Below are 278353 nucleotides of genomic sequence, written 5' to 3' on the forward strand. Positions count from 1 at the left end.
CTTACACGTGATCTGGCAAAAAAAAAAAAAAAAGCCAACGGCAGTGACCAGACAGCTCAATAAGTGCCCCGCAGACAGAAGGAAGCATCACGCTACACTTTTGGTAAATTTTTGGGATGAACCTGGGAAGAAATGCTGAGATTAGCAGTCAGCCTTCTCCCACTTCCTCTGCAAACCTTCTCCATCCGATTGTGTCACTCCTGGCCTGTACCCTTGGGGCCAGTGGGGCATAGCTTGGTTTATGAAGGGCAGCCTTTGTGATGCTGTCCCAGCCTTCACATGCCCATCTTTGCTGCTGGGTACAGGACCAGCTTCAGCCTTTGGCACATACACACCAACCAAGAATTCCCTCAACCACGTCAGCCAGCCCTTGAGCCCTAAAAGCATCCCTAGACCACTGCTAGGGCTGGTCCACTCACCCTGTCCACCCAACAGAAGCTACAGGTTTGCTGTTGGAAGCCCAGCCAGGAGGTCCAGCTCCCAGGCTTGCTTTCAAGAGCACGAGCCTCCCTTGGAGGGAGGATCTCCTGGATCCCCTGCACAGGTCCCTCCTCTCCTATAGCCTTCACTCTGTACACAGATGGAGGTTGACTGGAAGCACCTGGGTTAGCTCTTGTCCCTTCTCCCAGCAGGCTCAGGGCAAAGTGACCTGCACGTGGGTGGCAGTGCCCAGAGTGGCTTCAGTACAGGTGGGAGCCCAGTGCCAGCTCAAGGATTTGGTTCTACAAAGTGACCCAGGGGAGGTGGAGGCCCTCAGGCAATGACCACCTCCACAGTGGTATGGGGATCCTGTCCTGCCTGTGATGAGTGAGGGGCACTTCTGGCCACGCTGGTTATTTCAGCATCATCTGCAGCACTTCCTTCAGCACGGCTGGTTCCTATTTCTCATCCCTTCATCCCCTGCTTTCCCAGAAGAGCAGACTTTCTTGTGTCCAGAGTGTCTCCAAACACACTGCAGCTGGAGGGGGACTGACTTTCTCCCACCTCAAGCCTCTCCTTTTAAAAGATCTCTCATCCATATTTACTCCAGCAAGCTGTGGCCTTCCAAGCTCTTCTTCCACCGAGACAGGTAGATGCCGCTGAAATCCATCCCCAGCTTCCTGTGGGTCTCACTGATCCCTGTCTCACTCATGGCAGCCTTAGCAACATCCCCATCCATGGAAGAAGAGGCACAAGGGCTTGCAGGAAACTGTCCCACGTGGTTCTTCCACAGCCTTTTGCTGATTTGTTCCAAAATGCCTCTTCTAACAGACATTTGAGAAATTGTAGTTGCTGCTGAAACAACAAAGACACCTGAGCACATAAATATTGGTGGAAATGCTTGGACATATTGACTCCACAAGTAGTTACAGCACTAGCCAGATAAAGATACTTTTACCACATGACAGATGGAGGGGAAAGATGCAGAAGAGAGCTTGGAAAACATAAAGGATCCACTCAAATAACAGAAGAGCAGTTTCTGGAAGAGCCCAAACTATCTTTGTCTTCTGCACATGGTTCCCAGACCTCTTCCATGGACCACTCACCGCTCCTCTCTCCCTTCTCACATCATGCTTGCGTCCCAATGCCTTCTCCATCTGCCGAGGGGATGGCTGTGATGTGCTGATGGGATGGGTGATTTTCACTTCACATCTCTTTCCCTTGCTCTCCCAGATGGCATCAGGGCAAATCCAGGGGCGAAGGAAGAGGCTCGGATTGCACTACCTCTTGTACTCCAGCGACCTCCTGCATTTCCAGATGTCCAGCCACTAGTCATCTGGAACATCACCAGCCACATGCAGAGCTGCTTCTACACCTCCTTTTGGTGCTAGAGAATCTTACCTCTCTCCATGATGGATTCCACTCCACTCCTGGTGTGCATCCCTCTTGTGGATGCTCCTTCAACAGCTTTGCCTCCTGTAGCCAAGCCAGTGGAGGAGAAACTCTTCCAACACATGGCTTTCCTTGGAGGTACCCCATGGCAGAAGCACAGCAGGCCAGGCCTGTGTCCTCTAGGCCACCTGGGCTGAGGGCTCAGGCCTTGATCTCCAAAGGACCCAACAGGTCTCCAAGGTGGTTCTTTCTGAGGAGTACAGCCCACCACAGGAAGCCGTGGATGGAAAAGGAAAAGTGTCCTGGGTGGCCTCCAGCTGCAAAAAGCCATTCTTTTTGGAGTCCAGGAGGGGTGAACTGCATGGTGCAGCCAACTTCGTCCTCTGAACATCCATCAGACACCTGCTTTGCCAAATTTTGTGTTAGAAAATGCACATTTAGTCACACAGTGGGTCCTGTCTCTCACTAAATACATGCACCCACCTCTACAGGTTCTGGTGAGACCCATACCTTGCTGCCTGAGTGCATGGTTGGTCCCATTCCCAAATGCCTGTGTCTGGCTGACTAAGCTGAGATTAAACAGCGAAGGCCAATTTTTAGTCACGCTGGGAATTTTTGTCACCTTTCAAGGCAAGAGCTCCATGCTCTGGCTCCTGTGAGCAGGAGCAGCTTTACCAGAAAGGAAAGAGCTAAGTCAGTGCCCCTCAGACTTTGTCCCAGTTACCCAGAAACATCAACCCTTCCATCTTCATAGAACGACCCGAATTATTGTCACACATCCCAAGTTCGTTGCATTGCAACACCGCACATCCCGGCCGTTGTGTTTTCCAAAAGAGGATGCTGCTAAAAATTACATGAATGATGAAGAAATACAAATTAATACACCCTCTGCCCAACCACGGGTCATTGGTGATGCATAAACACAGCTGAACCCCGGGGGAAGAACAATGCCAAGTGAAACACAAGGTAAAATAATACTGTTTATTTCCACATCTCCCTCATTACTGCAAGGCTGTGTGTGTGCGCTGCGGTTTGTGGCTGAGATGAGGCTGCACTGGAGTTTTGGTTGTGTCCTAAGGAAAGGACAGTGGGTGCAGCTGGGATAAAGTTAGAGCTGGCATGGCTGTGTGGGAGAAGGCTTGGCTTTACCACAGAGTTGGCTGCTGCCCACGGCACAGCTCATCCCGGAGCCAAGGCAGCTGAGCAGGGCTGGAGCCAAGCCCGGTTGTGTGCGGAGCTCTGGAAAACATCAAAAAAGAGGGAAATAGGGAAATCTGTGATCAAGGCACCACACCATCACAGGTATCTCACCCAACTCTTTGGAGCAGTTATTTCCATAGAGGTGCTCCTATTCAACTGTGGAAGCCTTTGGAGCTAATGCTGTTTCTAGGGCTGGCAGTTGTGATGAAAACCCAGCTCACCTTGAGCAACTAAGGAGAAAATGCCCTGAAAATGGAAGAAAAAACCAAAGGGGAATCAACTGAACCTCGAGGTGGGGTGGGCTGAGGGAAGAGGGCAATGCACACTCACCAGGAGTTTGGGCTTGGGAGTTAACTTGTTTCCCTATAGAAATAGGGATTTCCAGTTTGTGGCTTGGAGAAGGCTGGAGCCTGCCCATGACAAGGATGTCAGCGTGGTCAACCACAAAAGCTGGGCTCAAGTTTCTGTCCTGTCCTGGCCCCACGTGTGAAGGCAGGTGAAGGCAGGAAGAGCAGCCTGGTGGGAACACATTTTCCCAGATCACCTTCTGTCAATAGCAGTGGTGGGACAGAAGCTGAGGCTGGGCTCAAGTGGCAAAGGTGCCTGTCTCAGGAGATGGGAGATGGTGATGCTGGGTCCTGAATGGACCCTGTGGAGGAGGATTTGGGGAACTGATGGGTGATATACTGGACATGAGCTGGCACCGTGCAATTGCAGCCAGGTGTCTGCTGGGCCACATCCAAAGCAGTGTGGGCAGTAGGACTAGAGAAGACAAGGCTCTGGGGAGACCTTAGAGCCCCTTCCAGTGCCTTAAGGGACTCCAAGAGAGCTGGAGAGGGACTTTGGACAAGGACATGAAGTGACAAGGCAAGGGGAAATGGTTTCTCACTGCCAGAGGGCAGGGTTAGATGGGATCTTGGGAAAAAATTCTTCTCTGTGAGGGTGCCGAGGCCCTGGCACAGGATGCCCAGAAAAGCTGTGGCTGCCCTATCCCTGGGAGTGTCCAAGGCCAGGTTGGATAGAGCTTGGAGCACCCTGGGCTAGTGGAAGGTGTCCCTGCCCATGGCAGGGGGTGGAACAGGATGGGCTTTAACAGTAATTTCAAACCCAAACTGTTCTGGAATTCAGTGTTCAGGTACCCGGGAGGGGCAGGGAGAAGTCAGGGGGCTTCTGCAGAACTGGTTTACCTCACCTGTGTAAGAACCTGGGGGAAATCCCAGCCTTCTTGCCTGATGCCAAGCCTCTCCTGGAAGAGGGAGTCACGCATGCCCTGGAGCCCAGGTCAGCATGGGCCTTGCAGCAGCTGTAAGCCACTGTGGGAGTTCCAGCTCTGAGAGCATGGCCTTGGCTGATGATGGACTGGGACCAGCTTGGCATTCCCTGTGACTCCCAAGGCCTGACAGATCCCTGGAGAGCTGTGGCTGGCTTTCCAGAAACAGGCTTGCAGGCCCTCTTTGGACCTATGTGTCAATTTTGGTGCTATGCTCCAACTGCAGAGTCACCGTGCTTAGTTTATTTTTCAGGAAATGCCACAAACCTGTTTCCCCACTGGTTAGGAGAAATATTTGGTGTCAGGTTTTGACTGTGTTGCAAAATGCTGTTTTCTACCTGGGATGAGCCAAACTGGCCACTGGAGAGTTGGAGCTGATGTTGTTTGAACCAATATTTGCTTCTAAGTATTGCTTCTAAGTATTGCCTAATTTCTAAACCGCACACGGCAAACAAAGAGCTCTCTGTCGATTTTAAGCCGCTCTTCCCAGCTTGGAGTACTAAGCCCAGCTGCAGACTGGGGCCTCTTGTCCAGAGCTGCTTACCAGCTCATACCATTACAGATTTGCATTTTTAGGTTTGAAACTAATGGCAGCTCAACAGCCAGGTGCCAGCAGCTCGACCCTCCGTGCCTTGCATGGCAGCTCTGCAGGACGGTGCCACTGCCCCACATCGTCCCCATGCACATCCCCCGCTCCAGCAAACACCAGCTGGCCCAGCAGTGCTGAGGAAACAGGTTTTCTTGACCTCCTTGCCCAAGCAGGCCCCCTTTAACTCCCCAGCCCCCTTGCTGAAGTCAGCAGTGGTTTCTGCTCCACCAGCCAGCGGTCCAGGCAAAACTCACCCTCTCAGACATGCAATTAGTGCCATTCCTCCTAAAGAAGGATCCCTGTTTGCTTAATTAACCCAAAGGTTAACAGGATTACCAGTACTCTGTGCAACTGTGATATTCCTGAAAAGATTTTGGAAGGGAAGGTGGTGAATTCCTGCTGAAGACACTCTTGCAAAGAGAGCCTGATAACTCAGCCCTGCCTCCTGTATATTTTCCAAAGATCTGCGGGAACAAACTGGTAAATACTGCTATCTGGGAAAGAAATGGCAGGAGTGCCAGCTGCCCTGTGTGGCTGCAGCACCCTCTGCTCCTCTCCTGCAGGACCCCAGGTCCAACACCAGGGCACACACCAGGCAGTTGCACAACACTTCTGTCCACAAAGTGGCTGTGTCCAGCTCCCTGGGACATGCCAGACAGTTTCCACAGGGGCATGTTCCCACAACGAGATGCTGGACCATCCCAGAGATGTGGCTGGTTGAGAACAGGAGAAAAAGTGGTTTATTTCCAGAGTCAGGGAGCTGTGGCTCTCATGAGACACTGTGCACACATCCAGGGACGTTCCCCTGCAGTAGCAGAGCCCAGGGATGGGGACAGAGGCACGACTGTGGCAGAGCTGGTCAAGAAGACCTTGTAGTGAGAGGGGAGGAAGAGTAGAGGAGCACAAGGTGAACCTGGGGGTGAGCCACTGCCACTCCACTGCCATAAGGGGACACCCAGCTGGGTGCCAAAGGAGCAGGGGGACATCACTGGAGCAGGTCCTGGCAGATGCAGCCAGGGGAGCAGCTCTGAGCCTGTTGCAGAGTGATGCTGTGGATTTTGCTGGACAAAGGGTCACTTTGCAAGTGGCTTTGCTGTGGGCATGGAGCTGCAGGTGGAGCAGGCAGCAGAGGCCAGCAGCCAGAAAGACACAAAGGAGAAGGCAAGGGGAGACACCAAGAAGGGAAAACTTGGGAACCGGCTTCCCAGAGCAGCACCAGCAGTACCAGACGTGGGGCTGGAGCATCTGCTGGAGCAGCTCTCTCTGCTAGATCTGACCCAGGGAGCAGGGACTGAACCTCTTCTCACCCTCCACAGTCCCCAGGCAGCCCAGCTGCACTGGCACGGCCACCCACCACTGCACCCAAGCATTGGAGCTGCTGGAGAGCTGCTCTGGCCAGAAATGAGATTTGGGCATTAAATGAACGGGAAAAGGGTCAGCTCACCAGTGGGTCAAGCTGAACTCTACCACTTGCTGTTCAACCCCTTTCCAGTTAGTTAATTTATGGTAATCATTAATTCCAAGCCCCTGTCCATGCGGGAAGCTTCACAATAGCTAATTTTTAATCTGTCACCACAACTACACGCCGCTACATGTGTCCTGGTTGAAGCCACCTTCCCATTTAAACACTTTTACAGCCAATATAATTCCCTGCTGATTAATAGTGGTTGTTTTGAAACCACAGAAAAATCTGTTGGCCAACATTCCCTTCCACTCTGTAGGTTTAAAGCAGCATTAAAAGGGAATTAATGGAAATAACACTTTAGAATAACAGCAAGGCTTAGTCTTTATTGGAGACCCTTTGAACTCTAGTTAAATTAATTTCCCTTCTGCTCTTGAGATTTTCAAAGACAGATCTGTCACGAGCCGTGCAAACATCTCACCCTTTAGAGGTCAAGAGCTGAGTATGACCCCAGTGAGCAAATACTGGCCCCAGGACCTGGGAGGGCATCTCCTCCCTACCACCTCTGGTGACCACCACACCACCAGAGAAACACCTGCCCTGCCCAGGGATCGCTGAGGAGCCCACAGGCACACTTGACCTTTTGGTGCCTCCTCTCACTCCTAAAAGACAGAGGAATTTGTTTCCTGCTGGCCAGTCAAGATGTTCTCATCAAGATAAAATCCGAGTGGGATGGCTCCTCCCGTTCTCACTCCTGGGCCCCCCGGGGCTGGCACAGTCTTGAGGCACGGCTGGACCCTGGCTCTCAAACAACCTCGTCCTTTCCAGTAATTACTGTTTTGCAATGTGGAAAATAATAAAAGTCTTGGGGCTGTTAAGAGGTCTGGGATGAGAAGGGGGGGGAGCAAAAGGCCCAGCTGAGCAGATTTCAAACCCCCTCCTGAGGACTTTTAGACTCCCGTGGCATTTTAATCCTCATTGCATTTCCAGCTGCAGGGATAAAGGAGCAGAAAACATAGGCAGAGATGAGGGGGCTTCAGGACACAGGTCTGGCTGGGGCTGGTCTCAGTGAGGGAGCTCTGGGCTGGGGTGGACAGGAGGATGCAGCAGCACCCTCCCAGAGCCCCCCAGCATCATCCACTGGGTCCTTGTCCCCACCCTCTGCTCATGTGGGTGCTGTGACACCGGGGAATGTGATGGCAAAGCCCAGCTAAAGTGTGACATGGCTCTAAAAGCTCCTGAAAACTGTTGCAAGAATAAGGAAGGAACCAGAAAAATTCTTGCTTCAGATGCTTTGTTAAAAGTTGCGCAAGGTGGAGGGACGTGGCTGCACTCTGTAGGTGTAATCATAGAATCCCAGAGTGGCTGGGGTTGGAAGGGAACTTAAAGCTCATCTAATCCAACCCTCCTGCCACTGACAGGGACCATTTCCACTATCCCAAGTTGCTCCAAGCCCTGTCCAACCTGGCCTAGGACACTTCCAGGGATGGGGAGTCCAGAACCTCTCTCGTTGTTGTACAGCGATCAATGATCAGTAATGATCAGTTATGTTCTAGGCAAGGTATGGGGAGAAATTGCTTCATTCCACTGCAATTCCCTTTGAATTTAAGTTCCCTTTGAATTGCAGTGGGAAGAGAAAATGAATTCCTTTTGGGGAGTCTGCTCACTGCCAGGCACTGAGAGTCTCAGCACAGCCGTGTCCGCAGCCTTGCAAGACCTGATCTGATGTCTGTTGTTCCCCCCCTTCACCAGAGGCTCTGCCCTTCCACCTGCACACCTCTGACCACCATCCTCCTCCTCCTGTCATCCACTGCACTCAGCAGGTCCTGCCACACCTCTGCCAGGCGGAACCTGGAGGGACACCACAGCCAGAGAGTGCCAGGGCCACGTGCCAGGGGCACAGAGAGGCAATGAGCCTTGGAGAAACACTGGTCATGTGCAAGAGACATCCCTTACCAAAAGGCATCACCTGCTCCTACAACCCCATCCTCCCTCATTTCCAGCCTCACTGGGGACCTCCACTAAAATCTCCCAGGAGCCTGTTCATGCTCAGCTGATCATTCCTGCCTGAGCAATGCTGGAGAAGCACTGGTACCCAGCTCCACCACAGCTCTGCCCTTGCCTGGCCATGGCCCTCTTGGTCCTGATCCCAACCCACAGACAGATGCCACTCCTCAGCCAGACCTTGGACCTGCCTGGTGGTCCCCAGGCTGTCTCCAACTCAGATCTGTCCCCAGATCTGATCCCAGCCTCAGACCTCCCTCGTCACCACCAGATTCCCAGGAGATCTGGACTCTGAGCTGAGCCCAGCTGTTGTCCAGGGCCAATCCTGCTCACCTTGGATGAAGACTCTGGAGGACAAGGATCAGGCTGGGGTCCCCATTCCTTTGGGAGCAGTCAGCCCTTGCGGTACCCTGGCACGCAGGCAAAAACACAAAGCTCTCCCCTGGTCAGACCAAGGAATGGGGCAGCAAGACCCCAACTCTTTGTAGGGCTTTGATCCCATACCTCAATCCATTTCCATCCCATTTTATCCTGGGCCATGGTTTCTTGTATGCAGCAGTAGGATTTTTCCATCAAACCAAACGTTTCTACTGAGTCCTGGCTCTCACAGGAGTCCCACAGCCCCGTGCTGACATCAACACCATCCTCACAAACAGGCCATGGAGACATAACATGAACAAACAGCAGGAAACGCTTTGTGAAGATCCTGTTACAGACAAGATTTTTGTTTCTTTTGCACATTCTCTAAGGTGGGAAATCCCCGAGAAAAGACCGGGCCTTTAGTCAAGGTCACCAGACTTGTGTAATGACAGCAGGCTTCAGGGAAGTTGGAGCCACCAACCTCTGTGTCCTTCCTTGTCTACCATGAGGGGTTCCAGCACAGATTTTCAGAGCACAGCAGCAAACAGCTTCCCTGGGGGAGAGCTTTATACCAAAAGACCCATCAGCTTTTTTCTCATTAGCATAATATTTCCATTAGCAACTCTTGCAGGCTCTGGCTGTGACAGAGGACTTAATCAACTAGAGAAGACAAAGAAGGCAGCAGGTTGCATTGGTTTAGCCCCTAAAAGTTAAACTGAGCTGCCTCTCTCATTCCAGGGTGTGGACAGCTTCAGAGGGTGCTTACAGCAGGGTAAGAGTATATAGAGTATATAGAGTATCTCATGTTAAAGGGCACAGGTGGTGGCTCAGAGGTTATTCCCACCTTCAGCAATCCAAGCTGAATTAAAGGATTAACTGCAAGTTGAGCTGTCCTGGTTTTAAGGAGAGACATAGGCACCTGGAGCAGTTCAGGGTTATGTCTGCTGTGCTCACAAATGCCAAAGTACAGGCTGCTCAATTGTCCAGCAGCCACGGTGCAGTTTCTCCTGGTCACAGGTGATCGACCAAAAATAAAAGAGGTGTAAGCAGAAAGGGCACTGGGAGAACACAGAGGATGTGCTGTGGCCAGAGTCCTGTGCCAGGGACATTGTCCCCAGCTGGGGCACCTGGAGTTCGGGACTGTGGCCAGCTCCTGTTCCAGCTCCTGGCAGCACTCAGGGTCTTGGCTTGAGGGGATAAACCAGGGAGCAGTATCCCAACCCAAACCTTGGACACCATCATCTCCTGAAGGATTTCAGTGGGGTGCTGGGTCTGCTCAAGTCATTTTCCTGCATCTGCAATCTTCTTGGCTAACCCAAGACAGGAACTCCAGTTCTTGGGCACAAGACACAGCCCTGCCCCAGGAACAGCACGTACAGCTGGACCTGGGGCTGCTCTTTGAGATCTAACACATGGCAAGATTCCCAGTTTGGGTTCCCAGTTTGAGGAACTATCCCCTTTTCTTTCTTTTTTCTTTAACTCATCCCTTACTCAGTTCACAGTTGTCAAACTCTCATGTTCATGCACCTCCTACTCAGAGATTTTGACGGTGAAAGGGAAGGCAGGGGACATCTAGAAGGTCATGATCTGTAAGATTAGCTGAGGTTAAGGAGCAATGTAAAGATGGAGAACAGTTTTTTGCACTATCTCCCGGTGTTAGTTGTTCAAAGGAAAATAATTCTCCCAGACTGGCTGAGGAACATCTGGAAAGAGACACGTCCTGCACCAACAGAAGGACAGTGGTCCAAAGGTCTCTGAACAGTGATATCCATTCCCTGGGGTGCAGGGGCGGTTCTGGAGGGGCATCATGCCCAACCCTCCCTGGAGCTACCACCCACGGGAGCACATAGACCACCCCTCAGAGATGGTCTGCAGACTCTGCGAGGCTGGTGGGAACCACCGCAGCTACACAGACACCCAGAGAGTTCTTCCACTCCTTGTGAGCTGCCCTCATATCTGTCATTCATCCTAAGACACTTCAAACCACGTGTAGGTCTGTGGCTTCCCCTTTTTCCCCTTTCAATGCCAAACAGCCTGGAGCGCTCCATTCCCTCTCTCCTGGGGCTCAGCTCCTCATCTCCTCACTTCTCCCCAGCCTGGACCTGCATTCCCCTTACTCAGAAATTGCCTTTTCGAAGATGGGATCAACCGATGGGAAGAGGAGACAGCTCCTTTAGGGATGTGGTGTCCCAGCTGATTGTTTGCAACAGTTTCTGCTCCATTCTTCCCTGCTTCCCAGCTGAGCTTTGCTGGGTGAGTATCTCCACATGGATCTGACAGGGGAAGGATGTCTCATGATCTGTGCCAGTAGCAGTAACATGCCCCCCATGCCCGCACGCACCTCTTGCTTTGATCCACGCTGTGTGCCATCTGCACTCCCCCGGCCTGGTTTTGCAGGGAATTAGTTGTTTTCCTAAATATCAGCTCTTGCCTCCTTACAGCATCCCAGGGACAGGCACCAAAAAATGCATCAACTCCACCCAGCTCCATGTCTGGTGGGACAGAAGCCCCTCTGAGCAGTCCTGCCAGCTGCCCCAGGTCAGGGTATTGCAGAAGATACAGAAGATAACTGTGAGGAAAGCAAATGAGGCAGCAAAGATAGAAATAAAACTTATCCCAGGGAAGCTGCGGCTGCACCATCCCTGGAAATGTCCAAGGCCAGGTTGGACAGGGCTTGGAGCAACCTGGGATAGTGGAAGGTGTCCCTGCCCATGGCAAGGTGTGGAATGGGATGAGCTTTAAGGCCTCTTCCAACCCAAACCATTCTGTGATTCCATGAAAAATGGCCCAGAGGAAGATCATTCCCCTGGCCCATGGCAGAGAAAAGGATCCAAAGCCAAGGCAGCAGAGGTGAGGGGAGCACAAGTTGTAATAGGTGATTCCTGGAACAAAGTTCAACCCACCTGGAGCCTAATGAGTCCCATCTGTGCAATCGACAGCTGCTTGCTCAGCAAACACTCCTACCCCAGCCCTGCTGCCACAGCCTCAACAGCATTTTCAGAGAAGGGGATGTTTTAACATCTGCCAAGAACTGGTATTTGGACCACTTATGCAGCTGTGGGGTGCGGCGTGGGGGATATACCTTCACACACAGCCCCAGTGCACCCCATCCCCCTCACTGAACCCAGAGCATATCAGGGACTCCACCCCCACCTTCTTCAGCTCCTTGGCTTTCTGTAGGACTCTGTTCAGTTCCTGTGGGACAAATGTGCCCTCAGACTCCATGGCAAGACAGAGATCTCTCCAGGCCAAAGAGCCAGGTGAGAAGGGACATCAGGGGAGACAGGGCAGGAGGAAGGAATGAAGGCAGCCACGGAGCTGGTGCAGGGGCAGAGTGTGTCTGGGCAAACATGCAGGAAGGAAAAGAGCAGATTGTGCTCCTCTTCCTCACAACATCCACCTCAGTCTGCTCTTCCCCTCTGGCCCCAGAGCCCTACATAGAGCACCCACTCTGCTCCTGAGGCCCCAGCTCTCAGTCCCCAGCGCCTGTCATGACTCTGATGAGTTACAGCTCTCCTCACACATAGACTCTGGACTCGAATTTGTCCCTCTGAACCTCCGACCCTCTGCTGCCAACAAGAAATGGCAGCGGCAGCCTTGGCCCGGCACGTAGTGCTGTTTGCACAGCCCTTGCTCAAACACAATGGCCAGAGCTGGCTCTGCAGCCCCCCCAGGTGCCACGACCTCCCTCTGCCCGTGGCGAGATCACAGTGGAGCACTGCGCACCTCCACCTCCGCTTCGGCACTGTGGCCACCGGGGCCAGGCTCCCCAAGGCTCACCTCATCATTCTCAACTGACCCACACGGCCTCACAGGGCACTGACACCCCAGTTAGGTCAATTACTGGAGTTGGATGTGGTAATCAACCATAAGCAGTGGTTTATAGTTAATTAATGAACCATATGGCTAATGGTTTAATTAACCATAAACAATGACAATATCGTACAATGGGGCTTGGTTGGTCTGGGAAAAGATGACAGTGACTTGGCCAATGTCCAAGCCCTGGATACCCTCTGTGTCAACGCCGTCCTGGAGGCAGGAAGGGATGGGAATGCGGTTTATTGGCAGCCTCGATGCCAGGAGAACCAAGCAGGGAGCTTGGGAGCCTCAGCTGGAGCCTGACCTGCAGCTCCTGCTTGAGCAGACACTCCCCATTGACACCTTGAGCCGTGAACTCCCCTAAAACAGCACCATCACATAAAAAAGCCTCAAAAATTAGTAAATAATTAAATAGATAAATAAATAAATTGATCCATCAGCAGTCACTGGGTCAACAAAGAACCAATGCCCCTTGTAGGAGAGCTTCGAGCCCAGTCCTGCTGGAGACAGGAGGACAGACCACCCTTTCCTTTTGGGTTCATTATGTGTGCAATGGAGCAGTTGTAGGAGCAGAGCATCAGCTTTTCATTCATAGTTGAGGGTGTCACACACTCTCTTGTGGGAGCTCCGGGGACCAGAGCATGAAGCTGGTGGGACCAGCACAACTCAGACCTGAAGGACTTCCTGTGGGGATTTGACTTAAAACTCCTTCCTTCTTGGGATGAAGATGGTGGTGGTGAAGGAGCCAGGCCACAAAAGACCTGGAAAAGCAAAGGTATGAAGTGAGGCTGTCTGTGAACTTTATCCCCTTTGCAGGTTTCCAAGGCCCCAAAATTAATCTTCCTGCCCTTAAAATATGTCAAGATTCTTCCATTGCAACTGAGGATAGAAAACACAAATCTCAGGGGCTTTTTTTCCTACAAAAAGTAACTCTCAGCAGGAAATACTTTATTGTGCCTGCTCCCTGGGCAAATACCTGGATTTTCACGCTGCTTTGATGACCCCTGCAGGGACAAGCAGTAAAGGTCTTGAGTTTTAATTTCTTCCTTACCTAGAAGTGTGGTGTGGTCATGGGCACTGCCTCAGGCTCTTGCTGGGCTTGAAAGGAGGAGTCTGTTCCCAGAGATGTTCAGGTGTAAGGAAGAGCTTGGGCTGGAAGTTAGGCTGCTCTCTAAGGAAGGAGCTGGGTGTCCTGGCAAGAGTTTCTGGCCTGTTGTGCCCTGGCACCTCTAGGAGAGAGCCCTCATGTACTGGGGTGGCCTGGGGGCTCAGATGGAGCTGGGAGGGAGCTGGGGTGGGGAAGGAGGATGGAGCTGCCTGCTCTGGTGGGGTCCGGTGCCTGCCCAGGGCTGGCTGTGGGGCCCCCGCAGGCCCCTGTGCAGGGACTGGGAGGGTCTGGGCCGAGGAAAGCTGCCTGTGGCTCCTGCCAGGAGGGGAGGCTCCCCAGGCTGCCGTGGGCTCAGATAAAACCCTCTCTCTGCACGGCCGGGCCCGTGGAGCTCAGCACAAGCTGCTCCAGCTGCACCTGAGGAGCTGAGGTGGCCGGGAGCCCTCGCTGCTGCCACTGCCCGGGCTGCACCGGGCCAGGCCCTGGCTGCTGCCAGGACGCTCCAAGGGCAGGACTTGCAGGTGGCTTTTAATTCAGACTGTCTCTGACAGCTGCCAGAAGAGACTCGGGTGGGAGGAACAAAGGGATGGACTCTGCCAAGCTCTCGTGGTGGCTGCTCTCCCACCTTCTGTCCGAGGCAGCCGGGCTGTCCGGGCAGGGGCTGCGTTCTGGTGCTGCCAGCGGCGTCTCCGCGTGTGCACGGCAGGGAGATGATGATTCAGGGATCCATCCCCGTTTAGCTTGAATCTCCTTGTGCATGAAGATGAACTGTGGAGCCTTGTAAAGAGAAGGAAAAGTGCTGATGAGGGTCCTGGTTGTGCCCTGGGCTTTCCTGCGTGCACTGGCCCAAAGTGGGCCAACCAAAGGTACGGGGGAAGCTGTGGGGGCTTTGTTTGAGAGCCAGCAATGGCCAGGGACAGCTGGTGCTAAAGCCTTTGGAGCTGCCTTTCCCCTGCTGGGCTGCACCAGGCTCCGGGCCCCATCCTGCCCTGGGACTGGGACCAGTATAACCATTTTGGGTTCCCTGAGTGCTTTCACTGGCCCTGCTCCCAGCACTAAGGGGTGGTGCCTCCAAACCCACCAGGGATGGGGGACCCCTGCAAGCAAGTTCTACTTCCTGAGACCCCACTTGTGACTGGCTCTGTCCTCCTCTGCTGAGCCAGGGCAGCAGACAGAGCTGCTGGCAGCCAGGCCCTGCCCGGATGGAACGTGGCCGTGCCCTGGGGACAAGCAGAGGCCGTGCCATGCTGCCAGGGCAGCACCCAGTGTCCCAGGGCACAGGCACCGTGTCCTCTGCTCTCATCCTGAGCTCATCCTGGGCTCCAGCATCCTCATCCCAGGGGCTGCCTCCCATAGCCTGGGATGGAGCTACTCCTGATGTTTCTAATTCCTCCTGTGGAGGTTGCTGGGTGCAGGGATCAGGTGGCTGATGCACTGCCAAGCTGATCAACCCTTTGCCTTGGCTGGGCCATGGCACGGAGGTGAAGCTGTGTCCTTGTATGGCCAAGGTGCCTGCTCAGGTCTGGGAAGAAGCATCGGCAGCATAACCAAGAGCGGAGCCTGGCACCTAAGAAGACACTTCATGAGGATTAACTGGTCCTTTGCAAGGCTGCCACGATGGAAAGCTGTCCTGACTGGGGTGGGGGAGCAGATAGCGATGGGGACACCAGAGCTGAGGAGTGGGACAGTGCCCCAGCACCTGCAATGGGCACTAGGAGAGTGCACAAGGGAACTTGGAAAGAAGGGGTTAATGAGATGTAACAGGGAGCTCGGCTCTGAGCCACAGAAGAGTTCAACAGCCCTGCACAGAAAGGCCACAAAAAGCTGACACTGGGCCAATACCAACCGTGTGATAAGAAAGGTGGGACAAAGAGCCAATACTCTGAGAGGTGAAATCCCTGGGACAGACAGAGCTGTGACCACAGGCTGCAAGTGGATAACTGTGCTGGGGTGGGCTGTTGTCATCACAGCCCCTTCCATTCCCTGCACAGCGGGGCTGTGGTGGCAGGGATGGCTGCAGCAGCAGCAGGGCCCTGGAGGTGCCTGGTGCTGGAGAGTCTCTGCCAAACAACCTCAGTGTCTTGCAGTGGTTTTGGTGTGGAGTGCTACAATGGTATTTTCAGGAAAAGTGGAGGAAGAGGCAAATAACTGAACAGATTCTATGCTGTATTCCAAAGCTGCTGTATTTGAAGGGAAAAATGCTCACTGGGGCTGATAAATGATCACCCAGACATTTCTCATGAGCTCGGAGAAAGCAGGAGGCTTGGGGAAGGTGGAACTTTGCAGATAGGCTCTGCCCTGTGAGGAAGTGATTTTAACTGTTGATACTCCGGGTTTTTAAGTAGAGGGTGTTGATCAGCAGCGTGAAGCTGAGGTGGAGGCCAATCATCAGCAGAGTTGTTACGATCCCGTTTGGACCCAGAAGAGCAAAGAAAAATTATGTCTCTGTGTATAAACCGGAAAGAACTTGAAATGTTCAAAATACTTCCAAAAATGAGATTAAAACCAAACGAGGTTAGATGTTGGTGCCAAACAATGGATGTATTTTATTTAATAGTAAAAGTGGTGGGGGAACAGGGAGAGAGGTGACAGGGTTAGGGAGCGTATCGCTCTTCCGAGAGTCCCAATGACGTCTCGTTGCTCCCTTCCATCTGGTCTCCTCGGTGCTGAGGGTCCCCTGCCGCCGTGCCACGCCACACTGCGCCACGCTGCACCACGCTGCCACACGCCGGAGAGTAGAGAATCCCAGGGATTCATGCACACTTTGGGCCAGGTGGGAATGCCCACGTGGCTCCCATGCAGGGGCCACTTTGACACTGTCCCTCCCAACACTGTGGATTTGTTGCATCATCTCTGGTGTAGGGTCTGAGGGCCCCTTTGGGGGGCCTTGGATGGGCCATGGCAGCCCCCCTGCTGTCCTTCCCATGGCTGCGGCTTTTCCCCGGCTGAAGGGGCCCCTCAGCTGGGCTCCTGTGCGCAGTGCAGGCCGGGCACTCACTGCGCCTCTGCCCAGAGGCTTTGCCAACACGCATCCAAAGCCTCTCTCCCTCCACCCTTTGGTGCAGGGTCTGTGCCAGCCTGGCAGCTGATAGGCCTGGGGCTGTGCTCTCCACCTTGGACGTGTTAAGCTTGTGCTTTGTGAATGTCCCCAGCCCTGAGTGGTGATGGGCCTCTCAGAGCCCCATTCAGGGCATGGTAGTCTTCCCTGCAGCTTTTGTAATACAGTTTTTAAAGTCCTTCATGCAAATGTTTAATCCACAAACGATTACATTTCAGTCTCTGACAGGCCTAGCCCGGGCACCGGTACTGGGACTTCCTTCTTGATAGTGGCCTGAATAATGGGGCCCAGGGCACCCTCAGCAAGTTTGCTGAATTTCCTACAGTGGGAGGAGCTGCAGAGACACCAGAGGATGACTCTGCGCCCACAAGGACCTCAACAAGCTGGAGAAATGGGCTGATGGAACCTCCTGAAGTTCAACCAAGGGCTATGCAGGGTCCTGCCCCTGGCGAGGTGCAGCCCCAGGCACCAGGACACGCCATGGAAAGCAGCGCTGCAGAGCAGGTCCTGGCGAGTGGGACTGGCACAGCCCCACCCCAGCAGAGAGCGCCTGGAAGGCAGCTGGGTGAGCACTGAGCCCACGGCCAGGTCGGCTTTGTGCCACAGGGTCCGTCTCTGTGCATGGGGGAGCTCCTGGGTGTGCCCCTTAGAGCCCTGTGATGTCACCAGTCATGATCACTGTGCCATCACTTGCAGTGGGTAGGTAACTATGGACACCAGCGCTGGGCAGTGCCACAGCACTCAGCCTGGGACACACTGGCAGCCGAGGAGCTTCCGAGTGCTGCCAGTGCGTGAGGAGCCGGAGCGCTGCCGGAGTCTGAGGAGCTTCTCAGTGCTGCCAGCGACCAAGGAGCCTCTGAGTGCTGCCAGTGACCGAGGAGCTTGTGAGTCCCACGAGAGGCCGAGGAACACCTGAGTGCCACCAGTGGAAGCCGAGCCTTCGAGTCCTGCCAGCAGCTGAGAGGAGTCAGGGCCGGGAGCAGCAATGGAGGAGGCCAGGCAAGAGCCAGCAGCGCCGCGAGCCGTCAGGATCTGCCGCATCTGCGTGGATCCCCTGCGCAGCCCCGCTGCCCTGGAGCCCTGCGGACACGTGTTCTGCCACGCCTGCATCCAGCCCCGGGCTGCCCCCGACGCCGCTGCCACCTGCCCCATCTGCCAAGAGCCCATTGGGGCCATCCGCCTGCTGCAGGGGCAGGACAACCGTGCCGGGCTGGCCCCGCGTCGCCACCGCCGCCGCCTCCATCCCTTCGTGGCGCGGTGGCGGCAGCGGCAGCAGCAGGAGCAGCAGGAGGAGGCAGCTGCTGGAGGTGGCCGGCGCCGAAGATTGGCTGATGGGGATCGGCCGCCGAGCCCTGTGCCCCGCCAGCGTGCCCGGAGAGAGCTGGAGGAGCTGGACAGAAACGGGCAGGAGGAGAGCAGGTGGCCGCTGAGCGAACGGGAAGCGCTGGGCGGAGGGGACAACGGGCGCCGCCCCGCCGTGCTCCCCCCTGATGGGCAGCCTCCATGGCCCGTGTGAACTGAAAGCCCGGATGCCGAGAAGAGCTTCGCCTGGTTTCTTCTGCCTGCTTGCTTGATGGAGTGGGAGCTGTGGGAGGAAAAGCATTTAGTCGTAGGAACTTAGTTAGAGAGTAGGATATTGATAGGGAAATTAGCTGTAAATAAACCTTTTTATTCATTTGAAGCATTAGAAAGCAGGCATTCTTTATTAGCGCCCGGACACACGGAATAATATCTCCTTTAATCTGACGTCTGTGGTGAAACTTCATAACAGGGTCCATTGTTATTCCGTCCCGATCACACCTATCCATCACAATGTGCCTCCCAGCTAATACACAAACACCGCTTTCCTAGAACTAATTTGCACGCATTTGCCTTCTCCTGGAAGTCCTTTTTTGGTCCTGGAGGTTGTCATAAGGGGTGTCTGGTGGTCACATTCACCGAGTGCTTCAATATTACTTTGAGCTGCTGCTGCGAGCAGAAGGGCAGAGGCGGCGGCAGCGGTTTCTCTTTCTCGGCGCTCCGCAGACAGAGAGGCGCTGAATGGAGCCGGCGCCCGTGCGGTGCCGGCGGGGACCGAGTGGCCAGCGACGAAAACATGGTGAGCAATTGCCAGCACAGAATCCAGATGAGATCAACTTCTCAGCGCTGCAAAATCCTACAGAAATCCTTGAACTGCTGGAATTTGTTGCCAGTGGTACTTGGGAGCAGCGCAGTGACCACAGGCCTCCCAGCTGCAGGTGGATAACTGTGCTGGGGTGGCCTGTTGTCATCACAGCCTCTTCCATTCCCTGCACAGCGGGGCTGTGGTGGCAGGGATGGCGGCAGCAGCAGCAGGGCCCTGGAGGTGCCTGGTGCTGGAGAGTCTCTGCCAAACAACCTCAGTGTCTTGCAGTGGTTTTGGTGTGGAGTGCTACAATGGTATTTTCAGGAAAAGTGGAGGAAGAGGCAAACAACTGAACAGATTCTATGCTGTATTCCAAAGCTGCTGTATTTGAAGGGGAAAATGCTCACTGGGGCTGATAAATGATCACCCAGACATTTCTCATGAGCTCGGAGAAAGCAGGAGGCTTGGGGAAGGTGGAACTTTGCAGATAGGCTCTGCCCTGTGAGGAAGTGATTTTAACTGTTGATACTCCGGGTTTTTAAGTAGAGGGTGTTGATCAGCAGCCTGAAGCTGAGGTGGAGGCCAATCATCAGCAGTGTTGTTACGATCCCGTTTGGACCCAGAAGAGCAAAGAAAAATTATGTCTCTGTGTATAAACCGGAAAGAACTTGAAATGTTCAAAATACTTCCAAAATTGACATTAAAACCAAACGAGGTTAGATGTTGGTGCCAAACAATGGATGTATTTTATTTAATAGTAAAAGGGGTGGGGGGACAGGGAGAGAGGTGACAGGGTTAGGGAGCGTATCGCTCTTCCGAGAGTCCCAATGACGTCTCGTTGCTCCCTTCCATCTGGTCTCCTCGGTGCTGAGGGTCCCCTGCCGCCGTGCCACGCCACACTGCACCACGCTGCACCACGCTGCCACACGCCGGAGAGTAGAGAATCCCAGGGATTCATGCACACTTTGGGCCAGGTGGGAATGCCCACGTGGCTCCCATGCAGGGGCCACTTTGACACTGTCCCTCCCAACACGATGGATTTGTTGCATCATCTCTGGTGTAGGGTCTGAGGGCCCCTTTGGGGGGCCTTGGATGGGCCATGGCAGCCCCCCTGCTGTCCTTCCCGTGGCTGCGGCTTTTCCCCGGCTGAAGGGGCCCCTCAGCTGGGCTCCTGTGCGCAGTGCAGGCCGGGCACTCACTGCGCCTCTGCCCAGAGGCTTTGCCAACACGCATCCAAAGCCTCTCTCCCTCCACCCTTTGGTGCAGGGTCTGTGCCAGCCTGGCAGCTGATAGGCCTGGGGCTGTGCTCTCCACCTTGGACGTGTTAAGCTTGTGCTTTGTGAATGTCCCCAGCCCTGAGTGGTGATGGGCCTCTCAGAGCCCCATTCAGGGCATGGTAGTCTTCCCTGCAGCTTTTGTAATACAGTTTTTAAAGTCCTTCATGCAAATGTTTAAGCCACAAACGATTATATTTCAGTCTCTGACAGGCCTAGCCCAGGCACCGGTACTGGGACTTGCTTCTTGATAGTGGCCTGAATAATGGGGCCCAGGGCACCCTCAGCAAGTTTGCTGAATTTCCTACAGTGGGAGGAGCTGCAGAGACACCAGAGGATGACTCTGTGCCCACAAGGACCTCAACAAGCTGGAGAAATGGGCTGATGGAACCTCCTGAAGTTCAACCAAGGGCTATGCAGGGTCCTGCCCCTGGCGAGGTGCAGCCCCAGGCACCAGGACACACCATGGAAAGCAGCGCTGCAGAGCAGGTCCTGGCGAGTGGGACTGGCACAGCCCCACCCCAGCAGAGAGCGCCTGGAAGGCAGCTGGGTGAGCACTGAGCCCACGGCCAGGTCGGCTTTGTGCCACAGGGTCCGTCTCTGTGCATGGGGGAGCTCCTGGGTGCGCCCCTTAGAGCCCTGTGATGTCACCAGTCATGATCACTGTGCCATCACTTGCAGTGGGTAGGTAACTATGGACACCAGCGCTGGGCAGTGCCACAGCACTCAGCCTGGGACACACTGGCAGCCGAGGAGCTTCCGAGTGCTGCCAGTGCGTGAGGAGCCGGAGCGCTGCCGGAGTCTGAGGAGCTTCTCAGTGCTGCCAGCGACCAAGGAGCCTCTGAGTGCTGCCAGTGACCGAGGAGCTTGTGAGTCCCACGAGAGGCCGAGGAACACCTGAGTGCCACCAGTGGAAGCCGAGCCTTCGAGTCCTGCCAGCAGCTGAGAGGAGTCAGGGCCGGGAGCAGCAATGGAGGAGGCCAGGCAAGAGCCAGCAGCGCCGCGAGCCGTCAGGATCTGCCGCATCTGCGTGGATCCCCTGCGCAGCCCCGCTGCCCTGGAGCCCTGCGGGCACGTGTTCTGCCACGCCTGCATCCAGCCCCGGGCTGCCCCCGACGCCGCTGCCACCTGCCCCATCTGCCAAGAGCCCATTGGGGCCATCCGCCTGCTGCAGGGGCAGGACAACCGTGCCGGGCTGGCCCCGCGTCGCCACCGCCGCCGCCTCCATCCCTTCGTGGCGCGGTGGCGGCAGCGGCAGCAGCAGGAGCAGCAGGAGGAGGCAGCTGCTGGAGGTGGCCGGCGCCGAAGATTGGCTGATGGGGATCGGCCGCCGAGTCCTGTGCCCCGCCAGCGTGCCCGGAGAGAGCTGGAGGAGCTGGACAGAAACGGGCAGGAGGAGAGCAGGTGGCCGCTGAGCGAACGGGAAGCGCTGGGCGGAGGGGACAACGGGCGCCGCCCCGCCGTGCTCCCCCCTGATGGGCAGCCTCCATGGCCCGTGTGAACCGAAAGCCCGGATGCCACCGAGGGCTTCGCCTGGTTTCTTCTGCCTGCTTGCTTGAGGGAGTGGGAGCTGTGGGAGGGAAAGCATTTATTCGTAGGAACTTAGTTAGAGAGTAGGATATTGATAGGGAAATTAGCTGTAAATAAACCTTTTTATTCATTTGAAGCATTAGAAAGCAGGCATTCTTTATTAGCGCCGGACACACGGAATAATATCTCCTTTAATCTGACGTCTGTGGTGAAACTTCATAGCAGGGTCCGTTGTTATTCCGTCCCGATCACACCTATCCATCACAATGTGCCTCCCAGCTAATACACAAACACCGCTTTCCTAGAACTAATTTGCACGCATTTGCCTTCTCCTGGAAGTCCTTTTTTGGTCCTGGAGGTTGTCATAAGGGGTGTCTGGTGGTCACATTCACCGAGTGCTTCAATATTACTTTGAGCTGCTGCTGCGAGCAGAAGGGCAGAGGCGGCGGCAGCGGTTTCTCTTTCTCGGCGCTCCGCAGACAGAGAGGCGCTGAATGGAGCCGGCGCCCGTGCGGTGCCGGCGGGGACCGAGTGGCCAGCGACGAAAACATGGTGAGCAATTGCCAGCACAGAATCCAGATGAGATCAACTTCTCAGCGCTGCAAAATCCTACAGAAATCCTTGAACTGCTGGAATTTGTTGCCAGTGGTACTTGGGAGCAGCGCAGTGACCACAGGCCTCCCAGCTGCAGGTGGATAACTGTGCTGGGGTGGCCTGTTGTCATCACAGCCTCTTCCATTCCCTGCACAGCGGGGCTGTGGTGGCAGGGATGGCGGCAGCAGCAGCAGGGCCCTGGAGGTGCCTGGTGCTGGAGAGTCTCTGCCAAACAACCTCAGTGTCTTGCAGTGGTTTTGGTGTGGAGTGCTACAATGGTATTTTCAGGAAAAGTGGAGGAAGAGGCAAACAACTGAACAGATTCTATGCTGTATTCCAAAGCTGCTGTATTTGAAGGGGAAAATGCTCACTGGGGCTGATAAATGATCACCCAGACATTTCTCATGAGCTCGGAGAAAGCAGGAGGCTTGGGGAAGGTGGAACTTTGCAGATAGGCTCTGCCCTGTGAGGAAGTGATTTTAACTGTTGATACTCCGGGTTTTTAAGTAGAGGGTGTTGATCAGCAGCCTGAAGCTGAGGTGGAGGCCAATCATCAGCAGTGTTGTTACGATCCCGTTTGGACCCAGAAGAGCAAAGAAAAATTATGTCTCTGTGTATAAACCGGAAAGAACTTGAAATGTTCAAAATACTTCCAAAATTGACATTAAAACCAAACGAGGTTAGATGTTGGTGCCAAACAATGGATGTATTTTATTTAATAGTAAAAGGGGTGGGGGGACAGGGAGAGAGGTGACAGGGTTAGGGAGCGTATCGCTCTTCCGAGAGTCCCAATGACGTCTCGTTGCTCCCTTCCATCTGGTCTCCTCGGTGCTGAGGGTCCCCTGCCGCCGTGCCACGCCACACTGCGCCACGCTGCACCACGCTGCCACACGCCGGAGAGTAGAGAATCCCAGGGATTCATGCACACTTTGGGCCAGGTGGGAATGCCCACGTGGCTCCCGTGCAGGGGCCACTTTGACACTGTCCCTCCCAACACTGTGGATTTGTTGCATCATCTCTGGTGTAGGGTCTGAGGGCCCCTTTGGGGGGCCTTGGATGGGCCATGGCAGCCCCCCTGCTGTCCTTCCCATGGCTGCGGCTTTTCCCCGGCTGAAGGGGCCCCTCAGCTGGGCTCCTGTGCGCAGTGCAGGCCGGGCACTCACTGCGCCTCTGCCCAGAGGCTTTGCCAACACGCATCCAAAGCCTCTCTCCCTCCACCCTTTGGTGCAGGGTCTGTGCCAGCCTGGCAGCTGATAGGCCTGGGGCTGTGCTCTCCACCTTGGACGTGTTAAGCTTGTGCTTTGTGAATGTCCCCAGCCCTGAGTGGTGATGGGCCTCTCAGAGCCCCATTCAGGGCATGGTAGTCTTCCCTGCAGCTTTTGTAATACAGTTTTTAAAGTCCTTCATGAAAATGTTTAATCAATAAACGATTATATTTCAGTCTCTGACAAGCCTAGCCCAGGCACCGGTACTGGGACTTCCTACTTGACAGTGGCCTGAATAATGGGGCCCAGGGCACCCTCAGCAAGTTTGCTGAATTTCCTACAGTGGGAGGAGCTGCAGAGACACCAGAGGATGACTCTGTGCCCACAAGGACCTCAACAAGCTGGAGAAATGGGCTGATGGAACCTCCTGAAGTTCAACCAAGGGCTATGCAGGGTCCTGCCCCTGGCGAGGTGCAGCCCCAGGCACCAGGACACACCATGGAAAGCAGCGCTGCAGAGCAGGTCCTGGCGAGTGGGACTGGCACAGCCCCACCCCAGCAGAGAGCGCCTGGAAGGCAGCTGGGTGAGCACTGAGCCCACGGCCAGGTCGGCTTTGTGCCACAGGGTCCGTCTCTGTGCATGGGGGAGCTCCTGGGTGTGCCCCTTAGAGCCCTGTGATGTCACCAGTCATGATCACTGTGCCATCACTTGCAGTGGGTAGGTAACTATGGACACCAGCGCTGGGCAGTGCCACAGCACTCAGCCTGGGACACACTGGCAGCCGAGGAGCTTCCGAGTGCTGCCAGTGCGTGAGGAGCCGGAGCGCTGCCGGAGTCTGAGGAGCTTCTCAGTGCTGCCAGCGACCAAGGAGCCTCTGAGTGCTGCCAGTGACCGAGGAGCTTGTGAGTCCCACGAGAGGCCGAGGAACACCTGAGTGCCACCAGTGGAAGCCGAGCCTTCGAGTCCTGCCAGCAGCCGAGAGGAGTCAGGGCCGGGAGCAGCAATGGAGGAGGCCAGGCAAGAGCCAGCAGCGCCGCGAGCCGTCAGGATCTGCCGCATCTGCGTGGATCCCCTGCGCAGCCCCGCTGCCCTGGAGCCCTGCGGACACGTGTTCTGCCACGCCTGCATCCAGCCCCGGGCTGCCCCCGACGCCGCTGCCACCTGCCCCATCTGCCAAGAGCCCATTGGGGCCATCCGCCTGCTGCAGGGGCAGGACAACCGTGCCGGGCTGGCCCCGCGTCGCCACCGCCGCCGCCTCCATCCCTTCGTGGCGCGGTGGCGGCAGCGGCAGCAGCAGGAGCAGCAGGAGGAGGCAGCTGCTGGAGGTGGCCGGCGCCGAAGATTGGCTGATGGGGATCGGCCGCCGAGCCCTGTGCCCCGCCAGCGTGCCCGGAGAGAGCTGGAGGAGCTGGACAGAAACGGGCAGGAGGAGAGCAGGTGGCCGCTGAGCGAACGGGAAGCGCTGGGCGGAGGGGACAACGGGCGCCGCCCCGCCGTGCTCCCCCCTGATGGGCAGCCTCCATGGCCCGTGTGAACCGAAAGCCCGGATGCCACCGAGGGCTTCGCCTGGTTTCTTCTGCCTGCTTGCTTGAGGGAGTGGGAGCTGTGGGAGGGAAAGCATTTATTCGTAGGAACTTAGTTAGAGAGTAGGATATTGATAGGGAAATTAGCTGTAAATAAACCTTTTTATTCATTTGAAGCATTAGAAAGCAGGCATTCTTTATTAGCGCCGGACACACGGAATAATATCTCCTTTAATCTGACGTCTGTGGTGAAACTTCATAGCAGGGTCCGTTGTTATTCCGTCCCGATCACACCTATCCATCACAATGTGCCTCCCAGCTAATACACAAACACCGCTTTCCTAGAACTAATTTGCACGCATTTGCCTTCTCCTGGAAGTCCTTTTTTGGTCCTGGAGGTTGTCATAAGGGGTGTCTGGTGGTCACATTCACCGAGTGCTTCAATATTACTTTGAGCTGCTGCTGCGAGCAGAAGGGCAGAGGCGGCGGCAGCGGTTTCTCTTTCTCGGCGCTCCGCAGACAGAGAGGCGCTGAATGGAGCCGGCGCCCGTGCGGTGCCGGCGGGGACCGAGTGGCCAGCGACGAAAACATGGTGAGCAATTGCCAGCACAGAATCCAGATGAGATCAACTTCTCAGCGCTGCAAAATCCTACAGAAATCCTTGAACTGCTGGAATTTGTTGCCAGTGGTACTTGGGAGCAGCGCAGTGACCACAGGCCTCCCAGCTGCAGGTGGATAACTGTGCTGGGGTGGCCTGTTGTCATCACAGCCTCTTCCATTCCCTGCACAGCGGGGCTGTGGTGGCAGGGATGGCGGCAGCAGCAGCAGGGCCCTGGAGGTGCCTGGTGCTGGAGAGTCTCTGCCAAACAACCTCAGTGTCTTGCAGTGGTTTTGGTGTGGAGTGCTACAATGGTATTTTCAGGAAAAGTGGAGGAAGAGGCAAACAACTGAACAGATTCTATGCTGTATTCCAAAGCTGCTGTATTTGAAGGGGAAAATGCTCACTGGGGCTGATAAATGATCACCCAGACATTTCTCATGAGCTCGGAGAAAGCAGGAGGCTTGGGGAAGGTGGAACTTTGCAGATAGGCTCTGCCCTGTGAGGAAGTGATTTTAACTGTTGATACTCCGGGTTTTTAAGTAGAGGGTGTTGATCAGCAGCCTGAAGCTGAGGTGGAGGCCAATCATCAGCAGAGTTGTTACGATCCCGTTTGGACCCAGAAGAGCAAAGAAAAATTATGTCTCTGTGTATAAACCGGAAAGAACTTGAAATGTTCAAAATACTTCCAAAAATGAGATTAAAACCAAACGAGGTTAGATGTTGGTGCCAAACAATGGATGTATTTTATTTAATAGTAAAAGGGGTGGGGGGACAGGGAGAGAGGTGACAGGGTTAGGGAGCGTATCGCTCTTCCGAGAGTCCCAATGACGTCTCGTTGCTCCCTTCCATCTGGTCTCCTCGGTGCTGAGGGTCCCCTGCCGCCGTGCCACGCCACACTGCGCCACGCTGCACCACGCTGCCACACGCCGGAGAGTAGAGAATCCCAGGGATTCATGCACACTTTGGGCCAGGTGGGAATGCCCACGTGGCTCCCATGCAGGGGCCACTTTGACACTGTCCCTCCCAACACGATGGATTTGTTGCATCATCTCTGGTGTAGGGTCTGAGGGCCCCTTTGGGGGGCCTTGGATGGGCCATGGCAGCCCCCCTGCTGTCCTTCCCGTGGCTGCGGCTTTTCCCCGGCTGAAGGGGCCCCTCAGCTGGGCTCCTGTGCGCAGTGCAGGCCGGGCACTCACTGCGCCTCTGCCCAGAGGCTTTGCCAACACGCATCCAAAGCCTCTCTCCCTCCACCCTTTGGTGCAGGGTCTGTGCCAGCCTGGCAGCTGATAGGCCTGGGGCTGTGCTCTCCACCTTGGACGTGTTAAGCTTGTGCTTTGTGAATGTCCCCAGCCCTGAGTGGTGATGGGCCTCTCAGAGCCCCATTCAGGGCATGGTAGTCTTCCCTGCAGCTTTTGTAATACAGTTTTTAAAGTCCTTCATGCAAATGTTTAAGCCACAAACGATTATATTTCAGTCTCTGACAGGCCTAGCCCAGGCACCGGTACTGGGACTTGCTTCTTGATAGTGGCCTGAATAATGGGGCCCAGGGCACCCTCAGCAAGTTTGCTGAATTTCCTACAGTGGGAGGAGCTGCAGAGACACCAGAGGATGACTCTGTGCCCACAAGGACCTCAACAAGCTGGAGAAATGGGCTGATGGAACCTCCTGAAGTTCAACCAAGGGCTATGCAGGGTCCTGCCCCTGGCGAGGTGCAGCCCCAGGCACCAGGACACACCATGGAAAGCAGCGCTGCAGAGCAGGTCCTGGCGAGTGGGACTGGCACAGCCCCACCCCAGCAGAGAGCGCCTGGAAGGCAGCTGGGTGAGCACTGAGCCCACGGCCAGGTCGGCTTTGTGCCACAGGGTCCGTCTCTGTGCATGGGGGAGCTCCTGGGTGCGCCCCTTAGAGCCCTGTGATGTCACCAGTCATGATCACTGTGCCATCACTTGCAGTGGGTAGGTAACTATGGACACCAGCGCTGGGCAGTGCCACAGCACTCAGCCTGGGACACACTGGCAGCCGAGGAGCTCCCGAGTGCTGCCAGTGCGTGAGGAGCCGGAGCGCTGCCGGAGTCTGAGGAGCTTCTCAGTGCTGCCAGCGACCAAGGAGCCTCTGAGTGCTGCCAGTGACCGAGGAGCTTGTGAGTCCCACGAGAGGCCGAGGAACACCTGAGTGCCACCAGTGGAAGCCGAGCCTTCGAGTCCTGCCAGCAGCCGAGAGGAGTCAGGGCCGGGAGCAGCAATGGAGGAGGCCAGGCAAGAGCCAGCAGCGCCGCGAGCCGTCAGGATCTGCCGCATCTGCGTGGATCCCCTGCGCAGCCCCGCTGCCCTGGAGCCCTGCGGACACGTGTTCTGCCACGCCTGCATCCAGCCCCGGGCTGCCCCCGACGCCGCTGCCACCTGCCCCATCTGCCAAGAGCCCATTGGGGCCATCCGCCTGCTGCAGGGGCAGGACAACCGTGCCGGGCTGGCCCCGCGTCGCCACCGCCGCCGCCTCCATCCCTTCGTGGCGCGGTGGCGGCAGCGGCAGCAGCAGGAGCAGCAGGAGGAGGCAGCTGCTGGAGGTGGCCGGCGCCGAAGATTGGCTGATGGGGATCGGCCGCCGAGTCCTGTGCCCCGCCAGCGTGCCCGGAGAGAGCTGGAGGAGCTGGACAGAAACGGGCAGGAGGAGAGCAGGTGGCCGCTGAGCGAACGGGAAGCGCTGGGCGGAGGGGACAACGGGCGCCGCCCCGCCGTGCTCCCCCCTGATGGGCAGCCTCCATGGCCCGTGTGAACCGAAAGCCCGGATGCCACCGAGGGCTTCGCCTGGTTTCTTCTGCCTGCTTGCTTGAGGGAGTGGGAGCTGTGGGAGGGAAAGCATTTATTCGTAGGAACTTAGTTAGAGAGTAGGATATTGATAGGGAAATTAGCTGTAAATAAACCTTTTTATTCATTTGAAGCATTAGAAAGCAGGCATTCTTTATTAGCGCCGGACACACGGAATAATATCTCCTTTAATCTGACGTCTGTGGTGAAACTTCATAGCAGGGTCCGTTGTTATTCCGTCCCGATCACACCTATCCATCACAATGTGCCTCCCAGCTAATACACAAACACCGCTTTCCTAGAACTAATTTGCACGCATTTGCCTTCTCCTGGAAGTCCTTTTTTGGTCCTGGAGGTTGTCATAAGGGGTGTCTGGTGGTCACATTCACCGAGTGCTTCAATATTACTTTGAGCTGCTGCTGCGAGCAGAAGGGCAGAGGCGGCGGCAGCGGTTTCTCTTTCTCGGCGCTCCGCAGACAGAGAGGCGCTGAATGGAGCCGGCGCCCGTGCGGTGCCGGCGGGGACCGAGTGGCCAGCGACGAAAACATGGTGAGCAATTGCCAGCACAGAATCCAGATGAGATCAACTTCTCAGCGCTGCAAAATCCTACAGAAATCCTTGAACTGCTGGAATTTGTTGCCAGTGGTACTTGGGAGCAGCGCAGTGACCACAGGCCTCCCAGCTGCAGGTGGATAACTGTGCTGGGGTGGCCTGTTGTCATCACAGCCTCTTCCATTCCCTGCACAGCGGGGCTGTGGTGGCAGGGATGGCGGCAGCAGCAGCAGGGCCCTGGAGGTGCCTGGTGCTGGAGAGTCTCTGCCAAACAACCTCAGTGTCTTGCAGTGGTTTTGGTGTGGAGTGCTACAATGGTATTTTCAGGAAAAGTGGAGGAAGAGGCAAACAACTGAACAGATTCTATGCTGTATTCCAAAGCTGCTGTATTTGAAGGGGAAAATGCTCACTGGGGCTGATAAATGATCACCCAGACATTTCTCATGAGCTCGGAGAAAGCAGGAGGCTTGGGGAAGGTGGAACTTTGCAGATAGGCTCTGCCCTGTGAGGAAGTGATTTTAACTGTTGATACTCCGGGTTTTTAAGTAGAGGGTGTTGATCAGCAGCCTGAAGCTGAGGTGGAGGCCAATCATCAGCAGTGTTGTTACGATCCCGTTTGGACCCAGAAGAGCAAAGAAAAATTATGTCTCTGTGTATAAACCGGAAAGAACTTGAAATGTTCAAAATACTTCCAAAATTGACATTAAAACCAAACGAGGTTAGATGTTGGTGCCAAACAATGGATGTATTTTATTTAATAGTAAAAGGGGTGGGGGGACAGGGAGAGAGGTGACAGGGTTAGGGAGCGTATCGCTCTTCCGAGAGTCCCAATGACGTCTCGTTGCTCCCTTCCATCTGGTCTCCTCGGTGCTGAGGGTCCCCTGCCGCCGTGCCACGCCACACTGCGCCACGGTGCACCACGCTGCCACACGCCGGAGAGTAGAGAATCCCAGGGATTCATGCACACTTTGGGCCAGGTGGGAATGCCCACGTGGCTCCCGTGCAGGGGCCACTTTGACACTGTCCCTCCCAACACTGTGGATTTGTTGCATCATCTCTGGTGTAGGGTCTGAGGGCCCCTTTGGGGGGCCTTGGATGGGCCATGGCAGCCCCCCTGCTGTCCTTCCCGTGGCTGCGGCTTTTCCCCGCCTGAAGGGGCCCCTCAGCTGGGCTCCTGTGCGCAGTGCAGGCCGGGCACTCACTGCGCCTCTGCCCAGAGGCTTTGCCAACACGCATCCAAAGCCTCTCTCCCTCCACCCTTTGGTGCAGGGTCTGTGCCAGCCTGGCAGCTGATAGGCCTGGGGCTGTGCTCTCCACCTTGGACGTGTTAAGCTTGTGCTTTGTGAATGTCCCCAACCCTGAGTGGTGATGGGCCTCTCAGAGCCCCATTCAGGGCATGGTAGTCTTCCCTGCAGCTTTTGTAATACAGTTTTTAAAGTCCTTCATGCAAATGTTTAATCCACAAACGATTACATTTCAGTCTCTGACAGGCCTAGCCCGGGCACCGGTACTGGGACTTCCTTCTTGATAGTGGCCTGAATAATGGGGCCCAGGGCACCCTCAGCAAGTTTGCTGAATTTCCTACAGTGGGAGGAGCTGCAGAGACACCAGAGGATGACTCTGCGCCCACAAGGACCTCAACAAGCTGGAGAAACGGGCTGATGGAACCTCCTGAAGTTCAACCAAGGGCTATGCAGGGTCCTGCCCCTGGCGAGGTGCAGCCCCAGGCACCAGGACACGCCATGGAAAGCAGCGCTGCAGAGCAGGTCCTGGCGAGTGGGACTGGCACAGCCCCACCCCAGCAGAGAGCGCCTGGAAGGCAGCTGGGTGAGCACTGAGCCCACGGCCAGGTCGGCTTTGTGCCACAGGGTCCGTCTCTGTGCATGGGGGAGCTCCTGGGTACGCCCCTTAGAGCCCTGTGATGTCACCAGTCATGATCACTGTGCCATCACTTGCAGTGGGTAGGTAACTATGGACACCAGCGCTGGGCAGTGCCACAGCACTCAGCCTGGGACACACTGGCAGCCGAGGAGCTCCCGAGTGCTGCCAGTGCGTGAGGAGCCGGAGCGCTGCCGGAGTCTGAGGAGCTTCTCAGTGCTGCCAGCGACCAAGGAGCCTCTGAGTGCTGCCAGTGACCGAGGAGCTTGTGAGTCCCACGAGAGGCCGAGGAACACCTGAGTGCCACCAGTGGAAGCCGAGCCTTCGAGTCCTGCCAGCAGCTGAGAGGAGTCAGGGCCGGGAGCAGCAATGGAGGAGGCCAGGCAAGAGCCAGCAGCGCCGCGAGCCGTCAGGATCTGCCGCATCTGCGTGGATCCCCTGCGCAGCCCCGCTGCCCTGGAGCCCTGCGGACACGTGTTCTGCCACGCCTGCATCCAGCCCCGGGCTGCCCCCGACGCCGCTGCCACCTGCCCCATCTGCCAAGAGCCCATTGGGGCCATCCGCCTGCTGCAGGGGCAGGACAACCGTGCCGGGCTGGCCCCGCGTCGCCACCGCCGCCGCCTCCATCCCTTCGTGGCGCGGTGGCGGCAGCGGCAGCAGCAGGAGCAGCAGGAGGAGGCAGCTGCTGGAGGTGGCCGGCGCCGAAGATTGGCTGATGGGGATCGGCCGCCGAGCCCTGTGCCCCGCCAGCGTGCCCGGAGAGAGCTGGAGGAGCTGGACAGAAACGGGCAGGAGGAGAGCAGGTGGCCGCTGAGCGAACGGGAAGCGCTGGGCGGAGGGGACAACGGGCGCCGCCCCGCCGTGCTCCCCCCTGATGGGCAGCCTCCATGGCCCGTGTGAACTGAAAGCCCGGATGCCGAGAAGAGCTTCGCCTGGTTTCTTCTGCCTGCTTGCTTGAGGGAGTGGGAGCTGTGGGAGGGAAAGCATTTAGTCGTAGGAACTTAGTTAGAGAGTAGGATATTGATAGGGAAATTAGCTGTAAATAAACCTTTTTATTCATTTGAAGCATTAGAAAGCAGGCATTCTTTATTAGCGCCGGACGCACGGAATAATATCTCCTTTAATCTGACGTCTGTGGTGAAACTTCATAGCAGGGTCCGTTGTTATTCCGTCCCGATCACACCTATCCATTACAATGTGCCTCCCAGCTAATACACAAACACCGCTTTCCTAGAACTAATTTGCATACATTTGCCTTCTCCTGGAAGTCCTTTTTTGGTCCTGGAGGTTGTCATAAGGGGTGTCTGGTGGTCACATTCACCGAGTGCTTCAATATTACTTTGAGCTGCTGCTGCGAGCAGAAGGGCAGAGGCGGCGGCAGCGGTTTCTCTTTCTCGGCGCTCCGCAGACAGAGAGGCGCTGAATGGAGCCGGCGCCCGTGCGGTGCCGGCGGGGACCGAGTGGCCAGCGACGAAAACATGGTGAGCAATTGCCAGCACAGAATCCAGATGAGATCAACTTCTCAGCGCTGCAAAATCCTACAGAAATCCTTGAACTGCTGGAATTTGTTGCCAGTGGTACTTGGGAGCAGCGCAGTGACCACAGGCCTCCCAGCTGCAGGTGGATAACTGTGCTGGGGTGGCCTGTTGTCATCACAGCCCCTTCCATTCCCTGCACAGCGGGGCTGTGGTGGCAGGGATGGCGGCAGCAGCAGCAGGGCCCTGGAGGTGCCTGGTGCTGGAGAGTCTCTGCCAAACAACCTCAGTGTCTTGCAGTGGTTTTGGTGTGGAGTGCTACAATGGTATTTTCAGGAAAAGTGGAGGAAGAGGCAAACAACTGAACAGATTCTATGCTGTATTCCAAAGCTGCTGTATTTGAAGGGAAAAATGCTCACTGGGGCTGATAAATGATCACCCAGACATTTCTCATGAGCTCGGAGAAAGCAGGAGGCTTGGGGAAGGTGGAACTTTGCAGATAGGCTCTGCCCTGTGAGGAAGTGATTTTAACTGTTGATACTCCGGGTTTTTGAGTAGAGGGTGTTGGTCAGCAGCCTGAAGCTGAGGTGGAGGCCAATCATCAGCAGAGTTGTTACGATCTGGTCTAGACCCAGAAGAGCAAAGAATAATTATGTCTCTGTGTATAAACCGGAAAGAACTTGAAATGTTCAAAATACTTCCAAAAATGAGATTAAAACCAAACGAGGTTAGATGTTGGTGCCAAAAAATGGATGTATTTTATTTAATAGTAAAAGGGGTGGGGGGACAGGGAGAGAGGTGACAGGGTTAGGGAGCGTATCGCTCTTCCGAGAGTCCCAATGACGTCTCGTTGCTCCCTTCCATCTGGTCTCCTCGGTGCTGAGGGTCCCCTGCCGCCGTGCCACGCCACACTGCACCACGCTGCACCACGCTGCCACACGCCGGAGAGTAGAGAATCCCAGGGATTCATGCACACTTTGGGCCAGGTGGGAATGCCCACGTGGCTCCCGTGCAGGGGCCACTTTGACACTGTCCCTCCCAACACGGTGGATTTGTTGCATCATCTCTGGTGTAGGGTCTGAGGGCCCCTTTGGGGGGCCTTGGATGGGCCATGGCAGCCCCCCTGCTGTCCTTCCCGTGGCTGCGGCTTTTCCCCGCCTGAAGGGGCCCCTCAGCTGGGCTCCTGTGCGCAGTGCAGGCCGGGCACTCACTGCGCCTCTGCCCAGAGGCTTTTCCAACACGCATCCAAAGCCTCTCTCCCTCCACCCTTTGGTGCAGGGTCTGTGCCAGCCTGGCAGCTGATAGGCCTGGGGCTGTGCTCTCCACCTTGGAGGTGTTAAGCTTGTGCTTTGTGAATGTCCCCAGCCCTGAGTGGTGATGGGCCTCTCAGAGCCCCATTCAGGGCATGGTAGTCTTCCCTGCAGCTTTTGTAATACAGTTTTTAAAGTCCTTCATGCAAATGTTTAATCAATAAACGATTATATTTCAGTCTCTGACAAGCCTAGCCCAGGCATCGGTACTGGGACTTCCTACTTGACAGTGGCCTGAATAATGGGGCCCAGGGCACCCTCAGCAAGTTTGCTGAATTTCCTACAGTGGGAGGAGCTGCAGAGACACCAGAGGATGACTCTGCGCCCACAAGGACCTCAACAAGCTGGAGAAACGGGCTGATGGAACCTCCTGAAGTTCAACCAAGGGCTATGCAGGGTCCTGCCCCTGGCGAGGTGCAGCCCCAGGCACCAGGACACACCATGGAAAGCAGCTCTGCAGAGCAGGTCCTGGCGAGTGGGACTGGCACAGCCCCACCCCAGCAGAGAGCGCCTGGAAGGCAGCTGGGTGAGCACTGAGCCCACGGCCAGGTCGGCTTTGTGCCACAGGGTCCGTCTCTGTGCATGGGGGAGCTCCTGGGTGCGCCCCTTAGAGCCCTGTGATGTCACCAGTCATGATCACTGTGCCATCACTTGCAGTGGGTAGGTAACTATGGACACCAGCGCTGGGCAGTGCCACAGCACTCAGCCTGGGACACACTGGCAGCCGAGGAGCTTCCGAGTGCTGCCAGTGCGTGAGAAGCCGGAGCGCTGCCGGAGTCTGAGGAGCTTCTCAGTGCTGCCAGCGACCAAGGAGCCTCTGAGTGCTGCCAGTGACCGAGGAGCTTGTGAGTCCCACGAGAGGCCGAGGAACACCTGAGTGCCACCAGTGGAAGCCGAGCCTTCGAGTCCTGCCAGCAGCTGAGAGGAGTCAGGGCCGGGAGCAGCAATGGAGGAGGCCAGGCAAGAGCCAGCAGCGCCGCGAGCCGTCAGGATCTGCCGCATCTGCGTGGATCCCCTGCGCAGCCCCGCTGCCCTGGAGCCCTGCGGACACGTGTTCTGCCACGCCTGCATCCAGCCCCGGGCTGCCCCCGACGCCGCTGCCACCTGCCCCATCTGCCAAGAGCCCATTGGGGCCATCCGCCTGCTGCAGGGGCAGGACAACCGTGCCGGGCTGGCCCCGCGTCGCCACCGCCGCCGCCTCCATCCCTTCGTGGCGCGGTGGCGGCAGCGGCAGCAGCAGGAGCAGCAGGAGGAGGCAGCTGCTGGAGGTGGCCGGCGCCGAAGATTGGCTGATGGGGATCGGCCGCCGAGCCCTGTGCCCCGCCAGCGTGCCCGGAGAGAGCTGGAGGAGCTGGACAGAAACGGGCAGGAGGAGAGCAGGTGGCCGCTGAGCGAACGGGAAGCGCTGGGCGGAGGGGACAACGGGCGCCGCCCCGCCGTGCTCCCCCCTGATGGGCAGCCTCCATGGCCCGTGTGAACTGAAAGCCCGGATGCCGAGAAGAGCTTCGCCTGGTTTCTTCTGCCTGCTTGCTTGAGGGAGTGGGAGCTGTGGGAGGGAAAGCATTTATTCGTAGGAACTTAGTTAGAGAGTAGAATACTGATAGGGAAATTAGCTGTAAATAAACCTTTTTATTCATTTGAAGCATTAGAAAGCAGGCATTCTTTATTAGCGCCGGACACACGGAATAATATCTCCTTTAATCTGACGTCTGTGGTGAAACTTCATAGCAGGGTCCGTTGTTATTCCGTCCCGATCACACCTATCCATCACAATGTGCCTCCCAGCTAATACACAAACACCGCTTTCCTAGAACTAATTTGCACGCATTTGCCTTCTCCTGGAAGTCCTTTTTTGGTCCTGGAGGTCGTCATAAGGGGTGTCTGGTGGTCACATTCACCGAGTGCTCCAATATTGCAGGTGACCTTACTTTGAACTTTTCTTTGGGCATGCACTGCTGCTTTTTGTTACCTAACTTGAAAAAAACCCTCTGTAGTCCTCTTTATCTGTTTCTCCACTGGTTCCAGCTACGTTTATCCTCCTTTGTGCATACCTTTACATCCCTTTATCTTTTTTGCTAGTTAGTCTTAGAGCTCTATTCAGCAACTTCGGGGGACCTGAAAATTTCTGTTCTCTGTCTTATTTATCAAGTCCCCCCTTTTCTTGGGACTCTCTTTTAGACAAGTCTCCATACTTCATTTTCCAGCACAGTGTTACAACAACCGTAACATTGAATACAAGCGAGTACACACAATACAATGATTAAGGTGTGTGTTAGTTTAAAACAGTCTGGGCTTTATTTTTGGTGGGCGGGGGAAGCCCCAGAGGCAGCTTCTGAGAGAGAAGCTGCTCGAAGCTTCTACTCTGTCCAGCAGAGCCAATCCCTGAAGGCTCTGACGATGGACATGTTGCTGGCCTAATTAGAGATGTTGGTAACACCTCTGTGATGACATATTGAAGAAGGACAAGAACGCACGCAGTCCTTCTTCTTCGGAGGGGTGGGGAGGCGCGTGGGCCAGGGCCCTCCCGGGGCCGGGAGCGGCCAGCAGCCGGCACCGTGCGGCCGGCGCCATCTCGGCACAGCTCGCAGAGATCCACTCACCGCCCGTGAGAAAAAGCGCTCACGCCAGACCGGGTGGATGCTAAAAAGCTCTAATCCAGTGGGAGATTCAAGCAGAGAGAGAAGACCCTTGCTTCCAGAGATAGAGAAAGAGAGCTTTTGCTTCAAAACCAGAACAGCTTATCCTTAAAAGACTCCACCCCATGAACTAAATGACCCACGCTATGCAGTTTCGGGAAGACTGCTTTGCCCACAGGAGGGACTCACGTTACAGCAGGTCGGGCGGGACTGGTGTTTGTGAAAATTAGGGCCACGCTAGAAAAGGTCACCGAGAACTGTCTCCCATGGGAAGGACCCCACAGCACAGCAGAAAAAGAAACTCCTTTCCCTAAGCGAATTGAAGAAAGATTTTTCGAGTGAGAAACTGACCAAAACTGTCATGCCCTGTCTCCCTGCACTGTTGGTGGGAAGGAGGGAGGGACTGGGGGGAAAAAGGTGTTCAAAAGGCTTATTTTATTCCTCATTATCCTCCTCTGACTCTGTTAATAATAAATTTTCTTTATACTGTTTAAGTTTCGAACCTGTTTTGCCCTTAAGGTGTTTCTCTCCTAATCCTTATCTCAACTCATGGGCCCTTCGTTACGATTCTCGTGGGTGCCTGGCTTTTAGCCAAACCACGACACGGTGACTGCCACAAATGCATTTCATAGCAGTCTCCAATTTGGCAGCCATGGTAAGCCACTCCCACCAAGAAGAATTTTCTTCTTTCTGCTGCCCTTCTACTGCTCTTTCTACTGAGGTGATTCCCAACTGTTGGATTTCAAACCCATCACTGATGTAAGGTCAACATTCCTGTCCTATAATAGCACACATTTTTCTTTGGCTTGCAAGCAGATGATCTAAGGCTGTGCGGTTTTGTAGAGCCACCGTTCATGTTTCTTGGAGCTCACAGGATGTGCTATTTGATACTTTAATAGTATCAATATGGCTGAAGAACTGGTAGAGGTGGAGGAATGTGGATGTTGGAAGTGGAAGAGAGGGGCCATTCTTGGTTGCTTCTGTGCCACTTTGCTCATCTCTGAGGGGGTGAAGCCAGGAAAGGGAATGGAAAAGGGAAAATGCCTTGAGACTCTGAGCATATTCTGAAGGGACCAGTATCTGCTTTCCTCACGGCCAGGGTGAGGACAGGCTGAGATGGAGGTTTGGGGCAGAACCTCCTCTCTCCTGGCCCCACAACACCGCTGTGCTGGGAAAGTCTTCGACCCCAAGGAGGCCCTCCAGGCTGGAGGAGGCAGCCCTGGCACAGCCACCAGCTGAAAGTGCTGCCTGTGAGAGAAGTGGACAAAAAAGTTGAAATATCACTTTGGATCCCAACATTTAACCTCGTTTGTGTTTTAATCTCTCTTTCGGGTATGTTTAGAAATGAATTCTTTCCGCAACTGTGGATCGAGGCAAACTTGCCTCTTCTCCCCTTCAGGGGATCCGAACACCCCAGCACCGGCTGTTCCAGGGTGTCTCGGGGGTGCTCAGACAGGGCTCCCGGGGTGTCCAGGGCTGTCCAGGGGCTGTCCAGGGGTGTCCAGGGGCTGTCCAGAGGCTGTCTTGGGCTGCCTGGGGCTGTCCAGGGGCTGTCCAGAGGCTGTCTTGGGCTGTCCTGGGGCTGTCCAGGGGTGTCCAGGGGCTATCCTGGGCTGTCCAGGGGCTGTCCAGGGGCTGTCTAGGGGCTATCCAGGGCTATCCAGGGCTGTCCTGGGCTGTCCAGAGGCTGTCCAGGGCTGTCCAGGGGCTGTCCAGGGCTGTCCTGGGCTGTCCAGGGGCTGTTCTGGGCTGTCTAGGGGCTGTCTAGGGGCTATCCTGGGCTGTCCAGGGGCTGTCTAGGGGCTATCCTGGGCTGTCCTGGGGCTGTCCAGGGGCTGTCTAGGGGCTATCCAGGGCTATCCAGGGCTGTCCTGGGCTGTCCAGGGGCTGTCCTGGGGCTGTCCAGGGCTGTCCAGGGGCTGTCCAGGGGCTGTCCTGGGCTGTCCAGGGCTGTCCTGGGGCTGTCTAGGGGTTGTCTAGGGGCTATCCAGGGCTGTCCAGAGGCTGTCCTGGGCTGTCTAGGGGCTATCCAGGGCTGTCCTGGGGCTGTCTAGGGGCTGTCTAGGGGCTATCCAGGGGCTATCCAGGGCTGTCCAGAGGCTGTCCTGGGATGTCTAGGGGCTATCCAGGGCTGTCCTGGGGCTATCCAGGGCTGTCCAGGGGCTGTCCAGGGGCTGTCTAGGGGCTATCCAGGGCTGTCCTGGGGCTGTCCTGGGGCTGTCCTGGGCTGTCCCGGGCGCCCCCCTCACGCCGCTCCCGCGCCGGCGCACAGCGCCCCCGTGCGGCTCAGCGCCCCCTTGGCCGCCGGCCGCGCCCCGCAGCGCGAGCCCCCGGTGAGCCGCGGCCACGTCGGAGGAGAAGCCCAAAGTGAGGCGGGAGAGGAGCGGGAGAGGAGCGGGAGAGGAGCGGGAGAGGAGCGGGAGGAGCCGGAGGGAGGAGGGGAGGGAGGGGAGCGGCGGCCGCCCCTCCGTGCCCCGGGACGCGGCTGCGCTGCGGCCCCGCCCCGCCCGCGGAGCGAGGCCGCCGAGGCGTCCCGGCCGGGGGGAGCAGGAGCGGGGCCGGCCGAGGACGGGGCGGGCGGTGTCCGGCCCGAGCGGGACCCCGCGGCTCAGCCGGCTCTGAGCAGCCGCATCCTGCGGTTCTCCGTCCAGGAAGGCGGGAAAGCGGAGAACGAGCACATCGACCTGAAAGCTGCCGGACAGGACGGCTCCGTGGTGCAGCTCGGAATAAAGCGGCACAGCCCGCTGAGCAAGCTCAGGAACCTGCAAGCAAGTTCTACTTCCTGAGACCCCACTTGTGACTGGCTCTGTCCTCCTCTGCTGAGCCAGGGCAGCAGACAGAGCTGCTGGGATGGACCTGCTGCATGGAACGTGGCCGTGCCCTGGGGACAAGCAGAGGCCGTGCCATGCTGCCAGGGCAGCACCCAGTGTCCCAGGGCACAGGCACCGTGTCCTCTGCTCTCATCCTGAGCTCATCCTGGGCTCCAGCATCCTCATCCCGGGGGCTGCCTCCCATAGCCTGGGATGGAGCTACTCCTGATGTTTCTAATTCCTCCTGTGAAGGTTGCTGTGTGCAGGGATCGGGTGGCTGATGCACTGAAAAGGAGATTGGCAGCAGATCAAGGAAGAGATCAGCTCTGAGGAGGCCACCCCTGGGATGTTGTGTCTAGTGCTGGGCTCCCAGGACAAGAGAGCCCCAGCTGGGATGTGCCTCATATTCAGGGGGTCTCTCTGAAGCAGCCCAGAGCCCTTCCCCACTCTGGGGCACCCCAAGAGCTGTGCAGTGTCCAAAGGGTGCATCCCAAAGGATGCCAGGTCCTCACTGCCACCCTGCTCCATCCCCTTCCACGACGCAGTGGCTGCAGAGCTCCTGGCACTGGGGCCGAGCTTCTGCCCACCCCTCCCCGCTGCCTTGGCAGACCTTGTTTCCCAGGAATAGCCCCCAAATATCAGTGTCAAGAGTGTTGGGGGCTGAGTCTGTCCCATCCAGGGCAGCTGAGCACGGGGTGAGGCTGCTCAGGGTGACCACGGCCTCACGGTGCCTTCTGCCCTGGAGACAGATGGAGATCTCATAGAGGTGTAGGTGGGAAAACCCTGGCAAGTGGGAGGTGGCTCTTTGGTACTGGCCAGTGGCTCCCCCTGAGCAGCACCCTCCTGTTGGAGGCCCCAGGCTGTGCCAGGAATCAAGATGGCCCTTTCTGCCCTTCCCAGCTCTCCAGGGCAGCAGCAGGCAGGAGGTTTGTGAGCAGTTTTCTGGTACTTAGAGGCAGATCCAGCCTCTCAGCAGAATCCATGCCTTGCGCACACACTGGTGCTGTGTCTGTACTGCCGGGTGGCATCGGCTCATCCCTCATGAGAGCCGGGAGTCAGCCGGGATGGATCAAGAGGCTGAATCTGTAATGGATCCTCACCAGGATGTTGGTGTTTACAGGCTCCATGTGCACCTTCATGTTCCTAAGATGGCCTCAAACCTGACCTTCTCCTACTGGAGGTAGATCTTTATTCTCCCAGGCCTTGCCCTTGCCTCCCATGACTCAGGCACTGTGGCTGGAGCACTTGCCAGTGAAAATTGAGGTGAAAAAGTCATTGAGTACCTCAGCCTTCTCTATGTCCCAGGAAACCAGCTCTCCCATTTCCTTCCAGAGATGGCCCACATTTTGTCTAATCTTACTTTTATCTCCAACTTACCTACAGAAGCTTTTTTTGTTGCCCTTGATGTCCCTGGCCAAGTTTAAATCTCTCAGTGCTTTAGCTTTCCTAACCTGCTCGGACAATCTCTCTGTATTCCTCCCAAGCTACTTGTCTTTGCTTCCACCCTCTGCAGGCTTCCTTCTTGTGTTTGAAATTCTCCAGCACCTCCTTGTTCATCCACAGAGGCCTCCTGGATTTTTTGCCTGGGAGCAACCTCGTCTCTTGGAGGGTGACCCTCTCCATGTCAGGGGGTGAAACAAGATGAGCTTTAAGGTCCCTTTCCACCCAAACCATTCTGGGATTTTGGAATTCTGGGATTCCCTAGGGATTTTGAACCTTTCATGGTCATGGCACCCAGGCTGCCCTGGCGCTTCACATTCCAAGTCAGCCCCTCCTTGCTGGTGAGAACAAGATCCAGCACAGCATCTCTCCTTGTTGGCTCCTCTATCTCCTCTATTCCTTGGAGAAGGACATTTTCATCCACACATTCCAGGAACATCCTGGACTGCTTATGCTCTGCTGGTTTGTCCTGATGTTTTCCATCTTCCCTTTGACTTACACAGGTCTTCCATCCCACCCAAGACTCCCAGCTCTCTGGATAGTAATTTTCCAGGCACGTTTTTTTCCCTTTCCCTGGTGGGTGCTCTTCCATCTCCAAGTCCTTCAAGGATACTAGCACTACTCCACCTGTTGATGGGATTCCATGGACAAATTCCCAGGAGATCTGACACTGAGAGCCTCTCATGAGGCTCTCAGTGTATGAGGAGGAGGCTCCAGTGTCCTTCCTCTGACTGAACAGGGGCTCACTTGTGCAGAGATGGGACTCAGAGAGAGGAGAGCAAACCGTTTGCGTCATGACCCTGCAAAGCCATCTCAGTCAGCAGGGCAGGTGTGCAAGGGATGCTCCCCTTGGAGTACCTGTAGAGCAGCCCATGTCAGCCATCCTCTTCAGGTGAGGACCCTCAGCTTCCTTCCATGGGCCAGGAACACCCCTCAGTGCGAGATGAGGCCAGGGTAACTCACACATAGAATCAAGGAATCATTAAGGTTGGAAACACCCTCTAAGATTGAGACCACCCATTCCCCCAGCACTGTCAAGGCCACCACTAACCCATGTCCCCACGTGCCACATCCACACGACTTTTAAATCCCTCCAGGAGTGGGGAGTCCACCACTGCCTTGGGCAGGCTGTGCCAATACTTGACAACCTTTTCTGTGAAGAAATTTTCCCTGATACCCAACCTGAACCTCCCCTGGCACAACTTGAAGATGTTTCTTCTCATCCTGTCCCTTCTTCCTTGGGAGCGGAGCCCGACTCCCACCTGCCTGCCCCCTCTTGTCAAGAAGTTGTGGAGAGAGAGGTCTCTTCTCCAGGCTGAGCTCCCCCAGCTCCCTCAGCTGCTCCTGGTGCTCCAGCCCCTTCTGCAGCTCCATTCCCTTCTCTGGACATGCCCCAGCCCCTCAATGTCCTTCTTGTAGTGACAGGGGCAACTGTTCAGTACACATGGCAATGCTGAACTTTCCTAGAAACCATAAAATCTCTCCTAGATTTCACTGTTTTGTTGTTTTTTCCGCCAGGTGAGGCATCCCATTTATCTGGACATCATGTCACACTTTCCATAAATAGGAGGCGGCATCAGCCAGAGAGGTCCCTGCCCTGGCTGATATGTTTCAAAAGGCTTTTGCTCTGTAAACACCTGCTCCACCCAGTTTCCCTCGATCAATACAGCTTTTCTCTCCAGGCTTCTCCTGAAAACCATTTCCACTATGTTGCTGTGGGCACCAAGCACTGGCTGAGGCAAAGCCAGGGCTGGACCCAGCACTTCCACTTCCCACTCCTCAGGGTCAGATGCAGCACACAGCTCCCGCTGGCCATGGAGAGTCCTAAAGACATCCTTGGCCATCCCCAGGCCAAACGCAGCTTCCTGGGCTCCAGCAGCCTCCTTTCCCACTCTGTTCCGTACTGGTGAGGCCACACCTGCAGTGCTGGGTCCAGCTCTGGGCTCCCCAGTACAAGAGAGATGCAGTGGCTGGAGCCAGTCCAGTGCAAGGCCGTGAAGGTGGTGAGGGTCTGAAGCATCCTTCATGTGAGGAGCGGCTGAGAGAGCTGGAGCTGCTCATCCGGGAGCAGAGTAGTCTTGGAGGGACTTTGTAGATACATATAAACATCTGATGGGAGGGAATGAAGGCAGGAAACCAGGCTCTTCTCAACAGTGCCCTGTGACAGGACAGGAGGCAATGGGAGCAAATGTAACTGCATGGAATTCACCCATGGGAGCTGCCCCACAGAATCCCAGGATAGGCCAGTTTGGAAGGGACCACAGTGGTCACCTGGTGCCACCTCCCTGCTCCAGCAGGGCCGTCCCAGAGCACACAGCACAGATTGTGTCCATATGGCTCTGGGATATCTCCAGTGAGGGAGACTCCACAGCCTGTCTGGGATCTGTTCAGGGCCCGGGCACTGCCCAGGAAAGTTCTTCCTCATGTCCAGGTGGAACTTCCTGGGATCAGTTCCTGCCCGTTGCTCTGGTGCCATTGCTGGGTCCCCGGGGCAGAGCCCAGGCCCTGCCTGGAGCCCTCCCTGCAGCCAGTGTGTAGCGGGTTGGGTTTGTAACCGGGCAGAAACACCAATTTAGTGTAGTGGTTTGGTCCAAGATACTCATTACTGTTTACCTTCTGTGAGATAAGAATTAGGAGAAACGCAAAGCAGGCACCAATCTTGAAAGAATATAAAGAAGTTTATTAACAGACCTAAAAGAAGAAGAAAAAAATCATACCACACCTTCAGAACTCTTCTTCTCCCCCTACCTTCCTCCCTTCTCCAAGTGACAATGTAAAAAGACAACCCTTCAGGTGTTCAATCTGTTTACCACTTCCATAATAACCTTTGTTCAGTCCATTTAGGAAGAGGAGTCTCTCTTGCCCATGCTATGAAAACATTATCACAATGAGACAGCCACCCACTTCCAAATAACTTTGTTCAGTCCATTTAGGAAGAGGAGTCTCTCTGCTCACATGTGAGTCCCTTCCCTGACTTGCAGCTTTTCCCACAACTGCTTTTGAGGGTTCACTCTTGAAGTTTTTTTGGGGTACAATTTTAAGGTTGAGCCATTCAGAAACAAAAGTTCTCTTCACCCATCTCTGGGAGCATTTCATCTCTAAGAACAGAGGCCCTTCTCCTTCCCTGGGAGCAAAGGGTCTCCCTCATCTTCGTCTTTAGGACTGTCTCTGGGAGCATCTCTAGGAACTGAGGTTTTCTCCTTTCCCATTTGGAGCAAAAGTCCTCATCGCTTCCATTTCTCCCTGTTCAAGCTCCTCATGAAATTACTGCGCAGGTGCTTCTGCTCACAAGTACGAGCTGAACGCTCCACCCCCCATATCTTCATGAAATTACAGTGGGATACTCTGATATATCATAGCTTCACAACAGAATTTCAGCTTTAAGCATCTCCTCTTTCTCTTCCCTCAGGTTTTCAGCTCTTCACAGCACTAAAAGGGTTAATCTCACCTTGGCCTTGCAGCTGGAATGAAGCTTATTGCTGTTGGTCACCTGACCTCTGCCGGACAGCGGTGCAGCTGTAGCTCAATCTTGGCCGAAGTGGAGGGGGGGGAGAGCCGAGCCACTCTGGCTGCCCACAGCAGGGCAGTGGGGGGGTTCTGTGGGTGGAACAGGGCCCATTGGCTCCAGGATGGCTGTGACCTGGCCCCTGCACGGGGCCCACAGCCGCCTGTCCCAGCACCAGAAATGAGACACAGAGAGAGGCTCTGCCTCAGAGTTTCCTATTCTTAAGTGCGTATCACAAAGACGGTCACAACTTTAAGTGGCTTAAAGAATTGTCCATATTCAAACTGGCCAGCTGATAGGTTCTGTCAGGTCCCAGAGGAAGCTGTAAGCACCCCTTTGCAAGAACATCACTTCCAGGACTGTGCTTGCTAACCCATGACACAGGGACACCCAGGGCTGAGGGCCCCTCTCAGCTGGGGCTCCTCTCGAGGCTGAACAGCCCCAGCTCCCTCAGCGTTTCCTGGGCACGGAGATGCTCCAAGCCCTTCAGCATTTTTGTCATGCTCCATCAGACCCATTTCGGATGCTCCAGGTCTCTCTTGTTCTGAACAGCACAAAACTAGACAAAACTTAATGACGAGGGGAGGCTCATCCCACCTCTGCTGAGGAGAGGAGCCCCATGGCACCCTGTGGTTGGGATGCCCACTTCTATTTCTTCCTCTGCAGACAGACCAGCAAATCCTCCCAGTAACATTTCTTTGGAGAAAAAGACATGGATAGTCTCAGGAATGGTTCAGATCCTGGATCCTACGAGGCCCTGAGGGATCTGGTCTAATGTCACCCTAAAATATAGATATCTTTCAGCACCCAAGTGCTGCAGCCTCCAGAGGCTTCAAGGCGAAGCCCAGGTTTGTGAGGGATCACTTAATCTCTTGGAGGTCTCTGGCAAACAAACAAAACCAACCGAAAAGAAACAGCAAAGCCTGTTCCCCAGGTGAGCAGAGATGTGTTTGGTTGTTCAAAGGTTTCTGATAAGGTGACTGAGATTAAAGAACAAATAGAAGTATGATTAGGGCCAAAGTCCCAATCCCAACTCCAGCCAAAACCATACAGCCAGAGCAACAATGCACTCCTTGCCTAAAGCCATGCTTATCAGCCTTCCCACCCAAGAGGAGCCCTGCCCGGTGCTGGCACAATCTCTGCCTTGTCTCTGGGACAAGATCCCTGGGGTGGTGGGGTCTCACACAGCCCAGCAGCCACTGCACTCAGCTCCCACCAAGCTTTGCTCCCAAATTCCCAGCTGGATGCATTTGCTCCCTGAGCATCCTTTCAGAGAGCTGGTATTGATGGGCATGGCCCCTGCAGGCCAGGCTCACTTCAGTGTCCAGGAGAGCTGTTGGAGTTAATGGGAAATGGGCATGCCTTGCTCTCTTTGCTAAGTGTAAAATTAACTAAAGATCAATTTAGGTGGGTGCTGATGGAGCGCGGCTGCCCAGCGGCGGAAGGGGAGTCTCATGGGCTGATAGATTGGAGAACAACTTGGAATGCAAACTTGCACGTTGCTGATAAGGCAGAGTGCTGGAAACCCTGGAGAGAGTCATCCAGCAATTATCATGGGTCGGTCCGTGAACAGGTCTGTCTGGAAACTGGTCTGAAAAGCAAACAGAAAAGCTGCACAAAGGGTTTGCTGGCAGCGAGGGGACAGCTCGTCCCTCTCTCAAGTTCCTCTCCATTGGGAGTTCTGTGGGAATAACTACAGACCTAGGAAATTGGGGTGTCCCAGAACTCAGCTTCCCCAATCCGTCCCTGCATCTGGGACTGCCAGCTGACTCCTGCTGGGAAGGCACACATAGTCCTCATGTCTTTTCATCCCTCTTTGAGATCCAGCAACCTCCAAGCTGCCAGGGTACAAATGGTGTGGCCAAAGCGACCACGTGTTGGCAGAAATTGATGGAGATAAATCCTTCTTGAAGCAAAGTGCACGTGCAAACACACAAACACAATATAAATGTAAAAAGAAAAATTGAAGAATTAAATACAGGGAAAAGACATAGCTAAGCAATGTGAGCAGGGTCCTTGTGGTCATCCACAGGGAGGAACGGAACCCAGTCCCACATCAAGCATTCATTCCCTGTCTTATCCCAGTGGCAACAACCTCCTTCCAGGTCCTCAAACTCTGGCTGCCTGCAGGAGGCAAAGGGACAAGTGCAGAGCCAGGAGACCTGGGCTCAGGCGCCTGGACTCTCATTGTGGGTGCAGCCAGTGCCACCCTGGTACTGCCCTGTGGGATGGCTCCTCGTCCCTTTGTACCAGCCAGGGTTCTTTGGAGTCTGCCCCAGCATCACAGCACTGCCAGGAGGTCTTCCAGGCCCCTCTAACGTGAGCTCATGAGTAGCATTTTGACTCCTGGACCTTCCCAGGATAATTTTAACCCTGAATATGACTTTTCTGTATTGTTCCAGCTAATGGGTTCACTTACGCAGCATTGACTCCTTCTTTCTGATGTTTTTGTTTATTTTGCAGATGTTCTGCTTTGACTTCAGAAGCAAGGAGACATTTCCAGCAGGAGCTCCATCACTCTCCACTCCCTGCTAAGGAAACCTCTGCAGGGCACTCCAGACCCAAGAAATTCCCAGGGATTGTCCCAGTTGGCAAAGCCCTGCAGCAGTTTCATCTCGCCCAGGATCCCAGACTCTTCTCCTGACAAAAACACCTCCCTGGCTGCCTGTACCCTCCAGGCTGCAGCTGCCTCCCTTTGCCAACACTCACAAGGATGTCAGACTCCTCCTTAGCCAAGGAATTGTCCCAGGCAGCAACAGTGGCTTTTCTCCTGCTCCTCACTTCTGTCCTACCATCCGAGCTCTCTCAGGAGAACAAAGAAGCTCTCTCAGGAGCTCCCCTGCTCCTGCCTGGAAGGTCCCTGTCACCTTTGCCAGGAGCCCTATTGTGCCACCCACCTGCAGGCGGCTGTTCACACCTTGGGGCTCAGCAGGAAGTGTTGTTGATGGCAAACAGAATCTGCCCTCAGCAAGCCCAAACAGAAACCCACACACAGCTCTCTGCCAGGTTTTTATGCTAGGGTGCTCCCCATCCAGCAGGAAATGGAATAAGGTGAGGATGAAGGGAGGCCGATAGCTGGCCAAGGTTACAGCGAGGTTCAAGCCCTTACAAACCCCAGGGCTCTCCCTTGTACCACCCTTTGGTGGTCCAGCCCAGGGCTGGAAATCTGGCTCACAGGTCTGCTCTCCTCCTCACTGGAGGGGGAATCACATTCCCAGGTCTCCTTTCCTCTTCACCAGAGGCACCTTCCCATGTGCTCCTCTTCACCTCAACCCCACGTACAAGTGCACCAGAGATGGCTGCTCTCCAGGTGCAGCTTGTCCAGCAATCCTGGGAAAAACCCACCAGCAGCTCCTCTGGGCCGTGGACAGGCCAAGCAGGAAAGCCATTGCATGAGAGTGGCAAGGTCCTGAGGGTCTTGTGGCCATGTCCTTGCTCATTGTCTTGCACAGGGACAGGGGACAGGAAGGGACTGGAGTCTTTGGGGCCCCTCAGCTGCCTTTTGCTGAGGTCAGCAGTGAACGTGCAGCCACCTAAGGAGGTGCCCAATCCCTCCTACAAGGGCACCTTTGCTTCTCAAGAGACACAACTGCAAAGGTACATTTACCTGCCTGTGTCCTGACCCCCACTCCAGCATCTGTGGGAGGAAAGAGACCACCAGGTGTAGTCCCAGAGGAGCGACATCCCCAGCGAAGCCCTCGGACACTGGTCCTGCCCAGGTCACAGTCCAGCACAGCCTCTGTAGGATGCAGGTGCAAGGTAGCAGCAGGATCCCAAGAGAGCTACTGAGGCCCCTCAGCTGCAGCCTCTGGCACAGGCAGCACACAGGCAGTGGGAGAGCACACGTCATCCTTCCCATCACCACATTCCTGCAGGAACACACAAGTTTGCCTTTTGAGTTTTTCCTCCACAGGGGCTTCAAGTCATGCCCAAGGAGAGGCTGCAGACAGGAGTAGAGGATGTCTTGAGCATGATTACATATGGAAACTAGACCTCCATAGTGTCACTGTGGACAAACAGGTTTGTCCTTAAGGAAACAAGCGAGCTGAGCAGTGGCAAATCCCACCAGCGACCATCAAGCCAGAGGAAACAACCAAAGAGGAGCAAGATCAAGCCTGTCTGGACACCCTCATGCTGATGAGCCTCTGGATGCTCCCAAGCAAAGGTGCCCCATGCCCTGCAGCAATAGGATGTTCCCTGGAGATCCTGCATGGGGGATGCTCACAGACCCCTCAGCCATCCACCCCAAGCAGGCTTACCCAGCTTGGATTGCACGGAGCATGGCTGTGCAGAGGGAAGCACAGGGGAGAAGCCCTGACCCTCAGTCCCTGCATCACAGAGGATTTGATCCATGCAAAGCTCTTGCGTGACTCTCATGCAGCCCCAGACTTCCAGGGAAGCTGCCAGCCTGGGCAGAGAGCTGGAGCCCAGGATGGGTGGAGAACATGAGAGCCCCACAGCAAACTTGTGGTTTCGATGAGGTGGACAGGGAGAGGCAGCGCCTGCCTGTACCAGGGTGAGGGGAACGGCTGCCTCCCTGCCAGCAGCAGGGAAGGAGGGAGCTGGGCCCTGCTGTCCCTCCAGAGAGCTGAGGTCCAGCATGGAAGTGACTTATCCACCCTTTATGCACTTCCTGAGTCCTGTGGGCACGGGTCAAGGGAAAGCACACATGGCCAGAATCCTCTCCTCTACACCTGCACCACACACAGTCCTGCAGGCTGTGTGTGGCACAGCTTGAGCCACTGGCCCTCGTGTCCCACATCCCAGCCACCCTCTCCACCTCCACACCACCCCAGGAGTCTGTGCCCGAACAGGAGAAGCACATGGTCCCTGCCAAACTGCCTGGGCCCCTGGTCACACAAGGGCATGCCTGATGCTGTGCAGGATGCTGCAATGAGCCTTGAAGGGCAAGGATGTGGCCAAAGGACCTCCATCGTGGAGGGCAGCCTGCCTGTCCTCCTTTGAGTTGTCTGTAGGAACCCAGAGTGCTGAGAATATTTCTCTGCCTGTTTTTAAGGGCTCTTACCCCCCTGAACAACACTGTTTTAGCCTCCAACCTTGGAAAAAATTATCAACAGTCAGACAAGAACTAGAAAATACAGTGGTGTGAATTAGGTGATAGACTACTATGTAAGATTGTCACAGGGTGAAAAAATTTAAAGGTTTTTGGCTTCTCTTTGTAGTAAATAGATAAGAGTAAAAAATATCAAAATGGAGGATTGTTGTTGTTCTCTAAACCTTCTTCTCCTTCTTCTACTACTCCATGTTCTACAATAAAAGTAGTTTGGAATGATTGGATAGAGAATTCCCCAGCTCCTGGCCGTGTTACTGAATAATTGGTAGGAAAGTGAAAATAATGTACGTTTTTAGTAACTATTGGTTAAACTATCTTTAAAAGGCTGTGTAAATCTTGATAGAGAGTCTTCACTCCTGCTTTTCTGTGCTCTATGCTATACCTGGGTCACACTAGTGGCTCTGTTCCTCTGATAAGACTTAATAAACAACTAACTGGAAGCATTGAAACTCAAGGAAAACTCTTGGTTTATCTTTGAAACTCCTTGCAAGGACTTTTAGAAAATTCTCTCCCATCAGGAGGGACTTGATTTACAGCACGGTTCAGTGTCAGTTGTCTTATGTTGTCCACCAGCCAACAAGAAGCAGACCCAGTTCCCACCTTCCCACTGGGACTGGAAGCCAGTTGACTTCCTAGCAGGGCTGTCCTGTGCTGGTCATCCTGGCACAGCACAGTCCCAGCACGGGGAGTTGAGGACTTTGCTTCCCCTCATCACATTCACTGCTCCAGACACCACTTAACACATTGATGTCTTGCATGTGCCATCCTCAGACTGGCCCCCCATGGCCCCCCAAGCCAGCAAAGGAGAGAGCCGGGCACTGCCACACACCCAGCCCAGTGTGGATGGAGCCAGGCCATGTTGGAGAGGACAAGCTCCCCACCATGCAGGGGTGACCCAGCCATCACAGAGCCTCAGCAGCACCGACCCAGAGACATTGGGGTTACCAAGAGCTCAGCAGTCACGAGTCAGAGTCAACTCTGCCCCCAGCTTTGTCAAGAGGCAAAATCAGGACATGAGAAAGGAAAAGAAGGAATCAAAGTGCAATGCCAACAGCCATAGGTGAAACCAAGGAGTGGGGCGGAGACCCTGGACAGCCTGGCCACCACTCTGCATGACGTGGCAGTGCCTGGCAGGGGTGAAGGTGCCGCTCACCCTGTCAGAGGCCGGGCACTCCCTGGGGCAGGCACAGGGCTCTGGTGGGAAGGTCTGACACCGTCCCAGTGCCCCTGCTGGGGAGGGGCCGCTGGCTGCAGCACACAGTCCAGGCTTCAGGTGTTTGCTTTCCAGTCTCCTGGGCGGATGATAACCACCTGCTCCCCAGCCAAGGCTCCAGCTCACCATGCTGAAATTCAGAAGGTATTTGATCACGTAAGTGGAATCTTTTTTTGTCTTAAGTAAAATACTATTTCCCTAAGTAAAACTCTCTTCCCATCCTACCCAGAGGTGATGTCCTTGCAGATCCCTCTGTGTTGGGAAACACAGTGCTGATGGGAATGGGCAGGGCAGCATTTCTGCTCCACATCAATGCAGGGCAGTCTGGGGTGATGGGGCTTTTCCCGTCTGGTGATGCTCCAAGGGCAGCTGGAAAACAGCATCTTTTGTAAGGCCACAAAGGAAGGAGAGTGGCACAGACCTTGGCAGGGCAATAGGATGCTGGTCCCTCCTGCAGCGTCCCAGGGGAGGGATCACCAGAGGAGCGGGTGTGGAGCAGGAACGTGTCTCTGTGCAAGTCTTTCACATGGCCACCCCAGTGAGTGAGCTAGGGTGAGGTGCCCTCTTCCACAGCCTCTGGTTTGGACAGGAGGGATGAGGGAAGGGCAAGGCTTGACCCTGCAGCAGAGCCCTTTGGCTGAGGGACAGCTGCAGTGTGAGAGGGCTCAGGGTTATTCCCAACCCAGCTGTCAAGGGTAGGGTGGGCACCGACACAGGCAGGCAGTGCCATTGTGCCCTTGCTGTGCTACGTGAGCATCCTGCTGATCATTTTACCCAATTTCTCATTTGCTGCCAAAAAAATGGCTCCAGTGACTGGTCAGACGGAGCAGGCTGTGGCTGGTGTATGTATTGTGTACATTAATTCTTTGTGCAACTTTGCACACTGCCTGGAGAGTATCTGAGCACAGCAAAACAAGAAAATCTTTTTCTGCCACTCACCTGCCCAGTGAGCTCAGCCTCGGCACCTCCCAGAGCACCCACAGCCAGCTGGGACCCCGAGAGGCTGGAAACTTCCAGCCACAGACCCATCCTGGCTGGGGCATTTGTTTCTGTGTTGGACAGGAAAGGGGCACGGGTTGGAGGGAAGCTCTGCTTGGAGCAGGGGGGGAATAACAGAAGGGAAATCTGCAGTCTCGCTGAGAACAAGTGGCACCTACTGCCAAGCAGCACCCCAGGCACCCTCTCCCCTGCTGGGGCTGGCACCGAGACACAGTGGGGGCACCATCCCTTGCAAAGATTCGACCATCAGTTCAGGTTGGGATTCAATTCCTTGAGCCAGCATAGGAGGATCCAGCTGCTCTGGCTCTTCCACTGAGCCCTTGCAGCCAAAGGCATCTTTGGGGTGCTGCATCCAGCTCCGCACCCTGTTTGTCACTGCTGGAAGTGACAGCACACAGGCCGGTCTGAGGGGGCTCTTCAGCTGTAGCCTGCCTGCAGATGGAGGCATCTCCAAAGACTCTGCAGGAGCTGGGCTCTCGCAGCCCAACCTGCCCTGCAGGGCTCCAAGTGCACCCTGGACACCTTCCTGGTGCTCTGGTCTCAGGTGTTTAACTCTGCCCTAAGACACATGGCCCTGATCCCATCCCGGTGTGGAAATGGAGAGGAGGCTGTGCAGGGGTTACCCACAGAAGGCAGCTGAGCCTTGGGAAGGTTTGTTGCTCAGTTACATCTTACCTACCTGCTCCAGCCTCCAAGACAAGGGCTGCTTATGCACCATGTGCCATTAATTCAATGTTCTGCTGCCTTCAGTGCAACTTCTTGGCATCTTCAGTGCAAATTTTAGCACTGCCACTTTCTCAGCACACCCTCCTTGATGTCCATGTATCCCACGAGAGCCAGCCCAGAGGAGGGAAGGAAAGGCTCTGGCTTTGTGCCAGCCTGGTCAGCCCCAAGCAGCCCGACATGAGTTGTGCGTTCTCAGCTGGGTGTTCCACCAAAACAACAGCCACCACAAAAGAGCCAAAGGACCTGGATCTTTCACAGATTCTCCCAGGCTGAAAGTTTAGGACCTCTGAGGAAGCAAGCCCGGAATTGTATCTGCACCAAATACAGATATGGGGGTGGCAGAGGGTGCTGCCCTCCCAGCACTGCCTGAGAGGAAGTTTTCCACCATTCTGCCTTTGTTACTGTGTGCTCCTGCAGATCCCCCCAAGAGTTTGTGTGTATCACTAAATATCACAGTGGTGCAGCTCTTCATTCCCTTCTTGCTGCTTGTCTTTCCATGGTCAGCCAGACAAAATTATGATCAGCCTTGCCTCGAGTGATGGGAGAGTTGGATCGAGTCTCCAACCAGATGCAGAGGAATCACTTCATTCTGGAGCAGCTCCTCCCTCACTGCCTTCTCCCTCTGTGGTCTCTCTGATCTTCCACATGGAGTTATTTCAACAAGCCTTTTCCTCACACCACCTCTGGGGCAGCCTCGGGTCTCTGCTACAACCCTCCCTCTTTAACACCTCTTGGCATTTTAAGCTCTGTTTAAGCATTTGGCATTTTTCTGCTCCGTTATTTGTCACATCTGTTTATCTCTGACCTCACGAGGGTCTCCTTGTGCTGCTGGCATGGCCAGGCAGTGACCCACACACGCATTTTCCACCTCCCGTCTCACCTGAGCTCGGCAGTGTGCTCCTCAAGCAGCAGAGAGCATGGATCCCGCCAGGTTGCCATGGGGATGGGGGATGCTGTGATGCTGACAGGCAGTAATGACACCTTTTGAATCCTCAGTAGTACTGCCACAGCCTAAGAGCTCCCAGCCTTTCCAGTCCCGAGTATTTTATACACTAAAATCCTCCTGGGAGGAGCTGAGAGTTTCAGCTCAGTAAAGGCACACTACTGGGAGCAGGGCAGAACCATGTCCATGAGTGTCCAACCACTGCAAGCAGTGCTGTCCTTATCAAACCACTACCTAATCATGACAGCTGATGATTTTCCTGGAACAAATCCAGTTTCTCAATAGCAAACCTAAATTCCTGACCTGTACCAGTGGGATGCACGTGACCCCTTTGGACAGCCCATGTTTGTGTCACTGCTGCTTCACCAAGCCAGTTCTGCTCCCACGTGTCACAGGACTGCTTCAGGAGTAGGAGATGAAGCACCCTGGAGATGAAGAAGCTCTGGGACAAGCAGGTCTGTGCAGTCCCAGTCCCACTGTCCTGGCCCAAAGCTGACCACTGCAGGAAGCCAGCAATGCCAACGAAGCCGGGTTGGCTGCTGGAATGTGGCTTCCAAGCAGGCTCTGCCCAAATTTCTGTTCTCATTAATTCCTCCCATTTAGATCCTTGCTGTGGGTGACTCTCCCTCCCTGAGAGGGGAGAGCAGCCACATGGGGCTGGCAGCCTGGACTTCCCCCACAGCAGAGCCCAGTCCCAGAGGGTTTAACAGATCCTCAGTACAAATCATCTCCTGTTACACAACAATGAGCTTCCTGGGGAAAAAACAGCAGAATAATGGAACCATTCAGGTTGGAAAAGCCCTCTAAAATCATCGAGTCCAATCTTTCCCCCAGCACTGCCAAGGCCACCACCAACCCATGATTCCAAGTGCCACATCTGCTGGGACTGGACAACCTTTCTGTGAAAAAATAAAATACAAACAAATCATTTTTTCCAGGAAATTTAGTCCCTCGACCGATTCACTGATGATTAAAGCTACAATCAAGCTCCACAAGGGTTTGCAGCAAGCCCTACAAACAGTAGGAGCCCTGTGGCAGCATTTCCATGGCTTAAATACCACCATACACAACCCAAACCCTGACAGCACAATTCTGATGGCCTGAAGAAATCACACTGCTGTTGTAGATGTGGCCAAAATCAGACTAAAATCCAGGCACTGCTGGGGCCCCCATGGTGGCATCACATCTGCAGCCCCAGCTGGAGCCTGTGCAGATGGCAGTCCAACAGCAGAGCGTGGGGAGATGTAGTGGGTTGAACCTGAGCTGATGGACAGTCTTTTAGACTAATGACGCTAATCACAATTTACATATTTAAACCGCACAGAAAGGCGGGACTGCCCCTTTTTGTCGGCGCTCGCCTGCTGGGAGATGGGGGGGCTCCGAGCCTCCAGGCCCCGCCGGGCCGGGCCGGGGCCACTGCCCCTTTCCCCCTTTCCCAACGCTGCGGCACGGACCCTGGGTGGCTGGGGGGGACTGTCCCAGAGCCGCAGGCAGCTCAAACCAGCCATGGACTGCTCACAGCTAAACCAGCCATGGACTGCTCACAGCTAAACCCAGCCATGGACTAATCACAGCTAAACCCATCCAGGGACTGTCACACAGCTAAACCCAGCCATGGACTGCTCACAGCTAAACCCAGCCATGGACTGCTCACAGCTAAACCCAGCCATGGACTGCTCACAGCTAAACCCAGCCAGGGACTGCTCACAGCTAAACCCATCCAGGGACTGCTCACAGCTAAACCCAGCCATGGACTGTCACACAGCTAAACCCAGCCATGGACTGCTCACAGCTAAACCCATCCAGCGCGGCTTCTGGGGACCGGCGGGTCCCTCTCCTCTCCATGCGGAGCCGGCGGAGTCAACGGGAGCCGGCAGAGCCTCCTGTCTGCAGCCAGCACACTTCGTGCTGAACTGAAGAAGACACCACGCAGCCAGCAGCACAAAGGGAGCGAGGCTTTCTCCACCGTAAAGCCCGAACAAGAACACTCTGCAACAGCTTCAGAGTCAAAGAGAAAGAGAAGTGAGTCCTGTGGGACGGAGCTGGAAATGGCGACGGGAGAAAAGAGGGCGGTGCCGCGATTCTCGCGCGGAGCTTAAAAACCTTCTTGCATGCCGTGGTAAGAAACTGTAATACCACAAACTGTTTGTCTCTTTAATCCATTTGAAGTACATGGGGGGATGGAGAATTCACGTGTGGCCTGTGAAGATTGTGAAGAGTGCCTATGCCAGGCTATATAGAAGCAGTGAGAGGCTGTTAGAGACTTGTGGCGAAGAAAAGCCTTTGTGTGCAGGCCAAAATAACTTATCCTTAAAAAGATGAATAACCCCATGTGATGGCCCATGTTTGGCAGTGTGAAGGAACTGTGAGATTTTTCATGGGAGAGATGTTCTACACACAGCAGATTGTTTGTTTCCGGGCGGATCTGCTGTTGGTGGCAGTTTGGGAACCACGTGCAACTGAAGGAAAAACCCTTTTTTCCTTAAGCATAAGAGAGAGACTTTTCAAGAACTGGAACACTGCCTAACATCCCATGTTCTGTTATCCTTGGTGCGAGTTGGGTAAAAGGAGAGAAGTGCTGGAAAGGGGGGGGGGGGGATTTGCTTTAATTTCTTGTTATTTCTCTTTACTTTTAATTCTATTAGTAATAAAACTCTTTCATTGTACTGCAGCTGCTTAAGGTTTGTGCCTGCTTTGCTTTCTCCTAATTCTTATCTCACAGAAGGAAAATAATTAAGTAATGAATATTTTGAACCAAAACCACTACACTTAATTGGTGTTTCCGCCCGGTTTCGAACTCAACCCGCTACAGGAGAGCAGGGAAAAAAGAGTTTTCTTGTCCGTGTTGATAAAGACAGGATCCTGATCCTTCTAGGCCAGGCAGGGCAGGGAACACACAGGCAGTGCCCTGCCTCTGCTGCCTGGGGGGAGCTCGGGCTGCGTCCCTGAGCAGCCAAGGGAGCCAGTGGTTATCACTGTTTGCTTTTCAGCACAATATCTGTGGCCCATCTGGAAATTTCCACGAGGCTGCACTGCTCGGGCACTGCCTTGGAGGTTCCTTGGTTATCACTGCCTCTGCATCATTTCTGCCCCTGAAAATGTGACCTTATCTTAAATAAAGCTAATAAAAAAGCCTCAAGGCACCTTTCCCTCCTGCCTCACACACACCAATGGGCTTGGCTGCTTCTCCCCACCAATGGTCTCAAACGTCTGTTTCCTTGCAGGAAGCTGAGTGCAATCTCCAGGTGCCAGCCAGGTCGGCTCTGGATCTCCTTCAGCCTCCTCATCCTCCTCCTGGTCACACTTCAGGTTGTGGAGAAGCTGCAGTCTCCTGGGTAGGTCCTGAGCAGAATTATAAATCTGGAGCTCATCCTCCAGGCTTTCACTGGCCACTGAGGTGGGCTCAGAATCGCCCTCCTGAATACCACCCAGCAGGGTCTTCCTTAGACAGGGAAGAAAATCCAGGTGACAGAGGATCCTCTGGGGGTCCCACATCTCACCCCCATGCCCTGGCCAGAGCTGAGCCCACCCTGGGGTCAGACAAGGCTGCTCTGGGCTTTGTCCTGGATCACCACAAAACCCCACAGCCCTTGAGCCCAGTCCTCCCAGTCTGGGGTTATTTGCAATTGTTCCTCCAGCTCTTCTGCAGGCTACCAACTCTTCTCTCTCCTTGCCTCCTCTTGCTCTGCCCCTTCCACCAGCCCATCATGCTCCAGAAGACAGAGACACTGCCACATCACTGCTGCCCTGTCCTTTTCTTCCTCATAGAATCGTTAAGGTTGTAAAGGACCCCCAAGATGATCAAGCCCAAGTTCTTGCACCCACTCCCACCCTCCAGGGCAGCAGTGAAGCCCCTACACCCATCAGCAATGCCACCCACCCCAAGAAAAGAGGGAAACACGTTTTGGGGTGACTTGGGGGGGGGGGGGGTCAGGGGGCTCTGTGGGCTGCAGAGGAGCTGCCTCTGCACTGTCCTCCCACCTCCTGCAGCTGAGTGTTGTGCCCTCCCTGTCACAGGAGCTGCCAGTGTGAGCTGGAGCGTGGCCTGCAGCAGACCACGGGCCACAAGCTCAGCTCTGCCCTCCACAGCCCCGACCTGCTGTGGGAGGAGGACTCCCCACAGGGGCAGAGGGAAGCTGTGCCAGACCCTGCTCCAGCTGCGGATGTTTTCAGGATGCACCTGTACTTCAGCAAGGAGACCCCTCCGGAAAGCAGCCAAGGGGAGCACCAGATGCAGCAGCCTGAGGAGAGCAGGGAGAAGGAGAAAGCCCATCTGTCAGCCACGGAGCTGAAACCCCAGCTTCCAGGCCTGGAAAAAGCAGCCAGAGAAAGTCCTTCTCCGAGCCCTCCTGGGAGGATCACCGCAGTTTTGGCAGAAGCTGTCACCAGCAAGTTCATCGTCTTTGCAAACAGGCTGAGCACGGAGGAGCAGAGGGGAATGTCCCCACCAGGAATGGTGCAGGTGGAGGTACAGAGCCAGACTCAGCCTCGAGCCGTGGGTTCTCCCCACCCTGAGAGGGGCACCTCATTTACACAGCCCGTCCCAAACTCAGCTCAACCTCTGCAGGCAGAGGGTTCTTACAAAACAGACCTGGAGACGGGATTTTCCCCAAACTGGACAGAAGCCTTTAAGGTCCAGGAGGTGACACCTAGAGAAGGTCAGCAGGCCACAGGGGTCACCTCTCAAGGGAAGACGTGCAAGCCCAAGACTGACATTGTTTTCCTGAAAGTCCACAAGAGCGCCAGCAGCACTGTCATGAACATCCTGTTCCGCTTTGGGGAGATGCACAACCTCACCTTCGCCTTCCCCCTCGGCGGGGGCTTCCAGCTCAACTACCCACACCACTTCTTGGCCAGGTTCGTGCAGGGCTTCTCCCCACAGAGCGCCCGGCGCTTCAACATCCTCTGCCACCACATGCGGTTCCTGCAGCCGGAGGTATGGGCAAACCCTTCGGAGGGACGAGTGGGGCAGGGGGACAGGGGCTCATGGGGCACAAGGAGGGGCACCTGTCGAGCACATAAACTCTGCAGGGATGAACTAAAGAGAGCCAGGATTGCCCACAGGTACCTGGCATGTCATTAGCATCTCCTGAGATGAGATCCTGCTCTTCTGTGAGCAGGTTTGATGAATCCCTTTGCTGTGACCCATGGCAAGATGGGAGACAGCATCTGTAGCAGGCAGCAACTCTCATCTCTTTCTTGTCTGGTGGGCCCTGGGACATGTCCTGCTCCATGGACAGGTCCAGAGGAGACCAGCTGCAAGAGGAGAACAGCCAAAGGACACCAGGTCAGGTCAGCAGTGCTCAGCATCCACCCCTCTGGATGCCACCTGAGGACAGGTGGGCATGGGGAAAGGGAAGAAGACGGGCAGTATCTCCATCCCAGCCCGGCCACGCAGCTGTGGCAGCCCATTGTGGGGAGCTCTGGTCACTGCTCTCCCCGTGTGACTCTTCTAAAGCTCCACACAGCTCCTTTGATGAGCTACACCCTGAAATCCTCCCCAGCACCCACCATCTCCAGCCCCAGCGGGTGCCTCTGCTCACCAGCACTGTGGGCGAGAGGATCCCTTCTCCCTACCCCCCCTTTAAACCCTCCTTCTTCTCCTCTGCAGGTGCACAAAGTGGTGCCCAGCTCCGCCGTCTACTTCTCCATCCTGAGGAACCCTGTGCAGCTGATGGAGTCCTCCTTCGTGTACTACAAGGGAGCGTCGGCCTTCTCGCGCGTCCGCAGCCTGGAGCAGTTCCTCAGCCAGCCCTACCGCTACTACAACCCCGCCAGCGGCGACCGCCACTACGCCAGGAACCTCATGACCTTCGATTTCGGCTTCAACCCCGACGGAGAGGTGTCCCCTGGGCGCGTGCAGCTCATGCTGAAGGCCATCGAGGCGTCCTTCGACTTTCTGCTCATCTCCGAGTACTTTGACGAGTCCATGGTGCTGCTGAAGGAGATGCTGTGCTGGGACCTGGACAGCGTCATCTCCTTCCCGCTCAACTCCAGGGACAGCAGCACCAAGTCCCCCCTCCCGGACAGCGTCGTGGAGAAGCTAAAGGCCTGGAACAGGCTGGACTGGGAAATCTACACCCACTTTAACAGGACCTTCTGGGAAAGGATCGACCGGGACATCGGCCGGGAGCGCATGCGGCGGGAGGTGCAGGCGCTGCGGGAGCGCCAGGCGGAGCTGGCCCGGACCTGCCTGCAGGGCACGGGCAGCGTGGTCCCCAGGGACATCAAGGACTCTTCCCTGCGGCCGCTGCAGCACGGCGCGGCCAGGATCCTGGGTTATAACCTCAAGGAGGGCTTGGATCAGGAGCTGGAGCGGACGTGCCGGCGGCTGGTGACGCCGGAGCTGCAGTACAGCAGCCTCCTGTACAAGAAGCAGTTCCCCCCGCAGCCCCCCGAGAACCCCCGGGCGGACCGTGCCCCTTCCGAGGAGGCCACCCGAAACTGAGCCCCCCTGGCCCCTCCGGGCATCCTTCTCCATCCGCCCCTGCTGGGGACAGCGGGGCTCAGCCCTCCCGGCCGGGGGGCACCGGCGGGCTGGGGGTGCTGCCGGCCCGGTCACCTCTGTCCGTGCACCCCTGAGCACAAGCTCTGCGCTCTGCGGGAGCAGCACGGGCTGGAACAGGGGCTCGACAGGACTTTTCCAGAGGGGAATCCCCCCAGTCAGCAGCTGAAGCCTCAGCACAGCACCGGCTCCAGCAGCGAGGAGCAGATCCAGGAGAGCAGCCCAAATCCTCGGCCCCGCACCAGAGGCTGCAACAGAACAGGGCCAAGCTGTAAATCAGAGCTGTGGAGTTTGACTTACAGCTTGGCAATGGGTCTGTCTGTCTGTGCAGCTGCACCTCTCCCCTGCTCCGTTACCGTGCTGGAAAAGCAGCCTCTTAATTAAAAATAACAACATTCACTGTCACTCCTTAAATTCCCCTTATTTACATCAGTCTGCCCTGTAGATGACCTCCCCAAAAGCAACAGAAGCACACCCCAAACGTCTGAAAATGTCCTGAAAAGCAAAAGAAAAAAAAGATAAACAAAACCCTGAACCAAATCTCAAAAAACCCCAAACAACAATAAAAAAAAATCACCAAAAAAAAACCCCAACCAAGCAACCAAGCAAAAAAACCCAGCCCCACCAAACTGGAAAATAGGGAGCCTCAGCATTTTTTTGCCCTGACTCTGTGGTTACAGGCTGCCTTTGGATGCTGCATTTATAGGATCAGCGTCCTACTCTGGAGCTGACACAGACACTGCAGTGTCAGACTCAAGTTCCACCCCTGTGTGACAGGGAGACACCTCATGAGCCTCTCTGCAGCTGGATATCCCAACCCACGAGTATCCTACACTCTGCCCGGGGAAAGATCCCACAGGAATGGCTCGTGGAGGGAAACTTGGCCTGACTTTTCTCATCCTACACTTCTCCTTGAATCAAAAGCAGAGCCAGCAAATCAGCTGGGAGGAATGGAGGCCTCATCTCTGTCTTTTTAGCACAGTTTCCAAACCAAAAGAGATTCCAGAAAAATTGCCCAGGGGATCTGAGCATCCCAGGCTCTCCCTGGGGCAGGTGCAAAGAGCCTCAAAGGTTTCAGTTTCCACCCAAAGGCCTCCTGTTCAGTTTAGCCAGGAAAAAAGCCAGACTGTGCTCCCAGTCCCTTCCCAGGACAGTGCCAAGGGACAAGGAGAGGGCACCATTTGGGGAGTTTGCTGCACGGTTTTGGGGTGCTGCATGTTCCATGAAGTTTCATCTCTGAGGCACATCTGTGTATTGCTGTGTTGGTCCCTTCCCTCATTTCTCCTGTTGGGATGTGGGGTGGGCTCATGGGTTCAGAGGTCTGGGGTTCCTGGGGGACCTGCACATCCCTCCAGAGGGCAATCCCAGAGGAAATCAACTGGGATGGGCAGCCCAGAGGCCGTGCAGCACTCTGGGGTTGTCCTCCACGGACACAGCAGAGCGCAGGGAGGAGCAGGGCTGGACACTGGGTACCAAACCTGCATCTGACACCTCCACTCTGGGTTTTAATTGGGTGCCACTTCCTTATTCCCTGTTTGCACCTCAGGAAATAGGAGCAGGTCATTCCTGCTCAAGCTCCTGCCAAGATGACCCAGGGCAGAGACACTGGAACAGCCAGAGCATCACAAGGTCCTGTGCTCTTCCCTGAGGAGCGCCCAGCGTGCGGCTCCCATGGGGTGCCCTGGCTCCAGCACAGCCTGGGGATATCCCTGTTCCCAGCAGGTGTTTCCCCCCACACTCCCTCCCTTTCCTCACAGGAAGGACATCACTCACTCAAATGCCAACCACAGCGTTTATTATTTTTTTCCACAAACCGTAATTTTACAGTTAGTATTTCACGTAGACACGGAGCAGAGCCCAGGGATCCACTTGCTCAACCACAGCAGCTGCCTGGGTCTCTTTTATTTTTTCTAACCCCAGACCCTTTGTGCACCATTTCTTGATGTTTTACAGCACCAAAATCCAGGCTAAGCACATCCCCAGAGGAGCAGGGTCTCCTGTTGCCAGTGAACTCTCTTGCCTTGGAACATTTTTAATTCCTCTTCAGGTCAAGTTTAACTCAATTTTTAACCACCACCAATTTTTAACCAGTATCCATTAATAACTCGAAAGCTCAAAGCCTGTTTCCTTCCCATCCCAAGTGCCCAAGGCAATCACTGGTTTATACTTTGTTTTTAGGGCTGCAAGAGACCCAGTGGGGTTATTTCAGGCGTTGCACGATGCAATAACCCCCAGTTGCTCAAGCCTGCCCGAGGCATGGCCCACAAGACAACCAGCAATTTGTGCAGAAGTGTTCAGAGTTTTCTCTCTGAGGCAGCAATGTGGGCCTGGAATATTTCAGGTTCTCCCAAAATTCCCAAAGGAGCTCGGGGGCTCAGGCATCCTGCAAGGGCTTCCTTTCTGATGCTTTAAGGACTGAACAAGCAGCAAAATCCTCCACACTGGGAAACCCTTTCCCAGGAAAAGGGCGGCCAGGACCCCTGGGCTCAGGCACGGGGCTCTGAGTTGCTCTTCCCAGCTTTCCTCTTCCACTGGGGTTTGTCACTCTCCACCTGTGCTGTCACCTTTGCCTTGGGCACCTTGTATTTGCTCTTCTGGCTGTAGAGGAGGTTTTTCTGGAAGAGGCGTGGGATGTTGCCCTGGAAGAGCAGGAGGGCAGCGAGCATCCCTGGAATGAGAGCACAGACCCCCTCCGAGCGCTGTGTTGAGCATCTCCACCCTCCCCACGGCTCAGCAGCGGTTTTGGCTCCTTGTCACAACCTTCACCATGACCAAAAGGCAGCTCAGCACCACTGAAGTCCCCACCGAGAGCTGAGGGACCCTCGCTGTGCTGCTTTAAGGGGAATTTAACCACTGTGTCCTTAACATAATAAACAAGGCTTGTTTTGACCCAAAAGGGCCATCAGCCACCCCAGTGGTTTTCTGGCACAGAATCATTAAGGTTGGAAAAGCCCTCTGAGCCCTTTGAGTCCCGCCATTCCCTCAGTGCTGCCAAGAGTCCATTAATTGTGTCCCCAAGTGCCACATCCACATGGCTTTTAAACCCCTGCAGGGATGGTGTCTCCACCACTGCCTTCAGCAGAGTGTGCCAGTGCCTGACCACCCTTCAGGGAAGACATTTTCCCAGTATCCAACCTAAACTTCCCCTGGGGCAGCTTGAGGCCGTTTCCTCTTGTTCCATTGCTGTTCTCTGGCAGCAGAGCCCGACCCCCACCTGGCTCCACCCTCAGGGACTTGTCTCCTCTCTCAGCACACATCCAGCTCCCCATGACCATCCTGGAGCTGAGGACAACCCCAAAGCACAACTCAGCCTACCATTACCCTTCACTAAACCTCCCCTGGACTTTGGCTTCAGGGAGATTTCTGCCCCTATACTGTGCAGAAGGTGCATTTTAAAAACATTGGATAGCAAAGAGATGACCCCAGAGACAGTGAGGCAGGATGAAAAATGACACTTGCCACTGGCAACCCCAAGTTCAGCCCTTTGCCAGAACAGTCCACGTCACACTGAGCACTTCTGCCTTGCCCCCATCCCAGCTCCTGCCCCCTGGGAAGATCTCACCTGTGAGGGGCCCCAGCCAGTAAACCTGGATGTAGTCCCAGAAGCTGTTCCCCGAGCAGTGGAAGGTGGTGGCTGTGGCCAGGGCAGGGTTGAAGATGGCCCCCGTGAACGGTCCAGCTGTGTGGGAAGAGAAACGTGGCCAACAGTCCCACCACATCCTTTGGAACGCTGACAGAGGGCTGTGACCCCTCCTGCCTGCCTGGGGCAGCTCTTGGACCAGGGAAATCCCATCCTCATCATCCTGAGCTTTGTGGGAAGTGGAAAAGCTCAGTGCAGGACCGAGGGATTGCAGTAGGGGACATTCCAGGGAAGTGATCCCGGTCTTGAGCTATGGCTGTGAGCTGACATTCACCTGCAGCCCAGACACCCTAAAGTGCCATCTTCATCCCACAATGAATATTCCCCAAAAGAACAGAAAACAAATACCTCAGGAGCCTTATCAATCCCTACCTCTCCAGTCCTGGAAGATGAAAAAGGGGCCGTTCCTCCCCCACAAATGAGGTACTTTTCCAAACGACTTGGAAAAAGAAACGCCGGTGCTGCTCACCTGTGTAGGTCAGGAAGGTGACAGTCACTGCCAGAGCAGGGACCCGGCACAGGGGGTGACTCTGTTGCACCTTGAGCAGGACAAGGTGGAACAGGAAGGAGCAGGAGCCTTCCACGAAGGCAGCGTGGGGCAGGGAGGCACGGATGGAGGAGCTGCACTCGGGCGCGATCAGGTTCTGGATGAAGTGCAGCTGTGTCAGCTCCCAGGACCAGTAGAGCCAGGTGAGAGCCCAGCCCGTCCCTGTGCCCACACCCTGGGCCAGCAGCTTGGCCGCCGTGGCTGCCAGGCTGGACTCGAGGAGCAGGAACTCCTGGAGAGACACGGTGGGGTTGGCGGATGCTCCGTCAAAAGAGGCGCCGTGGACAGCGGAGAGGAGGAAGAGCAGCGTCAGGACCACGTCCAGGCCAAAGCCACCACCCCAGGGGCCAATATCCATCAGCATCCTCAGCTCGAGGCAGCTCATGCACAACTGGAGCGAGCCAGCAAATTCCCTGGCAAGGCAGCCGTGTGTTCCGGGGGACAGAAGCCTCTTGGAAAGCCACCTGAGCAGCTGGCACACCCCAACAACCAGGAAAAAAAAAGCAATGGAGACATTCAAGCCATCCATAGTGAAGGCTGTGCTGGGGGCAGCGTCTGAACCAAACCCGGGACGGAGCAGAGGAAGCTCCTGCACCTCCTCTTTATAAAGCCAAGCCTAAGCAAACGTGGCACAGCCTGACAGGCCTGGGAAAGGCCACAAGTGTGGCCCCCGCGGGGCAATGCCGGTGCCACGGGAGCTGCCGGACTCAGAGCAGCTGCAGCAGCCACCAAGGTGTTTGTCCCAGCAAAGCCCAGTGTTCTCTCCACCAGCACTGAGCCCCCAGCCCCAGCAGTCACAGCTGGAGCCCACAGCAGCCCCCCAGAGTTGACAGCTCTTCCAGAAGGAACAAAAAACTTCATTTTCTTTCTGCTTGGCTCCAATGCCTGTGGCTGCTCCATCTCTGAAGTGTCCAAGGCCAAGTTGGACATTGGGGCTTGGAGCAACTTGGGATAGTGGAAGGTGTCCCTGCCCATGGAGGGGGTGGAAAGTGATCAGTTTAAGGCCCCTTCCAACCCAAACCACTCAGGGAATCCATGGTAAACAATCCGTTATGTGCCTTCTGAGTCATTTCCCTGCTCTGCAGAAGTGCCACCACCACCCTGAGCTCCCATTTCCCATCCCTTCAGGCAGAAGGGGCTCTCCTGCACCCCCAGGGCAGGCAGTGCTGGGGTAACCCAGCTCCTCTCAGTGCCCCGTCACACACAAAGAGCCAACAGCTTTGATTTGGGCCATTTTATTTCCCTCCCATGCCATTTATATAAGAAATTACCAGGAAACACAGGTTTGAAGCACAGCACTTGAGCAGGGATGAGGCTCTTCATACAGTTCAAGCTATGAACAGCAGGAGCAGATGCTCCAAATGCATTGGAGCCTCTCCCCCAACAGCCTTGGACAGCAGAGAAGAAACACGACATCGTGGGGATGCCTGTGAAGGCCACAGCTCAGCCTCGCCCCGTGCACCACCGTCCCCCAAATCATCACTGCAGAACCAACCATAAAATACTTGACATCACAATCCACTTCATTTCTTTTCACCTCCTTCTGTGTTTCTCAGGAACCACAGAGGTCCTGAGAGTAGAGCCAGTAGAGTTTTCTCTTTAGAAATAAAACCTCACGAGGACCCAGCCTGAATCCAGCCCCTGGAAGAGAGCCACCAGATTATGGGACACAGACTGGTAAAACTGGGAAAGAAATTCCAGCATCTTTTCCTTTCCCCAGAAATGGATTTTTCCCTTCCTTTCAAGCATTGTAAGGGTTGGGCCTTAGGAAATAAATGTTCTAAGGTTTAAAAGCTATTTCCCACTCATTGCTTGTAATTCTGCCCATGGCACATCCTGCAGTTGTGGGACATTTAAACCAGGCTGCAGAGAGGAGCAGGGATCTGTTGATTCCAAGGAGAACTATGGGATTAAACAATGCCAGGGGCTCATTCCCTCATTTGTGTTAGTGCTGACAGCAGCCTCCACACAGCTTTGCAGGCCTGCTCTTCTAGGAACAAAAGCAATCTAAAAATCCCAATATTCCCACCAAAACCCCCTTTTTTGTAGCTGGAACATCAGCGTCTCCCTAAACCAAACTTGCTTTCAGGGCTTAAAATGCAGATCTTTAAGTGGGGCGGGGTGTTTAGCCACAGGACAAGTTGGCACTTCCAGAGTTCCGCAAAATAAACACTCCCCAAAAACACTGAAGGGTCACAAGAGCTGAGCTCCCTCGCTATTTTCACCCTCCAAGAGGCAACAGCTACAGAACAAAAGAGTTACAAGGTTATTTAAGGGGAGTTTCAGCGGGCAGGGGGTGGATTAGAGCTTTCCAGGAGCTGTTCCCAGCTGCTGTCACAAGGCAGCAGGAAGCCAGGGCAGGTTTCCCTTCGTGGTCAAGCAGGGAAAAGGGTTCCAGGAGATCCAAGAGTTAATTGTGCTTCGTGAAAAGACCTGAATCCTTAGAATAAGCATTCACTGAGAGGAACAAATAACAAAGATTGATCATCCTTGACTCTAGAAAGCTCAAGGAGTTGCAGGAGGCATCTGTCCTGAGGAAGGTGTGGGCATGTCTCCCCTCCAGCCCAGTCCAAGGAGCTGCCCTGAGTCCCAGCAGTGCCCTCAGCGCTGATCCACAGTTGTACCAAGCTGGATTCACTGCTCACAACCCTCCAGGAAACACCAGGACCTGCAGCCCATGCACTGAGCCATCTGTGCCTTGACACAGACTGTCTGCTCTTCCCATCCCAGCCTCCTCTGCACTGACTCAACACAGCTCCAAAGCACAAGTCTGGGGGCCTGTTACGTGTCTGAAAGAGAATGAGCAACCCCTAACTTCCCACTGGGAAAATCCCATTAAAAAATCCAACCCATCAGTCCCTACGGGCTGTTTCAACACTCAGCTCAGCTGGGATTTGACATCTTGATGGATTGGACTTGATGATCTTAAAGGTCCTTCCCAACCTTAAGGATTCCACGATTTTAAGTGATGATGTGCTGGAGGACATTCCCACTGCAGACACCAGCTGGGAAAAGCACACGGAGCTGTGTCGGTGCTGCCCTGCTCCCTCCTGACAGGCTGCAGGTAGAGAACTCACAGAAAGTCATTGTTCTCACTTGGTGGTATCTCCCTCCCTCAAGGAAAAGAAACCTTTCCTTAGGTTGGATTCACAGTAGGGAAAACAGCTCTTGGAAGAATCTGCTTCCTCCACATATCTGGAGAGCAACACCCAGAGTTTGGCCGAGCTCAGCAAACTTTCACATCGCTTTCTCACGTGACTGAGGACAGCTGTTTTTATTAAAAATAACCTTGAGAGCAAAATGCAAGTCCTGTAAAAAAAGGGGAAAATGCAGCTGTACAAATCCCTGGAAGCAGGGATCTACAGACACCACCATGCAACAGCACAGGAGCCACGGGAACTGCACTGATACCCAACAGTGCTCCTCAGGCACCACTGTGAAAACACCCTCTGCTAATGAGGATCCTCATTTTTCACCCACCCTGGTTTTCACCAGGGTGCTACAGGTGCAGTCCAAACAGCTGTGCTCAGCTTTGCAGTAACTCACTGCAGCCAAACAGCAGCCCTGAAAGGGACAAATTGCTGCCCCCAAATATACTGCATTTTAAATACCAATCTTGAATAAACTGATCTCAAAAAATGGGGCTGCCCTTGGGTTTAGTCTCGGGTAGGTACATGCAAGGGATGAGCAAGTTCACACAAGACTTTGGAGGATTTATCCAGGACTTGCAACTTTCAGCCGTGCAAGCCAAAATCAGCCAAAGCCCTGCTCTCCTTCAAGTACCAAAATCCTGATAATTCTGAGTTCTACTGAGCACCTTCTCCTCCTATCCCCTCTTCCCCCAGAAATTAAATGCCAAATCACCAGTTTAAATGCACAAAGGGTCAATTACATGTAAAGACAAAGATACTACAACAAATTGATAACCCTGAAGAGACAGGCTCCGTGCAAACCAACATTCTCATGTCTGGGTGCAGCAGCTGCTGGGCACAAGTGGTTTCTTCATTTCCCTTTGTCAGGGTATGAGCAAAGCCTGTGCAACATGCAAGAAAGGGGAAGAGCCCATTTCCCAGTAGCAGACAGGGAACACGGGGCACGGCGAGTCCTCACCATTCACGACTGCGGCAGAAACGTCACCCGGAACCAACTGACCCTCCTTGTCCTTGGCTTTAGCTGGACTGGCAGGCCAATATCCCACAGCCTTTTTGTAGGTTCAGTGGAAAACAGAAGTGGCTCTCTGCAGCCTTGGAGGCCAAGAGGCACCATGGATCTCATCCCAAGTCCTCGGAGAGCTGTTGGCACCCAGTGCCCTCACTGCCACGGTCAAACGCTGGTCAGCGGCGACGGCGCAAACCCAGGAGCCAGATCTTCCCAGCAGGCAGCAGGACAGCTCAGCTCCCATGGATCCTGTGCCATAACCTTTATAAGCAGGATACTGGATGGGACCCATGGTGCAATAAAGCAGAGGTGTTGGAACAGCTCTTGGATCATCACCACAGTGCCAGGTTCGCTGGGCCCGTCAGTGCCACCCCAGTACTGGTGAGTGGATGGTGGAAGATGCGGCTGGGACGGGCCAGGCTGGTGTTTGCTCTGCTCCCTTGGCATGGAGAGCGAGGGACCTCTCTCCCACAGTGGATGAAAAGGGTGTTCCAGAGCTGCTCTCCTCCCATCAGCGATCCAGAGGCTTTTTGGGAGGCACAGCCATCCATCAGCAGCGCACAGCAGCAAGGAAAGCTTGTGGTGATCCCAAGGCTGGTACTGACACCGATGAATAGTAGAACTTTACAAGAAACAGGCTGGTATAGCATAAAATTATATCCACCATCATTAAAGCATTCCTAAAAAGCCTAATTACAAATACATTCTGTTAATCTCAGTAAAACACCGACACGTGAACTCTTTCAGGTACTCTTGTCTTCAAAGGTATAAACTCATGACAGGGAAAAGGGGGAAAAAACCCCAAATGTTTTTTAAAAGTTTATTTCTAGCCCTGAAAGAACAGTTATTAAACAAAGTCAACAAATACAGTAGTTAATATTGCAGTAACAATTAAATAACATAATGGGATTAAATTACACAAAAGGCAACATTAACATCTGAAGACAGTTAAAAAAATAAAAAGAAAGCTTGCACCTACTTCCATTCCCATCAACAGCATAAGGAACAGAGGGAAAAACAGACCAGAGAGATTTATTGACTCAATTCCAGCTGCAGAGACCCTTAATCACGTTTTTGCTCCCTCCCCAGCCCCTCTGACAATGGGACCCATCTGCTGTAGCCAAACCTTTGCACCTCCCTGCACGGAGAGCCAGGGGGGAAGGCTCCAATTAGTCCCATTAACACCTAAGGCAGGGCAAAGTGCACATTCCCATGGCTGTTTTTAACGAGAACTCTGGTTTGTTCGATGGTAACAACATCCCAGGAATCTCACATTCCCTGCACACCTGCACCTCAGCCACTGACACTTCAGAGGGATCACGTGCACAGCTGACCCCCACTCAGGATCTTGGGCGGGCACCCAAGAGGGATGCACAGGAATCCCCAAATTCGGATGCAACTCGTCCCTTCTCATCCTTTCCTCAAGCTCTGGCTGGTCTCCACCTGCCCCAGGGACACAGCAGAGCTGACAGCCCTGCACCCACTCAAGGACTCCACTCTGCTCCCACCAGGGAAAACCCACGGCCTGGAGCTTCTCACCTTGCAGACACCCTCAGAAAAGCGATGCCCGACCCTCCAGACACAAAAGCACAGCACAAAAACCTTCTTCTGCCTCTCCTCTCCTGCCAGCCCCACCCCTGATCCCCATGGAAACCACCCCACAGAACAGCTGCGTGGGGACAGGGAGATGCTGGCACTTCCCAGCCTCGGAGCTGAACACCCAGGTCACACACACAATTTGGGAATTTCGGGATTGGGCCAAGTTTTGTGCATTAGGATGGCTGAATCTTTGGAAATCGTCTCCTAAGCAGACTAAATTGGACAAATTTTGCAACAGATGTTTTAAACCGTTCTCATACACCAATAGAAGTGAACTAATAAGTTAAAATTCTTATGATTTCTTGTTTTCTATTAAAAACAGCTAAATTTATCTAGATTGTGCCATTTAAAAAAACCCCAACAAAACAAAAAGATGAAAGAAAGAAAAGCTCCCAGTTTAACTCTGGCACAAGGAGTTTCACCAAGTCCATTGCCAGCAATGGACAAACCATTGGTACAACAGGTTTTTTCCTCAGCCAAGCCTCCTCACTGCTCCATTTGACCAGAGAGCCAGGACACACTCAAACCAGGGTGATTACAGTGTCCATGACTCATAACAAACTTTTTTTCCAGGGAAATGCACTTGGATTTCCTCACCTGGAATGAGACACTTCCTTGGATTTAAAATTTTAAGCCATAACTGTTCTTACACTTGCAGCTAGAGAGATTCATCCCTGTGAGGAGCAGTTAAGGTAATTCACCCAACACAGATTTTAACCATCACCCAGGAGCAGAAAACAAGCTGAACCTGCCCAACAAGGCACCCTGGTGGCCCCACACGATCCCCAGGAGCTGGGAGACCCCAGCCCTGCTCCCCTACACTATCCCCCCAAACTGCCTCTGCTGTCCTGCCTGGCCACTCTCACCTGGAAGTTTGTTCTGTTATACCTTGGCTCTCAGTCCCCAAAATGTCATTCTCTCTATATAGATACTGAAATTCTCTGAAAATTACTTCTATCCCCTGCCAGCAATGTTTGGGAAAGTGTGCAAAAATTTTTATTCAGGGTCCTCTGTCCACACCCAACCAATAGCTCTGTCTGTCCCAGGCCCTGCCCCGCTGGGAATGCAATACAATCCCACTAAAGTCATGGTTGTTCTTTCACAGATTCATTTGGCACATTGGTACTACTTGGCTCTTCCTTAAATACTTTTGGGGAGGTTGAAATGCATAGACTGTAGCACTAGAAGGGGCACAGGCTCTGCTAAACTCACCCCTGGCAACACCCCAAGAACTGAACCGCTCAGGATGTCGCTGTCCTTCAGAAGGAGGCACTTCTTGTTGTGTTGAAGGGTTGGCTGCAGCCATCCTGGCTGGTACAGTGTCCTTGGTGCCTAGGATCAGTGTGACACCAGCCAGCCCAACAGGCCCCACGATGGCCTGACAGCACTGCTTCCCCTCTGCTTCATCTCACAACTTTGGCATGTCCAGGTGTTCATCATCATCTCTTCAGATCACGGTTCCAAAATCCTGTATCGTCAGTGTCCTCAGATCCGGTTATTTGTTCTTCTGGTTTCATTAGTACAAATGGAGCACATACAAAACTGGAAAAAAATAGCTCTAATCCTTTAAACTCTGACAACTCCATGGGTTGATGCATTATTTGCTTGGCAGGGGGGAAGGAGGGGGGGGGAAATTACAACATATACAAAAATGTATTTGATACAAAGAAGGGAAACGTAAAATAAAAAAAGTCAAAGGCACCAGCATAACTTCCAAAGCCCAAGTCAGAGCACAGATACATGTTTGTGAACCACCCACTGCACCAAGCACCTTATCCCTCAAGCTTCTGGCCAGCAAGTCTAACAGGGGAAAAAGAGCAGACAGGAAGACAGCTGGAATTTTTTCTTGCCCTGACTAGAACTGATCATTTGATCATAAATAAAGTATCTGACCCCAACCTACACATCCATAACCCACATCCAAAGACTTGACCGATCATTAGGTTCTACAAAGAGGCCACGTTTTTGATTTTAAGAAAATGTCCACAGAGCACAGGCATGAGAAACAGCTGAATACTTCTCTTCCCCCTCTCTCTCTCCTTACTCATTTTAAAAAGTGAAAACCATCCCCATACATGATGATTCCTTAAGTAACAGAGTTGTTGATTCTACAGTACAGCGACAGCTAATCCAAAAAAGCAACGAGGGGCAAGATGTACCTTCACATTCGCCACACCTGCCGTGAATCTGGTCACTGGGAGCTTCCCACAGGGATTGCAGGTAGAGGGGAGGAAGAGGAGAGTCAAAGAGATCAGCAGGTAAAATTAGTACTGCTCTCTGAAAGCTTGAATCTGTCATTCAAGTATTGAAAGTACCCAGAGGGTACAACGGGAGCTGTTACAGCGAAGTCGTTAAAACCCCTTAAAGCCCCGGGCACAGCAAGTGGCATTTCTGGGCTGTCTGGGAAACAAAAATCAGAATAAAAAAACCCCACAAAGGCCAATAATTCAGCCCTCAATTCCTTCTGGACCCCAGACAGGGATCTCTATAGAGTCGTCACAATGTATTTTGGGTGTCTTCTGGATGAGAGTTTCTTCCCTTTTGCAGATGTTTCCCACCCCCACAAAAACCCCTTCCCTCCCCCCCAAAGTGTAACAATTTCATATATTATAAAGATTTGTAAAATACAAACAAACAAAAAAGGAAGAAGGCTGTGGCAGGATGTTAGCGGTTACTCTTCATTGCTTCTTTGGCTGCCAGGATCAGTGGCGTCAAGCTGGACAGAGGTTTGGCCAGTTTCAAGAAGGGATGCTGCCAGGAAGACACAAACACGAGCAATCAGTGAAAGATATGCTTTTAAAGGTTTGATTTCCAGCAGGATTCATGTCTCCACAGAGGTAAGCAGGAATGACTCTGCATTTGAACTGCTGACTTGTTTCATGTGTTTCTCCTGATGGCTACAAGGACAAAATGATCCCAAGCTGGCTGGGCTCACACTGCCTTGCCCAATGGAGTTTCTCCTGGAATATCTCACTGTTTTTGGAAAAGGTGAGTATTGAAGCTGCACTTGCAGTGAGCAAAACAAAGATCTAAACAAGAAATAGTCAGAGAAAGATAAGAAGCAGCAGCTGGCTTTACTGGGAAAGCCTCTGCATCATCTGCCTCAGATCATCTACTGCTCTCCCCAGGAACAGCATCTGTGGGGATGATCACTCGTGTGAAGGAGTGGGATCACTCATTGTGTGAAGGAGTGGGATCACTCCTTCACACAATGCTGCCTACAAGCAGATCCCATTTAACAAACCAGCTTTTTCCCAGTGCACAGAAAGTATTCAAAAATCAAAAATAAAAGGAGAAACGGTGGCACGATGGCAAGGACACTGCTCCAGCTGCTCAGCTCGCAGGGCAGAAGGGAAACTTTTCTTTTCAAGGCTTGAGCACTGATGTCAGACCAGCAGATTATTTTATCTGGAGTTCTGATTCACAGTTGGACATTCACAAGTGTAAGTATGAGAAGCAGTGCAAATGCTATCAATGGCCACCTCCTGAAGGGAGCTGCTAAACTTTGGCAGTGGCAGAGTGAAGGCACAGATTATGATGGAACAACTTTGGAGTGTGTTAATAGATCTCTCCTACCAACTGCTCTCACTACAGTTCACAGGAGAAAACACAGAAAAAAAGCAAGGGTGCCAGTCTATGGTGTGGTTGACCTGAGTCTGCCTTCTGGACCTCACACTGTGAGAAAAGCTGAGTCTCACCTGTAGCAATTCTTTGGCTGATCCTCTTTTCTCCACATCCATCTCCAAACATCGGTTCAAGAAATCCCGGAATATCGGGGACAGTTTCTCGGGGTTCTGGAGTTCTGGGGTGCCATTAGTTGCTATCAAATATAAAGCCTGTAAAATGAAGAATAAGGTACAACCAAAACCAAGCTTTAAAAGATGCCAAACTGACCTGCCTGGTGGCAAGCCCTCAGATGAGAGGGCTCTGCAGCCTACTTCTCCTCAACTTCAGAGAACGGAACTGTAAAAATGCCACAAGTGTAGGCAGTCATGACCTATTCTTGCTAGTAGCAAAATGATATTCAAGATCTTGTGGCAACAGATACTGACCCTAGCAAAGAAAGTATCAGGTTGTGACACAGCAGCACTTTCCATAACACCATGGATTTACTTTCCCTAAACTGTCACAGAGGCCTGAGGTCAAAGTCCTGTGTTTCAGTTACAGGGAGGCAAATCTTCTAAGTACCATCACAGAATCCCAGACTGGTTTAGGTTGAAAGGGGACATTAAAGCCCATCCTGTTCCACTCCCTGCCTTGGGCAGGGACACCTTCCACTATCCCAAGTCCCATCCAACCTGGCCTTGGACACTTCCAAGGATGGGGAGTCAGGATAAGGCTAACTGCAAATTCAAGACAGCTTTCTTCCTCTGGAGGAATTTTCTTGTACTGCTGAAGCTTGTTGGTTTTTTCATTTCATTTTCTTTTTAATGCAGACACAATCAATGAACAATTACTGACAGTGGTGAACACCCAGTCCCAGCAACGCCAGGGCTTCTTACCCTCAGGGGGTTCTCGTTGAGGTACGGGGGCTCTCCTTCCACCATCTCAATAGCCATGATGCCCAGGGACCAGATGTCCACTTTGGGGCCGTAGGCTTTCCGTGTGACCACCTCGGGAGCCATCCAGTACGGAGTTCCCACCATGGTGCTGCGCTTGCTCTGCTCGGGGGTGATCTGGGCACAGAACCCAAAGTCGGCTGCAGGACAACACAAGTTGAAGAGGTTAAACTGGTGCATGCCAAGAAGTGGCTTTCCTAGAAGACTTCTCTATTGCTACACATATATTTCATTGAGAGGGGCTTGGGGGCAGTTTCTTCTTTCCTCCCCCACAACATTCTCCGTATTAAAAAAGCCAACGTGCAATGAAGATACAAAACCTGAAGGTGCTTAAGCAGGGCAGAATTCCATGGAGTGAAGACAAAGCTTTTGCCCTCTGGTTGCAAGAATTACCCTGTAGAAGAATGGTGTTTTGCTCAGTCATTCCTTCAAGAGTACCCAGAATGGTAACAGCCAAAATAAGCACTCAGGCAGAGCACAGGCAGAGAGTGTTCTGCACGTGGTGTGTTATACAGCCTGAACCAGAAGAAATACATCCACAATCCATGGCTTCTGCCCTGCTAAACAGATTGTACTTGTGCAGCTACTGAGGTCAACATTTCACAGCACTTTGGCCATCTATACAGGTACTACAGCTGACAGACACGGAAACAAGGCTCCAGGGAAGTGCAGTGCTAACCCCACTCAGCAGCAGGAACCTGGACAAACAAACCTTTCCACAAGGTAACTACCAAAGAGAACAACCACACTCAAGAAAACGAGAAAAGTCACCTATTCCTATAGCCTTCAGGTGCAGCAGCAATGCATGTCCCATCATGTTACTTTATCCAGCTGCAGCACTCCCACTTCCCAGGCATGTAAAGCATCAATAAGAACACAGTTAAGGCAGGAGACAGATATTACTTTATCATTGACACTAAGTTAGAGAAAGAGAGAGAGAGAGGGAGAGAAGAGAGAGAGAAATTTAAATTCCGGGGTGATTTTGGAAGTGTTATGCCAAGCAGTGCTAAGGAAAGAGCCAAGTCATGAAGTGCCAAGTTGTACCAAGACCATTTAACAAAGAACTACCCCACCCTGACAGTCAAAATGCTGCCTTAAAAAAAAAAAAAAAACAACCAAACTCAAAACTAAACAAAAAATCAAACCTATAGGAGTCACCAAGTTCCTCCTGCACTTTTTGGCCTTATCAAGGTGTCACAGTCACCTCCCAGCACGGCCCATTTGCACAACCAGTCCAGCTGCAGTGTATTCTCCTGACCTCCCAGCCAGGCCTCCAGCAGCAGCCACCAGCACAGAGGAAGAAGACAGGCAGGAAGCCAGTTTCACCCACCAGCAGCATGTGTAGCTGCAGTGGTGAGACCTGTCCTGTCACCAGACTGCCTCAGAGAAGGAGAAGAGTTCAAAAAGAAGGTGCAGCTTCTCCCACTCTAAACTTTTGCTAAAGCAGTGTAATCACACAGCCCCAGAAGAGCTTGCTCAGCACTGATTACACCACCTCCCCTTCATACAGGGCATTTTTGCAGCTGACTCCTGTCCTCTTGTGTCTCCTTCCTCCTCATCCTCCCCCGATCTGCTGGGGTGATGATTTTGGCTCAGCTGCTCACTCTGTCCTTTGGCCACTTTGCTTTGACACCTCCTTTGCAATTTTGATCCCTCTCCAGCTAACTCTTCTCGGCCACATCCTCTGCTCTAACTGTCCACTTCTCTTCAGCCTCTGAATCCACAGCTTGTGCACAGACACATCACATCCTTAAAAAAAAACTCCCTGTGCAAGCGAGCAGCGCATCCAACAGTGCTGGTACACAAATCAGGTTGCTTGTAATCCTTCCTCACACTCCATCTCATAAATGAAATGAGACTGCAAACCATCTAGAATAAGGAATATTGCTAAGACACATTTTCATGGCACTTCAAATTCCTACTAAAAACACTTTTTACTTCACACTTTTTTGCCTTAACTCTTCAATTGTTACATGCTTTGTACATTCCTACATAGCAGAAAGGCAGATAATACACCTCATTCTCAACAGTCCTGACAGCTACCAGTGCTTTCACACCATTTTTATTTACACACACCAGAAAAGGATTTACTGCACAAGCCCATGCATGCATAACAATTACCTGAAAAGCAAGCAGTTTGGTTTGTCATGATTATATTAATGAAAGTGTACACTTCCAGTCCAAGAAAAGGTACAGAGTAAGAAGAGACTTCAATAAATGACCAATAATGCCCAATTTTCTTGTTAGTGGCCTTTTAATGAATGGGGCAAAGCATTAACATCAAGTCACAGCACCTTAACAAAGCAGTTTGCTGCAACTTTGCTCTTGCAATCATTCCCGTTTTGCTTCACTGTCTGTGCCAGTTCCTTCCTATTTACCAACGTATTCATGGGGTCACAGGTTTGCTTCAACATCCTGCCTGGCCAACACGTTCACAGCCCCAGCCTGGGGGGCCCTCAGAGTATCAGTACCTGCTGTCCAACACACATTCTATAACAGAATTGATTTCTATTACTCGTAGCCAATACAAATCCACCTCCAATTTCCCTGCCAATTCTCCTTCTACCAATTTACACACTCAGAGCCAGAGACTCGTGGAAAAGGGAAAACAGAACATGAAACAATTGTCTGCTACTCACTTAGTTTAACTGATCCATCCATTCCTAACAGCACGTTGTCACTCTTTATGTCCCTGTGGATGACCTGGTTGGCATGGAGGAACTCAAGCGCTTGCAAGCACTGGACAGGAGAGAAAAACCAACATTCAGCATCCAGAAACACAACTGCTGTATGTGAATACAAATTCAAAGCCATGTTCACACCCTCAGCCAGCTCTGAGTGCAAGAATAGAACAGTATTATTGAAGATAACCAGCAGAGGAAGCTCTTGGGCTAAAAAATTCCACTCTGGATTTCAGAAGGTCAAAAATTATTTCACCATGGAGTTTCCCTATCTTAACAAATGCATCCTTAAACTCCTCATCACCCAAGATGCTCTCAGAAATCCCTGAGGTTAATTTTGGTACATCCCACAGATTCAACAGTGGAACCATAAAGGATTAAGTGAGAGCTTTTTAGGCTGAGGTCTCAACAAGAGGAATTGGTGAGGCTTCATGCCCAACATCCACACAACTTCTACACTGAAGGCTGTAAAACATCTTCATTCTGAAAGGCACTAATACTGGTTTGTATTGTTTTCAGATGAAAACCTTTCACACTAAGTTTCTGCCCAAAACCATAATGAAATTTACTTTTGTTATTTGAGAATAAAAGGCAAAAGAAAAAAGCCACATTTTTCTCTTTCCATCTAAGCAGAACATTTGCCATTTGCAGCCTGGCACAGATGTCCCCACTGAGCTTTTTTCATCTTGGGTTTGCTTTAGCAAAGCGACACTGATTTGCAAAATTAAATGTATCTAAAACACTGGGCAGCAGAGTTTTGATGAAGTACAATAGCTCAGTATTTGATTTCTCTCTCAGAAAAGTTCATGACTGTCACAGTAAATAGTTACTCTTTTGGTTCTCTGCTCCCAGCTCTGGTTTCTCTGGAAACCATTCCCTGTCCATACACGTTACTGTGCAAGTTTGCTTTCCCTCCCCTCCCTTGGGGTGAGTCACAAAAACACTCGTCATGCTGATGGAGTCAGATGGGCTTTTTAAAAGCCTCCCTTTCTCCTGCACAGCAGATAACACAGTTCTCCTTCTGCCACGATAAAAATCAAGCCTGAGCTGGATATTGGCACTTGCTCAGGGCAGAAACCACTGATAAGCTGTGATATCAGCTGCTTTTAACACTTTCATTTGAAATCTTACTGCAACCTCCCCGTTATTCCAACTACAACCTTCTGGAGCATCCTTTTCCTGAGAAATCCCTCAAGAAAGCTTAACTGGCACAGAACTACAGATGTCACACACTATGGGAATGACTGAAGTGGGAAAGGGATAGTCTGCATTCAGTTCATCTTTATTTTAGTACGTGTTTCTTAATGTACTCCTGTTTCAGCAGATCCACTTTCACACTGTGAGCAAACACAGTTCCCCTTCTTCCTTCTGGAAAACACTTCAAAGCTTTCAGAAGTTTTTATTTTTCTTTTTTTTCCTTCTCCTTCGTACATTACCCATACATGAATATGCAGATTTTTTTTTTCTTCGTGCCTCTGAATGTTCTTTGTTAGTCCAAGTTAGAAAAGCCATTCCTTCCAGCTGCTGAAGTTCTCTATTGCTCCTCCCTGAACTTTATTCATATTATTCTGTTAATAATAATCCACATTGTTCATATCTTTCTGTTCAGAGTGTCAGCAGGATGGGCACCCCAGGTACCAAATCCACAGACTTTATTTGCTCCATCACCAAACATTCCCAAACACCCACCTCAAACACCACTGTAGCTCTTTTGTGTTACAACTTGCAAATGCCAAGTTTTCTGAGTTAAACTAATTTTGTTATTTCCTGCAATTTTAATACTGATTTCTGCTCATGGTACCATTCATTCTTTACTCAATGGCTTCAGCAGTAATTGTGGCAATTAGTGCTAACCTAAAATAAAAATTAGGGGAATAGAGAGCACCCTTCATTCCTCCACCCAGCACCTCCACACTCACCTCTCTGCAGACAGCAGCAATCTGTGCTTCATCCATACACGTCTCTGTGACCACATCTGTTAGAGAGCCTCCAGCCAGATACTCCATCACCACAAACAATTCATCCCCTACGAGGTAACTACAAAGAGAAAACCAAAAGCATGTCCCTGTTGCCATCAGTGTGACAGTCTACAGACAGCCTCATTTGCTTCCAAGACCCTTAGGTAGAGGAAGAGCAGGTCTGTGTAAGGGATAACCTCCTGTAACCCTTGGGATGAGGAATCAGCTGCATTTACCTGTCCAGGAAGTTGACTATGTTGGGGTTCTTTAGCTCCTTCATTACCAAGATCTCATTAATTATCAGCTCCTTCTTGGGCTGTTTCTGCAAATTGATCTGTTTAATAGCCACCTGAATAGGACAAAATAAAACAGCAATCTCAAACCTCAGTACCCAAACCTTTCAGTCACTCTTAATACAGTGAAAAGGCAGAAGGAATCCTGTAGCAACTCAAGAGAGAAAATGTGAGCCTTCCAATGCAAGGTGAGGCAATTTGTTGTTCTCTATTCTGACCAAATTGGTGTTTGGGTATAAGAAATGCTGGGAGGCAGAAAAAATTCCTCTCAAAGCCATTAATTCAATGAACTATCCCAGAGAGAAAAGGGAAGATAAAGGCCCACCTTATCCAGGAAATAAGCTAACAAGGACAAATACTACAGTTTACAATGGAGAAGAATCATCCCAGCTCTGTTAACTTCAACACTCTGAGGAGGCAGTTTGGAGTTCTGCAAGACAACCTGCCCGTGACTCCAAAACCAAACACAAGAACCAACACCAACCTGCAGAAATTATTGTTATATTGCCAAGGACATTAAAGGAAGAAATTCTCATCACTGTATGGCACAGAGTGACAAAATAACTGTGACTGGAGGGTGCAGCAGGTTGCTGAGGGTCTTCTGGGAGTTTGGAATGGAGACCTCAATGAGCAGATATTCCACAACCCCTCTTGAGCTCCTGTTCCCTGCCTGGGAGGGAAACCATTTCTAATATCTAACTCGAATTTCCCTTATGGTAATTTTTGTCTGTTCCCTCTGTCCTGTTGCTGTGTAGCTCTAAGAGGAGTGCTCCTCTTACTGATGAGCAGACCTAACCCTATCCTCAGGCATGAAGCAGAGGAAACCCCAGCACTGCATGAAGGCTGCAAGCCATCAACTGCATGGCAAAGCGCAGAGGAGGTCAAAGAAAGGCCCTGGACCCCAAAATTCACTCTGCAGTCAGTAAGAGGACATGAAATACTGCAGTGTGTAGAGAGCAAACTAAGAGACACACACTGAGATGATGGCAAGGCTCGTGTTTTATCAAGATATGGTGCTCCACTGCAGGACTGCTGAATGTGGTTACTGCTGAAAGGGCATTTATCAGTGACCTAAGGAATGCCTACTTGAGGATATTGAAAGGAAAGTTTAGGAAAGAAAGAAAAGCATTGAAAGAAAATTAAGGAAATCTGATGTTAAGTAGAGACAAATAATTCCTAAAATTCGAGTCCCAGAAGCCCTCTGGGTTGTCCCCCAAGACACAGGCACTGGATGACAAACATGCAGAGCATTGCTGATGCCACCAATTTCACTGGAGAAACCAAGGGATAAAGCAAAGAGCAGGACATGGAGAAGACATTCTGACTACAACAGGGCACCACACAAGACAAGCTGCTTCCCTAGAGACAGGCACAGCCAAGTGTGCAAAGGCTAAACAAAATTTCATTTCTCAAAACACAAGACACCAATGCCCGCAATTCTTGAAGGATAAACCATTTTCCAAACTCACATCTGGAACACCTCACTCCCTCTGCTTTTCACTGGAAAGACAAATCTCTATTTTTAGCTTTCATCATCTGATTACTGTAGAACAAGGCACACACTGTTACAAATGACTATGACAAACAGATCTGAGAGGTTGATAGCAGCGATGAGAGCCACTGAAGGAAATCAGTCAAATCATTCTAGCCACCTACAGAAGAACATTTAAACAAAAAATGAACACAGGAATCTTACCTCCTGCCCTGTTGCCACATCAATAGCTGTGAAAACTGTACCTGAAGCCCTGTGAAGAGAAAGAAAAATGTTACAGCAAGTTGCATTTCCCTGAGTAATGACATAAATGTGACAGCGAAGCCACAAACACAAAATTGTTTCAGTTTTCAATTCAAAATTTTCACCGTGTGACACCTTCACTGTTTATTTGCTTTACTCTTCATTGCCCAGAGAGGTCATGGCTGCCCCATCCCTGGAAGTGTTCAAGGACAGGGTTTGGAGCAACCTGGGCTAGTGGAAGGTCTCCCTGCCCATGGCAGGGAGTGGAACTTTAAGGAATGGATTTTAAGGTCCCTTCCCACCCTAACTAGGGGGGGATTCTGTGATTTATCACTGCTGAATGGAAGCCAACTTGGAAGCCAAGTCTCTGCCTGCACAGTAAGTGGTGTGAGGCAGAGAACAGCACCCTGCTGCTAACACTGGGAACAAAAGTTGGAGTCAATACTTACCCCTGCCCAATTTTTTCATATCTGGTGTATTTTTTCTTGGGATCTCCTATGCTTACAATAGTGCCTGAAAATAGGAAAAAAAACCCAATTAAAAAGTCAATCCAATCCCACTGTCCCCCCCACAGCAGGGCTGGCCTGGCCAAGATACAACCAAGAGTGGGTCAGCTCAAGTAGCAAAGCTGGTGCCCCAACAGCCAAAGCTGCATGGGAGCATCAACAGGGTGAAAAATCATCATCAAGATGGCTATGGAACAAGCAACAGCAGAAACTGTTTTGTGTTACTATGGTTTGATTAAAGTTCAGCTGTGATACTGTGATGTGCATGTATGACACAAACCCAAACCTGTTGTATCACTGTTTTCCACCCCACAGGGCTCCAAGCATTACCAACCACCCGAGCCAATGCAGCGCTCTCAGCTGCTGCTGGACACAAAGCTACCCAAGCACTGCACTGCACACAAAGCAAGGGTGAGGGCAAAACTGGAATAAAGCCCTCCCCCAGCCCTAAAGCCTTTGTTTATCTGAAATGAAGGCACCTACGTAGTTTTTCCATGATGTCTTCATCTGACATCTTGGTTTTCTTTTTCTGCTTATCCCCCGCTTTCGAGGCGCTGTCGGCGCAGGTGTCGCCGGCTGGGGCAGGGATGGGGTCAATGACAGAGCGGGTGTAAATCTGTAAGGGACACCAGAGACCTGAGCACCTGCTCTGCCATCACTGACCTTCAGATGAAACCCACCACAGCTCTGCAAAGATCCCCAAGCATCATTTTACAACAGGTACAAGGCAGAAATTAGACCTGAGACACATTAAAGTTCCATAAATCGAGATGCTGGCAACATTACTGACCTCTGAAAGAGACCCAGGCACCTCCTGAACAGACTGGGTGCCAGCACATTCCACAGTGGGTTTCTCAGTTTTTTATCTGCTTATTCTTTAAAAGCCATACTAGCTAACAGAGCAGAAACCACTATTTAATACTGAGATCAACTTATACTAAGATCTAAAGGCAAAAGATTTGTGATTGCCATGAAAAGAAGGATGTGATTCTAAATTATTTCCCAGTTGTCCCCAATTTAAGGGTTTTTTTAAGGGATTTAATTTCTTGGAGCTTTATTTAATTTCCTCCTGAGCTGTTCACAAACATACACAGCTACTCTAGAAATATCCAGCTGTGGACCTCTCACCTTTTAGATGTCTAAATCCCCCAAGAGTGGGAAATTATAAAGCAATATCCCTAGACAAATAAACGTTAATTCACATTTGCACTCCTGGGAGAAGTGGGCAACAGAGAGGCAAAATGTACAGCTCCCACAGCCAAAAGAAGGAGCTGGAGTAAGTGGGATCCCTGGGACACCATGGATCCAAGGTGTGTAGATGAAGGCTACCCTAAAACTTCATGAACAACTTCTCAAGCGTTTCACTGTTCCTGTAGTGCTGATGACTTTGTGAGTGAAAAAAGCTTTCAAATCTAAAATTTGCATTGGTTGGGGTTTAGGTGGTGTACCTGGAGAGGCTACCACACTGCAATCCAATCAAATACCACAAAGCAAATACATTACACCTGGATCAACTGTGCTGTGCGAAGTTACACAAACTGCCTACTGGTTTTATTTAGGAATAAAAAGCCTCCTCCTCACATGTTGGGTTGAAGGATAAGCATAACTGGACGTCTTCAACACAAGCTGACAAAGAAATCAACAAATTTCAATGATCTGAGAGGTCTTTTCCAACCTAAATGATCCTATGATTCTATTAATTACAGGATTTCTAATCCAACTGATATTCAGAAATGAGGTATTTTCTTAGCAAATTCAAACAACAGAAGTTTCCCCTAAAAACTTACAGCAGCCTGTTGCCCAAATTAAACACCTCCCTAAAAAGCAGAAGTTCTGCAATGCTGAGAAATGTAGGTCTGTCAGTTTTTACAGCTGCTCACCGATTTTGTGTGATCTGGCCGTGGAGCAATCACAGGAGGAGGAGCCTCTTCATCATCCTCATCATCATCTGCCACAGCTGTTGATGGTTCTGAACCTTTGGCATTGGTCTGCATTTTTACCAAAGTTTAAAAAAGACAGATAAACAAATTGTCTCCCCCACAGTATTAAAGACTTCAAGTTTTTTCTTCATATTAAGATAAAAGAATTCTTACTGATGTCAGAATAACTTAAACCCCTCAACCTAACCTTAAGTTATTACATTTTACTATGAGACTCAAACACTGCTGCTCCAGTGAAATACATCATTGACCACCCGAATTTATGTTTTTATTCCACAAAAAAAAATTCCTAATTTTTATACTTTTAATCTTTATACCGTTTAACACTTCAAGATTTGGGATATAACAAGTAGAGAAGACCTGAACTTGTATGCATCACAGAATATCCAAATAATAGCAAACACACTCACCGTTGGCGTTCCTGAAGGGAAACCGTCTTTTTCTAAACAGGACAAATAGCAGAATACATAAAATCATCAGAAAGAAAATAGTAATAAAAAGAGAACTTTGTAGAGTACAGGGTAAAAACATTACAAAGCCTTATTACTCAGCTACTTTCAGAAAGAATTTGGAAGAAAAGTAGGTAAAACTGCACCTATTTGTGGGACAGTCCTCCTCTCAGCCCCCCAACACAGGCCCCCATCTAGGAGTCACAAATTATTCTGCATGGCTGATGTCACCAGCTGGTGACATCAAGTTCAGAGACAGCTGTGAGGAGCAAGGTCTCCAGCATGAAACCAGTTCATCCCAGTCCCAGAGCCCCAGCTTGATATACACAGCCCATTCAAGTTCATTTTGGCTGCTATTCTGAATGATCCAGTTCCCTTTCTTCCCCTCTCCACTTAAAACAGGAAATTAACTGGACAACGCCAGTTTCCAGGCAGTTTTCAATCCATCTTTGTATATTTGTGCCTCATTGAAATGCACCTTGATTTTAGCACTTGAATCTTATTTATCGTTCTGACAGAGAGGAAGACTGTGCTCCAAATACCCAACTCCAGTGTCTGGCACACTTGGCTCTCACCTGGAGCAGAAAAACTCAGATATTTCTGTTTTGCTGTGTCTTTGGAGTCGTAGAATTTCAGCACATCTAGTACCGCCTGGGGGTTCTTCTTCTGTTCTAGCTTGGTGATATTTGAGGTCTGAAGCAACCGAGCCCATTGTTCTGGCATTCCCTGAAAAAACAGGGAATTTAAGCATCCTTTTTATACTCTAAAGGTTTTTAAAAAGCAAACCAAATTTCTTCCCTCTATAAAAGCATAACATGCACAGCCTTAAGCACACAAGCAAGTAGGATGGGGAGCCAAAGGTGAAAACACAGATCACAGTGCTGACATAACTCTTCCAGGTGTGCTGGGCCAGATGTGAGCGGTGGGAATACAGAAACACTCAACAGCTCCAGTGTTACCCACTAAAGACAGCAAACTGAAGAGGGTTTGTCAGGGAGGCCTCTCCCAGGTGACCCAAAGCATCAGATGTGACAGTGGCACGGCAGAAGCACTAACAGGTCACAGTGTGCTGTACAAACACACAGGAAAAATAGTTCTTTGGTAGAAACAAAGACTAACTTGTACTTTATTCTAAAGCTCTGCCTTGGCTTCGCTGCAGCCCTGACCTGTGGTGTTTCCTGAGGTGCCACAAGGCAGGAATACTCACAGTGAACTCTCCAGTAACAGCATCAAAGCCAACATGGATGGTATGTTCAAAATCTGATGGTGGGGAGATTTCTGGCCTTTCCTTTTCCTTCTTCTTGCTTCCTGAAAAAGACAGTCAAAGATCTCAATGTTAGAAAGAAATTCTTCCCTGTGAGGGTGCTGAGGCCCTGGCACAGGGTGCCCAGAGCAGCTGTGGTTGCCCCATCCCTGGAAGTGTTCCAGGCCAGGTTGGACAGGGCTTGGAGCAACTTGGGATAGTGGAAGGAGTCCCTGCCCATGGCAGGTATGGGCTTTAAGGTCCCTTCCAACCCCAGCCATGATGGGATTTTGTGATTCCAAGAACCAATACCTTGTTCCATTCAAATAATTTATATTATGGCAGCAAGAAAATAAGAGATTAAGAGCACCAGAGTGCTCTGTTGAGCACATGAAATCTAAACATATTAAATGTTTACAATGCAAAAAAGGACATTTTAATATAGATTAAGAACAGCAGAAAAGACAACTTCATTCCAACCTCAAGTTCACCCTAAAGACACTTAAAACTCAGTTGACTCACTGCTTCAATTCAAGGTAATTAATGCAAACTAGGACTTCCTGTGATAAAGATAAGAGTTTATAGCCTCAGAGCAATTACCTAATTTAAATTAAAAGGGGGGGGGGAAGCATAATAAGTACCAGAAGCAGGAACAGATAATTAAAAGGATCACATGCACAATCCAACATAGATTCAATCAAATTGATATTTTCTAACACCTGGGGCTTTGGATTTTTGTTTGTTTGTTTTGGGAGTTTTCAGGGGGTGGCTCAGGGTTTTTTTTTTAGTTTTTCCTTTATTTTTCTGCTTTGTTTTTAAATTCACCTTAAAAGTCCTCTTGCTTCAGTATGGAAAAAGCAGGTAAAGCAGCACCACCCTCTTGGTTACTACGAGGCAAGCAAAGATGGTGCTGCTCAGAGCCAGGAATCCGTCTGAAATCCCCTCAGGCTGGCGGGAAGGGAAGGACGGGGAGCAAGGACAATACTCCCAAATGAAAAGCCATGTGGGCTGCCTGCAGCTGAACAATGCCGTGGAAAGACACGGCTGTTATAAACAGGATATCTTTAATATGGCTGCACAGGGCAGAGCCAAAAAGCCAACGGGCTGTCAGACGTTTCATTAACGGCGCTCAGTCACAGCACAGGAGAAAGTCGCTGCTGTGAAAACCAAGGAAAGCACCAATTCTGCCCTGTTTCTTGCAGTTTTTTATGTGGAAGCAAGGGGAAACATATGTATGTATAGAGAGATATAGATATAAAAAGTTGTATTCCTCAGGAAGGCTCCTGTTTGGGAGCACTTGACACGCAGCGAACAGGAGCTGGTGCTCAAGCCCTCCAGCACGTGCTGGGTAAATAAACCCACTCCTTCCAAAAATACACAGATCCCATGAGTAGGCAAGGCAAGCAGACTAAAACCCATTGCTCTGCCCACAGGAACAGCAGTGCAGCACTTCAAACAAACAGCCCCAGCCAGAGGCAAGCCCGGTGAGTCATGAGCTGGCAGGACATCCTCGAGCTCCGAGAACAAGGCCACGCTGAGGCCACGCTGACTCCAGCCCCTGGCTCGGGCTCCGGATTGAGACGGGAATCCCTTCAGTGAAGGGCAATGCTCCTTTCAAACTGCACATGGTGGTCTTTCTACTGACATGGGTGAGCCCCAAAGAGCAAAGTCTGTAAGGAGAACATGAGAAGCTACTTCAGGTTAGTGGCAGCACCCCGAGAGAGACTCCAGCCCTCTGAGGGTGCTGAATTCGGGTGCTGAAGGTGGCAGATCTGGGTGCTGTCAGCTCAGTGCAGTGCAGTATGTCTGGAGGAAGTTCTGCCTTAGCCCTTCAATCCTGCAGAAATGGGTGTTTTACCATTTCATTATTGGTCATGGGACCCAGAATTTGCCCCTAGGCCCTGAAGAGACAGCAACATAGCCCCCCGTTCCCAAGAGGGGAAGACACACAGGTCCTCTGGAAGGATTTGGTGAGCTGGAGAAATGCTCTGTCTGATTAAGAAGGTGCCTCAAATACAACCGGACTCTTCCCCAAATGAAGCCTCAGGCATTCAGCAAGGTGCCAGCCTCGGTACTTCCCAGGGCAAACCCATCCTCAGGCTGCCCTCACTTCCCCCCAGCCAAATTCCATACACAAGGCAAGAAACACAGCTGTTTCCCAACAGCTGGAGGTAGCAGGCAGCTGACTCCAGATGTGCACCTGGAGTTGCTGAGCCCCAGCTGAAACCACACCGAAATGTGCCCTGAGCACGTGACATGCAGGATCTGGGTGATGCCCTCAGCACCTCCTTCAATCCTTTCTGCTCAAAGACAAACATTTCTGGTTTTAGGGGACTATTTTAAAGCTTTCCAAAACCACACAGAGGTTCCTTTGACTTCAGAAGTCAAGCCAAGAAAATTCATGGCAATAAAGTACTCTAGTAAGAAGATGACTATCACTTCATTTATCCTAAACAATGGAACCAGGGGGGAAAAACCCTCCATGACTGGTGGTTAAATAATCCCTTCCAACCCTTATGATTATTACAGCACAGAACTAGCTCAGACTTGGGACAGAAACTGTGTGATTGCTAAACCTCTTCATCTGCAAGTCCCCCAAAGCACAAGAACCTCCCAAGAGAGGATCCACGAGCAGATGAAGCTGGCCAGGAGGGACCTTGCAAAATCATATGGACAGAGACGTGCAGACAAAGCCAAACAACATTTCAGGATAATGGCAAGGATTTTTTCATTTTCTGAAAAGGAAAACTGAACATTTTTGTACTGATTTGTTAACTTAAGTGCTGCCTGGAGACATTTTTCCCATGACAAAACTTCTACCCCAGGCTGACAGATTATTTTGCATCTAGTCCCAACGTATTTTTTAAATCTGGGCAGGAAGTTAGTATTTCTGTAAAGCTTCCCAGCAGATTAACTTAAAGAATAAAAGGATTTAAATGGGCATTTCTGGGGAGGGTGCGTCCTAGCCATGCTAATGAACAAAACAACTAACATCTGACTATTGTGTGAGTGCCAGAAAGACACTGTGCCCACTTCTGTTCTGCTTACATTTGACAGCCAGTTTTGCAGACTTGAGGGCCAAAATCCCTTCTTTGGATATTTACATTAGCCTTGCTGCAGCTCATCCAATAGAAAAGTTTCTTCCAAATTAAAAAAATACAATTTTCAGATAGTTTCTTTAAGTTAGGTAATTCAATTTCCATTTTTCCTAATACCTTGCCATGCAGGAAAGCCTGCTTTTTTTCAGGAGGACATTACTCGAATTACTTTTTAACATCTAGAAAACACAAACTGACACCCATTTCCTCTAAAATCTACTTTTCTCAGCAGAAATTCTTTCTTCTATTTTTAGTTTGCAACACTAAGTACCAGAAGGTAGATGCTAAACAAATAGGCAGATTAATTTCCCTAAATTAGGTACATGTCAATATCTAGAGTGGTCTGAATAAGCATCAAAGGACTCCAAAGAAACTTCAAATGAGCCAATGCAACTTTAGATAATTCTTCAACCACCTCCCCATTCCAGCAACAAACAAACCCACCATCAAAATGAAAAGAGAAAATGTCCACGGAGAAAAAAAGGTGTCATGGAATGTCACAATGCTCACCAGCTGTACTTGCACCCACTTGCATTCATAATCCATTTGTTACTAATTCAGAGCAAGGGAAACCTTCCTTCACGTGGGGTTTATGTTCTACTTCATTATATCCCTGTCTGTAAAGGGGCTCAAATGCTCTGATGAACCACCAGTGAAACAGCATAAAGACAACTGCCATCCCAGCTCCTAAACTGCTCTCCTTGCCTGAAGATGGACAGATTTGATCCTTCCATGAGATTTCCTTGCAGAACTCACCAAGACAAATTCTGGGTATTTCCTTGTGCGATCAACAACAAAATGGTAAAACACCATTTCTGCAGGATTGAAGGACTAAGGTAGAACTTCCTCCAGACACACAGCACTACACTGAGCTGACAGCACCCAGACCTGCCACCCTCAGCACCCAAATTCAGCACCCTCAGAGGGCTGGAGTCTCTCTCAGGGTGCTGCCACCAACCTGTAGTAGCGTCTTATGTTCTCCTTACAGACTGGTCTTTAGGGCTCAGCCATGTCAGTAGAAAGACCACCACAGCTACTGCCATAGCCCAGCCACAGACAGGCTATTTCACAGTAAATGACCTTGTGAAATAACTATTCTGCCTCCAAAAGCTATACTGGCCAAATTCTTCCATCCTCCAAAAAGAGAAACACACCTACTGTTGAGAGTAGAAAGCCAGATCTCAGGAACAGAAGGAAGCCTGTCTCTCTGGATTTGATCTCCAGGGAGAGGCATGGCTGCAGAGCTGCTCACACAGCTGAGTGAGAGCGAAAACCAGCCCTGGGAAAAACACTCAGCCAACAGAATAATCAACCAGAGGAGCAAAATTTCTTCTAACAACCAAACTTGTGTCGGCATGACTGAACCAGTCCTGCCCAGCACACCAGTAGCAAGGCACAGGGAGCCAAGAGCACAACTAGGAAGGCATCAAGAGCAGCAGGGTCTTCTCCAAGGTGCATATTTAAAAGCAATGTTAACTAGTAGATTAATAAAATGCTTAGCAGATTCAGGTCAGGCTTAAGTCCCTGTGCAGTTTTACCACCACAGATGTTAGAAGGTATTTCTATCTATGCATTATTTTGTTGTACATGGACACACATTCTGGAGAGCCAGGATGAAGGGCTCCACTGCTGTACATGCATTCCCCATACAGAAAAGAGGACAAACACCACACAAATACAGTCTAGTATTCATTATAGTTTTTTTTTTCTCAGAAATAATCTTTTTTACAGCAAGCCAGGTTTATCTCCACTAGTAATCAATCCTAACAGTGCAGTTTCACAGACAAAAAGATGAAACTTCTCTGAGTTTTCCCTCACGCAACTGCACCTTCACCACTATCTCTCTACTCACTTTTTTTCTCCTCAAGGTGCCATATAAATGATCATCAACATGAAATAACCTCCAAACCAGCTGGGTGCCCAGTTTAAACTGGAAATCTGCATTTAAGTAACATGATCCCCAGGAATGCCAGACATTGATTGGGGTTGTTTGGAAATGCATTAGTTCAAACTGGGCAGCAAATAAGGAGTGGTTTTCCAATCCCCTACACTTGGACAGGCTGGACTCTGACATCTAAAGCACTACCAAAAGGAGAGTAAAGGAATGCAAGTGGAAAAAAGGAGGCATCTTACCTTTTTCATTGCTATAGAATATGGAGATGATTTTATGCCTGGGTTTCCTCTCTTCTGGGACAGAGGGCAGGGGTTTATAGCTGTGGTTGGTTGCCAACTGATCTTTGCCCCCTGCACTGAAGATAGCACTGCTCATCCGGACAGGAGGGGCAGGGGGCTTGTCTTCCAGTTCTCCGTTGTCAGACATGGTTCTCAATAGCTAGGGGGAAGCCCTGGAAGAGAAATGGGATTTGAACACAGGAAAAGAGCATGGAATACATGAACGTACCATTCCTTCTGCTGGCAGAGGGGAAGGAGGCGTGAATTCAACTCTGAGGAACGCAGACACTGACGCCTCCACCAAAGGAAGCAAATCCCTTCCTCGTTCCCACTTCTGGGCCACCCATTCATTTGTGCCAGCAGCAGCATTTGTGGGATGGAGTGACAAACATTTCCAGTGATAAAAGTAATCCAGACCAAATTAACAATTCCCAGATCTGGTTCTCTGTTCCCACAAAGGGCCTAAGTACAACATCCTTTAGGGGTAGTTCTAGTCCAAAAAGCTTCATGCTCTAGTACCAAACAGCTTTAAAAGCCTTAGATGCTTTCCTTCTTGTCATTTATCAGACAAGATCTTGGGGGCAAAGGAACAGCTTATGTTTGTAAGCCATAACTCAGCACACCATCCACATTAAGTCGCACTCAGAGCATCTCTACTCAAATCACACAGCCTGCATTCGAGAGCACAGCACTGAGATCCACAGGATGCTCTCCACTTCTGAATGAGGCTTGCCTTGCTTCCCCACTTGGTGCCAAACTTTCTCCGCTTGCAGAAAATAACATATAGTATCACCACAATCCTCTTTGAATCCTCAATAAAACCATGAGCGAAAACAAGGACAAACAGCTGCTACAGCTACAACCACAGCACAATAAAACATCTACGTGACACATTCCCCATTCAAAAAGATCTCTGCTAGCATTTCCTCCCTCCTCGTAGTATTTTGGAGATTTTTCTCTGATCACCAGGAAACAGGCAGCCTCCCTGCTACAAGTAAAGAGTACAAAGAAAGATGTACAGAAATTACCTCTCAATGACAGGTAACAGTAACAAATGTACCCTCGATTCCTCTGTTCACTCAAACGACAAGCTACCTCCTTGGAACAGGAGCCAACACATCTGTGTTGACCTCCTCCTCCTCTCACAACAGTTTGGGAAATGAATGGCTTCCTGGCACCCACCAGCTTCCCATCACATCTCAAGGCACGTCTCACCTTATCAGTGTCATTCACAAGAGCCACGACAAGGAGTGCAATCCCCTCTCAGTTATTGTGCTCCCAGCAACACAACACCTGCATCCTGCCCAGCAGCAGAACTAAAACAACATGGGCTGTTGTTCCCTGGCATTTCACAGAGTGGGTGAATGCTGCCAAACCCCACCAGAGGGACGCGAGTCAGGCCAGCAGCCTGGACTGGAGCAGCACTCTGGTTTATGTTGTGGAGTTCAAGGGAGATTAACATTAATTATCCCCAAAAATGCCCATGAAAGAACATAATTTCTGTAAAACACCATCAATGGCACAACGTTCTGGCAGTGCAGTAGAAACTGGACATGTGCTGGTTGCTCCATGACCTGGAGGCCAGGAAGAAGAGCACTCCAAGCTGTGCAGCACCCACCTACACAGCCCTGCCTTGGAGCCCCTCTCTGCTGACGGAATTATAAACAGACCTGCCACCTGAACGTGGCTGCAGGGATGCAGCTGTGAATCAGGCAGCGATTCCCAACACTCTTCCAAATCCACTCTTTCAGATATTGCAAGGCATCTGCAAGATTGCCTTGTTTTCCAATACCTGCACCGTAATATGGGGGACAAAAGTTAAGTATCCTGCAACCCAACAGCAGACCTGAGCAGCCAACCCACAGGGATTTTAACTCCAAATGCTTCCCATACCAGACGTTGCAACAAGTACATGCCACCCATTTGAGATGTATAAATCAAATAAGGTATTTGCCTTCTAAACATATAGATACAAGAGATTCACCAAATCAAACTGATATACTCATATATATGTATATATTCCTATACAGGTATATTCATATATACAGATAAATATTGAAGTTGGGTTTGGAGTGATGGTAGTACAGGGGACCATAATCTGTGTCCCTTCTGTTCATCAAACCTCAGAAAAGGGGTGGATATAGGGTCCTTAGGTATCCAAATAGGGACAGACAGGTTAAACAAAACATTCCTTCTTTGCAACAAATGCAACCAGACAGCTAAATAAACCACAGCAGGTAAATAAGTGCATCACGTCAACTTGAAAGCCAAAATGATACACTGTGCAAAAAAAGCAACCCCATGAGTAGCCTTTTGTACTTTTCTAAAGCAAACCCTATTACTTCCTCCATCTGTGCAGTTTTTCTGAGCTGTCTGATAAGAGCAAGAGCAGGATGTAAGGATAAACAACTCACCTGCACCTGAAACTGGACAAGAACAGACTTGGCCCTCCAAACCCACAGTAATTCCCCACACACTCCCTTAGAGAGGCCAGTCACTAAATTAACAACACTGTCATGTGGCATTCAGGCTACAAATTAAAAAAAAAAACCAACCCCCCACACCAAAAAAACCCAACCAACTGCACTTCTGCTGATGTAATTTTAAAATAAAATTCTCACTCTAGTAAAAATCCTTCATTTTCAGTGACACAAGCAGCTCATTACATACTCAGTCTTGATCCAAAACAAATTATTCCTTAGTATCTCATGTGCTCCAAAGAGACTGTGAAGTAACAAGTTGGAAGGAAGGATACAGAAATCCAAATCCATTTCAAAAGAAAACCAGGCACTTCAAAGAACTGGTGGACAAGAGATGCTGGTGTAGCAGCATCTGAGCAGAACCCTCAGAGCTGCAGCTCTGATCAGCTGCTGACTGTTCAAAGCGTTCACAGAGATCCTTGACCTCGCTCAAAGTACAGCACAGGAGCTCCACAGCAGGAAAACAACCTGTGGGGCTGGTGGAGCAAACTGGAGAGACAGAAAGAGCTCAGGCATCAGCTTCCCACCTTGGGGACTGGCTCCAGCACCAAAATCCTTCCAGCTCATTGCATTTGTGGTCTAGGAAAACCTCAGCTTTAAGGAAAAACTTAAACTGTGATTTATTTAACAACACATGGCAGAATTTCTGAGTGGCTGTTTCAAAGATCATTGCTAAAATAAAGTGCTGAATTCAAACCTAGTTTGCACAAAAGCCCATTTCAAAGCACGGCAGCTTTGAATTCATCATTTAAATAAATGACAACAGCTCCACTCACACCAAGCATGTCACGAAGCACAGTTCCGATCCTTCAGTCGTCATCGGAAATGAAAAATCAATCATTTTGTCCAGGTTCAAATCCAAATAGCTCTCTCTCTTCTGCACTCAGCCAAAGAACAGAGCAGTTCCCCTCTCCTTTATCCTTATCCTGCCTTCATCATGCAAGGAAAGTTTCCACGGCGGCGTCAGGAAGTATTTGGAAATGGCTACGGAGGTTTGGTATTATTGGCAATAAATGGAGTAGGGATTTTAAAAAAGGAAAAAAAAAGTTTAAAAAGAAGAGTGCAAATACCCCCCAAAGCTCTGCTTCTGCTCTCTCAGCCCCCAAAGAGGAGAAGGAGCGTGTTCAGATCACAGCAGCCAGATGGAATCACTCCTGCACCATCACCCACGTGCCTGCCCTGCTGATTCATTCCTTGTGCAGGGAATTGCAAAGACATGGGGAATTTTTTTTCAGTGCCTGCCGGGAGTCTGTAACCCAGCAAAGGGGATGTCAGGTTCGTATTTCTCTGACACAATCAGACAACACAAGTAATGGTAGGGTTTTTTAGCCTGGCTGAAAGACATTTACTAAAATAGTTCGCCCGAGTTTGAGCAGCCTCACAAAAGTATGCTAAAGGTAATACACGGAAGAGGGATTCACTTTGATCTTTGCCAGTGAAGGAAATACCAGTAATAATAACGTATTCAGCACATCAGCAGCTCCCCCACAATCACTACTCACTACACTTAATACAAGAATTAGAAAGCAGTGGACTGAACCACAGAGATGAGCTGAGAAGCTACAAATAATACTTAACTACAGCCTTCAGACAGGTTCAGTCCCACCACAGGACACAACTGCAGCCCATCACACTCCCAACAAAACAGACACAAGAAGAGCTAAAAGCTTTTCTCCCCACAGTTCTGCTATTTAACCCACAAAACACATTCACAGGTGCCAGTGCTGTGACCAGAGCTCTGATTCTCAGTCCTCATCCCCAGTACATGACACTCCTCCCAGCTGCTGTCCCTTCCTTTTGACAAAGATTTCTTGCCCTGCACTAGGGCAGTGAAAATGAAGTGCTCTGTCCATCCTAAACAGCCAAAGAACAAAGGTGCTCTTCTGCAGAGGCAGAAGCGAGTGTCCAGCAGGGCCTGGGTGTCCTAAATCCCTCACCACCAACGCTGGGAGACCTGGAACCACGTTCCTCCCAACTGCAACTCCTCTCTCCCATCAAATCATTTAGCTTGGAAATGATCTCTCAGATCATTAACTCAGCACAATTAACCTTTCCACCTTTGCCCAGAGAGGCTGAGGCAAGCCATGCACAGGGATCTCCTTGGGTAGCTTAACCCACCTCCTGTCCCTCCCAGCCCCTGAACAGACCTGCCCACCACGTTCACATGTGCCGAGTTTCATTTTTACAATCTACATCCTGCTGCTCACTAGCTCCTCTTTTGAGGATGGAAAGGGCCCAAGAACCCACGGTCATAGCCAGGTCACAAGAGAGGCACAGCCGTTCCTGTCACTGCCACGGGTGGGAAAACACCCAGAGAAACGTAACCCCAACAACGAGTAAAAGCTGAAGCGAGGCCTGGGCAGTGCTTTCAGAAAGCTGACAAACACACACTGCTGCAGCACGTTAGTCTGAATGCTTTGGCTTGGACTTGCCCTTTTTTGTTGTTTGTCCCCCCCAGTTCCCCTTGTGTGAGGATAAAGCTGGGCTGCTTCCTGAAGGACTTCCTAAGCACAGCTCTTGTGCCGGCCCCGGCTCCCTCGTGACAGGGATGGAGCCTGACACGCACTCCCAGCCCAGCTGAAGCTCTGCATTGCTCTCCAGCTCCTCTGACTTCTAGAAAAGGACAAACATTTCTCCTCTCAAACTTGTCTCCAGACAAGGAAAGGAAATAAAAGGAAAAAAAAGGAATAAAAGGATGAAAGGAAATAAAATAAAATAGAAGTCAATCATTCTGCTATCTGCTATAATGCACGTTCACATTTTCTCTGGAGCACTTGTATTTGAACAGATTCAGTTTTAAATCCCGATTACAGTGCACACACAAGAGCCTCATAAAGCCCTGAGCAGGGGTAGGACGATGGTACCGTGTGTCAAACCAAACAGCTGGTGTAGAAAGTTCTCACATCACAGTGACCTGAATTTGTCTTCTTAAGATGTTCAAATTAATGTATTTGAGCAGTCTAGGCTGCACCTGTACTTCACTGCCTGGGATATGATTCAAAGCTCCATTGGAATACTGCTTGGAAAAAGAAACCAAAACAAAACACATCCAGCTCAGAGCAGCTTGATAACATGTCCCTAAATTCCTGCTCCGGGCACACAGTGCTGTGCTTTACACTGCCACTGATCTCTGAGGAGCCAGAACTGAATCAGTGAAGTACATCAAATAAATCTGTGACAGGAGCCTCAGAGAGCTGCCAACTGAACTCAGCTCTTCACTGCAGGTAAAAATTACTCAGCTCACTTACTATCAGCAGCACAACACAGAAGGAGCAGCACAAACGTCACATTTAAGTCCATTTGGCAGGGCTGAGCAAAAAGGAGGAGTAACAAATTTGAGGCTAGCAGCAAGGCATTAAGAAACACAACCACTTTGCTTCTGATGTGCCACTACAGCTGCAGGGTACTTTTGGGACAACACCTGAACTACAAAACATTTGGGCTATGGACACAGCTTGAAGGCAACACAGCAAAACTGTCTGTGGTCTGACAGAAGGAACTGAAGAAAAGAAAACAGGCCAAAACCGCAGGAAGGGCTGCTGGTGGGTGCAGTCCCTGCAGAGGACACCAGGGCTGAGAAGTGAGTTACCACCACAGCATCCCCAGGCAGCAGCTTCACCACTTCCCGGGGAGCCTTATGGGGCCACTGGCAGCACTTGTCACTGCATCCGGGACAGCCAGGGCCAGAGCAGAGGAAAAGAGCAAAGGAGATGTCCGGGAAACAAATCTCCAAGGCAGAAGATGTCATGTGAAAAAGAGCACAGAGCCAGTAAGAACAATACAAAAGCTAGTGTGTGATGCTGCAAGAAAAGACTGGTGTGACAAGGCAGATTTAAGATAGTCATGTCCCACTCTTGCTTCATATTATAAAAATCCTTGCTGAAAATGCCTGGAGACTCATTCCCATTGCCCCCAGGCCTGCAGTGGGTTTGGCAGTTTGTTTATACACAGCCTCCCCACACCACCGCCTCTTAATACCTGAAAATCACCATACTGGAAGAGATGAGACTTGAGGCTTCATAGTTCTGGGAAAGAGGTGCAGTTTTTAAGTGGAGATTGGAGGGCTGCTCACTTCATCAGATATTCCATTTTCTTAGATTGAACAGATTTTGGAGCCCAAAAGCAGAATGAAAAGTCTCCATGGGTATTCTTCTTTTCTCCCTGCCCCCTCCTTTTTTTTTTCAAAGGCTCCTGTTGAGCAATAGATTTCCTGTGATTAGCTCACTTAGTGCTGATTATAGCTCACTTCCTCCCAGGGATTAGCAGAAAGCAGCTTTCTGACAAGTTTTTATTCAGATGGTGCTACCTAGCCACAGCTTCCTGCCCCATCACTAACAGTCTCTTAGTTCAGCAGCTCAACAGCTTCAAATTATTTCACTGCTGCAGAAAAATTCATAAAACCAGCAAATCTCAGACTGTCTTCTCCATGAAAAACAAAACAAGTCTTTTGGGATGCCTAGCTTTCCAACTTGAAGCATTTGGATCCACGAGATTTATTTAATCAGATCCAAAAAGGAGGTTTTTGGAACAGAATGAGACTACCTTCCGAGACCGAAAATACTTATCTCATCATTTCAACTGAGAAAACTGTGCAAAAAAACCCAGCAGTGGCAGACAAAGAATTGCTTTCTTGCAGACTTGGCAAATGTAGTCCCAGATCTTCTGCTTGCCAAGGGAGGACTCGTGCAAAAGCATGGACAAGAGTAACTGTGATAGTGGCCAGGAAGAGCCAGCGGGATAATCTGTTCCACCTACGGTTATTGGAAACGCCTGCGGATGCTCCAACGCAACACGCGGCGCTCGAGCCATCCCACCTCTGGAAAGGCAGGTACCAACCTCCACAGGATGTGCTGGAACCTCTCCATCCAGCTTTAGGGGGTCTCAGAAAAGAGGATTTGGTCAATGCCAAACCACACACCGGCAAAAACCAAGTTGTTTTTATTTAGCTTTTCTTTGTTTAGCAGAGGAACCTATCTAACCTAGAATATTCCAAACAAGCTCAGATTCCCTAATTTACAATCACAAACAGGCAAGAGACTCGCCCTACAAATGATGCAGTTGAGAGAACAGCTGAAAAAGAAACCCAGAAATAAAAAAGATCTGAGCCCAACCAATTTGTCATTAAGATTTACAAAGGGACACAGCAACCAAAGCAACTACCATGAAGTTTACAAGCAGGTCAGGTCCCCCCTTACCACCTTCCCTTTATTGCTACAGGTGACAGAGGGAAAACATAACATTCCCACTCTTAACAAGGAGGAAGGAGAACCTCAGCCTGATTTGGCAAAATGAGACTGGATGACACATAGAACATACCCAGCTAAATTCTTTCCAATTTGTCTTTTTCCAATCCCTTCATTTCCTTACGATTTTTGCTAAGTCACACAAATAGAAGGGAAACACAGCACAAATAACTGCTGTTTAATTGCCAAGTGATAAAGAGATTTGGGGGAAAAAAGAAGATAAAAATCACAGTTGAGTGGAAGGAATAAAAAAAGCAGAGAGGAAATTATCTTTAGCACAGAAGAAGGAATAGCCAAAACTGTAATAGATGTGCTTACCATGAACTGAGTTACACAAGACAAATATCCTATTGAGGGGTATTTGAAAGGGTTCCTAAGGGTCCCTAAAGGAAAATATTCTTCAAACCTGTTGCCAAAGTCCATTACAACCTGGAGCAATTATTGGCTGTGTAAGGCACTGAGCAGATGTGCAAACTCTTGCACTGAAAATGAGCAACTGGGCTGCAAAAATGTCATTTTTGAAATCAAAAGGGATCTCAGTCTTTTGAGGAAGATCGTGACTGAAAAAAATTAACGGGGAAAATCTGAGTAGGCCCAGACTACTGCCAAGATGTGCAAGAATCCTGGTAAAAGCCCATTAGTAATAGAAAATTTAAGCAAATTAACAATATTTAGCTCACTGAATACTGGGGCCACCTGTAAGTTGCGATTCATCTGCGCTTTGTCCCTTGAACCCTGCAGAGCACTCAACGCCCACCCGAGTCGTCACTTCTGCTTCGTGAAATAAATGTGGTTCTGCTGAACTGTGGTGGCATTTTGCCACCAGCAAACCAGGAACCTCTCCTCTGCTTTATCACCTCTGAAACACCTCAAACACCACAGATGACAGTACCGGATGGGCCTCAGAAGTGACTTCCCAACTGCCTTGATTTCCCATTTCCCTTAAGTTTGGCAGGAAAAACTCACTTTGGAAGGCAGCTGATGACAGCAGCACATGGAAACAAGGCAGAGGGATGAGCTAATGGACACAGATGCCCATTCCCACCTTTCTCTGAGGCAGCCCTTGCAGGAACACAGAGGTCTAAGGAGCGTGGTGGAGGAGGAATGAAATCCAAAGGGATCCAAAGGATCCATTCCCACCCTCTGCCACGGGGCTGGGGAGTTGCTGCCTACCCACCAAATTTAGGCCACACTCCGCTTTATCCAGCCCGCAGCCAGAGTTTTCCTTCAAGGAACCACTGTGCAAAGATGCATAATGATAATACGTGCTCCAGGGTGTTTGAACCAGCCTGTTCAGCACTGAACAAGGAAATTATCCTTGTTCTGCCTCCTGAAAATCCTGAGTCAACTAAAGGCAGACAAGGCAGCCGGCGGCGGGCACAGCGCATGCAAATCTGTGAGTCGAGGTGTTTGTGCTTACTCATATTTCACCACCTAGCAGACACTTTTCTGCCTTTATTTTTATAGCTGAGGTTTTCTAAACATCAAAGGAGAATAGGGAAAAGGGCAAGTAGGGAAAGTTTACAAGAAAATTAAAAAAAAAAAAAAAAAGAAAGAAAAAAGTCTACATCTCATTGTTGAGATTCTCTCTTAATTAAAGCTGACATTTACAGGCAGGGAGGGACCACGAATTCCAGAGCAAAAGTTATTTGACTAAAGGCTGCCCTGCACGAGGCACCTGTAGAGCTTGGTGCATTTCTGTGTTAATAACAGCGTTCCCAGCTCTTTAACCTGGAGATTCACCACGCCAAGAGAGCTCTAAAAGCCTCAGGCTGCTGGCAAAGTGCAGAAGGGTCACCAGTAACCCCAACACAGAATGAAAGCACTTTTGTAACCTTTTTTTTTAACTCCAGAAATATTACTGGGCAATGGTAAGACAAGGCCATGGCTTCCCCATCCAGATTAGAGGCAACTGGAAAGAGAAGAGGTAATACAAAGTGTACGTGAAGGTGGCAAAACCAGAAAGAATCCAAGGTTAAGGGATCTTGGCACTCCCTCATCGTTCTGGTAGAGCTGCCAGATGTCAGCTAAGGGAAAAAGGAATAACAAGGGAAAAGACAAAGGGGAAAGATGAAATGTCTCCCTCCAGAAGAGCTCTCTTTTTCATGGGCACTCAGAATGGAGCTCTTTGTTTCTCTCTAGTGGCTGCCCAAGGCTTGCTCCAACCACTGTTACCACAGCGGATGGTGGGAACTTCAGCTTGGCTGAGCAGCCCTGGGGCCAAACCCTTGATTCTTCTTACAGGAGTGCCAACCTGCCACAAAATGCCACAGGGGGAAATCCCAGGGGACACCAGTACAGCTGCCGACCAGACAGTCACAGCCCCTGGGAAAGGTTCACCAGTTTGCTGAAACCCCTGCATAACCCAAGCTCAAGATGCTTCCTTTCTCATACCCACACCGGACACAAATTCGGCCAGAGAGAGCAAAGGCTCCAAGAAATCAAATGCAGGAGCTGTGAATACCAAAAGCACGTGAGCACAGCAAAAAACAAATCCCCCCCCCAGAGATGGCTTCAGTGGACACAGCTCATTTCCCAAGCGTATTCCAGCAGCACTACACAGAAACTAGAGACAATTTCTCCTGGGAGAGTTCTATTCCATTTGTGCCACAACAGACTACACTGACTTCTCCAAACATGGAAACTTCTGCAGGAGCAGGGTTCCCTGCAGCATCCCACTTCTGCACCACGAAGTTCACTGCTGATAGCTGGGAAAGCTGTTTGGGGAAGGGACCTTAAAGCTCATCTCATTCCACCCCTTGCCATGGGCAGGAACACCTTCCACTAGCCCAGGTTGCTCCAAGCCCCATCCAACCTGGTTGCTCCTGCCCCATCCAGGGATGGGGCAGCCACAGCTTCTCTGAGCAATCTGTGCCAGGGCCTCCCCACCCTCCCAGGCAAGAATTTCTTCCCAATATCCCATCTAAATCTCTCCCCTTTTATTGTAAAACCATTCCCCGCCGTATTATTGCACTCTGCCTGTGTAAAAAGTCTCTCCCTCTTTTTTATAATCCCCCTTTAGACACTGGAAGGTCTTCTGTGGAGCCTTCTCTTCTCCAGGCTGGAGACTCCCAGCCTGTGTCCACAGTAGAGAAGCTCCAGCTCTCAGAGCATCTCTGCAGCCTCCTCTGAACTTACTTTAACAGGTCCACGTTTCTTCTGCTGAAGACTCCAGAGGGGGATGCATTATTCCCAGTGGAATCTTTTAATTAAATGAGAAAGCAACAAGCTCAGGAAGGGTCACCCCAATATCTCCCTGCCAACAGCTGCTCAGGATGAAATCAGATCTTAGTAAAATACTCGCAGAGCTCAGCTGCGGAACCTCACTCACACTTCTGCCACAGCATCTGCACGAGTGTTTCAGGACTGTCACATTCAGAGAGAACTTCACTGATGAGGTTTGAAGTTTTACAGATTTTATACAAGGACACAAGCCCTCATTTTATTTTTTCCTGGCATATTTAGGTCTATTAGGAAAGGTGAAGTACCTAGATGAGGTATACAACCAATTCTGCAGCACCCCAGGCAACCCCTTCCCCATTATTTCAAGACAAAATAAACAGTACAAAAAGTACAAAGCACAGCTGCCACAAACTCAAATTATCCTGAATACTCAGATACAGCTCTGAACATTAGACCTGGATTCCTCAACAGAAAAACAAAACACTGTAATAATGTTTTCCTTCAAAAAGGGGAAAGATGAGCAAGGCAGAGGTGCTCTGGCAATCACTCGCCGCAGTTCACACTCCAGTACTCCTGTTGTGACACTGCCCGAGTTTTCCTTCTGTGCTGTTACAGATTTTCTACTTTAAAATTATTTGTACACATACAAGCAGCACATTCACTTACATTACTTACATTACAGCTTAATGCAGCAAACTCCCTGAAATTTGGGCTAATGTTCTTGTATGCCTTTCAGGGAGTGAGAGCGCTCATTTGGACACTGGAAATAACAATTTCCACTTAAAATGCTGGCTGCCAGATTGAGTTTTTAAACTAGCTTCCTAATTTTTCTTTTTTAAGTCATTCCTAGTAAAACTACTTTTCTCACTCTTCTCACCCATAAGTAGATTTTCATCTAAAATGCCAAAGAAAACTAATCCAAACCAACTAGAACTGGTGCACAAGCTGCAAATCAAAATATACTAAACAGCCAAAAAAGCATGAAACTGTATCATAATTCAAAATATATAAATAATTCTTGTGATGATGTGGAGATTAATTTTTGCCAAGCCTACAGGACAAGTACAGGAGCCAGCAAGTAGGGAAAAAATATGAAAAGCCCCAACATTTTAATATGGCCACTCCATACACCACTTACAACTGGCAAATCAAATGATCAAAATACCCTAAACATAGATATTTAAATAAATGTACAATGGTTTAAATGCCAATTGTGAGTGGTTAAACAAACTGAATTTTCAGAGTTATTTAATACATCCCACCAATATTAGTACACTTTGAGGGAGTTACTATCCATGGCTGTTTATATAGGATGCTGCAGCACCACAGCCACAAAAATTGATTTTACAGCTCAAGAATGAAATACTTCTTAAAAAAATAAAAATACAAAATGAAGAACACAGTTACCAACTGAATAGACAAAAGGCCTGTGAAAACTACAACCAGGCAGGATAACCAGCACCCTGGGAATCTGAAGAGCTTCCAAAGGAAGCTGTCAAGTTGAAAAAATATTGAAAGAGTTGACAAAACATAATATTGCACTTAGAAAGCTGCAAAGGGCTTGAAAAAACCTACTTACATTGTACAAATTCTGAGTTTAACACATAAGCACAGGTGACTGTGCCTGCTCATTAAACCATGAATGGCATTCCTATAGGCAGAATTAGAAGATTTCAGTGAAATATGACAGAGCAAGAGTAAAACTCCAGAAAATGCATTTTCAGGAGGCTCAGGCATTTACACACCAAAAGGATGCAGTTGTCAGACCTGGTTCTACCTTATTATCTTGCCCCAGTAACTGTAGCTGTGCAATTATAAAGCCAAGGAAGATGTTTGTGAGGGTGAGACTGAACTCACATAAAACAGACCTCCAAGACCAAGGTCTGACATGCACAAAACACAAACTCAACCATGACATGGAGGTGTCTGTCCATGACATCCTCACGCACACACACCACCCCAATTCCGAATTAAAGCTATTTATTTTAACAGAAACAAGAAAGACAGCACTTATCTGAGGGGTCTAATTCCACTGCAAGGGATGCATGGTGATAATTACGGGAAAACATCAGACGTGGCTCGTGCTGTGCCATCAGCACAAGAACTGAAGACAAATCTCAGCATTGCCTTCACCTCCAGCTTCCCTGAGCCCTCATCACAGGAGGGTGAGGGGAGGCATTCATAATCTATTCCTTCAGCCACAAGAACACAAACAGCAGCCCAAGCAAATCCTGGGCCACATCCCAGCTCCAAAAACCCACTTAACAGAGTCCTCCCACTAAGCCAGTATCCATCACAATGACACTGCAGTCACCACATCGGGCAACTCACATCACTCAGCACAACAATTTGATGCCTTCCAAACCTTCCTCTTTTTAATTCACAATTAGCTGCTACCAGTGAGGGTGAACACAGAAACAAGGGCATAAAACATTTCCGCTGCAACAAATGAGCATGGAGGACTTACACTTTTTGTGTTTATGAAAATCCAAATACATTTTTTTAATTTAAAAAAAACCCAAACAATTATTCTCCTCTCATAAATTTTACTGTAACTATAGATGAAGGCCATACCTTTAGGAGTGGCCAGCTTTCCAAGAGTTGGTCATCTAAAGGAAAATTTTCTCAGGTCCTTTCAATTGTTAAGAAAACAGGAAGCAAATTTCAGTAAGCCATTTCAATAGAATAAAACAGAGATAAAGATCTCTATTAAACTTGGCAGCAAAGGTAGAGCCCACAGATAGCGGTCTGAGCAGCCCCTTGCCACCAGTCTGTGCCACTCTGCTCACTGGGAAATGGCCCATCATCCACTGTCGACCAGCTGTGGCTGCCCCTGGATCCCTGGCAGTGTCCAAGGCCAGGCTGGACAGGGCTGGGAGCAACCTGGGCTAGTGGAAGGTGTCCCTGCCCACGGCAGGGGGTGGCACTGGATGGGCTTTATGGTCCCTTCCAACCCAAACCATCCTGGGATTCTACAACCAGGTTCGTGTGAGTGCAGAGGCAGCGAGCGAGAAACCAGAAGAAAGCACTGATGGCCACCCACATCTCATTTAGGAAATTAAAAACATGACCAAGAGAAAGGGACAATAAAGGTCCAATAATCCAAGTACTGAGGATTATTGACAAATTATTTGACAAAACATTTCAAGGTTGGGCAGCAAAAGCTGCTTCAGCAGCACAGGAAACACGGTCACTCTTGCAAAGCAGAGCAGTAGGGAATGAAAGTCACATCTATTTCCTATCTTGACCAAGACCCTTGAAACAAAGATTTCTCCAGCTCAGACGTGTTTAAATTCAGAAAGTTGGCATCTTGCTTTGGTCCATGGGCTTTGGAAGTGCTGAGGAAGTAAAGTGCATCCACTATCAGACTCTTAGCCAAGTACAACCAGGCAAAAAGGTGCTGCCAAAGACTTACTGCCAAAGATCTTCAATCCCAGAGCAAGAAAGATCTCCAAGGAGCCCTGCCCGAAATGTTACAAGATAAAACTCAGTGCCACTCGTGTGTCTGACAAGTACCTCTTAGGCAGCAAAGAGGGAATGAAAAAAAAGTAATTTAAATCCTGACGGTGTTAGTAAAAATTTTGTTTTGCCGGAGTAACAAAGTCATCACTGCCACGAATTAAACCAAATTAAAAACCATTTCATCTCAGTATTTTCACTTACCTTTTGTTCTTTCAGTTTATTCCCTAACTCTTCTTTCTATTTTTTTTTAAGACAGTAAAACTTTATTATAGGAGATACTCCAAGTTCTAGTCAGATTGATGTGGATGTATAGGTTTACCAGGACTCTTAACTTCTTCCACAGCAAAACTCCATCCAGGTTTACCAAGAAGGAGTACATTTCCTTGTGCTGCAAAAACTTTCCAGCACGCACAACAAGCCAAGGAGAATGAGACTTACGGCTTTCAGAAGTAAAATATTTTACAATGCAATAATTATTAATGAATAAGAAAACAAAAGACATCACAACCACACATTAAAACACACAGCCCTGCTTGCAAAGAAACCACCCAAACCAGCTCTACTAAACTATCCTGAATTTTTATTTTTTGTTTCCAGCAGCTACCTGGGAAAATAATCTACATCTAAAAATCTCAACACCAAGTCCCCTCTAAAAAAATATATAAATATATAAAATCCCAAAAGGGCTGAAAAGAAAAAGCAGCCGTCACAAAAGCAATGAGTCTTCAGCCAACACATACTTTGGTTACTGTGAAATAGCCTCATCCCAAAAATCAGGAGGAGGTACTTGCCTGGATTTCCTGGCTGCAGGAGTCAAGGCACTCTTTACCACAAAGAATTACTTCCTAAGCTTGGACATTGGTATCAAAGAGCCTTAGCACATTGGCATCAGATTAAATTAACTGTTCTTGTTGCTAAATAGCTTTGAAAATCCCAGACTTCACTCTTCCCTTCGCTTTTTCCACTCAGGGGTAGAAGCAGAAAATGTTTCACACTTGGTGATAATGCCCCAGCTCTGACAAATCAAAGATTTCACATGATTTATTTCTGTAATAGTGACAGCTAGCATTTCACACATTGAAAAATAAAAGGCTGTTTCAAAGCAAAAAATCATTTAACAACATTAGAAACCTATTTGTTACGCCACAGAAAACGATGGCAGCATTTCATGAGATCTTGTTCATGTTTGTGTTTGATCTGAAGCAGCACTCCCAAAAGCTCAGCAAACACGTGAAAAAGGCAGGAGGAGGAGAAAGCCAGACACACTCCCAGCGTTACAAACCATTAGTGTCAGATCACTCAGCAACATTCGCAAGCCAAGTTTAACATCAGGGATTCCTTTTCCAGCAGTCAATTCCCTGACTTGGATCCCCACACCCACAGAGGGACATCGGGATGACTGGAACAACTGGTTTGAGGCTGGGGGAAGGCAAAACCCAAACTGTGCCTGGTGCCACTTGCCCAGGTGGCCCCAAGGAACAACTTTATGGTCACAGTTTTGTCAAAATTATTGCCAGCAGGTGGATTTAACGTCCCAGTAAAATCTCAAGCACTCAGCTTATTTAACACAAGGATAAAATACCAAGTTTACCTTTTAAGTAATGGTTTTGAATTTTAGAAGTTGCTCACTTTCAAACATTACCATAACTTACTAAACAACTGGTTATTTTTCACCCTGAAGCAGATAATTCACAAGCTGAAGCCCCTGCCAGTGAGCTATTTCCACAGGAATCTGCCCAGCCAGGTCCTGCCTGGAGCCCAAATCCCCAGATCCCTTTAAACAGCCTTTTGCTGTAGACAGGCTTAGGGGAAAGATACTGTCATTCTTCCAGGTTCTCACTTTACTGGAGACCTTTTCAAAAGGAAATGGGTTAAATATTCAAAGGTGATTTTAAAAAGCATCTTCCAGAAGCAGCTTTTTCTTGCTCTTGCCCAGGAGATACCTCTGCTAGCTAAAGCAGTTCTAAAATGACTGTAAGTGAAAAACTAATGCAACATAGAGTAGAAAACATCCCATTTCTAAAATAAACTCCACGCTATCAGATAACTCTAATTTTACTCGTTAAAGAAGCTGTGGGAAAGCTGACAGTGGGTACACGCTGAGTTAAACATCCAGCACCTAAACAGGAAGCAGAAAACTTTAGGGGGGAAAAAAAAAAAAGTAGAAGTTGAACTGGAAAAATTTTTCAATGTATTTCCATTCCTTACTACACCTGCCCTCACTGTGATTCACACGATGTTAAATCCCTCTCAGAACACTAAACACCACTTAAATTACACTCACCACTGCCCCAGTATGTTGGCTCCTTCTTGCAGCTGCTTCTGCGCTAAATCAAACTACAGAATTAAAAATAATTAAACCTGTCTTATTGAAATAACTCCTCTAAAGATATAAAACAACTTTTGCTAATTAGCTGAGCGAACAGCCCTGACCTAAGACTCAAATATCGCTCAGCTTTGAGCTACACCAACACCACTGCTGGGCTCAGATCTTTTGGGAAACAATGACCTATCAATTATACAAAGCCCCCAGTATTTCCATGAGTGTTAAAAATACTGTCTTTCCCTAGTAAGGTGTATTCATTCAAACAATTTTAAGCACCAACATATCATCAGCAGCTGAAGCGAAGATTTTTTTAAAAGCATTTTCAAATTCACAAACAGAAATTAGATACATGCATCTGAGAATTTCAAAATCCACTTGTTTTGCTTGAAAGGAAAGAGCTGCCTCACCAATTTTTGGAGCATTTCAATGTACTGTAACCTTTAGAGAGCATGAGGAATTCCTGCTATGAATTCACAGTGTATCTAGTCAAAACTTATCTCAACAGAAAAACTGAAACTCAGTTTTAAGTCATCCTCTTAACACTTACATCCCGGCCTGCCAGGTGAGACATTTTCAAAGCCTGGTTAATCCCCATTTCCAGCTGAGAAAATAGAAAGAAGCTGAGAAAACATTAAGAATGATCCACTTAAAAAGCTGGCAAGTCAGGTAGAGAGCTAGGACCAAAACCAGCATTTCCAGCTCTCAGTGACAGACACTGCCCACTACATCAGTCAAAATACAAACACTGAAGTGTGTATTTTCCCTTTAAAGGAAACAACTTTAACAGCTTTAGGTAAAATCATGCTCTGAGCTCTCACAAACCTTGAAGACTGAAGTAAGGCTTGAACATAAACGCTGAGCTCCATTTGCAGGTCACTGCAAATTACCTGGTAGGTCACTAGGACATTTCTTCTCACCTGAAAACATCTACTACCTCTTACCACCTGCATTTAATTGCAAATAAGAGCTTTCTAAAGTCTTATCAAGCTCAAGACACAGGAAAGCACAGCATGATGAGAATCCTGAAGCCTGCAGGGAACACTGCAGTGTTTCCTTGCTAAAATGAACCAGTGCCCTGCCCAAGGCTTTCTTGTCCTTTGCCCCCAGGTGAGCGCTCTGGACTCCTTCTCTCCTCCCCACCTACTCCTGAAAGCTGGGAGGAGATGCTGCCTCCTCCATGGTTTTTTCCTGGTCAAGCTGCCCTTGCCAAGAGGCAGAACCAATCCAGCTCTGCATTAATTGGACTTTTATCTTTTCTTGGAGCCAGCCTAGCACCCAGTGACTGGTTATCTCTGGGAGGGCAAGTAGCAACCTCGGCAGTGGCAACATTCAAGGCACCTGCAAAGGTTCAGTCCCTGGCACGACAGGTACATAAACCTCTCCAAGAGGACACTGTGCCCTCCAAGCCCGGGGCCAGTCACATTTCATTTAGATTTAGGAGGAAGGTGCCTGCATGGAAACTGAAAATGGAGCATGGTACAGCCGTGCTGAATCAATCTGAGCCCAAAGGAGTGCCTTTGCTTCGATCACGTTTCTAGGAAAAGAAGGGAAAGCTCCACAACCACCTTACTTCAGCCTTTTCCCAGCTGCCAGCAGCAAGCAGGATGAACGTAATCCATGGAGTCTGGCTGCTCACATCCCCTCCTTCCCCTTGCTCTCCCCATCACCAGGCCTCTGCTTCCATCTCCCCATGGATGCCTTGGAGACTCAGCTCCCTTCCAAAGCCATGCCCCGGTGTGTGAGCCAGGACTTGGAGCTCTGCTGGTGCTGACCCTGGGCCGAGCCATCCGGAGCAGCCTCTGTGACTCGGGGTTGTTTGCAGAACAAAGAGCTGCTTCACAGACACGTCAGTAACTGTGTGTGTTGTGAGGAACAAGAAAATACTGGCACAAACCTCAGAGCCCAGAAACCTCCTCATGCAGAAAACAGATAAAAGGGGGAAAAACCCAAACAAAACCAACCCAAGACAGGTGAGAGGGCTCTGAAGCAGAAGTATTTTATTAGTAACACACAGACCTAGACTGGGGTCCCTGCGGCTTTTCTTGTCACAAGAACAAAACCAACACCCTTAGTTCAGCATCAACCAATACCCTTAATTCTGAAGTTATTCTGAAACCAAAGCTGCTTCAATAATTTCCCCCTTTAAACACAACCAAAATGTTGAGCAACAACACAAGCACACTTGGGATTTTAAAAGGTGATTAATTTAAAATATGCCCAAGAGTGGAGCTGCCTTACGTGGTCGAAGCATCCACCCACCTACCCCAGCATCCAGCCTGGAGAGGGAGCACAAGCAGGTGCCTCTGGGAATAAATTCCCACTGTCAGCCAAAGGTCCAAGCTGTATCCCAGCACAAATTTCATCCCACTAAATCAGCCTCTGGCAAGCGGCTGCCCAGCAGAGCACAAGCCTCAGATGCACTGAATACGCTGCACGGTGATAAAAAGTGCAAAATATACAGACAGAGCCAATATTCCACAGTTAACAGCCTGATATTTTTGTTTTAACAACCACATCTGTACAAAGATGAGCCCAATTCCGTATGCAACTTAGCACAGAAAATCCAAGTTACTCTCCCTCAAGCATTTCTGTTCTGGCCTCCAGAACTGCAATATCCAACCAGTGAACTTTAGAGTGAGATGCTTCCTGCCTCTAAAATACATTACCCAGAGCATTTTGTTTAAAGTGCTCCTACTATCTCAAAGATTCCACTCAAAAATTCATAAAACAATGACTTTGCATTTTTGTATTTCTACTTTCCTCCTATTTTATTTCAGTCTGTAGTGACAAACCAGTCCCCTGGCAACATATGCTTTAACCTGCCTCCACAACATCCCTGTAAGTTTAATTACTTTTGTCTCTAAAACGAAGAAACTGAAGCACAAAGTAGCTAATCCCTGGTTTTGTTAGGGAGATACCACCCCAGGACTCACATTATGAGGACGCTCCAACTGCAAAGCAAATCCCAGACTCTCTAGAGCAGGCCCTGCTTTCTGAAGTATTAAAAACACAGCAAAAAAAGGCAAAACCAGAGAAAGACAGAAATGATAAAAACTTCACAATATACCATGTTTGAATTGCACCGAACACTGCTATTTCTGCAGGACCTCCAAAGCAATGTTTATATTACATATCCAGACATCACTGGCCGTAGGGCAGCTCGTGAACTGGTTTATTTTGTCTCCAGCAAAGCCCAGCCTTGCTCCTCGAAAGCAGCTGATGAACTCTCTGCTCCCAAATCAGCCTTTGGGCAGTTGCCACATGGACCAGGCTAAATCCAACTTTACTCTCCTCACTCCCCACTGCCATTAACCTACTCAGAGTACATTTAGATCAGATATTAGCAAGAAATTGTTCTCTGTGAGGGAGGTGAGGCCCTGGCACAGGGTGCCCAGAGAAGCTGTGGCTGCCCCGGGATCCCTGGCAATGTCCAAGGCCAGGCTGGATGGAGCTTGGAGCACCCTGGGCTAGTGGCAGGTGTCCCTGCCCACAGCAGGGGGTGGCACAGGATGGGCTTTAAGGTCCCTTCCAACACCAGCCATCCCGTATTTCTGTGATTCTAACCCATCCTGCTTGGCTTTGACGGGATAAACACAAAAAGCAGCCACAGCAACGAGGCAGAAACACAGCGAGCTGTAAAACCAGGCGGGTGCGGGGCCCGGGGAGCAGCAGCTTTTCAGAGGGATGGAAAGAGCGGGCCCGCGAACCGCCGGGGCCAGCGGGGCTCTGACAGCCCGCGGGGCCCGGTGCGCGGCTTTCCCGCAGCTCCTCATGCCGGGGGCCACAAAAGCCGCGCTGCCCCCGCGCTTACCGGGGCTCGGCCCCGCTGCCCGGGGAACGCAGCAGCGCCCGGCGCGGCTCTCCTGCAAGCGGGGGCCGAGGCGGAGCCCGCCGGGGCCCGCAGGAAGCGGGGCCGAGCCGCGGGGCCGCGGCCGGGGCGGGCAGGGGCAGCGGGGCCGGGCCGGAGGGAGCGCGGGGAGAGCGAGGGAAGGAGCGGGGGGCGATCCACGCCCCGGGCGCGCCCGCCGCAGGCCCGGCCCGGCCGGGGCCGCACAAAGGGCGGGGAGGCGCGGCCGGCAGGTGTGAGCGGACTCACCGGGTGGGGCGGCGCCGCCGCCTCGGCGGACGGACGGAGGGACGGACGGAGCGGGACGGAGCGGGGCAGCGGCGGGACCGGGACCCGGCGGGGCGGCGGCGGCGGGGCCGGAGGGGAAGCGGAACCGCCGCGCGTGGCCACAGCCCGCGGGGGCGGGGGCGGGGCGGGGCATCGCCGCGGGGGCACCGCCCGCCGTGCGCCGGAAGGTGCGTGCCGCGGGGCATGACGGGAGTTGTAGTTCGCTCCTTGCTGCGGGGAAATGCGCCTTGCAAGGTAAATCTAGAATTGATGGTTATTTATTTATACCTATTTTTATATAAAAAAGCTTATATTTCTCTGGACCAGAGTCAGGGAAAAATAAAAGAGCCTCAAAGCAGTAAAAAATTATATATATTATATACATGAATAATATTTATATAACATTTTATAATAAATGTTATGTATAACATATGTATTATATGTGATATAATAATATATAGTGTATCTATAAAATGCACTTATTTAGTATACATATAGCATATAGTATACAATATATATTACATACAATGAATGTTATGCATAATGTATTACATATAATAAATGTTGTAACATTTATTATATAATACATATCTTCTATATATTATATAGCATGTAATAGATATTGTTTTATTATATATGTTATATATAGAAATATATATTTTATGGATAACATTTCTCTTTTTCTAGGCTGTTTGGATCTCCTGTTTTTCTCTGGCTGTGGACAACAACCAGCTGCAGGGGGTAAAGGCCACCACCCTAAAAAATCCAGCATCCATCTAAACTGGCTCTCCTCCGCCCTCACTTCCGTGTTGTGGTGCTTAAATGAGAGTTTATTTTGTGAGGAAAACCAGTTCAGCCCCACACGGGGGTTTCTTGCTGTGTCTGAGTGTCTCCTCCAGGTCTGTCCTGGCTCACGGAGGTGCAGCCCACCCTGCTCCAGTAGTGTGGAGGTATCAGAACACCACAGGGCTTTGTGGAGTCATGGAATGGCCTGGGTTGGAAAGGACCTTAAAGCTCATCCCCTTTCACCCCCTGCCATGGGCAGGGACACTTTCCACCAGACCAGGTTGGCCTTGGACAGTTCCGAACACACAACGACAGGGATGGGGCAGCCACAGCTTCTCTGGGCAAACTGTTCCTGTTCCTCCTCTGTGCTCCACTCTCTCTTCCTTTTGCACTGGAAGGGGCTCGTTTTGTCTCTTCTGTGTGAATACAGCAGAGAAAAAATTAACCCTCCTCCCACCAACCTGTCGGGTCCCTCTCAGAGCCCATCTAGGGCGGGGGGGTCACATCACTGGTGACAGCAGCAGGACACCCAGCAGCAGGACACCCAGAAGCTGGACACCCAGCAGCAGGACACTCAGCAGCTCTCCATGCTGCCACTTCCAGTGGCACAAGCTCCCAGCTGGATTCGCAGCTTCCAAGGAATCCAGTAGGAATACACCTGGGGAAGCAGCGTACGTGCCCTCAAGGCTTCTCCCCCAAAATTCCTGGGATCCATTTAATCTTCCACATGACTTCTCCTAGCTTCCACCTGCCCTGGGGGCTGGATCTCACCTCCTTCTGTCCACCTGGGTTTGAAGCAACATCCGATTTTCCTTTCGGAAGGAGCAGGACACACAGCAGGCAGCTCCTCTTCCCCAGGTGTTGGGGGAATAGATCCGCACACACCTCAATCCTCCCTGCAGGTCCAGGCACACCTGAATTCCCCACTTGTGGGTTCCAGCCAACACCTGTTGGCTCTCTGCTCCCTCAGTCCCCACAGGACCTCTGCAGAGCCACAGAACACTTGTCCCTACAGAGCTGCCCATTTTCCAGGAACGCTATTCCCAAGTGGCGCTGAGGTGGCTCGGCTCCGACTCCCTGCGGGCACAGCCGTCCTTTCACTTCTCTTTCCATGCTCGCTATTTTCCCTTTCTGACTCAGCTCAGCCGCTGCTAACTCACCTCTGCATCACCCCTGGAGAATCCGCAGCAGGTTTTGGCTTCGCTGTTCCCTCACCTCTTCTCCCCATCCCTGTGAGGCTCCTCACCTCTCCGTGCTGCCTCAGCCTCCTACTCCAACCCCTCTCAGGTCCAGCTCCATTTGCTGAATCCTGACCCCCCCCCCCCCCATCCTTCTGTCTCCCTCCCCAGGCACAGCTTTTTAAATAAACTAGGAGGGTTTTTTTGTTGGATTTTTTTTTGTTATGTCCATTTCTTTATGATTCAGAAAGCCTTAATTCCCAACATGTCCTTTAACACCCCATCCCCTTTTCTTTCCCTGATCTCATTCAGTCCTTACACACACTAAGGATGGATAAGTTTGTGTCCAACCCTTGTAGTGGTGCTTTCTTGCCAAGAACTCCTCAACACCTTATTCCTGTCTCCAAAACTGCCAGAATTTTTGCACAAGCTTTACAGCTCCTCCTCTGATCTCTGTGATCCCTCTGGGGCTGGCACTTGAATCCTCCTGCATGGTACACCTGCTAAATTCTGTGCTGGCTTAGTGACAGCAGTTTCTGCTCTGAGAGAGAGATTCACTACCAAATTCCTTTGTAATTAACGCTGCTATAGTTATCAGACTTACTTACAGCTTGTAAGGAAAAATGTGTCTGCTGTATTTGTAATGCAAGTGCTGTTGATTTAAAAACAGCAAATATTTGTCACAACAAAAACCACCCCTTGTGATGCTCTGCCACTCCTCTCATATTTTACAGTAATCATAATCAATTACTTAAGTTCAGTTGAAAAGTTGATGATGGGAATCTTGATATATACTTTACTTCCATATTTTTTCCACTTGAAATAATTTTTCTCATTTGCCCAGAGGACATTCCTATTCCCATTCCCTTGGTTTTGTCAGGGAGATTGATTTAGCTGAGGGATTCAACCTGTGATTTTCAGGTGTTACCTGCTATTAAAAACCAAGCAATGAAGTCCTGTGACTCAGCTCTGGCAATCTGGGATGTTGCCATTCCAAGGGGCAGGCTACAACACGGAGCTACCTACGTAAGACAGCACAGGAACAAACTCAGCTCTGGGAGATAAAAATCCCACTAGGAGACGAGTGATACAGTGCTGGTCCCAGTGCTGACAGGGTTAAACAGCCCAAATCTCTCTTTGATTGTTTCCAGCCTGCCGTGGAAGTAGTCACAAGGAACTCACTCTGTTGAATTCCAGCAGGAGAAAGATGCCCAAGGGAGCCTGAGGCTGCAGCTGGGCATCGATGAAAGGCTGCACACCGAGCCCTTGAAGGGAATTTTCATTCACCCCCTCACACACACACACACACACACACACACACTCCCCCCAAAATTACTTGCTCTGACTAATTTACTCGAAGTTTGTCGGGAATAGAATGTATTTTCTCCACACGGGGGTTACCGTGGGCTCCCAGTGCCACCTACTGACAACTGCGGACAGTACCCGAGCTCTGCCGCTCCAGAGCCTCTCGGCTCTTCCATTAGGTAATTTCCTCCCTATTTCCTTCTATTTATCAACTGTCCTGGAGACTGAATGCAGATCTTCTAAATACTTGCTTCTAGTCACTATCCTGTCCCTGACGTTCATCTTCCAAGGGGTCTCTTTCCACTCATGGAATAGGGTGAAATTTCAAATATTCTCCAACACTTTCAACTCTGCCCAATTGTTCAGCCTGGAGAAAAGGAGGTTCAGGGGACCCTTCTCTCTCTCCACAACTCCCTGACAGGAGGGTGGCCAGGTGGGGCTCGGGCTCTTCTCCCAGGAAACAAGGGACAGGTCAAGAGGAAACAGCCTCAAGCTGTGCCAGGGGAGATTTAAACTGGATATTGGGAAGGGTTCGTATTGGGAAGGGCTGTCCAGCCCTGGCACAGCTGCCCAGGGCAGTGGTGGAGTCCCCATCCCTAGAGGGATTTAACAGACGTGTGGATGTGGCACTTGGGGACATGGGTTAGGAGTGGCTTTGGCAGTGCTGGGGGAATGGTTGGACTCAATGATCCTAGAGGGCTTTTCCAACCTTAATGACTCTTTGATTCTAATTTGACCAAGAGCAGCCAACCCCTCACAGTTATTAGAATGGGAGAGATTATTGACCTGTCCAAGGTATGCACAGAATGTCTCTTTGCAAATGCATACATAACCCACCTGCACAACAAGCTGAAACTTCAGAGACTTTAATGATTCAATAATGTTTTTCATACCCTTAATAACCAATCCCTGAGTCAAGAAATACAAACAACTCTGCAAGAGGCAGCACTGTACTGGAAGCAGGCTCTGGGCCAGCAGGAGGGAACAGGAGCCCCAAAGCCACTCCTGACTGTTGCCTCATTGCCCACGGCAGTGCTTTCAGCTTTTTGAGGCTTTTTCCTACCCTCCATCTGCTTTGAATATCGACAACACATCCAGAATGTCTCCTGGGCCGTGGAAGGCATTTGTAAGCATTATGAGCCAAAGGAACTATAATCCATTATGGGACCCTTGCACCCCCTAAGACATAAAGAACAGTAGAGTAGGATCCATTGAGGAATCCAGTGTAATATCCAGTCAGTTTTGCTGGATGGAGGTCAGACATTCCATGTTTCCTCAGGTCACTGGGAGAAGTGTCCGTACTTGCAGGCAGCAGCGAGGATCAGGCCAGAGCAGAGCCCCGTGGTGAGCAGGGTCAGGGCACACACCAGGGAACTGTGCTCCCTGAGCCCCACAGGAACCCTCAGCATCAATTCCTCATATGCCTACAAAGGAAAATAAATATATAACACACATTTGACCAGCTGTTTGTTTTTTTGACTGCAATTGGGAGGATTAGGAACCAGACCCTGATTTAATTAGCCCTTGGCTAAGGCTTCCTCTGAGATTCAGTATCAGAACCAGGATGGGTCATCCCCTTTAAGTCACAGCAAACACAGTGCCAGCCACAGATCAGGAAATGGATCTGCTGCCATCTGTATCCCTGTATCTCTGCTCCTACTCCAGCCTTGAGGGTGTGTATGGAATACTGCATGGAGAGCAGCTCCCACAGTGAGCTCAGATCACTAAGGAGACAGATTTCTCCAAAGTGAACAATTATTTGGTTTTTCATGGATACAGGAAGCTCCAAAACATTTATGGACAAGAGCTACACATGTCCCAATGGTCTGCAGGTAACTTAAATATAGGAAGGCAAATGTGTCACAACAACAACAGATTATTTTATTATATGAATTAGTCTAATTTCTGAATCTCTACACTACTGTGACACTTTTGAGCATCAAAGACAGTTGTTGGCCACACTAAAGACCAAACTTTCCTTGGTTTTGAACACAATAAGAAATTTCACCTTTTCCTAAATACTCACCCAACCAGACAACAACCATACAAATAGGAGTGGCCTTTTTTTTAGGATGCTATTCCTTAAATCTTCGCAGTTTTACCATTACTTTAGTTAGATCATCATTTTCCACGTTGCTACTCCTCTAAAGCACCAAGGTTGTGAAGACTTTTCTTAATTTGACCAGTGCCAATTATATCCTAGGATTCCAAGTAGGGGGCAAAAAAAAGGTCAGGAGAGCAGCCATGCTAAAGGGCCAGAAGAGCAGAGAGTGACTGTAAACACAGCAGAAGGGCAGGATGACCCCCACTAAAAGCCAGTCAGAAAGGAGAAAGGAGCCTGCCAAAGGGGGAACCACCCAGCTAGTCTTTTACTGATTAATTCTTGTGCTATGGAAGGTGTTAATCACAGAAAAAAGGCAGCAGTTGTTAAAAAGAACCAGAAGGAGAACTCACAGGTCTGTGTTTTGTGCTGTGCCACTGACAGGGACCGGTGTCGTCGGAAGAGCAGGGAGCATCCACTTCAGCAGGTTCCCAGCATTCTGCAGACAGGTGACCTAGGGAAGGCATTCCTGCATCACCAGGAGCCAGGCAGGATAAGCAATCTGGCCTCCAAGATTTTTTTCCAAGTAAGGGATCTTTTCCACCACAACAGCTCAACAGAATCTACTCCCTGGGAGCCAAGTGGTGAAACACCTCTGCATGGCCAAAGTGATGCTGGGCAGTCCTTGCTGTGAACTTTGCAATTCTTCCCTTCCTGATACAGCAGGTACCCAAGAAAGAATCTCACCTGGCCTTTCTGTCCTTAACAGGGCAAAGAATTCCTGGTTAGCCTGCAGACCACTCAACTTTAGCCACGTAGCTAGAATTTTCCCCAAAATAAGTAAGTCTTTCTTCCAGTTCTCTTCTTGGCCTCCTGTCAGCACATAAAAGACCTCCCTTCCAATACTTTAAATCCTTTCCCATCAATAATAAATGTTTCCCTGCTTGTAAGTAGTAAATGTGGCAGAAACCCAGGAAGATTTAACATCCTTATTTTAAATGACTGGGTAGTCCTGCCTGCCCGTGTGCTTATCCCAGAAAATCAATGCTCAAATGATACACAAGTAAAGAAAAAGGAGTTGAAAATCATTAGTGTGCTTGAGTTGGCAGGAATGATTTTGTGAAGGGACTCAAAATTTGTACCAAAAATATAGGATTTCATTGTTCACATAACTTGAAACATTCACTGTCAGTGGATATCAGGTTCTTGTTTCATCAGAGTTGGAGACTCTGACCATTCCAAGCTTCAGGCACAGCTTCCTACATTCCCCCTTTATATAAAGGGAACGCAGCAACACAGTGTGAGAAACCATCTGAACACTTTGATTACTCTAAATAGGTGACAGTGGCTATTAAATACACCCTGCACAACTCCAGCTGCCAAGGGAAATGCAGTCAGAGCAGGCCCTGCTGGGATCGTGACAAACACGGATCGTGACAACTGCCACGTCCTCCAGCTGGAAGAGCCCAAGCAGCACAGGGCTACAATGGCAGCAGCACAACACAGAGCAGGCTCTGACAACCCCCTGCCTTTGGCCAGGCAGCACCACTCAGTGAGGAAGACAACGAGGTCTTTATCAGGGCCACGCTTTCCGCTTTATGTTCATGCAACTACCAAGAGCTCCATCTCAGACACAAGCACATTCCGAGCTCTGGACTGCCCAAGAACATCAATGAGAATCTCACTGTGGCAGCAGCAGAGCAGCACCTCTGGGCTCTCCAGAACAACCAAGGCTTCCTCTGTCCCCTCGGCCGGCCGGTGGTACCGCGCGTGCACGGGCACAGCAGCTCGGAAGCAGCGGGAACAGCGTGCGTCCGGCTCCAGGAAGAGCAGCAGGAGAAGAGCCCTGGCTAAGTATTCAGGAGCCTCCACGTCAATGACATCAGGAATTAACACTGCCTGCAAGCAGGGAGAGAGACACGTGGGGTTGTGATGGAAATCGAGAACCATTTGGCTCATTCTGTTTTCTAACGCTGAGCTTGATTTTGTGGTCAGGATGATCAAGTTGGGAATTCCAGCTTTAAGCTGTTCCAAAATACCTTTTCAAGACTGTCTTCAGTGAGTGATTCCTACGTGTGAAAAGTGTCACTGTGCCTACAGCCAAACCTGTGAGGTGCCAGACAGAGGTGCTGTGTGTCAGCAAGGGCAGACCTGCACCGCAGGCATCCCAAGGGCAGGAGCTGCCCACAGCCTTTGCATGCATGTTTCAGCCAAATTAAGCACCTAAGGAGATAAAAGCCACACCCTCTGCACATCTCTCTACCTAAAATGTGAAGCAAAGAGTGGAAAGCAGCACAGAAAGCTGGGATAAAAACAAAGCTGGGAAGTTGCTCAGTCCAAACACACAGGACATGACTCACAGCTCACCAGCACCTCTTTGGGGGTTTCCCTTCCACCTTCTCCTTTTACCCTTTTACCACCCTTTTACCGCAGCTGCTCACCTGGGGCTAAGAGAGGAGCAGCAGCTCCCTGGCACACTCCCTGTGTGTGAGAATATCAGCAGCACAGGGCATGGGGATGCTGAGCAAGCTGAGCTACAAGGAGACACCAGGAAGATGATCCTGCTTGGCACTTCCTTTTAGGAATTAATCACCTTGGTACAACGAGCCAGATAATGACCAGATAATACAACTCTCTGAGTCCTTATCTGAGTGGATGCCAGATCTCCCTGCACTGGGGCCATTACCTTTGTCAGATTGTGCTGCTGCAGCGTTGCCAGCTCGTAGGGATCCACGTAGATTCCCGGTGGAAGATGCATTCTAGCTGCCACTGCACATCCTCCTGCATCCTCCCCGAGCTCTACCTTCACCGACAGGTCCCTCCAAACAAGAACAGGAGCAAAACATTTATACCCACACTTCAAAAGCTGGCACAAGACCCCCCAAGAGACATTTCTCAGACGAGATGAGAGGCAGCTCTCACACTGTGGGCGACTAATCCCAATCACACTTCCCTGTCGAGCCTTCCTCACCCCAACTGCACATCCATGGCCAAAAGGAAGTTTCACGTCTTTGTTAATGTCTCAGAACTACCAATGGCCTCCACACAAGTTTTAGAAAGGGGTCTCCCATTCTCTCTCCACTACAGATTGTTAATCCCTTGATCCTGTTAGTACATTCCTGACACATGCTCAGGGATCACGCCTCAGGGGAGTGATACAACTGCACATGAAAGGAAGAGAAGCTTCTTCCCACAGAAAATCACGTGGCACATTATGCTGATGGAGGGCAGGGGGAGGACTCACCTGTGAAACCCCTCTTTCAGGAGCTCCTGTGTGACAGTGGTGTCCTGAAAGGCTGCCTGCACATCTAAGGTGACACAGAGCCAACAGTGTAACAGCACAGTGATCACAGGCGCCGGCAACTTCAACAAGTGAAGTTTTATAACTCATGAATGTCTCATCTGCAAACCCTCTCCCAGCAGAAGGGAAACAGTATTTGACTGTGATCAAAGAGCAGAAGGTTTCTTGGTTCACTGGCCGAGCCATACTTCCCAAATCCAGAGTCACGGGATGGTTTGGGTTGGAAGGGACATTAAAGTCCTTCTTGTTCCAACCCTCTGCTTTGGGCATCGACACCTTCCCCAAGACCAGGGTGCTCCAGGTCTGTTCTTGAACGCTTCCAGACACAGCTTCTCTACGCAACCTGTGCCAGGGCCTCACCACGCTCACAAGGAAAAATTCCCACCCAATAACGCACCCAACCCTGCCCTCTTGCAGTGGGAAGCCATTCCCCCTTGTTCTCTCACTCCAGGCCCTTGCCCAAAGTCCCTCTCCAGCTCTCCTGGAGCCCCTGTAGGCACTGGGAGGGACTCTAGGGCCCTGGAGAAACCTTCTCTTCTCCAGATGGAACACCCCCAGCTCTCCCAGCCTGTCTCCACAGCAGAGGGCCCAGTCCCCCGCGGGCACTCACGGAGGGCGCAGAGCAGCGCGCCCAGCCCGGCCCCGACCCGCATCGGCTCCCGCCGCCCGCCCGCCATGGCGGCCCGCTCCGCACGGCCCCGCGCGGGCTGTCCCCAGCGCCGCCTGACCGCCCGGAGCCCGCCCGCCCGCTGTTCCGCGGCGCCGTGTTCCTCAGGCGTTACCGTGGGCAGCCCGAAAGGGGCCTTCAGCGAGGGGGCCTTTACCGCTAGGACTCGGCGGCGGCGCTGTAGCCATGGCAACCGTCCAGGGAGGCGGGGCCGGCCCGAGGGAGGAGCAGGAGGAGGAGGAGGAGGAGGAGGAGGAGGAAAAAGAGGAAGAAGTGGTTTTCTGCGCTGCCCGAGGTGAGGGGACAGGGCGGGAGTACAAGAGTGATATGGAGCTGCTGGAGCGGGGCCCGCAGAGGCTGCGGAGATGAGGAAGGGCCTGGAGCATCTCCGTGCCCAGCACAGGCTGAGGGAGCCGGGGCTGCTCAGCCTCGAGAGGAGCCCCAGCTGAGAGGGGCCCTCAGCCCTGGGTGGCTCTGGCTGCAGGGAGGGCTCCGGGCAGGGCCCGGGCTCTGCCCCGGGGACCCAGCAATGGCACCAGAGCAACGGGCAGGAACTGATCCCAGGAAGTTCCACCTGGACATGAGGAAGAACTTTCCTGGGCAGTGCCCGGGCCCTGAACAGATCCCAGAGAGGCTGTGGAGTCTCCCTCACTGGAGATATCCCAGTCTGTGCTGTGTGCTCTGGGATGGCCCTGCTGGGGCAGGGAGGTGGCACCAGGTGACCACTGTGGTCCCTTCCAGCCTGGCCCATCCTGGGATTCTGGGAAGGGCAGGAGGGACCAACCCGGCGCTGCCCCGCTGCCCTTCGTGCTCAGAGTTCGGGCCTCGGCCGCGCCTCCCGGCTCTGAAGGGCACCGGGCGCTGGCACGGCCATAAAACCCCCGGGCTGTGCTGCAGAGCCGCTGGCAGCCGCCCGCCACGCCGGCAGCGAAGGGCTCAGCCCGGCTCACCAGGAGATCCAAACGCTCTTTCCCGTAGATCCAAAGAGCTGCTCGCGTTTCTGTTTCTCGTCTTCGTAGAAGCCTGGAATGGTTTGGGTTGGAGGGACCTTAAAGCTCTTCTCGTTCTAACCCCTGCCATGTGCAGGGACACTTTCCTCTACACCACATTCCTCCAAGCCCCGTGCAACCTGGCCTTGGAAATTTTCACTATTAAGGACGTTACTGCGAGTTTGAAGTCTTTCTATGTGATTTTTTACAAAGGAGGAAGTGTTTCCAATTCTGCCTCAAAGGAGCTTTTGAATGTTAATGTGGTTTTTCTTGATTTGGAGAAGTACACTGATTTTTTTGGGTATAATATGTTGCTTTGCTGTACTGCAGTCTGTAGGGCAGTTGGAGATCACCTTCATGTTTGACATACTTTCACTTTGTTTAAAACCAAAATAAAAGTAACACCTGCCCTCAGTGCTGTCCACTGAGCTGGGAAACAGGATGTGCAGCAGCTTTGGATTTTTAACTCCCCTCTAATTTAATTTCATAATTCATTTCCATGGGCTTTAAGATCCATTCTGACCCAAACCACTCTGGAAGTCTGTGATTTTGCTGAACCCTACTCCTGACAAAAAGACCAGCACTGAGAGACTCTCCCACTTGTTTTCCTTTCTCCAGGTCTTCCAGAGAGCGCTGCCATTGTTAAGAACTCTGATGGAGCCACAGCTGGCACCACAATGACTTTCAGCGCTCAGAAGTGCGGGGTCTGCTTCCAGCCCCCATCCATCATCCTCATCTACAAAGATAACAGCCAGGATAAGACTCGCCAGCGCATCATGCCCATCAGGAATTTCTCCAAGTTCTCAGGTGAGGTGCATTCATTCCTGTCTGGTCCCCCCCAGACCCGTGGAGAGGAACTCATTGGTAACAGCATTGTTAGGAATCACTGAGTACCCTCCTAGCAGCGTGCAGGGAGGGGCTGTTTTGGGGTAATGTTGTCTTCCCAAGGAGGCCAAGGCAACATCTCAACCTGAGCAATGGCTCTCTGAGCCTGGACGGTTTGGAGAGACCCCTGGGGAGGGTTTGGGAGAAGATGTGTCTGTGGGAAGGGGTTTGTTGCAGCTGCAGGTGCCCGTGTTGGCTCTCCCCAGACTGCAGCAGGGCTGCTGAGGAGCTGAAGAACAACCCTCGGCACAAGGCCTACCTGGAAGGGGTCTCGCTGCGTCAGCTCCAGAAGCTCTACAGTTTGCTGAGAGGTCATTTGAAAGGACAGAGCCTGGCTGAGAGCTTGCAAAAGTTTCAGCAGGAAGAGACCATTGACCCAGAGGAGGATATGAACAAACTGGATGACAAGGAACTAGCCAAAAGGAAGAGCATCATGGATGAGCTCTTCGAAAAGAACAGGAAGAAGAAGGATGACCCTGACTTCGTTTACAACGTTGAGGTGGAGTTCCCACAGGATGAGCAGCTGGAGTCCTGTGGCTGGGACATTGAGTCAGATGAAGAAATCTGATTCCAGACAAAGGTGTCCTGGATGGGCAGTTCAGAGACAAATCTCAGCATCCAGCAGAGTGAACAGTGTCATCATACACGTTCTGTCCCACAGAACTGATGCATGTTGGCTCAGGAGAATGTGAGGGGCCACACCAATCCCAGGCTTAAGTAAGCTTTGTTTAAGAACCCAGACTTGATTAAATGGAAACTGGGCAGCTGGAATTGTTGGGTGGTTTTAGTCTTTTCCTATGTAAAAGAATTTTAAATTATTTAATCTTTCAATTTTTTTACATTTCAGTCAGCTTTGGCTGAAAATGAAGCATTAAATATTCATGTCCTGAAGACACTGTTAAAGCTGTACTGTACAAATAGGGTGATTATTGTTGCCTGCTGGGAAGTTAAATATGTGTCAGTCATTCTGGATAAATCAACTCTGCATTGAGAATATTACTCTCACATTTCCCTAGAAATGCTTAAATCTCCAGTAAGAAATGCTTACACTCCAGTGTAAGTTTTAGCTTACACAAAAATAAATCCTTTCATGTAAGAAAAGGACTATCTTGAAAATCAATTAGTCTTGAAAGTGCATTTGAAAACACAGTGATTTCAAACTGCTGCAATGGGATGGTTGGATCCTTACACTCCTGGATGATGCTTCCTCATAAGTGCTCAGTTCTGGGAGAATGTGCTTAAAGAATCCAAAAAAACCAAAGGGGTAGAAGTGGTCAAAGTCTGGAGGTGGTTCTAGAGTAAGACAAACTCACCCCACTGAAGGTTTTAATCCAGCTGTCTACCTTGGCTGGTCTGTACTAGATCAGTCCTGCTCTCATGTAAGAACTGGAGGACTAAGATTAGGATTCTTGGGGAAATTTTACAACTCCAAAAGCTTCCTGGGTTTTGGCTTTCTGAACCCACGCAGCTGTGAAGGCTGTGGATGAGATGGGTCTTCATCCCAAATTGAGGGGCCTCAACAAATTGCTGCCTGACATAACTTAAGAGGAGCAGCTGGAAGAGCTCTCCTCCTCCACCCCAAAACTAGAGTCTCTGCTGTGAAAAACATAGAACAAGTGCCAGTTAAACCACAGTGCTTTGCCATCGCTAGGGAGGATGAGGGAGCTCATGCTTGGTCAAGGAGGTCTCCAGTCAAGAGAGAAATGGAAGCTGAGGCCTCACTTGCCAAAATTTTAAAAACGTGAAGGCTGACTCAGCTCTCCCAGGACCGGAAAGGGTGTGCAGGGGTCTGGCACAGGCCTTCCCACAACAATTGCAACATAACAACACAGAAGGATCTCCCACTCAGGAGGGAGAGGGCCCCTGGGAACCTCTCCTGCACTGCCAGCCTGCCCCCAGCTTCTCAGAGCATGTGGCCTGTGCCCAGCCCTGGGCATGGCCTCCTCTCCAGTGAGGGCTATGGGAGGCCAAGTGGGTGCCTGGATCATGAGGTTCCTGCTGGCCTGTTCCTCCAGCCCACCCCAGAGCTTCAGCATGGAGCCCTACTGGTCTTCCCAGTTTGGGATCCTCTGTGAACTTGACAGGAAGGCACTTCACAGCCACCTTTAGATCATGCATAAAGACATGAAATGGGACAGATCCCAAAACAGTCCCCTCAGCAGCCGCCTGGTAGAGCACATCCTACATCCCACAGCGCTCTGCACTTCACTCCCACTGATCCTGACCTGCCTGGCTGCCCACCCATCCAGACCGAGACACCTGCACTTGGGTGAAGAACGTTGTGGGACACTGTGTCCAAAGCCTTGCTGAGGCAGATGGAATCCACCACTCTCCCCCTGCCTACAGATCCATCCATTTCATCCTGAGAGGAAAGCAGGTTGGGCAGGCATGACTTAACCTCAGCAGTCCATGCTGACTTCTTCCAGGCACCCTCTTTTTCTAGAATTGTGCTCCAAACAATGAACATTCATTCCATGGTTTTCCCAACATGGAGGTGATGCCCTGTTGCTCTCTGGGATGGCCTTTTGGCCATTACTGAAGCTGGGTGGGACCCTTGGGTTCTCCAGTCACCAAGGACCTTCCCTGATCACCATGGCCTTGCAAAGATGGTGAGAGCAGCTTTGTAAGGACACCCACCACTCAGAAAGCAGAATCTCCTCTTGTTGTCCTGACATCCCATGCACATCACAGCTCCAGGCGAGCCGTGGCTTTCCAGGCCCCATGATGAGGGAATGCTGAGTATCCCCATCAACTCCATACAGTTAAGAACACCCCCTTTTAATCCATGCCCTGGGCAGTGCCAGGTGCCTGGGTTCCTCCCTGTGTGTTCTCCCATGGCTGCACCCTGCAGCCCACGCTGGATGGAGCAGCAGCAGCATTGGCTGTGGTGGTGGGCAAGGACACACATCCCCCTCCAAGCCCAGCACCAGGGAGAGGGGAGCTCGCAGGGAGACGCCGGGATGCAGCCAGGGGACAGAGCAGGGATGTATTTATAGGTCACTGGTGTCCCCCAGGGTGCAGCTTACGGGCAAAAGAAGGGCTGAAAGAGGCTGAGGGACTCCCCAGTTGGGGCCTGGTTTGGTTTTGGCTCTTTCAGTCTAAAATTGGGGCAGAAAGTGGCTGTTTCTGAGCCAGATCTGACATCTGGGTTTCCAGGGCCTTTACTGCACTCAGCCCCAGTGGAGCTGCCAGCTGGCCTAGCAGGGTCTGACCCACACCATTTCCCAGCCTTGCACAGCCACCAGCCACACCAGGCTCCCCCATGAGCCCAGTCCCACCCCTGTGCCTGGGAGGGGTTTGCCCTGCTGCCAGCCTTGGCTCCCCCTGCCTGCACCATCCCCAGCATCCTCCCAGTCCCACGCCAGCCTCGGACATCTCCCTCCATCACCTCCCAGGACAACTCCACTGGGCTTGAGTCATCAGCACCGGCTGAGCCCGCCCACACCCTGGCAAGGACAAGCCCCCAGAATTCCCCCTCCAGCTCTGCTGCACACTTCCCTGTGCCTCGTTCCCGTTAAATGTGTTTCACTAGAAAAATCCCAGCAGTGCCACAGGAATAAAGCCACTCCAGTTCTCAGCAGGGCTTCAGAGTTAGCACAAACCACCATCACTTCTCCTTTCCCTCAGTGACCCCCGAGGAACACTTCCCCAGGTAGTGCCTGCTGCTCTGAGAGAGCCAGAGCGTGCTGTGAGCAGAGCTGGGTGGAGGAAACTCCCAGGCACTGCCCTGGGAGCAGAGCTTGCACAACAAGGAGGAAGGATTTCTCTTGTTTCCTTTGTATGTTTAATCCAGCAGTCACTGGAGGAATACAAATCCATGATAAAATATCACCGAGGGATATAATTTACTCTGCTACTTCTCAATCAATGTTTCACTTTGTTGCAACTTGGGCTGTTTTTAATGGACTTTTCTAACCCAGACTGTGACTTAGTGAAGAAACAACACCCCAAAATGTGTCTTTCAGCCCTGCTGACAACACCTGTCTTATCAGCATATGCACATGGTGCACGACCAGGGCTGGCTGCAAGTTTGGCAGTGCCGGCAAGAGCAGTGTGGAAAGCTGTGGCTACAGAGACCCTTCTCCACAGCGCCCAGGTGATGTTTGCTCCAGCCTGGGGCACTTTGTGGAGGCTGGTTGCAGATGTGGAGGACATTTTGAGTTGGCTACAGGTGGGAATAAATAAAGGGAACTGCCTGAAGGGGGGAAAAAGCAGTGCTGGAGAAAACAGTCACAGAATCCCAGAATGGTCTGAGTTGGAAGGGACCTTAAAAACCCATCTGGTTACAACCCTTGGCATGGACAGGGACACCTTCTTCTAGACCAGATTGCTCCAAGCCCACTCCAACCTGGCCTTGAACACTTCCACAAATGGGGCAGCTACTGATTTTCTGGGCAACCTGTCCTTTTAGCCAAGGAATGTTTGGTGTTGTGTCCACTCAGCTCTCACCAACACCAGCTGAAGGTTTCTGCTGAAGACACGTTCCTTGGGGATTCCCAGCACTCCATCACCAGACACGACCCACACCCTTTGGGTGCCATTAGGGCAGGAATGGCAGCTCTCCCAGCACCTCCTGTCCTGCACCATCAGTTTTCCATCTTGACCACCTCGGAGGGGTTACCACCTGTACTCCTGACCACCCACTCGTATTGACCGTTCCCGAGCCCTTCCTCCTCCTCAGCCATCAGTAAGGGCTGGACACCCCACACCGGGTTTTCACCATTTTCAGCAGCTTCTCCTTGAGCATGAGGAAGATGACGACGAAGGCCACCAGGAGCGTCAGGCAGGTGGGCAGAGCCAACACCAGGTAGAGCAGCGCCAGGTCGGCCGTCTGCCAGCGGCAGCTCTGCAGGACAGGCTCGGGCAGCGCGCCGGGGCTCAGCGCGCGGGAGCCGTGGCTGCAGGTCACCTCCCGCCCGTCGGGGACGTGCAGGCCCTCCGCCTGCTGCAGGGCGTCCCACCAGCCCAGCGTGCAGCAGTTGTAGGGGTTTCGGCTGAGGTAGAGCTCCCGCAGGCTCCTCCCCAGAGGCACCTGCGCCACGTCCGGCGGCAGCGCCGGGAGGCAGTTGTCCCGCAGGTCCAGGCTCTGCAGCCTCAGGGTGCCCAGCGAGCTGGGGAATGCAGCCAAGGAATTCCCTGAAAGGTCCAAGCACACGAGGTTGTTCAGGGCAGAGAAGTCCATGGTGGTGGAAGAGAGGCTGGTGTTCCTCAGAGAGAGCACCTGCAGTGTCAGAACGAGGTCCTGCAGCCACGCCCGGTCCCCAGACAGCGCCTGGTGGTTGTCAGAGAGGTCCAGATGCATCAGCGATGTCCCCTGGAAGGGGCGGCCGCCCAGCCCCTGCAGACCACAGCCAGCCAAGGAGAGATGGGTCAAGGTCTCCACACCCCTGATATCCACGCAGGGGGGACTCTCGGCCTCACCTGGCTGGGGACAGAGGGCAACCCGGTTGCGGCTGAGGTCCAGGGTAGTGATCTTCCTGGTGCGGGTGAAAATCCCAGGAGGAAGCGCCTGCAGCCTGTTGGTGCTGAGGTTGAAGAGCTGCAGGTTGGGCAGGATGTCCCCAGTGCCCACCTTCACCCCCAGCTCTACCAGCTGGTTCTGGCTGAGGTCCAGCTCTGTCAGCATGGCCAAGGGGTCCTCCTCTGACAGGTGAAATGCCTCCATGCAGTTCTGGTTGAGCTTCAGGTGGGTCAGGGATGGCATCTGGGCCAGGAAATCATCTGGCAGGCCCCAGACCTGGTTCTGGCTCATGTCCAGGAGGTGCAGGGAGGAGAGGTTGCTGTGGCAGAGGTCATCCCAGAGCCTGACCGTTGTGATGTTGGTGGAGTTGCCATCGATGATGAGGAACTGCACGGTGACGTTGGCCAGGGAGGTGCCGTTGGGGAGGCGCTGGTAGAAGCTCATCCTGTTGTCCTGCAGCAGCAAGGAGTGCAGCTTGCTCTGCCGGGGCAGCACAGGGAAGAACAGGAGGCGGTTGTGAGACAGGTCCAGCACCTCCAGCTCAAAGAGGTCATCACTTTCCAGGGTCAGAAACCACTCAATGATGTTGTTGCTGATGTTGAGTACCCTGAGGTGGGTCAGGCTGAACCCCACCAGACATGGGAGGTAGTTGTAAGCTATGTTGAGCTTCTGCAGCCTCTGCAGCCCTTCAAAAGCATTGTCAATCTCAAAGATGTAGTTCTTCTCCAGGTTCAGCTCCAGCAGCTGTGTCAGGTTTGTGAAGATGGACGAGTCCAGCCTCATGATGATGTTCCTGGCCACAGACAGGGACTCCAAGGAAGAGAGGTTCGAGACTAAAACCGACACCATGTCCTCGGTGAGCTGGTTTCCAGCCAGATCCAGTGTCCTCAAGGTGGGCAGAGTAGAAAGAGCGGCTGCTGTCAGCGAGTAGTTGGTGAAGAGCAGGTTGTCTGTCAAGGAGAGCACCTGCAGGCCTTGGCTGCTGAGGAAGGCACCGGGCTCAATGAGCTCCAGCCGGTTCCTGGTCAAGCTGAGAAGCCAGAGCTGAGGGTACAGGAGCAGAGAGGCATTGCCCAGGACCTGGATAGTGTTGTCATCAAGAAACAGCTCCTCAGTATCGCCTCGAAGGTTTCCTGGGATGGAACTCAGCCATCTCCCAGTGCAGTCCATGATGCTCTGCACCTGAAGGAAGAGGAGAATGTATAACACCACCAGGGGAGGCAGGAGGTGAAGAGAGAGAAGTCTGGAGAGCAGAGTAAGGGGGGAGGAGGTGGCTCTTTGGTTATGGCCTTGGCACACCAGTCCACTCCAAGCCAGTAGCTGGGATGGAGAAGGTCTGGAGATGCTGAGTTGCCTGGGCTTTGCCAGGCAGGACCAAGCACTCAGAGGGGTGAGGGTTCACAAGAGAGGACTTACGAGCTCACAGCTCCCAGGAGATGGTGCCCAGGCTGTGTCCATCCTGCTTCCCCATCCCACTGCCAGGAGGAGAAGAAGCAGGGAGAGACCAGGGAGCGGGGCCTCCATCTCAGTGGCGGCACTCCTGTGGAGAGGGAGGCAGAGGTGAGGAGGTCAGAAGCTGCAAACTGTTCACCCCAAAAGGCCCAAGTGACCTGGGCCACCATGAGCTGTCCATAGAGAAAGGGCACAGAGCTTTGGCACCGAGCCCACCCACCCCAGCAGAAGCTCTCGTGGGGCTCCCCCAGTTTGAGCCTGGAGGGCAGGGGAGGAGCAGGGACAGGGGTGGCAGCTCAGTCCCACCTGGGGCAGCACACAGGGGGAAGGCACCGTCGGTGCTGCACAGCTGCTCGTGAAGGCCATTGAGCTGCATCCTTCGAGCAGGGAGTCCCCCCAGCAGGGCTCCTGTGCCCCCTCTTGGCACCAAACACTCCCCCAGGGGACACCAACCCACCCCCCACCAAGTCCCCCTAGTGCCCATCCCTGCTGGGGGCCCTCCCAGGAAAGCAGAGGCTCTCCAGCAGGAGCTGCCCCATTACTGACCTGGTGGGACCGGAGCTGACGGCATTTGCATCTGGGGAAAAGCTGAGACGCAGGCAAATGAGCAGCGAGGGCTCGGCGAGTGTTTGGCACGCGGCACTTTCACAACTGCCGCTGCGTGAAGGAGAAACAGGGTTATTTTGGGCAGCCCAGGTAGCCAGAGCCTTGCAGCACAGAGGGAGCAGGGCATGTCCCGGGCTGTCTCCTTCCTTGGGACAGCCGAAGCGTTGAGCTGGTGCCTTATCAAAGCAGGATTTATTACTCTGGGGGGGATGGAGAGGATGGATCCCCCTTCCCCAGGCTGCAGCTGACACACAGCACCTTTGGCTGTCTCAAGTCCTTGGAGTCCAGCAGCACCTCATACCCAGGCACGGTGGCAGGAGAGGGACCCTGCTGTGTCCTCACTGCACCCAAAGAACACCAGTTTTGGTTCTGGCTCCTGAACCCCTCTGCAGAGAATCCCACATTCCTTCACCCAGCTCAGCCTTTCTTGGCTTCTTCCAACACCAGAAGCTCCTCCATCCTCCCAGTGCTCCCTGGAGCTGCTGGGATAGCACCTGCCCAGCCAGGAGAGGAGGCAGCAGCCCCCAGCAGGAAACCCTCACCCGCAGCGCTACACCCGAGCCCACATCCAAGAGCTGCTCTGGGAGCTCCCGGGGTGCTCCCCACATTTCACACCAGCCCCGGCACGGCCCCACGCAGCCACGGCTCTGCGAGCGTGGGCATTAGTGATGCACAGCCACCACAGATCCCCAGACTGGCACAGGGAACCCCCGTGGTGTTTTCCCCCAGCATAGGTGTCGGGGAGAGTCACTCACCGCGTGGGCTTCGGCACGGTCCATCCTGCGGCCCCTCAGCTGCGCTCAGGGGGGTGCTGGGGCCAGGGGTGGGGGTGACCCGCGGGGTCCGTGTGCCACCCGCGGGGTCCGTGTGCCACCCGCCGGGGCCGTGTCCCACCGCCCTCTCGCCGAGCACCAATTTAGCCTTTGCGGAAGGAGCCAACGGAAACTGCAGTCACATGGAGGCAGCGAGCGCGGCCCGGCTCTCGCTTACTGATCTCAGCACTCCCGGCCTGGCTCATGCACCCGCACACGGCTCCCCGGCAAGGAGGAACCGCGGGGCCCAGCAGGCAGCGAGGGCTACAGGGGGAACCAGCCCCACCGGGGTCACGCCGCTCCTAGGGACGAGCCAGCACCGGGGACAAGCCTTGCACGGCCACTCCTCTGCACAGCTCCAGCAGCAGAAGCCTTCCTCAGGGTTTCAGGCCACAGAGATGGCGACTGGGAGTGGTTCTGTCCTGCACAGCCATGCCACCGATCCTGCGGGGTGGAGAAATGCCACCTCTGCACGGCACCTATTCCCATTGTGTCCCTCCAGACCCCTCTTGCCTCCAGCGCCCAGCTCAGCGGTTCGACAGGAGTCTGGGGACACGCGTCCCACGAGGGAAGAAGGTGCTCTGTGTTATGTCCTGTTGCATCCCAAGCCAAGGCTGGACATGTCCCAGGTGCTGAGTCCCCAACAACTTTGGGATGCCAGTGCCTGTCCCTCACATTGTCTAAGTGAGATTCAGAATGCTCTTATCCCTCTGCCCCCAGATCTTTGGGTGTCGTGGGGCTGCTCAGAACTTCAGCAAGCCCAGCACCCAGGGCACAAGTCAGAACCACCCGGATACAGGGACCTCCTGAGTGCCAGTCCCTGTGTGAAAGTCAGCGGAAATGGCTTTTCCTGCAGCTGCCAGGAAACAAAGATCCACATTTCCAAGGCAATATGAAGAGGGATATCTCCTTCCTCCTCACCCCCATCTACCCCTGCTCTCCATCTCCCCACCCCAGGTCTCATGCACCCCCAAGTCCCCAGCAAATCCAGCCTCTGAGGAGGAAAACTTTTGCCCAGATCTACCTAGCTGGGAAAGGGTTCAAAGCTGTGGAGAAAGGCACCAGCCCTGCAGCAGGACCCTGTCTGGGATCAGCAGGTCCATGCTCCACATGCCACATGTTCCATGGTGCCAGTGGGATATTTGCAGAGTCGGGAGTGAACTGTGTCACTGCAGCACACCAAGACCCCCTCCAAGGGATACCCCAGCCAGGGTCCCCCCTCCCTGCCAGACCACGTGGCCCCCAAACTCCCGAAACCAGCACAAATGGCCAGGGAGATGATTTTCTTGCCTTCCCCCTAAATTTCATTTCTTCTCTGGGAGAAGGCTGACCTCTCCCATGTCACTCACAAAAAAGCCCTGTGGTTTCATTTCCTCCATTTTCAAGGAAGTTTGACGTATAAAAATCAAGAAGGAGAAGAGAGAAGCGAACAGGAGTGGCAGAAGCTCACAGCAGGGCAAAATTCCCATGGGCATTGCTCAAGGGCACACGAAAGGCTGAGCTCAGCTGATGACCACAAACTCCTCATCCCAAGCCCTGCCACGAGCCCACACTCAAATCCCTCACCTGGTGCTTGGAGACACGGGAGCTGGCAGAGCTGCAAAACTTGGGCATCCTCAGCTCCGCTCTCTGGATCGGGAGGCTCCTGGGAGACCTTCTGATGAGATTCCTTCTTGTGGTGCCACCATCGAGGTGATGCCCTGAGGGTCAAACCAGCTTCCTCCTGCAGCCCAGCAGGAGCTGGGAGAGGAAACAAGCTGCTTCATTCCCTGCTTTGCCCCCAGCCCATCACCAAAGCCATGCCAGTGTAACCCCGCTCCCTCCCCAGCAGCACCATGGGCTGGCAGAGCCCCTGCCCAGCCACGCAGGTTTCCCCCACCCCGGGGTCCCTGGAAAGCAGCTCCACTCTCGGGCTGAGCCCGCGGCTCCGCGCTGGGGCATCGGCAGCAGAACTGCTGCTGTTCTTCACACTTTCCCCACATCCTGCAGCCGGATGGTTCTGAAAATGTCCTGAAGCTGCTGCTTGGTCCCCTCCTTTTCCTCCCCTCAAACCCCCAACCAGTCCTCTCGGTAAGGATTTGATGTGTGCTTTGAGAGGGAGTAATTTATTTTTTAAGATCAGCGCAGGGAAGCGACAGGGATTGAGATGCCAAGAGCTGCTGCTCTGATCAGCTCTTCAGGAAGCTCCAGTGCAGCTCAGTGGCACAGGTGGGTTAAACTGAAGGAGATTCAGCTGCTTGGAGTAGATGGGTCTACGTGCAGCTGCAATTCCTGCAGCTGTAGGAGAGGACTGGGAATCCCCTTATGGTTTTACATCCAGTGAGCTTCTTCCGTTCCTCCCACCTCCTCTTCCTCCAAACCATCTTTTTCCCTTAACAACCTTCAAATTGTCAAACACAACCCAAGAGCAAAGTTGTGACAAGAGGGCAGGCTCCCAGTTTCTCCTGGAATGCACCAGGCACGGGACCTTTGGGAAAGGGGAAACAGCAACCTCATTACTGAACATGTGTTTTCCTGCAGGAAATGTGATTTATTCCCGAGTGGAAGCACCAGAAGGGTCACTCACGGTTCACACAGCAGCAGGACCTGGTGAGTGGGGAAAAAGGGAAACACAAATGTTTCTCCATGGGCTTCCTTGACTCCCACTGGGATGGAGAACCGGCCAGAATTAAACAAGTGGTTCTGCAAGGGATGATGGTGCAAAGCACCATTATTTTATTTTATTTTATTTTGTTTTGTTTTGTTTTGTTTTATTTTATCACACCAATTGCTCTGGATAAAACAAGGGAAGCTTGAGGTCTCCTGTATCTCAGGAGCTGCCAGCAGCAGTAGTTGCCTTTAATTTAAGAGGAACTCTAAACACAAAAAAGAAAACAGAATTTGTTCTATGGGCAAAAGGGAAAAGCTAAAATGGACAGCTCAATGCCTGAAGTTTAAACTTGAGCTCTGGAGTTTCATCTGGAGGAATTTCCCAATGGCAATCCACGCAGTTTAACCCCAGGGGGTAGCTGGGGATGAGGCCCATCCCAGGAGGGTGCCTTGCTGTCCAGGGGCGTGGGCTCACAGCAGCAGGACTGCAGCTCTGCAGGAAGCACAGCTCCCCCCGGGGCACCTCCTGCAGGGGAAACCAAGGGACGAAAATCAAGGATTTATAGTCAGCCTCAAAACCATCTTTTCAACCAAGCTGTGGCCAAACCACCTCCCTGCTGCTGCTCCTGGGGCCAAGGAAAGGCCCGTGCCAGCTCTTGCATCAGTCACTAAAGCTCCAGGCTCTGGTTTTGCAGTGACTTGTGTGTCTGGGAGCCCCTGGAGCCCCAGCACCCTCCTCTGGGACGACTCCCCCACTCCAGCAGCTGCCCACACTCCTGGCTCCTCCTTCTCCACAATTACACATTTAGCCACAGCCAAGCTCAGCCTTTCTCCCCCATTCCACAGAATCACAGGAATGGTTTGGGTTGGAAGGAACATTAAAGCTCATCCCATTCCACCCCCTGCCATGGGCAGGGACACCTTCCACTGTCCCAGGCTGCTCCAAGCCCTGTCCAACCTGGCCTTGGACACTTCCAGGTATCCAGGGGCAGCCACAGCTGCTCTGGGCACCCTGTGCCAGGGCCTCACCTCCATCACAGCCAAGAATTTCTTCTATATATTCCCAGCTGTCAGGAATCTCCTAGCTCTTGACAGGTTTTCTGATGGATAGCAGGGTTCAAAGAAGACTTCTTTGAAGCCAGGATTAGTTCTGGGCTGTTCTGAGCAGAGCCCTGGGCTTGCTCACCCACCCTTGCAGCATCGTGCTGGCTGCCGACACCAGAGGAGTTGGGGCTGTGGGAGATCGGGGAGGAGGGGGGAGACAATAACCCCCAGACTGACAACATGCAACAAGCCTACAGGGATCCAGCTGAACTGCAGCAAAAACAATTGAGAAAATTATGTTTTCGGGCTTGGAGGACATTTGATCAAAAACTTAAACACCAGTCAGGAGCCCCACAGCAAGAACTTCATAGAGGATCCCACCTGTGACCCCTCAGTCCCCAAAAGGTGCCCATTTCCTCTATGGGACTCAGAAGAAAGGTTTTAGTGGGAAGCAAACCCATGTTCCCGAGAGCACAGGGCAGGAAGGGAAGAGGGGAGCTGGTCAGTGGCTCGGCCACAGCCCCTTCCCAGATCCCAAGCTGCGGGTGAGGCTCCACCCGGTTCCCTTCCCGCAGGGAGCTCCAGCCCGGGCAGCTCCACCCGCGGTCACGGCTCTTCCTCCTCGGCCTGTAAATGAGGAGGAAGCGGCTGGAGAGGGAAAGCTGCCGGAGGGATCTCATTTCCCCCCTGCTCCCGCCCTGCGGCCGGGCTCCGGCACCGCTCGCAGCTGTCACACACCCGCCGTTCCCAGGCTGGCATTTGAGGGCTCCTCGGGATCCACCACCACGAGGCTGAGGCGAATCTGCTCCCGGGAGAGCGGGACAGCATCCGGATCACACGGTCTCCACAGCAGAGCCTGGACGTGTCGGGTGCTGGAGCACCTGGTATTTCTGAGCAACTGGAAGCCAAGTGCATCCCCTCCCTTATGATCCCAGACAGCCGAGATGCTCTAGAGAACGGCCTCTGCAGGAGAAGCCGGTGCCCAAAGCCAGAAAATGCCTCTGATCTTTTGCCAAGAGTGGTTGTGGCTGCCCCTGGATCCCTGGAAGTGTCCAAGGCCAGGCTGGATGGGGCTTGGAGCAGCCTGGGATAGTGGAAGGTGTCGCTGCCCTTGGCAGGGGGTGAAACAAGATGGGCTTTAATGTTCCTTCCAACCCAAACCATCCTGGGATTCCATGATTTTCCTCCTAGATCTCCTCAAGGGCTGGGAAGCCCCACAACCAGGTTGCTTTCATCGAGTTTGGACTTTGGTTGCAGTTAGACCTGAAGGAGCTGCCCGAACTTTTCCCATAGGATTGCCAAAAGTGTGGATAAATTGACCTTTTTTGTACTGTACAATAAAATAAACCATTGAAAGCAATAAACCCCCCTGACCCATCTACTCCAGCACATTAACCAACGTTTTTTATCATAGAATCATGGAATGGTTTGGGTTGGAAGGCACATTAAAGGCCATCTCATTCTACTCCCTGCTGTGGCCAGGGACACCTTTTGCTAGTCCAGGCTGCTCCAAGCCCCATCCAACCTGGCCTTGGACACTTCCAGGGAAGGGGCAGCTTCTCTGGGCACCCTGTGCCAGGAGGGAAGAATTTTGTCCTAATATCAAATCTAAACCTCCTCTCTGTCAGTTTTTAGCCTAAAACTCTCAAGGCTGGAGGCTGTAAGTCACCAGAAGGAGAAGATTTGGACAAGTCACCGCTGTGACATCATTTAGGAATGCAAATTGTGACAAAAAAACCTGCTCCCATCTGCAGCCCCACAAACTCCCTCCCTGCTGCTGTTCTGCTTCAGAGGAGTGAGTAATTCTGTCATGAGCACCAAGGGAAGTGAAACTCTCTCAACTCCTTGCAGAGCTCAGCATGTCCCACCCATCTTCCTCTCTGGCCAGAAGGGCCAGCATCCCTGTGCCACAGCCTGGGCTGGTAGGCAGATCTCCTGGAAGCAAATTCACACTACAAAGTCGTCTTCTCCCAGGTTTTCAGCCATGGGGCTCAGCATCCCTGCTTTCTAGCACGCTACCTGAGGGACAAGGGACAAAGCCTGTCTGTGGGTTTTGGGGTTTGGAGTTGGAGCACACTCTTGCACTTAGGACACATCCCTTGGTCTTCGGTAAGAAAACAGGAGAACTGCCAGGATATGTTTCTGTGGGTTTTGAAAACAAACTCTACCACGTGACATCATTGTAACACAGGTGACATCATTGCTCTATCCAAAATGCCATCCCTGCAGCTACACCTGGGAGAGGCTCAAAGCAGTTCCACCTCTCAGCCTGGGACCTGAATCAGCACAGGAGTGCAGGAGGGGGAGGTTCAGCCACACACACAGATCAATACTCAGATCTCCCCTCCTGCTCTCCTCGTTCCTGCCGGGAAGAGCAGCTCACACTGCCAGGAAAGAGGCATGTCCCAGAGCTGTGCAGCACCATGGTGTGAGGTGGGCACGTAAAACCACCTGGTTTCCATCCTCCACACTCTCCTGAGTCCCACTAATGTTCCAACTCTGATCCAGTTCTGCTCACGTTCATTATTTTTCCAGCAATAGATACAATCTTATGCTGAAGCTGAGATAAAATCTTTTGGCTGCTTCCAAAGCAAGATCCCACCCTCCAGCTCTGCTCTTGCACAAGACCCTGCAGAAGGGCTCAGGTGCCCCATGTCAGATGGGATCTGGCATGAGGAAAGTGGCCTCTGTCACCTGAGCACAGAGAAACAAACAGAAAGCCATCAAAGAGACCCAAAAGGTGATTTGGAACTGGCAAAGGCTGGTAGAGCCTGGTCTAGTGGAAGGTATCCCTGCTCATGACAGGAGGTGGAACTGGATGAGTCCTTTCCAGACCAAACCAATCTGGGATTCCGTGAAAAATGTTAACCCTTGCAGTATTTGAATACGATAAAAAAGCATTTTGGCCAACAGCCATTTCCTTACTGGCAGGTTTGTCCAGCACTTTATAAAGCCACATATTGGAGCTGGCAGAGTTTGCTCTCTTAGATTGCTATTTAAACGTGATGGGATATGGCTAAGTTCTCCTAAGCAAAGGAAGCTCAGGATTAAAAAGACAAAATAAATCAAGCAGACATGAAACCACTGCAGGTAGCTCACACCACACCTGCCAGTGCAGGCATGAAGGCAAAATCCATTCAATTCCTGACTTGGTAAAATTGCAGAAGAATGAACAACACTTGTAACGTAGAGTGAGTTTTATTTCAAAATCCCTTTTCAATTACTTTGATTTTTTAAAAATAATCTTTTGTTGATATCACTATTTCCTTATCATGAACACCTGAGGGGAAGAAAAGCAAGTCTGGGAAAAAGTGGACCTTGAACAGCAACCCTGACAGTTTGTTTGAGCCTCTCAAATCCCTTTCAATCCTTTAAGGTGATCTTGGAGCTTTGGCTCAGCTTGGTGTCACTAAAAATCATTTTCTGAAATGCAAGTATTTGCTCAGCCTATTTTAGGACGCTGGGTTCAAATGAAGGAACGAACTTTAAAAAATTCTATGTCCATCATCCACTTCTGCTGAGGGTTTTTAGTTTGGTTTGGTTTTTGAAAAGAACGGGAAGTAATTGTTAAGGGAGAAGGTTCCACATTAAAAACATTTATTGTACTCAGCACTTGTTTGAGCACAAGTTAAGGCTCCCCCAGCTTTGCCCTCTCGTGGGGAGATGGGAGAGTTCCTTCAGAAGTCACCCAGCATCATCCAGCAGTAGGAAAAACACCTGCTTAAGGAATTAATTAGTAGGTCCAGCAGCACTGCAGGAAAAGCTTTGTGTGTTCATTCAATGCTTCATTCGTTTTTTCTTTCAGTCACACTCTAGCACAAGGTGGGCCACTGTCACTTACAGAGTCCAACACAGCCACTGCCAACCCCCTGAAAACCTGCTTTGTAAGTGCAGAAAGGATCCTAGTGCAATTTCAATAATGCTGTTTTCTGTCTGCAGATTTCACTGCGTGTAAGTGAAAAAAATTTCACTTACACATCTAAGAGCTATTTATAACATGCCAAAACTGAAATATCCACATGGAAATACATAGCTTAAGGAATGACTGAGGGCCACTCACCTCTCAAATACTTTAAGAAAACCAGTTTTGCACAATCAGACTGTGATCAGGCCCAGTGTTATTTTAACTCATCGCTGCTGTCATCAAACCCAGTGAAAATGGAAGAGGAAAAAACATAGAGGCAGCCATCTGGAAACACACCCGTGTGCACAGGGAATTTAGAAACGTAGATCAGAAATAAGCAGGGAGAAAAGTTGGATGTCTCGCTGTCGGATTCCAAGGCAGGCAGGGAAGAGCACAGCCACAGCTCCAGGGCCATCTGCTCCTGCCTGGGTTTGTCACCTGAAATGTGGCCAGGAGGGACGGGACCGAGTGGCCTTTGCCAGGGGAAGGTGCACACAAGCCTCCCAAAAATGTACACTTGCTGCAGCCTTTCAACTGGGATAAAAGCATTTTCCAGGAGGGAGTTTCCCACCCCATCTTGATTCATCTGTTTGTCAGCAGCACCTGAGGAGTCCACAACTGGCTTAGGGCCAGCACAAGGCACCACCAAGGCCAAGAACAGCCTCTGCCCCCAAACTAGTGACCATATCGAGCTCCTCACCTCCTCAGAGATATGACAGGGACAGAGGACCAAGTGTTCAGCTCCCAACAGATTTCACAGCACACTCAAACCACAAGGAGTTCTGAATTTTATTAAAATGACAGATAAAATGCTCACTTATCCCAAAATCCTGTAAGATTCTGAAGCCAAGACTGATTTCTGTACTGGGGGCTGTGAACACTTGATGTTCCCCCTGAACAAAGTGCTTAAATCCCTTGTCAGGGTAGGAAAAATATCCCAAACACTGCTCAGCTGACCCTGAGGTACCTCAGGTTAAAAAAAACCCAACTTTGCTTTCTTGGCGAGCCAGCACCAAACATCTCTGCTCCTAAAGGAGGTGTCAGCCAAGATTTGCTGCTTAAAAGCAAACCCTTGGTGCAGAGAGTTTGGAAAGTGCCTCAGAGCTCAAAACCACAATACTTCTTCCTAAAAGCACCATGAAATGTTGAACTTCCATAGGGAAAGCTAAGAAAACAGCAGGAAGCTGAGGGAGGAAGGAGACCCCTCAGTGCAGCAGTGGGGCAGTGACCACACCACCCCAACTCCAATCCAGAGGCCTCCAGGAGGCAGGAATGCCTCTCCCACGGTCATGAGTGAGCATCCCTGTTTCAGAGGAGGCAATTTCCCAAGCACAGGTACCAGATCCCCGAGATTCCAAGCTCTCCTTAACCACTCATCAGACTCTCTCTTTCCCAGCAGTCACACAGCAGATCACACAGGCCCAATGCCTCCATCCTCTTGGTGCACCAAACTGCAGCTCCCTCCTTCCCATCTGGGGGATTCCGCAGGTGCCATTCCAACAATCCACACCACCAGATCCTTCTGAATGATAGCAGAGTTTATTTTAATATTTTGTACAGCCAGCATTGGTCTCCAGGAATAAGTTATAATCTTACATAAGTGAGTCCACCCAAACCCACCCTTAAGGAATGTTCTCAACTTTCAGCATTTCTGATTTAGAGGGAAATTATTTAGAGGGTAAGATGCAGTCTGAAGAATGGGAATCAATCTGAATTTGTGATTAAAACTCCTCGGAATTCTCAGGGTTTCCTTGCCTCTAACTGGATCATGGGCAATCGCAGAGGTTGCGTCTTTCAGGACTGCACTGAGAATACATTCATCCTGGGGACTATTTATTTTCCTAAACTGGGCAGTTTCCTTTATCCCCAACTCTATGTCCCATGGTTCTGCTCTGCAGACACACTTTAGAGTCCAGTACAATCAATGCCTGTAACAGATTTGTCCGGGAGGTACTTGGATGCCCATCCCACATCCTTTATTTGGCTGTTCTCAGCACCACCAAAAACACCTCCATTGCTCACAGCACATTCTGTCTGATGCAGCAGGAGGAACAGACCTTGAATTGCCTTTCAGCAATGAACACACAAAACAAATAAATACTTTTAAATCCTTTAAATGGTAACAACTTACACAGTTCCAGGGCAGAACCTGGTGATCTACCCGGCCAAAAGCACTCCAAGGCAAAGCCTCACTCACCTCCTTGAGGAACAGGGAGGGGGATGAACAACAGCCCAAGAGGGATTCCTCTTTCTTCCATGCTCAGAGAATTGCCAGTGTCTGATACCAAGCAACTCACATTCTCTAGCACAAAACAAAACCAAAAAAAAAAACCCAAGCAAAAAGAGGTTGTATAAATATTTCCTTCTCCCTCTCCAAAAAGCAGCTCTGAAACAGCACAGGCAGCTCTGGGAAACACCAACCAGCACAAAACCAGAGTCACGAGCCAGCCGTGGGGCTCACAGCCTTCCTGCCCTGTTAAAGGGCCCTCCTGGGGGACCCTACAGACCTTCCAGCCTCACAGGAAAGTGGTTTCACCAGGAATTCCCTCCTCACTACACCTGGCAGCTTCCCAGCCTGCCCATGCCAGCACATGGACACGCCTGGGGGGTCTGTACATGGCTTTGAGAAAACCAGTGAAGAGCACAAACACTGAATGTGATCCAGAATCCCCATCAAAGGGCTGGTGAGAGTTTTACTAGTCCTGGGCAGGTGAATGCTGGGGTACTGGGGGATTTGATTCAGTTAAGAAAGGTTCAGGCAAGCCTTAAAGCCTTATAAAGCCACTGAAGCTGAAGGTAAGGTCTGGTTGCAGAAGGCCAATGCTCCTTCCACATCATTTTGAGACATCTCACAACAGTGATGAGCAAGTGTAAGAATGCTTTGAAAAGGTGGTGGTTTTGACGTGGAAAGGAAGGCAAGCTCAGTGCTGTGCTCAGCCTTCCTTCCCCCAGGGGAGCGCAAGTTCTGGTGAAAGGAAACTCGTGGGGAAAACGTTTCTGTTTCCTACAGAGAACAAACCTGTCACTGAAGCCATGGAAACTTTCACAGGAAACAACCCAAAGTAGCACCGCACTCCACAAGAGCATCCCAAAACACATTACAACAGAACTGCACTGACATGAAGGCTGTACCCCTGTCCCAGGTGTGCATTCTGGTGCCAGGGAGGGGGGGATTTTTTCCTTTAAGAAATTCTGTACCCAGTTAGAATAAAGCAAACCCTTTCTTTTAGCTGTTCTTTCAACGTTTTCTTTATATACAACCCTTAAAATACACTTAAAAATAGCTGCACACGTGTTGTATGGTTATACCAGAGAAGGGCAGTTGCACAGCCCGTGCCTCTCAGGACACCAGAAACTGTAAATACCCCCAGCAGCCCTGCTCTGCTCCAGCCCCCACGCTGGCCCCAAGGAGGGAAGGAAGGAACAAGCAGTTTGGAAATGGGAGTCTCTCACAAAACACGCCACGTACAAATCCCAGGGTAATTTCCTCAAGCATTTTTGTATCAAGTCCTTTCTTAAATGTTTGAGGTCACACTGCCATTTTAGCAATAAAATCTGTTGCAACATGCATGTGTCAGCTTCCCACTCAACCAACTGCAGCCCTGAGGATTTTTCTGGCCTGGTAGAAAGAGGAAATGTAACACAATTTCTGAAGTACGGCTGGTCCTCTGTTTCCAAACTCCATGTGGTTCCCTCGATGGCTCTTGGACACACACACACACTTTTTTGTTGTTTTTTTTCCTCTAACACACGTTTCCCTCTAACCAACATGCAGATTTCTCCTCCCAAACATCCACATCTCGACGTGCCAACGAAACAATCCATGTCATCCATCCAGAGGCTTTCCCAGGTAGACCAAAGTCACTTCTGTGTTACCATACACAGCAGACACTGCTGGATACAGGCAAACTTTTGGCAGTCCTCTGAAGGCAACTCCCAAGAACTCATAGCCCCTCTCAAACGCTAATGTTTTGTCTTCCATGTCCAGGATAACTCGAATCCTTTCACCTATCTGGAAACAGAGACAGGAAGGGGAGTAAAAATAATACACAGAAAGAGTCAGCATGTTCAGATGGAGGCAAAAATAATGCAAAGTATAATGTAGCAGAGAATTTTAAAGCAAGGCTGTCCTGTGTCTCACAATTGATTGCTCTTAGGATGGGAATTTCTCAATTTCACCATGATCCTGAGTACCTCTGAAGCAGAGTATCCACCTGTATCCAGCACCTATTTAAGATAATAAACATGGCCCTTCCCATAGGAACCTCTGAGACCACTGAGAGCAGGCACTGCGTGCTGTGTGCTTTGGAAACACTGCAGAGCTTTGGAATCTTTGCAATGGTCTCCAAGTTACCTGAACTCTGTGTTCAGCTGCTGCTGTCGCTGAGCAGCAACTGCTCTGTGAGGAACATTTTTAAAGACAATGGATTTGTTTAAGAAAGGCAAGTGCCACCTACAAAAAAATCCCAGAACAGACTAATATGCAGCTGCTGTTGCTGACAGAGGTGTTCCCTCACCAAGGCAAAAAGAAATTTCAGTACAAAATGTAAAATGAAAACCCTAAAATATATATATATACATATATATACACACACATACACACGTGAAACCAACATTGACCACAGCAAGAGTTTTGGATCCAGGCAGGCCCGGAGCTCCCTGTATTTATCTAGCACACGTTATTTCAGACATCAATGAAAGTCTCAGAGGACAGCTACAAGCACAGCAGGCGCCACACAAACTCCTGACTCTTCTCCAGCCAGCCCCAGCACTGGGAATTTCTTCCAGCCAACACTACCACACACATGTGTTTCCTGTAAGTACATTTTCTAAGAGCAGATCACTGCACATGTCTTAATAAACTCCAAAGGATCACTGATTTGACCTTTCACACAAAATTTAGGAATATCAGATACAAGTTACTACACAGATCTTCACCCCCAAGTGAAACATAAGCCAGTACAAAGCCACAGCACTGGGGGTTGGACGGGATAAAGTCCCTTCCAACCCATTCTCTGAATATGAGATGGAAACTACAACGATCCAGTTTAAGTTGTAACACAAGCAAATCCAGCAGTGCAAAGGCAGTTGTGTGAGCAGGCAGAACAACAAGACAAGCACTTCTATAAGGACAAAAAAGTAGGGTGGCATCTGCTCTTTAATACCCTGAAGTTATCTGAACATCAGATTCCAAATACGGGATGTCACCCACGGGAAGGTGGCCAGTGAGCAAAGCAGCAGCAATCAGCACTGCTGCAGGTTTTTGCAGGAAGACTCTCACCTAAGTACTAACTTCAGCTCACCCTGCCAGACAACAAAGGGGTACAAGCCCTCAGAGACTCACCTTGCTGTGGGGCAAGTCGCTACTTCAGAAAGCTACACCAGTCTTTTCAGGTTTTATTCCAAAAAGCACCACGAAGCAGACACCCACAGTACAGGTTTCACACTCAGTGGTTTGAGATTGAAGTGTGGAAACAACACAGGGTCAGGTGCACTGAACACCAGACAGGTGTAGCCTACAGAAGCAGTAAACGAAGGGGGAGAAGGCTCACAAGGTGGAATCATTTGCCTTCTGCAGGGAAAGCAAAGAGACCTTTGAGGGTCACTTAGGAGCAATTCAGCAGCCAGCCGGGACAGCGAGGAACAGCCAGCACCCCCCCTAGCCCCGGCACAGCACCCAGCCCACACCAAGCCCCCTCACCTGGTATTTGGGCGCGTTATTGCACTGGGGGAAGCTGCCGTTCACCTCCCCGTTATGCAGCAAGTTATTGTCCACCAGGTTCCAGCCCCAACTCTGGTCGTCGCTGCCCAGCAGGGCCACGTAGCCCTGGCACTGCATGGCCGCGCGCTTCGTGGCGATGCCGATGACGGCCACGGTGCCCAGCGGGCCCTCCCACCACACCTCCCAGGCGTGCCGGCCCTCGCTGAAGCCGATCTTGGTGCGCGCCCCGTCCGTGCTCTGCGCGATGGGGTTGCGGTGCAGCGTGAAGCCGTTCTTCTTGATGTACACGTTCCTCGAGCAGTCGTTGGTGCTGAACGCGTGGTGGAAGGCACGGACCTGGGCGAGAGAAGGTGGGTGGGGGAGATGGACGGGGCTTGGAGCAGCCTGGTCTACTGGGAGGTATCCCTACCCGTGGCAGCTTTAAGGTCCCTTCCAACCCAAGCCATTGTGGTTCTAAGAGATAAAACCCTGTCATGTTTTTCAGCCTCCCGCCCCCTTCGTTTCCAATGGCGGGTGGGCCGGAGGGCTGTGGGGGTGTCCCCAGGCGGCAGGGGAGGCGGTGAAGGGGTGTCCCGGCGGGGTGGGGGTGTCCCCGCGGATCGGGGGTCCCGGCCTCACCTTGCCCTTGTAGGTGGGCACGTTGCAGAGGATGTCGGTGCGCAGGGCCTCCTCGGCCAGGCAGCGGGCGGCCAGGCTGCGCCACACCTCGCTGTTCTCGTCGCCGTGCAGGACGCGGTGCCACAGCTTGCAGACCAGCGCGCAGCTCCGCAGCTCCCGCAGCTCCAGGTACGAGAACACCAGCTCCAGCACTCTCCCCGGCAACCGCCAGCCCGGCCCTCCCCACGACGCCGCGGCCGCCCCGGGGCCGGGCCCGGGGCCGGGCCCCGCCGCCATCGCCCCCCGCGCTCCCCTCGCCCGCCCGGTGTCGCCGGGGCCGCCCGAGGCCTCACGGCGCGGGGGCGCGCGGCGCCGCCATCTCGGCCGCGGGCACCGCCCCGCGCGTGCGCGGCGGGCGCGGGGGGCCGGCGAGGCGCGGGGGTGGCGGAGCGGAGCCGAGCGGAGCCCGGGGGAGGCGAGGGGCGCCCAGCGGAGCTGAGGGGAGCTAAGGTGAGAGCTGAGGCCCCCGGGCCTCCCGAACCCCACCCCCCCCCGGGACGGCCCCGGCAGCGCCGCGCCCCGCGGGCCGGGCCGGGGGGCGGCCCCAGCACCGGGCTCTGCCGGGGCGGGGGGCGGTGGGACCCAGCTGCCGCAGGGCCCGGGGGTTGGCAGGGAACGACTCACCTCGGGCCCCCGGGGAGCGGCGGCCGCGAATCTGCCCCGACGCGAGCTGCGGGGAAGGTATCGGCCCTCTCTGTAGTGTTATTTAATCGCCAAGACTGAAGTTCCTCTAGTGGAATGAATGGGCTCTGGCTGCTCTTTAGATCTGGGTCTACAAAAGTCACATGGAAAACATAACATGGTAAAAAAAAAAAAAAAAAGAAGAAGAAAGGTAAAAACACCAGAAACAACCCGTTTATTGCCTAATAGTTAAATAAATTCACGGACCTTAGGACAGCGAAGCGGCTGCAGGGCTTTCACACAAACCCCATGTGCCTCTCTCCTTTGCCCCGCAGCGTCCCAGTCCCTCCAACACTTCTGTGCTGCCTTTTTTCGCCCTTCACTTAATTTTCTGCTGATGTGCTTCCCTAAGCAGTGCTGTGACGCAGGCAGCTGTGGGCAGTCACGCCTGGGAAGGTTAAGCTTGGTAAGCGCCATGGGTGTGCTCTGAGAGCCAATTAAATGTGTTGCAACCTGTTTTAAATTAGTAATTCTTCTTTAAAAGAGACTCACTGTGTCATTTAGGTTGGAAAAGACCGGCTAGCGCTGTGGTTGTGCCTGGTGTCTTTGCTGTTTGAGCGAAAGCTCCGTTTGGGTACTGAGCTGTCCTGAGGTGCTTGTTTTAACTGGACACTGGAGTTTCAAGTAGTTTGCAGGATGCTCTTGTTCCTTGATAAGTTTCTGCTGTAATGAGGCCAACAACCACCTCAGTTCAGGAGTTGTTTTTGTTCGTTTCAGGGGTGTCCCTGAAGCATGGCAGTCAAGTGGAGTGGTGGACATTCCTCCTCTGTACTGTGCCTGAACGTGAGCGCAGAAGGGCTGGTGGCCTCCGGCGCGGAGCGGGGCGAGCTGGCGCTCTGGGATGGGGGAGGCTCGCCGGTGGCTCAGCTGCGGCTCCCGCAGGCGGAGGACGTGACCTCGGTGGTGTTCTCCGCCCGGCGCCCCAGCACGCTGTACACATCCCACGGAGAAACCATCAGCGTGCTGGATGTCCGATCCCTCCAGGAGCCCCTGGAGCGCTTCCACGTGAACGAGGAGGAGATCAACTGCCTCTCAGTGAACGACACCGACAGCTTCCTGGCCGCGGCAGATGACTCGGGGGCGATAAAGGTTTTGGACTTGGAAAGCAAGAAAGTCAGCCGGTCCTTGAGGCACTCCAACATCTGCTCGTCTGTTGCCTTCCGACCTCAGCGGCCTCAAAGCCTGGTTTCCTGTGGACTGGACATGCAGGTGATTTGCATACGTATGCACAGCTATTAATGAAGTGAAACAGTAATTACCCACCTGTGTAGTGAGGTGCCCACAGACTTTCACCGAGTGTGAAGGTGCTCAGCCTGCAGTCACCGGAAAACTCCCTCACTATACTGAAGTAGTTTTGGCCCGAAAACTAAGTGTTGAGGCTGTTGGTGCCATGTTCTACTGAGCAGCTTCTGCCCCTGTTTTTATCTTCCTTAACATTTATAATTCAAAAGTGAGCAGGGTGGGGGGAAATCAGAATATGCTGCAGAGCTCACTCATGCCATATTAGCTCTTTGTTGGACTGAGGAAAACCAGCAGCTGTCCCTAGGGATCAGTTGTGGCTGCAGACGAGATGGAAAGGATGGTGAGGACAAGGCACAGTGCTCGAGGCAGGCAGGTAGGGCAGTATCTTTCCAAATGGAATGTATCACTGTGAGGACAAGTGATTTGTATAATTTATCCTTTGTTCTGTTGATATCTTGGAAGCATGAAATGTTCTTTGCCTTTTACACTTCTCTATCCTCATCAAGAGGAAACTTTGTCTTTTGTGTTCTGAGAAGAGCCATGCTGGGAGTTAAGTCCAGAGCTGGCCACCCAGAACAGATATTTTTCAGTAATTTCTTTCCCGTGGTTGAGGTCTGACCACATTCCTGGTTTAGCCTGATTTGAAAACTGTCACTTCTCAAAGGTTTCTGTGGTTCGTGTGACAGCGTTGAGCAGTTTCACCCTGTGTTCTTGAAACCAAAGTACATCTCACACCCATTAGAGCAAATACACGCTGATAGTTAGTATAAACTGTATTTTTCTGTGTTAAAGCCATGATAATAGAGCCTTTCTGGGAGGAGTAAACACTCAGTACCTCAGCTAGCTTAATTCTGGCCCCTAAAATGCAGATACACAAGCTTGTGGCTGTAAACTTCTTAACAGAATTGGAAACGTTTATGTATAGCTAAGTACAAGTGAGATGATTATTTTTTGTGACGTTTTAGTATTAGTTTCATTTATTGTAGCTCAGCAAGTTGGTTTTTAGGTGAAAGTCAATATCCCAAAACGGGATTTCGTTAGTGTGTTTTTGTACAGTGAAAAGAGCATCATTCTGCATTGAGGCTGCATTTAAGATACATCATTTCCCTAAGGGGAGCTTAGCTGCAGAACTCTGAAGCCCTGTGCTGCACCATGCCTTTGGACAAGAGGTGAGCTCTACGAGCATCAAAACATGTTCTGGGCTTGTCAAGCCCTCTGGGAAGCCGTGGCTGAGGAGAATTGAAATTTAGGTTGCTGGAGTTCTTTCAGGAGTTCTGATGAAGCAGGGAAAATGCCATGAGGACAGAAAATACTTAGTTTGCATAAAACTTGTCAGCAGTTGATGGATTCATCAGGCTCTTGTGTCTGTGATGAAAACAGGACTATTTTCTGTAAGCATAACCCAGCCCCTCTGATTTACAGTAAATCACAGTTGTTGTGGAAGTAGTTTTAGTGCAGCAGCAACAGCAGACACTGAAACAGGAAAGTGACAGAAAATGTATTTCAGATGTCTTATTGTGATTTGGATTCCAGAAATGCAGTGCCAGGCTCTTTTGTGAACTAAATTTAAAGACTCCTGTACTTCTTATTGGTGATTGCTACTGAAGGAATATTTTTATTAATAACAAATTGAAGCTTAGCTTTATTAAGTTAACAGTACACCAGTGTTGCATTAGACTGACTTGTGCTTTTTGATCTGTTGGCCTTGGGAATGCTCATTGTCAATTCAGATCCAACAAAAGTCTTGAGAGAATTATTTTTAATTGGTATAAATCTGTAATGCTTGAACTGCTGTACAAGAGACACAGGATTCTTCACTGGGGGCTTGGAGGTGGGCTGGCATTGGAAGACCAAGTCTAAAAGCACGACCTGCCCCATCTCAGCAGGTAAAGCATGCCCTACTCCATTGCACAAACCAGATCTACTCATTGGATATAAAAATAAATACAAATATGCCTGTTTAAAAACAACAGCCTCAACTACTGTTTGACTTTTGCTGTCCTGTTTTTCAGACACATTCTTGGAAGTGACTATTTTAGGCCAAGTAGCAGAGACGGAAATCCAGAATGATAATGATCTCTATTCACTCCTAGCATTTCCGTGTCCCTCCTTCTAAAAAATTGATGTGCAGTACATCATGATTATTACTGCTGAGATGAAGGCAAAAGCTTTTAGAGCAGTGTTTGCATCCCTTTCATGGTCTAAAGGTCTGAGTCATTGACTGCAGAGTATGGTGGTTGGGGTTTGGAAAGCAGGCCAGAAAGATTTGCTACATTTATTAGGGCAACTTTAACCTCACCACACACCTTACACCTCTTGGAGTCGTGCACAGCCTTTGCTCTGCTAGGGCAAGAAGTGTGGCTGTCTGTTTTTAGTACTAAAGGTCCGATTTTATGTAAAACACAGAAATTATTGATTCATCCTGTGGTTTTTTTCCAGGTGATGCTGTGGAACCTGCAGAAAGCTCGCCCCTTGTGGACCACAAACCTGCAGGAGTGTGACATGGAGGAAGAGAGCCCGCAGTCAGCCGGGCAGCTCTTCAACCCGCCGCTCGCACATTCCCTGTCCGTCGCCTCCTGCGGCAACATCTTCGGCTGCGGAGCTCAAGACGGTAAAGTCAGAATATTCCGAGTCACTGGTGTCAGGTTTGAACGTGAGCTGGACTTCCAGGCTCACAGCTTGGGAGTCTCACAGGTGCTCTTTATGCCAGAGGCATACTGGTTGTTGTCTGGAGGAAACGACGGGAAAGTCTTGCTCTGGGATGTCAGCAGCAGCGTCGGAAAGCAGCAGAAAAGTCCAGCAAAGTCTCTGCACAGGAGGAAGGCCCAAGCAGCTGCTTCCAGTGGAAAAGATGGGAAGCTCAGCAAAGTGGCCTCAAATGAACACGCTGGAGTTGTGCCAAAGCTCACCATTGAGCACGGAGAGAAGGTGAACTGGCTCTCGTGTGCAGAGATCAAAGGCTCCAGGAGAGTGTTGGTTGCTGACCAGACCAGCTCTGTATCAGCCTATTCATTGCCAGAACCTTAAGGCACCCAGCTGTTTACAGAAATCTGAGGGACAAAACCACTTCTTGGAGCCAGTTGCATCCACTGACAGTGAACTGGACAGTGAACCCCTCTGGGTCCCTGGCAAGGGGAAGGGATTTGCTGTGCACTCGTGATGTCCCTGGCCTTGTGCTGGTTCTTTCTGGCTGTCGTGTTCACAGCCACTGTCTCTTGCAGGGTTGGCAGTTTGCTGCTTGAATTTAAGTGAAACGGGTCTCTCTATTTAGGGGTAACATTAGTTCATGACTAAGCGGACATAATTAAGGGTGGAGGAGGAAATTAGTGCTAAGGAGACACCCACAATGCTAAGTGAGGCTGCTGAACAGTAGCAGGGCTGTCACTGGCCCAGCTCTATGTGGTTTGGGCTGTTGCAGTACTCACTGTGGCTTTTCCCATGAAGCTGTGTCCCAGCTGGCTTAAACTGGTCATAGCAGAATCTGGTTTTCATTACTCTGTCAGCAGCTGCATAGACTAGAGATGCATCAATTAACAAGTAATCAAATGAGTTTCCCTGTGGTTGCCAACTGTATTTTTTCACTGCAGCCAAGGAAGGAGCAGGGGAACTGGTACACCTGTTTGCTGGGTCAGTTGTCAGTTGTGTATCCCAGGGAAAAAGAGCTATTACACGTGTCTTAATAAATGCTTTCTCTCTCGCTGCTCCCTTGTCCTTAGACTCGCTCTAATAGTGCCAAACTCACACAAAACTGTGTCAAAAAGTGTATTGTACCCCCATCACAGGGGGAATACGAAGGGCTGAAGGCACAGCTTCTCCTTACCCAAATACTTCCTGTCTTCCCAAAGCTATGAAACACAGTGAGCAGAACTTGGCTTGCTAGAAGCTTCCCTTCACTTGCAGACTGAAGGTAGGAAGACCTAAGTGGCAGTGCACGTTCAGTTCATGCTGGATTTCCCATAAAGTGGGCAAATAATTTTAAAAAAAGAAATTTTTCCCAGGCTGTCCTTAACCTGTAACAGAACTGAATTCCTGGTGCTGGCTGAGGACTTGCTGCACTGACAGGGGGTTTGTGCTGCTGTGTTTCACCAGATGGACTGTTACCAGACCCATATTATTATGGAAAAATTTACAGCTCTTTTTTTTTACATACCCAGCTCCGGAAAATCATTATCCGGTTGTGCTGCCTCTCTCCACCCTTTGTGGAAGAGATTCCAACTGTCTTGGTTTTGCTCAAAGCAGCTCCCTGCAACCAAACACAACTCATTCTCATCCAAATCAGATATTACCTTCGTACCTTTTTAATTAAAAAAACCAAAGGCAATCTGCTTGTACAGCCTTTCCCAGCAGGAGACTTTGGCCCAAGACATGATCTGGTGGGCGCAACAGCAAATTGAAGCCAAAACACAGAAAAAAAAAAAAAAGTAGGAAAGTGTAGTTATTCCCTTTTGTGCTACCTGTGAATTAATTTATTTATGAAGAGAAAGGACCAGTGGGGCAGAGGAAGGGGTCGGGTCAGACTGTGTGGTTCAGTGTGTGATATGTCCATGAACGTGTGTTGGTGCATCCATGACCTATATTTGGATACACAGGCTATAAAAAGCCTCAGAACAAACAACCTCCTGCAGGACTCGGATCCCCTGTCCCTGCTGTTGCTGCTGGCTTCAGGAGACAGGAGCAAGCCCCACTCCAGCTTTTATTTCTTCTGTTGGTGTTCTCCAGGAGGATGGCGAAAGCCAGCATCTCCCTGCGCTCCCTGAATGAGACACTGAACAGGTCCTGCCGGGGCTGGGCTCACACCGCGCGAAGGGACGGGCAGGGCGCGGAGGGCTGGGGCATGGGACACCACACCAGACAATCCCTGAGCACAGCAAACCTGTGCTTCCTTGCAAACTTCGTGGGCAACAGGGTTTAAATAGGCATTGTGTGTATACAGGGAGGGAGCAGTTCATGAGTAGGGTTAATCTCTCCTTCACTCACTGGGGAGGAAAGAGGGACAGAGCTGTCAGCTCCATGGTGGTGTTCATTCCATGGCTGCCATCCTGGCTGTTTGCTGCAGGATTTGGGCAGTTGCTCCATCACCCATAGCCTGCAGCTGCATGAAGTGTCACCAGGCAATGAGGGCACTTGGTCTGTTCAGCCTGGAGGAGACTGAGGGGAGACCTCATTGCGGTTTACGACTTTCTCATGAGGGAGGGAGGAGAGGCAGACACTGATCTCTGCGGACAGGACCCAAGGGAATGGCCTGAAGTTGTGCCAGGGGAGGTTTAGATTGGGTACTAGAAAAAGGTTCTTCCCCCAGAGGGTGGCTGGGCACTGAACAGGACAGTGGTCACAGCACCAAACCTGTCAGAGCTAAAGAAGCATTTGGACAATGCTCTCAGGTACAGGGTGGGATTGCTGGGGTGTCTGCGCAGCGCCAGGAGTTGGATCCTTGTGGATCCCTTCCAACTCAGCATATTCTGTGATTCTGTGAAATTCGGGCTTGCTGTTCCAATTGGAGATTTGAGGTGAACTTCTGATTTTCAGACCATGCCTCAGTCTGGAGGGTTCGAAGATAGGGAGTAAGTGGTTATCATTAGCAAAAAGAAAACCAAAAATGGACCTTTCTTATAAGTTTAAGGAAAGCAAATCATCATCACTGGGGAATCAGGACATAGGTGACGCTGATTCACCCTCCATTTCCAAAGCCTGCACTTGGCAGGTTCACAGACTTCCTGTAAAATAATCCAGCCTCAGCTGCCCCTGCTGGCACTGCTTGGTGCTCGGCTGTGCAGCAGCAGGCACCAGTGGTGCTGGCTCAGAGCAGATATAAAGATATGAGCATGAATCTTCAGGAAAAAGAGTCAAAAAAGGGTCTGAAATTCTCAGCAGTTAGAGACAGGCAGGATATTGTCCCCACTCTGTGGATTTTCACATCTGGATTTTCATGTTACTGTGAGGGTGGGGAGGCCCTGGCACAGGGTGCCCAGAGAAGCTGTGGCTGCCCCTGGATCCCTGGAAGTGTCCAAGGCCAGGTTGGACAGGGCTTGGAGCAACCTGGGCTAGTGGAAGGTGTCCCTGCCCATGGCAGGGGGTGGAATGAGGTGGACTTAAATGTCCCTTCCAACCCCAACCATTCTGGGACTCTATGATATGTTACCTTTACAGGCAAACTGTGCAAACAGTGTCAAGACATTTTAAAGTCAAATCAGGTGGCATACATACTACTGTGGTTTACTTGCAGTAAAAATAATCCCTATCACAGCTGATGGGATGCAGTACTTCTGCTTAGGAAATGAATGATTATGTGTTGACTAACAGCTGACAGACTTGGAAAGAAACTGCTCCTCTTGTCGAGATACTGTGGATACTGTTGGTTTACCTACAGCCTTTATGACTCTGATTCACACAGTGGTGAACACAAAAGTAGCTTTTGGAGACCTGACCAGAGGGAAAAATAATGGAACCACTCCTGAAAGAAAAAAAGTGAAAATTAATTCAGTGGGAAGCTGCTTGAAGAAGTGTGTGTCTAACGTACCATGGAGTGAGTGAATGGGGAGAGCTTGGAGAAGTGTGGGGTGCTGCACTGGTCCAGAAAACAAAACCCACGTGACAGCTCTAAAATTTCATTTTCCGTAAATGCCTGAATAGCAGAAATAAGGTTTCACATAGAACCACACTTCCAGAGAAGTGGGAATGCTGGAGCTTCTACTGCATGGCTTCCAAGTAAGTTCTGTGTGCTAACAAGAGGGGAATTTTAGAAGCTTGCTGGTAAAGAATGGGGATGTGGTTTGTGCGTACGCTAGTCAGAGTTAGAGGTCACTGACTTAGTGGTAACTTCACTTACACTAAAAGAAAAAGTGTTCAGAGGTCATGATGGAAATGAAAGCAGGAGGTTTAATCCATTCTTCCCCTTTTCATTCCAAACTTAGATGAAGAGGCAGCAGCACTCAGTTTATCAGAACTCAGTAACAGCTGTGGGAGATCAGTTATGGATCTACTGTGGTATAACTGAACAGACATTTTTAGATCCAAAATTAGCAAATGCTGAAATGTTTGTTGCAGGTACTTAAAAATACAGGAGATTAATTTATGGACAGGCAATCACAAAAATGCTTGAGAGACAAAACTGGTCAAATAGCAAAGCGTTGGACTGAATGCTGCTGGGAAACTACTGCTGCACTGAGAGTAGCATTAGTGATGGGCTCTTGGATAACTTTACTCTTACTTGTAGAGAAGGAAGTTGGAAATTGGGCCATGAGGAAGCTTATTTACCATGCTGCAAACCACGAAGCAATTCATCAGCAAGGTCACTCATTATCTGACAACCCAGCTCTGAAACTCATTCAACAGCAAACCCCAACTCACCTCACCTCAGTTTCTGCACTTGCTCTCCCTGTGCTGACAGATTCGATCCAATTATGACACATCAATCCTTCCAATTCGTCGGGAACTCCCTACATTTGTACATGACACCATCTTAATTTTCCAATTAAAGTTCTATTTTAGTCCCAAAATTCTCGCTGAAGCAAGAGGAGTCCCACCGCAGTAAGACGAGCTTTCACCAGGCTGCAGAGGAAGCCTCGTAGCCTCAGGAAACAACAGAAAATCGTTAGACAAAGGATGTGCACAAAGCGGTCAGACAATGAATTAAGGTCGGGGATGCTTAGTAAAATATGCCGCTGTTGATGTCTTTTTATTTTCTCCTCATTCAGGTCAGCTGCAGACAGAATGCAAAGTAGGGTTTGGTTTGGAGAAGGGGGAAGGAGGAGTAGAGGCAGGCAGGGAGAGGGAGGAGCTGCTGATAGGAAAAAATGGCATTTTTGGTCCGTCTCTTATAACATCAGGCTTTAAAATATTGTGGGATATGTGTCAAAGAACGGAAAAATGTTTGAAGAGTTTTGTTTTGTTTGGGCTTTTTATTTTTTAATGACACCACCTGAAAGCTGCTGTGTATTTTATCCTTAGAAAAAGTTTAGTCAAAGATATACACGTAGTAGGGCCACAACAAACAAGGCAAAGACATGAATGGAGTGTTTAGCACAGGTAGGTCACAATTCAGAACTCAATTCCCTAAACATTAAAACAATACAATAATAATAATAATAATAACAGAAGCAGTGGAGTGAACTAGGGATGAAAAAAGAGAAGAAAAATATGCAGGGTCTTCTCTGTAATACTATTTGCTGATGGTGTAGTTATTGTTAGCTGATACAGCCTGCAGTTCTGCCAGTAAAATAAAAAGAAAAATCACCAAAACTTCTGTAAGGAGTAGGTGATGTTCTGCTAGTAAATCGCTACTGAGTACATAGTGCTGAGATAGTTGTTCAGTATTTACGAAGGAACTTTGAATTATTTATATTAGCTTTGAGATCCTCAGGATTCTCAAGAACATGCCTTGATGTCAATCAGATAACTGAGGAAAATGTGGAGAAAACTGTCTTTACAAAAACCACCCAAAGTGAGAGAAGCCCAGAACACCCTGTATCTCCAAGAAAGAGAGAGATGGGTAAAAACATAAATACTTGCATTCCCTTGTATCTTGCCTCAACACAGCAAGTTCTTTTAAACCAGGCAGTTTTCTTCAGCAAAAAAGGAGTAGCTTAAAACTCAAAACCTCATCCTTATAATTTACAATTTTAAACAAGGAAAAATACAACAGGTACCAAATAATGAAAAAGCAGTTAATAAATACAAGCTATGAAGCAGTTTTTATTAAAGTTGTTCCATGGAAGGACACTCCTATTAAAGGGAAAACCAGAGCAGGATGAACTGCTAGGAGAGAAAAACACTGCCGGTGGCTTATTATTTGCCTAATTTTTGACCAGAGGAGTAACGAGAAGTTCTGCTCAGTGTTAAATGAAAATGGTTCAAAAGACCATAACATTACAAATAAAAGCATAAATCACCTCAAAATGTGTTAGAGAAAAACCTGTGACACTAATAATGCACAGCTGAGAGCTGCAGATAAACCTACATGCTGGCTTTGCAGCTGTGTTTGGAGTTTGTAAGATCTCTGCACCAGAAAAGGGCCAAAAAACGTGGGATGTGACAAAACCCCTTGACTTTTAGTGGTGTTTGTTCTCACAAAGCTTGGGAGGACCCTCAGAACGGGGTCTGGAGCTGTTCACACTGCAACGTCACGGCAGAGAGCCCCAGATCCTTCCGAAATTCCCTTACTCTTCTTTTCCATCGCCCAGAGTAGAAAGCAGGCTGCTGTCCCTGGAGGCTCGGTTCGCACAGCTGGACTCCAGCCTGCAGACCCTGGCGCAGGAGTTTGACCTGCAGGCGGAGATGCTGGAGGAGGACCTGAGGCGGGACATGCCCTGGGCTCCTGCGGCCAGGTGAGCACGGCCAGGGACCAAAGCCAGCGACCAAACCCCGGCTCCAAGCCCGGCCTGCGGCACTACCGGGGACGGGGCAGCCGCGGCTTCTCAGGGCAGCCTGTGCCAGCGCCTCACCACCCTCACAGGGAAGGATTTGTTCCTAACATCCCACCTAACCCTGCCCTCTGACTGTGGGAAGCCATTCCTGCTCGTCCTATCACAACAGGCGAGCCTCCCTTCCCCCTGAGGGCCCGCGGCCTCTGTCTCCCAGCAGCCTCGGCGGACCAGGTGGAAGAGGAGAAGGAGGAGATAGAAGAAGGGGAGGAGAAGAAGGAGGAGGAGGAGGAGGAAGGAGAAGAGGAGAAGGAGGAGAAAAAGGAGGAGGAGGCGGAGCCCTCAGCCGGGCGGCGGGAACGGCCCCTCAGTGAGGGGCGGAGCGGGGCCGCCATTGCGGGAGCCGCGGCCTTTCCTGGGCACCGGAGTGGTGGGTGCCGAGTCCTCGCTGGGACCCCCTCAGGGGCTGGGGGTGACGGGGGCCGGGGGGGAACGAGGGGTCCCTTTTCGCTGGGCGCCGACGTGCTGGGGGTTATTTTTTGTCAATAAAAATAGCGGAAATAATAAAACCCGCCTTAACGTGTATTTGTCTCCATGGCGAGTTCTCTGTGAGGAATGGCAGCTTTTCTTTCAAGGGCCTCCTGTCTCTGAAGCTGCCTGTTTAAGAAGCTTGTAACTTAAAAATCAGTGGGTTTCCTCTTTTGTTACGTGTGTCTTTTGTTTTCTCTCCCACAGTATTGCTGGGTCAAGTGGAAAAACCGTGTGAGGAGACAGATGACCCCCACAGTTTCAAGTCATACAGGAAGGTGCTGGAGTCTTAATTCTTAATTTATCTTAAGAAAAAAAGGTATTTTAGCTTTATAGTCCTAGCTTAAGCGAGCGAATGAATGAGAAAGAAGCTGCTCTTCTCTGATATATTTCACATTCAGAATGTGCTGGAAGCAAGCTTGTGCCGAAAGCAGCTCTCAAAGGATGTGGATATACTGAAAAAATGAGTGAATGGAAGGTTGAAGTAACTGGAATAACATATGCAGCATATCATGGATAGGGAGTGGTGGGAGGAGAGGGGAGTAACAGAAGTGGCTGGAAGAACTCTCACCTTCTTTTCCCCCCTCTCCTTACCACCTCCTTGCTATCCCCAAAGCACCTGTTACAGTAGGAAAACCTGGCAGTTTTTCCGTGACTTCTGTAAAGATCTGGTTCTTTCTCAGGAATCTCTCAGGTCCTGAGCAAAAGCAACCACTTAAGCAGGCTTCTAAATCCACGAATGTTTTCTTAAAGTAGCTGTAAAACATTTTGTATTTTCCTTTTCTTTTTACTTCCCATAAGGAACATAAATGTTTCTTTTTGCTTTCAGGCCCTGATGTTGTCCTAGTGCTGTTCCTGTAGCTCAAGTCAATATGTCGACGAAATCCAAGGCCCCGCTTTCCTTGTCCGACTGCCTCTGCCAGATTTGCATGGAGATCTTTGTGGAGCCTGTCACGCTGCCATGCAGCCATACCCTCTGTAATTCCTGCTTCCAGATGACAGTGGAAAAGGCCAGTCTTTGTTGCCCCTTTTGTAGGCGTCGAGTCTCTTCCTGGGCACGGTACAATACCCGCAGAAATACTCTTATCAACTGGGAGCTCTGGGAGAAGATTCAGAAGAATTACCCGGAGGCATGCGAGCGGAGGATTAACGGGCAGGATTTGGATGAGGAGAGTAAGTGAAATGTCTCTTGTCCTGGGATGTCTCTGCTTTGCCATGGTAATTACTGTGGGTGGACTTCAGATGTTGGGAAATACGGAGCTGTGGGTAGGCAGCTGTGAGACAGAGCTCTCCTGCAAAAGGGGCAGGGAAGAGGTGGGCAATGCCTTTTTGATTTGCAGTACAGAGGATGGAAATTACATTGTCTGGTCATTTCAGTGGGTATTTGTTTATGCCTTTGGTGCAAGGTATTGGTGTGTGGCTGCCTAGCCTTGTTCATTGCTCATTTGCAGCTGTAGCATGTGCAAGCAGAGTGTTTGAGTCTGTGGGTGTGTTTCTTTATTGCTGTCAAGTAGATGAAGTGATTAAAAGATTTTTAGGTGTTAATTAGTTTGGTTGAAATTCCAGGGGTTCAGTCAACGGAGGAATCTCTGAGCTGAAAATTGTGGTGTCAGAGAGAAAGAAGTGAAATCTGATTAATTTTTGAAGAAGGATTTTGGGGTTTATTATGTTGCAAGCTCCCTTGGGGGAGGTTTTTGATTGGTTGGCTGTAGGGCAATTTGTTCCACTTGCAGTGTGCTGAGGTCTTTTTAATAAAAAAGAGTGAAAGACACAAGTTATGGTCAATGTACCAACAGAGAATGAACGAGGGAATGGTTTGGGACCTTAAAGATCATCCCATTCCACCTCCCTGCCATGGGCAGGGACACCTTCCACTGGACCAGGATGCTCCAAGCTCCATCTGGCCTGGCTTTGGATGCTTCCAGGGATGAGGCAGCCACAGCTTCTCTGGGCAGCTTGTTCCATTGTATTTGCTTTATATACAGTGCTTGGAAAACACCGCCTGTTCCTGCCACTGTAACACTGTGCTTTTCTGCTGTGTAAACTTTGTTCCTTGGTATTTTTTGCTTTATTCTTTCCTTTTTTTAATCACAGCGCTTGATTTAAGTCAAATCATTTCCATGACAGGGTATGGAGTTAAAATCCTTTGTTGTTGTTAAAATCCTTTGTGGTTGACTGTCATGACTTTGTGTTTGTTGACTTTGTTTTTTTCTTCTCCTTCCTCTTGCTTAGTCTGTGTCCCCAAGCCACAGCACCAGCTGAGCAAGCCTGGGGAGCTGAGGCAGGAATATGAAGCAGAGATTAGTAAGGTAAGTCTAAAAATACATTTAAAAAGCATAAATGGTTAGTATCCAGTTATTTGAATTGTTCCCACAAACAGCTGTAATGTTATTTAATAATAAAGATACTTAAAAGGGCACTGCACCTGCAAGAACCTACAGGTCACTCCTGAATCATGAATTAAATTGATGGGAGGGATTTCTTTGTATTTGACATGAGGTGACATTTCTCAGGTTTTCTTGATCTATAACCTCCTACCTCACCTCTCGGTCAATGTACATGAAAGCAGCAAATGTAGAAATTTGGAACTGTTTGGGCTTTGGGTTTATTTTTGCTGCCTTGATTTCCCTCCAAGTAAGAGGCTGCAATTAGATAACCTTCAGTAATGAACATACAGGATTTTCTTTCTTTGTTCACTCTGTTCCCTGTGCTCATTTGAAAATCAGAAAAGATTTTAAAGAATTCCCAATTTTGCCTATTTAAGGATCCTTCTTCCAATTCAGACATAGTAGTATTAAGATTTAGAGTTGGCAAATATATGAGAATGCACCTTTCCCTGAGAGCCCCTTGCTGGTGGTGACAGGAGCACATGCAGCAGAGGACTGGGGGGAATTTCCAAAAAAAGCTTTATTCTTGAATTACTTTGCTGTCCTCGTGGAGTTGCTGGTAACTGATCTCTCAGCACATGTCTGCTGTAAGGAAGGCAGATTTAAAATTCTTGGCCTGCTGCTTTGGGTTTTGTGTGTTTCAAGAGAGCAGGACTTCTAGAAGGGAGATGTGCTGTCTTTGGGATATATAATGATGAAAGCAGGTTGAGCAAATGCTGTGGAATAGCTGGCATTCAGCCTTAGAAAGAATTCTAATCCCAATTTCTCTGTAGATCCGTGTATTTGGAGATCTTAGTTTTTGTTACTAACACTAACGGAGTTTAGCCTTGCAGCTGAGCAAGGTTAATGGTATAATCTTACAGAAACCAAAAGGTTTGTCACTGTGGTCAAACCCAAGGCTGTACACACAATATCCATGTGATTCTTACACCTTTGAGACTCGTGCAATGAAATACTGCTGTATTTTTGTGAACAGTTAAGGAGTGTCAGCTGAGAGGTTCTGGTGTAAAGTGTGGTCCTGCAGTAGTAACCAGGTGGATTTTTTTAAAACATCTGGTTTAGGTGGAGGCAGAAAGGCGAGCACACGAACAGGAGGAGAACAAGGCGAGTGAGGAGTACATCCAGCGGCTGCTGGCAGAGGAGGAGGAGGAGCACAGGTTGGCAGAAGAGAGACGGAAGGAGATGGAAAAGCAGCTGAAGCAAGATGAAGAGCTGGCCTGGCAGCTCAGTAACAGTCTGGTGAGTTAGCATCGAGGGGGACAGCAGCAAATGTCAGTATAGTGCAAGCAACTTGGATTTCTAAGAGCAAATGTTAAAATTTGGAATAATGTAAATTTATTTTAGTTGTAGTTGGAAGCTGTCATCAACCCCCCAAGTACTTTAAAGCCTTGATTGACCATTAATTTCTGAAAAACCAGTGGGAGGGTGAAGCCTGTGTAATACACACTTGAAATCCAGCATGTGTACTGCATGTTTTCATTGTGAAACATTTTAAAACATTGATTTTCTGCTGTATGCTTCCTTTTCCTCATAATTTTAAAAATGCTTCTTTGGAAGAAATGAGTATCTGTAACCTGTACTGGAAGAAAGGAACGTACAGGAAATATGTACCTTACCTTTTGGAGGTTTTTTTGTTTGATTAATTTGTTTTGGTTAGTTGAATTTTTGCTGCCTAGTGATGAAACCTGTGTACTTATTTGAGCAAAGCCTCCTGTCCCTCAGTGCTAGATCCAGGAAGGTGTATGGAACAGGGAACATGTGTTTTTCCATAACCACCCATTACAGTTCTAGAATTCTTTGGACAAAAGTAACTAATTCTGCAGCAAAACCAAAGTAGTTCCCTGAGGTTTCTGCAGTTTGTGTTGTGTTTTGTTTTACCTAATGCTGTTTTTACTTGTCATGGAAGAATGAGGATTCCGAGGGACACGTGCTCGGCAGCCCGTCACCAGCACACAGCCTCTCCCTTCAGACATCCCCACTGAACTCGGGCAAGGCAAAGAACAAACCAAGCAACTCTGGAGACATTCAGAAGTAAGGCATTCAGCCAAGTGTTTCTTCTTTAATTATTGGCCTGTTTCAGTGTCCCTCTGCTCCATTTGCTTCTTGGGAATGCTGTCAGCCATCTTCCCTAGATAACTGGGGACAAATGTGAAGTGTTGAAGGTTAAAATCTTGCCTCAAAAGAGGAGAAGGGAAACACTTGCCCTTGTTGTTTTTTGTTTGTCAGAATGAACCTGAAGATCTTGAGTAATGCAAAGGACTGATAGTTCAGGGACAAAATGTTTAAAGGGGTATCCTTTTTTTTCCTTTTAAGGTATCTGTCTCCAAAGAATTATGGTATGTTGGGATCAGCATCGTTCTCTAGTACCACAGGAGGAGGCAGGAGCAACTCTGTCTCTGCGGTAACTGGAATCATTCTGTTATAAATCTCAAAGTTAGTCATTATTGGGATATTTTCCCCTTGCCTGTAGGATTCCAGTGCTCTATTCCCCTTGCACATCAGCACTGGGCAGGTTATGCTGCCCTTATTAAGCTTCCCAGTTCTGGAGCCTACTGGAAGAGGATGTACCCTGATTTACATCATTCTGTGGCTGTCTGTCTCATCATTCCTGTGACACCTCTGAAGAAGATGAGCAGGCCTGCACAGCTGGTCTGAGTCACTGATAAGAGGAAAATGCTGCAGTTGTGGTTTCAGTCCTTTAGCTGGCCTGCTGCAGTTATTTTAAGTATTTTCATTATTATTAAACAGTTAAGTATTTTTTAAAAAGAGAAGTATCTGAGTTGCTATCCCAGAGCACTCAGGGGCAATGCAGCCATGAGAAGTGAATTTGGTATTTATTCACACCCATGGGCTTTTGATAAATTTACTTTATTAATGGTGTTTCCCTTTCCTTCAGGAGACCAACAGCAATGAAGGCAGCAGTTCTGTGCTGCAGGATGAGCAAGAAGAAATGCCAACCCTGTCTCCACAGCTGACCAGTGTAAATAAAGATTCCGGTGCTAAGGATTCATTTTTGGAATCATGCATGAACTATTTCAGTGCCTCAGCTTCAGGTGAAACTGCCACTGTCAAGCAGGAAAAAACACCAGGACCAAGTAGTTTAGAAGATGGAGTTCCAGATGCACTTCATGGGACCATAGAAGGGGAGGGGTCTAGAACAGTTCTTCCTACATCCAAAGAAGATGATGGAATTGAGTCAGACAGTGGCAATTTAACAGATGTCCAAAGGATAAACCTTGAAAAGTCTGATGAAACTTGTACCTCTGTTGAGTTAGGGATGAACTGTGTGATGTCTGACAGCCAGACTGCATTGCATGATCTGGGGAAAGAGGCTGGACACTCAGATGTAGAGACACCAGAGAGGCCACAAAACTCTAAGGAGGTTCCCAAAAGGAAGTTACTGGAGGCCCCAGCTGATGTCACGATTGACTTGGGCATTCTTGATAAGAGGAGAAGAACCTTTTCAGAAAGTGTAGAAGACCAAGGAGAGCAGATGAGTGATTTTAACTTGCAAACACAAAGAGCCTTTGAGCAGCAGTTCTATGAAAGGCGCAGGCAGGAGGAGCAGGACAGGCTTCTGGCTCTGCAGCTACAGAAGGAGCTCAACAAGGAGGAAAGGACACTTAACCGACAGAAGGGCTCTCCAGATGAGTATCTTCTTCGCACCAAGCCACCTCTGTCTGTGAAAGACTCTCCTGCCAGAAAAGGAAGTTCCAAGGTGGCAAAAGACTCAAAGGGATCAAAAACACAGGCTGAAACCAATCACCACAAGACTCGGAAAGGTTCCTGCAATGAAAACTGGCAGTCCCCTGCCAGGGTCCGGGTGAAATCCCCCAGCGTCAAGGAAGGAAAGGTTTTGAATTGTGTGGTTAATACCAGTGACACAAATGATATTTGTTCACTGCCTAAGAACAAGCAAAAGACAATCCTGCAGATGTTTAAAAGCCCTGTCGCAGAGTAGATCAGCAGAGCCATGGACATGTGGTGGAGTGGGAATGGTAACTGGAGTGGGAATGTGGTGATGTTCTCCTGTGTTAGGCAAAGCTTCCCTAAGCAGTTCTGAGTTGTTGCTTTGGAGTGGAACCACTTTGGGCAGCGGTGCTCTGAGTTCTGAGAAGTTTTAGTAACATACACCCCCAGAATGTAATATTTTTTAATTGTGCTTTTCTTGAATATTGTTTTCTAGCACTTGCAGCGCTTCTTGCAGGACTCGGAGCATTTCTTATTTTCTAGCTTGCATTTACATGGTTTGGAGTGTGAATACTGGTAGTGTTGAAAAACAAGGATAACTGATGGTCTGATCATAAAATGAGAATCTGAAGCCTTTAATGGAAAAGATGCACATTCTGTGGAGGAAACAAGTGAAAAATGAGTCTGTATTCCCAGCTGGCTTTCAGCTGCAAGGTTGAAGCTTCCCTCAGCACAACCACTGTTCTGTAAATTGAAGCATGTTGCTGGAATTTAGGCTGTTTCTGGAATTGCATTGTTTGCACACCCATTAACACGAGTGTAACCAGCCAGCCACTCTTTGCCTCTCGTATGCTAACCCCTCCCTCAGACAAAGAGGAAAGAAACTGGTCATTCTCCACTGCCAAAGCCAAGGGTCTTTCATGGATGCCAAGGCTGTGGGCTCCCATTCACCTCTATTCAGAGAGATCCCTCCTGCAGATCCCATTTTCCCTGTTGTTAAGAACAAGAGACTTTTGTTTTCTTATTGTTAATGTTCTGCAACTTTACTCTTGTACAACTGTTACTGTATTTAATGCTGTTTAATTTTCATACTCAAACTGGTTTGAGTATGATTACAGCAATAGTCCAGAAGTCAGTTATGATGGAGAAAGTTAAAACAAAAGGAAAAAAGCAACTGACAACTGGAGTTGTCAGTAATGACATAACTGTAATTAGAGGTTCACATAACTGCCCTGCCTGGCTGTAACTGTTCCCCTCCCTTTTTAGAGGCACTACCAAATACTGTTCCTGTTGGGTTTAAAACTAAAATAACTCAAAAAATTTTATAATTTAGACGTGGAGGTGCTGAGGCCTGTAGGAGGTTGAGGCTGGTCCAGAGGCAACCAGATCCTACTATGCAGAGGAAGTTTTCCTGCTAATTGTTTCATCTGTTGTTTTATGAAGCCGTATTTTGGCTTTTCTTTGCTTCTTCAGAGCTACTTTTGCACTGTCTGTATTTGAAATAGAGCCAAGTGCCAGCTGCAGTGCTGAAGGGTGTGTGCTAGTCACCAAAGTCAGCAAATGTTTGAGTTTTGTCCATTTTTGGAACCCCATTGGTGAATTTAATTCTTTTCTGGGAAATTCCTAACAGACTTGTTTCTTCATCATCATCTTCTGACGGTTTAAGTTTTAAAAAAACAAATTTTATGGAAAGCATGACCAGCACACTGAGCAAAAAATATTAATTGTTGGGGTTTTCTTTTTCCCTGAAGCCTGCGTGTCTCTATCATTGTTGGGCTTCTCACAAATAAATGTTCTGTTCAGAGATGTTTTTTGAGACAGTTACAGCAGGTGACCAGTGGCAAATCCTTCGATTTTTCTTCTGCTGCCTCGGCCATTGTTCTGGAAGCCTTCCTTCAATATGGATCTGTTTTTCTTTAATCCTTACCACAGTTGGGATTATTTTCTGTTTTACCCATGACATCAAAAAAAATTAATTAAAGTTTTTTTTAAGGCAGAGCTAATGTCTGTTTCCATCCTGGTGACCTTCAGCCTTTCCAGTCAGGGTAAGCCTGTAAAAAACAAACTCATTTTTCAAAGCAGATGAGGAGAGTGTTTATTTGCTGCCAAAACTCTTTATGCCTGAGAGACAGCTTTGGTACCTGGGGACTCCCCATGAATTAATTCCAGATGTTAAAGGGGTAGGGGAAGTGTTAAGGGGGAAGAGGGTGAGGGAGAAGGGACCGTTTCCCTTTCTGGCAGCACTGTGCCTTGTGCAAGTGGCATGAAATCACATCCCAGTACATGGATTGCTGCATTTCACACCAGCCTCATTCCCTTTTCCTCCACAAGCTGTTCCATGGATTCTTCTTCCTTTCAGTGTGTGACTGTGTCCCTCTTTTATGTAAGACTTGAGACATGCACTGAACTAACCCCAGTTGGGAGTTCAGTAAGGAGGGTGCTTGCACAGACTTACTCCCTTAACAGCAGTGGCAAATCCTGCTGCTGAGATTCCACTGAAAATCACAACAAAAATTACAAAACCTGCCATTTCAAAGGTTGAGATAGCTCATAAGTGTTTTCTGGGGTGTGTGTATCTACACCGGAGGGTGTGTTAAAGGATTTGGGGGATATTTGTGTTTTTCCATCTCGCTGAATGTTGTCTGTGTCAGAAGGGCCTTTTACATAAGAATTGTTATTGTTTTTAAACAGAATGCAAAAAAGCAGGACTAAAAATTGATTGTTAGATAAAACCCAAACTTAACTGCAAAGTGTACAAAACCTGTCACCTACAGCAGCAGCCCTATCCAAGGTGGAGTGCTGCAATCCCTCAGGTCCCCCAAATGATCCCATTCCTCACCATATCCATGGCACAGTAATCCTCACTAGGCGTAATTTGGCCTATTTTGGATGTTCATTTTTAGAGGGTGGGATTTGGTCACTGCTGAGTGGATTTTGGTTGTTCCAACAGCTTGTTTCTGACCCTGTGGTCCGGGAGCTTCGAAGCAGGTGAAATCAGCTTTGTTTTACTACTGTTTGTGAAGCAGGAGCCTGTATTTGGGGTGTCTGGGCTGGTGTAACCATTCACTGCTGCTCACCTGCCTTCAGCCCTGGTGATTCACTTGTCCTGTTTGTGAACAAGTTTAGCTCATCCAGCTGCCAGGGAAAACAAAGCAAGTGCCAAAACTCCAAATACTTTACAGGCTTGGTTGCTTGCCTGAGCACCAGAGCTGGTGTGGGGTTGGGAAGCAGGGAGGGAATAAGGGAACAGATGTACCTGTTTCCATAGCAAGTGAGGTATTAAATTTTTAGAATTCTAGGGGAACCTGAGTTTTCTGTGGTACTCACAGAGTTGACAAGTGTTACTGGCAAGGTGTTCAGCAGCAAGGCAGTCACATTCCTGCTGTGCCGGGAAACAGGCAAGGAGTAAAACATTCCTTTCCTGCCATTTCTCCAGGTGGCCTGGGGATCAGAAACACCTGGCACGGTGGGTGGGGACAAATCCAGGGGTTTCCTCTTCTGGCTTTGTGAAAATGATGGCAGGGTGACAGCTGTTCCTTGACCACCTCAGGTCCTGCCCCACAGAAGCCCAGGCTGGAAGGGACCACAGTGGTCACCTGGTGCCACCTCCCTGCCCCAGCAGGGCCGTCCCAGAGCACACAGCACAGATTGTGTCCATATGGCTCTGGGATATCTCCAGTGAGGGAGACTCCACACCCTCTCTGGGATCTGTTCAGGACCCGGGCACTGCCCAGGAAAGTTCTTCCTCATGTCCAGGTGGAACTTCCTGGGATCAGTTCCTGCCCGTTGCTCTGGTGCCATTGCTGGGTCCCCGGGGCAGAGCCCAGGCCCTGCCCTGAGCCCTCCCTGCAGCCAGAGCCACCCAGGGCTGAGGGCCCCTCTCAGCTGGGGCTCCTCTCGAGGCTGAGCAGCCCCGGCTCCCTCAGCCTGTGCTGGGCACGGAGATGCTCCAGGCCCTTCCTCATCTCCGCAGCCTCTGCGGGCCCCGCTCCAGCAGCTCCAGGTGTCTCCTCAGGAGCCCAGAGCTGGACACAGCACTCCAGATGTGCCTCACAGGGATGAACAGAGGGAGGGGATCACTCCCTGACCTGCTGGCAGTGCTCTTCCCAGTGCCCTCCAGGATCCCACTGGCCCTTCTGGCCCCCAGGACACTCTGCCGGCTCGGGGACAGCTGGTTGCCTATCAGGACCCCCAGGTGCTCCGCAGCGCTGCTCTCCAGCAGGTACCCCCGCCTGTGCTGGTGGTCAGAGGTATTCCTGCGTCTCTCCGGTCACAGCACCTGGACCTGTTCCGCACTGGGCCCGCGGCCTGCCCGGCCCCTCGCAGTGCCGCGGGCCTCTGTGAGGGAGTAAATCCGCGTGGGAATCCCGGGCGCGTGTCCTGCGAGTGCCGGCACGGCCGCTACGGCCCGCGCTCGCTGGAGGCGGCGGGTCGGGAATACCGAGAGGATTCCCAGGGAAAGCCGCTGAGGCGGCGGGGGGTCGAGGGGGGGAAAGGAGGGCGTTGCCACGGCAACTCCCGCCTCCCGCGCGGCCGAAGGGGCGGGGCTCGTTACCACGGCAACCGAGACCCCGCCCCCTCGCGGCGGCGGGCGGGGGAAGGGGCGCGCGCGCGGGCGGGCCCCGCGCATGCGCGGCGCGCGCCGGCCGGCGGCGCGTGTGTTGTGGTGCGGCGGCGGCAAGATGGCGGCGCCCGGGGGCTCGGCGGGCGCCGCGGCGCTGAGGGCGCTGGTCCAGCAGTTCACCGCCATCACCGGTGGGTTCGGGGCGCGGGGCGCGCCGAGGCCGCCGAGTTTCCTCGGGAGGGTCCCGCCCGGCACCCACCGCCGGCGGGCCGGGGGCGGGAGGTGCGGGCCGAGGCGGAGCGGTTCCGGGCGCGCTGCCCCTGTCCCCAGAGCGCCTCCCGCTGGGCGCCGGCGGTGCCGGGGCCTGTCCGCGGGCGCGCCCCGGGGCCGCCCAATGCGGCGGGGCTGCCCCGGGCCCGGCCCCGCTCCCTGCGCGGCGGAGAGCTCGCCTCCTTTTGAGCGGCGGTTCCTCTCGGTTGTCCCGGTGGCGCGGGTGCGTGTCCTGCTCCCTCCCTGCCTCTTCCCCTCCCTCCCGCCTGCGCTCCGCCCCGGGAGCCACTTCCCGCTCCTGCTTACGGCCGGCGGGGACCCGGGAGCTGAACCCCGAGCCCGCCTTTGGAAAAACAGAAATATCCTATAGCGCGGGCGACTTGCGGCGAATTGAGTTCGCAAATGCAGAGAGCGGGTTGCTTTTCCGTGGAAGTTCGCGTCAGGTGACAGCTCCTGCTTCAGGTTGTGTACTTGGAGCGCTTGACCCACTTTGTGTTTAATCTGCTTCACCGTAGTTACCCCCTGGCTGATGGATTTGTATGTCAGGTACTGCAGGAGTGTTTAATAAGATGTATTAACTATAGAGGCAAAGAGAAGTGAAACTGCTTTAATTCGGTTGTCCAGACTAGCCCTGTTTCAGGTTGTGTCCCTGTACTTGGACACACTCAAATCCACAACAGGATGTAAGCAGGGAAATTATTGATCTCTCAGCTATTCCTAAAGAATCTTTGTAGAGTAAACCCTTTGAACCAAAAGAACCCACAGCAAATATATTTTCAGTAATATGTGCCTATGTGGGAGATATTTGCTAAAACCTGAACGAGATCAGGCAGAGCTGTGCTGGTTTCCTCTTCCTGACACCTTTTATGTTTAGACACGTTTTATGCTCAACATAAGAGAACCCCTCTGTGCTTTCAGAAATGGAAAAAAATAGCCTACTGGGCTTCACCCATCCACCATTAAGTGGAGTTTTGAAGTTTTGGTTTTCCCTGTAACAGAGTTGAAGGTTGTGTCTGAAGGTTGTGTTGTCAGGGAGCTTGTCTGGCTGATGCTGGTGTGGTGTGACAGGTGCTCACACCTCAGTGCTTTGTGTTAGTAGCTTTTTCTACTCGGAGTTGTAAGTGTATGCCATCACTCCTGTCTGTGGGGGAAAGGCTGAGGGAATACTCTCCAGCATGAGGGATGGGGAGAAATAGTCCTTGACGCTTTTCTTTGGTCCTGGTGGCAGAATTGTGTTTCTTTGGTGCTCTCATCCAGGAAAGTACTGCTAAGAGAGTGTAACTCCTGCATGTCTTCCTCAAGGAAATCTGTGAAATTTGCTTTGAGACTTAACAAATATTTAGAATTTTCTGTTTTCCAGCACAAGGAGTGAAAGCTTTGATATGCTGGCACTTTCCTCAGGAATGATGATGGACCAGTGAAGGCACTTTCTGTGTCAGTGTCTTTGTAAATAATAGCAGAGGGTTGAATTATCATTTTTCTTCCTGTTCTTGCAAATGAATGCCTTTGCATGACTCTACAGTGAGGTGTAGAGTGGTGTGTGTGTGTGTGTTCCAGGCTCACAGGTGTGGTTTCGTTGCTACAGTTAACATTGAAAAGAGCTGAAAATGCCAAAAAATAGTTTGAGTGAAGAACCTGAACTTCTCATTGTTTTTTGGGATAGTTTTTATTTTGCACTTTCTTCAGCTCAGTTAAGGTCTTAAAATACAGCTGACTGTCATCCCAGCGTGCTTGTTGTGGCAGGTTGGGTGTTTTGGGAAACCAGTTCCCTGAGTCAGTTTGGCTTTCTCAGTGGTTTGATGTGCAGGTTATTTAGAACTGAGTGATCTCCACTGTTTCAAAGTGTATTCTCTGTTCAAACCAGAGCTTCTTGAGTCTTTCTCAGAAAATCTGGGAAACATCTGAGTATGTTTTGCCCAGACTGATGTTATCTGTGAGCCTGGTCTTGGGCAAAGTGTTTTCATCGTTTTGGTGACTTGCTGTGAACTTAGGAAGAATTACTACAGATCGCAAAGCTGCTCCCAGACTGGTTCAGCTGCATTTTACCACTCTTCCTCTCTACCAGCCTTTCCAAAGGAAAATAAGCTCTTTGGCAGACCACCACCTATGGAGAAGGTGCTGTAAAGAATTGGGTTGCAAGAGAGCTGCTTCTCCTGAGGGAGCTTTTGCTGATGGGATGGTTTTTGAGGAGAAGTTGGGAGGTAGAGGCTCATCCTCTGAGGAAGGACTTACAGGTGATGTTAGGAACTGTTGCTTCATCTTGAACAGCAACATCAAAACTGGGATTAGTTGTACTTTAGGTGTTCAAAGCCAGTCTGAACAGGGCCTGAAGCAACCTGGGGTAGTGGAAGGTGTCCCTTCCCCTGGCAGGGAGTGGAACTGGATAAGCTTTAAGCTCCCTTCCAAGCCAAACCATTCCATGATTATGTGATTTGAATAAATGTTAGTCATTATACAAAGAATTCTGTAGACAAGTACTACTTTCTCCCTCTTGGCTGCTTTTTTTTCCCTTCTTGCATAAACTGAGCTTCTGCTGGTTCGTTTTTGCTTTTCAGCAGAATCAGTAAATCAGGGTGTCTTTTCTTCCATCTCTAAATGTCTGTTACAAGTGCATAAAAAACTTTAGCAGCTGATTCAATATTCTTCCTGTTAAAATGTTAAGTCAGGTTTTCTTTTTTCTTTGTGTATGCCTGCTTGTGTTTGGAAAGTGCATGGAATCGTGGAATGGTTTGGCTCGGAAGGGGCCTTAAAGCTCATCTTGTTCTACCTGCTGTGATGGGCAGGGACACCTTCCACTATCCCAAGTTGCTCCAAGTCTATCCTTGGACACTTCAGGCATGGAGCAGCCACAGCTGCTCTGGGCAACCTGTGCCAGGGCCTCCCCACCCTCACAGGGAAGAACTTCTCCCCAAGATTCCATGTAACACTGCCCTCTGGCAGTGGGAAGCCATTCCCCCTTGTCCTGTCCCTCCATCCCCCCTTGTCCTGTCCCTCCATCCCCCCTTGTCCTGTCCCTCCATCCCTTGTCCCCAGTCCCTCTCCAGCTCTCTTGGAGCCCCTTTAGACCCTGGAAGGGGCTCTAAGGTCTCCCCAGAACCTTCTCTTCTCCAGGTGAACACCCCCAGCTCTCCCAGCCTGGCTTTAGAGCAGAGGAGCTTCAGCCCTCACAGCACCTTCGTGGTGTCCTCTGGACTCATTCCAACAGGTCCAAGTACCAGGAAAGTGTCAGACCTCTAGAAGAAAATCCAGATCATGCTGAAACCCCTCAGATGGTTTCCACTAGGTTTTCAGTTGCTGGCAGGAAGAAGCCTGGCAGTCCTGACTGCAAGCATTCCCTTCCCCCTGAGCTCTGCATGTTTGTCTCCGTTCGCAGTTGTGCTTCGGGGATAAATGGCAGCTGATGAACTGTTCCTCCTAATTATTAATGCTTTGAGAGGGAAAGCTGTTGTGGGCGCTTCCAGTCAAAACGCTGTGATTTCCCTTTGGCATTCCAGGTGCCAGTGAAAGCGTGGGGAAGCATATGCTTGAAGCATGCAACAACAACCTGGAGATGGCTGTCACCATGTTCCTGGACGGAGGAGGGATAGCAGAGGAGCCCAGCACCAGCTCCGCCGCGGTGTCTGCTGTTCGCCCGCACCCCGAGTACGTACCCGGGAGCACGGCTGTGCAAACCAGCCCGTCCTACCAATGTCACAGTGGAAAGCACGACGAATCAGGCACTTGTCACTTTGCACTCACAGCAATACACACTGCTTTGATCTTGTTAAATTGATTGCTCCAGTGTTGTTCTGGGTGTTCTGGCTTGTAGACCAGAAGTGAGTCTCTTGCGTGTACTTCAGAATTTTTCTGTAGATTTCTGCCTGCTGTTTTTTGCAAACAAAGCCTGAGTCATTAAAGTGGGGATCCAGTAAAAAGAGAGTCTTATTTTTAAATTGCTTCAGCAATCTTGCTTTACACTAATTTGCCAGTTAGAGAGTTCTGTTTGTTTGGTCCTTATAAATGAAGCCACCTTACTCCCATTTCATAGATTCATGAATTTCAGGTTGGAAAAGACCTCTAAGATCATCAGGGCCAGCCATCAACCCAGCACCACCACCACGTTCACCACTAACCCATGTCGCCACATCCACATGTTTTTTGAACACCTCCAGGGATGGTGACTCCACCACTGCCCTGGGCAGCCTGTGCCAGTGCTTTACAACCCTTTCTGTGAAGGTATTTGCCATAATATCTAACATAAACCTCCCCTGGCACAACTTGAGGCCGTTTTGTCTCATCCTGTCTCTTGTTACCTGGGAGAAGAGTGTGACTTGAGAGGGTTTTATTGTGGTGGTTTAGGCCAGGCCCTGTACACCAGTATGCAGAGGAATCAGCAACTTCAACACCTTCATCAGTCTCTCAAACATCAGATGCCTGAAAAGGGAAGAGAATTTCCACTTAAGCGTGGCAGAGAGTCTGTGTTGCCTATAAATGTGACTGCTTGGGATAAAAGGAATATCTTGAGAGGTATAAATCACATTCATTAAATATGGTAAATTAAACATAAGCCAGGCTTTTGTCCTTAGGAAAATCTTCCACTCCAGGAAAAAGACAACTAACTTACCGAGGAAAATCCTTGCCTCTCATACTTCCTGAAGCACATGTATAAATTTAAACAATTCTTTTATTGCTAACCTTTATAGCTGATGCGAGGTGCCTTCCTGCTTGAACCTTTGACAGGTAACAAAGTTAAAATAGGTATATAGGTTAGTGTTCTTATTTCTAGGCAACTTCTGACACATCAGTGACTTCAGATTTTTCTTGGAATACTTTCTTTTTTATACTCAACACCCTCCAGGTGCTGATCAGCTTAGTGTTCCTTCTGGGATGAGAGAACAGTAAATGTGCAAATGGAGAGTAACTAGCTGCACAGAGCAATCAAAGCTGTGGAGTTAAGGGCAAGGTTAGTGCATCCTGCTGATGTGCTGAGGTACTTTTTGAAACCTGCACGGTCAAGAGCCGCAAAGTGCACACTTCACACCTTGGAAGTCTGAGGGAAGAGGGAGTTCATAGACAGGCTGTAGCAATGGATGAACCCTTCTCCACACAGATCCGTGGGCCAGGTGACCACACCATTGTCACAGTGATGCTTGTGATTTCCTTTCTTCTCCTAATTGTGGTTTCAGATTATCTCTAAGTCTCTGCAAGCATAACTGACTGTGCTGTTGACATGTGAGGGAGCCCAGCTAAGTAAGCTCCCTTATGTGTAAGCCAAGAACTGCATCAGAAAGGGGGAAAATGGCCATCTTGACCTTGTTTTCCTTCCTCTGGAAAAAAAAGAGGTGTGACTTTCAGGTGGAAGCAAAAAAGTTTTCTGACAGATAAAAGCTGGTAATAAGGAAGATAATATTTTTTTCTATGTAGCTAGCAAGGAAAGGAGGCTGGCAAGTGGATTATTTGGCAGCTTTTGCTGAGTTTTTAGAAACTTTTCCAAGTTCTAACAAAGTTATTCAAGAAGAAAAAACATTTAAATAGTAGATGGACAAAGCCTGGGATTGAGTCACTCAGGGGTTTGCATAATCTTCTATCAAAGGTCATCCATGCCAGCTCTGAGTGCACAGGGTATCAGGTCCAGCAGCAGTGCCATGAGTGGGAACAGATGCTCCCTCGAGGTCCCACTTAATCCCAAACCTTTTCATTCTTTGCACGGGTACAGCAGCATCTTTAACTGGTTCAAGCTGCAGGAGCCTTGGAGCATAATGAGATGTGGTTTGTACAGTACTTGGAATATTATTGTCTCTCTGATATTTTCTTTGTTGTTTCCTCTCCTTTGATAGGGATGAAGTACGAGCTCCAATTCCTCAAAAGCAGGAAATCTTAGTAGAGCCTGAGCCCTTGTTTGGAGGTAGGCTTGTGTTCTTATTTTGTTTCTGGTTTTTTTTACCTTGAGATGAGCTAAGTGACAAAAAAAATCAAAACTTGCTGAATATGAGGAAGTAACACCAGTGGTGTTGAAAACCTCACACAAGAGAGATGCTACATTCCCAGGAGTACTGATTTGCTAAATCTTGTTTCGTGATACTTTGTGAGGTGACAGCCAATTAACTTAATTAAGTATACATCTGCATTCTGGGGGCCCAGAACTGTGGGGTACTGCTGTGGAAATGTTTGAGGTGCTGAGATGGAAGATCCAGCCTTGGCTGATGAGTGAAAATGAAGAGGACAAATGCCTGCATCTCGAGGAAACGACAGATCAGAAAAAAGGGCTGAACTGTGTGGTTGCTCATAACCTTCTCCATTTCTCAAGCAGGAATTTAATTTGCTCTTTAAGCTGTGCCATGCAGCTCCTTTTCTTGTCTCTGTCCTTCTCATGTGGACCAGGCCATTTCTGGGCTGGCCTTTGCCATGTCAGATGGATTGAGAGCTTTGCCCTTTTCACCAAGGAAGGCCATGCGAGTGCTCATCACTGCAGTGGTCTCACACCCGTGGGAAATGCTCTTTTCTATCATTTAGTTCCTGTGTTAGAGAGGAGGAGGCCAGGCTTCAGGCTTAGCCCAGAACTGATTTTGTCTTGATTCTGTTTTCAGATTGGTGTTTAGCCAGGATGCACAAGCTGAGGGGTGGTTCAGAGGGCAGCACACAATGCCAGGCAATACAGGTGCACTCCACTTGCCTTTTTGCACTTAGCACAGACAGCAATATTAGCTTTTCTAGTTTTAGTCCTTGTTGCAATTTTTTTCCTGTCTGTTTTGGGAGCTGGAAAATTTAGACTCCTTTAATATGCGTCAGTCCCCAGACCCATCAGAATATGTTTATTCCTTAGAATATGAATCACTGAAATGGTCTAACTTAGCTTCCACTTCTGCATACTGATGTGAGATGCATAAAGTACCAAGTTTGAAATACACACCTAATTTGCATTTGGGCAAAAAGGGAATGACATACAAAGTGTCTGCTTTCGTTGAAGTGCTTTTGCAGTTCTGTGAGCTTCACTGATGTCACTTCATGTGATTCCCCTTGCTGCTGAAAGGCCACCTTGTCAGCAACAGTGATGCTGGACTTCGAAGGTCTCAGCCATCAGATGCAGTGACACAAAACCAAAGGCATACTGTGTTTATCTAATCCTTGCACTTCCCATCCTACCTGGATTTTGGAAGTGAGGTGTTTAGCAGCAGAGGAGGGCAGTTCTGCAGCAGCAAATGTACATCCAGAGGAAGATGCCCTGCCGATGCCTCTCTGAAAATGGAGGAGCTCTCTGCACTTTTTCCTGTGGCCCAACAGAGTTTTTGACAGAGATCTATTGACTCCTGTGGGTTACCAGGATTAAGATCTACTGACCCTAGTGCTTGGCCTTCTTATACCTACCTGGTTACACACTGATCTCGGTCACACTGTCACTGACCACCACTGAGGTGACCTGGATCAGTGATACCCTCCTGGCACTATCTGATCCACCAATGCCACTTGTGTTTCTGGCACAGAGCAGCCTGACAAAGCAGCTGAACCTGAAGAGATAATTGGTCTCAGCTCTAGTCTTAGTGCAGGGGAGGTGGCAGTTTCTAAGGGTCATACTGAAGTGATTGTATAAGCTCATGCTTTTTCCAGTTGAAGAGGTGACCGTGTATATTTGTGCCCTGCTGGATGCATGGATCCCATCATGCAGTATAAAGGATCCTCCTGGACTGCTGAGAGCCTCTTCACCTGGGCTGCCAGGCTGGAGCTGAGCCTGGCAGGGACATGCTGCTTTTGCTGAAGTGGTCCTTCAGTTGCTATTCCAACTGAGTTTAAGTTGTTCTGAGGTTGGCTTTAGAGGGTTGTGCTTGTGCCTGAGCACTCAGGGTGAAGGAGATCTTACTCCCTGGAGCTGAGAGGTGTTATTCCCCAGCACATTCCTTGTTCAGGCTTGCTTGCTTTTTCCATGATAGTCTGTATCATCACATTTCCACTGGGTATACTATGCATTTATCTTTAATTTGTTTATTATTTATTATGTCTTGTAGCAATTGGGCTTTGAAAGTTCTGTCTTTCAGGTGATAGTAAAGGAGATAAGTAGCTGGAATAATCTTGGCAGGCGGTTGTGTTTTCCTTCCAAGTTGTGTTTCCACTTCCAAGTGCAGTGGTTGTGCTGTACCTTAGGATTTCAGTGGGACTTGGGGGTACTATTTCTGATACCTGCCTGGGCTGCAGTCTCTGTCCAGCTGCAGATAATCAGTTCTGAAGGTTTCCTTGCAAACAGTGATGCTGGGTCTAATGGAAGAGGGTGGCTGTTCAGTCCAGCCAAGAAGTTTGGACAGGATCAGCATAAGAGTTTAGAAAAGAATAGAAATGCATTGCGGAAAAAACAAATGTGGTTTTTTATTAAAAACAATATTTTCTCATGGGGTTTAATCTTTTAAAGGTTTTCATCCACTTGAAGGCCTTAGGTAAAATCTTGACTGGAATTGTGACAAGGTGATGCTGTGACAGCACTGCCACTGCATGCTGAAGGGCCTTGGTGAGCCCATCAGACGGGGTTTTAAGCCTCTCTGTATTGTTGATACTGTTTTGTTTCTGGTCTAAGGTTTGCTGGAGGGAGGACATGTTAGGAAATGGAATTTACAAACCACCTACTGCCTATTTCCATCCATCTCCAGCTCTTCCTAATGACCTCTACTCCCACATCATCCCCGCTTCAGGTTCCTATTCTGTTTTCCTGCCCGTGTGATGGAAAGCACTAATATGTATTTATTTTGATAATACACTTTTGAAATAATTCTTGAATTTTTTTTTAAGCTCCTAAAAGACGCAGACCTGCTCGCTCAATATTCGATGGCTTTCGGGATTTTCAGACAGAAACCAGTAAGTGTCTACAGATCAGTAAGCCTGATATTCTATTTTCTTCCTTTTGGTGCAAATAAGATGGAGAAATCATTCCTGTTGTAGGCTAGGACAGCTTTCAGTTGTTGAAACATTTTTAAATTGCCTATTGTATAGCAAGGTACATTATTAGAAATATAGAATCATGATTATCACAGTATATTCTGTCTGCTTTGGCATGCTAAATACTGTCATGCTAATTCTCAAAAAACCTCTTTTTCTGCTCTACAGGGAACAAAAAAGGGGGAAGAATCTTAACACCCAAGTAGAAATTAAATTTATCCACTGAATATTTCTTGGCTAGGCGGTGGACGTTCTGGCACCTGAATTCCATTTGAGTAGCCCTGAGGCTTCTTGGCCACACACGAGGCTCTCATGGCTTTAATTGCTGTTTGCCCGTGGCTGCTCATACACAGAATCTCCACATGCCAAGGCACTGGCTGTTATTTCATCCATGAAGTGTCACAGCATGGGATTCTGTGACAGCACAGCTCCAGGTGTTTCACAGCTGAGTTATGGCTGTTGTGCTGATGTTGCTGGAGTGTTCCAGAGGTGTAACCACAGAATCAGTAAGGTTGAAAAGGTCCTCTGAGACTGAATCCAACCATTCCCCAGCACTGCTGAGGCCACCACTGCCCCACATCCCCAGGTGCCACATCCACACATCTGTTAAATCCCTGCAGGGATGGCGACTCCACTGCTGCCCTGGGCAGCTGTGCCAGGGCTGGACAACTCTTTCCATGAAGAAATTTTCCCTAATATCCAATCTCAGCTGCCCCTGGTGCAACCTGAGGCCGTTTCCTCATCCTGTCACTGGTTACTGGGATCCACGGACCATGTTCCCACACAGTTAGGGGTTGGCTGCCAAACTGAAAATGTGTGTTGGTAGTTACTTTCTTTGCCCTTACAGGTTTGGTTAGGGTTTTCCAATAATGGTGAACACACCAAGTATTGAAATCACTGGCAGCTGTGTAAATGAAAATGCACCAGGTACAGAATCAATACCCTTAAATTTTTTCTCACCATCTTCCAACCTGGTCTAGCAGGTGTTCCAGCCCATGGCAGGAGGGGGCTGAAGTGGGTGATCTTTAGGGTGTCTTCCAAACCATACCACCCTGTGATTCCACTCTTAAGACATTTAGAGATGCCCAACTATGTGAGAGATACAGTGTGAGGGTTTATGGTGAGACTTTATCATGCTTGTTGGCAGAACTTTACAGGTGGACATCACTGTCTGGAAAAGCAGCCCTGGCTATGAAATTCCAGATTATCTCCTGGCTCCTAGGGCTGCTCCACAGGGATGCTTTATTTCCTGTGTGTCTGCTCAGGCGTGGTTTTTATGCTTTGGACCATTGACAGCTCCTTCCACACTGGAAAATTTTTAGCCATGGGATAGTTATTGCTCATTTCAGCTGACCTGGTTCTGTAAAATACATCACATATCTGCTGTAGCTTACCTTTATTGTCCCTGGTCATGTCTGTGCAGGAAATGTATTCTGTATTATTTCAGATGGAATTGAGATGCTTTAAAAGAAACATCCAAAGAGATTTCTCCATGTAAACTAAATCCATTCGTTTCTTTCTTTCCCGTGGGATTGCCCCACAGTCAACTAATGGAAACACTGCAATAGAAATACTCCTTTTAAAAGTTATATTGCTACAGTCTAGCTCAGTTTCCCATTTAAAAGCATCACTGGGGACAAGTCACAGCTTTTTTTGGCTCATTTGTTTTCAAATACTGGTATGTGACCCCTCAGGTTTATTAAGACGTTGTTTAAAAGTGAAAGCACATGAAAAAGCTGAGGCAAAGGGGTTCTGCCCTTACACACCAGCTAATCTTGTTCTGTGGGGTCTAACCCTGTGACTCCATAAGAGAGATCCTAGGATTTGTGCTCATATTCCTCCCACTAACTGCTCTAGCCCTGTTCTCCCCACACCTCCTAGGAGCTCGAGGGAATTTCACCCCAGAAGTTCTTTGTTTGAGCATTTAGCCAGTAATAAATCCCCCTTGTGAGTATGTTCAGTCTAATTCTGCTCCCTTTCCTCTTGGGGCTGTGCAGTCCGGCAGGAGCAGGAGCTCCGGAACGGAGGGGCAGTGGACAAGAAGCTGACCACGCTGGCAGACCTCTTCAGACCTCCCATTGACCTGATGCACAAAGGCAGCTTTGAAACGGTGAGGGCTCACATTTGGGTGCAGATCCTTATAGGGTGGCTTGGGAGGGTGTCAGGATGGATCCATGGCCGGACAATCAGAAGGTTCCAAAAGATTGGGCAGTGATAAATACTTGATGGACTGCATATGGGAATGTTGGTGACACATTGAAGGACTTCACTGATGATGGTGTCACCTGGAATGGGCCCACAAGGATCATCGAGTCCAACTCCTGACCATGCAGACCACGTTGTTCTATGTTTCAGTATCAGTGTGGCAAATCACACGCGGTGGGAGACTTCAGTGAGCAAGGGAGGCTGGTCAGGATGGGAAGATTGTGTCCCTTGAGCTGTCTCCATAGAGGATACAGAGAATGCTGGAGTAAGATTGCTTTGGATAAGTGAGGGAGGACTTTGCAAGGGGCAGTGTGGTTTGCAGCACAGCCCTGCTGAGAAGCTCAGGTGGAGTTAACACAGCTGAGTGGCTTCTGATACCTAAGTGAGTAAAAGTATTTGAATGCAGCTTTGCCATCAAGCCACAACTTCATCCTCAGTGGAGGTGTTGCTCTTGTATAAAATCACAGTGGTTGTCTTCTACTTCTGGTGGTGCTAGGGAAAGTATCCCAGAGATACAGGACACTGTCAGCTTTAAACAATCTCAGGTGTCACCTTCCCTGGCTGTGTAGGCATGTGTGGATCTATTCCTAAATTGTTATGATGGGGGTCAATGACTTAACTAATGATTACAGAACATGCAGATTGGTATATATTTTTAACTTTTGAGTCCATAATTTCCAGATATGCTTCAGAAACTCCAGTTACTACTGAGCTTTCTCCTGGTCATTTTTGAATAGATAAGATTGATGATGGTGATGATCATTATTGTTACTGCATGAGAATGCAAACTAATGATTAAATGGTGCAATACAGATGCTGGAGAACCGACTGCACAAGCTGAACAAAAATATTATTTACCTTGTTTTCATATGTGCCTTGACTGCTGTGCACAAGTACTAGAGCACTGCTGGAGAGTTTTGGTGAAACACTGTGTGCCTTTATGGAGTCTCCAGCTCTCATCCCATTACCCTCATCTCTTTTTTTATGCTTCCCAAGTCACCAGGGATCAGTTTCCTTGTCACTGATTCCTGAGTTCTGAGGGTGCCCTCCACAATCTCCTTAATAGAATTCCAGGTGTGAAAGGATGCTGGCAGAGAAGAGCAGTGTCCACCTTGGGAAGGAATTTGGTGCAGTGGGAGCAGAGGAGCAGCCTGAAGCAGTTGATGCTCAGGTATCCCTGCCTTGTGATCTGTGGTGTAGGGTTTACTTTAAAACACATGTGTCAGGTTTTCAGCTGATGCTGCTGCTGGGCCTGGGGTCCAGAGCTGTTGGTGAGACCAGCAAATGTGTGGTTAAAGGCACCAGTAAGGGGAATTCATGTGGCAACAACCAGTGCTGCTCCAGGAACAGTCAGCAAGTGCCCTCTGAGCTCTGCTGTGGAGTTTGAGATGGGTGCTTGTCTTTCCTTGGGTCTTGCTGGAAACATATGGAGACTTGAGCAATGTTGATTGTGGCATCTGTCACAGTCAAAAGTAGTGTCAGAGAGTGACATAACTGACGGATGGATTTGTTTGTCCTAAAGTCTCTGCATTCTTATTCAGTCTGGAAAAAGAATTTTTAAAAAGGGGTGGGCTGGGGGTGGGGAAGGGGTTTATATATACTCACCTTGCCCTGTTCTGTGCAGTACCTGCACTCTGAAGACCTGTATGCTTCCAGGTGTTGGCACTCACCTTGCTGTGTTCTTGTACAGTTCCTTGTCCCATGGGATACCCTTCATTTCACACTCATGCTCCTCAACTTCACTGCAGTACAACTCTTCACCTTCTCACTGTGTTGACCATTTCCCCTTGCATTTTACCTTTTCTGACTGCACACTGCTCTACTGCTCTGCTGCTTCAGCCTGGGACGATGTCAGGCCTCAGTGACCACAGTCTCTCAAAATTCATCTCTGGCAAGCTGCTGTTGGCTTCTCCGTTCTCTGTATGCTGAGATAAATATATATAAACCATATGATAAATCAGAGATGCTCATCACATTGCACAGTATCAAAGACTAAACACTGTCATTGTGATGCTCTTGTAGTTAAGCTTTGATCTAAGTAGGGTTTTCTTTCCAAGGTTGGGGTGTGCAGGAACACTCTGCCAGGGTTGAGCCATGTACATTTATCAGAGAATCATTTAGAATTCAGGGCTTCATTAGCAGGAGTGGTGACATTTGTCACTCATCAACTGTTGCTGCTCTTTGGGTACCTTAAGGTTGGTTTTTGATAGTAAGTACATGTAATTATCTTTAGTCTTCCCCAAGAAACCTCATTTTTCTTCAGTTACAAAGAAACTGCTACCAGTAAGGCCCAAATAATTGCTGTTTCATTTTAACTCAGTAATACTAGCTGTAGGAATAGGTGAGGTTGACTTCATGGCAGAAAAATTTTCAAGTGTTGACTGACATTGCTTTGTGTTTTTTTAACTTGCTGTATGTGAAAAAGCATTGTGCTTCACATGCAGAACAACTTATGATCACTGTACTTGTAGAGTTCAGGGTGTGATTGACTAAACTAGAGTTCCCCCATTAATGTGGGATCTGCTAGGAGTAAATCACTCAAGGAGAATAAATAAATTGCACACCAGACATGTCTGATAGAGAACAGTGTGGTTTTGTTCTCATCTCAGACTGCTTCCAAGAACTACAGGTGTTCTCTCTTCATGCCTGTGATGTGAGAGATGATTGAATTTGGGGGCTACACACCAAATTGACTGAGTTTGCAGTTCTTGTTGCGGGAGGAGATGGTTCTAGTGTGTGCAGTTCTGTGCTCAACACTCAATAGGGTTTCAGTGAAGTGACTGAATGTAATGTTGCAGAGTTTCAAGTCTGCCTGTATGATTTTTTTCCCCATTTAACAGTAACCTTTTCTAGCTGCTCCCTGGTTTACAGCTGAGACTGAGGGGATTTTTTTTGTTTCTGCTTAACAAGCAGCAATAATTTGGATGCTGATCTGGTCACTGTATTCAAATGGAACAATTACCTGTGCATAAGGTGCTTCCAGCCTGGTTTGGGTCAGCACAGCTGCAGGTACAGCTGTGGCTCAGGAGTGGCTGGGTGCTGAAAGGATCTATGCCCTGCCCCAGGTAGGAAGGGGAAGTGTGGCCCACACAGGAGATTTCTTGTTTGATAGTGTCCTGCTCTGACTCCCTGTCAGCTGTTGTCTTCCACACTGAGTCACACACATGTCCAGAGGGTCACAAGGTGCTGGCTCCACTTCCTTCTTTTCTCTGCTGCCTTGAAAGGATTGCATTTCAACAAAACTGAGCCAGCAGGAACCACCCCAGCATTTTTAAATCATGTTCAGAGAAGTCAAATGAGAGGAAAACTTATTTTTAGTAGTGAAAGAGTCAGAGTTACACAGGGAGATGCAGCACTGAGTGTAAACCAAGACTTGTCTCACAGATTGTCTCACCAGATCGCTGGTTTGCTGCCCTAAGTTGTAATGATGAAATATGTGACTGGGCAGAAAGGGTAAAGGCACACTTAGGACAGATTGGATTGGTTTGGGTTGGTTTTTGCATCTGGGCTCCACTGGCTCTGCTCTCAAAGAGTGGCTCTTCTATACTGCCCTATGTGTGGGCTCTGTTAAGTGCCTGGCACTGGCCTTTATACCTCAAGGAAGGAGGGGAATGGGAGAGAGCACTTGGTGTTGGAAACAGAGAATCTAAATCCATCCACTTTTGGGATACACAAGCCAGCTCTTGAGCCTTCCCTTGTTGTCTTGTCACTTACCAAAATGACCCACCCATATAATCTCTAAACCCACAGTGTTTCTTCTTCTCACACTCTTGTCCTTCCACCCCCTCAGAAGAATCCCTGGAGCTGTGTAAAAGCAGAGCTCTGTGTGTGTGTGAGGTAGCAGCAGTTTAACTGTGTCCTTTTAAATGTTAAACCCAAAGCTTGTTTTTAGAAGGAAGCTAAAAGTAGTTGCAAAAGTTCTGCCTGCTCTGCAGGTGAAAACTCAGTTTTGCAAATTTTCTGTGTGGAATTTCCTGCTTGCATCCTTCCAAGGCCATTAGCTGGACAGAGGAGAGGCAGGACCAGAGGTTTTCATTAATATTGAAAGATACACAGAGCGAGGGTAGAAGAGCAAGATGCACTTCTCAGCTTTCTAATTACATTTTTCTGGGAGTGTTCTTTTATCAGACAGACTACATGAGAACACAGGACTAAGGCAATCCAACTGTCTTAAATAACATAAGGATTTTTGTTCCCTTTAAATTTGGGCAGTACCTCTAGGCCTCATCTCAAACTGATTTCTTTGAATTAATTCTCAAAATGCACAGTTAACTCAAAACAAGTCCTTTAAATAGAAGCATGATGACTGTATTTAAGATCCTTGCCAGTTACTTAGGTGTCACCTGCCCCACTTTTCTCACCTGGTGACCAAATACTGGATTCTGGCAGTGTAAATTAGTGGTAAGTAGTTAGTGTGAGGCCTCTTGTGAGAACAGGACTATTCCATGCTTCTACCTTCATTTTTTTTTCCTTTGAGTCATACAAGAGCTGCCTCTGCAGGGCACTTGGCCACGCAGACTGACCTTGTAGGCTGAGATTCTTGCCTTGGTGAAGGAGAGTGTGTGGGTTTCACGTCTGTCTGTTACACAGTGGGCAGGCAGACTCTTCCAAATTGCACTGGCTAAAATTCATCTCAAAAGTAGAAACTTTGGTTTGGGGAACAAAGTAGTGCCCAAACAGCAAAATCTTGCGTAACATCCTGATTCCCCTGATTTTTTTGTCCTTTGAATTCCTTAACAGTAGATTACCAGCAGGATGGTGAGCATAACTTCTAAGGGGTTTTTTTTTTTTTTTAAAGCAAAGAGAGTTCCTATGCCAGTTCCAGTCTTTCCAGGTGGTAAGAGCATTCCTGCTGTTGATCTAGCCCTCTTTTTTTCAACAGGTATGACAGTTCAGCGATCAGAATTACATTCTTGATCAAACTCCTACCATTAACTTGCAACCAAGCAATCAGACAGTGCCAGCTTTGTGACTCAAACCAGTAAGACTTCTTCCTGCGCCTTCCTTTCTCCCTCCCCACTTGCAGTCTGGATAAGCAGCATCAAAAAAGGATGCCTAATTCGGCAGTTGGACAGTCACAGAGTAACTCAAAACTTGGAGAGAAAAAGAAAACACGCAGAGAAGGGGTCCTGTTGAATCAATGCAAGTCCTCTGTCAATTATGCAACCTACTTAACTAGATGATCCATGGGTTTATCTTTAGACTGAGCAGGTCGTTGTTGTCAGATCAGTGGGACTGACTCCACTTTTCCCTGAATAAATACTTTATTCAGCATCGCCATGTGTGTCCCCCCTCCGAGTTGCTTTTCCCACCCTGTGCTTGGCTTGTTGAAATCCAGCAGCTCTGTTCATCGATGTGATTCTGTAATTCCACCAGGCTCATTTAAAGCAGATCCTTCAGCCCTGCCTTCTGTTTTGTGGGTGCCTTTTCACTAGCTCTGTCCATCCTCCTCACTGCGAAGGGGTTTGGTGGAAGGTCTGGCAGTGGTAGAAGCCATCTCTGATCATTGCTGCCATCGGTGGTGTCCGGCCCTTCAGCCTGACCTAACCAAGCTTTTCCCTCTGCTTCCAGGCCAAGGAGTGTGGTCAGATGCAGAACAAATGGCTCATGATAAACATTCAGAACGTGCAAGATTTCGCCTGCCAGTGCCTCAACCGTGACGTCTGGAGCAACGAGGCTGTGAAGAACATCATCCGGGACCACTTCATTTTTTGGCAGGTGAGAAATTGCCTGGGGATGGATGTGTGGGTAACTTGCTGCCTAGGTAGATGGGACAGTGGGGAAAAAAAAAAGGATTTCTTTGAAAAAGATGGAATTCTCTTGGCACATTTGCAGCAAAGGTGTATTTCATGGAGTGTATGTAGTTTATGGTGGAGATTTAATTCATGGATATGCATTTGAAGGCATAAACTGCCTTTGCACTTGTGCAACAAGATGTTACCACGTAGCTTCTAATACATGGAGAGCTGGAGGTTTTCTTCCAGCTTGTCAGAGTTACTGAGAGCTCTGTGTACCATTTGCAGTTTCTACTGTAGAAGAGAGAAAAACTCTGGGCATTTTCAAGGTTCAGTTTGTTTGGGTTCCCTCTGCAGCCACTAATCTGCCCAATTTTGTAGGTGTACCATGACAGCGAGGAAGGACAGCGGTACATACAGTTTTATAAATTAGCAGACTTCCCTTATGTCTCCATCCTGGATCCCAGGACAGGTAAGACAAGTGGCACCTGGTTACCTGGAGTTATCCCATGGGAAGGACTGACAGCTGTAGGCTGGAATACTTTCCACTGCAGTTTGTGTTACGTTTGGCTTAAGAATCTCTTCAAGACCCGAAGGACTGACTCAGCATGTTCCCAGAGGAACTAAGGGAATAAAACACCCAAAAATTGCAGAAATTCTGTGTATTTGAAGCTTAAGCAAGTATTTTGCTTAGAAAGTGAAAATAGTTCCATCTGGTAGAAAAACTCTGGAATTCTTTTTTTTAAATCTTTCAAAAGCTTCTTGAAGTCATGTGATGAATAACTGCAATATTTGTAAGCACTACATGAATCTGCTTTCTGCTCCTCCCACAGAGCTTTGTGAGGCTTAGCAATGACTTTGTAAATTGCATCTTAATTTTGAAATTAAGTCAAATTCAAGTTTTTGTTTTGTTTTGCTTGTTTTATTACCTGAACAATCAAACTTCTCCCTCTCCCTCCAGCTCTTTTTTAAAGGTGTTGCTTTTTCTTTTGTATCCAACAGCTTCTTTTATCGTCATATAATGCAGCTGTCTGGTTATATAATGCTGGTCTGGTCTCCTGCTTCTAAGGACTGAAGTGATAGTGTCTGTGATCTGTGATCAGAGCTGAGATCTCTTTGTAGCTGACTTAAACCACCCAAAAATACATCTATTTTTTAATGTTGCAGCTGAAGTTAGGATACTCTCCTTAGCACTTTACTTCTGGGGACAAATGCTGTTTGCCAAGGGTTAGAATCAGTTATGCAAGAATGGAGAAATGCTTCTTCATAAACTCAGTGGTTTGGTGATTATTCACTTTGAGGCCAAATTCACCATTCTGTTTCCCATGGATAAAAAGAAAGAAATGGAAATAAACTGGGTCTATATCTATGTCTGTCCCTGTTCAAGGGAGTGGAAGGAGGAAGCTCCATAATCATCAGCTGGTAGCCTGTGGGAAGCTGCAGTTCCTCAAACAGGGACTTGCAGCAGTGAGTTGGTGTGTTTGACCACTAAACTGCAGTGTTTTGCTGAAATTTTGTTTGAGACCAACTTCTGTGATGCCACCTTTTGTTCCCTAGGCCAGAAGCTCGTGGAGTGGCATCAGTTAGATGTGACTTCTTTCTTGGACCAAGTGACCGGCTTCCTGAGTGAGCATGGCCAGCTGGACGGCCATTCCAGCAGCCCTCCCCAGAAATGCTCCCGCTCAGTAAGTGTGGGGCTCTTTGGGAGACACCTGAAGGAACACCTGTGCTTACCCAGTTCTCCCAATTTCCCTCACAGACTCCATGAGTTAGTGCAAGGGCACACAAAAATACAGCGTGCTAGGGAATGCCTTCTCCCAGGGTCACTGCTTGTGCTTTCAGCACTTGGTTTGGATTTAGCAGGCACAGTGTGAAAGGAAAATGGATTACTCCATGCAGAACTCCAGGGAGAAGCCATTCAGTAATTACAGCATGCCTGGCTTTCCCTGCTGTGTGTTCCTGACAGGTTTAGTGGCTTCCCTTCTGGAAGACTGATGTCCTCTTGGTTTCAGTACGTATTTGAAGGCAGTTGTGATGTATGTGTGTTGTCTGCATCCCACAGGAGAGTCTCATCGATGCCAGTGAGGACAGCCAGCTGGAAGCTGCCATCAGAGCCTCGCTCCAGGAGACACATTTTGATTCCTCGCAGGCCAAGCAGGAGAGCCGGTCGGACGAGGAGTCGGAGTCGGAGCTTTTTTCTGGAAGCGAAGAGTTTATTTCTGTTTGCGGATCCGAGGAGGAGGAGGAGTCGGAGATTCCAGCCAAGCTGAGGAAGTCTCCACACAAGGACCTGGGGTATAAAAAAGAGGAGAGCCGGAGGCCTCAGCCTGAGCCCTCTGCAAGGACTGAGCCTGGGACAGCATCAAACCACAGAGTCCTGCCCTGCATCGATGCAGGGGCACTGGAGGAGTCACCTGACAAGCCTGAAAGTACGTTCCGGGGCCTCGACGTGAATGGTAAGTGCTCGCTTTTTATGGCTTTTGTTGTGGCTTTTTTTGCCTGAAACTGTTTATAGGCTGCCAAGCCTGGTTTCATCCCTTCTTTTAAGAATCCCTTCTGATTTCCTGCCTCCTTGCCAGCAGACATGTGAGTGATTCACCAGCAGCACCCCTTTGGCACAGCAGTGCCCCAGCCTCAGAGCCCTCTTGGTCCCTGAGCTCGTGTCTTGCCCAGGAGTAAGGTCCACGCTGGTGTAACTCAGGTGCAGTGTGCTCTGGGCACGCTGGCTGCTGTCAGTCACTGCTGCTTTGAAAGAGTCCTGAGCCTGATGTGTTTGTTTTGAGCATTGAGGTAGAAATTTATCTCCACAGACTGGATCTTTGTGTTTGTCTCCAGTCCCTCACCCTGCTGTGCTGTCCCACCTAAAATCTACACAGGAGTTCAGCTGCCCTGTTGTTAACTTGTGGTGACTTCCTTTGTGTAGGACCAAAGGCACAGCTGATGCTGAGGTATCCAGATGGAAAGAGGGAACAAGTTTCACTGCCTGAACAAGCTAAACTTCTGGTGAGTGGAGTTAATGGGAATCCTTGTCTGAGCACAGGAAAGCCAAAACTGGAGAATTTCTATACCTGGGCTGGCAGTGTTCAAGTCAGGTCTAGTGGGAGAGGTGTATCCAGGGAGTGCTTGCCCTGTCATTCCGCTGTGTTCCACGTCATTCCTCTCTGATAACTACTGCCTCTGTGTGTCTCCATTGCAGCTTGGGTTTTGTGCACACTCCAGTGTCTTCCTTAATCCCCACACTGCTCATTGCCATTCTGAAATGGCTCTTAAATGGCTTTTGCATTAATCGTTAATTACCATAAAATTACCTCTCAGCTTTCTCACTTTTGGGGCTTTGTTTCTAAAAGTAGTTGGTTCCCATGGTAAAATCATGGCAAAAGTCTTCATTCTCATTCTCTATCTCTCCCATCATACTTCCACCCTCCCTTCAGGAGTCCCAAAACAAATTTATTACAATATTACTTAATTACTGTGCCTCAGGTTTGCGTCTCAACTGTGCTTTGGGCTCCTTACCTTGGAGAAGTCCATGTGAATGGCATTTCCATCAAAATTTTGCAGGTGCTTACCTGGAAGCAGAGTATAAAGAGGTCACTGTGTTCCTGTTTGCCATGAGGCACAGTGGCCAGTTAAGCTCATTTAAATGTAATCAATCTAATAGCTGGAGCCATAGGGAAGGCAAAAGCACACCTCACAGAAGGATTTTGTGTAGATTTGGGAGAAAAGGGTGCTATCTCTTACAGAAATGAGTCAGCAGCTCTAGGAATGTGCAGTATCCTCTGCTCATGTTCTCATCCTTGACTCTCCTGCTTGAAAGTGAAAGGAAAAAAAAGCTTGACTGCTTTCTGAATGCAGCTTGTTCAGTAAATTTGCACGTATTGTTAAACATGTAGCACTTTGGAATACTTAAGCAATTCAATCAGGCAGTACATAAGTGTAATACTGAAATATCCCTGATAATCCTGACTTTTGGTTTGACTTTTGGTTTGGCTCCTTTTACAGACTGTGGAAGTGAAAGGAAATTGATCTCAGCATACGATTTCCCTTCTGCTCTACAGTCAGCAGAGGAATTTAGCTGTGTCAAGGCTTGTGGGTAAAGACATCTTTTAGTTGCAGAGCTGAACAGGCAGCATTTGTGCTCATCTCATCTCCTGTGATCTTCTGGAGCCTTTCAGTCTGATCCAGATTGAGTCTCAGGTGTTTCTTTGTGGGCATCATTTCCATAGTGATTTTTTTAACTCAGTAGCTTCCATTTTAAAGCTGGCCAGAACTAGCAAAAGAAATTGCTTAAGGAGACAGTTGCACTTTCAGGAGTTTTAACTGATGGTGCTCCCCAACACTGGTTTTAAAAATGCTTTATTTTTAATTGTTGTGTTGTTATTGATGAAGCACTGGCTTCTTTACACACCTTATTTCCAAGAGGTGCTTATGCTTCCAATATTACCATGATGCCCTTTCTTCCCCTCAAGCAAAAAAAAAAAAGGCAAAGGCAACACTGCCTCACTGCCTTTTTATGGAAGGAGGTGCTCACTGTGTGCAAATTAAGTTGACTTTACTCTGTTCAGCAGCTCGGCCCTTCCTCCACATCCTGAATACCTTTGGTTTGCCAGGTGTTTAAGGTGTGCAGGAAAGACTGGTCTGTGAAGGGACAGGGAGGGATGTGGGCAGGAAAGTTGACTGAAATATTTAAATTCAGTGGTTTGTAAAGGAATTTTGATCATCTTTGTTGCTGTGATTTGCTGTGAGTTACTGGCATAAGTTGCCACCAAAACAATGTGAACAGTATTGATAGGACCCCCCAATGTTTTTCACACTTTGTTTTATTACATACAAATTATCTTTCCTTCCTCTCTTACAAAAGCTACAACTCCTCCTTCTGCCCACATCTTGCTCTGTTTCTGTGCCCTCTTTTCTTCTGCCAATCCCCACTTCTCTGCCCCTCTCTGTTTGTGCTTTAGGTTCTCATCTGCTGTGTTTCCTGGTGAGCTTAAGAAATCTCTCTTGCCACAGCACAGACACGGGCTCTTCCTGACATGGCTTGGGGTGTGAGGCTGGTACCCCTCATCCCAATGCTCTGTATCCTGCCCCAGTTGCTTCTGTAGGCAGAGAAGCCAGTGAATTGAAAAGATCTTTAAAAAACTAAAATCAAACAACCCCAAACTCTCCAACTTTTTGAAAAAAAGAAAAAAAAAAAAAGAGTAAAAGTACTGCATTTATTTTGGTCAGTGCTACCTCACAAAAGTGCTTCTTTGGTGGCCTTTAGCTTTAGGGTAGGGACGCCATCTGATAAACAAATGAGGAGGCTTCTATTTTCGGGTATTTAAGGCTTTTTTTTTCAGATTCTGTTTCACTGAGACTTGAATGTGTGGTGTGGAATTCAGCTGTCTTGCATTAATGCACTAGTATGTTTAGTTTTATGTGTAGTTTACCTTGTGTGTAAAGCATCAGTTTCGGTAAGGAATGACTGGTAACTAGTTTTTGTGATTAACCATACCCATGTGTGGGCCAAATTAGATGTTAAAGTAAAAGAGGGTCTGTGAGTTTAAAAATCTTCAAAAAGATTTTAAAATCTTCTTTGCCCGTGATTGCAAACTTCCTTTTTAAAGGAAAAACGGGATTTTGTGGTTTTTACATTCTGAATTCTGTGACACCTGTGACATTCTGTGACACCTTCCTTCCTCTGCAGGCGCTGGTGAAACACGTCCAGTCGAAAGGATACCCCAACGAACGCTTTGAACTGCTCACCAACTTCCCTCGGAGGAAGCTCTCCCACCTGGACTATGAGATCACGTTACAGGAGGCAGGCCTGTGTCCTCAAGAGACTGTCTTTGTGCAGGAAAGGAATTAGCACTGTGGCCTGAGTTCTCCCAGCCTTCCTCCCTCTCCTCTTTGCCTGGGACAAGAGTCGTTAAATATGCAGTTAAGGGTCATGGGATTGCAGTGCTGGAATCAGGCAGCTGACTGGCCCTTCCTTCTCCCTCCTCCTCTCTCTCCCTCCCTTCTCCCGCTCTAGTGACCAAATGAGAGTGCTCAGAGTTTTATTTTCTTCCACAGCTGCAGAGAGCATTGGGAAGAACATCTTTCCTCTGCTTTCCTGGAATAAAGTAAAACAGTGATCTGTGTATCCAGCACGCTGGAGCTTGGAGTGGCCATAATACACAAACCCTTCTCGCTGCTATTCTTAAATCTGTTTTGTTTAATTTATTTTTGAAAAGAACGTGTGGTAAGGCACTGAGGCATCTCTCTGTAAGGAGAGAGCATAACCTTCAGGACACTCTTTCCCTTGTTTGGATTCCCTACACAAAAGGTCTCCATTAACCTTCCAGCCTTCTCTCACACAGCGCTCTGGTTTTGGAAAGGAGTTGGATTGAGCCGTGGTAAAATACTCTGCCCCACCTCATTCAAAGGCTTCTAGATTGCCTGCATGTTTTCCTCCTGCTTTAAATTGCCAGTGGACATAGTAAAAAAACCAGCCAACCCCCCAAAAAGACAACTGTGCTCCATATGGGATTGACTGCTTGGCCCAGAGGCAAAGCTGTGAGTCCAGTGCTGGAGCAGAACCAGCTCCTTCATGGGAGTGGGTGAGTTTTCCATGTTCTCTTCCAGCATCTTCAAAGTGTCTCCTTAACTTGCTCTCAGGATTTTGCAAATGACAAGGGTACTCTAAAGGCTTTGGATTCTCTGAAAACACCTGCCACAGAGTACCTGACAGTCAGTTGGCTTTTTTTCCTTGGCACAGTGGTTGGTTTTGAGTTGGTTTTTGGTTGGCTTTGCAGGCATTTTACAGCACTGACTGCATTGAGCATCAGTTAATGCTTCATAAAACACTTCCCAGTCTGGTGGCTTGAATTCCCTGGGACAATTTTTATTCTATTTCCATGTTCATCCACTGTCACTTATCTCTAAATTTGGAGGGCTGCATGGAAAGCTGCTCCTTGGTGCAGGCTTTCCTTTCAGCTCTGGAAGCTTGGCACCAGAAGTCAGTGCCCAGGTTTTCCTCCAGTGTGTTCTCTAGCCATGGAGCTGCTGGTCAGTTGATGTTTCAGCAGCTGTTCCAGTGGGACAGGAGTTAACTAGCACAGCCCTCAGCAGAGTGTGGTGGATTTGTGTATTTACAGCTAAAAACTCAGTTTAATGTGCTCTTCAGTCACTGAGGAGAAAGGCACATGAGACCTGGCATCACTGCTGACTTTTTCTGCCACTCTCAGATGATTGTTCTTGTTAAAGACTTCAGTAGTCAGAAATTTACATATTCCATATTTTGCCTTTGATTTCATCTGTACTTTGGAACCTTTAAATGCAAGAAATCACAGAAAATGTCTTGCATTCCCCATGGAAACTTCAGCTCACAGCTGTCTCCTGCTCATAATTGAGGTTTGGCATGTAATCATGCAATTGTATAAATTGATTTCCCTTTCTGCTGCAGGATGTAGTGTCAGGAAAGCAGAATCTCATCTCAGTTTCCTGATCAGTGGTTGATGTGACACCAGATGTCATCTTTGGTTTGTAAAGACACCCTGGTGTGGAGGCTGCTCCCAGCATGGGGAAGGGGGGGGAGCCTTGTGTTTGGCCTGTGAAGCAGCAGTGGCACTTCTAGCCTGAAGGATCCTTTAGTTCTGGATATCCAGATTCCTAACTCGCATTTCCACGTAGACCTAAAGCTTCCTGAAGCAGCTCCAGCTGTCTGGTTGGAATAACAAGTCCCAGGTGTGGTTTATTGGCAGCTTCCCTCCCCTGCCCCTCCCGGGCCTCCTCCTGTGTGTGGGGCTGGGCTGAGCCCTGTGATGAGACCAGGATTTGCTCAAACAGGGGAAAGAAGAATGGGAAGCTGAACATTGACATTGAAAACTGCATTTTCTTGTAGTTTGTTCTGTTCCAGGAAACTGTGATCCTGGGTTGAGGGGTTTTTTTTTGTTTGTTTCTGTCTCACAGTGTGGTTTTTCTATCACTTTTCTTTTGCTTTGCTTTGAGGGCAAGAGACAGAGAAAAGAATTTTTAAGGAATATGTATCCCTGCATGTGGCTCTTCTCTTTGTTCATTCCTCCCTCTCCTTCCCAACCCAAACCAGCCCAGTGCTGTGACACACATCAGCTGTGCTGTGGGGGGGCTGAAAGCTGAGGAGAAACTACACCAACCAGGACAGAACCTCTTCAGCTCTTCATCCCTTTGGAGGAATGTGTTTTGCTGGCCTGAGGAATATGGAAAACATGAATCAAGTCCTGCCTGGGACAGCTCATAGCAGTGAAGGTGATGGCTGGTTGGGCACTGTTTAAGGAGCCTTTAAACAGTCACTTCTAGATGTGAAATCTGAAGCTCAAATTGCCTTGGCTGGAAAAAATGTGTTAGATTGGATTGGGAAATACATGGTGAACTATGAAGGACAAAGGAAACCAATCCTTCAAAGGCTGTGGTTTGTGGCTTCCTGTGGGTGTCACTTGGTCAGGATTTGCATGTGGTGTTGCAAGCACTGGTGGGGTTGGAGGAGCAGCAGTGCATGTAGGCAGTAGAGATTCTTCTGAGTGCAGAACTGGTCAGGGCTCTCGTGTTTGAAGCTGGAGCTCCTTGCTGCTGGTGGAGATGTTCCCTTTGCCTGTGCTCTTCATCCAGCACGGCTTCATTTTGGGATGTAATGTCCAGCAGTCCCAGTCACAGCCACAGTTCTGGAACAGCAGGTGGAACAAGCACTGGCTTTCCCTGCCAGGTGCTGCTGACGCATTTACTTCCCATTTCAGAGGCCCACAGAAGAATTTTGGATCTTTCTGATGCTACCTGCTCTTATGTCAGGCTGGTTGACCAGCTTCAACCTCACAGCATTCCCCATGGTCCTAAAAAGGGCAGGTAAAGGCTGGGCCAAACATTTCTGGCCAGACTTGTGTTATTTTCTTTAGGCTTTGAGCTAAGGTCTGCGATTTTTACCATTTCTGACATTCATGGACTGCAGTGCGTTGCTTTTCCTGGTGAATCAGCTCAGTTAACACCACCAGTCTTAGAGGGATGTCCACTATGTGCAGGTAGCTTGTAAAATACAGCTGCCTGTAAAAGGCATCCAAAGGTACCATTATTCCTAAGTAGATCTAAACAGGAATTTTCCATCAGCTCTCCCCTGAGATCCCTGACCTTCTCCTCACTGTCAGGGGGAAGTGACACCTCTCCTTTGTCCAGTTTGTGTTTCACAGGGTCCACGTCCTTCAGAGCCAGTTTGTACACTCAGCTTGCCCTGGGACTGGTGCTGTGGTTTGTACCTTTGCAGAAACTGGGTTTGGTGCAATTTTCAGTAACTCAGCCTCTTTGCTGAGTTTCAAATTCCTCTGCTGGGTCTGGAGCAACAAGGGCTACATTAAAACCACTTTTCTTTTGGGGGCAGGGTAGCATTTGGGCTGTTGGTCAGGTAGCAAATGCTGCAGAGATGTTTGAAATGTGATGGTTTTTCAGTAAACCCCATAAAAATGAACTGTGAACGCAGGGACCTGTGTAGGAATGTCCGTGTGAGTGGGAAGATCTGTGTCGTTTCAGGGCCTTATCGCTTCATTTTTATTCCTTTTTAGTTTGTATTAAATGTCAGTGCTTTCTTCTGGTTTAATCCCTGTTTAGTGAAGTTGATATTCTGGTGTTCCAAGAGAAGGGGTGGCAGAGATGTGCTTTAGGTGGGTGAAGTGCTTGCTGTCCCTTAAGGACTGGCTGTGCCTTGTCTGGCTGTTCCCATAGACTCAAATCCAGCCTCTGCTCTCCCTCACCCTTTCTGTTTATTTATTTTCACGAGAGATTTTCTATAAACAGAGCAGCTCCTGTCTCAAAGACAAAACAGACTGATGCTGAGCCCTGTGCTGGCTGTGCTCTCGGGAGGACCCCACGGGCCTGTTTGGCTTTGGAGCTGGTGAGGTTAATGGATGCCCTTTCTGGGATGACTTTTATTCCCATCTCCTCGTGTCTGTGCACTCCCAACAAACAGAGCCATATGTATTTACACACGCAGGGGTTTAGTCAGAGACTGCTGCCCCTGACAGCAGTGCCTCAACCTGCCTCGGGTTATCCACTGTGTTCCATGGGCACCTTGGGAGTGAGGGCAGAAATTCGGGATTTGGGCGCTGTCTCTGATGGCTGGGGGTGTCTGCAGTGCAGAGAAAAGTCACTTTGTAACTGCTCGTGAAATGGTGCCCGAACGGCCGGTGTGGAACTGAAGCTGTGTGGAGCAGGGGATGAGGTGCTATTTTATAGACCAGATTTATATGAAAAACAGCTGGGTGAAACTCAACTCAGAGACACCAGACTTTAGGACAGATGATTTTTTAAAAATGAGGCTGTCTCCTGGAACTGGGGAACATCCAGTTTCTAAGGGACAGCTTTTCACAATGGCCACTTCCTTCAATGATGGCAACTTCATGTGGGAGGAGGGAGAGGATTAATTTGAAAGTTTTCAGCTCACTGTGCTGGGAGGGACCAAACTCAAGGAAACCTCTGATCTATATACACAACTGCTGCATTTTTTATAAATATATGTAAATGTCCTATTGTAATATTTGATCCTGGAAATAAAACAAACTGTTTTCAGTAGCTTCCTTCAGCTCTTGGTTTTTTGTGGTTGGGGTCTATTTGTTGGTTTAGTTCTAATGAAAGTCTGTCCCTGTATTATCTGGGGAGTTCCTGAGTTTCTCCTTAAGGATACTGGGGTAGAAGGATAAGGACCTGTTGATGACAGCACTGCCCAAGAAAGCTTCAGGCTGTTCTAGACGATACAAAATCTTGAAGTGAGACAAACTTACAGGACCTTGACAGGAAAAATGCCCATATGAAAACTAATAACTAGAGGCAGGGCTAGGATTTGCCATCCTTCCCAATGAAAGAGCAGAGAAAATGGGGCTTTCTATTCTGAACTGTCAGCATCCTCCTGGTGCAGGTGTTGTTGAGGCAGAGCCTCTGACTTCTGCAATTGTCTTTGGGCTCCTTGGGACATTCCTGCCGTGGCCTCGCATGAAATGGCGATGAGCAGAGCCCCTTCTGGACAAGGACTTGGCAGGTGCAGCAGAGAAACAGAAATTAAGAAACCAGTTTTGGGTCATCCTCATGTTCCTGAGGTAGGGTTTCCACTGAAACAGTGGAACTCAGCCCCTGCCTTGAAGCTGGAAAGCCCTGAACTCTTCACGCAGCCTAGGAAAATATTCCCAGTTCCAACTGAGTCAGGAATCTTTCCATCAGTCTGCAGGTCAAGGAACTACAGGGATACCTCCAACTCAGAATACCTCTTGGGTTTCATTTACTTACTTTTGCTCTCTGTAAACTTCCAACTTTTCACGGGGTTGCTTTATCTGAACTGTAAATTTGGGTAACGTTTGTAAGCCCTCAAGTGAATATTGTCCAGCATCCCGTTGGTGCTTCCTCAGTCAGTTCTAGCCACGAACACCCTGCAGGACTTGTCTAAGGGGATTTTGGAGAAGTCTTGGCTGAGCAGAGGCAGAAGTAGATTTGCAGATGCTATGGAGAGGAGTGGAAGAGACCAGAGTCATGCTGAACATCTTCCAGCCAGGCCCAAGGTGGAGACTTGTTTGGCACAAATGGTTCCTTCTCACCAATTCAAACTCAACTCTGGTTCTCCTTGAAGCCAAACCACTCTTGAAACCCAGCCTGCTGTGCAATTTCCCCAGCCCCAAAGGAATCTGGGGAAGAAAAGGGCAGGGGAGCAGGAAGTGAAGGCATTTCTTCAGCTGTGAGGAATCAGCCAGGAGGACCTTGCCAGGCTGGAATTGTGTTACATGGGCTGCAGCAGGGCTGGGTGACTTGGCAGCAAGTTCCTTGTCCATAATTGCTGTGCTGATACTTTCACAGTTGAGCTCTGGTGTGAGGAAGGCAGGCACACGGCTCCTCATGTGCGGGGCTAAAGTTAGCCTTCTGTTGGGATTAGTCTTATAAGGAGAAGATCAGAAATCCTGGAAAGAGACTGTCACCCTGATGCTTCACACTTCCTGGCGTGGGGTTTTCTGTGCGAGATGATGGAGCAGATCATGTGTATGGTGGGAGCCTCAGCTTGCTGTGACGTAGGAAAGGCACAGGATGAGGTTGCAAAACATTTTCTTCCAGCAGAGAGGAGAACAGGTTTCCCTCTTTCTAAGCAAAAAAAAGAGAGGAAGGAGAACTTGTACTATGCTTATCCTGCATGCATTGTCTTTGTCTTCATTTTAGAGAATAATTTGTCTTATTTAAGGATTAACTCAGGTGCTTGAGGACGGTGTTGATGATGCTCAGGCCACAGGTTCAGTCCCTGCATGGACCACTCCAGAGCTGGGCTCGATGATCCTGCTGGGTCCCTCCTCCCTCAGACTAGTCTGCGATTCTGTGACTAAAACAGGAATTCCTCTCCTGGTGCCAACTCTGATTTTCCTTTCAGAGGAACTGTCAGATAATCTGCTCCTCATTTTTGCCAGAGAATTGGAATTGCCTGCTGTAACTGGGCCTCACCCATTCATCTTTTCCCATGTGCCTCTTGGAGGGCTCTGACTCCATCTTCTATTTCTTCCCAGAGCAGGATTTATCCCCTTGACAGTCCCATACCCATTGATTTGAAAGCAGGAAAAGCCAATGTCAGCAAATGCTGCTTGTGTGGGTCACACTGGGGAGAGCAGGCCGGGGAGGGCACCAAAGGCAGCACCCCAAATGCTGCCTGTACTTCCCCTGTCAGAGCGCTGTCTCGGGGCACCACGGCGGCTTCATGGCCATGGCACATGGGGAGCCCCATCCCAAGCCTCAGGTCCTCATGATGAACGCAGGAGGAATAGGAACCTTCTCAAACTCTGCCTTGAGAAGGTTCCTCTTTCTGCCTGCACAGCCCACGAGCTGTTCTTCTCTTGCTTGTGCCACCTGCAACTCCTCTGCCAACAAAACTGCCCAATTTTTGCCACTTTTTGGTGCTACAGCTGCCCTGACTCCTGTTCTCGGACACAGAGGTCGTTCATGTTCTCCTGAGCCTGTTCCTGACCTTCTCTGTGGGAACAGGAGTTTCCTTGTTGCATGTTAACTGCCAGCCATGGCAGATAGGAAATGCTGATGACTGATAATAATTAAGATATCCAGAAATAACCTTTCTCTCTCAGTCTTATTACCAAGGCATGAGATACTCACCTGGTGGGGATGCACTCAACACCTGAGGAAAAGCTGAGACACCTGTGAGGAAGCAAAGGGCAGGAGGTAGGAACCAGTTGACAGCTGGGAATGTTTATTCTGGAGCTTTAATTGAAGCATTAGTGAGAGAGGGAAGTATTATCCCAACATATTGACCCCAGTTTGTTCCAGGAGCAACGGTGCTCACTACTCGGGCACTGGTTAAGGCATTTAGTGCAGATGTGGTAGAAGCCCTAAAATCTGAGATTGTGCCTTTTTTGGTGCACTCTGCCAGTGTAAATTGTGAAATGGGGAAGAACAAGGCAGAAGCGCAGCCACAGCGTTGGCAGGGACTGGCTCATCCACGCAGTCATCCTTCCTTGGGATGGGGCAGCTGGAGGATCATGATCAGGTGGGCGGCCCTTGAGGGGGAGGAGGGGAGGGGCGCACACGCCGGGGTGTCATAAATAGTGACCCATGGGTGATGCCTCCAGGACTGGGCTCGTCTGAGGGGTGGACGCTGCTGGCTCTGCCTGCCATCACTCCAGGTAAGCTGGCAAGTGGGGAGGATGAATTCCCTGGGCTTTGCTGGAATCTCTGTGCTTCTGGTCATGGAGATGTGCTGACAGAAGGGAGTCCTGCTTTCAAGGGTCCTGATGGAGACACGACCAGGTGCACTTTGGCTTTGCCTCCCCTGCACAAGGGTTTGTCTGGACTGGCTGAGGAGTTGCTTGCTCAAGGGAATGTTTTGAGGGGACAGCATGCCCTGGGAGCTTCCTGGGGGAAAGAATCCTCTTGCCATCCCCAGGGAGAGGGCAGCAGTGGAGGGGAAGGAGAGTCCTTGGAGAGGTTGAGGGGAGATGTGCAGAAAAGCTCTGGCTGGGGAGAGCCCAGACTGTGAGCTCACAGGAGCAGGAGCTGTTCCAGAAGGTGGTGGGGAGGTGGAACTCAGCACTGGGTACTCATGGCTGTGGGAGGAAAAAACCCCACACAATCCCTGGGCTGCAGGCAGGACCTCCCTGGGGGCAAGAGCCCCTAAATTCCCTATAACCAAGGCAGGGAGGATGGAAATCAAGAGAAATTCCAGGATGGGTGGAGCTGATGTTCCACCTCAGGTGTCTTGGCTTGTGTCCTCCCCACACAGGTCTCACAGCCCTGTTCCTCCATGCTCCGCCCTCCCCAGTGTCCTGCTGGGACTGGCGTGGCTGGTCCCAAGCAGACCCCACTGGACCCGTGTCCCCCAGCCCCTCGGGCCATGCCAGGGCTGGAAGCGCTGCCCCGGCTGCTCCTCCCCAGCGCTGAGGCCCTGCACGAGGGGGCTGAGGCAGCTCTTCCCACGGAAACAAGCACGTGGTGCCACAGCTGCTTCTGCTTTGCAAAGCCAGACAGAGCATGAAAAAAATCAGCCAGAGCAGGAAACAGCTCGACCTCGGGGAGCTTGTGCAAAATGGGTTGAGATCTACCAGGAAAGGGGAAAATGTGTTAGCCCAACTTCGAGCAAAAAGAACTCAGGGTAGAAAACACCTGGGAGGCAGGACAACAGCAAACCATGTGGTTTCCAGCAGTTCCAGAGTGACCAGTGGACATCCTGTACAAGATGAGGATCTTGTAGGTAGAGAAGAGAAGCAATTTTGGACAAGGTATCACCTGGAGATGGGCAGGTGCTTTCTAGATAAACTCATAACTTAATAAGATGCTGGAGGGTAGGTAATAATGTTTTCTTAATTAAATTTAATTCATTTCAACATACTCAGACCTATGGTAGGACTAGTGTGTGCCAGGGATGGAATTGCTGTTGGATTTGATTGGAGACTCAGGTGCTTCCACAAGCCCTTGTACAAGGATTTTGCCTCATTCCTGGCTCCCTCCTGCTTGTTAAAACTGAAAGCCAAACTGAGCCGTGGTGGGTGGTTGTCTCCCAGCAGTAACATTTTCATAGAACCTCAGACTCGTTTGTGTTGGAAGGGACCTTAAAGACCTTCCCCCTGCCATGAGCTGGGACACATCTTGGAAGAGCCACCCCTGAGGCTGCACAGATCTTGGGGTTTGATGTGGGAACTCCACTGCCCATTTGGCAATTAGAGTTTCCATTGGAAATTGCCCTCAGGTAGCGGCAGTGCCAGTGGCGTGGGCTGAGAGCCAAAAGCACAACCCAGCAACTCCCATCCACCCACAGCTGTGAGATGGGCGTGGGGTGGGAAAGCCTTGGGGCGCTGCGGGGCCAAACGCAGCCCTTTCCTCTCCTCCTCTTCCTCCCCGTTCCTGTGCAGGACAGCCATGTGTGTGGGGAAGTGCAGTCGGATCGTGGGCCCCTGCCTGCTGGTGCTGGGCACGCTCTCCATGGCAGCCAGCATCCTGCTGCTCTTCCCTGCTGGAGCATCCAAGTACCTGCTGGAGGGGCACATCAGCAGCCACGCCAAGGCCGTGCCGGGCGTCTGGGGCGGTGGCATCGCCGTGAGTACTGCGGGATGTACCCGTCCTTCCTCCCGGGTCTGCAGCAGGGACAGAGGGATGGAGCAGGGCAGGTGGCTCCCCTTTGCCCCCAGCTGTGTTTTTGTCCCTGCAGGTGCTGCTGGCAGGGACCCACATCACGGCGCTGGGCTGGCAGTGCTCTGGCTGCGGCACCCGCCACAACGTAAGGCAGCGCCGGGACCCCCAACCAAAGCAGGGATGTGGCCGTGTCCCACCTCTGCCATGGCCCTGCAGTGGGGTGTGGCAGGGATCCTCCTCTCCCACGGCCCCGTGGTGGATTGTGACAGGTCCCCCCTCTCCTGTGTTGGGTCACAGGCCCCTTTCTCATGGTCCCACGGTGGGGTGTGGTGGGGGCCCCTCTCCCACAGCAGATGCTGGCAGGGTGCTGCTCTCCGATGGCCCTGTGATGGGCCATGGCAGGGTTCCACCTCCCCAGAGCACAGGGCTCCATGTGAGTGCTGGGATGGGCTCTGCAGGTCACTGCCTCTCCCTGCCCACTTCTGCCCAGCCCACTGATGGCTCCATCCTCAGCCTCAGCTGGGGGGTGGAGTTTTCCCCCTCCCAAACTCTGCTGACAACCTGCAGCTGCCTTTTGGAGCCCCTCTGACTTTCTGTGCCCCCGTGGGTGCTCCCTGCAGGCGTTCATCTCCGTGGTGCTCTCCAAGCTGGCGCTCCTGGGCGCTGCCGCCTGCTTCGTCCTCTCTGGGGTGGGACTGACCAACGGCCCCCTCTGCTTCTACAACACCACCGAGCTCGGCCTCAGGCACGGAGCCCTCTGGGGTTACCCCTTCCTGGATGCCATCGACCAGGGGCCTGATGCCAGGTGAGGGGCTGAATCACCTGTGCTGCCTCATCAATTTATTGCTAATTAAGTGGATTAATTAGCCTGGTGAGGTGGGTGGGCGCTTGCTGGTTGGTGATTGATGCAAGACCCGGGTAGCTCAAGGAGTCCTCACCTGCCATGGATTTCTGCATGGTGCTTTCCATTTCCATCACCCCCCCTTAACCCTGCTCATCCTCGGGATGAAGGATGGGGTGTCTGGGAGATTCTGCACGGTAGAAAGCAATGGGATTCTGGACCTGCTGCAGGCAGCATCCTGTACCTTCTCCCCTTCCTGTCACACAGGGCTGAGAACTACCTGTACAGTCGGAGAACCTGGAATATCTGCATGGAGCCTGAGGGCATCGTGAGCTGGCACGTCGTCCTGTTCTCCCTCCTGCTGCTCATCAGCGTGGCTGAGATGGTGCTGGCTTTGCTCCAGATCCTCAACGGCTGCGTCGGCTGCCTCTGTGGCTTCTGCGAGGGGAAGTAAGGCCTGGTGGTGGTGCCAGGAGCTCGGAGGAGGGGTCACCCGGGTGTCACTTGGCTGCTGGCACACGCCGTGGAGGGGGCACGGCAGGCGCTGTCCCACCAGCCCGGTGCAGAGCCCTGTGAGAGATGGACAGAGCCGGATGGGGAGGGACACCCCAGGTGTTGAAGCAGCGCGTGGGGCCGATGTGCCAAGGGCTGCTCCTGTGCAGATGCCCCGGCCCGGGCCATACCCCTTCACTTGGGGCTGGCAGCTCTTTGGGGTTGGAAACTGGCCTGGTAAGGGATGGAGGTGAGGACCTGGCTTCCAGCATCCCGACATGAGCCCAGCAGCTGCCTCAGCCACTCGTTGTGATACTGAAATGAGGCAGAGAACCAATTTTGTCACACAATTTGAAGCATTAGAAAGCAGGCATTGTTTATCACAGAGCTGGACACACACAGGATATCCCCTCTAATTGAATGATTGTCGTGAAACTTCACAACAGGGTGTTCATTCCATCACGATCAGACATACTCACTACAAGGGACATCGTAGGGAATACATTAACATCACTTTCCTAGAATTAATTTACATGCCCCCACCCCTTCCTGGAAGTCCTTTTTTGGTCCTAGAGGGTTGTCTAAAGGGGTCTCTGGTGGTTGTACTCACTGAGTGCCCCAATATTGTGACCTTGCCTTGAACTTCTCTCAGGGCATGAGCTGTTGTTTGTTGTTACGTAACTTTACACAGAAGTCACTATGTTCCTCATTACCTGTTTCTCCACTGGTTCCAGCTACCTTTAGCATCCTGTGTGTCTGCTTTTACATCCTTTTATCTAATTTGCTAGTTAGTCTTTAAGTTCTGTTTTGCAAATTCAAGGGAACTGAAAGTTTATATTCTCTGTGTTGTCTGTCACTTGTCAGCTTCCACTCACCCTGGTGCAAAATGAGGCATGGTCCTGTCACAGACTGAAGAGCTGGACACTGTTGTTAATTGATTCACACTTAGGGCAGTTGAGCTGGTGTTTGTCACCTGTACAGGGCAGGAGAGGTGAGGGAGACCAAAGGAGCTGAGCTGGGGCACTTGGATGGAGTCATGTTGGTGGAGGCAGAGCTGGAATTGAGGTGTAGCTCCCCAAAGTTCACCCACACACAAGTGTCAGGAGCAGCTGCTGCTCACTCCCAGGAGCAGAACCCCCTTCTGTGCTCAACCCCATCCCCATAAGCTTTACAGGACCCAATGTATGCCTGCCCATGCTGGGAGAGGATTTACCCCCAGACTGACAGTGGTCAGAGGAGAGCAGTGATGGCCATGGCACATTAAAAAACCAAATCCCAGACCAGATTAAACAGTTACTGGGCCATTGGGGTGGCTGAACCCCAGCTGGCACCTGAGCACCACCCAGCCACTCATCCCCTGCCCGTGGGAGGGGAAGAGAATTGGAGGGGTAAAAGTGAGACATCTCCTGGGTTGACATAAGAACAGTTTAATAATTGAAATAATAATCATAAATAGGAATGAAAAGGAAAATAACAGAGAGAGAGAACTAAAAGCCCAGACAGACAAGTAATGCAACACAAACATTTCTTTATCATCAGCCCAAATATAAAACCCAGCCCCATCCCAGCTACAAAGAAGGAGCAGAACTCTACACCAGCCCAAACCCTCACAGTGACTTCAGAGAGACCATTGAGAAAAAGTCTTTTCATGAAAAAGAAGGAATTTAACATTATATAACATATTTAGATAGCCTATTTATGACGAGGGGAGGAAAGTCCTCAGAGCAGGGTGTTGGTACCAGGCATGGCACAGCTGAGGCACATCATGTCCCCCTGAGCCAGCACCTGGCACACAGGGATGGCACAGGGTACCCCTGGCTGCCTCCCCCCTGCACTGCTGCTGTTGCCCCCCAGTATCTGTTTCCAAAGGTGTCTCTCTCTTGGAGAGGAGTGTGGGGCAGTGCTGGGGGCAAAAGCCTCCCCACCCAACCAATATAGAATTAAAAAAATAGCAATAAAAATGAGATAAAACCCAGTTTGGGGACAGTAACACACCTCTGTGTGATGTGGCCGTGTTGGATGGTGGCAGGACCCAGGCTGTGGGTTGATGCTCCAGGATCCAGCACCAGGGGGACGGGGGAGCTGAGCTTGGGGGTTCTAGGAGATGAGGCAGCTCCTTCGCCTCCTCTTCCCCCTGTGGCACGTGGGGCTGCGGCCCCGCCGCGGAGCAGCGGCCGTCAGGGGAATGTTCTGGAGCACGTCGAGCAGCGTGAACATGCTGAAGGAGATCTGCTCGTAGGGTGACCTCATCCCGTTCTCATAGAGGCAGGCAAAGGCGATGGCAGTGCCGCCGGCCACCGGCGCCTCCCTGTAGGGCAGCTCCATGTAAGCCAGGTCCGAGTAAGCGCTCGGGCCCTCGAAGATGACCCAGGGCTCTGTCCAGCTCTCCGCATCCCTAGGGAAGGTGCTCAGGTGAACCCCCATGTTGACCCGCGACATGGAGCTGGTGGGGTGGGAGTAGAGGATCCAGGTTGGCGCTTGGAAGAAGGGAGTGGGGCTGGGGGGGGTTGCTGCAGAGTCCCCCTGGACCATGGTGACATTATGGGCATCATCGTGATGCCCAGGGGTAGGACAATCCTCATCGGGCCCATCTGGCTCATGGTGGTTGCCAGTGGGCAGCTCAGCACCTCCTGCCCATTGGGTGGGCAGGTGCCTAAACCCCCGGAGTGCCCCAGGGAGTGGCCAGCGATGTGAGCCCCCGAGGGGCATCCCAGTGTCCCGGGAGGTGGAGGGCACATACACGAATGGTGCAGGGAAGCCAATGACACTGCCGTGACAGCCATGGGGGGGCTCGACCAGCCGCTGGACAAGCTGCCCCCTGTGGAAGACAGCCCCGTCATCTGTGCTGAGCGCCTGGACCCTGAAGCCCAAGGGGCTGCGGGCGTTGCAGTAGAGGACATTGGATCCATCCTCCTCGTCCACTGAGACCAGCTGGCACTCGCCCGTCTGCAGGTTGGGGATGAACTCCCCGAAGCGCCAGCCGCGGCCGTGGTCGTCGCTGTAGAAGGCGAAGGAGTGCGGGGTGGTCTTGCAGAGCTGCCCAAAGCACTCCTTGCAGTCGATGTGGTAACTGTAGGCAGGCACCAGCAGCCGGCCGGAGCGCAGCTGGATCCCGTGCCCAGGGCCCAGCGCGAACGTCGCCCAGTCTGGGGAGCGGAGATGGGATGGGGTGAAGGTGGGATGGGGTAGAGAGTGACCACCATGGTGCCCTGCCATGCCCAATGTGGAAGGGTCCCCACGGCTTCCTCTCAGTCAAGCCAAGCTAAGTGGTGGGGTGGGAGGGCAGCAGAGCCCAGTGCTGCCTGGTTGTCCTCGCACATGCTCCTACCCCTGGCTATGGGGCCTCTCCATCTTCTCCCCACCTCCAATAAGTGATATGGATACTCCCTCCATCCCTTCTGCCCTCTGCTTGAGGTCCTCTTCCACTCTTTTGGGTGCTTGTGGGATTCCTACGTCAAGGTCACCCCCAGAGATGCCACTGGTGGCTCCAGGAGGCCAAAACACAGGGCCACCCCCTTGCTGGCTGCTCTCCCCTCTCCTCACCCCCCGTGGATGGGTACCTTTGATGGTTGCACCAATGACCTGCTGCGTCAGGTCTGTGGCTGTGCTCCAGCTCAGGCCCTGGTCAGTACTGGTCACACAGCAGAGGCGGGTGACATTCTGGCCAGTGACAATCTGGTAGGCTTCGGGCGTCCTGCCCAGCACCGTGATGAAGAAGAGGAAGAGGGTGCCTGTGAACTCATCGTAGACTGGGCAGGGGTTCATTGACCGATGGTGCTGCAGCGTTGCCGTCTCCAGCACACGCATGTCTTCCCACTGCACAGGGAGGAGGAAGAGGAGGAGAGGACAGAGAGGGATGAAAGGGTTAAGGACCATCCCACTTTTTTGCCCACAGCAGCTGTGGCTGCCCCATCCCTGAGAGTGTTCCAAGCCAGGTTAGATGGGGCTTGGAACAACCTGGGATGATGGAAGGTGTCCCTGCCCATGGCAAGGCATGGAATGAGATGGCCTTGAAGGTCCCTTCCAACCCAAACCAATCCGTGACTCTGTGACTCACTTCACCCATGCCAGGATCCCCTCCCCATGTGGCTGCCTGCAGGAGCCTGGCTATGCCACACACAAGTGATGAGGACAGCCCCTGGTCTGTCCCCACGCTGGGTGCACCCCAGTCCCACCTCCACGTAGCTGCCGTAGATGGAGCCGCGGCGCAGCACCAGCAGGTTGGCGTGGGCATCGTCGGCACTGAGCCGCTCCTCGGCAAACGCCAGCAGCTTGGCCACACAGGGCAGGTAGAGCAGGGCGGGCACACGGTACGTGACACCGTTGGATTCCTTCTCGAAGAGCACGGTCCGGGCCGGGAAGTGCCGGGAGCCCATGGCAACTGCAGCAGAAGGATGTGGTGGGTTGATGAAGATGGGGGACTGGGTGCTGGGCGTGGCCAGGGGCACTGGGTTGTCCTTGGAAGGGTTTGGGGTTTAACTTGGGTCTGGGTAACCCACCGGGAGCAGGGGTGGAGGGGCAGGGCTGGGGTGGAGAGGGGCTGAATGTAGGCTGGCAAGTCACCACAGCTCAGAGGTGGGTCAGGGCATAGGGTACCAGCAAGGAGGCTGACCTGGAGACCCCAAAATAAAATGAAATAAAATGAATTTGATATTTAAAAATGTTTGTCTGGAAAATCAAGGCCAGTGAGCAAAGAGCCCGGTGAGATCTGCAGCTCCATGCTCTCTTCCAGCAGGCACTGGGAGGGCAGAGCCCACAGACGAGACTCCCGGAGCAGCCCAGGCTCATCGTGAGAGCGTCAGGGAGGGTTCCTGTGCCTCTGGTGCCTCCCGTGCAATGGACCCAGCTGGCCCCTTGTTCCCCCTCCTCTGCGGGGGGAACCGGAGGTGCACAGCACGGACAGTGAGGTCCCCAGCCGGGCTGTCCCTGTGGCAGTGGGTGAGAGCTGTCCCCAAATGCCTTTCCTCAGGGACAGGAGTGACACCACGGCCAGCTGTCCCCAGCTTACATATCCCTACATTTCCCTGGACATTATCACCACAGAAGCAGATGGCCATCCACTCCAGCCTCATCTGGAGCAGCCACAAGCCACTCTCACCTGTGGTTTCATCAGGAGCTTTTGCTGATTCAATATCCCCCGGAGAAAGTGAAGGCACTCACCGGCTCGTGCTCAGCTGGAGCGTCCCCTCTGTCCCTCGGCCCCACCACGGGGTAACGCCGGCTGTCGCCGTTGCCGCCTTTCCGCAGAGCTGTCGCCTCACTGCTTCGCTGCCACCCCCTCCCCTCGCAGGGTCCCCCCTCCGATGGGTCACGGGGCTGCCACGGCGGTGCCCGGGAAAAATCCCTGAGTCAGCAGTGGCGCTGGTGCGGCGCCCGTGGCACAAAGGCGCCGTTCTGGGCCGGGGCACGGCCGGGGCACCCGCGGCTGCCGAGCCACCTTGCTCGGATCCCCGGGAGGGGAAGCAAGGGGATCCATGGGGTGGGGATTGCATCTCCTGCCTCGGTTTCCCTCCTCCTGCAGGCTGGGAGACGCCAGACCTCCCTGTGCAGGTGCTCCGGCCGTGAGCTCCCCAGCCTGGGGACTGTAGTCCAGAGAGTCCCAGCCCTCCCGGGACCCCCAACCTTCCATGGACCCCCAAGCCCTCTCAGCCTTTCCAGGATCCTCAGCTTTCCCAAGACCCCAGTCTTCCCTGGATCCCCAGCCCTATCAGGACCCCCAGCACCACAGAATCCCCAAACTTCCCAGGATCCCCAGCCCTCCCAGGACTCCCAGACTTCCCAGGACCCCCATCTGCACATAGATCAGCTACTAAGAAACTATTTTTATACCTATATTCCATCTCTGTCATCAGTTTAGCTACAAGGGCTTGACAAAATTCACACGGCAAGTCACGGATCAAAAGCTCCAAGGGGAAAACTGAGGCGGAGACTGCAGAACGGCCGGGAAGGGCCCCTGGGATGGCCCAGGGTGACCACGTGTGGCTCCAGCAGCTCCGCCTGCCTGCTACAAAAGACTCTCAAGCCTTGGGTTAATTTTAGTGAGGGTTCCTGTAGCAGGGGACCGTGAAAGTGCTGTTAATCTGTGTTGATCCTGCTGGACACCTGGGCTGGTTAACCCCTGCCTCAGCTGCTAAACACAGCTGAGGGAAATCCTGGCTCTGGTTCTCACCCCTCTCCCCCTGACAGCATCATTCCTGCTTCCCGGCTGGAGCTGCTGCCCCACAGCTTCACCCCCAAGGCAACACTGCCAGCCAAGTGGCCCCAGATCCATGCTCCCCCATCTTGCCATCCAGGGCCCTGCTGCTGAGGCAGTGCCAGGAAGGTTTGTGAGGATGGCAGCCCCAAGCCCAATGGATTTGGGGTCACTGCTTGTGACGTGTTCCCAACACACCTGTCAGTGCCAACTGACACTGACAAAAACCCAATGTTTTAAAGCTGAGCCAGCATCTCCTCCTGCTCATGCTGGTGAGGGCGGCAGCAGGGACCGGGATGGCACCGGTGTGCCCAAAGCTGTGCCTCACTCCATCCCCTCCTAATCCATGCTGGAGAGTTTGGCCAACAGAGCAAGGGGAGCTCCAAAAAAGCATCTGCTGATAACGGGCTTTGGGGATGCTGCACCCAAAGGAACATCCATGCCCAGGGACTCTTGCCCGAGAGCAAAACCTCCTCTCAGGGGAGCATGGATCTTGCCCACAGGAGACAGAGGCTCATTCACCTGGTGACACATGTGAGAGGCACAAGTCACATGCCATTGGGCAAGGCAGCCAGCCTGCCTGGCTTTGGGCAGGATGCTTGGGGCTCCCATGCCAAAGGCAGCCCCAGCAGTGTGTGGTGGTTATCCTCACCGAGTGTGGATGGTGCTGGATGGGACACCCACTGTCTCTCCTGCTCCTTCGAGCACTGCGTCCTCTTGTCACGCTCCCCTCATTTCCCTGCCCTAAACCCTCCAAATCAGGACTTGCTCCAGTGAGCTGTGACCAGACTGGATGTAACCATGGATATCAAATAAAATCAAATGAAGGCAAATGATCATGCTCATGATTAATGATTAAGAGGCTGGAATGTCTAGGCCAGCTGCAGCCAGCCTGGCTCTTTCCAGCTGGGAGCAGGCAGGCAGGATCACCCAGGATCCAGCCAATGCAAATCCTTCGGCTCAAGGTCCCCAAATGCACAAGAGTCCTGTGGGTCAGTTACGTGTCAGACAAGGGATGATGCCAAGTGGTGGGAAGCTACACAGGTTGCCACATGTCCTAGTTGGGCACTGGGAGCGCCATCTTCTCCTGGAGGCTGGTCCACAGCAATGGCAATCCCAGCTCCTTCCTCTTCTTGTGCGGGTGTTGGACAGTGTAAAGGTAGGACGTGTACTGGAGCTCTGGCATGACCATTTTCTGGCACATTCTCAGAGTCCTGTTGTCCAAGTCTTGTTTGAGGTTGTAACCCAGAATATTTGCAGCTCCTGACTGGAAAGGCAGGAGACCTTTGTTTTTGATGTGATCCTTCCTCACTGCCTCCTGCTCTGAGAGACAGGTCTCCATGAGCTCCTTCTGTCTGGTCCGCAGGTGACCCACCTCCTTTTCCAGCACCTCGAGCCCTATGGTCTCCTCAATTCTCCTCCAGAAGCTCTGGTTGAAGTGCAGGTAGAGCTTCCAGTCCAGCGAGCACCACGCTTTTATCTGCTCCTCACTTTCTGGAGTCAATGTCTGGACAGTGTCCTGGCTTCTGGAATTGAGCTTGAAGTAAATCACGTCATCCAGATCCCAGCACAAAGCATGCTTCAAGAGGATCATGGACTCATCAAAGTAGTCTGCTATCAAGATGAGGTGGAAGTTCTGCTCAATCTCCTCCAGGATGGCCTGGGTGTACTTTGCGTCATCCTCCGCGTTGTTATCGTAGCCGAAGTCAAACCACATGATATTCCTGGCGTAGATGCTTTCCCTGTAATCCGCTGGGTGGTAGTACTTTGTGGGTGATGCCAGGAACTCGTTCACGTTCTTGGAGCTCCTGAAGGCAGGCACATTGTTCTTGTAGTAGATGTAGGAAGATTCCAGCAGAGGAATGGGGTTCCTCAGGATGGAGAAGTAGAAGGTGTTGGCTGCCATCACCTTTTTTACCTATTTGTGGGAGGGAGAAGAGGTTAGTCCTGCTGTCTCAACCAGGTTTCTCCGCAGGCGTCACGGCTCTTTCTTACCTCCAAGGGGTTAAACCGCAGGTGGTTGCACATGATGTTGTAATTTTGGCCTATGGCTTCAAAGCCCTCCACAAAGTGGGCCAGGAAAGTCCTCGGGTATCCCAGGTGGAAGAGTTGGTCAGCAGGGAGGGCGACAGTGAGGTTGTATCTCTCTGCAAACCTGAACATGATGTTGAGCACAGTGCTGCTGGCTGTCTTGTGGGTCTTGAGGAACATGACATTTGTCTTGGCATGGCACGGCATGGCAGGGATCAGCAGCTCCTCGTGGCTCTTTGAGATGCTGCAGGAAGACGACAGATGGGGCAAAGAGACTCTCTGGTGCTGCACCCCATCTCTGAGACCTGGCAAAGCCAAACCCAGGTGCTCCTCTGATACCACAGGCTGGTCCAAGGCTGCATCCAAACCAGCCCCAACCCTCCAGTGTGGATGTCAGACAGTTTTCCCCTTCTCCAGATTCTCACTTACCGAAGACTCCAGCTCAATCCCCTTTTTTTTCCCACACTGCTGATTTTGTCCCAAAGAGGCTGTGCTTTGGCTAATTCAATTCCTTCCCCAAACATGGACCACATCCAAACTAGGACAAACTATGGTCCAAACTAGGACCTGGTTTTGGGCCACCACCCTTCAAGCATTAGCCCAAGTCTCATGATAGATAAATCAGGTGTCAGAGGTCATATCCTGGCTGCTCCACGCACACGAAGCTCTGCAACCTTGCTTCTGCCTCACTTACCTGTAATTCTTATTCTTCATATGGAAGAATCCTGAGAGGCAGGAAAGTCCGAGGCAGAGGCTGAAAATGATGAGACACCTGACATGCCTGCAAAAAAAGAAGAGTTTCAGTGAATTTTTGTCCCATAGTCCTTCCCCAAACCACCACATTTTGCATCTTGCCCTTGGGAACTTTCATCACTGTGAGCACAGTTTTACATCTCAGTGGTGGCAGCCACCTTTGGCCCCCAAACTGTGTCAGCAGCTCTGGCATTAAAGGCAAGACAGTGAGAAATTGCACTTTCACTATTACTCTCCTAATTTTGGCCTTTGGCAAGACACAGTGTGCTTCAGACAGAGCCTCAGCTCCTCCCACAGCCTCCTGCTCTGCTTGGCTGCCTTTTGTTTTGCTTTTCTTTTGGTTTTCTGGGGCTTTAGAGCTTATTCACTATTCAAACTCCTAGATTATTCACCAGAAAACGAGCCCTTTGTAGGGGTATAAAGACTTCCCTGGTGAGAAACCTGAGCAGCTCCTGTAATCACATCACTGCAGAAGATGAGGATTGGAAAAAACCCACTAAACTGAGGTTGTTTTGCAATATAAATACGATTTTTCAGGACAGAAAATCAAATTACCCAACAGCACCTGTAATGGATTTATTACACTCCCCTTTCAAATGGGAGGGCTGGATAATAATGAGGTGGGAGTCTTTTCTAGCACTAGTTAAGCAACCATGATGTATCAAGGTGTCCCTGCACATGGCTGGGGGTTGGAATGGGATGGTCTTTAACATCTCAAACCATCCTATGGTACCATGGTCATCAGCAGTGCACTCCAGCTGGGACACAGAGAGGATCTTTTGAAGGTTTGATGCCCACCAAAAAGGAATTTTTCACCACAAAGTTTGATCTGATTTCTCTCATCGTAGATTTTTAACTCTGGGTGAATTCCATGTTTGCAGAATGCCCAAAATGCAGCAGATCTGGCTCAGGCTTTACACTGTTTTGAGAAGATATAATCCCAATTTACAGTATGGTATAGTCACACCTGTGGTTTCCACTCTCCAAAGAGAGCAAGCAAGCCTTCAAGCCTTCCTCCAAGAGCCCTTCCCAAAGCCAGGGAAGACCCTCAGCCACAGATGGAACCAACCTCTGACAGGAATTTGCAGCACAGCTTCTGCATTCAAGACTTTCAATACAGACCTGCAGGCAAGACTCCATCAGGATTTCCTAACTTCTTGGCCCCAGGTCTGTTAGGGGGATGGGAGTGGGACAATCCCTGGTCCTTGGAGATGAGATGGGAGAAGAAAGGCAGAGGAGCCCATGGGCAGCGAGCAGGCCACATGCAGACCCCGCCAATCTCCTTGGTCTTTCATTTAAACTGAAGCTGCCATTGGTGTGATGGTTTTCCAAAGCACATCACCCTGCCTGCCTGGAGGTCCTTCCTAAGCTGACATCCTCCTGCTGCACCTTTTCTGTCGAGTGTAATGGGTGCTGTAACAGTCCATTTATTCCTTTAGTGTTCCCAAAATGGCAACTCTGAGTGATGTGTTATGGGGCAAACAAATCACATACACCCAATACCATCCTGAAGGCAGATGTGGATCACAATATGCTCTGGAAGAACTATCAATCCCTGCTGCTGCAAGAAGACAGGCTCTGTAGACCTCTCCATCTTATCACCTCAAGGCATCCCACAATATTTTAATAGTTGTTTACTCAAATAAAGGATTACACAGTGCCATTCTGCCTCCAAATACTCAGACACGTTCAGCACACCGAGCTCATCTCCAGCCTAACTGAATGCTCCCAGTAGACCCATTTTGTCTGGATGTGCCCCAAACCAAAGAGGCAGATTTAGTCCCTGGAGACACAGGGAGCAATGAAGGTTTGAATTAGCCAGGCCAAAACTATGGTTACTGCCTGGCATGGCCAGTTTTAAGAAGCAAGAGTGACTGATCTCTGCAGGACATGGTCCATGGAGGTGCCAGTCTCCATGCAGAAATGGCAGGCTTCTTGTCCCAGGGGTAACAAACAATGCATTATCATGGCATGGTGCTTGTTCCTGTGCCTGGGATGGATGGATAGATAGATAGATGGATGGATGGATAGATATCTGCCTTCCAGCCCAGGGAGCAGGCAGAGTGGTGACACGGAGGGAACTCTGCTGCACCTCAGCCCAGCAAAGGTGAGTGAGGAAGGTGTCCAGGGGAAGAGCCAAGGGCAGGGATTGAGGAGATCCCCAGGGAGGAGTGTGGGAAAAAGGAGACTGGGGGGAGCAGAGGAGGGTTGCAGGTACGCAGGGTGCAGGTCAGTGCACTCATGGAGTCCTGTGCCTGACCACTGCAGGGGTCCTGTCCCCATCACCCCCTGGGCTCAGCCACCCACAGTTGTACTTGCAGAGCTGTCACTGGCTCCAGCGTGACATCCACACACACACTGTGGGAATAAGGGGGCTGAACAAACAAACCTCTCACGGAGCAAACTGAGCACCTTTCCCTCCTCTTACAACAAGCTTCCATCATTTCTGCAAGATCTGCAGATCTTGTGCTTGGAAACAAATGAGCTCTTGAAATGTTTCAGGGTTTTTACTGATTGAAAGCGTGTAGGATCTTCACCTGGAGCACACACACCCTGTTTTGAACACAGTGTGACTGCTCTCCCAGACAGCAGCACAGGGCCAATGTGGGATTTGCTACCAGACCTTGCTTCCAGTACTCATTCCAGAATGAGTAAGTCTGCTTGAAAGTTTGCTGAGAATAACGATTACATTTCAGGCTCTCTATGCTTCAAATACATGTCATGGAAATTATGAGAATTTCAAGAAGCATCTGGACAATGTTATCACACACTTGGTGTGATATTTGGGGTTGTCCTGTGCAGGACCAGAAGTTGCACTCGATGATCCCTGTGGATCCCTTCCAGTTCAGAATATTCTGATTCTATGTCTGCAAACCTGCACTGAGGTTTCACCCCTGCTAGGCACCCACCACCCCAGCACATCTCTGTGAGAGCCTTAAGCTGTGTTCCCTTAGCATCACACCCCCCCCTTTGTCACAACACTGCAAGTCTCTGACCTCAACAGCATCATCAAATTGCTTAGGCTGGAAAAGACCTCTAAGATCTGGCAAAGCAAAGCTCAAGAGAGAAAGCCTCAACTTGAATGTTGTGCTGAAGTTACCTGAGTGAGCCTGGGAGACCTTTGAGAAGCACTTGGGAGCTGACTGCTAAGACACAAAACTCTAAGAAGCCAAAAACCCCATGGAGCACTTGGCAGGGCTGGTGCCAGAGGTTCCACTTGCCTTTCCAGCCTGTGCTATCTCCCCTTTGGGAAGAAAACAGGGAAAACTACCTCTCTTAGAGGTACAGCTATGGATGCTTTAAGGCTTGGGACCCCCTTCTTGTTCCATTGGCTTAAGCTGAAAATAACAGACATCGGCATCAAACTAACAAGGGTCTTTTAAATTAAGATATCTGGAACACAGGCAAGAAACATTAATGGCAAAATGAATCCCTTCCCTGGAGCAAATTGTAACTACCTCCATAGGTTATTAACAACTTCCAGGGATTACTTGAACCAGACCTTCTTGCAAAGCAAGTTTTAATTCAGCACCCTGAGCACTCAGCTCCCTCTGCCCTTACCTTGGAGTGCACCCAGGGCTTTTCATGCTGCTTCGAGCTGAGAAGTATCTCCTTTGCAAATCGACTCCAGTGCCTGTTTGTCTCCTCTGGCTCTTCGTGGCCACGTCTCTATTTCTAGCATCCCTTCACTGCTATAAAGGGCTGGGATAGGTGAGGACAAAGGGAGTGGCCAGGTGTTCCCAGAAGTGGGTGGGAGTTAATTAATAAGCCATGAAAAGCGCTGGTATGGCAGGACACAGGTAAAAAGGTGCCTCGGGACATGGCATTTGCAGCAGCTTTGCTGGGAAGGAAAGGTTTAACGGGGATTCCTTAGTGGGGATCCCTTTCTCTCCTGGCTGCAGGAGGGAGGCGCTGGGGGCGGGATCCAGGCAGGATCCGGGCAGGGGGCTGGTGGAGGGCATTGAACCTTCGTCATCCTGCACAATATCACATCACCAGGGGCCACGGTCAGTGCCTGCTGTCCCTCTTCTCTGCTTCTTGCTCAGTGGGTAAGGACAGGAATTCCCTGCCAGATACATTTGGCAAGAGCAAATCAGGGACAACAGCCAAACAGGAATGGAGTTCACCTACGGAAAATTCCTCTTAAAACATTTAGACTTCAAACTTTTTGGTAAAAATGCAATTACTGTAGCTGGAGGTTAAGAGCTTAACAGACTCGGCTGTATCCAGGCCTTGGGAGGGAGAACTCTTGCCCCTAAAGGGGCATTATTTTATGCTTTGTCTCTGGTGTTATTAACAACTGTTACAACTCGTATTATGCAGGAATTTTAGATTCCACTGAGGCTGCTGTACACCAGCACTTCACAAACGGGGTTTGATGGTTGCAGTTCGCCCTGGGAGAGCAGAATTTGTCCTGCAGGTCTGGAGGTGGGGTCATCTCCCTGCTGCCCATACCAGGATGAAGCCAATGCTCTCCTCATTTGGGCAACAAAAAGTGTACCCACACCTCCCAGCCTGGATTTAGGGGGGATTGAGTTGCTGCTTTTGATCTTTTACAGCCATGCCACGGTCCATGCACCTCCTGGTGGTCTCCTTTCCCTCTCCACACACAGTGCCACCTTTCTAAACCTTGTATGCTGTTGGCCCAAGGTGCCTCACCAACAGCCAAATCCTCAGCACTCTGGGATCCTTCACCTACGTTGCTACATTTCCAGAGCACCCAAATACACAGCATTTCTTTTTAAATCACAGCTTCCCCAGAGCAGCCCCAAATCCAGCGCTTACCAAGATGCAGAGATTAGCAAGGTGTAGGGTTGCTTTTCTTGAGTTTCTTGGTAGAACCTGAGTCAATGTGCTCTTTTATGGAGAATTTCTAGGGTTACTCTTGGCATAGCACCAGCTGCTGCTGGCAGGGGGGGCACATTTCAGCGACCTCTTTCTCTTGTTACATTACACACGTCAGCCGTGCCATTTCTCGCTCAGGAGCTGCTAGAGCCCACGGATCACAAAAGCCCATTTTTTACACTTTTACAATTGATTCATTGCTCTCTCCTGGGGTGTTGTACACGAATCATCAGCTTTGGTTACGCCAAAAAAAATAAATGGTGCCAGGCACGAGTACTTGTCTTCATGTGGGGGTGGGCTGCTTGGAGACCGGGGCAGGGAAAGTCAGCCAGGTGACGCAGGATTAGTGAGCTGGGGTGGGATGCTGCATTCGTCACTCCATCCTGCCTCTGCTTCCTGTTGGGGGTCAGGCCCTGGGGGAGGTCAGTGCTATGCAGCAGGATGGGAGAATCAGAAGGTGGAAGTGCAAAAACTCGTGGGTTGCGATAAAGGCAGTTTAACAGGTAAAGCAAGACCTGCACGTGCAAGCAAATCAACAGGAATTCATTCCCTGCTTCCCACTGCAGGCAGGTGTTCAGCCATCCCCAGGAAAGCTGGACTCCATCATGCGTAACAGTGACTTGGGCATACCCCCCCTTCCTCCTTCCTCCCCAGCTTTTATTGCTGAGCACGGTGTCCTACGGTGTGAGAGACCTCTGTGGTCAGTCTGGGTCAGCTGTGTCCCCTCCCAGCTCCTTGCACACCCCAGCTCCTCGCTGATGGGGGAGGGTGAGGAGCAGGAAAGACCTTGACGCTGTGCAAGCACCACTCAGCAACGGCTACAACATTCCTGTGCTTCCATCGCTGATCCAAACACAGATCCAGACCAGCCACTGTGAAGAAAATTAACTCTATCCCAGCCATAAACCGTAAACAGTACAGAGAGAGGCAAAACCAATAGAGAGAGCCAAGCCCTTACTGTGCCAGAAGACCACTGGTTCTAAGTGTGGAACATCCACAACATTCTAGTATTTATGTCTGCCTCAGAAAAATTGGAATTTTGGACAAGAAATTCCTGTCACAATGATTCTTTCTAAAAATACACGTGCACGTACCCACCTTGTCTCTCCCTCCTATAAACAACAGTGCACCACTATGCGAAAGCATCTCCGAGAGCACAGAAGTAAGGTCTAGGAAAGATATTATAAAATAACCCTACAGTAACTCCTCCCTTGTATTCCCTCAGGGAACTGCTCTACTGCTTAGTGAAACAGTAAAACTTACATGGAGCTTTAGGATCTTCACACGTAAGGAAGATGGTTAAATGAAGCTCTGCCAGAACAGTTGTGTGTCTCCCTTCTGAGCACCCTCTCCACACATGGCTGAAAAAGAGAAGTATGGAAAGTTCCGCTTCCCAAAAAGAGCCTTTCATGTGGAAAGCCTGCATTTTAAACACTGATGGTCAGTAGTTTAGGGGAAAAAAGAAAGAATGGTGTAGGAAAAGGGCAGAAAATATAAACAGCCTGATCCGGAAAGAACGAGCTGCATCAGCCTATCCTGGCAGAAAGCAAATCCTGCACATTTCTTTTCCAACAACATCACGGACTTCCCATATTTGTGCATCACCCCACACCCAAGCACCACAGGCTAACTTCTCTTTTCACAGAGCCACAGAATTCCAGAAGCATTTGGGTTGGAAGAGACCGCCAAGACCATTGAGTTCAGCCTGTGACCAATCCCCCACCTTGTCACCCAGCCCAGAGCACAGAGTGCCACATCCAGGCATTCCTTGAACACCTCCAGGAGTGGGGACTCCAAACCTCCCTGGGCAGCCCCTTCCAATGTCTGACCACTGTTTCCATGACAAAATTCTCCCTCTTTGCTAATGATGGCATTGCTCACTTCACCCCAGAAGAGGATGATCAGCTCCTCTCTGACTGGTCCTGAGGGATGAAGGGAGAGGTGGGGAGTGTGCCATAGTGGAGAGAAAGGGTTGAATGGACAAGACTGGAGAGCAGGACTAGATAATGCCAGGCCATGTAACATATGGAGGTATTTCTGTCAAAAGCATCCATGTGGCCAAGCTGAGAGAGGTGTGATCTTAGAATTGTACTGAGAAGGGTGTTGCAACACATTGCTGAGCCCAAGCCAGCATCCTCAGTGCAATCTGACAGCATGCAGCCTTGCAGAGATTGTGTTCTGCCTTAAAACTGAAGGAAGCACTCTTTAGGATGGTTTTTCTTTGAAGAACAAGGCTCTGGATAGAGCAGTTATTTCACTGCTCTGTGGAAGAGCCAACATCACCGAAAAGCAGGTAGTGGAGAAGGTGGCTTCTGCCTAAGACACCACCTTTCCTACTCTCATCCCATCCAGGAAGGCTTCCCAAACCAGTACACCTGAGTGAAAGCCAGCAGATGGCACCCTCTGAGCACAGCCTGAGCCAGCTTATTACCTGTCTCGCAGCCCACCCAGGCAGTCCAGGAGAATCATGGAATCACAGGATGCTTTGGGTTGGAAGCTCATCTTGTTCCAACCCTCTGCCATGGGCAGGGGACACCTTCCACTAGACCAGGCAGCTCAAATCCCTGTCCAGCCTGGAGAAGATTGTGGGAAAGAGCATCAAAGGCGCTGCTGACATCCACTGCTCTCCTCATGCTGATAGAAAACATCCTTCTGTTGTAAAAGGTTGTCAGATTAGTGACACTATTTACCTTTGGCAAATCCCCAGCTATTTCTCATCACCACCTGCTTCATGTGGATAAAAGAGAGCCCGGGTTAAGAACAATGTGTTGGTAAACACAGATATGACTAGCAAACACCAAGTAAGCTGGAAGATGAAGGACTTACTGTCCTCTGTAGCAGAAGGGTGACAATGTGGTATTGTACAACAAACCATAAATTACAATCTCTTTGTAGAAGCAAATAAAATTAAACCCCAAAACCAACAAAACCCTCCATGTTACAATAGAACAGTTCCGCTGGAAGGAACTTAGGACAACCATCTGGTCCAACTGCCTGACCAGTTCAGGGCTGCCCTGAAGTGACACCATTGCCCAAATGACTCTTAGACACGACAGTCTGGGGCATCAACCACCTCTCCAGGAAGCCTGGTGCAGTATTTGATTATACAGAAAGAAAGTTTCTCTTTAAAGAAACACTTCCTGATATCTGGCCTGAACCTCCCCTGGCCCTGCTTTGAGAGCAGCATTCCCGTGAGATTGGCACTTCCCTCTCCATGCCCCCTCCTCAGGAAGCTGCAGAGGGGGATAAGGCTGTCCCTCAGCCTCCTTCTCTCCAAACCAGACAAACCCAGAGCCCTCAGCCTCCTCCCAGGACACGTCTTCCAGCCCCAGCACCAGCGTGGTTCTCCTCTCCTGGACACACTCAAGCACCTTCCCATCATCTTTAACGCTGGAGCGCTGTGGGTGAGGCCGCCCCAGTGCTGGGCACAGCCGGACCATCCCCTCTCCTGACCCGCTGGCCACGCTGTGTCCGGTGCCCCCAGGATGCCATTTGCCCTCCTGGCGATGGTTCCTACTGAGCTGCTGCCAACCAGCACCCCCAGATCCTTTCAGCAGGGCTGCTCCCAGCTGCTCCTCTCCCAGCTTACACTTGTGCTCGGTGTTGCTCCACCCTGGGCGCAGAATCCAGCACTTGGATTTAGTAATTCTGTGCCACTGGCAATTGCCTGATGGTGCATCTATCCAGGTCCCTCTGCAAGGCCTCTTGTCCCTCCAGAGAGTCCACAGCACTCCCAGTGCAGACTCACAGAGTGGTTTGGGTTGGAAGGGACCTTAAAGCCCATCTCATTCTACTTCTCCGCTATGGGCAGGGACACCTTCCACTAGACCAAGTTGCTCCAAGCCCCGTCCTTTTGGATTATCACTCAGGGTTCTCCCAGATATTAACCAGCCAGATTGGGAGGGATAATTTCACACCACTCTGTGAGAGCAAATCATGATGCACTGTGAAGAACAGACTGGAAGTCAAGGAAGCAGGGAATAGTGGCATGCCTAGAGCCTGGCCCTGGCCAGGCAGGTGTCCTGGGATCCCCTCCCTCAGCCTGGCTGCTGGTATTTCTCCTCCAGTTGATAAAATCCAGAAGCTGGATCTCCAGCACCCTCTCTTCTCTGGCCAGTCCTTCTAGCACTGCAAACCTGTACATGCGACAACACTGATGCTTATTTGGGACAGCCTGGAGGTGGCATCACTAAAGAGGCCATAACCAGATGCTGTTGTGGGCTGTGGGATAAGTGTATTAGACAAAACAAGTGAGGAAGAGCAACACCTTCACTTGGAAGGTTTGCATCCACAGGTTCTCCTGTGTCTCTGATGCTTCACTTGCACACCCCAAGTGAGAAAACGCTTCCTTTGGCTGCTGTCACTGATCAATCAGAGCAAACCTAAGGGGAAAGAGAGTTGGAATAGTCATACACACACAGTATCTCCATGTTTGGTTTCAATGTTCAGACTAAATAGGAAACCCAGTAGTGTGTTCTTCAGCAAGAGCAGGCACCCCTGAAAAGAGCAACCACATTTCTTTACTGGTTCCATCCCACTAACAAAATCAAACATGCAGCACTCCACACTCTTGCTGATCCACCAGTGTGTTTATGGCTCAAGTACAGGTACGGAGCTGGAGCTGCCCTGCTCTGCTGGCTCCTCAGCACGTGCTGCTCTCGAGAGCCGAGGGCAGCGTCTTGTAGGGGTTGAGGATCCCCTTGGGGTCCAGCATGGCTTTGAACTGCTGCATGAGCACCACTGCCTCGCGTGGTTTGCTGTACTGAATGAACTGCTTCTTCTTGAAGCCCAGCCCGTGCTCTGCACTGATGCTCCCACTGCATCTTGCAGTCCACTCATACACAAAGGGCTCGATGGCATCCAGCAGGGAATGACTGTAGGACTCTGCCGTGATGTTCAAATGCAAGTTCCCATCTCCTGGAAGAAAACATTGCACAGGTGGGTCTGGGAGAAAAACTTGGTGGCCCTGCAATGGATACTCATTCCTGGCTCCTCCACATTCTCAAACAACAGGGCCTTTGTTAGTCTGCAAACTGTGCAAAAAGGGCAAGCTCACTGTCCTACAAAAATCAGCCTCTCCATGCACAAATAATTCAAATAGGATCTTTGCTTTTCCACGCTCCCGGTGCAATATTTGAGGAAGGGTTCCAAGTTAAGCTACTTTCAAACTCCAACTTCTGTGATTTTAAAATTCCCACTGTGCTGCATTAATGATTGTGCCACCACTGTGATGCCATGACAAAGACTTCCCCAATGGCATTTCATAATGATCATTAGGCTTTAACATGGCCCTTCATCACTTTTTCTCTCCCTATTATGTTTGTGCAATGCTCTAAATGCACTTTGGCACCATGTCAACAGAAACAAAGAAAGCAGAACAATTTCTCCTTTTGCTGCTGCTTGTGACAGTATTTGATTAGGCACAGAGTTGCTGGGTACTCCAAAAGACAAAACGCACAAAGATAAATACAACTTACTCATCCTCCTCCTGCAGGAACCTCTTCCTGCATCCTAGCAAACCCTCACAACACACAGCTTAGTCCTCTAAGAGCTACCACAGGGAGCCTTTGTTATGCAACATGTCTTTCAAATTATCCTTAATCAAGTATGCTCAAGAGTGTTCCATGGTTTTTTTGTAACAGAACAGCTCTGCTAAGCGACCAATTTACCTGCTTGTAAAATCTGATTAGTTCCCCAGCATGCTGACAAATCTATCAGCCTTTCTGTGCATTTATCACTATCTCTCTCTCTCTCTCTCTCTCTCTCAGGGTTAATGGCTCACAAAAAAATTGATTTCCAGGAGGATTAATCACTTTGGACAAGAAAGTGGTTATCTGCCAAATGTGTCTAAGTACATCAACCAAACTGATGGTCCAATTGAACAATTTACATCTTTAAATAGAAAGTACACAGCAAGAAGACACAGATGACCAGTTCCATGGTTCACTGGCCAGCAACATGCCATCGGTGTATGGAAAACAGTCTGAAAGCAGTGAAATTCAAACACAAAGATCCTGACGTACCCTCCTCTTCCAGAGCCCTCTATTAAAGCCTCTCACTAATTGCTGCACAGTGAAACCTGCAGCACAGAAGGGCCATCACCTCCTTTCCCAGCACCCCCACTTACCCAAGTGGCCATAGCCCACCACATTTTTGGCACTCTGGCCCAGCCGAGCCCTCATATCAGTCACGAGGTCATAGAGCTTTCCCACAGGCAGAGAGATGTCATACTTGTACACATAACCCTCGTGAGTGAGGGCCTCGGTGATCCTCTCCCGCAGGCCCCACAGCATCTGAGGAATCAAGGATCACAGAAATCCATATAAACCAAGTAGCACTTGGGTTCCATGCATATACCAAACATCAGTCTGAACACTTCCCTATATAAAACACAAATCCACGTCAAAGAGATTTGTGGAAGAGGAAATGCTGACTTGCCTTTATTTTCTTGTCGTCCGTTGCCACAGTTCCATCAGTGACCAAACCAGAAGCCATGGCCTGTTCTAGGAAGTTGTTCAATTTCTCCTCATCATGGGTTGAGTTGGAGCCCGAAGTTTCAATTAAAACATAAAAAGGGCTGTCTGAGAATGAGGGAGAACAAAGTAAGCAGATGCCTTGGAGCAAAACAGAGGAATTCAGGGCAGGTTTTGGAGCTTTCCCCACATGTTATGTGCCAGAGAGGGCAGTCTTTTATCTGTAGGGCACTTCACTGACATGCTCTATCTTTTCTTTTGCAACCACTTTCCAGAAAGCTAGCAGTTTTGTGATGACACATACAAGTAAAAAATCTCATCCTTAAAGATAAAAGGTGGTTGGAATGGATAAATTAGATACAAAAATTATGAGCGATGCCCACACAATCGCCAACTTTTAAAAAGTCAGTGAGTCAACTTTTTAAAATTAGTCACTTTTTAAAAGTGTTTAAAACTAGTCTAAAAATCCCCGAGAAGTACAGTGCCCCCTTCTACAGTGTGAATGCCACTGGTACCTGTCACTGGGCTGGACAGCTTGAGATGTCTCTCAACCAATTCCATGCACTTCTCATCCATGAACTCATAAGCAGACAGGATCTCGCCCAGCATGGCTCTGCAGGTTGTGAATGTTTCCAGAACCTTAGCAAAACTCTGACACCCTTCAGACAGAACACAGACAGAAATAAGGACCAAAACCAGACACCACCCCAAACCCTTTGGAGGTTTCTGAGAAGTAAACAATTGTCAATGAAGGCTCCCTCACAAACAACTCTGGACCTGCTGAGGGACACCCAAAAGCAGCTTTTAAGCAGCTGTGCCTGGCCATGTACTCTGCTGATCCAGAGCCTGACCTGCAGATGTGACTTCTCAGCCTTGCCTTGTCACCTTGTTGCCCACCTGACTCCTGGATGGTGGCTGCCCCTGCCTACTGTCACAGTCTTGCTCTGCTCACCTCTTGAGCCTGTCAGACCAGGCCCTCACCAGTGAGGGGACTGTCCTGCCTGCCTCCTCACCCTGTTGAGCTCCTGGCTCCACTTTCCTTACAGAACAACCTGCCCTTGCAGGTATTTCAACAGATATTAAATATCTGCACAGGTATTTTAGCACAGAGCCCTACACTATTACCCAGAAACCAGCTGATGCTGGCAGTCCAGCTCAGCAGGCTGAGCAGTGCTTTTTCCTCTCCATCCCTATTCCCAGCCTCTGAATTCAGGTGTGAAATCATTAACATCAGTTTCTACCTAGGAATGCCAGATTCACAGCCTTAGGCTTCTGAGGACAGAGTATGGAGACAGCAGTGATAACTCCCAAGGTCCCCTCGGATCCTATGAAGAGCTGCTTCAGGTCATAGCCCGTGTTATCTTTACGCAGAGAGGTCAGACAGTCCAGAGCTGAGCCATCAGCCAGCACCTGTGGGAACACAGGGGCCCAGTCAGAGCACCTGGGTAGGAATGTGCTGTCATGAACTTACCTGTGACCAAGCTGATGGGAAGTGTCACTCACCTGGAGCACAGGGACACAGCTGCAGCCCACACTGCTCGTCCAGCCCCAGCTCTTCCCCCCCTCTATATCCTACCTGAGTAGGACAGAGTAGGTATTTCCCTCCTACTTCCCTCCTTCCATCAGGACAAGTAATAACAGTAGGTCTAGTTTGCTCTGCTTTTCTTATTAGTGGTGGAGAAGACCAGCCATTCTCTGCAGCCCTAGCTCTTATTATCCAGCAGAAACAAGGAAAGCTACTTGAAACAGTGAACAGTTAAGCAGAATGAAGTAAACCCTCTGCCACTTGAGCTTTAAATCAAGGCTGAGTATCTCCAAGAGAGGTTATTCATGGCTATTCTGACACTAGAGCCAAACTGACCTGAGACAAATGCTTTCCTTTCTAAGCCTACACAGTAAAACCATGCCATGCTTTTGTTCCCTGCCCAAATTTTTTCCCATTAATACTTTGCTCCCCAGCCCTGAAAACTTTTAGAACTCCTAATCCAGCCTTTACACCCCAAGGCACTCACCTGTAGGACAGGAGCAGCTGAGGAACAGCAGAGACTCTAGGACACAGCCAGCAGCCAAATGAACCCAAAGCAGACAGCTCTGTTATGGGGTGAGCTTTAAACCTTAAGAAGATCTTTAAATTCCTGTCCAACACAAACCAGTTTGTGATCCTATGATTCTATTAAAATCCAAGTGAGCAGCCACTAGAAAAGAGTGTTCCAGAGACCCACTGCTCAGAGGAACCAACTCCATGCAGATAACCTGGGATCCCCCAATCTCTCCCTACCTTCTTTTCACTTGTCTGGACTAGAAAACCACCTAACACCTCCTCTGTCAGCAAGCACTGGAAGTCAGGAAGCTGGAAACTGCAGCAGCAATAACATGCTACATGCATGAAGACATGTGGTGACCCTTCTCAAAAGAGACCAACAAGGAAAAGTTAAGAGTGGAAGCCTGGAGAAGAACTTGGCTGTGTGCTGGATAGTTAGAAGAACAGGAAGCAGTAAGAAGCAGAGGATTAAACAGAAAGGAACTGCCAGGTACTCGCCTTACCACTTCCAGGCCCAGCACCGTCCCTCGCAGAGAGCCGTATCTCAAGAGCCGCAAGCCTCCGGCATTGGTGGCCACATTCCCCCCGATGTGACAGCTGCCCTTGGCTCCCAGGTCGAGTGGCATGATAAACCCCTGCTCCTCCAAGTACTCATTGAGCCTCTCCAACACACAGCCCGCTTGGCACACGAGGATCCCTGCAACAGAAACGCCCTGCTACAAGCTGATGGCCGAGAAGAAGGTGCCTCCTCAAGAAGCAGGAGCAGTATGAGCAGATGCAACCATCTCTTCCTTCAAAACTTCCTGGGATTCAGCTTAAATGCACGAGTCTGTGCATGCTCCAGGGAACTGCCCCCTCCTCAAGCCTCAGGGAGCTTTGTTATTGCCTCAACATCTGGTGACCCACAACTCCGGACTGGTAAAACACAACCACATTAAGCGTGTCTCTGCCTTAAAGGGAAAGCAGCCTTCCCTTTAAGCCCTGCAAAAACTTTGCATGTACAGGTAGACTTGGCTGCTGTTGGGGGCAATGGGAAATGGTTTAAATTCTGCTTGTTGCTATCTTTCTTTGAACACAGATACTCACGCCAGCCTGACCCCTAACCCCCCAAATTCAAACAAACCTCCTTATGATGCTGCTGGGCTGAACCCTGCTGATCCTGCTGTTATCTGTTCCTAGGAAAATGCCTGTTTTGGGGCTCATTTCTGTGCCTCACATCTCTGGAATATTTACCAGACACCTTGTCAAAGCTGATGATCTGGTTCATGAGAGCAGTGGAGAGAATGATCTCATCAAAGACAGGAACGCTGCCCCCAACAAGGCCCGTATTACCCCCCTGAGGGTTCACTGCCAGGTTCCTCTCATGGCAGTACCTGGAAGGAAAAAGGTTTCTGAATTTTTATGCATTTAAAGGCCATAATCAGTCTGTCAGTCAAGTTTCACCTCTACATGAACATCTACCGTTGTGACAGTGCTCCTTAAAATTAAGCAGCATTTCACCGAAAGATTAAACTGATGCAAGGAGACAGTTTCAATGACAAAGCGAGAAAGTGCAACTCCTGTCTTAACTCAGCCCAGCGCTGGGCAAAGAACCAACACTTGGGGTTAGCCCCGTGTGTATCGAGGTGTGTGGCACACACCATCTGCCTGGAAAGCACTGCTTATGTTTCTACAGAAGCTGCTTCTGCAGCAGACTGTGTTAACAGCCTGGGCTCCTCAGTGGGCTCTGACAGCCAGCCTCTGGCAGTGGTTTCAGACATGACTGCTCTCCTCCTTCCAAGAAATTAATGCCATGTAGGCAACAAAATGTGCACCTGTGCCTCAGCTGCTCCACCTGCCACATCCCTGCCAAGTACCACCCACCACATCCTCTCTGAGCTCACAGCAGCTCCCGCACAAGGGATGGCGCAGAGCCCCACGGCACCAGAGTCCCTTGAGAAGCCCTGCCTGCCTTTCCTGTGCTCTGCATCCCTGTTTTAACAGAGCCAGGAGCAGGTTCCTGCAGCTTTCAGCTCCTCAGCCAAACAGTGATCTGGCACAGTACTGCCCAACCAGAGCTGTGCTCACACCAGTGAACCACGGGATGTGGATAAAACAGATCCTCAAACTGCCTGGTTCTGCCCTAACCTTCTTTACCGTTTCAAACAGACCCTCCTGAATCTTTCACAAAACTTCTCCTTTCTGAGCACCTGTACAATAGCTACTTTTAGTCATTTATTAGAACAGAAAAGTCATGAAGAAAACTGCCTGAGCAACTCCAGTGCTTAAGGAATTGGTGTCTGAACACCTACAAGTTCCCTTCACCTGCCAGATCATCCCTGACTCAACCCAAGTTTCCTCAGCACCAAGCCCAGCAGAAAAGGTCCACATTACCTGAGAATCTGAGACACCTCTGCTGTTGTCTTTGGCTTCAACACCAGCTGGCTGCACCCTGCAATGAAAGCAAGGGACTCTCAAGGCAAGCTGTGGCTCTGCAGAGGTCAGAAAGAAACAGGTGGGAAAGCATGAGGTGGGAAGTAACAATGCTCCCTCCACCGTTAGGCATTTTCAACCACTTTGACAACAAACATTTCAACAGCAGCCTTTCCCTTTAAGCCCTGCAAAAACTTTGCATGTATAGGTAGACTTGGCTGGGGGCAATGGGAAATGGTTTAAATTCTCATGGAATCTTTGACAGAAGCAACAGAGAACTCACAATGCTTGATTTAGAATCACAGGATGATTTGGGTTGGCAAGGACCTAAAACCTCATCTCATTCCACGAGCAGGGACACCTTCCACTAGCCCAGGTTGCTCCAAGCCACATCCAACCTGGCCTTGGACACTTCCAGGGCTGGGGCAGCCACAGCTTCTCTGGGCAACCTGTGCCAGGGCCTCACCACCCTCACAGGGTAGAATTTCTTCCCAGTATCCCATCTAACCCTTCCCTCTGCCAGTGGGAAGCCATTCCCCCTTGTCCTGCCACTCCAGGCCCGTATAAAAAGTCCCTCTCCCTCCTTTTCATAAGCCCCCTTAAGGTACTGGAAGGCTGCAATCAAGTCTCCCAAAAGCTTTCATATTCTCCTCTGAGGTTCAATCAAAACTCTTAGGTGAATCAATTTGTCTCAGGAAAAAATTAATTATTAAGTTAGAGAGTTAATTTTTTTTTTTTTAATGAAAGCCAAGTTTACCAAGTACCAGGTAATTCTTAAAGGAATATTTTTATGAGGAAAAACTCATTTTGGAGGGGCAGGCACTCATGTGGTCTCTGGTGACCAGTGACAGGACCCTAGGGAACAGCTGGAGCTCTGTCAGGAAAGGGTTAGGCTGGATACCAGGAAAAGGTTCTTCCTCCAGAGGGCGATCGGGCACTGAAGAGGCTCCCAGGGAATGGGCACGGCCCCAAAGCTGCCAGAGCGTTTGGACAACGCTCCCAGGCACAGGGTGCGATTATTGGGCTGTCTGTGCAGGGCCAGGAGTTGGGACTCAATAATCCTCATGGGTTCCTTCCAACTCTACAGCCTGTACACATGTGATCCGCCATAAATAAAGATAAGACTTCCTTTGGCAAACTTATTGCTGCGGTAATTAACGGAGGCAGGAAGGAAGTTTCACCAACCGAGCACAAGCAGCAGCTCCGCTTACCTCGCACCGACTTCAGCCAGTCCACGTTGAAGGGCTTCACCTCCTCCTCGCCCGTGACGACCCTGCCGGGCATGAGGCGCTCGAAGAAGGCCACATCGCCGTCCGCCAGCCGGGCGAAGGGCAACCTCCGCACCGCGTAGCGCTCGCAGGTCGCCACCACCTCCCGGCAGCAGCCCCTTCCCTGGAGCACGCCCGGGGCTTCCCGGCTGCGGCCGCGCTGCAGGACCGTCCCCCGGCAGCTCCTCAGCCAGGCGGCCCCGCGGCTCCACAGGGCTGTGGAAGCCATGGAAAAAAAAAAAAAAACAACCGCGGCCTCAGCGAGTCTCTCCCGCCGCTGCCACCGCGCAGCCCCGGGGCACCGCAACGCCACGCAGCCTTCGCCGTGGGGGTTGGCGCGGAGCGGGAGTGGGGAATTCGGGATTATGCCGGTGCACGGGAGATGCCAAGGACGCTCCGTGGCCGGGAAGCGCCGGGAACGCGCGGCGCGCCTCACACCGAGCCGCCAGGGGGCGCTGCCGCCCGCCCGCGCTGAGCGCGAACGCGCTCAGCGCGGGCGGGAGGCAGCGCCCCCTGGCGGCCGGAGGTTGCAACAGCACCCGCACCCCCCCCCAATCCTCACACATTTATTCCCAAAAATACTTTATTTATAATATAATCCAACATCTCCAAGATTCAAAAATACAGATATACATTTCTTTTTTTTTTTTTTTTAACTTTACATTCCTCTTTCCCCCCCCCCCCCCCTCTCGTTTCGGGTAATTGAGTGAAAGTCGGTTTCGACCTCAGGTTTGGATGAGCTGCAGTAAAGCTGGGCCTCTGGCAGGGCTTTTTTGGGCAATGTTGAGTGGGACTTTCCTTTAGGGATCACCCTTCTCCAGGAAACATTTAACACTGTACATTCAAAAGTCAGAAGATTTAAATCCTTTAGTAAGCAAAAATGAAGGCTGCTGGTATTTCTGTCTACAAGGAGTCGTAAAAAATCTCTACAACCAGGTCTAAGAGGGCAGCAGATTCTCCTGAGCCCATCCAAGCCCTGCACTGGCATGTTCCCAGTGGGAGAGTTTATTGCTGGTATCAGATCTCAGATGCTCTACACATCACAGATGTTGTAAAGAAGAGGAGAATGTTGTACCTCACACTATTCATAATTCCTAGCAAATTATCCTTCCTTTTGAGAGCTCTAGCTTCTAGAGCTTGTTTTCCTTTTTGCTTTGCTGGTTCAAGTGGAAAATACTCTTCAAAGCCCCAAAAGTACTTCTAAAAATGTGTCTTGTTATCCTACCTGACCAGAATTTTGGAGCTGAGGGAAGTCAGCTCCACACTGGCTCACCCAGAGCTGCTCTCTTCCCTCACGGCATGTTTCCAGCACCATCTCCAGAGTGGAATTTTGAGATTGTTTCAAATCAAATGCTTAATCCATGGCAATACCAGTACTAACAAAGCCTTAGGGAAAAAAAAGGGAAAAGAAGTTGTCTACAATACCATGGGATGGAAGGGGAAAACAAAACCTGGAACAGCATCGACACGGGTTGTCAGGACACAGCAATGCTCCCACTCAGGCCAGTACAGTGGGTGAAGGAGGAGCAGCTCTCACCCACTGGTGACTGGATTACAGGCTGGCTCATGAGGTATCACAAATCTGCTCTCATGAAGAGGCAGGAGAAGAAGAGGGCTCGCTGTACTCCAGGCCTGTGTGACTGTGCTGTTCCTCCTCCTTCCCTCCAGCACTCCAGCTTTCATTTCCCTGCCTGCTTTCCACGTGCTACTCCACGGCAGCAATGACAAATGTGCATCACAGACGTGCATTTTCATGCACAGAACTCTGCAAACTTCATCTCTCCGTGATGCAATGTAGTAAAGACACGTGCAACATCACACTGGAAATAACAGGACCCTGAAGATGGGGATTTTTTCCTAAAATCCATCCTTTTTTTCTGCCATAAATCAATGTTCATAGAAAAGCTGCCTCACGATTGAGAGGTTTCTTCTATGTCAGCAGCAAGCAAAAAGCCCCACAGAGTGAAGTGGCAGGAGCTGTGTTCTACTTTCCTTCACTGCAAAACATGAGGAAGAGGCTCAGTGCAACAGGAAAAGCCTTCTTTCTTTTGAGAACACGTGCCAGAATCTGAGTAGAAGTGTTTTTAATCTTCTGTACTATTTATTCAGCAGAAGAGAAGTTTATCTGGAAGCTTCTTTATGCCTTTCCAGCAGTCTGTACCAGGAGCTTCTGCACACTGGTAGGGAAAGCAGCACACAGCCCGGCACAGAACTGCCACCAACACCCACCAGGGACCAGAGCCAGCAAAGTTCATGAGTTTGGGGCTTTTTTTTTTCCTCCTTCCACCAGCAGGGAGGAAACCCTGCAGGCACCTCTCCTCACTACATCTTTCATTGTAGGCAGGTAAGCCTCGTGATGCAGGAGACAGATATGAAGGCAAGACTTTGCTCTTCCCTCAACTTCTGCATCCACTGTATCTCACAGGAAGGCAAAAAACAGAGTTTTGCTTTCTGACTCCTTATTTCCCCTCTCCCTTCTGCTGCAGCCACTGACACTGTGCTAATCCAAGGATTCACATTCATCATCTGAAAAGGCAGCTAAAGAAGTCAAGAACATGCAAATGTGGCCCATTAAAAAAAAAAAGACAAGAAGTCCTGTTGGAACATTCCTGAATGGCCTTCTTCAACAGCAGAGCCACACCATCATGGGAACAAACAGTGTCCTCATGGAGCCTTTCTCTAAAACCTGATTTCCTGATTTACCCAGGTGCCACACAGGCAATCACAGCTAACAACTCAGGCCTTCGTCTTATTTTGTGAATAAATCTGACCTTCTCTGTCTCTCTCTCCAAGAATACTGTAGGTTTCATCTTCACAGTGATGTACTTAAAGAATCTTTAGGGAAATGGAAACAGCCAGAAAAGGCAACACCCTCTCTCAGTATTATTGTGCAAGACTAACATAAATAAAATCTCCGTGGCAAATGGATTTGGGACTCCCTCCCAAAGTCTTAGGAAAGAACAGGAATTTCAACTGGCCACTGGATAATTAAATATCATACCGGAAAAAGATGGAGGATAGATTAACAAAAAATAATCAAAGGTAATATTGCAACATGGATGAAGGAATATATTAAATTCTTCTTGCCTCGGTGGTGTATTCCCCTCTACTCCTTACTTCTTTTTCTTTCTTTCCTGAACACAACGAGGACAAAACCTGTAAGAAAAAAGAAGCAGTAATTAGCTCCTGGAATTAACAGCACAGAGTCCAAGAACTGTTTTTAATATTTGTGCACAAATAAGCCTGCTTCTGACTGGCAACTTGTTAATTTGATTAAAATGGTCCATTAGATAAAAGTAACAAGCCCATGGTCCTTCCCAAGATGAGCACATACAGAGGTAGAACCCTGAGAAGTCTTCAAAATATTCCTCCAGAAGTGAAATGTATCTGAGGTATCTGTCTCTCAGTTTTAAGCACAGCCACAACTAGTGACAGCAAACCTCAGATGTAACATGTCCATGTTCACACAAGCCTCAGGTTAAAACCTGCTCTGTTTATCAGGCAGTTTTGCTCCCACCAGAACCTAAGACTTCTGTGGAAATGGATTTTAAGAACAAGGTTCGTCTTGTATCTTCTACCCTCAAACATAATCCCCAATCACAGTGGATTCAAACCCTCTGATGAGAAAAGCAAAGCTCCTCTGCCAGGCTCACAGCAGGGTTTTAATTCTTGTTAGGCAAACTGCAGCCTGATAAAAATCCCAAAGCTGAATGTTGTCCCACTCACCATTTCCCTTTTGGTTTGGTGGTCAGGTCCACACATGCAAAGTGGAACCACTCAATTGGGCACTGCAAAAGAGAAAGGAAAAACCCACAAGGGAGATTCTTAGTGATTCACAAACGTTCCCATCATTTGGTATGGGCTAACCGAGCAAGGACCCCCTCCTCGGATTGTACAGGGGTGGGAGGCAACAAACATCTGAAAACCAATCATCTCTCAAGTGCTTACATCTGGGTTGTCACAGCCAATCATCTCTCCATAGGACACCTGGTGACACAGGCAGTAGGTGGGTTCGTTGGGATCCACTGGCATGTCCAGGACATCCGAGGGATGCACTGACAGGATGGTATCAGCAAACTCAGACCTGTGGGCAAGGACAGAGTCAGGACAAAGCAACTCAGACAACACTGTGTTACAAGGGGATGGCTTCCCACTGCCAGAGGGCAGGGTTAGATGGGATATTGGGAAGGAATTCTTCCCTGTGATGGTGGGGAGGCCCTGGCACAGGGTGCCCAGAGCAGCTGGGGCTGCCCCATCCCTGAAGTGTTCATGGCCAGACTTAGAACAACTCAGGCTAGTGGGAGGTGTCCCTGCCCACAGGAGGGGCTGGAATGGGAGGGTCTTTAAGGTGCCTCCCAACACAAACCATTCTAGGATTTGATGTTTCCAAGATCTAAATCCTACTTGGGAAAATTAGTGTTCTACAGTATCTTCCCTAAACCACATGACCCTGTTTTAGAGTTTATATTTCATTACCACAGTCCATTAATTAAAATCATAAGGTAGGTTGGATCACAGTATGACTAGAAAGAATTAAGAGAGGGATTTGTAGATGTCATGAGTAAAGTAACAAAATTATCACACAGATCACTCCTGGCTGTGAGTAGAGTAACCTGTTTGGAGTTTTTCCCCAGCCTGTTTTAATAGACATGTTTTCTCATTGTCAGGCATGAGTGAACCCTCTTACTCTGACATGGGTGTGCTGACATGCCAGTAGCAGTCCATAGAAACTACTTTTAAGTTTCCTGTCCCTCCATTTAGCCAGCTGAAAATATCAGAATAAACCGAGCCCCTTTAATAGAAATCCCATCTCAGAGAGGGGACATGCTTTCCTCCTTGCCTCTCAAAACCAAATCAGATTATTCAAGGCTACCTAGGACACAATCCTTCGAAAACAACCCCCAAAATTCTCCAAGATTTCTAGAACAGCAGCACATCAGTTTCTGTCCTGATGGACAAGTGAGTTTCTTTTGCCATCAAGACCACGAACAACTGTTAAAAATAGCTCTGTGACAAAAATCAAAGCTATTTTCTCCCAGCTTGCCAACAGCAACAGGGAGGCTGATCCTGTCCTTCCAGTCAGAGTGTTCCAAGCATGCTGAGCTTCCACATGCCAACCAAGGAGTTAATTAACAATGCTGGCCTGTCCTAAGCAGGACATTAATGAAATGGAGTAAGACCAGAGCACTCTTAACACCGCTCGCCATCCGGACACGAGTCGTAAATAGGGTAACATGAGCTTGTGGAAAATTCATGAAGTGCCAAGCCCAAGGCCCTGGAGTTGTGCCTGGCCCTGCCTTACCCTCCTTTGAGTTTCTTTTTCTTTGGTGTATCTTCTTCAGATGTTCTCCTGCCTCGACCACGAGAGCTTCTTTTGTCTTTCTGACTTCGTCCCTCTAGAAAGGAAAAACAACCCCATCGTTTCAGCCTATCTGAGTGGCAGAAACATCCCCAGCTGTTGTTCTTTTGATGCAGTTACTGTCTTGAAATCCCTATTTCATATGTAACTGAGTAATCCTTATTATACATGTAATTGAATACGCTGACTGAAATGCATTTTTGAGCCAAAAATACACCAAACTGACAAGTACAACTGAGCACCAAACTCTTGTGTTTGCAGTTCTGGCAATAAAGCACTGCAGTACGTCAGCCCAAGTCATAAACAGCATCACACTTGATTAGACATGCAGTAATTTTTTTCAAATCTCAGTATATCCTTAAACACAGTTAATAGGTTACTCAATAACTAACATAACTTTTATCTCCACCTCCCTGCTCCCACCCCTTATTTCATAGTTCAAAGGCATCAAGCTGTGCTGTGCTGCTGTATCCACATTCCAGTGACACTGTAATCCCACAATATTTCAGCAAACACTGTAGAAACTGGTATCTTCCTTTAACTCCTAATTTTTCCTGAAACTAAGACTGTTACACACACCAGTGCAGTTTTGGCACAGCACTCTCCTTAGAGCCAGGATGAACAACTTCAGGATGATCTGTGCAACAGTTAAGTTTGATCCCAGCACCACATGTCTCTTCATCTCTTGCCCACTGTAAACATTTTGAAGAGCATTAAAAACAAGCAGAGAATGGTGCACTTCTTTCCTTCCTCCAGAAATAAGAGCCTATTTTACATCTCAGCCTTCCTGGTTTGATATTCTAAGTGCTGGAAAAGGCTCTCAATTGTATCAAATTTACCCACTTTTCAGGCTTCGAGATCCAGGGGTTTCGAAGTCGCTGCCTTCCAGTTTATCTTTGAGATCAGCTTCAAACCGCGCCAAGTCTGCATCCAGCCGGCGGATGTGCTTATCCACCTGCACCAAGAGGAAACCACAAACTGAATTACAAAGAAACACACACAAAAAAGAGAGCCCCAACGAAAACAGGAAGGGCTGAAACAGTGGCTGTTAGCAGCACAAACAGTGTGGTACCACAGAGCAAGGCATGGAAGGGGTACAGGCTGGGAAAAGGGAAATGGCACCCACAAAGGGAATGAAGGAGGCAAAAGCAGGAGGAGCCAATCCCTCTACAAGCGAGCAGAAAGGAAGGGAAAGGAAGGCAGCATAAAGGAGAGTCAAAGCAACTCAGACTAATGATTTTCAGAACAGACCAAGATGAGAGACACTAAAATAACTGGTTTGTCCCTGCAAATTTCAAAATTCAAATACAGTCCCTGAAATGCGTCAAGTTTTTCCCTGGTACTCCACTGTGATGTGAATCAAAGAAATTTAGCAATAAATACAGACAGAGGTTGACAATCCTCAGTAACAAGTCAACACACATTAATTAAGTACCTTGTACCACCCTGGCTGCAATAAAGTGACTTTCAGAACAGGGATTTTAATCCACCACCCCCAAACTGTGCTGCTGCAATACTTTGTCATCAAATGAGCTCCCTAGTTATCTAGGGCACTGATATTCCTGGGACATCATTTCCTTTACTGCAGTATTTGATGGCAATAAAACATCTACTGCAGCTGTAGCAAAACCCAAAGCATCTCTACAAGCTGGACAATAAACACTTAGCACAGTCAAAAGGATTCCTCTCACTCAAGTTTCATCCAGGGGGGTAAAACACCTGGAGAGAAGAATTATTCAAGGGACAGGAGAAAAAAAAAAAAAAAAAGTGGAGAGCTGCATCTTAAGAAATGGGATTTTCTCACAAGGTCCACTGAGGAGATTTTGACACCCAATAAACCAAGGCAATCGAGCAGAATTCCTGCTGCACCTCCACAACATAGTACAGCAGCTGGCTTAAAACAATTTTGCTTTCAACTAAGACCAGCCCTAAATAAATTATCAGTGACAGAGAGCTGCCAAGGAGGAGGGAGTGGGGGAAATTTACTGGCAGTATCACACAGCAGACGAGTACTACCGATAAAGTCACCTCCAAGGGGGACAAACTCACTAATTCTTCAGCAAAAGAGAAACCTGGTGCCACAGGAGAAGGCTTTTTGGGAATGGCAACAGTGAGAAACATACGCTTGAAGACTCCCAGTTTGTTTAGGTAAGCTATTAAAACAAAAAACCATAAAAAAACCAGCCAGAGAAAGCTGACACTGTGAGGTATCTCCTCGTGCACCACTCCAGAGAATGCCCATGGTTTCCATGGCTCACCATCTCGTAGGTCTGCATGGCCAGCTGCACTTTGTCGTCGCTGTACTCTTTGCACTTGCTGTAGGCACTCTGGATCTTCTTCAGGTGCTCCACTCGCTCCTCAGGTACCATGTTCTTCACTGACTCGATGTACGCTGCTGCCAGGCTGTCGATCTCTGCCTTCTTGTCTGAAAAACACACGAGGTACACGTCAGAGACCTGCCAGCCAAAGCAGGTATTTTTGGTTTTCCACTTCCTCGTGGTATTTAGGAGACCCTTCCTGAGAGCTTTTACATCCCCGTCAATTCCTGAATGCATTTTGCTTTTTAAAAACAAAAGCAATTCAGTTAAAGGTATTCACTCTTTTGACACTTGCGGTGTGATTCTGCTTTCTCAAGTGTTCTGCAGCTAATTCAGAAGTTAATTTGCAGTCAATTCACAGTTAAGATCAGAAACTGAACCCATGGGTTCACAAGTTGCTGCCTCTCTTCCCACATGCAGAACATTTTATCTATGGTGCAGTCACTTACTGTTCTGATGGTTCAAAATGAAAATTGTTAGCGTGCAGCCAGATACCAACAAAAGCTTCAAAAAGGAAAAAAAAAAAGGTCCTGCAAGGCACACAGGAATCTAGAACTTGGTAGATATGGAAATAAGTAGAAGGAAGGCCATCCAAGTGGCCACTGAGTACAGTGATCACAGAGCTGTGAATTTAAACTGACAACAAAATCAAGCCCTGTGATGTGAGCTGTATCCTCACAGGAAAGAGACAAACACTGCAGAGCACTCGAGCTGAGAAAAGGACAGCAACAGAGGAGAGACACATCCTCCAAAGCCCACCCTCACTGGGCTCTTCCCATCCTTCAGGCCGGGTTCTCTCGGCCTTTGCTTGCTGAAATGCCCGCACGTACCTTCTGTTCTCTGATCCAGCTCCCGCATCAGCTGGAAGTTCCTCTGCAGCTCGCACGGCAGATTCTCAATACCTGTAAGAGAAATGCTACTAAATACTCTGAGCAACCTTGTAAATGGAAGGTGTCCCTGCCTACGGCAGGGGCTGGAGCGAGATGAGCTTTAAGGTCCTTCCCAATCCAAGCCAAGCCATCCTGTGAGTCACGTACCACGAGCCGCCCGCTCACCTCAGCGGACCTTGAGCACCGTGCTGGGGGCCTTGGCAGGCGGGCGGCACCGGGGCCCAGCCGAGGGCGGGGAGCGGGAGCCCCACCGCAGGGAGGGAAGGGGAGCGGGAGCCCCTGCCCGGCTGACCCCCACAGCCGCCATGGCCTCCCCAGCGCGCACCGATGACGTAGCGCGGCGCCCGCTGATGACGCACACACAAGGCCGCGCCCCCCACCCCCCCCCCACGCTGCCCGTGGCGCAGTTTTAATTCCCGCGCTGCCGCCGCCGCCGCCCCCGCCCCAATCCCGCCGCCCCCGCCCCGGCCCCCGTCCCGGCCCCTCGGCCGCGCCCGCCCCTCGCTCACTGTCCAGGTAGTGCTCCAGGTACATGGCAGTCGCCATCTTGCGGCCCGCGCGCCGCTCCCCGCCGCCCGCCGGGCCCGCATGACAAGGCCCGCGGCCTCATCCCGTATTCACGGCCCGCGCGCCGCCCATTGGCCGCCGGCGCCGTTGGCGCTGCATATTCATGAGGGGCGGTGCGGGCGGCGATTGGCGGGCGCGGCGGAAGGGGCGGGGCGGCGCGCGGCTGGCGGGCGCGCGCGGGCGGGCATGGCGGCGCGGCGCGGGGCGCTGATCGCGCTGGAGGGCGTGGATCGCGCCGGGAAGAGCACCCAGGGCCGGCGGCTCGTGGAGGCCCTGCGGGCCGCGGGGCACGGCGCCGACCTCATCCGCTTCCCGGGTACGGCGCGGCTGGGAGCGGCCCGGGCCGCCAGGTGCTCGCGGTGAGCACCGGGGACGGGGCGGGGTGCCGTGCGGGGGCTCTCGCGGGCTGCTCCCACACTTGACAGATGGACCCTGACGCTTGGACAGAGGGACCGCCTCCGGCCCTGAGCGATAGACCCGTCCCACCCTGGGCGGACCGACCACCCGTGACAGATGGGACCCCCCGCGCCCGGACAGAGCGAGCGCCCCTCACCCGCGACTGGCGGATAGACCCCTCCCACTCCGGACAGACAGACTGATTCTCCCCCCTGGATGGACCGACCTCTTCCCCCCAACCTGTCACAGGCAGGTAGATCCCCAGCCCCTTAGGAACTGACGTTCTCCCACCCGTGACAAATAAATATACCCCTCACCCTGGCCAGACCGCCTGCCACCCGTGACCAACTCCCACCCTGGATGGACTGACCTTCTCCCATCCATGACAGACAGACCCTGCCGTGGTCAGACCAACCTCCCACCCGTAACAGACAGACCCCCAAGACAGATGGACACCCACCTGGGAAGAGCAGTTTGGGGCAGCTTTTGCATCCTCTCCCTTTCTTTCCTACAGACAGGACCACAGAGATTGGGCAGCTGATCAGCTCCTACCTGGGGAGGGAGAAGAACCTGGAGGACCACACCATTCACCTGCTCTTCTCTGCCAACCGCTGGGAACATGTGTAAAGATGATGTTTGTTCAGTTGTAAAAGAAAAATGTGTGGCGTTGAATCCCCCACGGTTCGAGCTTGCAGTGGGTACAGAAAGCACGAGAATGCGTTCCTGTTCAGACAGGAAAACAGGCTGGAAGTAGTGTCTTAAGGACTCTTACAGCTTTGGGTTTAATCATAGAATCCCAGAATAGTTTGGGTTGGAAGGGACCTTAAAGCCCATCCCATTCTAGCCCCTGCCATGGGCAGGGACACCTTCCACTAGCCCAGGTTGCTCCAAGCCCTGTCCAGCCTGGCCTTGGACACTGCCAGGGATTCAGGGGCAGCCACAGCTTCTCTGGGCACCTTGTGCCAGGGCCTGCCCACCCTCACAGGGAACAATTTCTTCCCAAAATCCCATCTATCCCTGCCATTGTAATCTTAGATCAGATCCCACAGCTTGGTTTTTTGGAATCATTGGTGCCATATTTCCAACTCCTGTGCTCTACTGGATTAAAGAACTGGGGAGCTGAGACTGAACCAGCCTAGACTGTGAATTTACTGTCTTTCCTGAGGATACCTTGCTTTGCCAGGTAGTCCCTGTGAGTGACACTGGCTAAGGAATTGTGCCCAAATTTCCCCTCTAGCCAAAGGCTATGTTCAGCTGTAACTGGCTGTCCTTGCTTTAGTCACAGACTGTGTGTGGAGGTGGGGAAATCAGTGTTGGCTGTTGTTTTTACCTGGAAATACAGATTTCAAAATGTTCTCATTTTACAGAAAAGCTTTCCTGGCTCTGCTGCAGTGGCAGTGCCAATTAAGCTGGGAGAACAGAAGGCAGATAAGTGAGCTCTGAGAAGAACTGTCGTGAATTCAGGTGGCAGAGCGTATCACAAAATCTACTGCACCACCTAAAAAGGGAAGAGGACTAAACTGTTCATGTAAATATATTTAATCTGTGATCTTTCCTGTAAGCCCTGGAGCTGCCTAGAGCAGTGCCCAGCACTTGGCACCCCGAATTTGGGTGTCATGAAAGGGTGTTTGGTCAATGCCTGGTGGAGAATACAAACAGCTCTTCACCTGCCATCTGCATCACAGCTGCCCCTGCCTGTGATCTCCATAAATGTTGACTTACTTGGAGTTTTAGATGAACTCCTTTCATTTCTGTCACTATCAAGGAATGGAACTTTATTATTTTATCTCCTGTATGGTTTCAGACCGACGATGAAGGAGAAACTACAGCAGGGGATCACGGTTGTGGTTGACAGATACGCCTTCTCTGGAGTGGCCTTCACAAGTGCCAAAGGGGTGAGTGAGACCTGCAGCAGCCCCTGCCCCTCTCTCTGTTTGGGAAAGCAGCTCCAGATAGAGGCTGTTGGTGTGAACGGCCATGGGGCCATTCTTCTTCTGGGAAATGAGGACTGGAAATGAGGGAAGTTTCAGCTCAGGTATTAACCTCAGGGTATTGTTCCCCAGAACAAACAGAGAAACTTACTTGGTGACTTTTTGTAAATCTGGACAGACTGTTGGACTGCAAGCTGACCTGTGTGACTCTGGAGAATGATTCTGGGAGTTTATTTAAGACTCTCTGTACTTGCTCAGGCTGCTGGCCCATGAATTTGTGAAACATAACAGAACCACATACATTAGAAAGGACCTGTGGAATTCATGAAGCCCAGCCTCCAACAGGCTGCTTGGACCTACATCCTGCCAAGGTTAGAGTATCTCCAGGGATGTATATCCACTCCTTTCTGGGTTCTTCTCTGCTCACATTCAGAGTAAAAGTGATTTTCTTCATTTAGCCTGAATTTCTCGCATTCCCACTTGTGCTTTTTGGCCTGTCCCTGCTTTCAGAACAAGGCAGTTCTGTCAGCCTCCCCTTGAGCCATTCTGCACAGACACTCTTGTCCCACTTCATCATATGTGTCCCATTCCTGCTGAGCAGCCATCAATCCCCATCAATCCTGTGGTCACAGAAGCTCCAGCCATGCCTGCAGCACCAGCTGTGACCTACATTCATTCTTGCCCAAGCCTTTCCCTGCGTCCTGGAAGGACTGAGGAGATCCTGGGCCCCCAGGCCCTGCACCCTCACCTGCATCTTCTTCCACCCTCCTGCTTCCCTGGACATTGTGTGGCTTGGGGCTTAACCCTGGAACAGTTGCATTGAAGCATTTAGGTGCTAAGCAGGTGTCTACAAAAGCCCCAAATTAGGAGCCATGACATGTGACACGAGCTGAGTCACCCCAAAATTATGATCCCAAATACACATAGGCACAACCAGGAATGTTCTGCTACTCTCTGGTGGGGTAGAAAGGGTGTCTTAAAGTGTCTACATTTCTTTGAAAGTAGCTGGTGACCTGCATCCTCAGCCATGCGGATGCAACCCTTGGGAAGCAGGGATGGCATCCTTTGCTGCTGGAAGGGACCTCCTCTGCTTCTTAAAATAATGGAGTTTGGCATTTTTTTCACTCAAGAAGCATTCCCAGAAGAAGGAGAGATGTTGATGCCCATATCTAACACAAAAGCTTACTGGCAGCCAGAGCTCACACCCAAGACATTGTGGCTTCCAGCTTCTCTTACCCCCTCATGGTATTGAAAAACTCACTGCACATACATCCAAAAAATACCCAGATGCAGAACATCTGGGGAGAAACTGGAGGACAGATGTGCCTACTCCTGTTAGAGGGAGCTAAGATGTGGATGAGCAGTAAGTGGACAAGCCTCTGTAGTCTCACCAACATCATGGATTCACGTGCCCTGATCGAAGTCTTCAGATCTGTCAACAAAATCCCAAAGCTGGAGAAAACTGCATCTCTTGTGTCTGGGCTGAAATTCCTGGGTAGGTGAGTATTGGAAAGGAGCCTGCATGGGCTCAGAGAGATCTGCACTGCAGCTGTGTGGTGTTTGTGTTTGGGAGCAGCTTTCTTTAGGACTGAGCACGTTTTGGAATGGTAACGGCTGTGCGGAGGCTCAGAGTGTGCCTTGGTAGAGCTCAGATGGGCTCTGCAGAAGAGGCATGAAAAGCTTTTGCTCTGCCCAACTTAAATGGGCACAAGAGGTGCTGAACACCTGACAAAACCTGCTCGCCTCCAAACTGCCAGGACTGAATTCCCACATGGTAAGCTGTGACATCACCTTTTCAGTTTGTAGCCTGTGCAGAGCGTTTCAGGTTGCGATTCCTGCCGTCCTTGGCTGTTCCTTTCCCACCTCACTCTCCAGCCAACCTGCTGCTTTCCTGTCTTTGTGTGTGTCTCACCTCAAACTCGGTTGTCTTTGCTTGGGACAGAACTTCTGCCTGGACTGGTGCAAACAGCCTGATGTTGGACTCCCAAAGCCAGACCTGATCTTGTTTCTCCAGTTAAGCCCGGAAGAAGCAGCGGAACGAGGGAACTTTGGACATGAACGTTATGAGACCAGCCCCTTCCAAGAGAAAGTTCTCCAGTCCTTCTATTGCTTAATGGAAGACAAGACCCTAAACTGGAAGGTGAGGAAATAACTCTAATGGGCTTGTCATGGACCGGGGTGGGGGTCTCTAATGAGAGCTCCCAAATTCTGCCTGTCATATCCCTGTGCTCCCCTCTTCCCACTTCTGCTCAGCAGGACACATTGGGGACCAGCCAAGGGCAGTGTGAGATGTGGCAGAGAGGGCACTGCCCTGTTCCAGGACACCCTGGTCAGCTCTTTGTGCACTTGGGATGAATGCCTAGCTTACCTGCCTCTGTCACACACCCCAAAGACTGCCAGCAAACAACGTGCAGCTGCAGTTTCTTCTGTTTCCCTTCACCCACCCTCATGTCTACTTCTTAAATGTCTGTTCCTACACACATACTGGTTTTTCCTAAATCCACTCCAGAAACTGCAGAGAGGAGGTGTAATTAGCTCATTTCACTGCTCAGGAAGAACAACAATATTGAGTAATGGGGGGAAGCAGATGTTAACAACAAGGTTTTTCTCATTTGTTGGTGTCCAGTAACACATTTCTGTATTCTCTGTTATCTATCCTGTATTTTTTTTTCATCTTGGAAACAGACAGTGGATGCTTCAAAGAGTATTGAAGACTTGCACAGAGAAATCAAGTCCATTGCAGAGAAAACTATGCAGGAGGTTCAGAATAAACCTCTGGGCGAGCTCTGGAAATGAAACTTCATACAGGTCTAAAAGAATAAGGGAAAAGTCACTTCTTGGCTCCTCTGCACTTGGATGACTCTGTGACATCCCAGCAGCTACAGCTTAGATCCTGTGTTGTATTCTGGGTCCAAGATGCTGCTGCTGTGCTTGTTACTATCTGCCCCTCCCCTCCATCCTGCATAGTCCCTTCTGCATTTTTTAAATGAGTATGCCATGAGCATGTATCAAATTCTTCCTAAAAACCTCCCTCCTCAATCAGGAGTTCTTGTTGTAGCGCCTGGAGTTCAGATGTGGGTGTGGAGCCCAGGGCCATCCCTGGACAGAGAGTGTTCCCATTTTTGGGGAATTGCCATGTGTCTGATCATTCTTCCTCTCTAGTAAATGCATCCTCCATGTTCAAACCAGTTTGTAGAAGACTTGCTAATAAATTATTCTTTTAAGCATTTGACATAGGGCATTTTTTTTTCAGTATGATCCTTTATCTTCTAGAAGGAGATATGGGAGGTGAAAGTGCCGCAGTTCAGGCACTAAATCCAAGGAAAGCTGTTTGCTAGAGCTGTGGAAAAAAGGGAGAGGTGAGTTCAAGCCTTCTCCCCAGCTGTGTACTGCTGTGAGCAGTAAAAGCATTAAATAGATGGATTAGCTCAAAACAAGGCCAGTTTGGAGTGTAAGCAGCACATAAATTATTTTAGACTGGCCAAGATGAGAGGAATAGCCACCTGTGGCTCCTGACACACCCCAGGGCAGTTTGAAACCAGACCTGCTATGAATCACCTAAATCACCAGTACAAACTGGAATGTTAATCACTTGCAAGGGGCACTGAGAGATGGGCATGGCCAGGAGAGTTCAGCTCACCTTCCAGTAGGGTGGTCTGCTCTGATCTCCACAGACTAAATCCTCTCTAAGGTGGAGAGGCAGATTGAACAGATTAATGAGCAGGGAGAGGAAGGTAAATATTTAAACCAAAATTGCTAATACAAGCACCAGCTACAATGGCAAAAGGTGCTGCCTATCCCCCACAGCTGCCCAGCACTTGGCAGCCAGACACTCCTGGTGAAGGAGGTGAGCCCCTGCAATGCTGCATCAGGCCCTGACCGTAACACTTGGGACACAACAACACACTGAAAAGCCAGAAATACCCGTTAAAGATCTAAGCTGAGCTTAGCTGTGCTATTTGGGTTGTTAACACTCGGGTAAAATCTGGCTGAGCTGTCCTTAAACATAAAACCATGAACATGAAATAAACAGTAGAATCACTTTGGGTTGGAAAGTGATCTTAAGGATCATCTTTTTCCATGGGCAGGGACACCTTCCACTATCCCAGGATACTCCAAGCCCCATCCAACCTGGCCTTGGACACTGCCAGGGATCCAGGGGCAGCCCCAGCTTCTCTGGGCACCCTGTGCCAGGGCCTCGGCACCCTCACATGGAAGAATTCCTTCCTAATATCCCATCTAACCCTGCCCTCTGGCAGTGGGAAGCTATTTCCCCTTGGTCTGTCCTTGAGGCCCTTGTTCACAGTCATTCTCCAGCTCTCTTGGAGCCCCTCTGCACACTGGACTCATCTGGTGTACTGCCTACTACCCACCACCTCCTTCAACGTGTGCAAGGACATCAGGACAGGCAAAGATTTTAGATCTGTTTATTCAGATAGAAATTGAAAGCAGATGAATGGAGCACAGCCCCACTTCCTCTGCTGCCTCTTCCCCTGACTACAAGAGAGAAGAGGAGAAGCAGGAAGAAAGCAGCAAATAATAATTTAGTGACAGAAGCATTGTGGTTCCCAGTTCAAACCTCTGCTTTCGAGTATCACGGGGACAGTTAGAGCATCAGTAGGTCAGTCACGGGGGAAACAGGTCATTTCTAGCCTGGTGGCAGCACCCTTGGGCACACCACCATCATCTGACAGGTTCCAAACCCGAATGCACAAACCAAAGCCTTGTAAACAGGGTTGCAGTGTGCAGCACGCACCAAGGAAACTACAGCAGCAACTTCCCTTGCAGTGTGCATGGAGACAGCTCTCTCCTCCACATTTACCTTTCTCTGTGTGAAGGGCCCTAGGCAGAGCTACCATGTTAAAGTAGCTAAAATTTCCAGTATATTTGGACCTTCTCAAGGCATTCTGCCCTTCTTGGGATGGTTACCTGACGGGGGATTCCCCAGGTTAGCTCCTACAGCACCTCTGGGCACACTCCACAGGGAGGGGAGCTGGCAGAGGCAAGGTACCAACACAGCTCGGAAACCTCGACCTTCAGGCACCTCTTCTGCTTTGGAAAGGGAATGTCTGACAGGAGTAGATGGAGTAACTGCTGACCAACCCACCCAGGGCACCTCAAGAGGTTTTACAGCTCAGGTTTTTGGCAGGACAACATCACTCCCTAGTCGCCGTGCCAGCACACTGGGGGACAGACAGAAGCCTGGCACATGCCTGGCAGATCTCTGCTGCCCTGTTTCACCTCTCCCAGCTCTGGACTCTTTTTTTCCAGGGCTGTGGAATTCAGTTTTCTGTTAAAAGCAGCTTTCCTGAAGGTACTTAGTGTAGACACTATTCCATTGTAGAAGCACATGGACTGACTCACTGAGCAACACACAAGTTTTCTATTCTTCCATTCCTTCTGTTATTTAAACTGGGATTGAGATGCTCCTCTCCAGCAGCACAGCACTGCTCCACACTTCACTTATTGAATTCCCAGTCACTTAGAAGTTCCCTCAATTCCCTTTCCATAGGGTGTGAACAGGAGAGGTAGTGCTGAGTGTCCTGCACAGCATGAACAGGAGTTGTACCGTAGGGACCTGCACTCCGGAGGCTTCACAGCTATCTGTGGGACGTGGCTGCTGTTCCCTGGCGTTGTGAGCTGCAGCCCAGGTTGGCCAGTGAGAAGGGAAGCTGCTAAAGGCATTAACTGGACGTTTCTCCTGCTAAATGATGGGTGGACTCTACTTAAGCTTCAGAGGGGAGTCCCCATGGAAGGATTCAGCGCTCTAACGATTTCCGTGCCTCCCCCGGAAGGCCCAGCTGACCTGCTGATGTGACAGATAGGCTTTGAACTCCTAAGCACCACTGCATCCACTTCCAGCAACCATTTGCTGCTGAGAAATTCCAGCTGCAGCCAGTAAGGCTGTAACATCCTCTCGGTTCTTCATCCCACCGCAGACACTGCGCGCTCTGCTCCGAGGCTGCACGGAATGCCGGGATGGACAGGAGGCAGGGATGGCAGCAAGCGCCTATGAAAACCGGTAGCCCCAGGCTCTCGAAGGAGCTTCCCTCCCCCCTTCTCCCCACACATACACAAATTTGCAGAGTCACGTTTCCTATTTGTTTTCAAAGGGACAGGATTTCAAAGTCTTCATCTTCCGAGTCAAAGAACCTTTCCAATCTGTCGGCATCAGAGGAGTCTGGAAGAGAAGAAGAAAGCGCTGCCTCAGTGGGATGCTGTGACTGTCAGCGAGACCAGCAGCTGGAGGGCATCACAATTTGAGTGCCAAGTGCCTAAAAGTTCCAAGACTCAGTGACAAAACCGAGTGAGGGCTCTGAGGAGGAGAAGAACATGTCAGTGACATGGAAAATGCACTGGAGAGAATTACATGGAGCACAGAAGTGTGTCAGCTTTCACAGATCCAAACACATTGCTGCTGCCACCGTTCTGTACAACCTTCCTGTGCCCCAGCTCTGCATTAGCAGGAGATGTTCTGCCTCAAGAGGCTCAAAACAGGAGAACGTGCCCAGGTCTGGACTAATATCCATGAAGATTTCTGTCCCAATAAGAGATACATTTACCCCTATGTATTAGAGAATTGTTTCTGCTATAGTTGCTTTTGGTGCAACTGTTAGGGAATGTAATTACAACATGAACTCTCCCAAAAGCAATTAGTACAGTCCACTTTGTGAGGAAAGGTAATGTTAGTTGATTCCCACCTCTCCACCCTTCCAACTATATGGTGAGGAAGGAGCTCACACCTAAAGGGGAAGCAACTTTAGCACAGGCAGAAGTAAAGGAGAAACCTTTATTAGTTCAGGCTAATAAATTTATCAGTTACAGAATCCCAGAATGGTTTGGGTTGGAAGGGACCTTAAAGCCTATCCCATTCCATCCCCCTGCCATGGGCAGGGACCATTTCCACTATCCCAGGTTGCTCCAAGCCCTGTCCAACCTGGCCTTGGACACTGCCAGGGATCCAGGGGCAGCCACAGCTTCTCTGGGCACCCTGTGCCAGGGCCTCCACACCCTCGCAAGGAGGAATTCCTTCCCAATATCCCATCTATCCTTGCCCTCTGGCAGAGGGAAGCCATTCCCACTTGTCCTCTAACTGCATGCCCTCTACAGCTTTCTTGGACCACCTTTAGGTCCTGAAAGGGGCTCAGAATTCAATCACTCCTTCTAGTGAGAGACAGGACTAACAGAAATGGAATGGCTGTGGCAGATGGGAGAGGCTCTGCAAGCCAGAGAAGAGGGAGAAGACCAAGTAGTCCATTACAGAAACATTTTTAAGAGTAGGAAAGACAGTATTAGGGACAATTTAAGACAGGCAAAGATCAACTGACAGTTTAGGGGAATTGAGCACTCTTAACAGCAACAGACAGTGTGATAAGCTTTTAAGGAAGGGGAGAGAGAGAAAAAGAAACACCAGGAAGTGCAGGGTGCAGGTTGCCAGGAGGCTGCCCAGTGCCTGGTGACGGGGTAGGCTTGCCCACACACACTCACTGCTCTTGGCAGAAGCAGCCAATGGCTTTATCTCCTGCAACGTTTGTGCATGTTATTAATGTGATAAGCAGAGCCTGACAGGCAAGATTAGTGCCCAGCACTTGTCCTTTTTCGCACTGGTAGTAGTACATGTCAGGAAGGAGTGCCTTGTGCTGGAACCAAGTGTGACCAGCCCTGTCTTGGAGCATTTTCATTACCTACAAACTCGGTTTTCAGCCTTTTCAATGGACAATTTTGATTCCTCTGAGCATCCCTTTAGAAACCAGAGTCACACTGCTGTGACAGCCTGTGAGCTTGGGTTTTTCTTCTGCTCAGTCACCATCACCATTCACAGATTATTCTAAAAATCATCCTGAGACACTGTGGGATCTGCAAACCTCTAGCTGAAAGCCAAAGAACTACATCAACTGACCCAAGAGTTCCAGATTAAACTCTGGGTGGAACAGGAACACACTAGAAGTCATCATGTAATTCCACGTGAATTCCAGAAACCCAGAGGGACCAGCTCACCCTCAGCTCTCCCTCCCTGCATGGCCTCACCTGGTGTGAGATTCAGGACATCAGGGTTGGAGAAGTGTGAGGGCTGGCGTTCCACCAGCTCAAACATGGGCAGCGCTCCTCTGACCAGGGACAGCTGTGGAGACAGAGCAGAGCCGTGAGAACCAACAGCTCTGCACTGCTGGTGCACTTCAGGGGCAATCCAATCTGTTGGGACTTCACTGGAGCTGGAAAAATGATTTTCAAAGCTTCTGACTCACATCACCAACAGAATTTCAGAGCTGTGCTCCTTCGGGTAGTTTAATAAACTATTTTAATACGCTTAAAATGGCGTCATGCTGCAGAGAACATGGTCTCTGTGTAGTGGTTTGGAAACAAGACAATACCTGATATTCCTTTCCCAGGGATAGAGAATCAGAGATTCATTAAAGCTGGAAAATAACTCCAAGATCTTCGAGTCCAACCATTCCCCCAGCACTGCCAACATCACCACTAAACCATGTCCCCAAGTGCCACGTCCACATGACTTGTGAACACTTCCCAGGATGGGGACTCCACCACTTCCCTGGGCAGCCTGTTCCAATGTCTGACCAGATCTATAAACACAAACCTTTTTGATTTGCTGGCACCAGTCATTAAAGTCTGCCTCTGTGTTGCAGAAGAAGCCCTGGAAAAAAAAGAAGAAAAAGACTTTATCTTTCCGTATTTTTGACTAATCATTTTCAGACTTAAGTCAACACCACGTAACATGATCAGGACTGGGAGCAGTTACTACTCCTGACTGCCTTGCTTTAAAAACTTGCCTCACACTGCCCTGTTAAACTGAACCCTCCACAAAGGCTTGATGTGACCAGGCTATCCAAGTGCTGGAATCACCAATATTTTCTTTACTGCAGAAGGGAAACCAGGAGGAACAAACCCTATGGAAACAAAGGGCAGGCATCTAAGATTCAAGAGGAAACAAGCCACGGCGCATCATCATATGGATTCAGGAATGGATTCACCTCTGCTCATCAAAAGGCTGGAATCAAAGCCCAAACTAAACCTGAGAGAATGACACTGCTCCATGAGGAATAGTATTTAATTGCCATGCAAGGGGGACTTCCCTAGGACAAGCCACTCTCTGCATGAGGAGCTGCTTTACCAGTGTCACCGAAACCCAGGACAGCACTTGCCCAGAGCACAGCACCGCAGAGTACCCAGCCCGTCACCACTGCCCCTGCCAGCTCCCTGTGGAACAGAGGGACCCCAGCACTGCTCCTGGGGGTGACTGGGAACAGGAACACACCACAGCAATGGAGGGGTCGAGCTCGGCGATGTTCATCCTGCACGGAGGGTGCTGGCAGTGGAAGCTCTCGTCGGGGAGGCAGCCGCTGTCACTGGGCTCCACCGCCGGCTGCGTGGTGTGGGGATCCAGGTAAATGAGCTCCTCACCTGGCCACAGAGGCAAGGACACATCAACAGCAAGAACCATGCCAGAAGTTGAGAGATAGAAAGAGGAGGAAAAGCAATGGCAGAGCCCGGTCTCATAAGCACACAGAGGAATCCACATTCCAGGGATGTCTTGCTTTCAGCCACTTCCCCAAATGCTTCTCAGCCAGGCACGGCTGCCAGCACAACCACAGTGGCCACTCCACTGTGACACCCTGGGACTGAGGCACAGGCACTAACCATCTGGGTATTGTTCCTGCTCATCCCTTCCTGGGTAAGCTCAAATAAGACCCCAGAAGTCTGAAGCACGAATAACCTGAGGTCTCTGGCAGAGAGGAAAACAGAGGGAAGGAGGAGAGTAACAAGAGTTTGTAGGGTTTGAGGAACACCTAAAGAACAGTTAAATCCAGACAAGCCACAGAGGGAGGTCAGCTCTGAATGCAGGAAGCAGGCTCTATGCACTCCACAGACAGGATTTAGTGTTACACAGGGGAAGTTTATGGCCACTGTTCAAATCTACATCACTCAGGTGGCAGGTTCAGCCCACAGCAGCCTTCCACGCTTCCAGCAGGAAAGCAAAACCCTGCAGCATGCACCACAGGCCAAGCAGGAGAGCTGTGCCACCCCAGAAGCATTTTTTAGCCAGGAGGAGATTCTTTGGACAGTCTTTGCAGTCCTCGGGGCACTCACCTACATAGCCAATGAAGTAGTGAGCACTGTTTGGCTTCCCTCCGATCACTCCCAGGGACTGGGGCATCATGAAGCAGTGCTGGAAAAGCAACACAGAAAACACACAGCTGACAGACAGTGAAACAGCAGGTGGCAACAAAGGCAAACATCCAAAAATGCAGTGGGAAAGATGGACAGGGACACGGAAAATCAGCAACTCTAGCAGCAAAACCAGCCGTTTCTGGAGAAAATCTCCATCAGGCTGCAACACAGGGCTTTCTAGGAGCATGGAAACAGCTCAAAAACACTTTTAACAGGAATAGACAGGTGGACCAAATGAAAGAGGCTGCACTACTCCAGGACTTGGTATGGGGAAGTCCTGGCTCTGCTGCAATCAGTGGCAAGATCCCTGGAGCTGTCATCAGGTTGCAACAGTGCTCTCAGGAGGGAACAATCATTCAGGAAACAGTTTGAGTTCCTTATCCATCTGGAGCAGCCAAGCACGTTCTACTGAGTTAAGGGGAAGTAGAATGTTCCACGGATCTGAACCTGGAGGTCTCTTACCCAAGCTCAGAGCATTGTGCACCCTGTCTTGTGCACATCCTAAATTCTGCAGCTTCTCAATACTCCAACCTGCAACCACCTGACAGCTCTTAGCCTCAGTGTGCAGCACAAACTTCAGCCTCTGAGCCACAGGGAATGTGCAACACTGTATAAACCAACACTCAGGTTACCACCAAGCAAGGTACAGTTGTGCTGAACAAAGGCTTCAGCAGGTTGGTACCATCTGAACACAAAGAGGGGCTGAGATTTAAGCTGTGAAGTAAGATCCTCAAAAGAAAAAAAAAACCCAACCAAAACAGGCCCAACCCTTCAAGCCCCCCCATTTTCCTGACTACAGCTTGCAAGAACCTATATCCTGACCTCTGACAAGGATTGTTTCTAAACACAATTTCCTTTTGCAATTACTTCTGAGTAATTACTTAATTCACAACAGGATCCTTAAGCATCACCCCAGCAGGAATTCAGCTCCAGATTCCCTACCTTTAGTGTTTCAATATAGGCTTCATTGATCTCTGTGAGCCCGAGGCGCAGAGGTATCAGCAGCACCAGTGGTTTCCACGGGGTGAGCCTCTCTCTGAGCCCCACGTCCTCTGGGCACCCATTATAGAGCACGTCTGACTCCAGGGCAGGGCACGCTGCAGCTCCAGCACAGGGCACGTTGGACTGGCACAACCGCCCTACGGAGAGGGAACAGGAGCAGAAAGCATCAGGAGTCAGTTTCCAGAGCTTGAGTCATTCCTCTGATCAACAACTGCTCCTCACCAAAAGCCTACAGCGCTTAAAGCCGAGAAGAGCTTGAAGGGGCTGAGTGCTGGGACTGTGTGATGTGTGCATGGCTGCTGCAGGGCTCAGCCTCAGCTCAGCTCACACCAGGCCTATGCCACAGCCCCTCGTACTCACAGCTACCGACAGCTGGGCAGTGAAAACACAACTTCTTCCAGAAAGGTGAGCAGCCACCTGTGTCAACAAAGCTGGGCGAGTTGATTAGCAGGTCAGACAACTGTCCTGAATTCACAAAGCTTGTAGGCAGAAAGAGGAAAGTTCTGGAGTGTCCAGCTCCGGAGGAGTTCAGAGAGGATATGAATGAACTGAATGAGGACAGCATTATGAGTTAACACAGGAAATATTCACCTGTAATTCAGTGCTGTGTAGCAAGATATGAACTTGGTATCTGTCTAGAGTAGCTATGATTTTCCTAAAGTTCACAAAAACTGTCATAAATTTTATGGGGGATCATTCACAAGCTACTTTACAGACCTAAAGCAGTATGATCCTTAAACTCTGCAATTTCAGCCTAAGATTTGCCTCTAAGATATGGGGCAGCAGAACTCCACATGACATAAGCACTCTGCATCCTCATCCTAAAGGCTTGCCAAACACACAGCCAGGCTGTAATGCACCCAGGTTATGTAAATTCTGGTCCAGAAACAATTCCAAGCCTACCTGTCTCACTGGCCAATTTAATTATTTGCTGGGTGTGTGGAGAAAAAAAAAACCAACCCAACGCAAACCCCAAAGAAACCCACAGCATGATTAAAGAATCATGAGGCCAAGGCAATTAGACAAAATGCCAGAGGCTCATTTAATTTATTCCCAGCTTAAACTGAATGCCAGGACACTCTAGCAGGTAGGACATGATGTAAACAAACACTTTAATCACCAGCCATTTCAGCTGGGTGCTTGTTCACTACCTAGAGCTTCAAACCCAGCTCAATGAGGATGGTATTATACCCAAATTTAGAAGAAATAGGACTTGGATCTAAAGCCTCAGGAGGAGAGACAACCTACACAGATGTTTGCAGTTCCCTCCTATACTGATCCTCAAGAAGGGAGAAGGTGTATGTGTGCACCTCATGCACAGACATAGTTACCAGAGGTTCTGAGGACACGCCAAAGTCATTATCTGTAGTGATTTCTCCTGTTAAAGCAGGTTCTTTTGTTGCAGTAGCCCGCCTGTCCAGATGATCTGAAATCAGCTGCCAAGCCAGGGCTATTGCTGAATGGGGTGTCACTGCAGGTTTCCTCATCAGGCAAAGCACATGGCAATCCTGTGCTGTGTATGAACATATTTACCTCCAGTTTAAGCAGCAGAGAGCTTGGCACAGACTAAATTCACCTTGGTATCTGGCAGGCTTTGCAGTTCTGTGGTGCCACAGCAGAGCAGAACTGCCTAAAGCTTCCCAGCTGGATCCAAACCATTTACTGCAAACATATTCCAACAGATCTAACACAACACCTCTCCTGCTGAGGCTGCTGCTGGCAGGTACTGGCTTCACTGTCTTGGATTCTCAGCACCTTTGGGATGCACAGGATTCTCCAATGCCCAGCTGAGATGCCCTTTCTCATGGAACACTGACTCAGAAGGGATAAAGATTTAGGTTTCTTCACTGTTTCTTTCCTCTGAACCTTTGGCTGAACCCTATCAGTGACCAAATGAACAGATGTATGAAACATTACTTCTTTCCACAATGATTGGGGCACAAGGTAACAAACACAAACCTACAGCCATGTAACACATCAGACCCACTCACGCAGTGACTTTCAGGCCCTGAACAGGTATATAATGATCCACATTTGAGGAAAACAAGCACACACACCCCTGCCCAGGACAAGCTGTATGGACATGCCACTTGAAGCAGCATCAGTGCTGAGCAGCCAGTGCCACACACACAAGAGCCTGCAGCACACCCGACCCTCGTGGCCAGCATGCTTCAGCTCTAGAAGTGATATTTGCAGGCTAAAGATGAAGGATAAATCCAATTTCTGTTTTAAATCTGGCCTTTGTTTAAGCCAAGGGCATCAGCACCTACCTTCAGCTAAGGTTAGACACACACTTCTCAGTCAGATCCAACTGAGACTACCTGACAAGAGATGTGACTTTGTAAAGTGACCGTCCTGCACTCCAGGCAAAAACTGCCTGGCTATTGATCTTGGCCCTGTGGCAGCCAAGCCAGCCTAAATGGTGCCTGCCACCATCTCACCTGTAACCCTACACCAGCTAATTCAGAGCACTGCCCTGGCAGAAACACTGCGAGGTTTGTGCTGGGTGGGCTCATTGCCTCAGGAATTAGCCTAAAGCAAGCCATGGGAAAGCCAGGACCGTGCAGGGTTGCAGCAACCAGCAGTGCAGGTGCTCGGCTTTGGTTACTGCAGTGCTGCAGCCAGAGCAGGCAGGCTCAGGATGGGCATGAAGAGCTGCTCAGCCTCCAGAGCCAGCCTGTGGGCAGGATGCCCCAAAAAAACAAACAAAAAAGGAAAAAAAAAAAAAAAAGAAGCTGCCAGTGAATATTCCTTAAAATGATGAGTGACAGATTCCCTTCTTACTCCCATGCCAATTTTGGTCCTTTTCCTCTTCAGATCTGTTCTAGCTTTCTTACTCTTTCCAATAGCAGAAACCTTCCTACCAATTATGTGAGAGAGGAGCCAGCCATTTACTGCTCGCTCCTTGTGGCCACAAACAAGTCTGACACTGCCTACCAAGCAGCTCCCATATGTTCTCTGAAGATCAGCAAACCTTCTCACCAGATCCAGAGGCATCACCAGATGAAATGAAAGTCAAACAAGGCCCTTCCTTGCCCTAGAAGAGCAATTCTCACCTTGTTTTAGCACACCTGGACACAGCTTTCACAGATCACAAGCATTGGGAGGGACCTTAAAGCTCATCCAGTTCCACCCCCTGCCATGGGCAGGGACACCTCCCACTAGCCCAGGCTGCTCCAAGCCCTGTCCAACCTGGCCTGGGACACTGCCAGGGATCCAAGAGCAGCCACAGTTTCTCTGGGCACTCTGTGCCAGGGCCTCCCCACCCTCACAGGGAGGAATTTCTCAAAGACAGAACATGTACTCCATGCTTGTTGTGATCTCCAGCTTTTTTCTGGGCTCTTGCTGCCGAGGATATACCACATTTTACCTCCACACGATACTTACTGATTTCTTCCATCACCACTGTGTTGTCCATGGCTATGTGTACTGCCAGTGAACTCCACGTGTCAAAAGTTGCAAGTTTTCTACAGGAAAATCAAAACCAAATAAGTATTGAAGGATTAATACAACTACATGGCAAAGAGAGTGGTGTATCAGAGAGGAGAAACTGGATTAGGAGAGACTGGTGTTATCAATTATGATGTGAAATGTGCTATGACCTGGGAAAGCTGCTGTTAGGCAATCCCAGCCTATTCCAGGGAGCCACGTGCTCATCTACCAACAAGAGGGGAGAATGGTGAGAGGAGGGAAGGTGTTATCAAAGGCAGCCCATGCTCCAAAGGCAGGCAGAACCCTGTCAGCTCGGAGGTACCACACACCAGCTGGCCCCACTGCCTGACTGAACAGAGAAAAGGAAAAGGGCAGCACTCACCTGAGCACCTGCGCAACCGTGTTTGGTCCGTACCACTGGCCTATGGATTTTCCCTCCCCGACTCCCATCTGGGCTGCACCACAACAAAAAAAACAGAATGATGTAGTCAGTAATTTCACCCACACTGCATCCCTTCATAATCAGGTTTGTATTTAATAGGGAAGAATTCTCACTTGGAAACTTTACTGAATCAGCAGTATTTACTGTTTCACGGGGGTGAGAAGCACATCCTGAAGGACTGCAAAGCAAATCCTTTCCCCAAACTGCAGCAGCACAGAAGTTCAAAGGGCAGTGTTGCCTCAGAAGAAGCTTCACCCAGTGTTTGATCACTAGACCACCCCCGTGACCTGAGTTCTGTTCACTGAAGCTATGCCTTAACACCCCGCAGGAAACACTGGAACAGGCTCCTTCTGTTTTCCAGGGAAGTTGATACCAAAGTGAGAGCCTTCCTTAGTCCATTTGCTTTGTCTGAGCATTTCTTTCTTCTTACCTATCTGGTGAATGGAGTAGTAACTGTCTTTTTTGTCAATGAAGGCATTAAGAACGTTGAAGTAATTATCCATCTGCCTCTTCCCTTTTATCCACCTCCAGTCTAGGACAGACAAGGGATATATGAAATAAACATGGTACTTATTAGCAACCAGAGGCTGCAAGCTGCAGTTCTCTTCCTGTCCATTGACCAACTCAATGTTCACATTGTTATATTATTACTAAGCATCTGAGACATTCCCAACAGTAAAGGGTTAATTTTAAAATAACAGAGAACATTCTTACTGCTGGGATAAAGGAATATGACCCACAGAAAAGCAAATAAACAAACAAAAAAATCAGAAAATGCAAATATCCCCAGAGAGTTCCCAGCAGACTATTCCCTCAACAGCCCTGAACTTGAGAAGACTGAAGAAAAAATTACAGAACCCTCAGCAATTCCCAGCTGTGTCCTTGCTATCTCTGTTCTTCCAAGTGCTGCACTCGTGCGAGCACATGGCCCTGGAAGTCAGTGTGGGCTGTGCACTGCTTTACCTCTTCCCAAATGCCTGCAGACCAAGGCCTGAGCAAAGATCATCTGGCCACAGCGCAGCATGCAGCCCCAGCCTGTATCAGAGGTGGGACCGGTTCCTCCTGGAAACAAGGACAGAAAATAAACAGGGAATGAATGGTAAGACAGTGCCAAGAGGGAGGAGAAGGAATGGCCAGCAGGTTCACCAAGAAATGAGGACTAGCTTAGCTCACACACCCAAGGCTGAGAACCAAAAATGTGGTTATCAGTGAGTAACTTAGTGGCATCCCTTAAAACAAATAAACTCCCCTAACACTAACTGAAAGGGGAAAAAAAATCCAAGGGAAATCCAAACAACCCAAGAGAGCTGAATTTCTCAGGAGAACAACAGCCCTTAAGCCTGGCTGCAGACTCTCAGCCCAATTGAGACACATTTCTATACAAAGGTGTTTGTTAAAGATGACTCTTGTAATCCTCATCTTGAGAAGGCAACTCATCAAGCAGAACAAACCAGTCCCAGGGAATTCCCACATCAGAAGTGGCCATGAATAAGATTTCAAAGTGAACAATGTACTCAGGCCAAAAAAAAAAAAAAAGGCACCAGCCAAAAAAAACCTACCCAAGCAGTGAAAAAAAACACATCCTACATATTGTTGAAGAAAGCTGGACATCAGCTCATGCTGGAAAGTCTAAGACAAAGCACACAAGGCTGGAAGCATTTCCCTGACAGACCTTCCAAAGGAAACTGCTGCTCCTCCACTGCAGCTCTAGCTGTTACTACAAATAACAGAGATCAAATGTTCAGTGTGATCCCAGTAGGTAATCTGTGCTTGGGCACAGCTTCTGCAAGTCTTTGTAATGCTGCTTTTCTTCTTTTGGTCCTAAACAGGGAGAAAATCACCTAGAGAACTATTTAATCAGCTTCTTGATGGCCACCAGTTGTCTTCTATAGTTTCACCGGTAATTCGTAACACGTACAAATTCCAAAAGTGATAATGCTTCACAAAATTAGCATTAGACAGTTCCTCTAACCCTTACAATATTTTAAGTGGGCTAGCACAGAGGGAAGGGATGAACAGTAACAGGGGTGACTGGGAGAAAAAATACTGTATGACATGCAGATCATATCGATGGTGTAAATGGGAAATGACTCAGGAAATGGGGTCTGTCTTCACCCCACAGCCTTTAATGACTCACAAGAAAACCAAAACTGCATCTGTGAGCCAGTTAAATGTGTGCTAACCCTTCAATCTCAAACATATGTTTAACTATGGGGCACAAACATGAATTTAAAGGGATTAAACTGCATCAAAGACGTCTCAGAGCTTCTGAGGCAGAGGGCTTCCCAGCAGGGAAAGAACAGCACAAGCCAGAAGGACCAGTTACGAAGAAGTCTCTTTTCCAAACCTGAGCCATGTTCCTTTGCCACTGACTGCTGGGGATGACAATGACAGAAGGGGGACATGGGTAGGCCTTGGAATCCCATTTACCTGCTCTTAGATCTCCTCTGATACACCTTGCACCCAGCACACAAACCCAAACCCCAGAAGAGACCATGCAGAATATCTTAAGGAACCAAGACATCCTCCTTCAAGTTCACTGCGAAATATTCCCCCAATCACTACAGCTCCTGTGTGTAACAGACAGTTCAGGCACCTAACTCCCCCCCCCAGACAAACAAACCCCCCCAGAGAGTCTGGAGCAGATGCACAAAGGCAGCAATTTCAGTCTCACTCTCTAGGTTTCATCATTTTAATCCACTTCAAGCCCAAGACCATCATTCAATAATATTTCACACTAGACTGATACACGATGTGATGATGTACAAAAATCCTCTCAGGTTGCCTAAAAAAAGAGCAGGCTTCCCAAACTCCTCCCTGAGTCCTTTTAAAAACCACTGCTATCCCTCCTACCCAAGAGGATGAGGAATTCTCATCATCAGATAAAAAAAAAATTGCCTCATCAATTAGATGAAGCACATTTCAGACTCTTATGAATGGAAATGATGTCATGTTTGTGGGGACTGTTTTATTAGGGATAAGCGGATTATAGTAATTTCCAGGATGTCTTTAGAGTCCTCTGGAGTACATACCAATAGCAGGGAAGTTCTTTCTGTAGGTGAACCAAAGCCGAGAGGTCACATCCAACAGGATCTCCTCCTTCTCTGGAAAGTGTTCAGCATGGAAAGGCACACACATGAGGTTGGCACCAAGACAGCTAAACCCACCTCCCACTCACCCTCCCCAAGGACAACGGCATTCTGCTCCTCACAGCCTGCAGGCCCAGAGAGGCAGATGCTGGCTGAGGAACAAGGCAGGGTTGCTGTGCACAAAAAACTTCCTTTCCCCCCCAAAAATAGCTGCAATCAACCCAAAGACACTATGGCCACAGACAAATTATGATGCAGCAAACCATCGTTCTACTGCCTGCCTCCACCATCCTGCCCTTATGACATGTCCCAACAACTTCCATATGGTAACTTTCTGCACGAAAATATGCCAGAGTCCACGGAAATGGCCAGACAGACAGAAGCATGGCAGCTAAAACCCAAGTGCAACACTAACAAAGTCCTCTGGAGCCTTAGAACATTGCATGGTGCACACAAAATACCTGTAAAAACACTGTATTTCCGGCCGAGGATCCAAACGGGTTCTTTGGTCTCAGGGAAGTCTTCATACTCGAACCTGAGGGTGTCATAGGTAAGAGTAGCTAGAAAGAGAAAGGAGAAATCACAGACCTTTCATAGCTTTTCCTTTAGTTTTTAAAGCCAGACAAAGCTACAGAATCTGAGCTGCTGTGGCCCAGTGACTCCCACTCACCCCCAAAGCCCCTGGGCTGGCAGGAAATGACCCTGCATGCACCACCTCTGGGAGGCACAGAGGTGACCCAGCCCTGGCTCGTTCCCAGCTACTCCACAGGCAGAAATGCAGTGGGATTTCCAGGTTAGGCCAGCTCCAGGTCCTGCCTGGAGCAGAAAACATCTAAAACTTCAGCTGGCAGCTACACCATTTCCCAGAACAGGCACCATTGTGCACGTCATCAGCTATGGCATTGATGCTGAAGGCCTCTTTTCCACTGAGCAAGCAGTTAAAATCCTCTTGCAGAGAGCATAAATTCTGAGGGAAGAACACACAAAACACAGCTCACCTTAAGGTGGGAACTAAACCTTGCTCAGTCCCTCCTCGAGAGGCAGAAGCCTTTCCACCCCACAATGTGAGAAACACAGAGCTGTGCAGATGTGCTCATGCACAGGTGAAAGGCAAAACCTTTTGCCTCTTTCACTGGCTCCCTTCACAGCATGGCATCCACCAGTGCCTAAAAATCCACCCCCTTCCAGGACCACGACAGAACAACCCAGCAGCCCAGGTTGCCCTTGGATCAGGGCAGCTTAAGCTGTTGTGCACAGGGTACAAGCAACAGGAAGGAAAAACCAGGGGAGTCGGATGAGCTGTGCTCCACTAGATCTGTGTTTGGAAACACAGACTTTAAAGTCGCCTGAGAATTCTGGAAAAGACCCACATGATTTTGCAGGTGCCAATTCTGTAACAAATCACCTCTCAAATTTAAAGCAGTGCTAAGACAGACTGTTCTGTAACTGTTAAAGTAGAGATTGAAAATACCTCTCACAGCAAACGCAATAAAATCTGTGGTGATGTGATGTGAGTTTAAAGCAGGACAAAGGAGTACACGGCCACAAGCTCCTGTCAGCCCCATTCTCTGCAAAAGCCACCCCCTCCATGGGGCACACCTCACTTTTGGCTTCTCCAGAGTCACCTGCTGCTACATAAGACACTTTGGCGTCCTGAGGTATCTCAGCCTTCTATTCTGGGCTCCCTGACCTGGAATTCCAATTCCAAATGTCCAAGAAAATACTGGAGCAGATTCCGTCACTAAGACCAACTACTGTTTAAGCAGGAACCCTGGCAGTAGAGATGGCAACAGGCTTCTAAATCAAATTTTCAATCAGACTCTGCCCTAACTCCAGCCCACAAGATTTAAAGCACATTCCTTGTGTGAATTAGTCCTTAAGACTGTTCCAGGCACCTTTAGGATTGCACAGGCCTCACGTTCCCATTCTCACCCCATGATGTGACTCCTCAGCAAGCTAAGCAAAACAATTCCGTTTGCACAGAAATGTGCCAACAAATCATCACTGCAGTCTTCTCCTCTAACAAACTTTAGCAGGGAAGTGAAGGATTTCTTTCCCATCTACTACCCAAATTTGCCAATTCCCAGATTTGAAAAGGTAACAGATAGGATTTTCACATAAAAATTGAAGTTCTCAGGAAGGTTTTAAAGCTCCAAGGAATATTCTGTGGTTTATTTTGTCAGTTCCTAAGCCTGCCATGCATCCAACTCTCCATCAGGAGCCTCAAACAGCTTAAAGAAAGTGAGTGAAACAAGGATGCTGTACAGGAACATCAAGCTATCCACAACCCCTCCTTCTCCTTCCCAGCAACATTCCCCTACATGCTCAAATATCACAACCTCTGCAATCCCACAGTTTGCAGGGCACCAGGTCTTTAGCAAAGACAGGATTTGCAACTGGACACTCCACAGCAAGGATCAGCAGCTGGAAAGGGGCTGCTGGAGTCTTTCCCCTTCTACCAAAGCTTGGAAAGGATCAGCAGGCAGAGGGGGATCTCCAGCTGGACCAGCCATGTGTTCAGGGGATATAGCACATGTGTCATGACACTGCACACCGGCGAGGAGAGTCCCAGGCTTGCAGCCTGGCAGCTGAATGCCTGACACCTGGCTCTGTACAAGGCCCTGTGTGTCCAGCTGTGCACCCCAAAGAGGTGGTCAGACATTCGTGTTGGGATTTGGGGAGAAAACAGTTGAAAAGGCGCAACTGCTAAATGTAGGAGTTCAGGTTTCCCCTTCACAGGGAGGAAAATTCAAGAGGTTGCTCCCAGCTAGAATCAAGGACATTACAATGGGAGCAGTAAACTCCCCACAAGGCTTGAGGTCACTGAGTGTTTCCTTTACAAGCCTCCACCTTCATATGCCCCAGCACTTTTCCAAAGTCCATCTCCTGTGCTATTGCCCAGATGGGCTAAATACCAGCCAGTGGGATCCAAACAATTCAGGCAGGGCACAAAGAATGTCACAGCTTGCACAGCAGCCTTTCTCTCCTTCTTATAGCCAGAGACAAAGAAGAGAAATACATCTGGAAATTCACCAAGCAGAAATCCTGTTTGAAGCTGCTCCTCTCAGAGCTGCAGAAGCCGGGTGAGATCAGCACATTTCTCAGGCAGTGCTCCAAAACTTCACCTTCAGAAAGCCCTCGGTCTATTTTAATTACTGACCTCTGAGCATCCAGGACAGCGGAGCAGCAGTTTCTGCAGAGAAGGATGTGCGGTCTCTGCACATCAAAACACGACAGCTCAGCTTCACATGGTTTTATAGTTAAAAAGCAGAGTGTTGGCCCTGCACAGCTCCCCCTGAGAAAGGCAGCCTCGCTTTCCAGGAGCCTTGGACACACTGGGAATGAGGGAGGCCGGCTGGATCGCTGCCCCATGGGCACACCTTCCATGGGATCTGAAGAACACCTCATCCCAGAAAGCCTCAGCAGAAAAGGCAAAGCTTTGTACATGCCACAGGAGAATCCCAGAATGGTTTGGGCTGGAAGGAACCTTAAGGCTCATCTCATTCCACCCCCTGCCATGGGCAGGAACACCTTCCAATAGACTAGGGTGCTCCAAGCCCCGTCCAACCTGGCCTTGAACGCTTCCAGGGATGGGGCAGCCACAGCTTCTCTGGACAACCTGTGCCAGGGCCTCATCAGTGTCACAGGGAAGAATTTCTTCCCAATATCCCATCTAACCCTGCCCTCTGGCACTGGGAAGCCATTTCCCCTTGTGCTGTCACTCCAGGCCCTTGTCCAAAGTCCCTCTCCAGCTCTCCTGGAACCCCTTTAGGTACTGGAAAGGGCTCTCAGGTCTCCCCAAAGCCTTCTCTTCTCCAGGCTGAACACCCCTCTCTCTCCCAGCCTTTCCTTGTAGGAGACGTCCTCCATCATCTTGACACAAGAACAACTCTAAATACACAGAACTAGGGTAGAAGATGAAACCTTCCTTCACTTCTCATACTTGACCAGCACAACCAAACACTCGAGATAAAAACATTATCCCAGCTTGTAACAAACACACCCAGAGGCACAGCTGGGCGCTGGGAGCAGCCCTTCAGTGCTGCTGTCACTTTGCAAACGTGCTGGAGGCCACACCTGCCACAGCCTGTGTCAGACACTAACTTCATCTCCCATACCACAACCAAAGCCATTTGCTTCCCCATCAACTTTGGGAAACAAATAACAACAAGTGAAGGCTTGGGTGACTCAAACAGAAACATGGCAGGTGATTTTCCCAGCACCGGCCACCTCGGTCAGTCTGCCTGCTGAAAAACTTCTCATACAAAATACTGGAGCCGAGCTTTGAAGCATGGCATTGGAGGAAAGCAACGCTTTGCCATACTTCCCTTCCCAAATTGGTCCTGGGGCTTCTCCATTCTCTGAAAAGGCCTGGCTCTCATGCCTCCCCAAATCCTTTAGCCTCCAACTAAGGCCACCACAGAAGGATCAGAAATGAGGTGGATGATCTCTCCTTTATCTGATACAGGTACCTCACCAAATGCAAAGGAGGAATGCAATTGGATGTGGAACATTTTAAAGGGAGTCAAGAAGAGAAGGTAAATTTAGTACTTTAGTAAAACGCATTGCCGGAAAACATCAAACAGCTCAAACCCTTACTTCTGCCCCTTGCAGAACAAAGACTAAACCTTTTCTTTCCCCTATGCCCTTTCAAACAAAATAAATCCTTATTATCTGAGCACCAACGAGGAGTTAAGAGACAGACAGCAAGCAAAGTCAGGTAATGGAGTGTGGTGCTTTCTTGAAGGCCTGGAGCAAACAGTTCCAAGTTTTGCTGTCAGGTCCCCGACCATCTCGGGAGCAGGGCTGGACACGAAGGGGCTTGAGCCCAGAGATTCTCCTCCTCCTCTCATGGAGGAGATCCAGCTCCACCATCCACCAGAGCGAAGTTTTCCTTCCCTCGTACGGCTCACACCGAGGGGAAGCAAACGCATCTCCCGCATCAGGGGGTGTGGGTTCACTCAGCGGAACGCGTCCGGTGCTCAGGCGTGACACGGGATCCCAGGACGCTCCGGCAGAGTCGGGACGCTCTCAGCCGGACCACGCTGACAACGCCAGCGGCACGAAGGCCAAAAACAAGTCAGGGCAGCCCCCAGGAGGGACGGGAGGCACGGATCCCCGGCACACCCGTGCTCGGCGATGCGGAGGAGGAGCCCACGGCGCACAGGGAAGCGTTTGTTATTATGGAACAACACTTATCTCTGCGGAGGGGGTGGGAGCTGCTACTACGATAAGGCTGGAGGGAAGCGGGTCCCAACACAAGTGCCAAACACTTATTTTTACTTTTCCCTGCACGAACCCAAAATCTCTACCAGAAACAGCTTCGCTAGAGCCCTCAATGAGGGTGACGAGTGGCTGAGTCGCCTTCTTACTCCCCGACGACACCTTCTCACCTCTCGGAAGTCACCTTCTTACCCCAAGCTGCCTTCTCGCCCCTTGAGCCCTGTGGGGAGCGGGGCACAGCGACACCAGCCCTGTCACCGCTCCCCGCTCCGCTTCCCCTCCCGGGCAGACCCGTCCCGGCGGCAGAGCCCCGAGCCTTCGAGGAACGACGGCCGCAGCGGGGCTGGCGAGGGCAGGAGGGACTCGCCGCCCGGCTCCGGCCTGCGCCGGCCCACCCCGGCGGCCACGCAGCCACCGCCTTCCCCTTCGCCCCGCCGGGGGGGCGGCCGGGCCCCGGAGGGCCGCGGCTCCCAGGGCCGTGCTCAGGGCGGAAAGCGGCGCCTTCCCCGCCGCCCGTCGGGGAGGCCGCGAGCCTCGAGCGGCCGCCGGGCCAGGCCGAGCCGGGGAGTCCCGAGGGGAAGCGCGGCCGCCGCGCCGCGGGCAGGGCCCGCCCGGGACCCACCTGCGTCCATGGCGGCCCCGCCGAGGCTGCGGCCGCCGCCGACACTCACGCCCGGCGCGGTCCTGCGCGGCTGCTGGCGTGACGCGCCGCTCCCGGCCAATGAGAGCGCCGCTCGCCGCCGGCCTCCGCGCCGATTGGCTGTCGGTGGCGCTCGTCACAGCTGGGCGCTACGCGCCGCGCTCTCCGGGCACGGGAGCTGCCATGTTGCCGTACGGAGGGGCGACGCGGAGCGTGGGGAGGCAGCGGGCCGGCGGTGGGGCCGGGGCCGGGGCTAGAGGGCGGCGCGGAGTGTGAGGTCTCCGCTCCTTGCTCAGAGCGCCGGCGAGTGTGTCCCGTGACACGTATTCCTAGGACAGATGTGATAAGTGGGCGCCGCCATCGCGTTGTACGGCGCCGGCTGAGCCCCGCCCCTCCTTCCCCGAGAGTACCCGTGTGAGTAACCCCCTCCACCATGCCCGCCCCACTCGGAGACGCCTTTCACGGCTTGGCTGTCACGGACCGAGAGGCTCGTCGGGAGGCGGACGCCCAGCAGCGCCCACGAGGCAAGCGAGAGGCGCCGGGAGCGAACCCCCCCCCTTTCCCCACCTGCCCCGTGCCGTACGGCTGCAGCTCCGCCAAAATGGCGGCGGCCGTGTGGCGGCCGCCATGTTGTGCCGTACAGAAACCCCTTCCCCAGCGGCGAGGGGCGCCGGGGTGACCCGGCTCCGCCATCTTGCCGTACGGCGGCGCGGCGGGGCCGGGGCGGGGGCCGGGGCGGGCCCGGCCGGCCGAGGGCGGCGGCGGCCGGAGATGGTGATCTGCTGCGCCGCCGCCAACTGCTCCAACCGGCAGGGCAAGGCGCGCCGCGGCGCCGTCTCCTTCCACAGGTAAGGGCGGCCCGTCCGGCCCGCCGCAAGTGCCGCGGCCGGGCCGCCTGCGCCCCGGTCCCGCTCCCCCCGCCGGGCCCCCACGTCAGCGGCTGCCCTTTGTTTCCCTCAGGGGAAACCGGCTCTGGGCTCCCGGATCCTCCAGCCCCGGCCGGGCAGCGGGAGCGCCCCTCGCCACGGGGCCCGGGGCCTTCCTGGCCTGTCGCCCCGACCCTCCCCCGGTCTGTGCCCCCCGCGGCCCGTCCTTCGGCTCATCCCTCGCCGGGGATGCTGCCGGCGGTGAGACCCCGGGGAAAGTCCCTGTCTCGGGAGTCCCATTGGAAACGGAACCTGGTTCCTCTGCTCAGGGGCTTTCTTCTACTCCAGGCATTTCTACACCTAATTAAATGTTACTAAACACACCCGGTGTAAGCAGCACCCGGGTTACGGAGGCAGCGCTGGGCAGCGTGTTGGCTGAGCTGGGTGTTTTGGTGGTGGTCACATCCCCCTTCCTTGTGGACGGGCTGTTCCTCGTGGGGCTGGTGAGCGGAATAATGGATCGATTGCTGATGAAAATGGAAACAACTCCTTTTAGTCCTGTGCTTTTCGTGAAGTGGAGCTGTTGATGCAGCGAATGAATATCAAATATTTAAGCCCAAAGTGAAATAATTCTTAAATGAGTGTAATTTATCAAAACACAACTTTGCTCGAAATCTCCTAATCCTGGCCATCGCCTTGGACTTGGTCATCTTAAATGTCTTTTCCAACCTCAACAATTCTATGATTCCATGGTTCTGTGATTCTAAAAGTACCAACCCTTCTGATTTCCAAAATGTAGCTTATTTTTTGTGGGTTTTGTCTGTTCCTTTTTTAGGTTCCCTCTGAAGGATTCAAAGCGCTTGATTCAGTGGCTGAAAGCTGTTCAGAGGGACAACTGGACTCCCACCAAGTATTCCTTTCTTTGCAGTGAGCATTTCACCAAAGACAGTTTTTCCAAGCGGCTTGAAGACCAGCACCGGTTGCTGAAGCCCACTGCTGTCCCTACCATCTTCCAGCTCGTGGAGAAGAAGCACGACAAGCTGGATTATGTCAGGAGCCGAAGGAAAATAGCCAGGCAGGTGCCGGTGCGGGATGGGGAGGCCCTGCGGGAAGGAGGCGGTGAGGTAGCGCAGAGGACCCCGTCTTCTGGCCAGGACTTCATGGTGATGCAAGGGACGAAAGAGATGGAGGAGGCCACTCTGAAAGAGGAAATGGGATCGATGTCCGAGGAGGAAGAGGCCCTCCACAGCCAGCTGGACGGCCCTCGGAGAAGGACGTTAGGGGATCATTTGGGTGCGAAGCCTGGAGCTCAGACAAAGCCTGAGAGGTCTCCTGTGGAGGACTGTGCCAGGGGCAGCTGGGCGGGGAGCTGGGTGGCAGACAGAAGCGGCGTGTCGGTGGACGACTTCACCCCTCCTGCCTCTGGTGCTTGCAAGTTCATCGGCTCCCTCCACTCGTACAGCTTTTCCTCCAAGCACGCCAGGGAGAGGCCGTCTCTCCCCAAAGAGCAGCTAGAAAGGAAAAGGCCAAAGAGAGAGGTGGAACCGAGCTGCAGCAGCCACCTCTTGGGCCATGACAAGGCCGTCGCAGAAGTGTCCCCGACGTCGTCCCTCACCGCGACCCCCCAGAAACCCTCGCAGGGCCTGTCGGCGTCGCCGGCAGACCTGACCCCTCGGCCAGCCACCGAGGCCGTGGTGGGGCGGAAGGGTGACACGGACGCCAACCCCATGTCCATCAACGAGGTGATCATGTCGGCCTCGGGGGCCTGCAAGCTCATCGACTCCCTCCACTCGTACTGCTTCTCCTCCCGGCAGAGCAAGAGCCAGGTGTGCTGCTTGCGGGAGCAGGTGGAGAAGAAGAACGGAGAGCTGAAACTTCTGAGGCAAAGGATCAGCCGCTCTGACAGCCAAGTCAGGAAGCTGAAGGAGAAGCTGGATGAGATGAAGCGGAACAGTTTCCCTTACTTGAACAGCCTGATATCCCAGGACTGTGGTTAGTATTCCCAGGGGTGCTGCACCGAGGCGGAATTCCCTGTTTTCTTAGGGGCCGTTTGAGATGGAGGCTGTAAAGGTGTGATGGGGAAAAGGTATGAGAAAGGGACATTTTGGGAAGGAGAAGCAGCAGCTTGTGTTAGACCAAAGGATACAGATTCAAGAATTCGCTCAGTGCGTACACAAGTTAACTCTTATATCCCTAACCTTTCCAAGATGTGGAATGGGAGCTTGGGTTGTGGTGTTGCTGGCAATTCTCTTGATGAATTTATTTTCTTTTATTTTCTTTCTGGATTATTTTAGCTTGTTTGTCACTGATCACCCAGTGGCTCCTGTTAGGATTTTCCTTCTTCCTTTGGAGCGTGCCTGTGATTTTTTTTTTTTTTTTTTTGGTGTGTTAATGAGCTGTCCTAGCAGCAGGTATCTGGGAAAGCCATTATTGTCCTCAGTGGCATAAGAAGTAGTTTTGATCTTGGATTTCATATGCTGCACTCAGGATACAGGAAATATAAGTGAGGTGGGAGGTAACAAATATGACAATGTCATGGTGCACATTGAGGTCACGATTTGTGAGCAAATGTCTGTTTGCTTTGATCCTTTCCTCCCTTGGAAGGCAGAAGTCAGGAAACAAAGCGAGGAGTGATGGAGAATGCTTCTCTATCAATGCCAAAAATAGTAATTAAGCACCTGAAAGTATAGGGGAACTCAGTGAGGGATGAGGTCATGTAAAACATTTGTTACCTAGAAGTCAAATTGGGCCATAACTGCAAGAAAGTGTCATAATGTAGAATTTGTGCGCAATTTGTGGTTGCAAGGTGCAATTCAGGGCAAGAGTTTAGGACCATCTAATGGTGGTGGTGTGTGTGGCTGCTGAGAAAACACTGGGTTGCCTTGGGAAGGGTTTGTGATGTGGGGCTTGCTTGGAGAAGTCATCACCCATGGAGGGTTGGGTGTCTCCTGATGGCTAATTCTCACTTTTCCTTTAGGAGAAAAACTTCATGGCTTCTTCTGGAGCTGTTGGACAATCAGAAGGGTGATGCTGGCATAGATGGGCACGTTCTCCAGGCTGTTACAGCACAGCCAACTTCCTCACTGAAAGAGGAAAGTAGACCCTAACAAAATGCATGAAGGTTGACACCCAGTGCTACCTTTCCCATATGTATCTAATTTTCCAAAGTATGGGAAAACTCACACTTTGATTTGGGTAGAGGGGGACAATCTGGGAAATCAGCATCATCTTGTTTGTACCTTCTGGCCTATGTTTTTGTATTGTTTAGGTGTCAAACTAAGGAAAATAACTAAATACAATTTTAGGGTTCCGTAGTTGCCATTCCTATATGTATGTATACGAGATATTTATTTATATATATATTTTAAAAGGTGCCTAGCTTAGTTGGAATACCTTCACTAAGATACTAATTGCAGAAGGAGTATCTTTAAGGATGTTTTTCTTTATTCTGGCAAGCACTGTGGTTTTTCTCTGTTTTCCCAAGATTAATGTTTTTATATGTATGTCTTTGAGAAGTGAGAATTTTATGTTCTTGTAAAAGATATTCTTAGTATATGAGTTACATACCCTATTTTATAAGGGAAAACGTAATTTTTCTTAATGAATTGACATATTCATTACCCATTCTGCCATCTTTTATCAACAAAACTGGAGATGAGTGTGTGAAAATGAACCATTTTGGCATTTGCAGCTTGGCGTGATGGGAAGTTTGGAACCCTTTGGCTGGGAACTTTTTTAAAGGGTTTGTTGGTGACTCACTGGCTTTTTTTTTTATTATTATTGTTTTTTAGCTTTATTTTGGTGCTCTTCTATATTGGACTCTTTCGTGTCCTCATAGCAATAGTGAAAATAGCTGATGAAGTGCAGCCAGCTGCTGCCAGGCAGAGTCTGGTTCGTGCCCAGACACTTGAGTTTTACTGGGGTGCAGAGCTGAGTTAAGAAAGGCTTTTTGTATTCATAAAAATACAGTCAGGTAACACATTAGGTTAATAATAGTCTTCATTAGTAGCTCTGTCTCAGTTGTCCGGAGTCATCTGATGTGTGGTTGAGGTGATGTTTTAGCTGTGAACCTGAGCCTGCATTTATTTTTTTTCTGCTGAAGGCAGTTCCTTGAGTATAAGCACCTGACTGGACTGACCCTGCAGGTTGTTACCTGTCTGCATCCCTGACGTTCAGCTGTTTCCACAAAATCCTGAGCACAAAACACCGACTTCAGGCCCACACCCACTCAGCAGAACTTCATTTCGGTGCTAGTTCTCACGTATTTGCCTCTAATGAGACAAATAAATTTCTGCTGGCTGTATCCAAGCTGCAGGCGGCTGGGAAGAGCAGGTTTCTGCAGGAGTGCTGCACAGCAGTGCCTGCCAGCCACGCTTGAGGCCGGCTGACTCAGGCTGGGCAAGTGGCTCCCAACTCCAGCTGTCACGATGTGCTTGAGCTGTGTTTCCCAACCTGTCTTACCAGGGGGGTCGACTCATTGGTTTAGGAGGAGCTCCAGGCTGTCTCCAGCACAGCACAGCTGCCGTGGTGGCCTTTTCCATCTAAATGTTGAATTTAGTCGCTTGTTTGGTAGGAAAATGTTTCCTTCTGTTTCGTGGGCTTCTTCTGAGGTCCATGGGCTGAAGGCTGAGGAATGCTGTTGGCAGATAAGCATGCTTAGGCACAGTGTTAAGTGTACCAGGCAGGACAGGATTAGATGGAGCTTCTAGAGGATGACAGGATGCACTGGGAGAAATGAGGAAGAGCCAGCAAGCAACCAGGGACGTGTCCTGGGGAAGGCATGACTGTTCTAACAGCACTGTCCTCTGCTACACAAGTGCTGTCTGACCATCTTGTTCTGCATGAAGGTCTCGCAGCTCTGCTGCATCAGGTGTGCTCGCTCAGACAGGAGATCCCAGCTGCTCCTTCCACAACACCACCTCCTCTTGTCGTGCCCCACTTTGGTCCCGTTGTAAAACTACATCTCCCAGCAGGCAGCGGGACCAGTGTCCTACCCAAACATGAGCTCACTTCCCTCATAGCCATCTTACCACCCTGCGCAAAGCACTTTCTAGGGGCAGGGGGGGCTGCAGGTGGAGCAAATAGCAAAACATCTGCGAATATGGCTTGGCATGGAGCAGACACAGGTAGGATTCCATGGGATTTGAGTTCCTGTGTTCATCAGAGAGGTAAAGCTCTTAGGATTCAGCTGCTCTGAGGAGCCTCTTCCATGCTGCATGTCTGTTTTCATGAAGGTCATATTAAAGGCAGGAGAGTTTGCAAAATGAGTTCATGTGAAAAATGGTTAGAACTCTGCTAGGAATCTGTGGGAAATTTGGCTTGGATTTGTCTTCGAATATTTGTGCAAAGCCAGTGTAGAAATGGGGTCATTTACAGTACTTTTGACATGCAAATGAAGCACAGTTGGTGAACTTCGGGGCAAGCAGAAGGACTGAACACTTAATGCGTGGTTTTGTGCTGAGGTGGAGCCCTGATGCCTGGTCTGTGGGGCCTGAAGTGATGTTTCCCGTTGTGGTGGCAACTAGATTTCATTCATGCTGCAGAAAACAAATAGCAAAATCCTGATCCTCACTGGCAGTGAGAAGTGGGGTTGTGCATGGATGGAGGTGCTGTGCTTTCACCTGTTTGAGAAGCCCTGGACCAGCAATGGGCTGCTGTCCAGTTCAGCTTGAAAATGAAATGTGTCTAATGGGTCACAGAGATGTGCTGTCAGGGAAATTGCCTCCACCAGGGCAGGCACTGCTACCCTCGCGGCTGCATGTTAACTTGGAGCTAGATTTTGGAAGAAAACTGCTTTTGTTCTGAGACAGCAGGTGCTGCTTGTGATTTTTTTTGTGCCCTGTCTGGGATGGGAATGGCCAGGGTAGAAAGCTGGTCCATAGGGTGAGCGTTACAAAGAACAAGGGAGCTATAAAGGAAACTGAGAATGAGATAAGGAGTAGGAATATGTGTGCATAGGCTAAGAGTGGGGCTGAATCCATGGCAGAAGGTATCTCGAGAGGGGTTGGGTAAGACTTCACTGTGGCCTGAGCACGTGGGTGGGAGGTGAACTGTTTTGTGCTCAGCACAGGAGCAAGCAGTGTGCAGGCGCGCCAGCTTTGGGACTTTGGTTGAGGAAGGTGGCTCTTTGACCTCTTCCTTGGAGAGAAAGGCAGTTGGAAGGGAGGAAACTAGCCTTTTTGCACTGCTGTGTGGTTTTTTTCGGTGGGATGGTCTTGTTCTTTCCAGTTTGGTTTTTTTTTTTTTGCCTAATAGTCTATAGAGTTTGTGCATTAAGCATTTAATTTTGCAGCGAGTCGGCAGTGACTCACAACAAAAACCCAGCTTGCAGCTAGTAAGCAATGAAACAGCAAACTAAGGAAAGCACGAGAGAAAGTCAGACTGAGCTCAGGTAGGGTGTTTGGTTTCTCATAAGAGTATAATTTAAAAAATGTTTTCTCTGTATTTCGTAAAGCAGAACTCTGGCAGTGACTACAGGCACTGGAGCTTTTGCCACAGAGGCAATACCACCTTGGCACTTGGCTATGAAATTAATTACTGAGTCTATAACATGAAAATTTGTGAATATAACCACATTCCCAGCTTTTGGAGCAGAGATGGAGTGATCTGTTCAACAGCTGGTCTGCTGACACCTGGTAGGATGCATCTTTCTTAAGGGGAGAAACAGTTCTAGCACAGGGGCTGGCAGCACTTGTTGATAGGGCCTTAAACTAGCTGGAAAAGGGGAAAGGGACAGAGCCAGAGTCACCAGTGATGAGCAATGGGCTGCAGTGCCTAAACTTGAGGAAGGGAGCACTAATGGGATCCCCCAATCTACTTTACCAGGTGTTGGCTACAATGTACCACACCTGAAATGTCTCTGCATTAACGCACCCAGCATCAGGGACCTATGAGGAGCTCGAAGCTTTGGCCCAGTCCCAGAGATCTGACATCACTGGCATAAGTGAAGCCTGGTGGGATGAGGCCTGTGGTGGGAGTGCCCTGATGAACAGTTCCAGGCTCTTCAGGAGGGATGGGCAGGGCAGGAGAGAGAGAGGGGTGGTGCTGTGTGTAATAGAGGGGTTGGAATGTCTGGAGCTCACAGTTGTCAGTGGCACAGTCGAGATAAGAATGTCTTTGGATAAGAGTCAAGGGGCAGACAAATAATGCAGATGTCACTGTGGGAGTCTACTCTAGACCTCCCAGCCGGGATGATGACACTGACAAATTATTCTTTGAGGAACTAAGGTATGGTTCCAAGTCAACTGCCCTGGAGGACTTCAACCTGCCAGAAATTAACTGGGATCATCACACAGGTGATACAACCCAGGCCAGAAGGTTCCTAAAACACCTGCACCACAACTTTATGGAACAGGTCCTCAGGGAGCTGACTTGGAAAGATTATCTTCATCTCCTGCTTGTCAGCAGAGAGGATCTCATGAGCAAAGTCAGCATTGGGACCAACTGAGTCACATCGACCACAGAGCCATCAAGTTTAAAATCTCTGGTGACAGGAGGAAAAGTGTCAGAAAAACCTCAACTCTGGCCATGAGGAGAGCAGACCTCAGGCTGCTCAGGGAGTTAGTGAGTAGGGTCCCCTGGGAAATGTTTTTGCAGGTGCTGCAGTCCATCAGTGCTGGTCGCTTTTAAACATCATCTCCTAAGGGCACAGGAACAGCAATTCCTAAATGTCAGAAGTCAGGCAGGCTGGCAGAAGGCTGGCTTAGCTGACCAGGGATATTCTCTTGGAAATAAGCTGGAAAAGGAAGGTGTGTGTCCAGTGGAAGCAAGGTCGGGTGACATGGGAAGAACGTAGAGATGCTGCTCCCCACGTTGGGAGACAATTCATCCAGGTAAAGCTAAATTGGAGTTGAAGCTGCCAGAACTGTGGAGAATAAAAATATTTTTTTCAAATATATAAATGGCAAAAAGCAGTTTAGAAATAACATTGCCCCATTCCAGGATGAGGATAGTCACCTCACAAACAGGGACAGGGACAAGGCAAAGGTGCTTAATGCTTTCTTTGCCTCTCTTTTCAACATGGATGGTGGGTCTCAGTGCCATGAGCTGAAGGACCATGGCTGTGAGAATGATCAACTCCCAGTTGACCTAGAACTTGTGTGGGATCTGCTGCTCCAGCTGGATCCCTACAAATCTGTGGAACCTGATGGGATTCATCCAAGAATCCTCAAGGAGCTGCTGATGTTATTGCAATGCCTCTCTCAATGATTGATTCTTGAGCAGTCTTGGAAATCCACAGAGGTTGACTGGAAGCTGATGAGAGTTGTCCTGATTTTCAAGAAGGGCAGGAAGGAGCACTCCAGAGACAACAGGCCTGTTGGTCTCAATTCAGTGCCTGGTAAAATCATGGAAAAGATTGTTCTGGGAAGCACTGAAAAACACCTAGTGGACAACGCAGGCATCAGTCACAGCCAGCACAGCGTCGTGAGGGGAAAGTCCTGCTTGTCAAACCTGATTTCCTTCTATGACGGGGTAACTCGCCTGGTTGATCCAGGAAAGCCGGGAGGTGAAATCTTTTTGGACTTCAGCAAAGCTTTTGATACTGGCTCTTACAGGATCCTGCTGGACAAAATGTCCAGCCCACAGCTGGATAACTGTGTTATGTGATGAGTGAACAGCTGGCTCACAAGTCAGGCACAACGGGTGACAGTGACTGGGGTGACACCAGGCTGGCACTGGTCACTGGTGGGGTCCCACAGGTCTCCATCCTCGACCTTATTCTCTTCAACATCCTCGTTAACAACTTGGTCACAGGACCTGAAGGAATACTAAGTGAGTTTGCAGCCATCACCAAACTGGGAGGAGCTGTTGTCTCTCTCAAGGGTGGAGAGCCCTTGACAAACCAGAGATAGGCAATCACCAACTGTGTGGGGTTTAACAAGGGCAGGTGCTGGATTCTGCACCTGGGACAGAGCCACCCTGGCTGTGTGTATGGACTGGGTTAGGGGTAGGGCTGGAGAGCAGCTGTGAGAAGGGACCTGGGGGTCCTGGTCCATGGCAAGTTCAATATGAGTCAGCATATGCCCGGGGCACATCAGGCCCAGCATTGCCAGATGGGCCAGGGAGGGGATTGCCCTGCTCTGCTCTGCTCTGCACTGGGGCGGCCTCACCTCAAGTGCTGGGGGCAGGTTTGGGCACCACAGTATGAAAAAGACATTAAGGTATTAGAGAGTGTCCAAAGGAGGCCATGAGGATGGGGAGGGGTCTGGAGAGGCCTTATGAGGGAGTGGCTGAGGGCACTTGGTTTGTTTTAGCTGGAGGAGACTGAGGTCAGACCTCACTGTGCTCTTAACATCCTCCCATGGGGAAGTGGAGGGGCAGGTACCGACCTCTTCGCTCTTGGGCCAATGACAGGACTCGAGGAAATGGTGTGAAGCTGACTTGGGGAGGTTTAGGTCAGATATCAGGAAAAGGTTTTTCATCCAGAGGATGGTTGGGCACTGGAACATGCTCCCCAAGGAAGTCGTCACAGCACCAGGCCTGTCTGAGTTCAAGAAGTGTTTTGACAATGCTCTCCAGCACACGGTGTCATTCTTGGCGTGTCTGGTGCAGGACCAGGAATTGTACTTGGTCCTGACAGGTCCCTTCCAACTCAAGGATATTCTCTGATGGAGCTAGAGCACATCAGTGCCAGGAATGTTTTACTGGTTTGCTGGGGAGAGCATCAGCAAAGTGCCCAAAGGGGTGCAACTCTCAGGGCAGAGCAGCAGAGTCTAAAGCCACCTTCTGTACTTAAATATGGACAGAATATGCTGAACAAGGCTGCTCCTTAATTACCAGAGCCTTGATGATGATGATGATTTAAACCCAGTGAGCAACTGTGCTGAAGGAAGATCTGCAGGGAACTGCTCAGCTGATGCTGCAGACCCCACACTTTGAAGAATCTAGGAGTTTGTTTGGGGATTTGTTTTGGGGTATTTTGGTGGGGTGTTTCTTTTTGTTGTTTGTATGGGTGTTTTTCTCAAGTTTTCTGCAAGAAGTGTTCCCCAGCTCAAGGAAATTGGTTAGCTGCCTTGTTAGCAACCAGCTGGCCGCTCGCTGCAGCTTCACTGATAAAGCTGTGTAGGAATTCGTGCCAGCTTAGCTTTCTGTGCCAGGGATCCCACTTGAGGGCCACGCCGGCTGTGTAGACATGGCCTGAGGGGGCTGTTCAGCTGCTCTGTCTGGTTTGTCTCATGGCAGGGAGAACTCAGTACCTCCTGTTGCAAAGCCTGGACAGCCAGTTCCAGGCTGACTGTGTTACAGTGCAGGGTGGGATTTGACTTGTAAACCCTCCGGGAATGGAAAGGATGTAGGAACAGTCTGTCTGTGAGTTTGGAGGGATGGAGTGGGGTCAGGTGGTGAAATGGAGCTGACCTGTGTGCTCAGGACCTGGGCACAGCAGCTGTGGCCTGAGTGGCTTTGTGAAGGAAAGAGACCAAGGTGATCAGGTTGCTTATGGGTGTGTGGTTTTGTCTCCCAAACTGTTACAACTCATGAGTGTCGTCGCTGATTTCAGTGAGATTTTGTAGAACCACAGGATGGTTTGAGTTGAAGAGACCTTAAAGCTCATCTTGTTCCAACCCCCTGCCATGGGCAGGGACACCTTCCACTACACCAGGTTGTGGTGTAAGGGGAGATGCTGGATCCCTAATGGCTTCCAGAAGGTGTGTCATCTGGTAGGAGATGGTGACTCCAGGAATGTCCCTTGTTAAGAAAGGATACAGAGAGAGCTTCCCTGTTGCTGGGTAAAAGAGGAGCTGTGCATATGAATGCAAGAGAATCAGCATTAAGAGGGCCTCCTGAGTGTGAAGCTTTAAGCATGCACAAGGGTGACCAGATTCTCTTGTGCTGCAAATTCTCAAATGTCATTTCTGTTCCTGTGGCTTACTTTTTAAGCCACATTAGTGGGTTTTTTTGAAAAAATGGTATGCCAGGAGTTAAGACCTTTAAAAAGGGATGTACGGGCTCCTTCATCAGTGTCAGAGGAGTTTCTCTTGACAGTGACTGTATCTATAAACCTGAAGTTTGAAACAAAGCAGCTCAGCAAAGAACTTCTTGTTGCTACAATAGTCTTGCATTTACCTGCCCCAACCACGACATAAAAAAGCAAATTTCTTTTCAAATGACTACTTTTTTTTTGGATGGATTCAGTCAGACTCTCTCCTGTCTGCCTCCCTCTTGCTTTTCCACTCTCCCAGCCCAGCCTTCCATCACAGAAGGCTGCCAGGAAGGAAAAAAAAGTCTTAGTGCACCAGGCAGAGACCAACACTGAAGCTAAGAAGAGCACTGCATGGGATGAGATCAGGATGTGTGTACTCACCTGCACTTCACTGAGTCCCTGGTCCTTATTCATTTCTGCTGCTCTCAACTTCACCAAGCCACATGAGAACTAAAGAACTCACTGGCTTTGCTGCCATCTAGGTAGTTTGGAAAACTAACAATGGTCACTTGGCCATAGTGTTTGTCCAGGTGCCAGAGACTTCAGGAGGTACAGTTACATCTTCACTTTTCAGCTGCCTGGAATTCCAGCTCTTTGGAAGTGAGACCACCTCACCGGGTCAGGCACCTCCAGCAGGGCAGTGGGATCAAGCTGGGGGTGCTGGGAACGATCACTTGGCCTCTCTTGGTTTATAATCAAGTCTAAAGAGTGGGAATGGCTAAAGCCATTCCTTTCATCTGTTGTTTTGATGCTTTTTCCTGAAATGCAAGCAGAAGAAAGGGAGGTGCCCTATGAAAGCAGTATGGTGACAGAAACCATCCTGCTCCTGGGATGCTGACCCAGGAGAGGGCAGCAGCAGCCCAGGCTGCAGGCTCCTGCAGCTTTTCCAAAGCTATGCTTTTCAGTTCAGTCACGGGAGATGAGCCTGCAGAAAGCTTGGAAAGAAATGTAGTGGTGAGTGAAAGGCAAACGCCAGTTGGAGGGAGGAGCAGTACACTCCTTACCCACAGAAGTGTGTGCTCTCCTCATGGAACTGGGAAGGTGAGTACAAGGAAATACTGTCCAGTACACTGACACTGCTGTACAGATTGTGGGAACTCCTTTCCAAGTCCTGGGTAAGCTGCTGGGGAATGCACAGTCTGACAGGGTGTTCTACAGATCCTGGCTCTGATGCTGTACACTTTTACCAACTATTTCCTAGTGAGCTCTCATGTTTCCTCATGTTGCTTCCCTTGCAAAATACTTCAGGGTAAAGCAGAGTAAGTAGCAGCACTTTGTTGACATGGGCTGGCTTTTAAAACCTGCTGTCTGTGGGAGAATGAGTACCACAAGTGGTTTCTTTTACCCAGGAAAGCTGCTGTTCCTTCTCCTTTGGCATTTCAGGTGTGGACTGTGTGTTCTTTCTCCTTGCTTAGTGTTTTAGCCTGACATTTCGTAAAGAGCACAGCAAAACTCAGACTGGTCAAGCAAATTTTGACCATGGCCTTACTCTTTTAGGTCGTGATTTCTCCCTGCAGTTGAGTCTGTTCCTTTTAGACCAGCCAGACAGGCAGCTTGTTCTTGTATTCTTGATCTCACTAGGTGTGGAAAACACCCCCCTGCAACGCCCACCTTGCCAGTACAAAGCATTTATCCCATGAGGGGGAGCAGGACATGCTTTAAGCATACTTCAGTCATATTTGCATAACAGACGCTGAGAGTAGCAGGCACCCCGTTTGTGTGGGAATCCATCTTTCCCGACATCCCATAGGTGAAGTTTTGCTTTCCCTACTTACACCTTAGTAATGGATCTGCTCTGCTCTTCATGTGGCTTTAAATTGTCTGTCTCCATTTTCCTGATGTATTTTTTTCAGGTCACAACATCTGAAAGTAAAATGCAAAAGTGTTTATCAAAGCTCTCCTACAGCACCAAGCCTGACAGAGTTCAAGAAGCATTTGTGCAACGCTCTCAGGCACATGGTGTGACTCTTTGGGATGGTCCTGTGCAGGGCCAGGAGTTGAACTGGATGATCCTTGTGGGTTCCTTCCAGCTCAGCTTATTCTGTGGTTCTGTAAAATCATTTGTTAAAGAAGTTTTAACTTTGTGAAACAGACCTTGGTTGCTTTTAATAACTGCAGTGACAAAGGGAAGTATCTTTCTCTTTCATTTACTCTTTACCTTACAGGCACTTTTTAAAATGTTTGTTTTAGTCCAGAGCCTAAGCAGTACAGCTTCTGAATGATCCCTGCTTGTCTCTTTGTACAAGTTCAGGTCATTGTTAACCTCTTAAAAAAAATATTATAGCCAAACTTTGATCTTGAATATGTACACAGCCTGATTTTCTTTTGATGTGAGGACTCGTTTCCTTGGCCTCTGAAACAAGCAGGAACAGTATGCACTCAGTGCTTGAGAATGATTAGCCCAGAGCACTAGAGGTTTCATTATCATTTAATGATTATTCTTTATGCTGAGATTTCAGTCATCTTCTGCCCTGCATGTAGATGGGAGAGGATTTTTTTTCAGATCAAGCTACAGAGAGGAGTCAGAAATGGACCACCTGGAAGAGAGGGCTCTATGTATGGCTAAGGGCTGGTTTGGAAGCAGGCTCACTTTCCATGACTGTTCATTTTTTCCCATCTCCCACCTTGGAGCTGGCATTGCTCTAAAGAAAAGCATTGCTGTGGTGTTGAACCATTTCTCAGGTGTTTCGTGTTCACCTCCAGCCAGCTGGAGGCAACTCACAACAACCTGCAGAGCACAGATCCCTGAGTTTTCTTTCTTCCTCCTTTCTTTTCCTCCACAGAGACTCCCCAGCTGAACCCTGTGATGGAACCCCTGTCCTGGATGCTGGGCACCTGGCTCTCAGACCCACCAGGAGATGGCACCTTCCCTACAATGAAGCCTTTCCAGTACCTGGAAGAAGTGCACATCTCTCATGTGGGGCAGCCCATGCTCAACTTCTCGTAAGTCGTGGGGTCTGTCTGTGTTGGCAGCAGCTGTTGGACTGGAGCAGGCATGGCTCCAGGGTGATTTGTTTCTTTTCAATGGCAAAGTAGACAAATTTTCATCTACCAAACAAAATGGTGTTGTGGTGTGTGACTGCACAGTCTGACTTTCATTTTCCTTGAAAACTTGTGATTAATTGGCGTTCTTTGTGAAACTCTCACTTAGAATAAATGAAGGAGCTATGGCATGGCTACCAAGTTTGTCCATTTTAAGGTGTGGTCCTCAGTCTTCACCACTGTGAAAATCTGAGAAAAATTAGTGCTTATCAAACCATATGGGATAGGAGGCAGGTAGCTTAACTACTTGTTTTGGCTGCAAGTGATTGTTCTAAGAGAAATCAAAAGAAATCCAGAGGGAGGGAAGTGACAAGTTGGCTACTGCTCAGTACTGCTCCAGTGCTCGTTTGGGAGGGGTGAGTTGGGAAGTGTGTTGCTTGGAAAACCAAGAAAAGAAGAATTACAAGATGGAAGTGCTCTGTGAGAGATGTCCTGTGTTCCTGGAGTGTGATGGAGCTGCCAGCTCAGCCTGTGACTGCTTTAGTCCAATGTCCAGAAGAAACAAAGCTCTGACAGTCGTGCTCTGGCTGCTCCTCCCTCCCCAGCTTATGAACAGTTGCTTATTTGAGTCACCTGCTCTTTTTCCCCCCTCCTTTTCTTTATGCCAAGGAGTTACACAGCTGTGAACTGTTGAGCTTTGGGAAGCACCAGGGAAATAGGCATCAGGCTTGGAGGACAGAGACTCTGTGGTTTCCTGGCTCCTGGAGCAGTCAGTAGCTGTTAAACATGGTCCCTGTATCCCTTAAATACTCCAAACACTGAGAGCTGCCTGATTTGAGTTTGTTTCTCCTTTGATCCATATAATCACCCACATTATGGGTGACCAAACCTACGGTTCTTAAGGCCTCCTGAAGAATACCTAAGGATCTGAGCTGAACTTTTTATCTTTTTGAAGGGGTTGATGGTAGAAATATGTCTGCTCCCTTGCTGCCTACAACAAGGAATATACAGAAAAACCAACTCACCAGGTGTAAAAGCTAAATAGAGATGATACAGTAATTCCAGATATTTACTTGGGAAAAGGAAGTTTTTGAGACACATGTGTCTTCAGCATCTGTGAAACATCTGAGTTCCTGAGGGCTTTCTGAGCTAGTTCTTAGAAAGACCCAGGGGCTGTGGAAAATCTAAATCCTGAACTTAAAGACTTAACTCCAGTTCTCAGAAATAGCTGTGCCTCTGTAAAGTAACCATATTTTTCCAGGTTTACATCTCTCAACTGTAAAGCATTGTCAGTCTTTTACTCTTGAAAGAGTACTGCAGGCACTCATGTGGTTAAACAAGAGGAAACCAAGCCAAAAAGTGTCCTTTGAGTGCGAAGCACGTCAGCTTTTGTGCTCTGATTTCCCCTCAGGTTCAACGCCTTCCATCCGGATACAAGGAAGCCCATGCACCGGGAATGTGGATTCATCCGCCTCAAACCTGACACTAATAAGGTGGCTTTCATCAGTGCCCAGA

At 50.2% G+C, this 278353-nt stretch overlaps 17 protein-coding genes across 28 annotated transcripts in view; 7 read left to right on the forward strand and 10 right to left on the reverse strand.

The window, feature by feature from the left end:
• Nucleotides 1-61809: 61809 nt before the first annotated feature.
• LOC309576783 (aquaporin-12-like) lies at nt 61810-64039 on the reverse strand (the record flags this gene model as incomplete). Its single annotated transcript, XM_082288313.1, has 3 exons — nt 61810-61991; nt 62886-63002; nt 63433-64039. 3 exons carry the CDS (start codon nt 64037-64039, stop codon nt 61810-61812), a joined length of 906 nt encoding a protein of 301 aa, XP_082144439.1.
• Nucleotides 64040-71883: 7844 nt separating this feature from the next.
• PAK2 (p21 (RAC1) activated kinase 2) lies at nt 71884-110810 on the reverse strand. Its single transcript, XM_082288248.1, has 15 exons — nt 110692-110810; nt 89863-90074; nt 84596-84696; nt 83964-84114; nt 83350-83381; nt 82880-82987; nt 81483-81615; nt 80943-81006; nt 80455-80503; nt 78702-78814; nt 78427-78544; nt 76466-76565; nt 73770-73966; nt 72966-73103; nt 71884-72018 (listed from the first exon to the last, which is right to left on the reverse strand). The coding sequence occupies exons 2-15, from the start codon at nt 90047-90049 to the stop codon at nt 71932-71934; spliced, it is 1578 nt and encodes a 525-aa protein (XP_082144374.1). The 5' UTR covers nt 90050-90074; nt 110692-110810; the 3' UTR covers nt 71884-71931.
• Nucleotides 110811-114891: 4081 nt separating this feature from the next.
• PIGX (phosphatidylinositol glycan anchor biosynthesis class X) lies at nt 114892-120015 on the reverse strand. Its single transcript, XM_082288214.1, has 6 exons — nt 119931-120015; nt 119264-119327; nt 118706-118838; nt 117705-117918; nt 116433-116533; nt 114892-115402 (listed from the first exon to the last, which is right to left on the reverse strand). Exons 1-6 carry the CDS (start codon nt 119995-119997, stop codon nt 115259-115261), a joined length of 723 nt encoding a protein of 240 aa, XP_082144340.1. The 5' UTR covers nt 119998-120015; the 3' UTR covers nt 114892-115258.
• Nucleotides 120016-120173: 158 nt separating this feature from the next.
• Nucleotides 120174-122962, forward strand: CEP19 (centrosomal protein 19; the record flags this gene model as incomplete). Its single annotated transcript, XM_082287703.1, has 3 exons — nt 120174-120282; nt 121595-121783; nt 122068-122962. 3 exons carry the CDS (start codon nt 120174-120176, stop codon nt 122427-122429), a joined length of 660 nt encoding a protein of 219 aa, XP_082143829.1. The 3' UTR covers nt 122430-122962.
• A 3503-nt stretch (nt 122963-126465) lies between these two features.
• NRROS (negative regulator of reactive oxygen species) lies at nt 126466-128861 on the reverse strand. The gene is made up of 2 exons (XM_082287940.1): nt 128739-128861; nt 126466-128504 (listed from the first exon to the last, which is right to left on the reverse strand). The coding sequence occupies exons 1-2, from the start codon at nt 128844-128846 to the stop codon at nt 126546-126548; spliced, it is 2067 nt and encodes a 688-aa protein (XP_082144066.1). The 5' UTR covers nt 128847-128861; the 3' UTR covers nt 126466-126545.
• A 10422-nt stretch (nt 128862-139283) lies between these two features.
• FBXO45 (F-box protein 45) lies at nt 139284-144345 on the reverse strand (the record flags this gene model as incomplete). The annotated part of the gene is made up of 3 exons (XM_082288002.1): nt 139284-141741; nt 143431-143787; nt 144070-144345. The coding sequence occupies 3 exons, from the start codon at nt 144343-144345 to the stop codon at nt 141556-141558; spliced, it is 819 nt and encodes a 272-aa protein (XP_082144128.1). The 3' UTR covers nt 139284-141555.
• A 1161-nt stretch (nt 144346-145506) lies between these two features.
• On the forward strand, nt 145507-149610 carry WDR53 (WD repeat domain 53). The gene is made up of 2 exons (XM_082288368.1): nt 145507-145998; nt 148471-149610. Exons 1-2 carry the CDS (start codon nt 145522-145524, stop codon nt 149056-149058), a joined length of 1065 nt encoding a protein of 354 aa, XP_082144494.1. The 5' UTR covers nt 145507-145521; the 3' UTR covers nt 149059-149610.
• A 1049-nt stretch (nt 149611-150659) lies between these two features.
• Nucleotides 150660-163993, forward strand: RNF168 (ring finger protein 168). 6 transcript variants are annotated; one of them, XM_082288141.1, is made up of 10 exons: nt 150660-150804; nt 155211-155354; nt 155563-155820; nt 156126-156196; nt 156748-157091; nt 158151-158227; nt 159368-159544; nt 160212-160336; nt 160619-160706; nt 161202-163993. In XM_082288141.1, exons 5-10 carry the CDS (start codon nt 156791-156793, stop codon nt 162264-162266), a joined length of 1833 nt encoding a protein of 610 aa, XP_082144267.1. In that variant the 5' UTR covers nt 150660-150804; nt 155211-155354; nt 155563-155820; nt 156126-156196; nt 156748-156790; the 3' UTR covers nt 162267-163993. The 6 variants fall into 6 exon arrangements, with proteins under 6 accessions (XP_082144267.1, XP_082144265.1, XP_082144264.1 ...); XM_082288139.1 differs by having other exon boundaries at nt 155608-155820; nt 156126-156237; XM_082288138.1 differs by having other exon boundaries at nt 155608-155820.
• Nucleotides 163994-166672: 2679 nt separating this feature from the next.
• UBXN7 (UBX domain protein 7) lies at nt 166673-194096 on the forward strand. Its single transcript, XM_082287801.1, has 11 exons — nt 166673-166750; nt 170324-170471; nt 172646-172713; nt 175581-175646; nt 177725-177837; nt 183504-183650; nt 184049-184139; nt 185225-185352; nt 185730-186123; nt 186591-186670; nt 189351-194096. Exons 1-11 carry the CDS (start codon nt 166678-166680, stop codon nt 189510-189512), a joined length of 1470 nt encoding a protein of 489 aa, XP_082143927.1. The 5' UTR covers nt 166673-166677; the 3' UTR covers nt 189513-194096.
• Nucleotides 194097-199030: 4934 nt separating this feature from the next.
• TM4SF19 (transmembrane 4 L six family member 19) lies at nt 199031-200538 on the forward strand (the record flags this gene model as incomplete). The annotated part of the gene is made up of 4 exons (XM_082288375.1): nt 199031-199207; nt 199320-199388; nt 199864-200048; nt 200352-200538. The coding sequence occupies 4 exons, from the start codon at nt 199031-199033 to the stop codon at nt 200536-200538; spliced, it is 618 nt and encodes a 205-aa protein (XP_082144501.1).
• Nucleotides 200539-202673: 2135 nt separating this feature from the next.
• Nucleotides 202674-204952, reverse strand: NEU4 (neuraminidase 4; the record flags this gene model as incomplete). The annotated part of the gene is made up of 3 exons (XM_082288456.1): nt 202674-203722; nt 204137-204392; nt 204752-204952. 3 exons carry the CDS (start codon nt 204950-204952, stop codon nt 202674-202676), a joined length of 1506 nt encoding a protein of 501 aa, XP_082144582.1.
• Nucleotides 204953-207765: 2813 nt separating this feature from the next.
• GAL3ST2 (galactose-3-O-sulfotransferase 2) lies at nt 207766-215749 on the reverse strand. Of its 2 annotated transcripts, XM_082288344.1 has the most exons (4): nt 215662-215749; nt 209495-209581; nt 208765-209044; nt 207766-208687 (listed from the first exon to the last, which is right to left on the reverse strand). In XM_082288344.1, coding segments are annotated over exons 1-4 (1230 nt in total). In that variant the 5' UTR covers nt 215664-215749; the 3' UTR covers nt 207766-207826. The 2 variants fall into 2 exon arrangements, with proteins under 2 accessions (XP_082144470.1, XP_082144469.1); XM_082288343.1 differs by lacking the exon at nt 215662-215749 and having other exon boundaries at nt 209495-209693.
• Nucleotides 215750-218465: 2716 nt separating this feature from the next.
• Nucleotides 218466-226995, reverse strand: D2HGDH (D-2-hydroxyglutarate dehydrogenase). 2 transcript variants are annotated; one of them, XM_082288144.1, is made up of 9 exons: nt 226536-226995; nt 225286-225343; nt 224146-224285; nt 223416-223609; nt 222113-222281; nt 221387-221530; nt 220837-220979; nt 220526-220691; nt 218466-219315 (listed from the first exon to the last, which is right to left on the reverse strand). In XM_082288144.1, the coding sequence occupies exons 1-9, from the start codon at nt 226819-226821 to the stop codon at nt 219041-219043; spliced, it is 1575 nt and encodes a 524-aa protein (XP_082144270.1). In that variant the 5' UTR covers nt 226822-226995; the 3' UTR covers nt 218466-219040. The 2 variants fall into 2 exon arrangements, with proteins under 2 accessions (XP_082144270.1, XP_082144271.1); XM_082288145.1 differs by having other exon boundaries at nt 225286-225383; nt 226536-226598.
• A 263-nt stretch (nt 226996-227258) lies between these two features.
• ING5 (inhibitor of growth family member 5) lies at nt 227259-235781 on the reverse strand. Of its 2 annotated transcripts, none has more exons than XM_082288361.1 (8): nt 235669-235781; nt 235100-235171; nt 234210-234376; nt 232795-232906; nt 231895-231988; nt 230541-230676; nt 230319-230380; nt 227259-229748 (listed from the first exon to the last, which is right to left on the reverse strand). In XM_082288361.1, exons 1-8 carry the CDS (start codon nt 235703-235705, stop codon nt 229706-229708), a joined length of 723 nt encoding a protein of 240 aa, XP_082144487.1. In that variant the 5' UTR covers nt 235706-235781; the 3' UTR covers nt 227259-229705. The 2 variants fall into 2 exon arrangements, with proteins under 2 accessions (XP_082144487.1, XP_082144488.1); XM_082288362.1 differs by lacking the exon at nt 235669-235781 and adding an exon at nt 235325-235441.
• Nucleotides 235782-235911: 130 nt separating this feature from the next.
• DTYMK (deoxythymidylate kinase) lies at nt 235912-241227 on the forward strand. Its single transcript, XM_082287963.1, has 5 exons — nt 235912-236042; nt 236637-236745; nt 237927-238017; nt 239996-240193; nt 240739-241227. The coding sequence occupies exons 1-5, from the start codon at nt 235913-235915 to the stop codon at nt 240847-240849; spliced, it is 639 nt and encodes a 212-aa protein (XP_082144089.1). The 5' UTR covers nt 235912; the 3' UTR covers nt 240850-241227.
• A 1287-nt stretch (nt 241228-242514) lies between these two features.
• Nucleotides 242515-262109, reverse strand: ATG4B (autophagy related 4B cysteine peptidase). Of its 3 annotated transcripts, XM_082288398.1 has the most exons (14): nt 262052-262109; nt 256668-256766; nt 256150-256221; nt 254081-254179; nt 253548-253649; nt 253058-253130; nt 252631-252710; nt 249184-249380; nt 248161-248239; nt 247328-247473; nt 246650-246706; nt 246082-246175; nt 244128-244234; nt 242515-244015 (listed from the first exon to the last, which is right to left on the reverse strand). In XM_082288398.1, the coding sequence occupies exons 1-13, from the start codon at nt 262059-262061 to the stop codon at nt 244161-244163; spliced, it is 1182 nt and encodes a 393-aa protein (XP_082144524.1). In that variant the 5' UTR covers nt 262062-262109; the 3' UTR covers nt 242515-244015; nt 244128-244160. The 3 variants fall into 3 exon arrangements, with proteins under 3 accessions (XP_082144524.1, XP_082144523.1, XP_082144525.1); XM_082288397.1 differs by having other exon boundaries at nt 242515-244234; XM_082288399.1 differs by lacking the exons at nt 242515-244015; nt 244128-244234; nt 246082-246175; nt 246650-246706 and adding an exon at nt 246830-246959.
• Nucleotides 262110-262717: 608 nt separating this feature from the next.
• THAP4 (THAP domain containing 4) overlaps nt 262718-278353 on the forward strand; it is a 22191-nt gene continuing 6555 nt past the window's right edge. The window contains exons 1-4 of one of the 2 annotated variants that reach the window (XM_082287907.1): nt 262718-262917; nt 263771-264927; nt 276640-276799; nt 278250-278353. The exon at nt 278250-278353 is cut by the window's right edge and continues 6 nt beyond it. In XM_082287907.1, the coding sequence (XP_082144033.1) occupies nt 262841-262917; nt 263771-264927; nt 276640-276799; nt 278250-278353 (1498 nt within the window). In that variant the 5' untranslated portion in view covers nt 262718-262840. Of the gene's footprint in view, nt 262918-263770; nt 264928-267946; nt 268062-276639; nt 276800-278249 lie in introns of those variants that run through there. The other variant, XM_082287908.1, reaches the window with a different exon arrangement.

This window comes from Coloeus monedula (assembly GCF_965178545.1).
Source record: "Coloeus monedula genome assembly, chromosome: 10".
NCBI classification, from domain to species: Eukaryota; Metazoa; Chordata; class Aves; order Passeriformes; family Corvidae; genus Coloeus; species Coloeus monedula.

Coding starts and splice junctions, on each gene's coding strand:
- PAK2 (XM_082288248.1), bottom strand. CDS start 90,049: ATGTCTGACAACGGAGAACTGGAAGACAAGCCCCCTGCCCCTCCTGTC. Junction 84,697..89,862: donor ATTCTATAGCAATGAAAAAG/GTAAGATGCCTC, acceptor TGTCTTTTTCAG/GAAGCAAGAAGAAGGAAAAG. Junction 81,616..82,879: donor GGCCAGATCACACAAAATCG/GTGAGCAGCTGT, acceptor TGTCCCTTACAG/ATTTACACCCGCTCTGTCAT.
- PIGX (XM_082288214.1), bottom strand. CDS start 119,997: ATGGCGGGCGGGCGGCGGGAGCCGATGCGGGTCGGGGCCGGGCTGGGC. Junction 118,839..119,263: donor CTGAAAGAGGGGTTTCACAG/GTGAGTCCTCCC, acceptor TCTTGTTTGGAG/GGACCTGTCGGTGAAGGTAG. Junction 117,919..118,705: donor AGCAGCACAATCTGACAAAG/GTAATGGCCCCA, acceptor CCCTGCTTGCAG/GCAGTGTTAATTCCTGATGT.
- NRROS (XM_082287940.1), bottom strand. CDS start 128,846: ATGGAGGCCCCGCTCCCTGGTCTCTCCCTGCTTCTTCTCCTCCTGGCA. Junction 128,505..128,738: donor CTCCTGGGAGCTGTGAGCTC/GTAAGTCCTCTC, acceptor CTCTTCCTTCAG/GTGCAGAGCATCATGGACTG.
- WDR53 (XM_082288368.1), top strand. CDS start 145,522: ATGGCAGTCAAGTGGAGTGGTGGACATTCCTCCTCTGTACTGTGCCTG. Junction 145,999..148,470: donor CCTGTGGACTGGACATGCAG/GTGATTTGCATA, acceptor GTTTTTTTCCAG/GTGATGCTGTGGAACCTGCA.
- RNF168 (XM_082288141.1), top strand. CDS start 156,791: ATGTCGACGAAATCCAAGGCCCCGCTTTCCTTGTCCGACTGCCTCTGC. Junction 159,545..160,211: donor GGCAGCTCAGTAACAGTCTG/GTGAGTTAGCAT, acceptor TTGTCATGGAAG/AATGAGGATTCCGAGGGACA. Junction 160,337..160,618: donor AACTCTGGAGACATTCAGAA/GTAAGGCATTCA, acceptor TTTCCTTTTAAG/GTATCTGTCTCCAAAGAATT.
- UBXN7 (XM_082287801.1), top strand. CDS start 166,678: ATGGCGGCGCCCGGGGGCTCGGCGGGCGCCGCGGCGCTGAGGGCGCTG. Junction 175,647..177,724: donor GGATTTTCAGACAGAAACCA/GTAAGTGTCTAC, acceptor GGGGCTGTGCAG/TCCGGCAGGAGCAGGAGCTC. Junction 177,838..183,503: donor ACAAAGGCAGCTTTGAAACG/GTGAGGGCTCAC, acceptor CTCTGCTTCCAG/GCCAAGGAGTGTGGTCAGAT.
- GAL3ST2 (XM_082288343.1), bottom strand. CDS start 209,643: ATGTGGTGGTTTGGGGAAGGACTATGGGACAAAAATTCACTGAAACTC. Junction 209,045..209,494: donor ATGAAGAATAAGAATTACAG/GTAAGTGAGGCA, acceptor GTCTTCCTGCAG/CATCTCAAAGAGCCACGAGG. Junction 208,688..208,764: donor TGCGGTTTAACCCCTTGGAG/GTAAGAAAGAGC, acceptor TCCCACAAATAG/GTAAAAAAGGTGATGGCAGC.
- D2HGDH (XM_082288144.1), bottom strand. CDS start 226,821: ATGGCTTCCACAGCCCTGTGGAGCCGCGGGGCCGCCTGGCTGAGGAGC. Junction 220,692..220,836: donor CGGACGACAAGAAAATAAAG/GCAAGTCAGCAT, acceptor TTGATTCCTCAG/ATGCTGTGGGGCCTGCGGGA. Junction 219,316..220,525: donor GGTGGGCTATGGCCACTTGG/GTAAGTGGGGGT, acceptor GTTTTCTTCCAG/GAGATGGGAACTTGCATTTG.
- ING5 (XM_082288361.1), bottom strand. CDS start 235,705: ATGGCGACTGCCATGTACCTGGAGCACTACCTGGACA. Junction 235,172..235,668: donor CCTGGAGCACTACCTGGACA/GTGAGCGAGGGG, acceptor TTTCTCTTACAG/GTATTGAGAATCTGCCGTGC. Junction 231,989..232,794: donor TGGATCTCGAAGCCTGAAAA/GTGGGTAAATTT, acceptor TTTCCTTTCTAG/AGGGACGAAGTCAGAAAGAC.
- DTYMK (XM_082287963.1), top strand. CDS start 235,913: ATGGCGGCGCGGCGCGGGGCGCTGATCGCGCTGGAGGGCGTGGATCGC. Junction 236,746..237,926: donor GCCAACCGCTGGGAACATGT/GTAAAGATGATG, acceptor GTATGGTTTCAG/ACCGACGATGAAGGAGAAAC. Junction 240,194..240,738: donor ACAAGACCCTAAACTGGAAG/GTGAGGAAATAA, acceptor TCTTGGAAACAG/ACAGTGGATGCTTCAAAGAG.
- ATG4B (XM_082288398.1), bottom strand. Junction 247,474..248,160: donor CTACTTCATTGGCTATGTAG/GTGAGTGCCCCG, acceptor CTCTGTGGCCAG/GTGAGGAGCTCATTTACCTG. Junction 246,707..247,327: donor TCGACCCCTCCATTGCTGTG/GTGTGTTCCTGT, acceptor TTTTTTTTCCAG/GGCTTCTTCTGCAACACAGA.